Raw genomic sequence first — 276,813 nt, 5'->3', positions numbered from 1 at the left:
AAGGAAGTCTTCCTGGAGGAGATGGCCCCTGCGCTGAGTCAGAACCCTGTGTAGCACGTCCTACAGACAGGAAAATCGAGGCACCAAACGAGGTGGCTGCAGCTGTCTGGCATTGCCTTCCAACCACCACCCTCCCCTGTGTTAAGGATGCCCAGCCCAGGAACAGGCCAGCAGCCACACACCACGCACTCCCGGGCTGAGGGCCTTCCTCAGACAGCCCCTGGGGGAGGAGCGCGGGGCAGCTCCAGCTTGGAGCCTCCCTGGGGCCAGTTTATCAGCTTTGGCAGAACAGCAGGAACCCCAGCTCAGGATGTGGCAGGTGCTGGGGTGGAGGCACAGGCGGGGAGAGGAAGTGCGCGGCCTGCAGCAGGCTCTTCCCTGGGCAGCCTGAGGATCATTTACTGTCCCGGCAGGGTGGGCTTCTGAGATGACTATGGGGCAGGCAGGGATACGATGGGGGGTGGGGGGTATGCAGAATAGTGCACAGGGCTTAGAAGCATGAGAGGGAGGGTTTGGCACTATAACTCAATGGCTAAATCCTTACCTTGCAAGCACCGGCATCCCATATGGGCATGAGTTCATGTCCCAGCTGCTCCACTTCACATCCAGCTCTTGCTTACAACCTGGGAAAGCAGTAGAAGGCAGCCCTAAGCCTTGGGACCCTGCACCTGCGTGGGAGACCCAGAAGACACTTCTGACTTCAAATGGGCTCAGCTCTGGCCATTGCAGCTGCTTGGGGAGTGAACCAGTGGATGGAAGATCTTTGTTTCTCCTCTCTGTACATCTATTTGCCTTTCCAATTAAAATAAATCTTAGAAGAGGGCCCAGCACGGTAGCCTAGTGGCTAAAGTTGTCTTGCATGTACAGAGATCCCATACGGGCGCCAGTTCTAATCCTAGCAAATCCAATTTCCATCCAGCTCCCTGCTGGGAAAGCAGTCCAAGATGGCCCAAAGCCTTGGGACCCTGCACCTGAAGCTCCTGGCTTTGGATTGGCTCAGCTCCCTGGCCGTTGGGGCCACTTGGGGAGTGAATCAGCAGATGGAAGATCTTCCTCTCTGTCTCTCCTCCCCTCTGTATGTCTGACTTTCCAATAAAAATAAATAAATCTTTTAAAAAACGAAAAAGAAAAAAGAAACAGAAGGTGGAACCCCAAAAGCAATGAGTGAAGTGGAGTTTGCACATATTTCATTTTGCTGCTGCTTCTCCAACAGCCCCCTGGGGCGGGGAAGCACTGTTCTCATTTCAGAGATGGAGAAAGCAAGGCAGGGCCAGGCCAATGATTTGCCTGTGGGCCTGCAGGCAGTGATGGACTGCTGCTTCCAGAAATGTCCCTAAGTAATAGCTTGATGGGGCCTCCAAGCACCTGCTGTGCCTAAGCAGCCGAAGTAACTCAGCTACCTGGGCTTGTCTCTAGTGACGCCAGCTATTCACACCCAGCCAGCACTGTGGGGGCCTGTCCAGGGCCTTGGCCCCGTGACCAAGGCCAAGAGGCAGGCCTGCAGACACAAGGGGGAGGAGGAGGACCTTAGTCCAATGCCAGTGGGTAAATAGACTCCAGGACCTCCAGGACCTGCCTGCTCCCCTCCATCTGTTCCAGGGATGCCTGCGGATGGTTCCCGGTGCTGCCAGCTGCAACAGGCCCCACCCGGAGTAGCGCCCTACCTCGGTGTATCCTGGAGCCCTTCTGCACCGGTCACCTCCCCTGAGTGCTTTGAACTGGACACAATGTTTATTTTCTGAGGCCCAGCAGATCCTTCCCGGGCAAAATGTAGCCTGGTTTTTCCCAGCAGCTCCTATCCTCCTTTAAGCTGAGTGAGCCCTTGGGGCGCATGCAGGCAGAAGGCAAGCCAGGCCAGGCTCTGGCAGGTCAGCAGGTCCGGACGGGCCAGTAGAGCCAGTGTCCAGCCCCAGGCAAGCGCTGTGGCAAGGGAAGATCACTCTGCAAGGAAAGAACAACGCTGCTAGCAGACACCTGCAAGGTGCTCAGGTGGGATGACGGAGGAACGGGCAAGCACACAGCCCGCCTGGAGCTGGGAGCAGGGCAGGCCACGCCCTCACTCCTGACCTTGGTCAAGGGCTTACCAGCCCACAGGCCTAAGGAATGATCCTGGAGCTGGCCAGAGCAGGCTCCTCCACCCACTTGGGTTTTGTGTGTGTTTGGGTAACCCCTTCCCCTCTCTGAGCACATTTTCCAAGGCTACAAAATGAGGAAAATTACTGTTTCTTAAGGTTCTAGGGCAAACTCCACGATGGCAAAAGTGCTTATCACAGAGGTTAAACCACCAACTGGGACAGCCTTGTCCGGTGTCACAGCACCTGGGCCATCCTGCCTCTTTGTCTGAGTCCAGCTCCCTGCTAACATCTGCCCTGGGAAGCAGCAGAGGACTGCCCACATAGGGGACTCTAGTGGAGTTCCTGACTCCTGGCTTCTCACTGGCCCAGCCCTGGCTACTGGGGGCCTTTGGAGAGTAAATAAATAGAGGAAAGATCTCTTTCCAGCCATCTCTTTTTCTTTCTCCATCTGCTTTTCAGCATTTCCAAATTATTTAAAAAATAAACATCAGGGCCCAGCACAGTAAACAGTGGTTAAATCCTTGCCTTGCATGCCCAGGATCTCATATGGGTGCTGGTTCATAACCTAGTTGCTCCACTTCCCTTCCAGCTTCCTGTTTGTAGCCTGGGAAAGCAGAGAGGATGGCCCCATTCCTTAGGTCACTGCACCGGTGTGGGAAACCCAGAGGAAGCTCTTGGCCCCTAGCTTTGAATTGATTCAGCTCTAGCCATTGTGGCCATTTGGGGAGTGAACCAGTAGACAGAAGATTTTTCTGTCTGTTTCTCCTTATATCTGTGAATCTCTCTTTCTAGTAAAAATAAATATTTAAATTTTAAAAAAATAATAAACATTTAAAAATATCACTTAATAGGATAATTTATCTCCAGGTCAGGGAGCTCTGTGGGGGCCCTGACAGGTGGCAGGTGAGGCTGGGCCTGGAGGAGGCCTGGCAGGGCCAGTCCCTGGCCTCCCTGCCTCTCCTCTCAGCCCAAACACACCCAAGCTCCGCCATGTGTTCCCTGCCTGGCCTTGAACACTCTTCCATGCTGGCTATGAGCTCAGGCCTTTCAGGTTCTGTCTGTCACCTGGAGGGGTAAAGGAGGGAACCAGCAGTGCAGAGCTAGCAGAGAGCTCCCGGGCTGGCATAGGCTAGACTGGCAGACCCTACCTCCCCATCTCTGCCATCCTGGTTCACTGAGGCTCAGTGCTTGTCCCTAGCCCACCCTCCCCTGCCCCCACCCGGGGTTTCAAGGCTGACTGCAGAGACAGTGAGTTTGGAGTGGGGGGCGCTGGTCTGGGAGAGCAGCCTTCCCTCCCTCCCACAAACACAGCTGCTATAGGCCGTGCAGGCTTGAGGCTGGCAGTGGAACTGAAAGCTGCTGACAGCAGCCTTCTGAGAGGTGGCTGGGGTGGGCCCTGCTCCCCCCTCCGCAGCCCACCCCAGACAAGCTAAGAAAAGCTCTAGGGCAGAAAAAAAAAAAAAAAAAAACGGCCAAAGCAGCAGCACAGTTTCCAGCCCTGTCTGGCGGGAGGCCCTTCCTTCCCGGGGGGCCAGCTGCCCCAGGCAGATTAGTATTGGGCTCCGGAAAAGCAGGCGCCCACGGCAGCCCCTGTGCAGGCTGCGGGCTGTGTCAGCTTCTCTACCTGTCAGGAAATCATTCATAAAAACTGACACCTGCCCAGACCCCTCCGAGCCTTACTCAACCCATCTCCCCCTCCCCGTGCCACTTCCCAGAGCACATCTCTCTCCCTCCCTCTCTTGGAGGAAGATGAATGGGCTGATGGAACGGGCGGCCAGCCCTGCCTCGGTCCATCAGGGCATCAGTGTTCACAATCACCCGCCCCTGGGACAACGGCAGAGTCCAGATTCCAGGCGGGAAGGACGTCCCTGGTCTCTGGGCTGTGGACAGATGTCAGCGACAGGGCCCCGACTCTGCAGGCAGACTCTTATCTTCCATTTTGGCTGTGTAGCCGGGGGTTCCCAGGACCTGGGGCTCCCAGCTCTCAGGGCTGGTCCTCCCAGATTCTCCCACAGGGAAGCGGAGGTCTGCAGAGGGCCAGGGCTTGCCCCAGGTCACATGCGTGTCCAGACTCCAGGGCCGTGTCCTCCAGACATCCCTGGCATTTAGCATTGTCCTTTGTACTTTGTCACTGAACCCTGACCTACTCTCTCCAGGAGAGATTACGGGAGTTGCGATTTTTTTTTTTTTTTAAGATTTATTTCTTTATTTGAAAGGTAGGGTTACAAAAAGAGAGGGGAGGACGGAGTGAGACAGAGATCTTCCACCTGCTGGCATACTGCCTATATGGCTGCAGTAACCTGGGCTGAGCCTGGCTGAATTCAGGAGTCTAGAATTCCAGCCGCGTCTTCTGCATGAGTGACAGGGGCCCAGGGACTTGAGCCACCCTCTGCTGCTTTTCCAGACACATTAGCAAGGAGCTGGATTGGAAGTGGAACAGTTGGGACTTGAATTGGCACCCATATGGGGATGCTGGCTGGCATGTTCTCATTTTAGGCTCTTCTGTTTTTCCTCATCCACACTGGCCTTGGGTTACAAACACAACAAAGTAATTGGCACTGCAGGGCCTCTGCACATGCCACCTCCCTGGCTTCCCATCCACTCCATGTCAGGCTTCTCAGACCTACCACACAAGCACCACCTGCTCTCAGCACAAGTGCACACACCACGCACTACCTGTGCGAAGACAGTGCCCATCCGCATTCGCATTAAGGCTCAGTGTGCACTTCCTTCCCCGTCTACCAATGTCCACTCACCCCACCCCCACAGACCGCAGGTCCATGACATTGGCTTTGCTCGCCATGGTGTCCCCAGGATCAATAATGCCAGGTGCCAAGCAGAACTCAGAGAACATTTGTTAAACAGATGACCAAGTTCTCACCACACATGATCAGAATCCCTTCTGTTGGCATGCAAGCCTGCCTGCCTCCTGTGTTCATTCTCATTTGATGTTCAGGCTCAGAGGAGCACAAAGCATGAAGCTGTGAAAAGGTACAACTGGATGGTGCTACCCCGTTACAGCAGGCATGTGACTCCATCTTGGACCCTTGGCTAAGTTTTGAGCATGGCTAATTGCAGCTATCTGCTTCTGCAAATGCACTTGTTAGCTGATTGGCTTAGGTGTGGTCTGAATTTAAATTGATTGGATGCTTTGTAACACCTTTGTACGCCAGGTACCACCTTAGTTACCTGGGTGACTACTGTGTACCAACGCAAACTAAAAATCTCCTGGCTGGCCGTAGCCACATGGTGTGGTGGTTCCTGCAGTACAATGGAAGCTGCCATTGCCAAACTTGACTTGGGTCCCAGCATGTGCAAGGTGAGAACTTTAGCCACTAGGCTACCACTCAGGGCCCTGTGATTGTGCCTTTTAAATAAAATTTAAAAAGAAAAGCAAGAGTGGCAGAAGCCCTCCAACACTCATCACATTAGAAGGTTGCACGCATGGATCAGTCACTAAGGAGCATGTGTCAAGCACCAGGACGGGACGTGGTCCCTGACCAGGCGTCACTCCCCTCACAGCTGGAGGCCGGGCAGTTTTGATGCTCACCAAAGACTGAGACCTGCTGGCCCAGGTCAGGGATGCCAGGTCCTCCCCTTGTAGGGACCTCTCTATACACCTCAATGCCAGGCCCCCCTGGCTGGGCACTCAACAGTGGCTTTTGTCAAACAATTCTTATACCATTATGCAAACGAGAAGATCTTTGGCCTGGAAGCTGCCCCAGGGCTGCCAGCCTGGATTACATGTTTAGGGTCAGCACCACACAGCCACCCTCAGCAGCCCTATCAGGGAACACCAGGCCAGTACTGAATGTGGCTTCTTCCTCCCTGGCTGGGAGGCAGCGAGCAGGGGCACGGCCGAGGCAGGGGTCAGGAGCTCCTGCCCCTCTCCTGCTGCCTAGTTCCCAAAACTCCTTTTACCACCTGAGGGCCACACGGTGACCTGCCTGCCTTCCTGGCCTCCTCCCCTCTCGCCCAACACTCACCTGGGGCCTCTGTGCCCGCTCCTTTTCACCTCCCTGCCAGGCCAAACCTGGCCCCCTGAGCGACGCTGTCCCTTACCTTGCCTGTCTGCCTCACTCCTGGTGCACGATTTCCCTTGCATCTGACCCTGGTGGCCGTCACAGATTCCTGGTTGTACCCCGCTGGCTCCTTTCCAGGGGCGTCCATCACTGTGTTGGAGTTAGGGCCCATGTCCATGCTGAGTGAGGCTCAGCAGATCCAGCCTCTGATATTCGGGGCACGTCCAGGGTTGGGAATTGAGTGAATGCAGGGTCAGGCTGTATCCTTCTGAAACTTGTGTCCATCAAGTTGAAAAGGTTTTTGTGGAGGCTGAGAGTTCAGGGGAGGCACTACAGGACAGTGCTCTGGAGTAGACTAGGAGTCACAAAGCTGCCTCGCCAGGCAGAGCATGCTGGGCTGCACGCACACCACCTGTGGGCCTTGTTGCGCCCTCACCCTAAGCCTCACTCTTGAGCCTCAGTGTCCTCATGCTTCCAGCTCCAGGTGGCTGGAAGCAGGGAAGCAAGCCCATGTGCGCCAATTGCTCAGGACACCTGGTGCCAAGAAGGCCTTGGAAAGCCTCCTGCCCAATCTCTGCTTTTCCACGCTCAGGGAATCGGCAGTTCAGATGAAACTAACCAGACTCTGGGCCTCCAGACTCAGGGCAGGCCGTAGCCAGTGGCACTGCAGCACTGGCCGGACCTCAGCCTGGGGTCTCTAACTACATGGAGCCTGATATATTCCCAACTTCTCAGCTTCCCTTTCAGGCAAGCTCATCGAGCATATTTTAGGATCAACAAAAACCCACAATGCCTTTGGCGGAGCACTTTCCCTCTTCTGGGGAAGCCCAGGGGTATTTTCTAGGAAATTGAATCCATCTGTTTCTGATTCGTTTGTACTTAACTCATCACCCAGCTGTTTTGTAAGAGCCCTTTGATTTGAAAACCGCCTTTCGCTCTAAGCCTCGCTAAGCCTTTATTTAGCCAACAGTAGGTAAACTGGTCTCTCCAAAGAGGCCCCAAGCAGCTTCCTGATCTCACCGCATGCTGGCCAGTGTCTTCGCCCTTTGATCTGGAGACTCCTGGCCCCTGAACCTGCAAGGCAAAGCAGATAGTACCCTGTGACCCAGCTCCCCACACTTCCAGCACTAAGGAACTCCCTCCCAGGGTGTGGTAATGCCTCTTCCTCCATCCCTTCCAGCCTCTCCATGTAAGACTGAAGGCTTCTGTGAAGATCACAGGTCAGGCCCCCTGACTCACTGCACACCCACGACCCCGGCACCATCCCTTGTCTGCAGTCACAACAATCATTACTTCTGCATCAGAAGCCTGTAAGGATGGATGAATAGTGTAAGAGTGCCCACAGGAACAAGGTCACAGATGAACTGAAACCAGGGCTGCCAGACACACAGGGAGCAGCTCTAAGCACTGCACCTGCCAGCCTGCGAGGGGGAGCTCTGTCTTCTATTGTCTGACACCAGCTCAAGCTCCTTGTAGTAGGCTGAAAAAGCTGAAGTGCTCCCTTGTCCCAGAAGTGTGACTGTGACTCAGGAGAGCCGTGGGAGGCTGGAACTTTGATTTCGGCACTCAACACTCCACCCAAAGATGTCTGTTGGCAGGAGAATCCTGATCACTATGTTTACCAATGATATAGCTGAGGGTCTCTCACAGGTGGGCCGTGGTAAGCCTGGTGGTTCTCAGACTTAAGTATAGCATCAGAATCATCTTCTAAGAGAGTGTTAGAACAGGCCCCTGGGGTGGGGATCAGGTCTCCTTGGGCCTGCCTCCGAGAACAGGTCCTCCTCAGTGTAAGACAGAGCAGTGGACGTCAGGCCCTGATGCCCATGGAGAATATGGCAGCCCATTGAGGCCTGCAGAGGACATCTGGTGCCATAGTAGAGGAAGGAGAACAGAACAAATTAGACAACTACCACAGCCAAACGGTGACAGCAAAAACCTGAGTGAATGGAGACTCTAAGGTTGACTATGTCAGCCAGTAGACATTGGGAGGGTTTCCTCATGCTTGGATCGGTGAAATCAACAGCATTTCAGAACTATCCAAACACTTGGGCAGAACCCTCAGAGTGTGTACCATATTGGGTCCCTGGGTTGATACTGGGTGGCCATTCCCTATCCTGGGGTATTGGGGTAGTCAGGGGGCTGGAGATGGCTTCTCTCCTTATCCCCCTACCTTTCCCCAGAAACAGAAATTTTGGAAATGATCACACCCAGTTTTCCCTAACCCTAGATCCTTTCCATGCTGATCAACTATGTAAACATCATCATCAATAATAATATCAAACAGGCCCCTGGGGCCCCACTTTCTCTATCAGGCTAGAGTGGGGCCCAAGAATTTGTATGGCTAATGGGATCCCAGTTGATGATGATGCTGTGGGCTTGGGGCCACATTTTCTTTTTAAAAATTTTTAAAGATTTATTTGTTTTTATTGGAAAGGCAGATCAAAATTACAGAGAGGAGAGATATTGAGAAAGATCTTGCATTAACTGGTTCACTCCCCAGGTGGCCACAATGGCTAGAGCTGGGCTGATCTGAAGCCAGGAGCCAGGAGCTTCTTTCAGGTCTCTCACGTGAGTGCCTGGGCCCCCAGTGACCATGTGAGACTATATGGAGTCTACGCTCCCTGCTTCAGCCTGGCCCAGGCTTGGCTGTCACAGCCATTTTGGAAGTGCACCAGCAAACAAAAGATTTCTTTCTCTGTCTGGAACTTTGCCTTTCAATTAAATAAGTAAATACATCTCTTAATAGAGAGAAGGGGGGCTAGCATCGTGGTGTAGGCAGTTAACCCTTCTATATGGGTATTGGGTTGTGTCCCAGCTGCTCCATTTCCCATCTAGTTCCCTCCCTGCTCGTGGCCTGGGAAAGCAGCTGAAGATGGCTCAGGCCTGTATCCCCTGCACCCTCATGAGACCTAGAAAAGGCTCCAGACAACCTTGGCTCTGACCATGGTGGTCATTTTGGGATCTCTCTCTCTATAAATCTGTCTTTTCAATAAAAATAAATGAGTCTTTTTTTTAAAGATTTATTTTTATTGGAAAGGCAGATTTACAGAGAGGAAGAGAGACATAGATAAAGATCTTCTGTCTGATGATTCACTCCCCAAGTGGCCTCAATGGCCGGAGCTGCGCCGATCTGAAGCCAGGCCTGGATTTTCCTCCAGGTCTACCATGCAGGTGCAGAGTCCCAAGGTTGGGCTGTCCTTGACTGCTCTCCCAGGCCACAAGCAGGGAGCTGGATGGAAAGTGAGGCTGCTGGGATTAGAACCGGCGCACATTTGGGATCCCAAGGAGTGCAAAGTGAGGCCTTTAGCCACTAGGCTAACACGCTGGGCCCCCAGCCATGTCTTTTGTAGTCACTGAAGACTTTCTTTGTCAACCATTCAGATAAATGAATATATTTTAAAAAGCAACAAGAACAACAATAAGAAACTAGTAAAGAGAACGGTGCTTTCAAATGTTCTGAGATAGAGTGGCTTCCGAGGTAAGGGGAAGAAGGCAGGGCACAGGATGGTAGGACATGCTATCCTTTGTGTGGGAAGGAAAGTCAAACTGAACCTATCTGTGTTTACAAATGCAGCAAATGTCTTCATGAACACAGAATGAATTCCGTTTGCCTCTGGGGAAGAGAACCAGGGAAAGGCGGTGGGGGCAGGAAATGGAATAACTTTCCACTGTATCTGCTGAGTCCCAGGCATGCATTAGTCATTCAAAACTCAATAGAAGTGTCCGAGGCCTGGTTGGTGGGAGAGGAGGTGAGGAAGAGGAGGGTACAAAGCACTAGTCTTGTGATGCTTTAACCTGGCCCCCCTCCATGCTGTCATGGACTCCACTCTGGACCGCCATGGCTGGTGTTGCCCAACATCCCGGGCTTTTACCAAAGCCAGGCAGAGACTTGGGAAGATGGAACCACTAGCTCTCGGCTAAGCAGATGACTTCAAATCAAGCCAAAGGACAAGCGGCTGAAGACCTTCGCCACCTTTTTTATTCATTGTCTAACCAACAGACGTGGTCGGCTTGAACCAAAATAGGCTCAGATGGCCTCAAAAATCCTGTCCTATTGTAACACTTCAGAACAAAACCGAAAGTGGGGGCAAGGCTTGGCCTCGGTTCTTTTCAGATACCAATCATGCATCTGTACACAGGTGACTGATGCGTTAAAAACCGAGGGCAAGGCCCCACTGATCAACAGGCAGCAGCCATGAGCACTGCACACACATTGTCACTCATACAGACCACCTCCTCCTCAGCCAGGAAGGGGTGTGGCTCTTGGTAGGGTCGAGGGATTGGTGTGTTAGCATGAGAGATGGTACCATTAGTTTTCTGTGGACTTTGAGGAGCAAGGGGCAGTGGACTGGCTTCCCTGCACCTGGATAAGACAGCCCATGGGGACATGGAGCTGTGTCCTGGCACACGGGAAGTGGCTGCTCCCTAACAATATATGTAACGGGTAAACTGTGCGGGGAGGGCCCTTTCAGGACTTAGTAGTCTGGTTTTCCAGAAAGCTTTTTGCACCTGGACTCTCCATGAGTCAGCAGGGGGAAATGGAGCACCCGTAGGCCTGTGCGGGAGGTGCCTCTGGGAGCGGTCACCCAGTAAGGGATGAGGGGCCACGGAGACATAGAGGGGACAAGAAATCAGCTGAGACACTCCATGCTGGCTCTGACTCGCTCCATTTCATGCAGGAAGCTGTAGAACTGAGGCAAGGTTAATTCTGGAGAGAAAAAAAAAGAAAATCAGCTTCAGGTAAGTGTTTCCAACTCCACAGTATCATCCATGGAAATTAATTTCCACCCAGAGGCTTTCACTTTTGTTTGTCATGGGTAACTGATCATCCTAAAGGGCTAGGGCCTCGAGCACAGGAGCCCTCAGCTCCACTTCCCAGGCACAGCCCCACTGCGCAAAGGGGCCAACAGGCATCGGTCCATGGCTTCGTGTCCTTCAGCTGCCAAGGCCAGCCACGGCTTCCCCACGTTTCCCTTTGTCCAAAACACTCTCGAGCTATAGGATCTCCAACCTGCGAAAGGCTTCTTACCAGCCCTGCCCTGTACCATCCCCAGTGCATGCAAAAGCAGTGGAATGGCTACCCCACAGGGCACTTAGTATTTGTCTTCTGGAAGAGATAACTTGTAGCTGGGCTTCATGAGGCCACTGATTGAAGAGAACATGCTAAATATGAAAGGCTCATGTGGGAATTCAGACTCACCTATATACAAATTTTCAGTTTGATTGCCTTTCTTAACCACCAACTTTAACTGAGTAGGAGGAAGAAAAAATTCAAATTAAAATGATGACAACTGGGCAAAGAAATTCTCAAAACCTTTTCACCTAATTAAACACAGAAGCATCTAGCTTCTTGTTTGCAAGCGATACAGAAGCAGTCTGGATTGTTCCCCATCAAGAGTCCCAGCAGGTCATGAGAATAAAGGGGCAGACTGTTACACACATTGTTAGGAACTATTTATCTGACAGCAGGCATATCAGCGACAAAGTCCCCAGGTGGTGACACTGAGATCAACACATGCATAGAATGGCTGTTTAAAGAAACTCAATATAGATTTCATAAAATTTTAACCAAGTCCAAACATCTATCCGTGTTAAGTCAGGAGAAGACTTACTTGTAAGAAGATGCTTCCCACTTTCTCCAGTTCGCTGTTTCCAGATGTCACTGTGGCACAGAAGAGAAAAATAAGCAGTGAGTGACTGCGGGCTCAGCCTGAAGACCCCGATCTTACAGGTGGGCCGGCAGAAGGACACAATGTGTGCTCTTCAGGGAGTGAGCCCGCAGAGCCAGTGAGGGAAAAAGCTGCTGAACTTGGACATCAAGTCAGAAGGCAGCTGCTGCCCTGCCCTGGCGGAGGAGAGGACTGAGGCTGCCCCAAAGCCTCTGACCCCCAACCTCTCCTCACCCCGAGCACCTGGGACCGGCTCTAATGGCTTACCTCCAAACTTCCACTCCATGTCCACAAGCTGGTTAATCGTCAGAGTCTGACCTACGGCCCGGCGAGCAAGGGTGGGGGCGTTCTGCTTCCACTGGAACAAAAGCCCAAAACCGAAGTCACAAGCACAGGAAAACGCTGCCCCTCCGGATACTGCTCCCAGCACAGCACCGAGGAGTGTTTACACAGACAGCGGGAAGAATGCGGGGCCCAGGGCCGGGCTGTAGCGCGGACGACCAGGGAAGTGGAGTACAGAGGAGACATCTAATGCACACCAGCGCTTCCCTTCCTCCCAAAGCTTAACGCACATTGGAACAAAAACCGTATGGCATTTAAATTCAGTCAAATCAGAGAAGAACTGGACATGTATGACATGGTGCGGATGGTTAAAGCACTCTAATATTTATGTAAAGTCACATGAAATGACACATTGAATTCTGTCTTAATCAGCATTTTTCCCAATAAAAAGAATCTTAATTGTGATTAAGAATTAATACCTTTTCAGAAAAGTAAGTGGCTTTCTCCTCGCTGAGACCTGCAAGAGAACAGAAGGGTTCGCTAATAGGATAAAAAGTCGAAAAGGCCCTCTCCTGCAGCAACCTGGGCCAGGAACCTACCCAGAGCCAGGAAATCGGCCAGTACCTGCTCCGCGGAGAGACTCTTCTTCAAGGCACCTGGAAATGGGAGAAATCAGTTAAAAGGGCCAATCAGGCCCGGCGCAATGGTGTAGTGGTTAACGTCCTCATATGCGCACCGGTTCTAATCCTGGCAGCTCCACTTCCCATCCAGCTCCCTGCTTGTGGCCTGGGAAAGCAGTCAAGGATGACCCAGAGCACTGAGACCCTGTACCCATGTGGGAGATCTGGCAAGAAGTTCTGGCTCCTGGCTTCGGATTGGCGCAGCACTGGCCACTGTGGCCACATGGGCAGTGAATCATCGGATGGAAGATCTTCCTCTCTGTCTCTCTGCAGCCCTCGGCATATCCCCTGTGATGCCTGCATTGTTCTGCTGAGGGCTTAGGTTCTTGAAAACACTGTGGCAGCAGCCAGCCTTCTGAGTGTTTGACCTGCAAGTTGCAGGCTGCAGCCTAGAGCCACAATTAGGAGACCACTTCAAAATTTATGCAGGTCTTAGTCTACCAGAAGATTGAGAAGATATCCCACCTCCGTGAACAGGGGGAGGTGAAGGGCCTGAACCGACACCCTAAACCCGAGGGCCCACCCCTCCCTCACTCCAGAAAAATAACCCTAAAGGCTGTTGTTGTGTCCTGTAAGATCAGCCATGTAAACAAAGGGAGGAAATCTTTTATCTCCAAAATCAGGCTGTGCAAGGAAGCCACAGGGAAATAGAAAAGACAGGACCCCAGGAAACTTGGGCCACCAGACTGCTTAAGGGGGACATTTCCCTTGCCAATCCAATTAACTCCTAACTGCCCTGAGCACTACTCCTCCGCTTACATCCATTTTTTTTTTTTTAATTTTATTAGTGATGATGTTTACACAGTTGATCAGGGTGAGACCGAGGATCAGGGGATAGTGACCCTTGTTTACACATTTTTTTCTTCCTGTGTATGGAGGGGGCGGGGATAAGGAGAAGAAACCACGCCCAGCTTTCCAACTGCCACATTACCCGGAGGATTGGGGAACTGCCACCCAGTGTCATCTCGAGGTCCCCATTGTGAGGCCTCTTCTGAGGGTTCTGTTCATGTGTTTTTGATAGTTCTGAGATGCTGCTGGATATTGCTGCTCCAAGGATGAGGAAATCTTTCCGAGGTCAATTGGCTATCATAGTCCGCCTCTGAGTCTTCAGTGGCGCAGAAATTCGCTGTGAAGCTTCACTGGGGTAGTTGATGAATTCATTCTGCCCTCTACCCTCAGCAAACTAATGGGTGCTGTGGCCCGCTCCAGCCCTGCCCAACACATGCTCGGCCCTCATTACACCCACTTCTAATCCAGTATTTGGCTTAGTGATCCCCCAATACTGTAAAGTGGGGATTATGATTACAACCTTTAATTTAATAGGAAACTGAGGATCAGGAGTTGACAAATGCAAACACTCAACAGTTGTACACTCCACAGCTACGCTGCAGAAGGCCCGGGAGATGCAGCTGCACAGCGTGCTCAGCGGGATGCAGACTCACCAACACTAGGCTGGTGTTAGGGCACTCAGATCTTGAATGCCAAAAAGATCTTAAAACTTCAGACATGTTCCTCTGTAAGAAACCCAAAGTCTGATCTGCTTCCCCCATAACTCCATTCTCTTCCTTGTGAACTCTGCTGTTGTCTGAGATATTTCGATGAAAGTGTGGAAAAATGGAAGTGAAAGACAAACGCGAGGCGCCCAGGGTTGTGGGCAGTGGGCTGAGCTGCTGCCTGTGACACTGGTATCCCATGAGTGCAGGTTCCAGTCCTGCTGCTTTTGTTTTTTTGAATTTACTGTTTCCTTTGTTTTGTGGAGAGCGAGCACAAGAGAGAGTGCTTCCATAAGCCAGTATACACCCTCAATGGCTGCAATGACAAGAGCTGGGTCAGGGCAAAAGCCAGGAGCCAAGAGTTTCTTCCAGGTCAACCACCTGGATGCAAGGGTTCAAGCTCTTGCGCCATCCTTTCCTGCTTTTCCAGATGCATTAGCAGGGAGCTGCATCAGAAGCATGGAATGCTGTCATTACAGGCAGTGGCTTAACCCTCTAGGTTACCAGCCCCTCACTGCTCTACTTTCAATCCAGGTACCTACTGATGCACCTGGGAAAGTAGCAGATGAAGGCTCAAGCGTTTGGGCCCCTTCCATCCATGTGGGAGATGTGGATGAAGTTCCTGGTTCCTTGCTTTGGACTGACAGCCCAGCAGCCATTTAAAGAACGAACTAGTAGACAGAAGATCCTCTGGCTCACTCTTCTATGCGTTGAGGCCGGTTGTATGATGCAACAGGTTAAGCTGCTGATCGCAATGCCAGCATTCCACATTGGAGTGCCAGTTTGAATCCTGCCTGCTCTCCTTCTAATCCAGCTTCCTTCTCATGTGCCTGGCAAAGCAAGGGCTGATGGTCCATGTCCTTAAGCCCATGCCATCAATGTGAAGATCCCTGTTGAATTCCAGACCCCTGACTTCAACTTGTGGCTGCTGCAGTCATTCTGGGAATAAACCAGGGACTCTGCTTGCTCCACTCTGTTATTCTGCCTTTTAGGAAAAAAATTTTAAATGAATAAACTTTAAAGAAATCTTGCATAGTTTTTCATAATCCACATTTTCTATAAGGTTCGTTTTTTAAAAAAAATAATTATTGATTTATTTATTTTGGGCCCAGCATGATAGCACCGTGGTTAGAGTCCTCGCATTGCATGCACCAGGATCCAATATGGGTGGCGGTTCTAATCCTGGCAGCCCCGCTTCCCATCCAGCTCCCTGCTTGTGGCCTGGGAAAGCAGTTGAGGATGGCCCAAAGCCTTGGGACCCTGCACCCGCATGGGAGACCGGGAAGAGTTCCTGGCTCCTGGCTTTGGATTGGCTCAGCTCCAGCTGTTGCGGTTACTTGGGGAGTGAACCATTGGAAGGAAGATCTTCCCGTTTCTCTTCCTCTGTGTATATACACCTTTCCAACAAAAATAAATAAATCTTTAAAAAATATATATATATATGTATACATATTTGTTATTGGAAAGTCAGACATACAGAGAGAAGGAGAGACAAAAGAGAGCAAGACATTCCATCCGTTGATTCACTCTCCAAGTGGCAGCAATGACTGGAGCTCAGCCGATCTGAAGCCAGGGCCCCAGGGCTTCTTTCGGTTCTCATACACAGCATGAGCCCGGCACATGCAAGGCAAGACCTTTAGCCACCAGGCTACTGCGCCAGGCCTCTCATACTGATATTTTAAACGACTGATTCATTGATCTGTATTTGAAAGGCAGAGTTGGGCCTGGCATTGTGGCCTAGCCGATAAAGTCCTCGCCTTGAACTCACATGGATGCCATATGGGCGCTGGTTCTAGTCCCGGCAGTTTCACTTCCCATCCAGCTCCCTGCTTGTGGCCTAGGAAGGCAGTCGAGGACGGCCCAAAGCCTCGGGACCCTGCACCCGCGTGGGAGACCTGGAGAAAACTCGTGGCTTCTGGCTTCGAATCGGCGCATCAATGGCTGTTGTAGTCACCTGGGGAGTGAATCATCGGCCAGAAGATCTTCCTCTCTGTCTCTCCTCCTGTCTGTATATCTGACTTTGTAATAAAAATAAATAAATCTTAAAAAAAAAAACAAACAAAGAAAGAAAGGCAGAGTTACAGAGAGAGAAAGAGCAAACTTCCCCATACGGCCAAAATTGCAGGGGCTGGGACAGGTGGGATCCAGGAGCCGAGTTTCTGCTGGTTACCCACGTGGGTGTAGAGCCCAAGCACTTGGGTCATATTCTGTGGCTTTTCAGAGGCATTAGCAGGAAGCTGGACTGGACATGGAACAGCTGAGGGCCTGGTGCTGGGACCAAAAAAATAATTTTTCTTAAAAACTTATTTATTTTTTATTGCAAAGTCAGATATATAGAGAGAAGGAGAGACAGAAAGATCTTCTGTCTAATGATTCATCCTCCAAGTGACCTCAATGGCCGGAGCTGCTTCAATCCGAAGCCAGGAGCCCAGATCTTCTCTTCCAGCTCTCCCACGCGGGTGCAGGGTCCCAAGGCTTTGGGCTGTCCTCGACTGCTTTCCCAGGCCACAGGCAGGGAGCTGGAAGGGAAATGGAGCTGCTCGGATTAAAACTGGTGCCAAAATGCGATCCTGGCACGTTCAAAGTGAGGACTCTAGCCACTAGGCTACCACATTCGGCCCGAAAAACAACTTAAAAAAATAATAATATGGCGACCAGCACTGTAGTATACCATATAAAGCCACCACCTGCAGTGCCAGCATATGTGGGTACCTCTTTGAGACCTGGCTGCTCTATTTAAGTATTTATTTATTTTTAACTTCTTTGTTTATTTTAATTGGAAGGCAGATACAGAGAAAGAGGAAGAGAGACAGAGAGAGAGAGATCTTCAATTCATGGCCTCACTCCCCAAATGTTCTAAAGGTAGGAGCTTGGCCCCTTGGAAATCAGGAGCCTGTAGCTCCTTCTGGGACTCCCACACCGGTGCAGGAGCCCAAGGACTTGGATCATCTTCTGCTACTTTTCCAGGCACATTAACAAGAGACATGGAGGTCAGTACCTGCCATGATCCCATAGGGATGCCAGTTTGCTCCACATCCAATCCAGCTCCCTGCTAAAAACTGAAAGCAGGAAGATGTCCCAGGGCTCAGCACTAGGACTCAGTGGCTAAATCCTTGCTTTGCAAACACCAGGATCCCATATGAGTGCCGGTTCTTGTCACAGCTGCCCCCACTTGCCATCCAGCTCCCTGCCTGGGAAAGCAGCTCCTGGTCTGGGAAAGCAGTCGAGGATGGCCCAAAGCTTTGGGACCCTGCACTAGTGTGGGAGACCTGGAAGAAGTTCCTGGCTCCCGATTGGCTCAGCTCTAGCCATTGTAGCTGCTTGGGGAATGAAACATTGGATGGAAGATCTTCCTCTCTGTCTCTCCTCCTCTCTGTATATCTGCCTTTCAGACAAATAAATAAATCTTAAAAAAACAAACAAACAAACAAACAAAAAAAACCACAGATCTGCATCATGGCAGATCTCGAATTTATAACTCTTTTCAACTTTTTCTTAACGACTCCTTTGTCCTAAGCAATGCGGATATTAAAGCAGACCTGTAGCCCAGTCTCTGCCTAACAATGGAAGAAACTTAAAAACATCAGAACTAGAGTCACTAGCACGTCACTTGTAAAAAATGGAAAATATCCTTCAAAATTTTTTTTATTGGGCCTGGCGCGATGGTGCAGTGGTTAAGGTCCTCACCTTGCACACCCGGGATCCCATATGGGCGCCGGTTCTAAACCCGGTAGCCCTGCTTCCCATCCAGCTTCCTGCCTGTGGCCTGGGAAAGCAGTCGAAGACGGCCCAAAGCTTTGGGACCCTGCACCCGCGTAGGAGACCAGGAAGAGGCTCCTGGCTTCGGATCTGCATAGCATAGGCTGTTGCGCTCACTTAGGGAGTGAATCATCGGACGGAAGATCTTCCTCTCTGTCTCTCCTCTCTGTATATCCGCCTTTCCAATAAAAATAAAAGAATAAATCTTTAAAAAATTAATTAATTAAAAATTTTTAATTAATTTTATTTATTGGAAAGTCAGATCAGATTTACTGAGAAGAGGAAAGACAGAGAGGAAGATCTTCCATTCACTGTTTGATTTCCCAAGTGGCAGCAACAGCCAGAGATAAGACAATCTGAAGCCAGGAGCCTAGAGCCTCTTCCAGGTCTCTCACATGAGTGCAGGGTCCCAAGGCTTAGGGCTGTCCTCCACTGCTTTCCCGGGCCACAAGCAGGGAGTTGGATGAAAAATGGAGCAGCCGGGAAACAAATCAGCACCCAAATAGGAACCTGGTGCTTGCTAGGTGAGGATTTAGCCACTGGGCCATCATACCAGGCCCCAGTGTTTGTTTTGTTTTAAGATTTATTTATGGACCTAATGCTGTGGCCTAGGGGTTAAAGTGCTCACCCTGCATTCACTGGGATCCCATATGGGCACTGGTTCGTGCCCTGGCTGTTCTGCTTCCCATCCAGCTCCCTGCTTGTGACCTGGGAGAGCAGTAGAGGACGGCCCAAAGCCTTGGGACACTGCATCTGCGTGTAGACATGGAAGAAGCTCCTGGCTCCTGAATCCTGGCTTCGGATCAGTTTATCTTCAGCTGTTGTGGCCACTTGGGGAGTGAGCCAGCAGACGAAGACTTTCTTCTCTCTGCCTCCTTCTCCCTGTTTATCTGACTTTCCAATGAAATGAATATTTTTAAAAAAGATTTATTTATATTTACATAATTGAAAAGCAGTGTTAGAAAGAGAGACAGTGAAAGAGATTTTCTACTGGCTGGCTCATTGCCCAAACGGCCAGGGCTGGAATGGGCCAAAGCCAGGAGCGTCTTTCCAGTCTACCACATAGGTGCCGTGTCCAAGGACTCAGGCCATGTTTTGCTCTTTGGGTGGGAAATGGGAACAGCCAGGATTCAAACTGGAAGCCACATGGGACATTAGCATGGCTGGTGGCAGCTTAATATAGTTTGCAACAGTTCTGTCCCCTGGGCTGGTCTTTAAAGCTTCAAACAGCACAGAGGACAGAACACGTGTAGAGGACAATGAAGTATTAGTTTTGCCAAGAATCACTTGGAAATGTAGCAAGCATTGTTCTTCTCCTCAAAGATCTACAGGAGTTTACTCAGCCTAATTAGAGAAGCCTGAAGAACAGGACACAAAATGGAATTACTTGACTTTCTGTTGCTCTAATAAAATATCTAACGTAGTTTAAGTCCAGAGAACCCAGCATTGCTTGGACCAAGGCCCATGGGGAAAGACGGATCCTGGGCACCAAGAGGCAAACATCTTGAACAGGAAGCCAGACTCAGAAATCTGGCTTAGGCATTCCTAACATCCACACTCTAGAGGGCAGTGTTCCTTCCCAAGGTCAGGGACTCCAACAATCCAAGGAGCATCACCAAGCCAGCCTCTTACCAGTCCCATCAGCTCCCACCTTGTCACACTGGGGACCAAGATCTAAACACAAGAACCTTTGTGGGATGAAGCACATTCAAAACCAAAGCAGATGGCCCAGAGGTGGCGGGGAGGGTGTGGCCTAGTGGCTAAAGTCTTTGCCTTGAACTCTACGGGATCCTTGCCCAAAGCTTTGAGACCCTGCACCCACGTTGGAGACCCAGAAGAAGCTCCTGGTTCCTGGCTTCAGATCAGCTCAGCTCTGGCCATTGCGCTCACTTGGGGAGTGAATCATCGGTCGGAAGATCTTCCTCTCTGTCTCCTCTCCTCTCTGTATATCTGGCTTTGCAATATAAATAAATCTTTAAAAAATAAATAAATCTTTAAAAAAATAGTAAATGACTTGGGGTGGGGGGTGGGGTAGACAGAAACAAGTAAAAATGGGCAGTGTTAAATAGACACCTCCTGTTTCCAGCCTTGCTAAGGAGACATCCCATGATGAGCTTCACTTGCTACAGCAACCCAAGGACCACGTTTACTTTCTCTCTTCATTTTTTTTTCCAGTTTGCAAAGCAGGATTTATTTCTGGGGGGAAAAAAGGGGAAAGGGATCCTGCCATAGTGGCAGGAGGGGCTCCATGTGTCCCAAGGAAAAAATCTCAGGTCTGGATCCAAGGAAGAAAACAAATCCCCTCTCTCTTCACTCTTAGAGCTTCATCAGCTCTTTGCAGGGCTGAATGAGGAACCTGGCGACAGCTTCAGAACTGGCCCTGAGAGCGGAGGCAGGCACAGGAGCGCCCGCCAGCACATCGGAGGAAGAGCTGCCCCATCTGGATCAATGGAAACCCACCCTAAACAAAGAAAATGCAGAAGACAATGGGACCTCTGGCTGCCTAGTGCTCTCCCAGATAGGAATAGTGGCACTGTGGTTTGATAAGGGGAAGAAAACCTTTTATCTTTCAGAGATAAGCAGCTCATAGGTATCTAGGAATGAAAGATATTTCTTTAAAACAATCGGATCCAGAGAGCAGAGAGAAAAAGTGGGCTGTGTGTAGAAGAAAGGGTTGATAACTCTGGAAATGGGCTATCTTAAAGAATTATATGCAGGGGTCCGGCGCAGTAGCATAGTGGCTAAAATCCTCGCTTTGTACACACTGGGATCCCATATGGTCACTAATGGGTTCTAATCCTGGTGGCTCCACTTCCCATCCAGCTCCCTGCTTGTGGTCTTGGAAAGAAGTTGAGGATGGCCCAAAGCTTTGGGACCCTGCACCCAGAGTGGGAGACCTGGAAGAAGACCTGGCTTGGATTGGCTCAGCTCCGGCCATTGTGGCCACTTGGAAAGTGCAGAGCGAACCAATGGACGGAAGATCTTCCTCTCTGTCTCTCCTCCTTTCTGTATATCTGCCTGCCTTTCCAATAAAAATAAAATAAATCTTCAAAAAAAAAAAGGCTACAGGGGCTAGCGCAGGCTTCCACCTGCAGTGACATTATCCCACATGGGTGCTAGTTTGAGTCCTGGGTGCCCCTTTTTCATTCCAGATCCCTGCCAATACACCTGGGAAGGCAGCAAGACAGCCCAAATGCTTAGGCCCTGTCATCCACACGGGAGGCTCGGATGGACTTCAGGCATCTGGCTTCAGGCAGGGCCACACGGAGAGTAAATCAGCAGATGGAAGAGCTTTCTTTCTTTTTCTTTCCAACTTTACCTTTCAAATAAACAGATAAGTCTTTTAAAAAAAAATTTTTTTTAATGCAGGCTACTGTATAGCCAACCCTGTATTTTACTCCTAACATCTCTATCGCAAGCTGCTCTTATGACTCCATTTTCCAGATAAGAAATTGAGGCTCTAGAGGCTCATTTCCCAGAGCCCAATAGTTATATTATCTGATGTGACCAAGACTCAAATGTCATCACTTATTTGGTAAGTGATGCTACTTTACAGAAAATGAGCTGTTACAGACACTAATAAGCTAGCTTGCAAACTACATGCCCAGGAGCTAGCACTGCAGTGTAATAGGTCAAGCCTCCGCCTGTGAGCTAGCACCTTCCCATATGAAAGCCTGTTTGTGTCCCACTTCCCATACAGCTCCCTGTTGGAAAGTCATATAACAGAGAGGAGGAGAGACAGAGAGGAAGATCTTTCGTCCGCTGATTCACACCCCAGGTAGCTGCAATGGCTGGAGATAAATTTGAAGCTAGAAGCCTGGAGCTTCTCTCTGGGTCTCTCATGCGGGTGGCAAGGTCCCAAGACTTTGGGCCATTCTCTACTGCTTTCCCAGGCCACAAACAGGGAGCTGGATGGGAAGCGGGGCACCAGGGTTAGAACCGGTGTCTATATGGGAGCCCAGCGCTAGCAAGGTGGGGACTTTAGCCGCTGGGCTATCATGCTGGGCCCACCTAGCTCCCTATTTATGCATCTGGGAAAGCAGCAGAAGCTTGCCTAGTTTCTGCTCCTGGCTTGTCTGGCCCAGACCCAGGTACAACAGAAGGAGTGAACCAACAGATGGAAAATGGCTCGCGCTCTCTCTTTCTCTCTCCATCTCTCCTGATCTGTAAGTTGGTCTTTCAAATAAGCCATTTATTTGGTTTTTAACCCTCTGTTTGGCATGCCTGTATTCTATACCACAATGTCAGTTCAAGTCCTGTCTACTTCGTTTTAAATCAGATTTCCTACTAATGCAACTAAAAAGTAGCAGATGGTGGCCCCAGTACTTGAGTCCTTGCCACCCATGTGGGGAGACCTGGCAGAGTTCTTGGATCCTGTTTTTGTTTTGTTTCTTTCTTAAAATTGTTTACATAGTTGAGAGGAATACACGTCCCTGTGTGGGCTCTAATTAGGGTGGGGAGAGTGAAGGTAAGGAGGAAGGTGGGTGGGACAAATGTTTCAGATTTTTTTCTCCTATAGCCTTAGGGGGAGGGGGACAGAGCCACTGTTTGCTGTCAAACTGCACCCATCAGCAACCAGGGATGGGTGGGGGCGGTCATCTGATGATGCCTTACAGACTCCCAAGGTGGGGAAGAGTGTCCCAAGGGTGCGAGTTGAGTGGTTTTGATAGTTCTCAGAACTTGCTGGTTTCATTGCTCTAGGGTTGAGGAAAATCTTTGCAAGGTCTTTGGCTCATCAAGTCCACCTCAGTGTGCATCCAAAGGCCCAAGAACTTGTTGCAAAGCTTCGCCAGGAGACTGGTCCAACCTGTTTTGCTTTCCATCCTCTGATGAGGCACTGGATGACCTCCACTAGCTCAGGTCCCTTGTGAGCATCTGGACATGCTGTCTACTGCAATGGGCATCAGCAACTAAGGAGGCCCAGTCCAGACACATGCACTTGAAAATAGGACCACACATCCTGTGATTTTCCCTGTGGTTGCGGTTTGAGTCCAGCCATCTAGTTGGGGAGTCCCCCAAGAAACCTCACATTGGATGACCTCGGACTGCACTCATGTGTGCACCAGCCAGGGTGTGCAGGGCCAGGATTACTCCATCACCTGCACCATGGGCGCCTGGCTTTAAGCCTGGCACACTCTTCGTGTTGCAGCCATTAGCAGAGTGAATCAACAAATGGAAGTTCCCTCTCCCTCTTTCTCTTTTCTCCTTTCTCTGTCTCTGTCCTACTGTCTTTCAAATAAAGAAATATCCAAAGATTACATTTAGCACACAATACAAAAAACTAAGAGCAATCTTACGGCAGCACTTAGCTATAAGCATTATGTTGTCATGATTTCAATTAATCTTCACATTTTCCATGCCCTTTAGAAAGAAAGGCGTAGAGGTGGGTAAAAATCACTCTGGGGAGGGGCTGGTAAAGGTCAGAAAGGCAGGTGCCAGGGTAAGGTACATCACTCAATAAAGGATGGACATTGTGGTGAGGTAGGCAGCTAGATCAGGGTCGTTAGCTTGGAAGTCACTCCCCCACCACCCAGGTGTTCCCTCCTGCCCACCTGTGACTCTCACCTAGTACTTGAGAGGGGGCGGTATTGCATTGTTGTGTAGCCACACCCATCACAAGCCTTTTAAAGGCCCATGAAAAGGAAGGGCTCACTCTTTGGTCATGTGTTTCCATCGCTCTGGCACTCCGACTCGTGGCCTCCCCAGTACCTCTGAGGACAGGCATCCCCTGAGCATGGCCCCTGTGTGTCTGTATTCCTCACCCTCTGTTTACTGGTTGGGTGAGACAATGAAGATAGCAATGCCAAGACGCTTTGTATTTCTAATTTGTGTACTGTGAAGTTCCCGGAGAGTTGAGGCCTAGCAGTAGTGGATTGTGGGCAGAGAAGCCAGGGAAAGGTGAATGTCTGCAGCTCTGTAAGTGTGTCTAGGTTATTTGTTGCACGTCTCTTAGGATAACTTACATTGTGGGGGAAGCTGGGACATAGGCCTTTAGCTTAACGTATGGACTTGAGGGTAATGACCATTTCTTCCTTTTGGGGTTATGACTGATTGGACTGCCATATGGACTTGTGATTTGCTATTTCTAGTGGGCGCTGCTATTACCAAGCTTGGTTAATAAAGACTCCTTAATAAACCTTACACATATCTGGCGTGATCTCGCTCGCACCCTGCAATAGACATGAATTCAAAAGGAAGGCCATCTACTTGGAAGCATGACATTCTGATCACTATGTGATTTTCCTGTCAGGATCAGCAAAACCTGGGGCTCCAGCAGTAGCCTACTGGTTGCAGTCCTCGCCTTGCATCCACCGGGATCCCATATGAGCGCCAGTTCGTGTCCCAACTACTCCACTTCTACTCCAGCTCCCTGCTCGTGCACTGGCAGAGCAGTAGAGAATGGCCCAAAGCCTTTGGATCCTACACCTGCGTGGGAGACCTGGAAGGAGCTCCTGGCTACTAATTTCAGAACAGCTCAGCTCCCATCATTGGGGCCAGCTAGGGAATGAAGCAGTGGATGGAAGATATTTCTCTCTGTCTCTCCTTTTTCTCTGTAAATCTCACTTTCCAAGAAAAATAAATAAATCTTAAAAAAAAAAAAACCACTAATGTCTGTTAAAGCTGCCTCTAGCCACTGGGTCGCCAGGATACACAAGCTGTGCCAGGATGTTGAACATCCCTCTCTTCCACCAGAAACTGCCTGATGTGGCAAACTAAGATTCCTAAAACTCTCCATCTCTCTCTATATATATATCGTATCTGTCTTAACATTTATAATTCATGGACCTGGCGTGGTGACTGAGTGGCTAAAGTCCTTGCCTTGAACGCACCGAGATTCCATATGGGCACTGGTTCTAATCCCAGGAGCTCCACTTCCCATCCAGCTCCCTGCTTGTGGCCTGGGAAAGCAGTTGAAGGTGGTCCAGAGCCTTAGGACCCTGCACCCACATGGGAGACTTGGAGGGGCTTCCTGGTTCCTGGCTTCGGATTGACACAGCATCGGCCTTTGCAGTCACTTGGGGAGTAAAACATTGGATGGAAGATCTTTGTCTCTCTTCCTCTCTATATATCTGACTTTGCAATAAAAATAAACAAATCTTTAAAAAAAAAAAACATGCAAAACACAAGCCCTAGATAGTTAAAGTGGGGACTTCCTGGAAGAGGTTGGCTGAACTCTCAGGCCGGCTGCTGGGCATGGTACCCGAGGGACTTGGTTCAGGACACTCTTCAGAAACCACCTTCCAGACACCCAGGTGTCCTACATCTGACGACACAGTATTTCCATGTGACATACAATGACCTACACACATCCTCCTGTACACTTGAAGTTATCTCTAGATTACTTTATGATACCTAACGTATTGCAAATGCCACATAAATAGTTGTTAGACTGTATTGCTTAGGTAATAAAGACTGAGGGGGTAAAAAGGAATCTACATGTTCAGTGCATGTGCTACATGGACCTGTTCTTGGGTCCCAGCCCTAGACTGCGAGCCCCACCCCTGTCTGGCTCGTGACAAATGCTCTGGCTCTGTGCCCTGGGCATGCCTGAGTGCAGCCATGGCCTTCCCCCCTGGGGCTGTGAGAAGCTACTCACCACTGGGGACCAGGAGGAGGCTTTTCACGATGCTTCGGAGCGGGCCCGGGCTGATCTGATGAGTAGTGGCAAACTCAGAGAGCTGAGTCTGGAACCTTTCCACCTGCCAAGGATAGCACAATCCAGGCCGGTCACTTCCTAAGCCTGGCAGGACCACTCACCCGCCCGCACCTGGGAACTCTCCATAGCAAAGCACTTTACCTCCTTGGGCTCCATGAGGAAGTGGAAAAGCACTTCTGTCAGGGCTGAGAACTGCTGCGGAGAGAAAACCACAGAGCATCAGTAAAACGGCAGCTTCTGGTCAGAGCCGCCTCCGCCAGCCGCAGACCCTCAGGGAAAGGAACCAGGACAGGCACTGAGACTCAGCGCGGTGATCATAAAGTTAAACGTCTCCACCCGCCACCAAGGTCAACAGATCTGTCACTAGATTGCCTAAGAAAAAATGAAGATCCTTTTACTGGGCTATTTAGGAGACAGACACTGGGAGACTATGTATATATACATTTGTAGGGTCCAAACATACATGATGCATGTGCCATCCACACACACCACACACAGAGAGAAATGATCTAAAGGGGAGCTCACCAGAGTTAGGAGCTGTGACTTCCTCGGGGCTGACTTTGGATCGTTTTTCTGATTTGCCTTTCCACATTTCCTAGGGCACCCTCACACTACACATTTTTAAATATTTATTTATTTTTATTGCAAAGTCAGATATACAGAGAGGAGGAGAGACAGAGAGGAAAATCTTCCGTCCGATGATTCACTCCCCAAGTGAGCGCAACAGCCAGTGCTGTATCGATCCGAAGCCAGGAGCAAGGAACTTCCTCCAGGTCTCCCACGTGGGTGCAGGATCCCAAGGCTTTGGGCCGTCCTTGACTGCTTTCCCAGGCCTCAAGCAGGGAGCTGGATGGGAAGCAGGGCTGCCAGGATTAGAACCAGCACCCATATGGGATACAAGCACATTCAAGGCAAGGACTTTAGCCACTAGACCATCGCACCGGGCCCTACACTACACATTTTGTCACACAGCACAATGGTCAACTGTAACATTTCATTGTGCAGTGTCAGTGTGTTAGAAAGCACCTGTTTGTGTATGTTAACCTTTCCTTATTGGCACTGCGTGGCTAAGGACTGCCTGCTGGTGTTTTGCGGGGAGGTGACAGTCAACACGCTAAAACCCTGACTTCCAAGGCGACTGCACCTGGAGACAGGGCCTGGGAGGTGATGGGAGGTTAATGACAGCCTGGAGTGGTGCTGCAATCCCCACAGGGCTGGAACCCTTGAGGAGGAAAAGACTTCAGAATGTTCTCTTTCTCTCTCTCACCATGTGAGGGTCCAGCAAGAAGGTAGCCATCTCCAAGGTGGACAGCAAACTCTCACCAGAAACCAAACAGGCTAGGCAGCCCTCCGACCTGCAGAGCAGTGGGAAATCTGGCCGTGTGAGCCATCCAGTCAAGGCTGTTGCAGCAGTCTGAGCACATATGGATAGCAATTTTTACTTTCCTACACCTGCACTCAAGGGCACAGAATTAGAGCAGAGTTGGGGAAACTGAAATGCCAGAGTTTAAACCCCTCCTGCCAGCAGGGGCTGCTGTTTGGCACAGCACAAGTTGCCACCTGGGAAGACCACAGTGGCACTGGAGCACCTGGATCTACTGCCCCACTCTGCATCTACCTTCCTCTTAATGTGCCCCTGCCAAAGTATTTATGCGCCAACTCCTCATTGGGGACCCAGACTGAGTTCTGAGGTCTTGCTTTCGACGTGACCCCATCTGGCTGTTGGGCACTTGCCTCTGTCTCTCTGCTTTTCTAACAAAATGGAGGGGTAGCCATGGGATGAGAATAGAGGGTGCTGGCGGTAGATAAATATATAAATCAGCAAAAGACCCAGACGTGAGTCAAAGTGATACCCTTGACCACTCCTGCGCACCTGGGCAAGCTCAAGAGCCTGGAGTTTTAGTCCCCACAGGGAGGACAGAGGTGACAGCCATCTTGCAGAGAACTGAAGCCAAAGCCTCCAGCAGAGGGCACAGCTGGAAGTTAAGCAAGCTGCAGCAAGGACAGGAGTCACAATTATATAACTGGAGCACCAGGCCCTCTGCCCACCTTCCAAGAGGAACTTAACATATGAAAAAACAAACAAACAAACAAACAAAAACATTAAGTGGATCTCTTAGCACTCTAACTCAAAGTCCACAAACACACCTGCCTCTTCTGCTAAATTCTCTATACATTCTTGACAGTGCTTTGTATAATTTTTTTCTAAAATGCACTTAAAAATATATAAAACTAGTTTGTGAAATTATAAGAGTAATTTATGGGTAAGGTTATATTTAAATGATCCAAGTGACACAAAATAAGATAAAATCTCTTAAGGCCGGTGCAGTAGCTCATATAGGTGCCAGTTCATGCCCCAATATACCTGTGGAACACCCAGAAAAAGTTCCTGGCTCCTGGCTTCAGATCAGCTCAGTCCTGGCCTTTGCAGCCCTGTGGGGAGCGAGCCAGTGAATGTGCCTCTCTTTTTCTCTGACTCTCCTTCTCTCTATAAATGTGACTTTCTAATAAAAACAAATATATCAGGCCCAGCGCAATAGCCTGGGCTAAAGTCCTTGCCTTGAATGCTCCACGATCATATGAGCGCTGGTTCTAATACCGACAGCCCTGCTTCCCATCCAGCTCCCTGCTTGTGTCCTGGGAAAGCAGTCGAGGACGGCCCAAAGCCTTGGGATCCTGCACCCGCGTGGGAGACTTGGAGGAGGCTCCTGGCTTCGGACCGGCGCAGCACTGGCTGTTGCGCTCACTTGGGGAGTGAATCATCGGACAGAAGATCTTCCTCTGTCTCTCCTCCTCTCTGTATATCTGACTTTGCAATACAAAAAAAAAAAAAAAAAATCTTTAAAAAGAAAGGAAACTCCTGCAAACTTTGAAAATAAAAGACCAGGTAAAAGAGAGAGAGAATAAAAAAGCAGCAGAAGAAAGCTGGAGGCCCGCTCAGATATAGAATTTCCTCGGCCTCCTCCCCAAACATCACCTATGGACACCTTGTCCCTTCCCCTTTGGTAAGGAACACAGCCTGCCCGAGCTGAGATGGCTCCTGGAGCTGCTCAGCATTATCACAGCACCTCAGCTATGTTAAGTGCATGGTATCTGTTGCATGGATCTTCTCCTGGAATGTTCCTCCCTCCCTCTGGGACCATTAGGGTCTATCGGGATCTCAAGTACTCTCACCCAACAGACAGTCAAGGTCACTCTGGACTAGAGAAATGCAGGTCAGGAAAACAGGGACCCATTCTCCACTTATCAGCTCTTGCAAACAACACTGGAGGAGGACACCAGAGCTGGCCAAAGTACAGGAAGCGCACAGGCTCTGCCTGCCGAGGGGAAAAGCCAGGGCACCCCTACCTATGAGAAACGGATTTCACAATACAATTTTTAAGTGATTGTACTCCATGGCCCAGTAATTCCATTGCAAAACTATCTCCTTCCTATATATTTCAAAGGAAAACCATAAAAAAAAAAGATCTATTTTTTTATAAATGAAAATTTTTATATGTGATTAGTATAACTAAGAAACTGATTTTTTTTTAAGATTTATTTATTTTTATTACAAAGTCAGTTAAAGAGAGAAGGGGAGAAAGAGAGGAGAAGAGAGAGAGGAAGATCTTCCGTCCGATGATTCACTCCCAAGTGACCACAACAGCCAACGCTATGCCGATCCGAAGCCAGGAACCAGGAGCTCTTCCCGGTCTCCCACGCGGGTGCAGGGTCCCAAGGCTTTGGGCCGTCCTCCACTGCTTTCCCAGGCCACAAGCAGGGAGCTGGAAGGGAAGTGGAGCTGCCAGGATTACAACCGGCATCCATATGGGATCCTGGCGCCGGTTGTAATCCTAGCAGTTCCACTTTAGCCGCTAGGCCATGCAGGCAGGCCCCAAAATATCTATTTTTTATCAAAGAGATAAAGTAGATTTGTAGGGAGCAGAGAGAGACAGAGACCTTCCATCCACTGTTTCATTTCCCAAATGACTGTAATGGCCAGAGCTGAGCCAATCTAGTCAGGAGCTCCTTCTGGGTTTCTCATGTGGGTGCAGGAGCGCAAAGGACTTAAACCACCCTCCACTGCATTCTCATTGAACAATAAATCTTCTAATTTAAACACATTTAAAGCACACTTTAAAACCCTGCTTTTTGGGCCCAGCTCGATAGGTTAGTGGTTAAAGTCCTCGCCTTGCACGTGCCAGCTCCCTGCCAGTGTAGCATCCCTAAGAGGCAGCAGCCTGGGCTCTGCTGGATTCTTGTCACCCCTGTGAGACACCTGGATTAAGTTCCAGCTCCGACACTCCCTTTGGCACTATTCCATGCCTGTTACTGCCATTTTGTGTATTTAGGAATTGAAGCTCTCTTTATGCTTCTCAACTAAACAAAATTTCAAAGAATTTTGCAATGGGCCCGGTGCAGTAGTCTAATGGCTAGAATCCTTACCTTGCAATCTCCAGGATGCCATTTGGGCATTGGTTCTAATCCTGACAGCCCTGCTTCCCATCCAGCTCCCTGCTTCTGGCCTGGGAAAGCAGTCAAGGACGGCCCAAAGCCTGGGGATCCTGCACCTGCGTGGGAGACCAGGAGGAGGCTCCTGGATCCTGGCTTCGAATCGGTGCAGCTCTGGCCATTGTGGCCACTTGGGGGGTGAACCATTGGACGGAAGATCTTCCTCTCTGTCTCTCCTCCTCTCTGTATATCTGACTTTGCAATAAAAATAAAATAAATCTTTAAAAATAAAGGAATGCATGAAGCCAGTGCTATGGTGTAGCACGTTAAATATCTGCCTGCGGTGCCAACATTCCTTATCGATGTTAGCTTGAGTCTTGGCTCAATCCAACTCCCTGATACTGTGTACCTCGTTCACTCAGAACTCAGTGGAAGATGACCCAAGTCCTTGGCCCCTGCACCCATGTGAGAGAGCCAGAAGAAGCTCCCTTGGCTGCTGCCTTCTAACTCACTCAGGTATGGCTGTTGCAGCTATGTGGGGAGTGAATTGGCAGATGGAAGATCTTGCTCCTTCTCTCTCAATAATTCTGCTTTTCTAATAAAAATGAGTAAATCCTAAAAAAAAAAAAATACAGATCTATGCTTGCTAGGGATAATATCCATAATACACGTTTTTACATCTTCTTTGTAAAAAGAGAAAAATTCTAAAGGACATTCATACATTTACCGATAATTTAAGATTTTTTCCATCAAATACAAAAATATTAAAATAACTTTTGAGTTGAAGAGAAATACACTTTAGTTTCATACATCTGGATACTGTCTGACTTTCCTGTGTGTTCTGTTCTCATCCCTAGAAGTGACAGAATCATGGAGTCTGTCTCTTCTTCATTATATTTTTTAAATTTACTCTCTTATTACCTAAGAATTGATGATTTAAACACCTACCAATTTGCCAAGCTTCACATTAGCTAGGATTGTTCACAGTTGTCAGGGGGCACAGCTTTGGGACTACAGTGCTTCTCTGTCTTCTTTTTTGATTTTTAAAGATTAATCTGAACAGCAAAGCTACAGAGAGGAGAGACAGAGAGGGAGAGAGCTTCCTGGTTCACTCCCCAAATGGTTGCAATACCTGGAGCTGGGCCCGTACAAGGCCAGGGTTAAGGGCCCAGCACAATAGCGTAGCAGTTAAAGTCTTCACCTTGTACCTGCCAGGATCCCATATGGGTGCTTCCCATCCAGCTCCCTGCTTGTGGCCTGGGAAAGCAGTCAAGGATAGCCCAAAGCCTTGGGATCCTGCACCCATGTGGGAGACCTGGAAGAGCTCCTGGCTCATGGCTTTGGATCAACACAGCTCCAGCCATTGTGGCCACACCTTGCAAGCACCAGGATCCCATGTGTGCACAGCTTCATGTCCTGACCTCCTGGCCACTCAGTTTTGGTCAAACTCCCTCCCCCTGTGCCTGGGAAAGCAGCAGACGGCCCAAGTGCCTGGACCCTTGCTACCCACGTGGCAGGCCTGCATGGAGTTCCTGGCTTTTACAAGGCAAGATGCAGTCACTCGTGGAGGAAACGGGAGGATAGATGATTTCTCTGTGTAATTCTACTTTCTAAATTAATTAATTAATAACATTAGTGGGGGGGAGGAGAGAAATATGTCACAATTTTCCTTCTTTTTTTTTTTTCTCCCTGAGAAAATCTTCCACCTGCTGATTCACTCCCCAAAAGACCACTGCAGTCAAGGCTAGGCAAGGCACAAGGCAGGAAGCAAGAGCTTCTCCTAGCTCTCCCATACGGCTGAAGATGCCTCTTGCCACGGTCTCAGAAGTGAAGCAGTGGGCACTTGAACCAGCACCCTTAGAGGATGCAAGCACTGCTGGTAGAGGCTTAATGAGCTAAACCAAGATGCCAGGCCCTCAGGGTTTATTCTGTTGGACAATGCAAGCTTAGAACGTCTGGCAGGGTTGATGTTGGAGCACAGTGGGTTAAGCTGCTTAGGATCTTGCATTCCATAAGCTATACTGGAGGGCCTTGGTACTATTCAGTCCTGGCAATTCAGCAATTCCAATCAGCTCCCTGCTAATGCACCTGGGAAGGGAGCAGGTAGTGGCCACCCAGCTTGGGCTCTTGTGGGAGACCCCGGGATTCCTGGCTTCAGTTTGAGGTTTGGCCTACTTCGGGCTGTTGTGGACACTGGGCAATAATTCTCTGTGTCATTCTGTCTTTAAAAAGAAAATGCCCCGGCATCATTATCTTTATTATTACTTTATCAGTAAACTGGTAAGTTAGTATTTTTTTTTTCTCCACAAACAGACCTATGTAGACCTATGTGGGAAGGGAGCCGGGATGGATACTGAGATAAGAGACTGAGGTATCTTTACAATGGAGCCGGGAATCATTGTAACCTGTTCTCCCGGCCGCCTAGGGTGCTCAGAGCGGCTGGCTCCCGCAGGCAGCCTCCAAGGAGGACCTGGCCGGCGCCTGGGCCCCGAATCCGGAGAGGAAGGCTCCGCCTCCGCCCCGCACGGCCAGGGGCCACCCCGTGCGCACTTCCGGGCACGCCCCTCACTCCGAGCAGGACTGTCCTCGCTCCCGGGGCCCTGACCCCGGCCGGGCAGGCCCGAGGGCCCGATCGGAACCCCACCTCGGATGCCGCTTCCCCTCGGCCGCCCCAACCCCCGGACTCCCTCCAAAAGCGCTCACGGCCGAGCGGCCCCCAGGCTCTCGCGCCTTTCGTCTGCGCCCTCGGCTCCCTCCCCGCCCTCGGTTCCCTCAGCCGCGGCACAACGGCCCCTCCGTCCCTCCTCTAGGACCCCCGAAGCCCCCTCGTCCTGTCCCCGTGTATCCTACGCCGCCCCCACAACTGGGCTTGAACTGGACCTTTTGGTTCCACAAATTCTCCTCAGACCACAATTCCCGACTACCGCGGTCCACCTCACACTCCTCAAACGCGAGGCGGCAGCCCCTCACAGCTGCTAACATCCTGGAGGCCCAGGCCGCCCCCTTCAGACCCCTGACCCGGGCGTCCGCCGCCCCAGCCAGGCCGCACGGCCCACCTGAGCGCCCAGCTGGTTCAGCTGCTGCATGTCGCCGCCCACGGCCTCGGGCACCGGGTCCTGCGTGCAGTGCAGGCGGCCCATGGTGCCGGCCTGGTCCCGGCCCCGCAAGCAGCCGCGGAGCTCCTCAGCCTCGTCCCGCGCCGCCGCCGCCGGCCTGGCCGCGCTTCCGCAGCCGCACTTTCGCCACGGCGACGGCCGCGCTCCTCCCCCTCGGTCCCGGGCTGCGGCGGGGCGCGCTGGCTGCCAGGAACAGGCGTGTCAGCTGTGCCTGACTGATGGTGCTGAGGCACAGCGGTGCGACCCTACATGGCATTGATTCACCTGCCATGGCCGGCGGGATGACCCCTAGGTACAGGCTGCGCTTCTCCTGGAGCTCGGTTTTCCTGTCTGTGAAATGCCAAAGGCGTGCCGGCTGGGATGATTTCTTCCCACAGACACTTATGGCAAGCAGTTGGTATATAGGAAATCAGCAGGCGATGACCAACTGCTGACTCCTTGATTCCGATGCACCATGCCAGGCCCCATCCATGCAGACCAGAGCCGCGACTGAGAGCACACATCAAGCCCAGGCAGGTGCATCCGCAGCATCTCACTGAGGCTCTGACCATGAAACCTCAAAATTTGCATTTCTGCCAAATCTCCAGAGACCACACTTTGATACCCTTTACTGTGGTGGGAAACACACTCAACAAAGGTTGTGCAAAGAATGGCATGGAGTTGGAGGAATTTAAACTAGGAACTAAAACACCACTTTTGCCGCCACCCTAGGTGGCAGAAAGTACTGGAACTTTTAAGTCCTTTTCACCCAAGTTGGAGACCCTGACGGAGCTACCAGCTTTGGGCTTTGACCTGGCCGAGCCATCATGTATCAGAGCATTCACTCTGTATTTTCTGTATTTCTAACACATAATGTAGAGCAGCCGGAACTGGAACCAGAGCCCATATGGGATGCTGATGCTTCAGGCGGAGGATTAACCCACACCAGTGCTTGCCTTTCAATCATCCTCAGAGGGTTTTTTATTTTATTTGATGATGATGATTGTTTTAATTGAAAAAGCAGATTTACAGAGAGGAGAAATAGAAAGATCTTCCAGGTACTGGTTCACTCCTTAAATGAACTCAGTGGTGGGAACCAAGCTGATCTGAAGCCAGGAGCCTGGAGCTTCTTGCAGGTCTTCTACGTGGGTGCAGGGTCCCAAGGCTTTGGTCGATCCTCTGTTGCTTTTCCAGGCCACAAACAGGGAGCTGAATAGGAAGTGGGACAGCTGGGAAATGAACTGGCACTTACATAGTTAACTGAACCATTGAGTTAGGCCTTTTTTTTTTTAAAGATTTTTTTATTTTGGGGCCCGGTGCTGTGGTCTACCAGCTAAAGTCTTCACCTTGCACACACCAGGATACCATATGGGCGCCAGTTCTAATCCTGGCATCCCCACTTCCCATCCAGCTCCCTGCTTGTGGTGAGAAAGCAGTGGGGGATGGCCCAAGGCCTTAGGACCCTGCATCCATGTGGGGGACCCAGAAGAAGCTCCTGGCTTCTTGCTTTGGATTAGTGAAGCTCTAGCTGTGGAGGCCATTTGGGGAGTGAATCAGTGAAGATCTCCCTCTCTGTAATTCTGACCTCCAATGAAAATAAAATAAATCTTTTTTTAAAACTTCGAAGAAACCGGGACTGGCGCCATGGCCTTGTGGCTTAAGTCCTTGCCTTGAACGTGCCAGGATCCCATATGGAGCCAGTTCTAATCCCGGCAGCCCCACTTCCCCTCGAGCTCCCTGCTTGTGGCCTGGGAAATCAGTCTAGGACAGCCCAAAGCCTTGGGACCCTGCACCCGTATGGGAGACCCGGAAGAGTTTCCTGGTTCCTGGCTTCGGATCGGCATAATGTCGGCCGTTGTGGTCACTTGGGGAGTGAATCATTGGACGGAAGATCTTCCTCTCTGTCTCTCCTCGTCTCTGTATATCTGACTTTGTAATAAAAATAAATAAATCTTTTTTAAAAAATTCAAAGAAACCTTTGGATTGCACTCTGAAATTAAGGCAGGAGCTTGGATAACTGTAAATGGGATGATTACAACAGGAAATCTTCTGTCCACACAGGGGCCTTAATGAAGGACTCTACTCCCTGCATTCACTTTAAAATGTCCCTGTGGAGGGCAGCTAAGTCCTTCTCCCCACCCCCGCCCCACTCCTGCAAGTGAAAGGAGTTCATTAAGAAGGAGCTCAGCCTGCCACAGGGGCGTCCTGCTGGGATTCTCACCGAGGGACCAGCTTTCCGCTAGGAGAAAGGTCAGACCCCCTCCTGACTTGAAAATGCCAAAGGGCATTTTTAAAAAACAACTCCTAGGGTGAGACTCCTGGTCCCAACTTCTCTCTGCACAAGTATGGGAACCAAGACAACAACATCAGGTTGATGTTGACATTGTGAGTCAAGACATACAAGGTTTGTGTCCCAGCAAGGATCTAGAGTTGTCCCAAGGCGTTTTAATACACTGGAAAGGCCTCAGCTTCTCTTTCCACATAACGCTGGGAAAAGGAAAATACTGGACATTTTCTTGTTTCTACCTGACATCGTTATTGTGCACACTTAGCTCCTTTGTTGTTAAACTGCATAACACAAATGGTTAAAAAAAAAAAGTGAGTGCGAGAGAGAGAGAGATGTTCTATCCTCTTACCACCTATGTCATAGTCATTTGACAAAGCAAGGCTGGTTTGGGAATTGCTCCAGTTAAAAAAAAAAAAAAAACTGAAAGGACATTACTAGGGGCAGGTGTTTGACGCAGTGGTTAAGATTTATTTTGGGGGGGTCAGTATAGTGGCCTAGCAGCTAAAGTCCTCAACTTGAATGAACCAGGATCCCGTATGGGCACTGGTTTTAATCCCAGCAGCCCAGCGGGAGGTGGCTGGGTTACCTAGGCTAACCTGAATAAACCACCTTTTTGCCTCAGCACCGACTTCAGACTTGATGATTATCTGGGGGTTCCAAAAACCGGCACAACATTTGGGGGCTCGCCGGGATCCCCAGGTCATCAAGACTGATGGCGTGTGTGGTGAGTGTCGCCTAACTTTTCTTTACCAGCCAGTTTTATCTGATCAGTTGCCTTTTTCAGCGGTCAGGCGAGACTTAACCTTGCCACGTGCGGCCCTTTTCAGCTGATTGCCTGGCCAGTATGGGGTCAGAAAGCCCTGGATGGGTTAAGTGTTCACCTGGTGAGCGGGCTGAAAGGCCTCTCCAGGTAAGGCACCGGTTTGCTAAGGAGGAGTAGGTGCGTTCCCTCCGAATGGTTTTTCTTTTAGTAGGCCTACGTTGTTAACCGTGTGTCTGTCTTGTCTTGAAACTGTTGTATGTTTTTGTGTCTGCCGGCTATAAGTTAAATGCTTGCTAGGATAGTTAAATTGGCTGCATAATCTTGAACTGTGAGAACTTTGTAAGAAGGCCTCTTACCTAGATTCAATTGGACCTATGAGTGGCGCGCCTAAATTCTAATTTGAATACAGTGAGAGAAAGTTTCTCTAAATTAATTTTCTGAGCTAGCAGGATGGCCAAAAGTCTCCGGAGAGGTTGGGAGTCGGCAGCTGACATTACAGAGTCTGGGTGGACGCGTAATTCGGCTCTGTCAGTTGGGATCTCTTGGTGACGACTGGGGTCCCCAAGGCCGACGTCCCTGGGTCCAGGTGCCTGACCTGAGGGACTGCGTGCTCTCCCTGGTTCCGAGCTAGACGGACTTGCTTGCCTGGGTTCCGAGTCTGATGGGCTTGGGGGTAGCCTTCTGCCTGGGTTCCGAGTCTGATGGGTTGGGGGCAACCTTCTAATTGGGCGTCAGATTCGATGGGGCTTCTGCCTGGGTTCCGAGTCTGATGGTGAAGGCGACCTAGCTGAGTTCCAGATTCGAGGGGCTATATAAGGCGACCTCCCAGCTGGGTTCCGGATTCGAAGGGGCTATAAGTAGTTCTAAGCTCGAGGGGGAAAGCCAGTGTCCAAGTGCCAGGTCAGAGGGACCACCCGTTTTGCCCAGGTTCCGAATCCCGAGAGGTGGAAAGGTGCCCTTTCCACCTAGGTTCCGGGTTCGAGGGGCTGTGATGTCTTTGTCCTGGATCGGATGTGTGTTACGTGTCTTTGTTCTGTAGCCCTGCTCTCATCTTGGGCTTGAACTCTGTGAAAGCTCCCTCTACTTCCTGGTGTTGCCAGTCAGCCTCAGTTTAGCTTCTGGGCATTGATATGCATATTTAGGAGGGCCTGGCTGAGAGCGAACTCTTCACCCCCCTGCTGGGGAGAGGTTTGGCTTGCTTTAACTCCATTTGGCCTGAGAGATTTTCTTGCCTTTGCCATCAAATCCAACCTACTTGCTAGCATGCTCAGTTAAATGTACATTTAACCAACTTATTTGAATCTCTAAATTGCTCAAAAGTTTGAACCAAGTCTCCTGACTTTGGGAATTCCATAGGATCCATGGAACTCTCAAAAACAGAGACAACATTTGGATAATTCAACTGTTATTTGAAATATTTTGGATTATAATTGCACAATGTTATGAAACTGCCAAGTTGGTTGCTGCATATGTTTAATATTTACATGGTTACAGATAATGGATACTGATGTTTATGTCTTGGTCAAAATACCTTTTTAATCACGAAATTGATTCAGGTTATAAGTTATCTGTGTTCTTATTTACAAAGTATTATTTCTGAGACTGCCTCACAGGAAGGCAACATTCTTAAAGGATGTGTGGTAAAATTGTTCATATTGTGTGCATTTGCTAAGTATTTAACCTTTAAGGGAACAAATTAAAATTGAAGTTTGATTCCTTGTCAGAGAACAACAGTGTCATAACATTTCCTTTTAAGTTATTTTCATCTTATTAATGACTAACCTGCTAACTAAGTTCAGTAAATTCTTGGGCAGCCTCCTAAGACAACAGCCAAACTGAAGTTCTTCCATGCCCTTGACTTCAATAAAACAGAAGATGCTCCAGGCCCTGAGAAAGGGAGGGGCATGCTTGGAGCCTGGCCTTTGAAGAGCTTGGAACTTTGACTTTGTCCCTGCCATTGCGATTCTTAAGAAGGGGGATGTTCCTAAGTCAGCTAGGAGGAAGTAACTGCTTCTGGTTCCGAAATGGGTTTGCATTTTAAAATGTTTTCATGGATTGGCTATATATATAAAAGATAATTGAAGATTGCCTGAAGCAATTGTGTTTAAAAATTTAACCTGCTTTTATTTTAAAAAATGTATTGGATTGGAGTTTTGTTTGTTTCAGAATGTAGATCCAGAGAATTGGCAGATAAAGGATGGTTGCAAGCCTGAGAATGTTCTTGGTGAGAAGGTTATAAAGGAGTTACTGAAAGAACATTGCTGTGAAAATATTTTGTTCTACAGGATTATGGCTATCATAAGATGCAAAGGGAAAGATAAAGCAAAATACTTAAAGGTTCAAGCATGTTAAGAAAAAGATAAAAGTCATGAAATTTCAGAAATGAATCTGGCTATAATTTTTAAGATATTGTTACAACACTGTTTAAGTATTTAACACTAATATCTAACGTATGATGACATTTGAATTGATATCTGTTTGCAAAATGCCTTTGAAGTATATATCTATGGAAGTGCTCCTGAGTATCTGACAATGGAAGTTTCAAGTTTTGAGGACTGTTAATGGAAACAAATTGGTAACTTTGTCAACTGTCTATCCAGCCTATTTTCAGTAAGCTGTTATTCCAACCTTTGAATTTGTTAAATTCTTAAAAAGTTATGTTATGATTTTATGCACTAATTCCTGTGTTTAAGGTTATATCTCAATTTTGGTGACTGGCCAAAGAAATACACATTTTGTGTCTCAGTAAGGTAACTTTATTATCTTTGTTGAATTCTCATGGTTTAAAAGAGCTGCATTTTTCAAGAAATATTTGTGTGGTAATTTTATAAGTGATAAAAAAATTCTGATGTTACTGTTTGAATCAACCTGACTCTTTTGATTTTTGGAATTCCTAGATGGGCCCCTAGGAGTCTCAAATTCAGAGCAACATTCGTCAAAGATTGCATCTTTTGATTGGTAAAGATAATTGTGCAGAAAAATTTGGTTATAGAAATGACTTTTGGAAGCCCTGCAAGTGAAGAGCCAGGATTAATTGCAATCCTGCCACCAGAAAGGCTCCAGGAATGGTTGATGTGAAGATATACACATCAGTGAGAGGAACTCCTTGGTCCTCAGTTTAGATAACAGGTCAAAAAGAGGTGCTTTTTCCCCAAGTAGGGGAATGGAAACTAACACTAGGAAAAGGCATTTGCTAGAGGAACAAATTGTTTACTAGTATACTCCCTCTTGTTGTTGTTATGTAAATTCCTCAAACCTTGCTTCCTGATATCTAAGTGACCATCTGGTTGTGGTAAGAGTGTGCAAAATCCTACAGGTGGTTTCACAGTGCTATCTGAATGTGGCAAGCTATGTAGTCTATTTTGATTGACTTATAGATGAAAATGCTCATGAATGAGAATTGCTGAGCCAAATCCATTTGAAAATAATGTTTAGATGCACAATTAAACTCTTGGAGAGTCATGTCTGTGTCTGTTTTCTCAGGACCTACAAGTCTGTTCAGCCGAATAGTTCTGAATGTATTCAAATGGACTTAGTGCTGAGGGCACAGTTGCAAGACGCCATGGGACGCCAAATCCCCATGAACTAGGTGGTAAAATGTATGGCTATATGTATGAAAGTGTTCAATGAAGAGTCAGATGTCAGGTAATGTTAAAATGCTCCTACATGGGAAACGGTTCTTAACAGCAGACTCATAGACTGACGATCTTGAGTAGCACTCAGTGGCCTCAGAATCGGCCCAAAGGCATTCTGGTCTGACAGGAGAGCCAACAAGAAAACAAGCATATCAGGTGTGGAAAGCCAGGACACTGCTGCGAAGAGTGTCCTCCTCTGTGAAGGACCTCAGCGGTCCATGCCCCAGTGCAAAGAAGTCGCCATCAAAGATGGTTGTGCTCTTCTCTCAATGGAGGAGAGAACTTCCACTTCGTGTATGGCCTTGTCTAAGGAATTCTGGGGGTGTTGCGGATTCAAGAGGCTTCCACAGCCTAAGCATCGTGTGTCAAGAGCCGCAGGTGATTACTGACGTCACACATAAGAGTGCTAATTTGTTAAATTCACTAGAGTCACTGTGTACTGACTTCCCATGCAGGACCTATAGCTTCAGAGTTATACAAAAAGATATGTTATTAATATCCATAGATGTTTCCAAGTAGTGTCTTATGGATCTAAAAAGCCTTATTAGTAAGAAGAGCTTGGAATACAGTGGCTACCAGCGGGCTGTAAGTTAATTGGCCTATGACTGCTCAACCAGTACCACGACTAAGCTTTACTGGGGTAGGACACCCTGAATGCTCGAAAGCAGAGCTCGCGCCTTCACTTGCCAAACTGTTGGGAAGATTCTTGTATCCTTCAATTGGGAGTACATGGCTTATTAGGCTATAACTAGTAGATTGCTTGCCTCTGCCTTAAAGTGTATGAAGTTCTGCAAATTCTCGTCAGAATACTACAAACTGCTGAGTTGTTGCAAATGAAATCCTGTTTAAATCTTTTGCCATCTACAGTGTGACTAGTAGGTCTTGCAACAAAATGTTTTCAGTGCTGTGCTTTATGTTCTAGGCTATGTGTGTCATCCTGAAACTCTTAGGGCTTACAACGATTGGTAAAGTATAATTGTTTGGAAAAATCTAACACTTGCCAGTTCCTTACTGTTAAATTCACCGATTTTGAGGGAAAGAATAACTGTAAAATGGATGTAAAAGAATTTAGATGGGCCTCCAGTCCCCAGGCAGCAGACAGACCTGAAGTTGAAGGCTGTGGAGGAAGAAGGGCATGGAGGAGATGAGGAAAGGACCTTTTTGGACTCTGCTTGACATAGAGGCTGAAATGAGGGTCACCTAGGCCCTTACTTGGTGGAATGATATGTGTTTGTCCCCCTCATTGGGGCAACAGTGGTTTAACACCCTGAGAGGCCTGCCAGAGTTTTGCCATCCATTCCTGGTTTGGTTGGAGGCAAACTCTGCCCTCCTCTGTGATAGACATCATCTACCTAGATGCAAAACTGTAGTATTTTCAAATGTCAAATGCAATAATTGCCAAGGAGTCAGCTTGCATTTACCTGTCCTGTAATGAATGGGCTTATATTCTGATGCTATATGCTAATCCTTGCATAGTTGCTATGCCTTCTGATTGATCTAGACCAGCAATTTATGCAGCTCAAAAGGAGTTTTGCATGTTCCATTGAGTTCATGAGTATGTTGAGCTCAAGTATTCAAACTAAAGTTTCTAACTGAGCACACAACCTACTAGGTTGGGAAGGATTGTAACCATGTTATGTTTTGTCATCTAGACTTCAACAAAGAGAAGCCTCACAAGTGCCAGGCTGTACATCCAACACCTGATGACATCTACCTTCTATCAGGAACCGTTAGATGGACCCCCCCACTGCTGCTGTTACTCAACTGCGTCCCCTCTCAGCAGGAAGCAGCCAAGATCAGACAACTACGGCCCCTTTCCTTAAAAGCAGCTGGGTCCAGTCCTCTGTTTGGACATATAGGAGCCAGATGGGATGATAGGCAGTTAGGGTCTCCGGTTCCTGGTGAAATTGTCTTGTATACATGTAACCCCTTAGCACTGAGAGATTCTTAAATGTTAATGTTTTCAACGATACTTGTACATTGTTACTTGTATTACTAAGTATGTTACTAAATCAAAGATTTGATTAGTTACTAGAAAGAGGGGGGAATGAAGAACCTAGCACCCAGCTTCCCATCCAACTCCCTGTCTGTGGCCTGGGAAGGCAGTCCAGGACGGCCCAAAGCCTTAGGACCCTGCACCCAAATAGAGGCCTGGAAGAGCTCCTGGCTACTGGCTTCTCTCCTCCTCTGTATATCTGAATTTCCAATAACAAATAAATAAATATTTAAAAAAAGATTGCTACATGATTTTTGGCTCATCCCATTACAACACTAATGATTTTATGTATGAACAAAAATATTTTTAAGTTGTCATCATAGGGAAAAGTGCCGAGTATTTCTTTTTATGAATCTTTCCCATGAATCCCCTCAGTAACCCAGCAGAAAAGTGTAAATGGTGTTCCCTTTTATGTTTGTGTGTGGAAGGAGCAGATTGCATTTAGAAGGGAGCAGCGTCATCCACGGGCACACACTGGTTAAGAGTAGTTTATTGAATTAAAGCTCCCAAATGTGTTCTTGGAATCCTTCTGGAATGATCTAGGAGACTTCTGCATATCATTTTGTTTTCCCCTTCCCCTTTTTCAAAGTCATGGACATATCACAGTAAGCATAGGTTTTTGGGTTTGCTTTTTACTCTTTCCCCCCTGTACTCAGCAGTATTTCTTGGAGATCTCTCTGTATCAGCACAGTATATACTTCCTGGTTTTCAGTGTTACCTGGTACTTGCTTGGCTGAATGATGGAAGGAGGCTCCTGCAGATGGCCAAGAAAATCTCCCTGTGGCAAAGAAGGCTCAGAGAGACACTTCGACATAGAAAGACCTCCACAAAGGGTGGAGCTACTGGGTTTTAGAATGGAATTGTAAAGTTTTCACATGACTAAGAACAAATTCCCAAAGAAACAGGAAAGATTTGAACTGGCTTTTGCAGGTATATTTGTTCCTTTGGGCAATGTGGCTTTCTAAAACACCCATCATACACCAGGCACAATGCTGGATGCTCAGACAGGACAGTAAACTAGGCAGCAGGGAAGATGTTACGATCAGAGGAAATAAAATAAGTAAAATAGGATTAGGGGGGAAAGTGCAAAGAGTGCTGGGTCAGAGAGGAAATGAACTCGCCAAGATACACAGCAAGGGAGAGAAGGGTAATTGATGAACTTCCAAATTGTCTCTGGAAGATAGGGGAAAAAACCATTACTTTCGCCCTGTTTTCCTTACTTCTCAGGTAATTTAATATAAATAATTTTCTAGACTTACAGGGTGGTTCTAATTCTGGTTTCTGCACTGGATAGGGTAATAAACTTACTTGCTTCTTCCAAAATCTCCAAATTTGAAGATCCAATATTGAGAGAAACTGGTGGAATTCTGGTGGTAAAGGCTAAGCCTGTTGATGTTCCCTGAGCCTAGGTTCCAAAGAACATTAAAGCCATCACCTCTAGAAATTTGTTTTTTAAAGAGCCTTTTGGCAGTTCCTCACTGGAGGGTGGGGGTGATAATAGCTTTAGGTCACCAGCTTTTGGAAATCTTTTCCCTCCATTTCAAATTCAGGGTAGGAAATGAGAAAATGAGGCCGGGGATCCCCATTGTCTGAGTTGTTTTTGTCCTGGGTACAATTATAAAGTGAATGAGCACCCAGCTGGGAGGATTCAGGATTGCAATGCAAGTCGCTGCTGGGTGCTGGGAACAAAACTTGGGACAGGGTATCTGTGGAGCCGTAGGGAACTTTTCCTTCTGAAAAAACTTTTCATCTTGTGGAAGACAGCAGAGGCCACTTGTTCCTTTAGGCTGACTGCATGGACTGGGTACCTGCTGTCTGCCAGGACTAGAGGTGAGTGCTGGGGGGGCACAAGGGCTCTGCACCAGAGACCCACAGCTGCTTCTTCCTCTTGCTCCCAAGGTAAGGTAGGAGTCACACCCTCCTGAAAGAGTAACTTCAGGACATGGCAAAGCAGATTAATACTGAGAAGGCCGGGGGGGGGGGGGGGGCGGGGCGGGGAGGGGCTGGGCAGGGGTAGGGCTGCCAGGTGTGAGCAGCACAGCTGGATGCAATGCAGTCAGGCAGATGGAGCTGGAATTCTGGGTCAAGCTCTGCATGAAGAAGGGGCATTCTAGGCATCCTGAGTAGTTCACCCTGTCTTCTCCCGTTATGCTTCAGATCATCACAGTCATCCTTTTCCAAGCCGAGGCAGCAGGCAGGGTCCTGGGCTTTTTGTGCTTGTGGATTTTGTGATGTTTAGATGCTCAGGGTTTGTCCAGAGGAGCTGAGGACATGCTTCATCAGGGTGCTGTTACAGGCTGCGGGATCTTTACTCCTTAATTTGTATTACCCCCACAACATGAGAACAGAGTCTGTACTCAGAGTCCTTCTAGGGAGTAGAATATAGGAACTGGAGACAGAAGTAGTCTTGGATTTTTCTGAGTGTTTGGGTCCTCACATTTGCCTTCTTTGAAATGTAGAAGAAGCAGGTGTCCAAAGAGGGGAAGACTCTTGCTTACCTGGGCTTAGTCCCTGCATTGATGGAAGGACAGAGCCAGTCTGGCAACCCTCTTCCTGTCACCATCCTATGTTCCTACAGGGATTGGACAGAGCTTTGGTGATTCCCAGAGCACTTTCTGGTTTTCCTGAGGGCAAGACAAGAATGAATAGGAGCCTCCAGGAAACAAATATGTATTGAGTGGCTAATGCCAAATACATGTGAACTCTATTTCCAGGAAGCTCCAATTGCAGAATTAAAGTCAAGTTTACTTCCCTTTCATGAACATAACTGAATTGTAAGGAACCATGAGACTTCAATGAGCAGGGACAAGTGGCTGCAGCTGATGGGGGTGGATGGAAATGCCATCTGCTCTAAAACCCATGATGGAGAGAGTGAGTTTTCAGGTTTAGAATCCAAATCAAACCGGCATCCAATAAAACCCCTAAGTTTGTTCAGATGTGGATGGCCGCTCTGTTAATAACTGTTACTTAGTGCAGTAGGCAAGAGTTGCAGGTTCTTCCACCTGGAGAGTGTGTGATCCAGGAGTGGGAGTGGCCTACAAGGGAAATAGTGGGCTCCTCCCTCTTGGGTTGCCACCCCCACTGGAGGGCACGAAAACCAGGACAGGGTCTGGGGTGGCTAGACAGAAAGGCACCCAACAGCATGTGTGTGGGCTGGATAGTCGGACTCATTGGTTTGAACTAGGCTTCAAAGTCCATTGACATGTATGAGAGCTGGATGGGATGGGGACAGACTGGACTAGTTTGGTGCACATACTGGCAAACCAGCATGGGAGTGGGCCTGGTGGGGGTTATTGTGGGTCACTCCGACTAGGCTGCAGCTCCCACTGGTTTATGTGAGGGCCGAGCATGTGCTAGGCAGAACCAGGATGGACTGCAACACCCATTGGTTCGTGTGGAAGACAGCGCTAGAAACAGAAGCGACCCAGCAATTCCAACTACCAGGTGAATAGGGCAATGAACTGTGCTGGGCCCTGTACTTGCTAGTACATACAAGAATTTGGTCTGGGAACACCTCAGACAAAGTTTCTTTGGGGATCTCCCCAATCGAACTGGCAGACTCAGAACCCTAACCATGATAAGACAGAGAACAGAACAAGTCAATAAACCACCTCAGCCATATGTTGGCAGTGAAAAACTGAGCAAACGGAGACTCTATGATGGACTATGTCATCAATGGATTATTCAATGACCTCATCGTGTTTGGAGTGGTAGGATTGGATTTAGATTCCCTAAATCTGGAGGAGTGGGCTTCCAAGAGCACTCAGGGCCCCCACTTAGCTTGCATTGTGAACTTATAGTCACATTTTAGAGTGGGTAGAAGGGTCATTGTTAGTTCACTGGCCAGAAATTTTAGGTAGAGAGATGTTGTCAGGAAGACCCTTTCCAGATCATCCTGGGTAGAATGATGCTGCCCTCCTGGGCTCAGATATGCTATTGGGAACTCTGAGGCAATGTAGCGTATTTCTCCAGGTTAGCTTTAGGGGGCCCAGGAAGTGAAGACACTGCTTGGGACACCAGCATCCCGTTGATGTACATGTCCATGTGAGTTCCAATTTAAATCTAGCTGCTCCACTTGCCTTGTAGCTCTCAGCTAATGCGCCCAGGAAGGCAGGAAGCAGCAGAAGATGGCCCAGATGCTTGAGTCACTGGTTTCTCCTCAGCCATGGCAGTCATCTGGAGAGATGGAAGATCTCCCTCTGTCAGTGTCTTTCCCTGTCTCTATAGTTTTGAATTTGAAATAAATACATAAACCTGTAAAAGAGAGTGAGCGGAGAGGGAGAGAGTTGCTGCCCCCGGGTTTGTATTTGTCTTTATTTCATGCCTGTGGGTAGGTTTTCATTGAATTAGCTGCTTTCTAAACTGGCATTTTTTTTTTAAATTATGATTTGCAAGGCAGAATCCTTTTTTTTTTTCCCAAAGATTTATTTATTTACTTTTACTTGAAAGGCAGATTTGCAGAGAAGGAGAGAAAGAGAAGGTCTTCCATCCACTGGTTCACTCTTCAAATGGGCACAATGACCAGAGCTGAGTCTATCCGAAGCCAGGAAATGGGAGTTTCCTCCAGGTATCCCACTGGGGTGCAGGGTCCCAAGGCTTTGGGTGGACCTCCACTGCTCTGCCAGTCCACAGAGAGCTGGATGGAGAGTGAAGCAGATGGGACAGGACAGACACCCATATATCCCATATTTGATCTGCAGTGCCAAAGGGTGTAGGATTGGAATCCTGCACCATGATGCAGCTGTGGTCCCTGCCCCAGGAGCTATCTTCTATCAGCTGCTACAATGCTGGGGCCTGACAGAAAATAGGAGAGCCTGGAATTCCACCTGGGTCTCTCACATGAATCACAGGGACCCAAATACTTAAGCCATACTCATCAGTTTTTCAAGGCACCATTAACAGGAAACAGCATTGAAAGATCTCCTTGGATTTGAAAGTGTAGTTAACCATATGGGGTGCCCATGTCCAAGGCAACAGCTTATCCTGCAGCAGCACTATGCTGGCCCCTTACACTGGTATTGTTAAAAAAAAAAAAGTTTACCTTTCATTGAATATTTTTGACCTTTTTGGCTTCTTATTTTTCCTCCAGATTCCAGGTACATTCTACTTTACTATTACTGTACATCATAAATACCTTAAAGACTTATTAAGGTGACCATGGGGAAGTGAAGTGAAAATGTTATCTGCAGACAGATTCTGCTTTAGAATGATGGGAGGCGCCCCGTCTCCCAGCAGCTGTTGTGACACAGTGCACAGACATCCTCTGCTCGCATCTGATCAGATCACTAGCTTCGGCTGCCCTTCCCCCCCAAAAAAAACCCTGCAAGAGCTCCGGGGCGTAATGTCTGCAAATCTGGACTCGTCCTCTTTCCAGATTCAGCCTGTCTCTCCCAGCGTCATGGGTGGTGAATCAGGTTATTGAGTGGGTCATGCTGTAGTCCTAGCATGGCAGGACCTTAGCAAGTACAGTTTTAAATGCCCAGAACATTCTTCCCTGGCCCCCTCCACCTGCTCATCTTGCAACCCCAGGTCTTTGCTTGACTATTATTCACTCTCTGTTAAAAAGTTAAGGTTTCTTTGATTTATTTGAAAGGCAGAGTTAAAGAGAGAAAGGACTGACAGATCTTCCATCTGCTGTTTCATTCTCCACGTGGCTGCAAAGGCCAAGACTGGGCTGGGATGAAACCCAGAGACTGGAACTCAGTCCAGGTCTCCCACATGAGCAGCAAGCACCTAAGCACCTGGGACATCCTCTGATGCCCTATCAGGCCATTACCAAGGAGCAGCCAGGAGCCCATCTGGCACTCATGTCAGGATTATTGGCAGCAGCCTACCCATTAGTCCAGCACATGCCAACCCTTTGACCATTACTGAGAAAGTTACTTGAGAAAGTTTTAGGGAACTTTCTCAAGCCCTGTGACCTAATTCCTCCTTCAACTTCTAATACTCTGTCCTTCTCTTCTTGGCACACAGTAGTTGTCATCTCCCATGCCTTCATGAGATACACTGGATTCGCATGGCCTTCCACTGTGCAGTTCTCAACTCTAGAGAGTAGGAGAGAGACTCCTCTGCTGTGTCCTATTCCTCAACTGTAGCCCTCCACAGAGCCAAGAAACTGGGGGAACAGAGAAGTATCCCCCAGTGCTCTCCTCCCATTAAGAATTTCCAAGCTGGTTCTCCAGGAGATAGAGAGGGTGTGGTATCAGGATAAGGAGAGTCTTCCCCCGCCCCCATCTAACCACATTGCAGGCCACTCTGCATTTTAGGAGGGGAAGGAAGAGGAGAAAGTTGAAGCCCTGAGCACAGCTGGGAAAAGAATTTCCCTTTCTCAGAAAGGCCAGAGGCAAGGAAGTGAGTGGGTTTCTTCTGGGACCAGAAGGCAAGCTGGCTGCTTTGCCAGTTAAGGGATCTGCCAAGGCTCACTTGCTCTATGGCCTCATATACTTGGTGGTTTTTTCCTGGGCCTCAGTTTACTCGCCTATCAATGGAGGCTGGTAGCCCCTGAGCTGCGAAGCACTGTCTGCAACTGTGTCACTCAGTAGTAACCACGCCAAGCACAGCAAAGGCTTCGAGTTGCACAGTGGTATTCTGTAGCATCTGCCTGTCCAGGCCTAGGTGCTTTTCAATTCTGCTTCTGTGGGCGTCATTTTCTTTATGCATAAATTGGAGGTACCATTCCTTCATGCTCCCTATTGAAGTTGTGAGAGGGAAAGTTTAAGATTTGTATATTGTTCTTGGAAAGTGTCGGGAGGGTCTGGTGTGATAATGCAGCGGTGAAAGTCCTCACGTTGAACACGCTGGGATTGCATGTGGGCACCGGCTCTAATTCCGGCAGCACAGCTTCCCATCCAGCTCCTTGACTGTGGCCTGGGAAAGCAGTTGAGGATGGCTCAAAGCTTTGGGACTCTGCATCTGCATGGGAGACCTGGAAGAGGCTCCTGACTCCTGGCTTTGGATCAGCTGAGTTCCGGCCAGTTGAAGCCATTTAGAGAGTAAATCAGCAGAAGGAAGGTCTTCCTCTTTGCTTCTCTTACTCTCTGTATATCTGCCTTTTCGATAAAAATAAATCTTTAGAAAAAGAAAAGAAAGAAAGTGGAACATCTGGAATAGACACCAATATCTTGCTTATTTATTTACTTATCTATTTTTATCTTGGTTATTTAATAACCAGTGTTTATCACAGGGCTTGACTCTGTGGCCTTGTCTATCAAATGAAAAAAAAAATGTGAATAGCTCAGTTCTAGGCTTAAAAAAGCAGAAAAGGGAGAGAGTTCTGGTGTGCCCGGTGAAAACCAAAAGTGAGGAGCACACTTTGCAAATGAACGAGGCTTCTAACGACACTCTAATTAACACTGAGCACCTCACAGTGGGCTTCTTTCACATACAAGGGCTGAGCAAATGGGGACCTAGGCTCTGGGAAGCAGGCATTACAATCATAATTATTATTTTAATGAAGCTAGCAGAGACTGAGCTCACAACTCCTCAGCTTAGCATGCTCCAGGTGGGAGGGCGCTGGCCAAGGATCCCTCCGTGAGTGACTTCCTTGTCAGAACTGCTGTCAGTTCTGACCCTTAGGCAAACCATCTCATCCTGTTCACTTTCAGCTTCCCCAATTGTAAACCAAGGCTTATCCAGCCCTCCCCCGTACTCCCACTGAGCTCAGAGGGGAATTGGGCTTGCTTTAGCAGGCAGGACATGCTAGACAGGATAACTCAACCAGGAGAGGCAAGCCAAATGTCCAACTCTGGAGTTGCCAGGAGTTCTGGCAACTCGGAAAGCATGCCTTGCTAAAACAACATGTATTTTTAATTTAATAAGTAGTTTTATGGTGTTTTTCATATGTTTAACATTATTTGAAATGCTTTACAGGTGTCAACTCATAATTTGTACAATAAGCCTATGATGTAGGAAAAATCATCTCTAATTTCAAGGTGAAGGAGGAGTTAATTTCATGTGCACATTAAATACCTAGCATATATTAGCCACCTTTGATGTACCAAGAGCCACACTAACAGCATTTTCCTGGTGTTACTAAAACGTAGAGCTGTTCTAAGAGCTGAACAGTAGAAATAAATGCAAGGCAAAGCCACCAGTATGTTGCTATATCACCACACTGTGCTGTAGAATGTATAATTATACATGTGGTTTTCTTTTTAATGTTACTTTCCATGGAATCAATTTCTGCTTGATGTAATGTACAACATATAGAAGAATTCCAAGATTATAAAACACTTGTGAAGGTCTTTTTAAGGTTTATTTATTTTGGGGGTAGAAGGCAAGGTTAAAAAAATTTTTTTATTTTGATTGGAAAGGCAGATATACGGAGAGAAGATAGAAAGATCTGTCTGCTGATTCACTTCTGAGGTGGAGACAATAGCTGGAGCTGAGCTAATCTGAACCCAGGAACCAGTAGCTTCTTCCAGTATCCCATGCAGGAACCGGGTCCCAAGGCTTTGGGCCACACTTGACTGCTTTCCCACACCAGAAACAGAGAGCTGGAAGGGAAGTGGAGCAAATAGGATATGAGCTGGTTCCCATATGGGATCCTGGGCATGTAAGGTCTTGAGCCAGTAGGCTACTGCACTGGGGCCCCCCAACAATACATTAAAAAAATAATACTTGGGCCTGTTGCAGAACAGCGACCCCCCACTTACTCAACTTTTTCTTCCTAAGATGTAGGTGGTCTGCTGTTCTTAGGCAGGCCCCCACCAGCTATCGGCATTGGAGCTGAACCTCCCTGGGATATCCACTAGCTGACCAGGCACCCTTAGCCTGGTGGCTGAAGCTGACTTAGGGTTTGGAAGACCATGGCCTTGCAGTCCTCCCCCCTGAAGCCCACTCGGTCCTATAGGTTCTCTTCCCAAGTGAGCTCCCCAAGGTGACGCCACTGATCTGTTCAGCAACCTCCTGGTCCCTTACCCAAAACAGAGTCAGCAGCTTTGGAAGTGTGTGCTGTCCCTGAGCAGGAACCTTCCATTGACTCACACCTTCACTCTCCTAGTAAGAGAGGCAGGAAGACAGCTGTGAAGCCCAGCAAACTCCACAGTTCTCTTAAGATCCACGCAGTCATGTCCTTGTTTCACACAGGATGGAGCAAGAGGTGTGATCACTCCCTGGTAGTGGACTTCATGTATATGTATTGAGGGGGATGTAAATCAGAAAACCAGAGACATGCAAAATGGGTTCCGAGGGCTTGGAGCCTTAACAGCACAGGGAGGAATGCTGGAGCTGGAGCCTTGGGATTGTTTGGGTGCAGTCATCGGAACAGACCTCTCTGGAGGGGGATCATTTTTGGGGAGAACCCCCTGGTGAGATCTGGATGAGGAATGTCCAGGTGGGGGAACAGTGAGGCCAAGGTTGCATAACCAGGACAATTTGGGGTTTGAGCAGGGAGGCTGGAGCGAGGGAGAGGCTGGGAGATGCGCACAGAGGCATACAGGTCATGTGGTCCATGTCTGTCATTTAGTCATCCAGCATCCACTCAGAGCCTTTCAGAGGTCTGAATAGAGACGGCAGGTAGTAGGGCAAAGAGATACCCGCCCCCCCCCCTCCCCAGCAACTGGAAACACAAGGCAGTATTTTCCTGCCAGGGCTCCAGTCCTGCTCCCAGACTAGACTACCTTCTCATCCTCCGCCGGCAAGGCGAACCCAGGCGGCCAGGGACCTGACCAAGACCTCGGTTCCCTCTGCTCCTCAAGATGGCTGCCACAGGCCGAGCGGGGTGAGAGGTCCGGAGGGAGGACAATCCCAGGGTCCACAGCGGGGTGACCAGCGGATGCACTCGGCCACAGCGGGCACTGCAGCTGGATGTAGGATCCAACCCCATGGGGTTGCTGTGTGACCCCGGGGTAGGGGGGGCCCTTCCCTGTCTCGTCCCCCACATCCAGACCGGGGTGTGTGTCCATGATGGCGGTGGGGTCGCGGGAAAGGTCTCCAAAGGAAACATTAGGGATACATGAAGACCCCAGACCCCCTGTTCGCCGCCCCCTTGGGCTTGTTCTCGCCCGGGGTCACTTCACGGGTGAGGGGGTGCACGTTTAGCGTAGGGGGAGGCGAAGGCAGTGCCCGAGGAGGAGGGGCGGAGGGGAGGCTCCCCCAGCGATTTCAAATTTCCCTCCTCCCCTGCGCCCGCTCCCCCCACCAGCGCCGGGCCGGGCTCTGAGTGGCTGCGGCGGGGGCGCCCCCGGGCGAGGGCGGGGCGACGGCCAGGCCGGGGTTACAAGGCGAGGCGGCGCCGCCCCCTCAGCACCCACAGCTGCTTCCCCCGCCACCCCGAGCCGCTCCTTCCAGGCCTCCCCTGCGCGCACGCGTGGACGCGCCGAGCGCCCCCCGACGGACGCACGGACGGCACCCGGGGGACCTCGGGCGGGCAGGCGGGCCAGCGGCCAGGTCCGGCAGTGCGGGGGTTAAGCCGTCCAAGTAAACTTAGCCCGGCGATCGGCGCCGGAGATTCGCGAGCCTAGCGCTGTGCGCGGGCCGCCCGCCGGCCTCCCGCCCGCTGGCCACGACCCGCGGCGCGCCCCTCGGAGCTGCGCCCCAGCTCGCCGTCCCGCAGGTGAGCGCCCCCGCGCCCCCGCGCCCCCGCGGTGGGTGGGGTGAGGAACGTGGGTCTCGCACAGCTTCTGCGGCGGGGAGACTCCCCCTCCGCATTCGGCTGGCTGGTTGGTTGGCTGGCTGGCTGGGTGGACGGGGTCACCAAGGGACAGTCTCGCTCCTTGCTGGGGGTATCCGGAGGAGCGCGGTAAGAGGTAGGGAAGGCGTGCGTAGGGCGGGGACTGCATCCTGCGCAGTGGACGCCCAGAAAGACCCCACCAAGTTTACTCCTGCAGGTGAGGCGCACGGGACCCCACCGAAGTGTTGCGTGGAGGGCGTGGCGTCTCCCCAAGAGAGACGGGGGCAGTAGTGGCTCCTGCTTAGCTGATCAGCTCCGGGGAAGCTGCCGGCGAGGAAGTTGGACGCGGGAGTTGTGCCGTGGAGGTGGGCTTCTTCTGTCTGTTCTGTTCTCTGCGCATGGGACCGCTCTCTACCCGAGGGACGAGAAAGAGGCGGTGGGTGCCAGTGAGGGGAGCAGGTTGGCTGGGGCGTCCCCCATGGAGCACTGCTGGGGTCCCTCCTACCAAAAGCCACTGGGTCAACTCGTAGCAGCGCTTTAGGACGCCTAGGGCAGATCCTCCACGCTCTCTGTGTGTGCACCTGGCCCAGGACCAGTCAGCTGCAGGGGCGGTCCCTCCTGCCACGCTGCGGTGCCTGTCCTGGGGTCTTACTTTGCATGATCAGCACCCTTCCGGGGTGAGGCCGGGCACACTTCCCAAACGGAGCCCCCGAAACCTTTAATAACACCTCTTAGAAAGCCGGCTTTAATGTGATGGTTTTAGGGCCCGGTGGCTGCGTCCCACGTTAAAAGGAGAAAGTGGAAGGGAAGAGATGGAGCGCGGTGATTACAAAATTTAGGCTCTTGGAGTGCTAAGCTAAGGCTGCAGGTGTGCCCAGCCCATGCCTATCGGCTCGCTCCTCCTCTCCCCCTCTCCACAAGTCTGTCCTCCACGAAACTTTCAGAACTTTATGAATCAAAGGGGGTTATAAGAACCGCGAGCCTGAACCACCGGCCGTGACTTGGATGTTAAAGATCTTGGTGGCCTGGGGACAGGTTTTTTTTGGGGGGGGGGCGGAGACGGCTTCTTTCCCTGGGCTTATTCTAGGGGGCCCAGGAACCTGACCTTTTGCACTGGGCCACCTGGCCTGCTGTGCGGCTTCTGCTTCTCCGCCTGTTGGAAAGGCCGTCTGCTGGTTTCCTGACTCGGGTTAAGAGGCCAGTAGCTTTTTGTATGCAGAAGGTACCCACGTGTTTTCTGTGCTGGTTTTCTTAGCTGAACAGACTGCTTTCCTTACACACCTGCTAAGATTTCTGTGCGTATTTGAATTCCCACAGGACACTCGACGTGCCCATGGGCTCTGTGACTACATCTTGAGGTAGGGGGGTTGTTATAGGAATTTCAGGTGGTGTAAGTGTGAGGGCTGCTCTCGTGGCAGCGTTGCATGGTGCTGTGGTGCCTGTCCTGTTGCGGTAGCTAATGGCTGGCATACTGTGAGCTCCTGCTTGCTCTAAGGTCAGCACGAACCTACAACCCCTCTCACCCCGTGCGGATGGAGTTGCAGGGAGGCACCCTAGCAGGCATCTCCTTTTCCTGTCTTCACTGCAGAAGGCCTTGGTTCCTTTCTCAGCTATGAAGGCTTTTCCAATTCATTGTCCATGATTTGGGAGTTGGCAGGAAGGACTGCCTTTGTTCCATGTTGAAAAGAGGCATTTAAAAAAATGGGTTGGGGCCATTTTTAGCCCCGCCTCCCATGCTTGGGGCCATCTGGGAAGGTGTGGCTTAGTGAGCTTGCACCTTTTCCCACTGGGCCCTTCAGAGGCTTGAGACAAAGGGGTTGACACTGCCTCCATCTCAAAGCCTTAGTCATCCTCTACTCCTGCAGAGGGCGCGGGGAGGGGGCTTGGAGCTGCAGGGGGTGAGGAGGTAAGGGGAAGCTGCTTCCGTCTTTCCTTCCTGCCACCATGTGGGGCCTGTGACCCAGAGCCGCCTGTCACCCCTTATTACTGCAGCACTGGTGCAGAGAGGATGCCGGTAAGCTCTGTTGGAAACGCCTTAAGATTGGTCAGCTGCAGAGCAGGCCTCACGGCACCTCCGGGCTCCCCCAGCCTTTTCTAGGATCCTCTGGGATTGGATTCCCCCTAGAGGAATAGTGAACTTTCTGGGCCTTGCTTTCTGGATATTCTAATTCACTCACTGCTGGCTGCTCAGGTGCAAGGCCACAGCCCAGGTTCTTTTTCAGAAAATTTATATCGAAGGCAGACATTGACTTCCCCAAATGGCTGCAACATCTGGAGCTGGCAGAAGCCAGGAGCTTGGAACTTTATGCTGGTGACCAAGTACGGGGGGTGAGGGGTGCCTGCCTTCCCCGGGTGTATCAGAAGGAATTGGAAATCGGGCAGGCAGGATTTGAACTGGTGCCACATGAGAAAAGCATCTCCAAAAGTGGTTTAATCATATGTATGACACAATGTTGTCAAGCTGATTTCCAGTTACTTTTAAATTTGTTTTTATCTTTATTGGAAAGACAGATATACAGAGAGGAGGAAAGAAAGATCTTCCGTTCAATGATTTACTCCCCAAGTGGCCACAATGGCCAGAGCTGAGCAGATCCTAAACCAGGAGCCAGGAAATTTCAGCACGTGGGTACAGGGTCCCAAGACTTAAGACTTTGGATCATCTTCAACTTCTTTCCCAGGCCACAAGCAGAGAGTTGGTGGGAAGCTGGGCCGCCCAGACGCAACATGGGATCGCAGCATGTGCAAGATGAGGGGACTGTAGCTGCTAGGCTGTTGTGCTGGGCCCTCTTCATTTTTGAATTTTTGTAATATTGCTTACGTAGTTGAGGCATGCATGTTCCTGTGGGCTTCTGATTAGATAGAGGAGAGGTTCAAGTATAGAGAAAGGTGAGTGGGACAAATACTTTTTTTTTCTTGTGTGTAGGGATAAGGGGGAAGGGGCAGTTCCTTTCTGTCAAACTGCATCTGCACCAGGGGATTGGACACATTTGATACCTTAGAGACCCCATTGTGGGAAAGTGTTCCAAGGGTAAAACTTCAGGGGTTTTGATGGTTCTGAGAAATTGCTGGGTTTTGTTGCTTCAGGAGTGAGAAAAATCTTTCCAGGGTCTATTGGATGACGAAGTCCACCTTTGTATGTCTGATCTCCATTTTCATGATAGGCACGGACACATGTGGAATTCATCCACTCCTGGTAAAGGGGATTGGCAGGTGGCTTGTCTTCTCCTGGAGCTGTTGTTCTAGATGCTGGAGCCGAGTGCTGAGGGACACAGGGACACAGGGACACAGTTGCCCACCTTGGTGAGGAGCACTTTTCTCATCGTTCATCTCTGTTAACCATTGCAGGACAGGGCGCGTCCTTCCAGAAGCGAAAGGGCCCAGTGCACATGTTCAGGTAGGTCTCGATCTGGCAGAAGGTGTGGGACCACACATGAGATGGCAATGGTGGCTTAAGTTTCAATCTGTGAAGTGGGCACAAGTGGCAGCTAAGTGGTGGCTAAGAGGATTAAACAGATTCCAGAGCCTTTGCAGACTAGCATTGCTCATTTTCAGAATTGGTAAGAGCCATCAGTGTTGCAAAAGGAAAAGTCGGTTAGGTTACAGGCCAGCCCAAGTGGCCCCAGTGTGGAATGAGAACTGGGTTGAGATTCCTACTCATTCTACTTAGTCCTGAGCCTCTGTTGACTCGTGTGGACAATCCTGGAGGATATTGGTTGGGTTTATATCAGGTTGAGATTTTAAAGGCAGATAAGAAGGATTGAATAAATATGGAGTGTTCAGTAGGAAATATAGATACTGGCCAGGGGCGATTCCTTCTGGGGGATAAGGGGTCCTGTTAGAGGATGAGAGGGTTTACGTGGGGAGGTGATGAAAGTCTTTGTGCTTTCCTTACAAATGGGATTTAGGGCTTCAGACTTGCAGAGAGGTTAGGAAGAAACTGGCACCTGTAACCTGATCTCTTGTTTTTGGCCGTAATGGGATTTGTCCATTTCTTCCAGAAATGGAGAAAAATGTATAGGAGCAGAATGGCACCCCTTTCTATATCGGGGGACAAGGACAGGGACACTGGATGAAGCCCTTCTTGGCATGAGTGTTAACCTTGGGAGCTGGCTCCCTGCAGGAGAGAAAGGTCTGGGAGCAGGGGCACTAGAACAGTCCGTGGTCATATCCATCAGGAGATTCATTCCCCAAGTGATCAAGAGATGGCTGAAGCCAGGAGCTCCATCCTGGTCATAGGCTTATATGAGTGGTACCAAAGCACTGAGCAATCTGTAGTTGCTTTATTGGACACATTAGCAGAGAGCCAAGTTCCTAGGACAAAGAAGCTAGGCACCTTGGCAGCAGGTAGCCCTAGAGGACAGTGTACCACAGTTCCTGCCTTCTTTCTCCCTGACACTCCCCCAGCGTCCTCCCTTGGACTCTAGTTTTACCACTGAAGGGACGGAGTTTCACAGGCATTCCAAAGGCTGGAAGAGCCATAACCCTTCTAGGGTTGTGTGCTGGGAGTTGGAGGTGTATGCAGCACCTGCAAGCTGAGGTGATGGGAAGGGGCGCTTAACCAAGAATGTTTTTCTGGGAGAGAGGTTGGTGGAGGGTGAGGGGTTGTCTTGGCATAATTTTTTGTTGTTATTTTCTGCCTTTTCTGTTTTTGTAACTGAATAGGCAGATTTTTTTCTATCCAGCCTGATAAGCTCCCCCGTTTTGGTATATTTTCCCCCAAGCTCTTGAGCTATTCTCCATTGCTGTCTCAGGCCAGTTATCAAGGAACTGGATCATAAGTGGAGTAGCCATGACTCAAACTGGTGTCCACGTGGGCTGCCTGCACCACTGGTGACAGATGGAGAAAGCGGTCCAGAAGTATAGCATTTATAGCCTATGTGTGGAGCCAGGCTTCTCCCAAACTCTATCCCCCAAAACCCCATTGCAGTGAACAGGTTATTGGTTACTGCACAGGGCATCACCCTGAGGGAAACTGCTGCCCCATACCCTGGCAGTGCTCACATGCCAGAGGCAGTGGGAGAAGTGGAGTATGAACCCAGAACTTTGCCTGCACAGGCAGGTGCTAATGCAGGGGCATTTGTGAGTTATCTTCCCCTGCAAGGGTTGTGCTGCACCGGGATTAAAAAAATTCTAAACACAGGGATGTGGGTAAAAAAGATGCCTGTACTATAAGAACAGTGCAGGTTTAATCCTGACCTCTGCTGGAGAACTGGCTTGTACCTGTCCTGCTCCCTGAGCGCCTGGCATGGAGCTTCAGCCCAGCAGACACATGTGATGAATGGAAGAGAGGCTGGGGGTGGGCAAGCAGTGAGGAGAGACAGGTACAGGCCTCCTGGGTCAAGAAGGAGGTTGTGACGAAGCCTCCAGGACTAGTTCCCGTCACCCTGTAAGGGTTGTACCATCCTGCAGGCATGTATGTGAATCCTGGGAGCTTAGGTGGCATCAGGGCAAGGTAGCTGGACTCTGCAGAACAGCCCTTGGAGAAGAGACCCCAGGTTCCTACCCTGACTTCATCATGTCCTTAGGTGGTTTGCAAATGTTCCCTGGAACTCCAGAGTCCCAGGAAGTGTTGAGGATCTCTGTTAACAGTGTAAATTGCTGGTGAACATTAGCAAGACCTCAGGCTGACTTGCTGGCAGTGTTGAGTACTGTAAATGCTTGCAGAGACTCTTGCACATTTCCCTCTGGGACTGCTACCTCTCCTGGAACTGGCATGATGCAATCGTGTTTGGTTGTCACACTCTTTACCAGCCAGCTTCTCTACTGTGGAGGTGTGGTGATCTGAATCCCATGTAGGTAATTGGGCCAGTTTTCATTTTTCTTAAGTTTGTTTAAAGAATGATATGAAAGGCAGAGTGACTGGGAGAAGACTTGTTCATCTCTTGGTTCACGCCACACTGCAACACTTCCTTCCTATGCTGAAGGAAGCCAGGAGCCAGGAACTGTCTGGATCTCGCACAGGGGTGGCAGGGGCCCAAGCAGCTGCCTTCCCAGTACATTATTAGCAGTACATTATTATTTGGTCAGGAGTCGGGGGTAGGGATTTGAACAGATGCTGTATAGAAGGGTAATGTCAGGGTAGGGCTTAATCCCTAGGTCCACAATGCTGGCCCCTTGGCAGGGTTTTCTTTTTTTTTAATTTGTTCATTGGAATGTCAGATATACAGATGGGAAGAGAGACAGGAAGAACTTCTGTTCACTCTGCAAGTGGCTGCAATGACCAGAGCTAAGGCCAGGAGATGAGCTGATCTGAAGGCAAGTGCTTCTGGGTGTCCCATTTGGGTGCAGGGTCCTAAGACTTTGGGTCGTCCCCTGCTGATTTCCCAGGCCATAAGCATTGAGCTGAATGGGAAGTAGATCTTCCAAGATGGAACCAGGCGCCCATGTGGGATTCTGGTTTCCTGTAAGGCGAGGGTTTTGGCCACTAGGCTACTGTGCACTGGGCCCCATTGCCAACTTTTAAGAAGTGCTTACTTCATGGGCCTCATATTGAGCCATTTGTAGTGTGTTGTGCAGCTATTGTCTTTATATGCAACTGCTTATTTTCTCATTGTGGTAGAAGAAACTCTGAAAGCCATTCCTGCCGTATTTTTAACTAGGAAAGTCCTACCTGCAGGACTATGCTCCCTGGAACTTCAGAGGCTGGGGTTAGAAATAACATTAAGAGATTCTTTAAAACCTTAAAAAGGAAAATGCACCAGGGTTCATTCAGATTGGCAGACTGGCCCTACCTAGCACGTGTGGGCACTTGAGTTCTAGTGTAAGTAGTGGCAAGGGATAAACACCAGGGAATGAGCTGGTCACCTGTGGAGGGGAGCACACTAGGAAAAATATAGGACCTGCTAACTTAAACCCTAGACATGATTAAGTAGACTCGAGTCCAATGCCCCAACTCAAAGAAGCCAAGTGTGATTGTTAGGTAAACAAGTCCTGAACCTGCTCCAAAAGGTTGTCATTCCACGTGTAGTCTGGAGTTTCTAAAGACATGCCACAGGATCGGGCAGACTTCCACTTTGCCTTCATAGGGCCTCCTCTTAGAGGGACTGCAGGTGATGGAGCGTTTGCTTGCAGTTTTAGCCGAGGCTAGCAGGGCTGCGGGTTGGGATGGGTAGACACAGGGTAGGTCGCAGGAAAGCAGAGGAGCATGCTCCCAGAGCCGTGTTCTCACAGCCTTCGTACTTCCGTGCATTGCGGCTTCAGACGTGCTTAGCTGTAACCGGGGAAGGCAGGCACTGCGCCTGAAGGAGCTGCCTCCCTGTTTGTTGAAGATCCACTCACTGTGGCCTCCCTGGGGGAGGGAAGACGTCCCTGACCTGGCTCTGTAGGAGTGGGCATGTAGTCCTGCTTTACCAGACATTGGGGCTGTGGTGAAGAGGCTGGTAGCAAACGTATCCTTCTAAAAATATGAAGTTGCCCATCGATTCAGTCCTGTAGGCTCCTAGATTTTCTTTTAAAGATTTATTTTATTGCAAAGTCATATACAGAGAAAAGGAGGAGAAAGGCAGATCTTCCATCCTCCAATTCATTCCCCAAGTGTCCACAATGGCTGGACCCGAGCCAATCTGAAGCCAGGAGTTTCCTCTGGGTCTCCCATGTGGGTGCAGGGTCCCAGAGGCACTACTGCTTTCCCAGGCCACAAGCAGGGAGCTGGATAGGAAACAGGGCCGCTTGGATAAGAATCGTATGCATGCCCATATGGGATCCTGGAAATGCAAGGAGAGTACTTTAGCCACTAGGCTACCTTGCTGGGCCCAGGCTTCTAGATTTTATTAGATTAGATTAGATTGGATCTATTCAGTCTACTGTAGGCTCCTGTGAAATAAGGCCACTTGCAAAAAAAGATGGAAAAATTGAATGGGAAGATTTTGAAATCCTTGTGTAGAGCATTTTCCTAAAGCTGGTTGAAATGATCTCAAACTATAATGCTATTTTTTGACACTGGTGCATAATTTCTTTTGGGCAATTTTAGGTATTGTTACGAACAGCACTGCAAGGCATCATTGCATAGGCCACACTGTGTAGTCCTCCCCTTGGCAAATTCTTTGGATAATTCTTGTGACTATCCCCAGGCCTGGCTTTTAAGATACAGCCACAGTGCTGTGTGTAGTTGTATCTGAAGATACTGGGCAAATTCCCCAAATGCATTCTGAGTCATGGGTGACTGGAAGGCAGGGCAAGGGAGGGAGGCCAGATGAAGCTCATGACTTCCAGGAAGTGGGTGCCCCTGCTTCTGGGGTCCTCTCCCTGCCTATGAGGTGAGGCCCCTGAGAGACAGGGTAAGCTCTTCCTGCTTTGCTGTTGGGATTCTTTCTGGAATTCACTGGTGGCTTCTTACCAGGCAGAGCCACTGACCTGGGACTGTGTGCGTAGCTACTGGGCTGGGAGTGGGCAGCCTCTTTTTGGCCTTGCTTCTGTAGGGATTGACTCCTGAAGGTCAAGACCTCACCTGGGTGAGGCCCCGTTCTTTAGCCAGGAAACCAGGGCCTGGACGAACAGCTTCCACCGAGTGTTCTCAGAAACCAGTGAGGGGTGCCAGTGCAGGGCGTTGGGGCTCATCCTGGGGAGACCTCGGGGGTTTGTTCCATGGGGGTGGTGATAGCTATCCTCCATCCTCTAGGCTGGACAGCAGAGATGTCCACAGGGCCCCTCCTACGCACTTCCCCCCCCCCCCACGCAATGGACACCACCCACTTTGTGGTTTAATTCAATGAACACTTAGAAGAAGGTGTTAGAAAAAAGCTGCTGCCAGCACTTGCCTGGAGGAAGTGAATGACATCAGCTTTCATGTCTATTGTGGGGACAGGGTGGTGGTGGGGTAGTTGCAGGCCTCTTGTTGCACCCCCCCTACAGGTCTGCACATTGCATTTGAGCATGTCTGACCTGTTCCCAATGCTGCTGCCCACCTCTGGGTCACCAGCTAGACCCCAGCACTTGGAAAAGGGCCACACAGTTCATGCATTCAGCAGGTTAGACGGCCATTTCCTGTGGAGGTAACTGCCCAGGCCCTCGGGCGACTGGTGCTGCCGAGTTCATAACATTTACAGCTCTCATCTGCCTTGTCTTTGGCACCGTCGCTCAGACACGTGCCCTGGGCTGCCTGGGCATGAGACCCAGCACTGCCACTTTGCTGGTTGACTTAATTAGCACATTTGAGCTTATGTGAAACATTGATAACAGGGCCTGCCTCAAGGGTGGGATGGGTGGGGCAAGAGCTATCTGTGCTGTGGTATGCCCGCAAGAGGGACCTCACTGATAAACTACTCCACATACAGGGTTGCACAGCACAGGAAAGGAGTTTATCCCTCTTGAGGGGGAACGTGGTCACACTGAACAGTACCATTAGAATGGACTGTGCCAGCTGAGCCACAGTGGCTAGGAAATGTGAGATTGAGCTGCAGGCTAAAAGATGGAGTTTTTGTAACCATCATACACCAGTGCCTGAATCAGTTGCTACCTCCCTGTGTCCAAGAACATAAAGGATGAGGGACTTTCTGCTGCTTAGGTCTGGGTGATTAGCTTCTCTCTACCTTCATTTCTTCCTTCAGCAAGATGGAGGTTGAAAGCCTGTATAGTTGGAGCTTGAGGAGGCCACCTCAGCTCTGATGAGACATGGATCAGCCTCCAGCTCCTGGGAATCAACCCAAGGAGCTTTATGGGGAGAGCGCGCCCCCTCCCTCTGGGGACATGGGGAGCTGTAAGAAGCTGCACAGGTGGCCTTGGAGGGGGTGGGATTTGGAGTCTGAGAAATGGGAAGGCTAGTGGTGGGAAATAGGGGGAAGTCTTAAGTGGGGTGCTGCAGACAGCTGCTGTAGAGGTAGCCAGGGTGCAGCCTGGGTGATCAGATTGAATTACACAACAGGAAGTACTCCAGTTGGACCTGCTGAGCAGTACAGCAGGCACCCCCAGGAGCTGGTGCCCCCTCTCTCCAGAGTTTATGAGGCTAGCTCTGGGGGAGATGAGTGAAGTCTTTCTGTAACTCTAGGAAGGTGCCCTGCCCACAGACTGGCCAGCAGTGGGGTGTACTTCTGTGCCCTGAGGGATGCCCAGCCACGTTAATGATTGTCAGCCCTGGGCTGCAGGGTCCAGCAGGCTTGGCTACATGGACAGGGTCTGGCTTCTACTTGGTCTAGATTGGAGCTGCTCCCTGGGTGGGAGGATACCCCCTGGGTGGAGGGAGCTCCCTATGTCCCCGTGTGCCTTCTTGGAACTCCCTGAGGTGCTGGCACTCCTGGAGGCTCACATTTCAGGGCCAGTCTCCAGCTGCCCGAGTTACTCAGTCCATGCATTTGACCTAAGGCGATGACTTGAAATTAATTATTATTCCAGGCTGTCCCGCAGCAGCTTTCCTGATTGGCTGTGGGTCAGTCTGGCTTGTCCTTCCAGGTCAGTGCTTGGGGGGAAACGAGCACATTTGAGCTGGGCCAGTCATGTCTCTGGCCCGTGTGTGGTGGCTTGAAGGGGAAAGGAAAGCGAGGAGTACAGGAATTGGGAACCCTGCAACTGGGACCATCACAGTGAGACATGCTGCCTCCAGCTGTATGTGTAGGCCTGCACATGTATGTGCAACCAGGTAACCACTGTAATGTGCATCTCAGCTGCCCCACCCTGAGTCACGACCTTGAAATGTAGCAGTTGTAGTCAGAAGCCTGGAGGTGCTAGTGGGCTGGACCTGTGCAAGTGTGCTGTTTACAGGGTGCCCAGTGTGACCAATCCGCGTGGCGGCGCCACAGGCCCTCTGAGTTTGGGTCCGCAGCGCCCCCTGGTGGGCAAGGCACCAGTGAGTGCCCTGCCCAGCCGTTCACGGTGTAGCTTCTAGAAGGTACCCTGGAGGACTAGCCTGGTCCTCAGACAGTGAATCAGCAGACGGGGCTGGTGAATCAGCAGGTAGGAGGCTCCAGCCCAGCACTGGAAGGAAGCCCTGTCGAGATAGGGTTCCAAGACTGAAAGGTATGTTATAAACAACCTTCCGGCTAAGGCGGGGAGCTGTGGGATGCAGGTCCTAGCCACATGGCTTATCCAGGTGCTAACTATACCAACACCTGGCATTCTTGCCCTGAAGTTGTTGTCGCTGTGATACCCTGGCCTCACTTTGAGTATATATGCATTTATTGGACCATGGAGACTAACCTGGCCCATTGGTAGGCCAGTTAACCTAAGAATGAGGACAGTCACTGGGGGTAAAGGCTTTTCATCTGACAGATGCCTAAATGCACAGCCAAGTTGCAGGCCATGCACCAGGCCCATCAATTCCCAGAAGACATGGTCTTGTGCCTTGGGTGATTGGCCTGGTGATATTGGGGTGGTCATGGGGAGACCAGTCTTCAGAAATGTGTCTGGGAACGGACTACGGCTTCTCCTGTTAACTGCCCCCAGCCCTCCGGCCTGTATCTCCTCCAGGCTTCCCTTCATGGGAACTTGGGACTCTGAGGCCCAGCTGGTGAGGGAGGAGAGGAGTGAGTGACAGCCCAGTGGACCAATGGGCCCCTGAGAATGGGATGGGGCGGGGCCTGTGCTGCCATGGAGAGGAGAGAAGCTGTTCTGTGGGGGAGGAGGGGGCGGGTGGGAAGAGGACCTGGAGATTGAGGGGAAGGGAGAGAGCAAACAAAGGGGTCAGCAGGGAAAAATAATGCACGGGCTTCCTGAGGCCCTGCGGAGGCTGGCCAGGGAGAGGCGGCCAAGCACAGGAGGGACCCCGGCTGGGACCAGCAGCGGACAGGCCAGGGCAGCCAGGTCCTAAATGGCATTGTTTGAAGGGGCCGGCTAATTTCACAGAGCAGCCTGGGCCTCAGACCCAAGGCCAGCTGTCCCTGTGTCCTGGGTGCATTGGCCACATGGAACCCAGCCCTGAGCCTCCGAGTTTGGTGAGAGGGCAGATAATGTGGGGTACAGGGGCAGGAGAGAGGGGTTCCTGGTGGCTGTCTGGGGTGACTGAAAGAGACAGTGGTAGGAAGTTTGGGAGGGAGGGAAAGAAATGCTACCACCCCCTACTCCTGGTCCCTTCCACCCTGCCTATCCTGGCCTGTTCCCACAGGAAACAATGAAGGGAGACACCAGACACCTCAATGGAGAGGAGGACGCCAGCGGGAGGGAAGACTCTGTCATCGTCAACGGGGCCTGCAGCGACCAGTCCTCGGACTCCAAGGACGCCCCCTCGCCCCCCATCCTGGAGGCTATCCGCACCCCGGAGATCAGAGGTGGCTGGGCCCTTGGGGTGGGGGATCTGACAGGCACAAGGCAGCTTTGGGGGAGTAGCTGGCAAGCCATTCACACCTACCACAAGCTAGGTGGCCAGAGGCCACTCTCATCCTGGTCCCCTGCCCCTCACAGCCCTGACCTCTTGGGCTTATACCAGATGGGACGCCTACCCAGGCTGACAGACATGGGTCATAGTATAGTACCTCAGCCAGGGAGCCTGGGTGGCTTCAGGTGGTGGGATCTTTGAACTGGAGAGCCTAGTCAGAGGTATGAGACGAGGGGTGGGAGAAAGGCTTTCCACTGAGTGCATCACCTTGTGCCTGCTGGTATTGTCCCACTCCGGGGAACCTGCTGCAGGGGCGGAAGCACCCTCTTTCATGCATTGTGAACCACAATAGCCACTTGGCACACGTGAGCGCTTGAACCACGGTCCACGGGGCAGGCATTGCATTGGGTAAAGCATCCGGGGTCGGCGCCTCTGCATTGTGTTTGGTACCATGGGTCTGTTGCCTTTCTGTAGGAGCAACTGGTGAGGGGTGCTAGGGAGGAACATGGGATCAAAGTGGTGTAGGATCAGAGGTGTGGGCAAGCCTCGGGCACGTGAGGAAGAGCTCCAGCAAGCAGCCATGTAGGCCGAATCTGTCCCTGCATGCACAGACTCGCAATTCTTCCACAGGCCGCCGATCAAGTTCACGGCTGTCCAAGAGGGAAGTGTCCAGCCTGCTGAGTTACACTCAGGTATGGCCCCCATTCCCTGTCAGGAGTCCAGGGTGAGGCCTGGAGCTTTGCCAAATGGGCAACAACTCTGAGCTGCAAGTGAAAATATTTCAATCATTTCTGTTAGTAATTACCAGATCTTTCTCTTGATGGGATGTTTCTTAAGTACCTGTGACAGTATGTTTTAAATCTGGCTAAACCCTTTAAAGTCAGAAAACGTACCTACCTTGGTCATTTATTTTGAGGAAAAGGTGCCTGACTTAGCTTTCAATGAATCTGTGCTTTGATAATCCACAAAGTAATTGATTAACAAAACTAAAGTGGGATTTACAGGATTCTAAATATCTTGAATTGCTTTAAAAGATTTGTGTTTTTTCCTTATTGGAGGGGAGGAGATAACCACCTCCGGGCTCTCCCTGCAGGTGTATTCCCCTTCCCTCTTTCTGTGCTCACCTGGTCACTTTGAAAATAGAACTTCTCTGTCTGCAAGGGTTCCGGCTTTTTGTTTCTGTGTTGAGGAGAGGCCCTGCAGAGGTTTACTGGTAACAGAGTTTCCCTTGCGCCTTGGGGCTGGGAGTGAAAGACTTGGATTGGAGCCACAGCCCACTCAACCAAGAAATAACTTCCCCAGCTCCCTGTTTGTGGCCTGGGGAGGCAGTAGAGGGCTTTCCAAAGCTTGGTTCCCTGCATCCACGTGGGAGACCTGGAAGAGGCTCCTGATTTGCCTTCGCTTAATTCTGGCCAGCATGGCTAAGACGAACCTGGCTTCCCACATGCTTGGATTTTGTTTCCATTCCATAGGGTTTTGTTTCCATTCCACAGGCCTGCGAGTAAGGCGTGGGGCTTGCAGAGATGGGTCATCATCCGGCTGCTGCTGGGTTCTCTTTGCTTCCCAAACCTTAGGACAAGAAGCATCTTGATAGAGCAGCTTGCCCATCTCTCGTGTCACTGGAGCAGCGCATTGTGAAAAGTTTGCCTCTTAATTACTACCAAGGCAGTTTTTTTTTTTTTTTGTAAGATTTTTACTGGAAAATCTGATCCACAGAGATTTTTCATCCGTTGGATCACTCTTCCAGTGATTGCAATGATAAGAGCTGAGCTGCTCCCAAGCCTGGAGCCAGGAGCCTCCTCTAGGCCTCCCACACAGGTTCAGGGTCCCAAGACTTTGGGCTGTCCACTGCTGCTTTCCCAGGCTACAAGCAGAGAGTTGGATGGGAAGCTGGGCTGCCGGAATTAGGACAACTTCCCCCATGTGCTCCTGGCATATGCAGGGTGAGGATTTTAGCCACTAGACTACCACACCTGGCCCAGCCAGATTAGTGTTTTTGCATGATGCTGTTCCCTATTGGTGTGTTATTCTGATTTCTTTACCTTTTCTCCCTGTCTTATTTATGAACGTATGCTAGCCATAGCAGACACATTGGTATCTTGGATCAATGATAAGTTGCAGTACAATTAAATTTGCAAGTGTTTTGGTTGTGACTGCTTCACTACTTTCAAAGTCATCTGTTTTCCTTTTTGAAGGACCTGACGGGTGATGGAGATGAAGGTGAAGATGGAGATGGCTCCGACACGCTTGCAATGCCTAAGCTGTTCCGGGAAACCAGAACTCGCTCTGAAAGCCCAGCAGTAAGTCCCCTATGCTCATGGAGCTGGACTGTCATTACCATGCATGGGCCCAACCGAGAAATGTGGGAGCCTCCCGGGGCAGTGGGAGCCTAGGTGAACATTTGGTGATTGACCAGAAACGCTGTGGATTGCCACTGAAGGAACACTGCATCTCATTTCGTAAGGCACTTACGTGTGGCATTTTAAAGACTGTTAGCCGCAGTCTGCAGTCAGCTAGCATCCATGTAAGATGCCAGTATTATCACGGAAAACAGCTTAGCCTAGGGAATCTTTTTTTTAAAGATTTATTTTTATTATTTTTTCATTGGAAAGGCGGATATACAGAGAGGAGAGACAGAGAGGAAGATCTTCCGTCCGATGATTCACTCCCCAAGTGAGCGCCACGGGCCGATACTATGCCGACCCGAAGCCAGGAGCCTCTTCCGGGTCTCCCACGCGGGTGCAGGGTCCCAAAGCTTTGGGCCGTCCTCGACTGCTTTCCCAGGCCACAGGCAGGGAGCTGGAAGGGAAGCGGGGCTGCCGGGATTAGAACCGGCGCCCATATGGGATCCCGGGCGTGCAAGGCGAGGACCTTTAACCACTTGCGCCGCCGCGCCGGGCCCAGCCTAGGGAATCTTAAAGTAGGTCCACTAATTGAAAGGCAGTCACAGAAAGGAATGTGCCACTTGGAGCACTTGCCAGGATAAATCCAGGACCAGGAACTCTATGTTGGTCTCCCTTGGGTTGCAGAGTGCTCAATCCCTGGACCTGTCATCCATTGTGTACTGGAATACATTTGTAGGGAGTTGACTGGGAAGCAAAGACAATGCAGGAACAGAATGCCTGGCTATACAGTTAGAACAGGTGACCTTGTCTGGAGTGACAGTTGGCAGGTAGATCGGATCGGTCACTGCCAATTGCATGCCAGTCCTTTCATAGCAAGACAAAATTATTGCTTGTGGTCACCTGGACTGACACTACGTGTATGATGTTCATTACTGACCCACTACAGGGTGGAAGTCACTTATACAAGTATTGCTTTCAAAGTCAGTTACAGAGGGAGACACATCTTCCATCTGTTGATTTCTTCTTTCAAATGGTTCAAAGAACCAGTGGAGAATTGCAAAAAAAAACCAACCAAACAAACAAACAAACAAAAAACCCAAAAAAAAAACAAGGGCTCCAGTGTGAGTGATGTGACCCTAAGTGCTTGCCCGTGTTCAGGTTGCTCAGGCCAATAGCAAGGAACTGGATCTGAAACGAGCAGCTCATGTGCCATAAAATTCAAAACTTCAAAAAAAATTTAACAACAACAAAAAGAGTAGCTCAGACAGGAAGCAGTGCTCATATGGGATTCCTGTGTGATGGGCAAAGCCAAATTACCTTCAGGATACACGTTTTAAAAATTTTTATTGGAAAGGCAGACATATTGAGAGGAGAGACCGATCTGATCCACAGTGGCCTAAGATGAGTCTGCAGCCAAGAACTTCTTCCCGGTCTCTTGCCTGTGTACAGGTGCCAGAGAAGGAGCTGAAATCGAGTGGGACAGCTGAGATACCAGGGAAGAACCATATGGGATGGGTGTAACATAGTCCTGTTTGTCAAGAGCTTCTTTTGTTCCAATAATTCATTTATTTCCCAAAAAAAGCCAATCTAATTTTTGGCCAAAAAAAAAAAAATAAAAAAAAGGATTCTTATCCATTTCAGTTGATGGGTGCCATGATCATGCAGCCCAGTGTGCTCAACAACCTATACCTTGCAACATTCTTCACCTATTTACTTCCAGCTGCAAGGAGGCCACCAGGTCTCCTGGGCTACATCCAGGCCAAGTGCTTCTCGCCCCAGTCATTAAGGCCAAGTGCTTATCCTCTCTCGCTTCCAGGTCCGCACCCGAAATAACAACAGTTCTTCCAGCCGGGAGAGGTATAGGCCCTCCCCACGGTCTACTCGTTCCACCCGAGGCCGGCAGGGCCGCAATCACGTAGAAGAATCCCCCGTGGAGTTCCCGGCTACCAGGGTTGGTTGTGCAGCGGCCCCCTCGCCCTGGCGTGGCCACGGGAGGGCGGCCTCCTCACTCGCTCGCTGGGCTGGTGTACAGCCCAGTGCTTCTCTCGCCTCCCCCTGCTTGTCAGGACTATGCTTTCTCTCCTGGTCTGCTTGGGAAGCTCCTTCCACAGATGGATGGTGGCTTCCCCTCTTCCTGGCTGGAGCAGTCTTCACAGCAGCCAGGTTCCTATGCCAGTAGGTTGGCACTGGGTATTGGGCTGCTGCAAGGTTAAGCTCACAAACTGGGGATGCTCTGAAAGCTTGGTGTTGGAATCTCCTGGTATGGTCATGACTGCAAGTTTCTCCCTCTGAACCCTGGAACACCATGTTTCATAGCCTCTGTTCTTTGGTTTCCTTCACTCTCTGCTGGCTGGGAACACGGTGGGGGAAAAAACAATTGTCCAGCTACCCACCTGCTTTGTTTTCATGGTTGTGAATTGTCATTCTGGTCTGTCTACAGTCTCTGAGACGGAGGGCCACAGCCTCCGGAGGAACTCCATGGCAGTCCCCTGCCAGTCCTTACCTCACCATTGACCTCACGGACGATGATGCGACACCCCAGAGCAGCAGTACTCCGTACCCTGGCCTTCTGCAGGACAGCCAGCTGGACGGCTTGGAATCCTCCCAGATGGACGCAGAGAGGGATACAGATGGTCCAGAGTATCAGGTGCCCTGAGCAAGGACTTTCCACCAACCTGGCTTTCTACAAAGGGAATGGATCATTTCCAGGGTCTTGGTGACCTACCAGAACTGCTGTTCACACAACAGCTGATTTGACTTTGTATGTTTTCTGTAGGAAACATGGTTCCTCACATTTACCCTTTGTAGAAGGCAGGCACTTGCATGTGCTCAGATCTGACTTGTGTGCAGTACTGGGTTCAGCCTGTTGTTCAGGTATAAGGGTTTGATCCAGGCAGTTTAGTTGGCCATAGCAGCTGGGCTTGGCAGATGCAGTGAAATTCACACAGGCAGGATTACTCAGAGGTGTGGTCCTCAAAAGGACCAGTACACATGGGATTCTGGCGCTTTTTTTTTTTTTTTATTGGGAAGGCAGATATACAGAGAGAGACACTGAGAGGAAGATCTTCTGTTCGATGGTTCACTCCCCAAGTGAGCACAACAACTGGAGCTGAGCCAATCCAAAGCCAGGAACCAGGAGCCCTTGCAGGTTTCCCATGTGGGTACAGGGTCCCAAGGATTTGGGCCATGCTCCAATTCTGTCCCAGGCCACAGGCAGAAAGCTGGATGGGAAGCAGGGCCTCCGGGATTGAAACTGGCTACCATATGGGATCCTGGTGCGTGCAAAGTGTGGATTTTAATCACTAGGCTATTGTGCCTGGCCCGATTCTGGTGCTTTTAAGGCAAAGACTTTAGCTACTAGGCCCAGGAAGCTTTTTTGTCAAAATCTAATTTCAAAGAGCTGCATAGATCTTGTGTTTGGCGATTGGATTCCCAATGCCTGTACCAGCCAGGGCTGTTGGAGCTAGAAACTCCAGCTGTGTGTCTCCTGTGGCCATCAGGAACCCTTCTCCATGGTCTCTAATGGGCCTTGGGGCTGGGAAAATGATGGTGTCAGCCACCAGCTTCTCACAGTGCTAGCTCCAGCACAAAGCTGCTTTTGCTCTTCTGTGCACTCATGGAAGGCAAGTCTTCTGTTTTCATGAGCATCCCACATTTTTCTGAGAACAGGTGGCACGCAGGTTCAGTGATGGTGACAGCAGAAGTGGCATGGCTCATGTCTCATTTGTTTAATGTGGGTTTTCTTTTAGGATGGGAAGGAGTTTGGAATAGGGGACCTCGTGTGGGGCAAGATCAAGGGCTTCTCCTGGTGGCCAGCTATGGTAGTGTCCTGGAAGAGCACCTCGAAGCGCCAGGCCATGTCCGGCATGCGATGGGTACAGTGGTTTGGCGATGGCAAATTCTCAGAGGTGAGTCGGCTTTCACAGGTCAGGCAGAACAGTTAATGCATGCTTCACCTGACTGCCCGATAAGTCAGGTTAAGGCCTACACTCAGAAGGCCAGGTGGGAGGTAAACAAGCCAGGAAGGGTGAGGGCAGATTTGGGAACAGAGGTCCTACAGGTGGAGCTGCTGATATGTTCTGGATTTTGCCATTTGTTCCCTGGGAAAGTGTGGACAGGCTTCTCTTCCGAAGAGACTAGAAGTAGATGCTTGGTTTGACCAGCAGAGGGAGCAGAATGTGTTTCTCCATGCACACCCACTCCGTGAAGCCTCATTCTTGGGAAGTGGGAGATGATTTCTGTTGCCAGTGATCTCATTCTCCTTTAGGTTTCTGCGGACAAGCTCGTCGCATTGGGATTGTTCAGCCAGCACTTCAATCTTGCGACTTTTAATAAGCTGGTTTCCTATAGGAAGGCCATGTTCCAGGCTCTTGAGGTACTTTAGGGGTAGGAGGACAAAGGGATGACCTAATATATTTGAAATAGGAGAAGCAAGAAAACTCTAAAAAGCCAGACTGGCCATGTTATTGTCACAGGTGGTTCAGAAGGGAGGAGTAGCAGTGGGGAATGGAGTAAAGTTTGCTGGAGGATACTTTTTTTTTGGTGGCTGGTTCTAGAACCTTCCCAGGACTCCTGCAGTTGGTAGCTCAGTGAGGAAGGATGAATAATGGGGAACCAACCCTCCTTCTAGGAAGTGATTTTGAGGGACCACCAGGACACCCTCATGGGACCACAGCAACCCAGCAAGTGTTGTCCTGGGCCAGGTTGTCTTTCTGTAGGAGTTCCTTGTAAGGAAGAGGTTGGAGATTGCAGGGACAGCATCTACTGTGGATGAAGGAGGGAGGACATTCTAAGTGGTTTGCGTTTGAGGAGGACTGACTGACACATTTCCCCCAGGAGCCTGTGTGAAGCATCGCTCCCCTCCCTGCAGTGTCCCCCGTCCTTTGGCCTAGCTCCCAGCTGGTATGTCCTTGCACATACCAGCAGCCTAGGACAGCTGGCTGACTATGAAAGGGCCCAGTGTGCAGGCTTGAGCTGGGGGATTCCCAGGGCAGGCTCTGCTTGTGCCCCTGCCTGTTCTCATCACAGGTTCTGCCTATCCTTTTTGGCAGAAAGCCAGGGTCCGTGCTGGCAAGACCTTTTCCACCAGCCCCGGGGACTCTCTGGAGGACCAGCTGAAGCCCATGTTGGAGTGGGCCCATGGGGGATTCAAGCCCACTGGTGAGGAAGGCCTCAAGCCTGACAACAGCAAGCAACCAGGTGAGACAAGGCCTGTGTGCGGAGGGAGAAGACGATGGCAGGCAGTGGTGTCCCTTGGTCTTGGCAGCTGGCTCAGCCCTGCAAAAACTGCCCTCTCTCCCCCTCCCCCCAAGTTCTGCAGGGACAATCCCAGGGCCTTAGCTGGCTGGCTTCTCTACTGTCACTTTTCTTGTTAGAGATGGAATTTCTCCCAAAAAGGAGCATCCAGCAAATTGCTGGCAATTAGCTGCTGCCTAGGGCCATAATGGGACAATGGCATCAGGAAAAAGCCCTGTTGACATGCTAATCAAAGCCCTCTTTCCCTTCCTCTCTCTTGCTACCTTGGAACTGCTGGATTGGGAATGTGTTACAGCTTGTGCATTTATGTGTTTTATTTTTTGTTTTGTTTTCCCCCAAAAAGTGGTTAATAAGTCGAAGGTGCGCCGTTCAGGCAATAGGAGCTTAGAAGCACGGAGACACGGTATTCCCACCCGCCCTTGCCTCTCTTTTCCTTCACTGGAGATTTCTTGCTGATACTGAGGTCACCTGGGAAAAATCAAGTTCTTCTACCTGAACCCAGCCCGAATCCCCTCACACCCTGCCCCCAAACACCTCCCCTGTGTTTGCACTGTTGGGTGTGCACCCTTCTGCTTTTCTGTGCACTTGTTCTGAGCTACTTTCTACCTTGTCTCAATGTTAATTATAGATGTAATTTTTGTTGGTATGAGATTTTATTTCATTAGTAGTTAACTCGCCAGATGAGCTGCTTAGCTAGAGCTGAGCTGATCCAAAGCCAGGAGCCAGGAGCTTCTAGGTCTCCTGTGTGGGTGTTGGATCACAAGGCTTTGGGCCATCCTCTGCTGCCTTCCTGGGCTATAATTGGGGAGGTAGAAGGGAAGTAGAATAGCTGGGATATGGAATGGTGCCTATATCTGATCCCGGTGCATATAAGACAAGGACATTAGTCACTAGGCTATTGTGCTGGGCCCTATGTCAACTTCTATGAGCATTTTTGATGATCAGTTTCATAGGTTCTAGTCACATGACCAGTATCCTGTTTCTCTTATTATATAAGCATGTTTAGCATGGCAGGATGTGCATTGGCCTGGAAGCATTTACTCTGTGCACATAGATGATGAGAAAGTCCGTAAGCAGAAGGCCTGGATCTGGATGATGGGGGATGTGAACTAGCTTGTGTGCTAAGTTACCCATCTTCGCCCCATACAACCAATATGGGCTCCCCTAGCCATAGTAGTGCCCAGGAATCACATGGTCCTGTTCTGGAACAGCCTCAATCCAAGCCATGCATGCCTTGTGTTCATCTTTTGTAGAGAGTAAGAGTCGGAGACGGACAGCTGATGACTCCACAGCCTCGGACTATTGCCCTCCGCCCAAGCGCCTCAAGACCAATTGTTACAACAATGGCAAGGACCGGGGAGAGGAGGACCAGACCCGAGGTGACTGGGAGAAGGCAGAGGGCTGCAAGGCCTGACCTCACAGACGTGGGTATAGCTCACTCATCTTAGGCCTTCTCTTTTTTTCCAAACAGAACAAATGGCTGCAGATGTGACCAACAACAAGGGGAGCCTAGAAGGTAGATTTTGATTCTCCTTGCTTGTGGGTAACCCCAGCCTTGGGCCTTAACTCTAGGCTTGTATGTCATTCCTTGCAAACCTTACCTAGATGCTACAGTTTTTAGAAATGATACTGATTATTGCAGTAAGATAAGGAAACAGGCTGGGTTCCTTTGGCCTTGGGGAACCCCAGTCCTGAGAGGAAGATGGGGGGCACCTGTGTATTGTGGAAGATGTGCAGGGTCAGCTCTTTGGTTACTGCAAGCATTCACCACTGACCCGCTCTGTCTGCTTGACAAGCTAGACTAGAAAACCCCAGGCATGGCTACTGGCTAATGTCTGCTCGACACATTCCTCACTCTGTTGTCCTTCAGTCAGAGATAAGGCAGTCCTGGGGAGGAAAATTCCTGCCCGTGACCAGCAAGCCTTTTGGGCACTATCCCATGTCAGGCAATAAATCTGCAAGGTCCAAGTTATAAACTGCTCTGTTATGTGTTTTCTCTTCTGGTTAACCTAAAGAGTGTATTTAGTTTGTGAGTGATGGAAAGCTTGATACCTTTACTAGATAGTTCACTGTGTTGTTCCCCAACTCCCTGGCTGAATCCCGGAGCCATGGGTCCTCTGCGTGTTCCACATGAGTGACAAGTGCAGAATACTTAGCTTCCCTACTTAGCCTAACTCCTTGCATGTTGTGAGGAGCTTGGTGCAACAGTGGGGCAGAAGTAGACCCCAGGCACCCTTCCAGAGAATGTGGATAACTAAGTCTGTGTCGGCGGAGATCCAGTCACTACAGCAGCTGACAAGTGGGAAGCCCCTCCCAGGCCCCTACATGCCAGGAGCCGACAGGAGTGTCTGTGCTCTGAGCTGAGCCTCTGGCCTTCCTACTTGGTAGGCCAATCCCTGGCCGGAAGAGCATCTCCTTGTCAGTATACTGAGACCTGCTTTTGTGATTTCTGAAATGAGGATCCTGAAAATATGGTGGAGTGCCCAGAATGTGAATCCCAAAGCACAGCTTCCTTGGCACACAACTGCAGTGGATGCTGAACAGCTGCTATTAGGGCAGAGCTATGCCATGGCCAACTCCCTGTCTTTCTTGCAGACAGCTGCTTGTCCTGCGGAAGAAAGAACCCTGTGTCTTTCCACCCGCTCTTTGAGGGTGGGCTCTGCCAGATTTGCCGGGTGAGTCCTCCTGTACCCTCAGTGGCCTTGGCTACGGTGCCCACTTCTGTGCTTCCCTGGCACAGAGCACGTGGGTGGAGCCATTCCTGCAGCCCTGGGAGCAGCATCCCCCTACCTCTCCAAGGGGGAGGACAATGCATTAAAGCTCCTCCACAGCATACACTTGCTGCTGCCAGTTGTCCCTGGAAACGCCACCGGGCCACAAGTGTGTAGCTCTGAGGTCGTGTTCTAGGGCGTACAGCCAGCGTACAGGGGACCAAGCTGGCCCTGGTCTCCAATTTCACCAGCATTTCTGTCTGGCTGCCAGGATCGCTTCCTTGAGCTGTTCTACATGTACGACGACGATGGCTATCAGTCCTACTGCACTGTGTGTTGTGAGGGCCGCGAGCTGCTACTGTGCAGCAACACGAGCTGCTGTCGGTGAGCTCGGGGGCCCCAGCTGTTCCCTGGGTGGTTACTGCCTATGCAAGGCAGCTGTTGTGCTGGCCAGGTTCCCCTGGCATGTGGACTGCGAGTTTAACGCAGTGGAGGTCAAGCACAGAGTGATGCTGCTGGGGTTCTGAAAGTTTTAAAGCAGCACAGCACCATTATAGTGCTATGTTATGGGGACAGGCAAAGCTCGGGTAAAGCACCAGATTGCCTAAAATGGAAGGGATCCAGAGGCTGACTTGTGGGTTTGAAATGACTTGTTACTGGGCCCCAAAGGACAGTTTCCTGGTTGATACAGCTCCCCCTTCCTCCTGGGTACAGGTGCTTCTGTGTGGAGTGTCTGGAGGTGCTGGTGGGCACTGGCACGGCAGCAGATGCCAAGCTGCAAGAGCCCTGGAGCTGCTACATGTGCCTCCCACAGCGGTGCCATGGCGTCTTGCGCCGGCGGAAGGACTGGAACATGCGTCTACAGACGTTCTTCACCAGCGACATGGGGCACGAATATGTGAGTTGCAGGGCTGTAGCCACTTCTGGTACACACTTAGGCCAGAGTGATGGATGTCTAATGCCTTTGGAAGGGTCCTGATAAAGTGAGTTCTGTGTAGTTAGTAGAGCTAAGGAGACAATGCAATGGATAAGGTGGCCATGCATGCCCCAGTTTTGTGGCCCACATTAGGGCTTGAGGCCTGGAAGGATCAATTCTAAACGGATCAGGGTGGGGGTGATCTCTGAACTGTGCTCATGTCACCTCTTCAACCTCCCTCTTGTACCAACCAGGAAGCCCCCAAGCTGTACCCTGCAATTCCTGCAGCTAAGCGGCGGCCTATTCGAGTACTGTCCTTGTTTGATGGCATTGCAACAGGTGAGTTCGCAGGGGCTTCAACAACTGTAACCTGGTAAGAGGCTAAGCGAAGGAGGCTGCAGGCCCCATTCCAGGTGCAGCACCAGATGCCAGGGACTACCTGTGTCAGCTGTTTCTCAGAAAACCTACCAAATCTCTGAACTATACATCATCTCATCTGACTCCCACTCTTGGTCATAGTGTTGTCACTTGCCTGTCGCACTGGACCCATGTAGTCTGAATAGAGTTCAGCAACAAACACTGTGTCCCTTGTTCCCTTCCATGGTCCATTGTAGAGAAATACCTTCCTGGCAGCCAGCCCAGGAACTGCTAGTAGGTGCTGCTGCCCAAGCAGGTCTTTCTGGTTGCCCACAGGGTACTTGGTCCTCAAGGAACTGGGCATCAAGGTGGAGACGTACATCGCTTCGGAGGTGTGTGAGGAATCCATTGCCGTCGGAACTGTTAAGCATGAGGGAAATATCAAATATGTGAATGATGTCAGGAACATCACCAAGAAAAATGTAAGTGCTCTGTCCCTGCCACTCCCCACCCCTCTGCCCCACTCCCAAGCTACTGCACGTGAGGCTTTCAGGGTTTAAGTGGAGGTAATTTCAAGCACGATATCACCTGGGCTTTCTGATCAGTCTTCCTGCCTTCACCTAAACTTTTTTCCCCCACAGATTGAGGAGTGGGGCCCCTTTGACTTGGTGATTGGTGGGAGCCCGTGCAACGACCTCTCCAATGTGAATCCTGCCCGGAAAGGCCTGTATGGTGAGCAACCCCTTCCTTGCCCCCAGGCATCATGTGGACTGAGTGTGCAATGCCAGGTTGCACTGCTGGCTTCTCTGACCTTACTGGTGCCTTAGCCTATGGGCATTGTCTGTCCCCTTGTCAATCAAATCATAGAGAAAGCTCCTGGCTGCCTATGTCCTGGCACGGCTGGCCCAGTTAGAGACATAAGGCATTAGCCCTATGCTCGGTAGCGTCCTTGGGTGCACATTTATTGCAGGCAGTAGGGACAGTGTTTGTAAATGGCTTGAAGGAACCCAGTTCTGCTATTTTTTTTGTGGACATAGAGGGCACAGGCCGCCTCTTCTTTGAGTTCTACCACCTGCTAAATTACACACGACCTAAGGAGGGGGACGACCGGCCATTCTTCTGGATGTTTGAGAATGTTGTAGCCATGAAAGTTGGCGACAAGAGGGACATCTCGAGATTCCTGGAGGTGAGGGGATGAAAGAACCTGTTGTGGCTTTTTCTGCTGGTGGTTGTGTGTGTGTGTGTGTGTGTGTGTGTGTGTTTTGGGATCCCTCCCTTTCACTTTCTCGTCTGTCCTGTGTGTATTCTGTCCCCTGCTCCACTTCCATGAGTCAGTACTGCTGATGGCTTTTCATAGAGCAGCTAAGGCTTATTGCAGTAAGGTTTATTCATGAATGTTCTGAAACTACAAATTACAGGAAAATCCAGTTTATCATTTTATGTTAAAGCCCTGCTGTAAGTGCCTTAAAAGCTTACTTTCTGTCCCCTGAAAGAGATGGCTACACAACTATGTGTTGTATGTCCATATCTTGCATACCACTGTATGGCCACAATCAACCTGGCTTGTCAGATTTTGTTCAAACCTGAAATGTGCTGTTTCATAGCCAGTGTGCACCAGCATGCATCATTTCCTGCTCTGATGAACACCTGGGTGAAAATGTGGGACCCTCCACCTAACAGCTCTCTCTCCCCACAGTGCAATCCAGTAATGATTGATGCCATCAAAGTATCTGCTGCTCACAGGGCCCGATACTTCTGGGGCAACCTACCTGGGATGAACAGGTAATGTGGCTCAAGGGAAAGGCATGTTACATGAGTAAATGAAGACAAGAACTCTGCATTCCATCTGCACCCCTGCACTATTGTTAGGAAACAGCTCTAATTTTGAATGTTGCAGATGAGCCTGGTTTTACAGCTTCCATGTGGTCAGCATCAATACTGACCCCTCCCAGCTGCTGTAGACTGCTGCTATAGACAGGATGCTCATTGAGAAATGCCATATGGTGCACGGGGGCTTTCCCAGACCAGCGGTGCCCAACCACCAAGTGTAGCTTTCATTCACCTTCTAACTCAGATAGCAAAGGCAGATTGGGCTCATTTGTTCAAGGCTTAGGGAGTAATTAACACATACTGATTAAGATGCAAAGTGGGAGAGTTGTGATATCTCTGACATGCGAATGAGTTAAGCTTAAAAATATTCTCCTTTAGGGAGTAACTATAAGAAGTCATCCCACATAACAGCAGTGTAGCAGAGGTGAGTGGGTCCTTGAATAGCCCGGAGTGTTTCTTGGATGCATTTTTACTAATTGAGATGGCAAAAGGTGCCGTGCCCATATTTGGAATGAAATTGTTTATTACCTCAGCATCCAAGTTTCTGCCATGTAGTTCTTCAGGTATTTCTGTGGTGAACATATTCATGCCTCCTGATGGAGGGGGTGGTAAGGAAGGCAAAAGGTTTCAGGCTGGCGGGAGCACAGACATGAGGGAAGCGCAGCTCTGCAGCAGGTTGGAAGTGGAACAGAGGCTTGAGTCCCAGAGGCAGCACATTCCAGACACTAGGGCATCCATTCCAGCCTTGTTAGAGGCAGTGGAAGGTGGACAACAGACAATGGCAGCGACACTGACAAAATTTAGGGTTTCTTCAATGTGATACGATGTAGGTTAACTTTAAATAAATGGCTGTATGACATCCACTGATTCACTATCCAAATGGCACCAATAGCATGATATGAGCCAGGCTGAATCCAGGATCTCAGAAATGTATGTGGGTCTAAAAGATGAGTGGCAGGGGCCCAGATACATTCACAGGTGGATCAGAAGCAGTTGCCTCAAAATGTAACCCCCATTTGGCATAGGAGGCTTTGGGCAGCTAGAGTCTCAATGGCTGATGTACTGTAATGGGTGAGATCAAGCCTGATTTGGGTTTTGGGCAACCTTGCAAGCCTGTGCACTTGGCAGGAGGTTTTGGAAATCAACAACAGCATTTACTGAGCTGAGTGACATAAAATGAAGAATGCTGCTTAACAAGGCCTGGGTTGAGCCTTGTGTCAAGTCTGGGGACACTACCCAAATCTAGGGGTTGTAGGTCAATGCTGTGTCCTTGTACCCCTGTTACCTACAATGCCCTTAAGTTCTCAGGAGGGGTTCCCATGGGGATAGTGGCTTTTGAAATTTGGGAAACCTGCCAGATGAAAGGAAGGAAGGAACTGTCTTTGTGAGATTCCTCAGCGACTGGTGGACACAGATGCTCTCTCGTGCCTTGAGGTCTCAGCACACACCGCAGTTCCTGTGGTCATCTGTGCATTCTTGTGCTGCTTGGTGCTATGCTGCTCTGTCCCTTACCCGCCTTGGGCATCTGCTTGCCTCTACGTGTACAAAGGTGGTTTTAGGGGGAAAGTTTGAAAGGGTAGTTTTCCACTTGAGTCTCCTTCTGCGAGGCCCTAGGGGTCCTGACTCAAGGCCAGCATGAAAGCCCCTGGGGTAACCAGACTGACTTCTAGAATCCTCACATAGCTGCCAGTTCATTGCCAGGGCCACTCCCTGTAGCATTGGCCCCTTTGTAGATAGCAGAGAGTAATGGGTTTTGGCTGTTCCCAGGCCTGTGATAGCATCCAAGAACGATAAGCTCGAGCTGCAGGACTGCTTGGAATTCAATAGGATAGCAAAGGTAAGCTCCTTTCACGTCTGCTCTCTGGCGCCTCACGCCCACGCGGACTTGGCGTAACCTTGGTGGTGTCCACTCAGCTTCCTCCTGCTCCTTGGTGCTGGGCCTCTTTCCCCCACGCTTGTACTATCTCATCTTCAAGCACAGACCATAGGAAAGCAAATGCTAATCACTGTGGGAAAGGCCGCTGGGCTGTCCAGTGGTCAGGAGTGGATACAAAGGGACACAATTCTTGCTGATGATTGCTGTCCCTGTTGAGTCATAGTCTTAAAATGACTTCCCTGGATCTAAGGCTCAACATTAAGATCCCCTCCGATCATTCTCTGTCTGCACGCTTATTTCCCCCCTTTGACTTAATCTCACTTGATCAGTAACTGCTTTCTTCTCAGCACCCACATGATCTCATTCAATCACGTTTCTCCCTGAGCCTCCGTCACTTCTTGATTGTGGGAAGCACCTCTGAATCTGCTTTTCCAGTGTCCTCTGTGACCCCTCCTTCCTGAGGTGTTTGCTTTTGAGGTCCAGCTCCTCCCCAAACCCCTTCCTCCTGTGCTTACTTCATGTCATTTTGTTCTCCAGTTAAAGAAAGTACAGACAATAACCACCAAGTCGAACTCGATCAGACAGGGGAAAAACCAACTTTTCCCTGTTGTCATGAATGGCAAAGAAGATGTTTTGTGGTGCACTGAGCTCGAAAGGTGAGCAAGGCTGCACAAGAGGGAATGCCTGTGGGTGGCTGCTTGCCCTCACTTTTATTGGTTCCATTGCCTATTTGATGTGGTAGGACTGGGTGCTTTAGAGCTACTCCTTGATTCTTAGTGGAAATGGTGAGGTGAGGGAGGCAGCACTTAAACCCTGTATTGTATATCCAGCTGCCTGAGTTGGTAGCATGGCCAGTAATCCAGCAGCCTGGCTATTCCATGCCCTCGTCACCTGCTTCTGCTAAGGCAGATTTACTGGAGATGGCAGATTGCTAGGCTGCTGCCACCCATACTGCACTGAAATCTCTGGGCTTTGGCTTCCCTAATCATCCCTGATGAGCATGTAGGATGAGAGTAGCTGGCCTTGTCCCTCCAAAGGGAGTGAAGAATGAAGTCTGTGGCAGGGTCAGAGGGCTGAGACGGCAGAAGATGAGACCTCAAGTCACTGATGTGTCACTTCCTGTCCCGACATGCCAGGACAGGAAATGCACGAGGACCCCATCCAGAGAGTTCTGCAGACATTCTCTTTCTTGAGCATTCTTTTGGCCAAAGTGCTCTGCTTATAGCCTTTTCCCAGGTCTGTGTTTTCTCACTTTGAATGCATTTGAATAACTTGATCTACTTTCCTATCAGCAGCTGGCTCTTGCATTTTCAGTTGCTTTGCCACCGTTTTTGTTCTACTTCTCATGTTCAAGGCTGAGTGCATTCCAAAGACTTGATATCATTTTATTTCATTTTCTGTCAAAGTATTTCTGACCAATAACCTCATAGATGACTGACCATTTAAACTCAAGGTTGTGATGGTGTCTGTATTTTGTGGACCATGTGGGGAGATAGTGAGGTGGATTTGTGAGAGGGTATGTAGTGTGACAGATGTCACGATGCTCATGTGAGGCACAGCAGGTGCAGGCAGGCTGAGGCACTGACTTTGCACATGATTTGCAGTTACATGTCACTGCCCCATTGTGTTTAGTAGTATCGATGATAAACCTGGAAGCTTGTTCCAGTTCCTCACCAAGCCTTTTGTGGTATTTGCCTGCAGGCTTGTGTGGACCTTCCTTGGATGGAATTTGAAGAGGGGACCTCAACTTGGGATCCCTGGGTACCATCCCCTATAGATAGGGCTACAGGTCGATGACGGGTCTGGCTTGTTTCTGTGGGTGACACTATATCTCAATGAGAAGATAGAAACCATGACTGGCCAGCCGTCCATGTATTTATCATGTCCAGCTGGGACTAGAGCACAGGGCAGTGCTGGCCACTGAGTGCAGGGAGGACTCAGCAGAGGTGAGCTGGAGGGGAGAGCTCCTGACTGCATTCTTCTTGTCTCGGTTACCCCCTCTAGGATCTTCGGCTTTCCTGTACACTACACGGACGTGTCCAACATGGGCCGTGGAGCCCGCCAGAAGCTGCTCGGGAGGTCCTGGAGTGTGCCTGTCATCCGACACCTCTTTGCCCCACTGAAGGACTACTTTGCCTGTGAATAGTCCCCACCCAGGCCTGTTGGGCCCTGGGGTGTGCCAAGCCAGGATCAGGAGAAGTCATTCCTGACCCCAGGCACCCCCAGGCTCTGCCCTTGCTCAGCTCAGCTGGGTGAGGTCTCGCCCAAGGACCTCGGAGCCAACTGACCCTGTCTCTTGCAGGAGGATGGTGCCACCTCCTTGTGCACAACTCGGACCTGGTTGCTAAAAGTAGCCAAACACGGTGCTCATTTTTACTTTCCAATCTTAAACAAGAAAAACTTGAAGTAGGTAGAAAGATGACATTTCTCCCTCATCTTGTGTTACTGCTCAGAGAAATGGCTAAGATACCAAAATAGTCACGCCAGTAGCTCTTCAGTACTCAGGTTGCTGCTGGCAAATCATCCAAAAGACAGGTATGATAAAAGGAATAAAAAGATACCTGCGCCTCCAGGATATAGGAGTGTGCAGCTGTAGACATATAGTGAAGGGACTTTTAAGGGCCCGCGATGTTTTTTCTAGGGCTAGTGGGAGTGGGATGGATGTGTATGTTCTGGAATTTTATGTGGCATACAACACTTGCAAGGCCCAGCAAGCGCTGGAGGCTGCTGATGGAACCTTTAGTATTTCCCACAATGATGATGTCAACAGGGATGATGTCATCGTCACTTTCAGGGCTGTTTTTCCCCCCCCACACAGATCCAAGGGCCTGGGCCACCCTTATCTCTAGATCCTTCCGGGTTAAGTGTAGGAGAAGCCTCAGGGGAAGTTTATTTAGGAAGGTGTGGGCTTTGTTTCCTTATTATGTAGCCAAGTCCAGCTGTCCCCTTCTTATGTGAGAAGCATGGAGGGAGGGACCTTTGGTAAGACCCCCATCTCCTGAAGATGCCCCCTCCCCAACACAGGTGCAAGCCGCCACTCCCCCCAACCCCAGTAGGATTTCCTGACTACTAACTCGGTGATCATTTTATCAGTTTCCCCTTCATCTAAGAGATGACTGGGGAAATTGCAGTAGAAGCTTATTCCCCTACTTGCAGGTTTTTAAATTCTTTTTTATTCCATGTTTTTAGGGGGAACAGGCGGCCAAGCCAAGCAAACTGCATTTCAGAAATGCTGTTCTGTAATGGTTTTTAACACCTTTTACTCTTACTGGTGCTATTTTGTAGAATATCCAACAACTTTGTGACAAATTTTGTGGGGCTTTTTATACATGGTTTTTTTTTTTTAAATCTCAGACTTCTATTTTTATGTTTCAACATTTTCATTAAGATTTTGTTTTACAACTGGAGCCATGGAACAAGTATGGGGTGCCTTGTTTCAACAGTTTTTGCTAATTTCTGGGCTTGAAGATGACGATGCCTAGAGTTTACCTTAAGTTCAATTAAAATCAGTATTTCGCTAAATGGCAGTCCTGTGTTCCTTTTATTCTTATGGGGGGGGGTGTGTGTGTGACTTGGGAGCAAAGGTTGTTGGGGAAAGACCCATGGGAATCCAGGCATTCGTGGAATTTGGGGTTGGACATGTACTGCTTGGAGAGCTTGTGATTCCAGTTGCAGATGCATAGGGAAATGAGCCCTAGAGATCTTTGTGTGCTTCTGTTCTTGGATTCCCTAGGAACTTCCTGGTGTTGGTGGGACACAGGTTTTAGTGTAGGGTGGTTTCTTTGCCCTGACTGAAATCTACCTGTGGTCACGACCATGTACTGACCACGTGGCTAACCTAGCCTGATCTTCTCTGTCCAGTTTTTGGCCAGGGAAAAGTGGCTGATGGTTACTAGTGTTCTGGTGTGGGTTAGTGTTATGTTAAATGACGATGAGAATCTAGGCACAGTTAGGCTCCTTAGGAAAGCTGCCTTGGGGTTCGCATTGTGGAGGGAATAGCCTTTGGGAATTGCAGGATGAGAGAAAGTGCTATTAGGTCCTACCTTGCTCCAAGTTCCCAGGTCAGGGTTGCCATGGGGAGGTCCACTGGGCCCAGGTTCCTCCCCTGGGCTGCTATTAAGCCATCCTGCGTACAGTGCTGCAGCACATTCCAGGGCAGGATGAAGCAAAACAAACGCTCCCGACCCCGAGATCCTAAGAAAGGAGATGGGCAAGCTTTCCAGGTGAGGTGAATTTAGAGGATCAGTCGTGGGGAGCAATCTTGCTAGAGGGATGTGTCACTCTTGGGTTTGGAAGCAAGTTTCAACCAGGCATCCAGAGATTGCTTTGCTTTGTTCAACCTCCAGGACATGGCCCAGTCTTTTGGGTGGTGGCTTCATTTAAGGTTTGGGTTACTGAAGTAGCACATCTGTGTACCTGGAAGGTATGAACCCTTCTGATGATGCCATTGTGATAACAGGAGTCATCCTTCTATGCAATGTTAATGACAGTGAGGTCTGTGGCTGTTTATGATGGTAATTAATCTTTGAACCTTAAAAGCAGACTCCTTCCTTGTGGCCCAAAGCCCTGGGACCTTGCGCTCAAATCTTTGGAGACCAGGAAGAAGTTCCTGGCTCCTGGCTTCAGCTCCAGCTGTTACAGCCACTTGGGGAATGAAATCAATGGAAGGAGGTTTCCTCTCTGTCCCTCTTCTGTGTATCTCACTTTCCAATAATAATAAATCGTTTAAAAAAAACCAGGCTGATGGTCCCCCAGATATTGTATAACTACTGAAGCCAGCCATTACTCCCTCTGGTATCCAATGGCTGCTTTCCTCTGACCCAGGCCCACATTGACCTTGGTTAAAATATCCCACCCCAAAATAGGGACGGGGTTATTAAGAGTGGTTGAAGTGGAGAGCACCCTGGGGTCAAAGTTGGAAGCCATTTTGGGGGCAGGAAAAGGTAAAAGGGATAATCTGACACCTCTCTTCTGGAACCCCAGGTGACAGCCCTGGTTGCTGGGGGAGGTCCCTGGGAGATCTGGTCTAGGGGCCTTTGCTCCCTGTGGTGGACATTGGTGGTCTCCCTTGCAGGTTGCACAGGGCGTAGAAGGAGGCTACCTATTCCCCTACCTTGGACATGTCTGGAATGTCCCCCCATCAGTGATGGACTCCCCTGGTGGTTTCCCCCCTCCTTTCTCCTTTCAGACCCTGCTTATAATAGACAGTATTAGCTGTCAACTGAGCCTAGGATCATCGGTCAGGGTTTGCCATGAGCTTTGGGGTTTTCCCCATGTGACTGAATGAGGAACTTAAGGGTGCCCGCTCCTTTCCACCAAACTTGAGTCTAAAGCCTTTCTTGCCCTTCTCAGTCATGCCTAGGCATCCTGTGGTCTGTGAGGCCATCTGACGGACAAAGGGAAGGTAGGGCTCGAGCTAGGGGTGGAAGTAGGTCAGTTTTACATATGTGGTCACACTAGCGAGAAGGACGGGGAGGAGGGGGCCAGACGGCCATTTGTCTACCTCTCTGTGGCCTTCAAGGAGACTGTGGCTGTGGCAAGTCCAGTCCACTTGACCTGCAGTGTGGTCCAGCTGGACCGCACCTCACCCCTACCCCTGTTCCCTTGCCCTTGTCTCCTATGGTGTGCCTCGTGTTTACCGCTGCTGCCCTCACGTTTGTACAACAGTCTAGTTTCTCCAGGTTCTGCAAACGAAGATGGATAACTAGTGAACAGAGGCCAGCAAGGGAAGTACACACCTTAAGCCATGTTCTCAGTGTCCCCAACCCCCCCGCTGGCCACCAAGGATGCTAGCCTCGAGGCCTTGGTGGGTTCTTAAAACAGAAATAAGAAACCGAGTACCAACTGCAGGTGCATCTGAAGTAGTAATGAAGCCTTCCGCCTGAGACGTGACTGGGCAAAGGGGTTTGAGGGCTGTGCCTTGGGGTTTTTAAGGTTTTGCACCTAACTGGGCGGGCGGCAGCTTTTGATGGGGCGGAGGAGGAAGGGGGTCTCTGTGGGTTAAGTAGCCGTGGTCGGTTATCCTGTGGGCGGCACTCCTCCCGGTTATCTTCACATGCCCTAGACCGGCCCCATCTGAGGAGACTTCCCACACCTAACAAGTACTGTACTTGACTGCAAAACACACCTTTTTCTTCTTGTCTGCTGCCTCGGCCTATTTGTAAATGGATCCCGCCTTCTAGGCGGAGTCGCACCGGGCCCGAGGCGGGGTCTTATTGGCCGTCCCCGACCACGTGTCCTCGTTGCTTCGGTACTCGGCTCTCCGCTTCCCAGGGATTCTAGCTGTCGATCATCGGCTCGGCTCCGCCCCGTCCTCGGCGCTAGGACGAGACTCTCGCTATAAAAGGAGCCGGAGGGCGGTGACGAGGCTTTACGTCGGCGCGTCACGTGGAGCAGCGTGTGAGGTCATCGCGCGGGCGAGCGGGCGGGGTCGGGCGGTTTGAACGAGACGAAGACGGAACCGGAGCGGGGCGCGGGCAGCGATCGCGGTTCTGCCGAGAGGCGGTGCGTCGGCGGGCGGGCGCGGGCCGGCGGCTGGGGGCCGGGCCTCGGCGGGGCAGGTTCTCCGCGGGCCGCGGTCGGCCGTTCCGCGCGGCGGAGCCGGTGGGGCCGGGTGGGGGGCAGGGCGGGGCCGTGACCCGGCGCGCGCGCTGCTCGGGCGGGTGGGCGCGGCCTGGGGCCGGAAGCCCCCGCGGCTCTCGCGGAAGGTGTGTGGGACCTGCAGCGGTGCGGCGGCCGGGCCGGGCAGGGCAGGCGTGTGCGGGTGCGGGCGAGGTAGGCCTTGCTGGGTGCGCGGGGGCCACGAGGTGGGGTTGTGGGGGTGGGGACGCCTCTGTTTCCGAGTCTGCAGAATGGGGACCATTTTGAAGGGTCTTGGTGCTTGGAGAAACGTGAGGCAGGCTCTTCCAGCTAGCCTCATGGCAAGGCGCTGGCCGTGTTCTGCGTGTAAGGCCTGGGTCTGCATGGAGGGGAGGTGGGAAATGAGAGAAGAAATCCGTGGACAAGATGGTTTGTGTGATTCTGGGAGGGCACAGCGCTTTTCTAGGCCTCACTACCCTGCTGCCCCGAGGGGTGGTGAGGCGCCTCGAGGGACGTTTTGCCTGACCTGACGTCCACCTCTCAGATGGGATCTCTCTGGGCCGTCATGACAGCAGCTCTTTTGTTAGTTGAGCACTGGCTGGGTGTCGAGCATTGTGTAAAGTGCTGGATATGGCTTTGTGTCATTTGATAGTCACACTGTCACACTATCAAGAGATAGTATCTTGATTTTACAAATGAGGAGTCTGGGACTGCGGGCGGTGTTCTGGCACTCCGCGGGCCACTTGGGAGGTTCTTCCACAGTCGGGTGTGTAGGATGGACTGTGCTTTGGTTCTCCTGGTCCTCACTGGTGCTTTGTGCAGAAGATGGTGTTGGGATCCAGAGCGTGAGGTTGGTCTTTCCTGGAGGTACCTGCCTTGGCTCCCTGCCATAGGCTTCCCTGCTCCCTGCGTGCGGTGTCTGGTGTTAGTGTCCAGTGCCGGCATGGAGAGCGTTTGGACACCTGCAAGGAGACCTGTTGAACGAAGAGAGGAGGAGGGTGTTTTTCTTCCAAGTGTTGTGGTTGTGGGTCTTATGCTGAGCCCTGGCAGGTGAGCTCCTAGAACCAGGCTCTCCTTGGACTGCCTGGGAGAGCCAATTAATAGTAGTTTATTGCACCTCCACAGGGTGTCTGATCCCATGTATTTAGTGGCTGCAGAACTTTCTGAGTGCATGGGACCAGGTATTAATGTTGGTTAATGAAAGAGTTCTTAATTACGTGATGACAAAAGGGCATTAACGTTTTTTGAGCCGGGGTGTGGTTAGGAGCTGCACGTGGCTTTACCAGTTGCCTTTACTTTGTGTGACACACGTGACAGCCCATGTATGGATGGATGTCACCGGGGTGGATTACAGTGCTCGGCCTGGGACTACGTTGTTTGCATGTCTCTCCATGCTATTGGGTAATATGATTTGCACATAGCATGCTTTTTCATTTATTTGTTCATTTCTACCTACATTCTTTTTTTAAAAAAATATATTTATTTTTGTTGGAAAGTCAAATATACAGAGAGGAGGAGAGACAGAGAGGAAGATCTTCCATCTGCTGATTCACTCCCAAAGCAGCAGCAACGGCTGGAGCTGAGCCAATCCGAAGCCAGGAGCCTGGAGCCTGGAGCCTGGAGCCTTTTCTGGGTCCAAAGGCGGTTCTGGGCTGTCTTCTACTGCTTTCTCAGGCCACAAGCTGGGAGCTGGATGGGAAGCGTGGCTGCCGGGATTAGAATCCGTGCCTATATGGGATCCCGGCGCATGCAAGGCGAGGACTGTAGCTGCTAGGCTATTGCGTCTGTCCCGGTAGTGTTAACTTGTGAGGTAACTGAGGTGTGTTAAGTTCAGGTAACTTGCACAGCTGAGGGACAATATCCTATTCAAACCCAGGTCTTCCTGGCTCGGAATCTGAAGGTCTTTGCTTCTTTCCCAAAATTTGATGGGAACGATTCAGAAAATAAGAGGTACAAGCTAATGTAGTGATTCCCGCCACGGGGGTTTGAATGAAGTATTCTTAGGATGCAGGGATTAACTCCTCAGTGGAGCCAGGAGCTAGGTTGAGGTGCTCTTTACCTCGCTGATGTTAGGGATGTAAGAGTGTTGAACAGGTAGTATTGCTGAACACCTGATCCCTGCAGGGTGCCGAGGCAAGAGCTGTGGGGTTGTGAGAAGTCACTGACTTATAGTCCTCAGTCATACCTTATAAAAAAGAGATCCAGTGGGTAGATCTCTGTCTCTTTAAAAACGCTTATTTTTGCTTGAAAGGCAGTTACAGAGTGAGAAGGAGAGAGCTCTTCCTGCTTGGTTCACTCCGCCAGTGACCACGGTGGTTGGACCTGGGCTGGTCCAGAGCCAGGAGGCTGGAGCTTCCTCTGGGTCTCCTGTGTGGGTGCAAGGGCCCTACGACTTGTGGCATCTGCTGCTGTTTTCGCAGGTACATTAGTAGGGAGTTGGATCGGAAGTGGCACAGGTACCTGTATATGGTATGTGTGTGTGTGTATATATATATATATATAGGTTGCCGGTATCTGCGGAAGAGGCTTAACAAATGCTATGGCATTGGCCCTGGATCTGTCTTTCAAATTCTGGACAACTCCCAGGCTGGCAGCAGCTAAGTGCCAGAGCTGGATGCTGGGAAGCCAGCTTACACCCTGGTCACTCGGTGGAGGGACTGAGTGTAGTGCTTCGAGGGAGCAGAGGGCCTGGAGCTCACGGTAATGTTGGTGTCTCCTGGAATGAGGCAAGTTGTGTCAAGATCACATGATAGCGAGTGCTGTGGAGTCTGTCCTCTTAGTGAATGAGCGGGGATTCCATTTGGACTTGGTTTAGCTTGCCCTTAATCTCACATTATTTGAGCCGTCCTGGCCTGCTGTCTGGTCTCTGCCTGCCCGCAGACAGGACATTGTTACCAAACTTCAGTGGTCATGAAATTCTGTGCTGCATAAAGCCCTGCAATGGAACCCTTAGCAGGACAATTGCTGAACTTCTCACAATGGTCTTCAGAGCCTCACAGGATCTGCCGCCCACCCCCAACCTCCTTTCCCACCTCAGTGCTGCAGTTCTTGCTCACTGGGGTAGCATCCTGCGGTCAGCTGTCCGTGGGGCTGCTCTGTTGGGATACCTGATCTCCTTGCCCAACCTCCAGCTGAGTTGGGAGGTGAAGTGATAGTGTGTTGGGTCGGTGTCGGGCTTCTCATTGCTGAAGTGTGAATTCCCTGTGGTCACGTACCATACTCTTTCCTTCTCATTCCTAGTCCCTAGAGAGTGCCCAGCAAGAGGCAGAAATCGGTGTTTGTGAGAGTGACTAAACTGATATAGATGGTGGCACCACGTTTACTAACATTTATTTATTTATTTATTTATTTTTGTTAAGACTTAGAGAAGGAGACACAGAAAGCTCTTCCATTCGCTGGTTCACTCTCCAAGTGATTGCAACAGCTGGTGCTGAGCTGGTCCAAGGCCATGAGCCAGGAGTTTCTTCTGGGTCTCCCACGCCAGTGCAGGGTCCCAGGGACTTGGGCTGTCTTCTGTTACTTTCCCAGACCACAAGCAGGGAGCTGGGTGGGGAATGGAGCTGCCGGGACTGAAACTGGCACCTGTATGGGATCCTGGCAGATGCAAGGCAAGGATTTAGCTGTTAGGTTATCATGCTGGGCCCATTTTCTAACATTTTAAATGAAATTTGTTGCTGTACAATTATTGAATTTGAAAGCCTGGCAGAAAGGTGAAGGGGCAGCATATTCTTGGGGAGCGTGAGAGTGTTGATGGAACCGGGCACTCAGTCTCCATGGTCTTTCCTCATAAACTGTAAAATGGCCCCAACAGCTGGGGTAGGCCAGCCTGAAGCCAGGAGCTTCTTTTGTCTCTTATGGGTGCAGGGCCTCAGAGAGTTGAGCCACCCTCTGCTGCTTTCCCAGACATATGAGCAGGGAGTCAGATCAGAAGTGGAGCAACTGGAACTTGACCTAGCACTCATAGGACACTATAGGTGGTGGGCTGGCTTCAGTCACAGCACTAGCCCCTTATCCATTTACTTAGTGCCTCTGGTAGTTTATAATTTTATATCAAAAGCAAAAAAACGAATAAAACAAACCTTATATCACTCAAATTCCAAATGGTCCATGATTGTGTAAGTGGTTAAACTACCACCTGCCATGCCAACATCCCATATGTGTGCCAGTTAGTGTCCTGGCTGCTCCATTCTCAGTCCAGCTCTGTGCTAGCACATGAGAAAGCAGTGGAAGGTGGCCCGAGTCCTTTGGGCCCCTGCTACCCTCCTGGGAGATCTAGGTAAGCCTCTGGCTTTGGCCTATCCCAGTGCCAATGGTTGTAGCCATTTGGAGATTTGGCTTTTAAGTATATGTATTCAAAAAAGATTTAGGTTGAGGTTGAGCTTAAGTTTTGGGCCTACTGGCATCAAGCAGTTTATTTCGGTTCACATTTTTCTGTGGAAGTACAAGCTTGTGGCGAAATCCTGTGTCTTGGGCTTGGTCTCAAGTAGGAATAGGAGATGTAAATGGAGTACATTGGAGGTGGCATTATGGCACAATGGGTTGAGCTAAGCCTGTAGTGCTGGCATCCCCTGTAGGCACCAGTTTGAGTTCTGGCTGCCCCACTTCCCATCCAGACCCCTGGTGAAGGCCTAGGAAAGCAACAAAGGATGGCCCAGGTTCTTGGGACCCTGCCGCCCACATGGAAGAGCTGGATGGAATTCTAGGTTCCTGGATCAGCCCCAGCTGTTGAAACCATTGGGGAGTGAACCAGTAAATGGAAGATCTCTCTCTCTCACTCTGTCTTTCATACCTTTTAAAAACTAAACAACAAGAAAATTGTTTTCATAAGTTTGCTCATGTCAGTTTTCAGGGCACACCTGCTCACACCTGTGTGCCTTCTCTGACATGAGCCTTCTTCTGTTCCTCACATGTTGCAGAAGATGGCGGTGAACGTATACTCGACGTCGGTCACTAGTGATAACCTAAGTCGACATGACATGCTGGCCTGGATCAATGAGTCTCTGCAACTGAATCTGACCAAGATCGAGCAGTTGTGCTCAGGTAAGAGAAATCCCCAAGCCATCTTTTCTGGGAAAGCAGCAAGTCCGTCCTGAGTGGAGGGAGGGCTGCTGAGCCCCAAAGACGCCAATGGCTGCCTGGCTATTCTCTCAGTCTTGCTGCCACTTGGAACAGGAACTGCCTAGCAAGGGTGTGCTTCTGGTCCATGTGACTCCTGTGGCAAATACCATTTTGTGAGTCTGCAGCCCACACTTCCTCATCTCATATGTTTTATTTGAGGGCAACAGTTGTACTATGGTTTTAATAGTCTTCAGTGGCATTTGTTTAGTTTTGTTTCAGTAGCAGTGAGATAGCGTGCTTGTATACTGATTTATTCCCCAAATGCCCATGGTAGTGAGGGGACCTAACTGGGAGTTTGGAACTCAGTCTAGTTCTCCCCTGAGGAGGCGCAAACTGCAGCCCTTGCTGCTGCCTCCCAGGGCCTGCAGTAGCCGGAAGGTGGAGTCAGCAGCTAGAGGGACATGAGCAGACTCTGGCATTGACTGTGGCGTCCTAAGGAGCACGTGAACTGCTCAGCCAGATCCCTGCCCTGATTAGTGCCGTTCTCACTCGCAGGAAGCACTGGAGCAAAGTCAGACCAAGCCAGAGCCACTTCATCCATTTAGAAGAAGAAAGGGGGAGAGAGGTGTCTGTTGATTGGCTCCACAGCTGTTTTGATTCCATCCCCCACTCTATCGCCTCTTGGGTGTGTGTGTGTGTAACTTGGAAAATTACTTTGAATGGCTATATAGTATTTTTTTTCCTTTCCATGGATTTGCTGGAGTTACTTAATCCCATCCTAAATGTTAGGCATTCAGATTGTTTCTAATTTTTTCATTATTTGTCATGACTAGATTATGTATTCTTTAAATAACTCTTAATTGCTTCTTTCCTCAGTGACTGCTAGAAATAGAATTACCAGATCAAACTGTAGAAGCTACAGGCTGTTGATAATTATCTCCCATAAGCATGTTATACTTCCTCTATGACAGTCCTGCTGATTGTGCCCGGGTCCTGACATGGGGAGCAGCAAGTCTGAATTGTCTAAGCCAGATCTGCCACAGATAGGAGGTGAAGTCAGGGCTGTGTTAGAAAATTTGTAGAAAGTAAATACTACACTGCTTACAATCTTGTCTATGGGATCTAGAACCCTCTGCCTACCCTAGTAATGCCAGCAGTCATTGAACTGGGCTGCTTTGAATCCAGGAGCCTGGAGCTTCTTGTGAGTCTCCCATGTGGTTATTGCACCAGGCCACTTTTTTTTTTTAACATTTTTTTCAAGGTTTATTTCTTGCACATGCAGGGGCCCCTCTCACGGTGTTCTCAGGATGTTCTCTTGTCCTCCAGTCTGGCCTCGTATGGCTCCTGTCTTGTGCAGAGTGGGAGCTGCTCCATGTCCCCAGGCAGATGTGGATTCCCTTTTACTCAGCTTGCTGTGGGGCCCTGACAGCCCTGGCTTTGCTGTCAGGCATTGTTGCTGGTACTCAGGCTGCCTGCTCTCCTCACACTGCTGCCGGGCTCTCTCAGGCTGCTCCCTTCACCCGCCCCGCCTGGCCCCTCTGCTCTCCCCTCCAGCTTGCCCTCTTGGAGTGTCCGCATTTGGGGCCTGAGGAGCAGCTTCTGAGGCTCTTGTCAAGGTCTGTGTGTCTACTGAGAGCTGTGTGGGTTCCAGCCCCTTCTCGGTTTGCTGACTAATGTCATGTAGGTTTCCTTAGCAGCTGGGGCTGAAATCGGTGCCCCAGATGTGATGCCAGTGTCCAGGTGGAAGCTTGAGCTGTTGTATCACAACCCCAGTCCAGTATTTATTTTTTGAATGTCTGATTTTCTAAATGGTTTAAGATTTAAAAGGAATCAAATAATAAACAGTGAAGTTTCCCTCTCCATCTTGGCTTTGGCTGACCAGTTCCTCTTCCTGAGGCAACCCTGGTGTTTGCAGCTGACCCGCCTGCTGAGGCTGAGTGCTCATGGTTGTGCACACAGGCAGAGGCCTCCGCTGCCCCAGGCCGTGCATTTGTCTCCCCTGCTAAACATAATAGTTCAATGGTAGAAATTGAATCACTGAGATTCTGGAGTGTGTTCTCTGTAAGTGCAAGATACCACTTTGTCTTTTTTTTTTTTTTTTAAGTATTATTTATTTAAAAGGTGGAGACAGAAACCTCCCATGGGTTGGTTCATTGTGTCCAAGTGCTTGCAGCAGCTAGGTCTGGACAGGCTGAAGTCAAAAACTAGGAATTCAGCAGCGTTTCCCACATACTGTTTGAGTATCACCTGCTGTCTTCCAGGGAGTACTATCTGCAGTAAGCTGTGCTGGAGAGCAGGGCCAGGACTTGCATCAGGCACTCTGATAGGTGATGTGGCATTTGAAGTGGTGATACAAAGCTGTGTGAAATATCTGTTCCTTTTCCCTATTTTCTTATATGACTATATGTTATAAGTTTCTGTCAACCCCCAATTTGTGGGCATTTAGAATTTAGTTTGTTTCTAGTCTGTTTACTCCTACATCCTGTTACAATAAATAACATGTCGGCCGCATGGTGCTGTCTTGATTTTTTTTTTTTTTTGAAGATTTATTGATGTATTTGAAAGGTAGCGTTACCAGAGAGGGAGGGAGAAGCAGAGAGATCTGTAATTTGTTAGTTGACTCCCCAAATGACTGTGACAGCCAGGGCTGGGCCAAGCTGAAGCCAGAGGCTAGGAATAAAGTCCAAGTCTCCCACATGTATGGCAGGGCCCAACGTGGAAGCCTAGTGGCTAAAGTCCTTGCCTTGCACACGCTGGGATTCCATGTGGGCATCTGTTCTAATCTTGCCTGCTCCACTTCCCATTCAACTTCCTGCTTGTGGCCTGGGAAAGCAGTGGAGGACGGCCCAAAGCCTTGGGATCCTGTGCCCATGTGGGAGACCCAGAGGAATCTCCTGGCTCCTGGCTTTGGATCGGCTTAGCTCAGCTGTTGGGGCTACTTGGGGTGTGAACCAGTGGACGGAACATCTTTCTATCTCTGTAAATTTGCCTTTACAATAAAAATAAATCTTTTGAAAAATTAAAAAAATGGTTTTTGGGTTAAGTGTATCTGGGGAAAAGTTCCTCATGCTGCCACAATAGTAGCAGTCGGTTATCTAGTGTTAATCATATTATTCTGTTCTGTTCCTTCAGGGGCTGCGTATTGTCAGTTTATGGACATGTTGTTCCCTGGCTCCATTGCCTTGAAGAAAGTCAAATTCCAAGCTAAGCTAGAACACGAATACATCCAGAACTTCAAAATACTACAAGCAGGTTTTAAGAGAATGGGTGTAGACAAAGTAAGTACGTTTCATTTAGGTTTAAGTTAATGTTTCTTAACAATCATTAGTTACTGAGGATTTAGATTTTCATGACTTTGGCTATTTTCTTAAGTTATACAGTTATCTTTTCTCCTGTTAAATAGAATTCCTGTAAGGAGAATTCTTCCCTTTTACCCTGACTCCTCTCCTTGCCATCTTCTTACTTAAGCATAAATGAAATTAGCAACTGGGAAAAATAAATCAGATGTAATGATTTATTTTTCTGAGATCTAATTGTCTTAGTCATGTAGACTAAGTGGTTTAATGGAGGTGAACTTGTGTAACAGGGTGCAAGGAGGATCCCTCTGGGTGCTGCGGAACTTCCTTGTTTATTGGAAGGTATCAGAAAGAGTCAGCAGCTCCATGAGCACAAGTGCTTCTGTTCTATCGGATAGTAGGATTAAGCAAGGAGATTTTCCTCCTGCTACTCCCCAATTAGAAGGGTAATCCTTTAAAACTTTTTTTTTGGGGAGATACTGTTTCTTGATAAAGCTTGTAACACTTCCCAGTTATCTTACTGCTGTGTCTGGATTTTATGGAAATTGGTTTAACTTTAATTTTGAGATGTAAAATTAGTGTTTGTATTTTGAATATCATTGAGTTTCCAGACATAGTTTAACTTTTGGTTTTATCTGTTTGAAAGCTGTAGACACACAGGTAAGCACACATGCATCCCTCTGTTGGTTTGTACTTCAGATGGCCATCAGTAATTGATTCACTCCCCCAAATGGTTGTGATTGCCAGGCTGAAACCAGAAACTTCAGTTGGGTCTCTTGTCTGGTTGACAGGGGCTCAAGAATTTGGGCCTACTTTGCTGCTTTTCCCAGGTGCATTAGCAGGGAGCTGGAGCAGAAGTGGAGCTGTTGGGACATGAACTGCTATACACATGACATGTAGTATCATACATAGCTGCTAAGTCCCAAGTATGTAGGCCCCTGCCACCTGTCAGGGAGACCCGCTGGGTCTGGTGAAAGTAGGCACTCTGTTGAAGGCACAAGGGAGAAAACTTCTGTAAATGTCAGAGACTTAGTGGTTAAGTTCTCTGAAGCATCAATTTTTTCCTGTTGGTAGAATTTAATACCAATTTGATGTGTGTGCAGATTTATGCTTGCCAGAAACTTCTCCCTTTGAGCTAAAAGGTCTTGGTTTTTCTCTACAGATAATTCCTGTTGACAAATTAGTAAAAGGAAAATTTCAAGACAATTTTGAATTTGTTCAGTGGTTCAAGAAGTTTTTTGATGCAAACTATGATGGAAAAGACTATGACCCTGTGGCTGCCAGGCAAGGTCAAGAAACTGCTGTGGCTCCCTCGCTTGTCGCTCCAGCTCTGAACAAACCGAAGAAACCTCTCAGTTCTAGTGGTGCAGGTAAACTACAACCACCCCAAAACACCCTTTCCAAATAATAGCATTCCAGGTAGTGAGTCGTTCATTGTTCATTCAGCATTCATTCACTAGTTTGTATAGCCATACTTTGCGGTCTTCCGTAGAATCCCGTTTTGTTCTTTATCAGTTTAGAACGGGGGAACTGCACAGATAACCCTGTGTATCTCATATGTGTTTAAAAAGATTTATTTTTACTAAAAAGGTGGAGTTAGAGGAGTGATCTTCCATCTGCTGGTTCATTCCCCAAATGGCCACAGTGACAAAAGCTGGGCCAGGAGCTTGGAGCTTCTTCTGCATCCCCTGCAAGGGTTCAGGGATCCAGAGCCATTTTCTGCTGTTTCCCCTGGTTATAAGCAGGAAGTTGGATTGAAAGTGGAGCAGCTGGGACTTGGGTTGGTGGCCATATGGGGTGCTGTCGCTGCAAATGGAGGCTTAGCTGGCCACACCCTGGTGCCAGTTGCACATCTCTTATTTTAGATGCTGGTAGCAGTTGAATAGTACTTGAATGAAGCATCTACTCTTCAGGGTATACATATTAGAGAGAGCTATCTGGAGGAAATGGCCTGTGAACTGTGGGTGAAGGGTTACAGAGTCTGGGTGTTTGGAAGGTTATATATATATATAAAACCAATTTATATATATAAATTTGAAAAGCAGGGAGAAGGAATTATCTTGCATCCATTGGTTCACTTTCCTGGGCAGCCCTGGCTGTCAGTGGCATTTGGGAAAGTAAAAGCAGTGGATGAGAAATCTCTGCCTGCCTTTCAAATCAATAAATGTTAAATCAGCAGATGACAGAGATGACAGGTTTGAAGTGATGGGTGGTGTGAGCAGACTGTGCCAGCTTTATGGGCCTCATTCCCACTTTAGTCCTGCTGAAGTATGAGGTGAAACGTCAGGGCCCTAACTTGGCCTTGAGTTTTTGGTGGGAGTCGTGTTAAACTGGGTTATCTGTACACTAGAATGACTGTGTCTCTCTCAGCTGATAGTCCTGTCACTAGTCACTGCAGTGGAGAAAACCCCTCGCTGAAGGGCTCACCTCTGGCATGAAAGATGATGACTAGAACTGGTATCTAACCATAATGCTAGGATAAAGGACACTTTAAGGAAATTTGGGGATGTTGTCTTGCATGCTGGGGCTTGCTGGCATTGATTCTCTTGATTAATCAACTGTGGGGGGTAATTGGTCACAGCTTCCCCCCCCCCCTTTTTTTTTAATTTTGTTTGGTGTTCTTGTTAACCCTTTGTCTCTCCTCTTATAGCGTCACAGAGGCCCATTTCAACACAGAGAACTACTGCAACTCCTAAGGCTGGCCCAGGGGTGGTGCGCAAGAATCCCGGGGTGGGCAATGGAGATGATGAAGCAGCTGAGTTGATGCAGCAGGTGAGCAGCTCTGGGGAAAAGGCATTGCTGCAGGGACCAGGACCGGCTTGTCTTTGTTCCTGGAGCAGTCCTTGGGACACTTGAGCACTTTAGGTGCCAGAACAGAATAGGAGGTTGAAAGTTCAGAAATGCCACAAGCCTGTTTCTACCTGGAAACCACCCCTTACAATAGAACTGTGTTGCAGATTTCTGAAGCCCTTTGAAGGTTTTCTGGGATTGAGAGAAAGGCATACCTATGGTTTTTTGTTTGTTTGTTTTCATATTTTATTTTTTTAAAGGTTTATTTATTTTTATTGGGAAGGCAGATATACAGAGAGGAGGAGAACAGAGAGGAAGATCTTCTGTCCGATGATTCACTCCCAAGTGATCGCATTGGATGGAACTGAGCCAATCAGGAGCCTGGAGCCTCTTCTGGGTCTCCCATGCAGGTGCAGGGTCCCAAGGCTTTGGGCTGTCCTCAACTGCTTTCCCAAGCCACAGGCAGGGAGCTGGATGGGAAGCGTGGCTGCTGGGATTAGAACCAAAACCCATATGGGATCCCGGTGCAAGGACTTTAGCCACTGGGCTATCCCCGGGCCCCTGGAATTTGTTTATTTGAAAAAGAGAGGGATATCAAGATCTTTATCTTAGTCTTCTGTGTGCTGGTTCACTCCCCAAATAATTGCAGTGGAAGAAGCTGGGCTGGTCTAAGCTAAGAGCCAGAAACTTTATCTGTTTCTTTCTCATGGCAGGGGCCTGAGCTCTTGGGCTGTCTTGCACTGCTTTCCCAGGCTGTTAGTAGGGGGTTGGATTGGAAGTAGGTGGAGCTTCCTGAATTCAAACTGGTGTCTCTATGGGTATATTCCAGCATCAGTGGTATTTTTACCTGCTAAGCCACAATGACAGCCCTGAGGATTGGATGACTTGTGGGTGCCCTGTGGCTCTCAGAATGCGTGCTGTGCAGATTGTTCTCAGCAGTTGCACTTTTGCTTCCTTTAGTGGATTTTTCATGCAGTTTTATGACCCTAGTTCATAAATCTAGATGTCTGTGAGGGCTTTATGCTGCATGGTATGCCATGCAGTTTCCATTTGGTGAGTTATATTGAATTTAATTGTCTTACAGATTTTAGGACTACAGGTACGATACATCATGGTTAAAGTACACAAAGGACCGTGATAGTTACTAAATTAAAACTTTTGTAGGGCTCGGCACGTAGTGTAATGGTTAAGGTCCTTGCCTTGAACGTGCCAGGATCCTATGTGGGTGCCGGTTCTAATCCCAGGCACTCCAGTTCCGAACCAGCTCCCTGCCTGTGGCCTGGGAAAGCAATTGAGGACGGCCCTAAGCCTTGGGACCCTGCCACCTGCATGGAAGACCCAGAAGAAATTCCTGGCTCCTGACTTCAGATCGGCTCATCACCAGCTGTTGCAGCCACTTGAGGAGTGAATCATTGGAGGTAAGATCTTCCTCTCTCTCTTCTCTCTATGTATCTGCCTTTCCAATAAAAATAAATAAACTTTTATTGGAAAGGCAGATACGTAGAGAAGAGAGAGAGGAAGATCTTCCATCTGCTGGTTCACTTCCCAAGTGGCCTCCACGGCCAGAGCTGAGCTGATTCAAAACTAGGAGCGGAGCCTCTTCTGGTCTCCCACGCGAATGCAGGGTTCCAAGGCTTTGGGCCATCCTCGACTGCTTTCCCAGGCCACAAGCAGGGAGCTGGATGGAAAGCAGAGCTCCCGGGATTAAAACTGGTGCCCATATGAGACCCTGGCTCATTCAAGGTGAGGACTTTAGCCGCTAAGCTATTGTGTCGGGCCCAAAACATTTGTTTTTAAGAGCTTGATTTACTTGAAAGGCAGAGTTAGACATCTGTTTGCTGATTATTCTCCGAATAGCTGCAACAACTGCAGGGTTGCAACTGCTGGGTTAAGTCGAAGCCAAGAGCTTGAAACTCCATCTTTGTCTGTCACATGAGTGGCAGGGACCCAAGCATTTGGGCAGTGCACTGCCCTCCCATTTGCATTAAGAAGGAGTTGGGTCAGAAGTGAAATAGTTGGGAAATCAACAGAGGATAACCCTAGTTCTTGAGACACTGCAGCTGTGTGGGAGAACCTGAAGAAGCTCCTGGTTCCCTGCTTTGGATCAGCTCAGTTCTGACTTTGCGACCATTTGGTGTGTGAAGCAGTGGGTGGCACATCTTTTCCTTTGTCTTCTCTCTATAAATTTGATCTGCCTTTCCAGTAAAAATGAATCCTTAAAAAAAAATGCAATGGCTGTGTCTCAAACTGGTGTTCATATGAAATTTTGGTGACACTGGTGGCAGCTTTAGTTGCACGCCATAACACTAGCTCCATTAGGACTTTATTGCTGCTGCCTAGCTGAAGTCCTGGCCTGAGCATTGAGATTTATTTCTTCGTAGTTTCTTTGTGGGAGTCGTGGCTCGTTGTGGGTCTCTTGGAAGATCAGTTTCCCTTATTTCTGCCTGGACTCTGGTCACCTGTCTGGGCAAGGACTGAGTTTGACAGTCATCCAGAGGCTGCTCTCTGATTCTACTTCCCTGTCTTGGCTCCTGTCACTCCTAAGAATTTCCTGCACATTTCAGGGTGTAGTCAGGCCTTTCCTGGGGTACTTGCCCACATTGAAGTTTAGGTAGAGACCACATGTACTTTTGGGTTGAAAGTTGATCTTATTGGTGCACTAGTGCCAGGTGTATCATTCTTCTTAATGTCTTGCACAGGTCAATGTATTGAAACTTACCGTCGAAGACTTGGAGAAAGAGAGAGATTTCTACTTCGGAAAGCTAAGAAACATTGAATTGATTTGCCAGGAGAACGAGGGGGAAAATGACCCTGTTTTGCAGAGGATTGTGGACATTCTGTATGCTACAGACGTATGTGTCGGCGTGAGACTATTTCTTTCCCATTTTGCCACCTAAGAAGAAATAAGTTTAATCTATCTGATTTTGGCCAACTGTGCTGATGCTTGTTGTTTTCTAGTTAACATCTGCCAGAAGACTTTGTCTTTGACCCCTCAGAGTCAGCCAGGGGCATCTCTGCCCAGCTTTAACTCCTGCTGGAGGTCTGTCGAACTTAGGAGGGGCAGGCCTGCCCAGCTTGCGTAGTTTGTTACCACTTGCAGGTGATGCGTGCTTCCAAATGCCCTTGGCCAGGAGCACCCGCTTGCCCACCTCACCCTTACGTGTTACACCCCTTGGCCTGGCTTGAGGTCCTGCCTCTGTTTTATCCAGGCCCAGACATGCCTGGTAAACCAGGCATGTGCTCCTTTTCCCGTCTGCTGCCAGGATGGATCTTTGCTACTTAGGGAGCTTCTTGTTCCCATTCCTTCAAAGTACTTAGTGATCAGGTGTGTTTGGATCCATACGTGCAAGGGCAGCCACAGCTGCTGATGCTAATCATGGCATGGTAGCTTAGCTGATTTTTTCTATGGAGTGAGGATTTTGGTATGTTGTTGCTCATTGTTTGATGCTTGCATTCCTACCTCTTTCGTATACCTTGCAAAATCTGTAGGCCTAAGCTGCAAACGATTTATGGTATGTTATATGTAGCACTATTTAAACATAAGTTAATATTAAAACTGTTATGTTATTCACTGTTCTTGCATACTTTGAGAAATTGGTGGCGGGGGATGGGGGATTAAAATGGATGGCTGATAAGTGACCGATTGTTCCGTAAATCCTTAGGGCTTGTTCTGTGCCAGATAATGTAGACAGGGTTCTTGGCCTAGGAGTATTTTTGGGAATCATGTTTAGTAAATCAGCCAAGAAAAGTTAGTTAAAGGGGGGTTGAAGGAGAAGCCTGGCTTTCCTGGGAGTCAGTGGCTGCGAGGTTCTAGAGCGAGCTAGAGATGGGAGTCACCCATCTGCTCTTGGTCTCATGAGCGGTTTTCCCATGCTGCTCAGGTTGGGTGGTTTTGCTCTTGGGGGTGTTTTGCACATATACAGATGCAAGGATGCTGTACAGCTAGAAGGTTGTTATTGTGAGAGAGCATAGAACACTGACCTTTAAAGGCTGCTAGGAACTTTTGAGTGTAAAGATGCTTTTTTCAGGCAAGTTTATTGAGGTATAATTGACATAAGTAAACTTCAGATATTTAAAATGCACTTTTGATATGAAATTAAGGTGGTTGTACATAGACATCGCTCTCAGAAGGTGAGTTTTGAAGGTAAATTGGATGGTGTTCAGTTTTTGCTTCACGTGAGAGTTAATTCCATTGTCCCAGGAAATAAAGTTGCAATCACCTTTGCGGTGTGACTAAATAAAACCAGGTGCAGTGGTCACAGGAAGAGACTTTGTAAACCAGCGGAGTGAACCCAGGGGAGAAGTTGTTTCTCTCGTTTCTCTCGCCCTTCAGTAACAGCTCTCCTCTGTCCTGTCGCCCTTCCAGGAAGGCTTTGTGATACCTGACGAAGGCGGCCCGCAGGAAGAACAAGAAGAATACTAACCACCTGGACCAGCAGAGCCACATCCGAATTCTTCACTCCAAATCATGTGCTTAACTGTAAAATATGCCCTTTTATTACCCTTAGAGGACTCACTGGTTTCTTTTCATAAGCAAAAAGTACCTCTTCTTAAAAAGTGCACTTTGCAGAAGTTTCACTCCTTTTCCAATAAGTTTGATCTAGGAGCTTTTACCTTATAGCAGAGCAGTATTAACATCTAGTTGGTTCACCTGGGGAACAGAGGCTGATGTGGGGCGCTCACCACGCGATGCTGGATGTAAAACACTGAGGTGGGAACCTCAGAGATGGAAAGACTGAGTTGAATTTTAAGCTAATGTGAAATCTTGGCAGAGAACATTTAATAAATGCCTTAAGAGTATTTAAAATATGCTTCCATATTTCAAAATCTCAAAGGTAACCTTATAGGAGGTTTTCTGTGTTTGACATTGTGTCTGGGAACGAAGGGTCAGAACTTGGGACCTCGTGAACCTGCTGTCACAGGCCTTCAGGGCTGCTTGAATCCTCAGAGTCCAAGGCTTTGGCCCAAGGAGAGTTTGAAAGGTGGTTTGGTGTCGTTGACTGATTGCATCCCTGCTGAATAGCAAGCGGCATTATGCCCTGGATGAATAACGGGTATTTCCGCTCTGAGCTGGGTGAGTTGGAGAGCCCGATTTTCACTGAGCATTTCTCTTGATGATTTTTCTAATTGTTCCCGAAATTTCTGTGTATTGTGTTGAGGGAATGAGATGTGTCCAGTTTTTTTAATCAAACAGCTACTCTAGGGGACTTGCCCGTGTCTCTGGGATTTGAATGGGTTATGTCCCATGTTATACTGTCTGAAGTTTACATTGAACATGTTCCTCTTCTCTGCTCCCCTTTTCCACTGGGGATGCCTCTTTGGCTCCTTAAAGTTTGCTGCTTAGCGTTGGAAGCACAGCAGGCGGGTGATTGTGCTGCAAGTTCTTTCTGGACCTCTGGCAAAGGGAGGGAGCAGTGAAGGCCGTCGTTTCCTCGGGCTGGGGTGTTTCGGGATCTGCTGTTCACAGCTCTCCACTGTTAACTGAATACTTTGCCAGTGCACTAATCTCTTTGGAGATACAATTCACTAGTGTGTTACTAAATGTTAGTTTTCCTTTGCAGAAAATGCAGTACCATGTCTGAATTAATTATTAATATTTAAAATCTTTCATTCCCTAACTCCCCCATTTGCTTTGCCAACAGCCTGGTCAATCCTTTTGTTTGGCAGAATTCTGCATAATGTATGTGACCCGCTCCTGAGACTGTCCAGCCCCTGATGTGTTTGTATTGATTTGTTTCTGGTGGTAGCTTGTCCTAAAACGTGTGTAGAAAGCAGCTATTTTATGATACAGTTGTTGTGTAATGCATGCTCTGTGTGGAATTCAGAGGAAAACCCAGATTCAGTGATTAACAATGCCAAAAAAATGCAAGTAACTAGCCATTGTTCAGTTGACAGTGGTGCTATTTCTCTTTTGTGGCCTTTTAGACTTTTGTTTCCCTAAAATTCCATTTTATTGGGAACCCATTTTCCACCTGGTCTTTCTTGACAGGGTTTTTTTCTACTTTAAACAGTTTCTAAATAAAATTCTGTATTTCAAGAGTGTCCCGTCTTCTGAAGTTTGTCTTGCCCTGGGTTCAAGTGACAGTGGTGCAGAATGCGGCTTTGTTAAATTGGGGCTGAACTTTTCACACCCCTCACTGTCTTTCAGATGTATTCATTTCTAAGCCCTTTCCCTTTTTTCCTCATTCACAGTACATGTCTCTGGCCTCCTGCTGTTTACTGTTAGTGGATTTCCCTCAGAAGTTCAGGACTTGCAGGGCTGCTGGGAGGCCTTCTTGGGCAGTTTCATCCTTAGAATAGAGCAGGGTCATGCTTGACTTGTGACCAGGCCTGGGGGTTGTAGGGGGATGATGTTTTTTTTTTTTTTTTTTTTTTAACTGAGAAGTATTTCAAAGGCAACTTATAGTGTCAATTTATAAAATAATCTAAAACTAACACCTTCCCCCCTTATAAAATTCTGTGCCTTCATAAATAAGTTCGGACCCAGCATAGTAGCCTAGTGGCTGAAGTCCTTACCTTGCATCCGCTAGGATCCCATATGGGTGCCAGTTCACGTCTCAGCTGCTCTACTTCCAGTCTAGCTCCCTGCTTGTGGCCTGGGAAAGCAGTGGAGGATGACCCAAGGCCTCAGGACCCTGCACCCACATGGGAGACCCAGAAGTTCCTGGCTCCTGACTTTGGATTGGCTCAACTCTGGCGTTGAGGCCACTTGAGGAATGAACCAGTAGACGGAAGATTTTCCTCTTTGTCTCTCATTCTCTAAATCTATCTTTCCAATAAAAATAAACAAATTTTTATAAAGGAGATAGATATAAGGTCAAGGCCTGGTGTGATAGCTCAGTGGCTAAATTCTCACCTTGCAAGCATTAGGATCTCACGTAGGTGCCAGTTTGTGTCCTGGTTGCTCCACTTTCCCTCTAGCTCCTTGCCTTGTACCTTGGGAAAGCCAGTAGAGGACGGCCCAAAACCTTGGGACCCTGCACCTGCGTGGGAGACCTGAAAGAAGCTCCTGGCTTCTGGCTTCGGATCAGCTCAGCTCTGGCTGTGGAGGCCACTTGGGGAGTGGATCTTCAGACGGAAGATCTTTCTCTTTTTGCTCTTCTTTGTATATCTGCATTTCCAATAAAAAATAAATCTTTAAAAAAAAGAAGTATTCTGTTTAGTGGTCGCTACCTATGTGTAACAACAGGTTCCTCATGAAGAAGTTACTTGCCTGGATATTTTTTATGTTTAATATTTGATGATTTTTACATAGTTGATAAGGGTCAAGGGCTACAGGAAGGTGGATGAGACCATTATTTTCACATTTTCTTTTTTTTTTTCCTTCCTGTATCTAAGCGGGGAGGTAAGCGGAGAAGCCACTTCCAGCCTCCCCAAAGACTCTGCACCCTGAGATGGAGGACATCCTAGAGCCTGACACCACCCCAGTGTCCCTGAGGTGAGGCATGCTCCGAGGGTCCTGCTCAAGAGGTTTTGATAGTTCCACAGTTCTGAATTACTACCAGTCTTGCAGCTACAAGCACGATGAAATTTCTCCAGAATCCACTGGTTGACATAGTCCACCTTAGAGTCTCTGTTTGCCCAGGTATTCCTTGCCAACACTTGGCTAAAGTAGTTGATCAATTTGTTCTGTTCTCTGTCGTACCACGTGTCTTGTGCAGACTCCAATGTACTGCCATGTCCTTCATGTGCACCTGGTTATGCTGTCCACTGCTCTAAGCCACTGAATGGGCCCAGCTCTGACTAATGCACTACATGGTCAGACCATGGAACCTGCAGTTCTCTCCATGGTTGGGGTTCTGAGTCCAGCAATTCAGTTTGGGGATTCCCGGAGAACCTTGACTGAGGTGATCCCAGACCTGATTCTTGTGTGTGCTTGCCAATACAGGGTCTGGCACAGTTCATCATCCCAGTCAGCTTATGCATATGCAAGTGGTTGCAACTGCTGGGTCATTTCTGTCTTCTATACAAACATGGGTGTTGCAGTCTAGCCTGGTCTTGCCCACCACACACTTGGCCCTCATGTACACCAGTGGGAGCTGCAACCTAGTTGGAGTGACCTGCAGTAACCCTCATGAGGTCCACCTCCTACCCTGGTTCCTGTGTTTGCCAGTATGTACAGCAGACTGGTCCAGTCTGTCCCACATCCCATTCAGCTCTCATACATGTCAATGGGCATTGTAGCCTAGTCCAACCCAGCCAGCCCTACTATCCAGCCAACACACATGCCGATGGGTGCCACTCTGTTTGGCCGTGCCTGCCCCAGTCCTGGTTCTCATGTTCACTAGTTGGAGTGGCAACCCAAGAGGGAGGTGCCCACTTTTTCCCTACTGGGCCCATCCCCACTCCTGGACCTTGCACTCTCTAGGTGGTTCTGCAGTTTAGCTTGACAGAATTTGCCCCCTGTGCCAGTGTCTGTTAGCTGATGCTGTGGCAAAGCCCGACCACTCTGGCTTATGTATGCACCAGAAGGAATCAACCAAGCCTGTCTTGCAGGCCTGATCCAGCCTGCATGCAGGACAACAGGTGTTGTAGTCCTGCTTGGACCAGTCTGTTCCCATCCCGACTCTTAACGCTCAGCAGTGGGAATGGTGGTCCAGCATGGGAGCCCTTAGCAGCCCTCCTACTGGGTTTGCCCCCTCCCCCTGGATCTTACGTATGCTGGTTGGGTGCTGTGGCCAGTCTGGCACAGTCCACCTCACCTTAGCATTGGCCAGTGGGTGCTGTAGCCTGGCTGGGCCCAGCCCAGCCCCAATTCCAGCTCTCACTAGTGGGAGCTACAGTCTAACCCAGCCCAGCTGACCCCTAATCCTGGCCCTCATGTGAACTAGTTTGTGTTGTGGCCCAACCCAGCCTGATCCACACTCCATTTTGGTTCTTGGATTTGTGAGTGGGTGATATGAACTGGCCCAACCTAGTCTGACCCTGACCTGCGCCAAATGTATGCTGGTGGGTTTCATCATTTAGTCTGGTCTGGGATGCTCCCTATTGCGGTTCTTGGGCTCACCTGCAGGGGCTATGTGCCAGTAGAGGAGTTCCCCAAGCTCCTCCATCAGAACCTCTTTCAATCCCAGATCTCACGACCATCAGTGGGTCCATGGGCCAGCCCTACTTAGCCGCCTTCCTGTCCTAGCAGAAACAGTAGCCCGTCCTGACTGGCCTTCACCCATTCTGGTTTTTACTGTTAGGTGTTACAGCCCAGTCAAGCCTGATCTGCACCAAAACACAGCTCACACTTGGTTTAGCAGGGACAGAGACCTAGCCTGTCCTACACCCACCCTGGTTCTCATGAGCACCAGTGGGTGCTGGAGCCTATCCCAGTCACCCCAGTATAGTCCCAGTCTCTACTTGTGCTGAGGGAGACTGCATCCATGTCCAGACCAGATCCCAGCCCCCACTCCGGCTCTTGCACTCACCAATGGGAACCAAAATCCATGCCTTTGCTCCCCAGCCAGGCCTCTTCCCAGCTATAGATACTGTGCGTGCCAGTGGTTACTCTGACCCAGCTTGGCATAGTCCCTCACCTGTCTTGGTCTTTGCTTTTGGATGCTGTAGTCTGGCCTGCCCCAGCCTGCCCCCAGTCCCAACTTTTGCTGGTGGGTTCTCAGTATGCTCCCATCCCTGGCTCATGCAAACCAGTAGATGTGACAGCCTAGCCTGACATGACCTGCACTGCAGCCTGGTTTCTGCACTTACTGATGAGCTAAGATTTGCTCTGCCCTGCCTGGTCTCCCCGCTTCCAAAATCAACCCACACATCTAAGCCAACAGTTGGAGCTACTTTGCCTAGCTTTCCTGATCCCCAGGCTTGGACCAATTGCTTACCAGCAGAAGCTGTGACCCACTAGGGGAGTTTCCACTAGGGGAGTTTCCCAAGTTCCCCCACCAGGCCCAGACCCAGATCTCACACATGCCAGCGGGTACTAGACTCTTGTCTGGCGTGACTGACCCCTCCATCTTGGCCTTGTATGAGCTGGGGAATGTTGTGGCCCAACTCATTCCACACCCTGTTTTGGGATGTACATGCCCAGACTATTCTCTGTCTCTGTACCCATGAGTGTTGGCAGGTTCCATGGTTTTCTAGCTCATCCCATCACCATCCCAACTATCAAGCTAACCAGCAGGCAGAACTTGTATTTCTGCAGGATTTGGTCCACATATCCCCTCCAGAATCTATCCGCAGACCTGATTCTCTCATGAGCTGGTTAGTGTCCTGGTTCTGCCTAATGTGACCAGTCCCCTGTTCAGGTACTGGGATCTAGCCCTGCTAGACAGGCCCCAGTCCTAGCTTTCATGTGGACTGGTATGTGGTGATAAGCAATGTACCATGCTAAACAAGTCCAACTCAGGACTCCCCAGTGGGGCTGGTGTATCAGTCTGACCCATACAGATTGTCTGGACTCTCCCCTCCAAAGCACCATGTCTACCTGCAAGTACAGTGGCTCTATTGTAGGGAATCCTTCAGGATTCATTCCTCACTACACATAGGGTGGCCTTATCCATGCATGTCCTTAGGCATTAATTCCACACCCCCAAGACCCCAGAGCTTGCCGTGGGGCAGCCAGCAGGTGGAACCTGGTGCCAGTTGACGCTCTGGCCACCGGTAAGCCCAGGGTTCTCCCACCACTTGACAATGCTGCTGGGTCTCAGGCCCCAAGCTTTGAGCCTGAGCTGGTCTGGGTCCTCCCAGCAGCTGCCACACTGCCGGGAGGGCCATTCACCCAAGCCCTGAGAGCCCCTCCCACCTGCCTGGATATCTTTTAAAGCTGGCATGCATGGGCCCGGCACAATGGCCTAGTGGCTAAATCCTTGCCTTGCATTCACCAGTATGCCATATATGGGTGTTGGTTCATGTTTCAGCTCTTCCACTTCCCATCCATTTTTCTACCTGTGACGTAGGAAAGCAGTAGAGACCATTAGCTTGGGCTGTTGTGGCCACTTGAGGAATGAACCAGTGGATGAAAGATCTTATTCTTTGTCTCTGCTTATCTCTGTAAATTTGCCTTTCAACAAAAATAAATCTAAAAAATCTTAAAAAAAAAAAAAAGCTGGCATGCAGGTCATTGGTGGAAGTCACCCCAGAGAGACTTATCTTTTTGCACCTCATCTTGTTCTGTGCTATAGGCAATCATTGTGCTATGGCTCTATCCACCCCAGGCCTATCCCAAGTTAGTGGCTCTCCCACTTGTGACCCACTTCTGACACATAGTGCTGTTATCTTCCCTTCTCTCCTCCCCAACCCCCAAAGCATTGAAACTCTCACAGAAGTTGGGTTAGAGATCCACTGTGCCTTTCATGGCCTCAGCTGTGGGAGCCAGTTTGGTGTGGGTGTGGTGTTTTGCCGTGGGGCCCCCTGACATTTCCCACAGTGTCTCTGGGAGCTGGGATGTCTGTGCCTGTGGTTGTCCTAGGGATCCTTTGATTCGCCTGTGTGCCCTGGCTGTTTGTGCAGTCCCTTGTCTATATTCAACTTCACCAGTAGAAAGGTGTCTCAGGGTGAGAAATGGCTTTGTGGCTGAGGTGTGTGAGTTGGATTCTGACACTGCACTTCTGTTCTTTGTATGGAATTCTCTCCCCTAGTTCTAGCGTGACCTGTTGGCCTCAGGCAGGTGGAAGCCTGCTGAGTTCCACAGTGACTTCACAGAGGAGCCATTTTGGATCTGGAGACAGCTGCCAAGATGGCTCAGATGAAGCAGGGCTCAAAAGCTGGGAGCTTTGGGTCGTCCAGCATTGTTAACTGGACAGATCAAATTGGGTCAAGGTGAGTGAGGATTTGGGGTTCAAGTCATCTTCCAAAAGTGTGAGCACCTCCACCTCAGGGTTCACTTGCTTGAGAACAAAGACTGGATGGAAACTTCGGATGATCTCCTACCTGTTTCTGGGGCTAACTTTAAATGTGTTTAGCTTTTATTCATCTGCCCCTACAAGTTCTTCAGATCAATGGTGCAGCAAACCAGTTATTCCCCTCCGGCCTCACCCTTGCTTCCAACTTGCACACTTCTTCATGTCCCTCCCCTCCAATCAGCTGTGGATGGAAGAACTTTAGGGTGTAGGTTGAGACCAGTGTATTTGACTTCTGATCCCACCTGTTATTTTGTTATAAATTGAAATCTCCATTTCACCTTTCTTTACTCAGTCTTGGAGTAATAAATTTCTTTGCTCCCTGCCCTGAGTCCCTAACTTTTGAGTAGCTTCTGTTGCCAGCAACCAGTATTTTATTCCACTTGCTGCTTTGCCTCAGCCCAGGAGTGTAAACAAAGCAGCTTGTTCTCTTTTAATTAAAGACCCATTTCTCTTACAAAACTTCTAGTCTTGGGCCCGGCACGGTGGCGCAAGTGGTTAAAGGTCCTCGCCTTGCACGCCCGGGATCCCATATGGGCGCCGGTTCTAATCCCGGCAGCCCCACTTCCCTTCCAGCTCCCTGCCTGTGGCCTGGGAAAGCAGTCGAGGACAGCCCAAAGCTTTGGGACCCTGCACCCGCGTGGGAGACCCGGAAGAGGCTCCTGGCTTCGGATCGGCACAGTATCGGCCTGTTGCTCTCACTTGGGGAGTGAATCATCGGACGGAAGATCTTCCTCTCTGTCTCTCCTCTCTGTATATCCGCCTTTCCAATAAAAAAATAATAAAAATAAATCTTTAAAAAAAAAAAACAAACTTCTAGTCTTGAAGTGATAAAAAAAATGCAAAGGGGTGGGCACATAAGATGCCCGTGTTCTTAGGTGGAGTCCTTAGTTTTGATACCCAGCTCTTGCTTCTGAATATAGAGCTTCCTGCTAGTGCAGATCCTGGGAGGCAGTGGTGATGGCCTAAGTAGCTGGCTTCCTGCCACGTGCGTGGGAGACCTGGTTTCGGCCAGCAGAGTTGGCTCTTAATGTGCTGACTTTCTGCCTCTCAAATGCATAGAAATTTTAAAAGTACTAAATAGTGGTAAAAGTGCAGAGAACTCCCTTTTACCCAAACTGGCTTTTTTTTAAGATTTATTTTTATTGAAATGCAGATCAGATTTATGGAGAGGAGCGACAGAGAAAGATCTTCCATCTGCTTGTTTACTTCCTAAATGGCCACAAAGCCAGGAGCTAGGAGCCTCCCCTTGGTCTCTCATGTGAGCGCGGGGTCCCAAGGCTTTGGGTCATCCTCCACTAATTTCCTAGGTCACAAGCAGGGAGCTGGATGGGAAGTGAGCTGGATGGGAAATGGAGCATCTGGAACTCAAACTGGCTCCCATATGGGATCTTGGTGGATGCAAGGTGAGGATTTAGCCATTGAGCCATTGTGCCATGCCCCAAATTGATTAATTGTAAACATTTTAACACACTGGCTTTTTAAAAAATTTATTTATTTTATTGAAAAGGCAGATGTGCAGAGAGGAGGAGAGACAGAGAGAAAAATCCTCCATCTGATGATTCACTCCCCAAGTGAGTGCAATGGCCGGTGCTGCGCCGATCTGAAGCCAGGAGCCAGGAACTTCCTCCAGGTCTCCCATGCGGGTGCAGGGTCCCAAGGTTTTGGGCCGTCCTTGACTGCTTTGCCAGGCCACAGGCAGGGAGCTGGATGGAAAGTGGAGCAGCTGGAATATGAACTGACACCCATATGGGATCCTGGGAGATGCAAGGCAATGATTTAGCCATTAGGCTATCGAGCTGTGTCCCCCCAATTATTAAATTTTTTTAAAGTAAAGATTTATTGTTTGAAATGCAGAGTTGTAGAGATAGAGAGCCTTCTGGTGGTTCACTTCCCAAATGGCACAAACAGCAAGGCTCGGGCTGAGCCAAAGCCAGGAGTTTCTTCCAGGTCTCCCATGGAGGTGAAGGGTGCTCCTTCCCAGGTGCATTAGCAGAGAGCTGTATTAGAAATGCAATGGCCGGGGCCCATTTGGGATTCCTGTGTCATAGATGGCAGTTTAACCTCTTACGCCACAATGCTGGCTCCAACTAACACTTCAAAGCACAAATAAAACGTAACTCATTTTTAAAATGCATGCCCATTCTTACTTGCTTTATATGAGTGTGATGTATCACATCCTTACAACTTTGTGTGTTTTTCCTTTCTAACCCCTAAAGATGTATTTACTTTGTAAGTTTCAGTCTTCTGATTTCTAGTTTTTTTTTTTTTTTTTTTTTTAAAGATTCATCTATTTTATTTGGAAAGTCAGAGTTACAGAGACAGGGAGAAACAGAGAGACAGAAGGAAAGATCTTCTATGTGCTAGTTTACACCCCAAATGGCTGCAACAGCCAGAGCTGGGCTGGTCTTAAGCCAGCAGCCAGGAGCTTCATCTGGTTCTTCTGGTCTAAGGACTTGATCCATCCTTTGCTGATTTCCCAGGTCTTAGGCAGGGAGCTGGATTAAGATGAGGAGCAACTGAGACATGAACTGGTGCCCATATGGGGTGCTGTCAGTGGTAGGTGGAAGATTATTTCATTATGCCACTGTGCCGGTCTCTTAATTTCTCATTGAATAACCCAATTTTACATGTGTCAAGTCATTTTCCCTCTCCTTTTTCTGAAAATGGTTTTCTGAAAATGGTTCCTGTTTCTTGGCTCCCAACCCTCCCTTTGGCTGCTCTGTCTGCTTTTGGTTCTGGCATCTGGGTTGTCAGTAAGGCACTGTTTGCTGTCTCTTGGCTAGACTCCTGTCTTCCTCCTCCTGCTCCTCCTCTTGCCCTCAATCTTGTGCTGATGAATTTTCATAATTGCACTCCATCCTCTTTTGACTTCCTGGCCAGGCACTTAAAATGACACATTCTGCTTCTGGTTTTTATTTCTACTCTTTCTTTGCCACTATTCCTCCCTCCCTTCTGTGTCCCCGGAGCCCAAGCTGGCTCATTTGGTCCTTGGCTGTGCTTGACTTGGGTATCTCTTTCCTGGCTGTTTGGCTCTCCTTTAACACTTTCTTGATTGCTGTTGACTCCTGGTAGAACTTGTGGGTGAGATGGATGGGCTCTGGGAATTCCAGCAAATGCTGACTTCATAAGGGATGTTGCTGGCTCAACGGAAGTGTGCCCGGAGTAGAGCTTACCACGTGCTACTGTAAGCAGTTCTGGTCTTGCTCCTGAAAATGTCCTTTCTGCAAGAGCACTGGGGGACATGGGGTCTGTCCTGCCCCATCTCTGATCCTGGAGAAGTAGCTGGGAAAAAGAGATGCTTTACATGACCCTGACTCTGCCTTCCTGGGACTTGAGAGCTGGTGCAGCCACCCTTGCACATGGTCCTTATAAAGCCTGAAGATAAAGCCACTGTGATTCCCTGTTCTAGGTCACAAGTGCTGTCTTCTGTGGACATACAAGGGAGCCTTGAATCTCGAAAGGTAAGACTATTCAAGTTGATAAAGGCAGAGAATGTTCTGGAGTCACTGAGACATTACTTGTTATCATAGGAGTCCAGTGGCAGTTAGCATTGGAGTCTGGTGGGTTCCCACCCCAGCAGTTGCAAACCTAGACATAAATAGATGTTGTTTGCTTCAAAAGCCCTGCATGAGCCAGTGCCCCACTGCCCCGGAGGCTTCCAATCTGCAGTCCAGCAAAGTTGTGGTAGTGAATTATTCAGCCAGATATGTATTGTTTGTTAGGTTGAACAAAGATGAGAAGAGGGAGAGAGAGCACCTCTTCTGTTTCTTCACTCCCAAAGTACCGCAATGGACTGGGCCAGAACTGGAAGCCAGAAATTCAATCCCAGTCTCCCATGAGAGTGGCCAGAAGCAGTGATTTGAGCCATCACCACTATCTCCCAGCATCTGTGCTAGCAGGAAGATGGAGATGGAGCTGAAGCTGAGTGTCCAGCCCTGTCACTGCGGTTGACATCGCTGTGGCCACTGCTAGACCAAGTGCCTAGCCTGCCTTTGGGCTTTTGAGATTAAACTCCTCCTCTTATCAGCTAGAGGTCCCAAGCTGTGCATATCAATGAGCAGCACTGCCTGTTTGCCATTCAGTAGGCATCTAACTACCCTCAGGGGCTTCTCAGGGAGGTAGCCTTTAGTGACCTGAAGCATTGTGCTAATGAGACTGGTAGGGGCTGGTGAGAAGCAGCGCTTCAGTGACCTGGAGGGGTGGGGAAGGCTGAGTAGAAGAAGAGAGTTCAAGGGGAGCCCTAGACTAGGGGACCGGGGATCAGGTCTATGTGAACTTTGGGGTTGGTTGTGAGGAGTTTGGGAGAGAAACAGGTGAGGATATGCATGATCCAGGTGAGATGTCTGGGTTGGTCAGAACCAGGTCAAATTGTGGAAAATGAAGGTAGGGCGTACTCACTTGAATCGAAGAACCATATAGAGCTGCCTTAGGAGGGAGAGCCTTGCTAAACTTCAGTTGTGCAGCTGAGAAGGAGTCTGGATTTTTTTTTTTTTTTTTTTTACTTGCTAGGTCCCGAAAAGATTAAGACTCACTTTCAAAGAGTTTAGATAAGTGTGCTAAAAATATATGGTTCTGTTTATTAACCCGCTCTGTCCCTGGTTCTTGTAGTCAGATTGGTTCCAGTCGTCTATGTTACATATATTTGAGGAGGAGAAGGAGGCTCCTGGCTCCTTGACGTCATCTGTCACCTTTAACCCGGTGCCTGAAGCCCAGCATGGGTCTCACCTGTTTGCTGATATGCCATTGACCAAGGTGGAGAAAATATTTGAGGCAGGTCTCAACAAGGCTGGAGGTAAAGCTGCCCTGTAGGCTCAGTCTGTTGCCTTGGACCTATGGTGGAACTCAGCATGTGGGCTGTGTGGGCGCTGAGACCGGACAAGCACTTCTGCAGTTAGTGGCTCCTTTAAAACTTTATTATTATTAGGGTGTCTCTCCCTTCTCTTTCAAGAGGCACCCCACCTCCCGGCTTCCTTTCCAGAGGTGCTTCCCTTTCCTTCCCTTCCCTGCTCCCCTGGTCCCTTCGCAAATAAACTTTTCTGTTTGCAACAACAACAAACTATTATTATTGTTAAATATTTGTTTATTTTATTTGAAAGAGCTGCAAGAGGCAGAAACAGATCTTTTGTGTATTAGTTCACTCCCTAAATGGCTGCAGTGGCTAAGGTGGGACCAAGCCAAAGCCAGGAGCCTCTTCTGGGTCTCCCACATGGGGGCAGGGTCCCAAGGCTTTGGGCTGTCCTTGACTGCTTTCTCAGGCCACAAGCAGGGAGCTGGATGGGAAGTGAGGCTGCGGGATTAGAACCGGCACCCATATGGGATCCCAGCATGTTCAAGGCAAGAATTTTAGCTGCTAGGCTACCGCCCTGGACCCTGTATCCAGTCTTTTCAAGTGTATTCCCCTTCACTCTTTCCTCCCTCCTCTCCCCCCACTGTTAGAGAACCCATGTTCATCTACTGTTTTGGAAGGTGATTAGATTTTGAACAAACAAGAGACAAAAGATAAGTAAGACAGAAATGTCAGGAATTAGGTGTAGGCTTGGGTGGAAGACGGGTGCTGGAGGTGAGTAGGGCAGGGTAGATGGGTCTGAGGGACTGTGTCGTCAGGGTTGCTAAGAGGGCAGCTTCCAGAGGCTACCACATCACCTCCCTCTGCCTCCCTTGCTCTGGTCCAGCTGGCTGAGGGAGGCAGCAGCCTGAAGCACCTGGGAAATTCACTCCGCTGCCTCTGCCCCTCAGCAGCCGGACGCTTATGGGTGGAGAGGCTGAATGGCTGTTTCTTTGTCTCTCATGAAAGACATGGACTTGGAAGCTTTCATTAAGACCATGAAGAAGGTTCTGAGCAATGCATCCGACGACATGCTGGAGGCGTTGTTTATGAAGGTGGACACCGATTGTAATGGCTTCGTTACCTGGGTGAGCAGAGGACAGGCTGATGGTGGGGACAGTCACCCCTTGTCAGGAACTGTCCCGGGGGTGCTGGCTGTTTCGGAGCAATCCCTGACCCGGTCTCATTGATGCTCTGTTGCCTGATGGGGTGCAAGAGAGTGTGTGACATGGGTCCCTGCTGGAGACTTTCTGAGTGCAGTGGCAAGCAGCCAGGGTGGCCCTTCCTGCCACAAGGCTCTCCTGCATATTGTGGTTGCTTTTCTGGCTTTGGACATTGGAGCTGTTGCTATGTCTGTCCCATGGCCCTTAATGGTCCACTTAGGAACAGGTGTCCCAAAAGTGCCGGGGTTTTCTAGCATGGTGATAAGAATGGTTTTGCTGTTTCTGATTCTAAATGTCCTGCAATGAGCACCTGGGGCATTCAAGCCTACAGAAATGGGCAGGGGGAAAAAAAGTAATGGGCAGGGAACAGCATGGAGCACTGACGTCGTCGTGACACCAATAGCCAGAATTTCTGTTCATGCAATGTGCTAAGCATGTCACGTGTGGTTTTACTTAAAAGAATCCCTTGGGGCAAGTGCGATAATCTCCCTACTCTTGGTAAGTTGGGAAATGGAGGCATCCAGAAGTTAGGACATTGGTTCCAGGATCTCAGAGATACAGTTAGCAACAGAACCAGTATCAAAGCCAAGGACTGCTTCAGGGTCCCCATGTCTGCCGCTCGGACCCCTCACTTGTTGACATATGAGAGGAGACTTTACAAAGTTCACAGAAAATTAATAAGCTTACAAGATAAATTTATTCTGGTACCAAAATTTTTAGAAATCCATGCATAGCTTTTCTATAATATACATTTTCTTTGAACTTTTTGTAGATCCCTGAAGGCATAGGTTTCAAATTTTTTTACACCAAGGAAGGCAGTGGGTGCAACAGTTAAGAGGGCCCCATCCCATATCAGATTGCTTGGGGCCCCGAGTCTTAGCTTTGCCCCCTATTCTAGTTTCCTGCTGCATGTACCCTGGTGGGGCTGGGATGGAGCACAGAGTAATCCTGGGTCCCTAAAGCTGAATGCTGGACTGCTTTGCTAGCACCTTCCCTCCTTTGCCTTTTTTTGCCTGAGACAGCAAAAGTACGTGGATTACATGATGCGTGAGTTCCGGGGCCAGGAGGAGATGAGAAAGAGCCAGTACCGCCTGCGCTTCCACCTGCCCATGACCGTCATCCCCTTGTAAGGAACATCCTCCTGGACCTGGAGTGGGGTAGGAGGTGTGGGAGGACGTAGTGGCAGTGTGTGGTTGAATAAGTGCTGGGTCTTGCAGCAGATCTGCTTAAGCCTGTGGGACACTCCCTGCTGGTGCTGGCCTCACAGGGTCGGGCCTCAGCTCAGCTCTGATGCTTCACCTCCCTGCGCTCATTCAGCCCATGACCCTGTAGATGTTTGGAGGACATGGCAGGTGATTTGACCTCATTTGCAGATGGAGACAGCAGGGCAGATGGCTCGTCCCGGGTCAGCAGACAGGAAGTGGTAGTGTTGTGTTTGGGCCCTGTTAGTCACTGTTCTGGGTACACTGCACTCCTTCCCATGGCCAAGGCCCTGTGGGACTGGCAGTGTCACCTTCAATGATGTAGAACATTTACAAATGTACTTGTAGGACTTTCTCTGGGGTGACAAGAGTGAAACAGGGTGGCTGGCCCTGGGAGCAGCTCCTTTGGTTGCTGGTGGAGTTTGGTGGCTCTTTCTCTGCCAGCTGCTACCTGACCCCCACCTACGCCCCTCTCCTGCGGCCTCTCTGTCTGCTACATACCTTATACCTTGGTCTTGAAGGGGAGGAAAGCTGCCTCCTGCTTCTACCCACACTGGAGTCATCAACTGGGGCCCCTGCTACAGAAGGCAAGTCACAGGAGAGGAAAGCCATGTGAGCTTATTTAATGTTAGTTGTTGCTATCCCGGGAACCTGTTTCGGGCTGAACTGCTTTTCATGAAGGTTTCGTGAAGGCCAACATCAGGGAGGGTGGGATGGGACAAAGCAAGTGGCAGCCAAGCATCTTCAACGGGGAACTAGGCCTGTCTGTCCAGCTTCCCTGCTGTGTCCCCAGCCAGGGGTGGGAATGCAGCAGCTTCTCACCAAGAATCCTGGGCCCCACTGCGGTGGGGAGGCTGGGACATCATTCCTGAGCATGCAGCCTCCTACATTCCTTTTCTGTCTCCTCAACCTCCTTCTCTGCCCGTGCCACGGCCCCATTCCACACCCATGCTGAGTCTTGCTTCCTCCGAGCCTCCTAAGGACCTGCAGTACTACAACGGCCCAGAGCAGGCCCCCACAGCATGGGCTCCTGAGCTGACCCACCTGTGGCCGCTGGCTGCCTTTCCAGAGGCTGTGTGGGTGGGAGCACCAGGTGCTTGGGCCCAGGAGGAGAGCTGAGGACTGTGCCTCTGGGGGCCAGCTGCAGATTTGTGTGTGCTGCTCCCTCCCCCTCTGCAGGCTCCCTGTCCTGGGGTATCTGTTGCTGACACTCTCCCCTGACCTCCCCGCTGTCTGTAGGAATCATGGATGTGAGATTGTGAAAATAGAGTTTTTGAAGCTCCGGTTCAAGAAGATTGGGTGTTTCCTGACTGTCAGCAAAGATGGGCTCCTGCAGTTCTGGACAGAGACCTTTTCACTGATTAACTCCTTCAAGGTGAGTGAGAACCCTGTGGGGTGTTCTGGATCCAGGGTGGGCACCTTCTCAGGTACTGTGGGCTGAGCCACAAGGACCTGGGTCCAGGGTCTGTCTGCATCAGGAAAACCTCAGTAGGTGCTGCTGGATGTCCCTCCTACCAGCCTCCCAGCAGACTCCACCAGCCAGTTTGTCCACATAGTGTGTCTCCTGCGCTCTCCCTTCCCACAAGGCTTGTTCCTCTTGTGTCCTTATAGCATGCAGAAAGGCAGCCTCCTGTCCTTTATCACACTTGAACAGTCCCCAAGGCTTTCTGATGTAGACCCTTTGCCTAGACGGGGCAGAAAATTATGGAAATTTTGAGCTTGGGCTCTGGAGCCTGACTGTCCTGGTTCTCATGAGCTGGTTAGTGTCCTGGTTCTGCCTAATGTGACCAGTCCCCTGTTCAGGTACTGGGATCTAGCCCTGCTAGACAGGCCCCAGTCCTAGCTTTCATGTGGACTGGCATGTGTTGATAAGCAATGTACCATGCTAAACAAGTCCAACTCAGGACTCCCCACTGACCCATACAGATCGTCTGGACTCTCCCCTCCAAAGCACCATGTCTACCTGCAAGTACAGTGGCCCTATTGTAGGGAATCCTTCAGGATTCATTCCTCACTACACATAGGGTGGCCTTATCCATGGATGTCCTTAGGCATTAATTCCACAACCCCAAGACTCCAGAGCTTGCCGTGGGGCAGCCAGCAGGTGGAACCTGGTGCCAGTTCACTAGCCATGCCACCTTACACAAGTTCCTGAGATGCCTGACTCCCTGTGTTTGCTCTGAGTGACATCTGCAGCCAGCATGGGTTGGGCTGCCTCCCTGAGCATGTGGGCAGCCTCAGGGAGTTGGCCCATCTCCTCACTGCTTGAGGACGCTGGGGAGCCTGAGTCGAGGGCTTGCCACTTCCTGGCTTTAGAGGAACTGGCAGTCTGTGTTCCTGTGCTCTCTGGTACCTTCTGTGAGACTGTCCAGAGGAACTGTCGCCTCTCATCTTTGCTGGGTATCCTCCTGCCTATTCTCCTCAGGCCTGAATGTGTGGCATCCCTCAGAGGGCAGAGCCCAGAGTCTTTTGTGGGTGCCCAAGCTGTCTCTCATGTGCTGCAGCCCTGAGCCTGCCCCTGGGGGTTTCCTCTTCAGACACAGCTTCTCATTTCTGCATATCTGACTACTTTGCTTGTGCCTCTCCTCTGGGGTGCCAGCCCCATTTCTGTGTGCAGTGGGATGACCCTGGCCCTGAGTGCCCTCCGCATGTTGGTTGTCGGTCACTCCTCAAGTCTGGCAGAGTGAATCCTTGGCCAGGTGACATCTACAGAGGGCAAGCGGGAGGCAGGTGTAGAGCGGGGCAGGTGGTAGGAAGTTGATCTCCCTTTGCTGAGACCCAAATTCCTCTCTATGAAGCAACTGCTGTGGCCTATTTTGGAGGCCCTTGCATGAGCAGCCTGTTTATAGAGCCCCCTTTTCTGGAAGGCACATACGGCATACATTGTAATACTGCCTTCCACTTTGTTTCACAGAATCAACCCTCTTGGCAACTCTCCCTATGGGTGTGTACATAGCTGTCTTGTTCCTGATAATGGGGGAGTGTGTCATGGGGTGACTTGGGGCTGGTCCCTGGCCTAGGTTGGTCATGGCCATGCTCAATCAACATGCTCCCTTCCTGAACCAGTCATGTGCTGTGGGTTCTCACAAATACCACCACACATGTGTCTTTGAAATAGATCTAAAGCCTTGTATGTTCAAGCCTCGGACAGTTCTAGTGGAATGACTAAGAAGCTGGGTAGGTGTGTGTTGTTCAAGTTGACTTTTTACACAGATAGAAACAGAGATGCAGTGAGTTTAACTAAGGCCTCCATGGTTAGTAGTCAGTGGTAGCTCTGAGCTCCATCCCAGGTCTGTACCGTGTGTGACAAGAAAGGGGTCTTGGGGTTCCTGGGCTCCTGGCTAGCCCCCTTGGCTGAGTGTCCCCAGCTCAGGGGACTCTTACTTGCTCTTCCCTCTCCGGCCAGCTGAACAAGATCCAGCCATCCCACAACCAGCAGATGTGGGTCATCGACATGGTGTGTCTGCACAACATGAACCTCCTTGCTGTGGCATCCACTGAACTGAAGATTGGTGAGTCCCTGGCGGCTGGCAGCCACTCTCAGGCCTCCTCTCAGCCATCATGAGCTGTGCATTTGCCCTTGGGAGACATCTGCTGGTGGAGCAACCTTGCATGTGGATTGGAGCCCTCTGGGAATGCCACCAGCGCAGATGCCCTGGGAGTCAGAGGGCCAGCTGGGAGCTGGATGCTGCAGGAGGGACTTGGAGCCACTTGTCTCACTGATAACACACACCTGACCCCGTGGGCAGGAGGGCTCTGTGAATTCTGGAGTGAGTGTGTGGTTGCTAGATAGAACCAAATGGGTCAGCGAGAGGCCACACCCATCTACATCCAGCCACAATCTGGCCTCTAATCCCTTACTATCCCCAGTCCTGGTCCCTCTCATCTCTCTGTGGGATGGCACGGAAGCCGCCTGCCCCTCAGACTCCTTGTAGTGACCAGGGCAAGCCCCTAACATGCTTGTCTACAGAAAGCTTACTCAATCCCCCTTGAATCCAAGGAGAGCTGAGCTTCACTGCCCCTGCAGTCTCAGCTGCCTGCCCCTCTTTGTTGTGCTGGTGCTGCCCAGGGAACTCTGGCATTCTACTTTGTATATGACCCTCATCATGTCAGACACCATTCCTCCGGGAAACCCTCCATGACCACCTAGTCTAAGTCTAGTCCTTTTCTTCCAAAAGAGTGAGATTAGTCTTCTTTTCTCCAAGGACCCTATTTTAGTCTTGTCATACATCTGTTCATGTGAGTCTCTTTCTTTCTTTCTTTCTTGCTTGCTTGCTTGCTTGCTTGCTTGCTTTCTGGACTTACTTATTTACAGAGAAGAGAGACAGAAAGATCTACTACCTACTGGTTCACTCCCCAAATGACTGCAATGGCCAGAACTGAGTTAATCCAAAGCCAGGTACCAGGACCCTCTTCTGGGTTTCCCACATGGGTGCAGGGTTCCAAGGCTTTGGGCCATCCTTGACTGCTTTCCCAGGCCACGAGTAGGGAGGCTGGATGGGAAGTGGAGCAATCAGGACACGAACCAGGACACCCATATGGGATTCTGGGGTTTGCAAAGGGAGGATTAGCCAGTTGAGCCATCATGCTGGACTGGAGTCTGTGTTTTATAGTCTATCTCTTTCTCTGGACTAGAGGCTCTGTGAGCTTGGAGACTCTGTCTTTGGCTCCACTCCATGTCTTGGTATCTATACTTCCCAGGTGCTCCGTATCTGTTGAGTGGATGAAGAGCTGAGTGAATGAATGAAATATCCTTCTGGGAAGCCTTGCCCTGATGCTAGGGCAAGAACATCAGTGTGTGGCATTATGGCCGGTGGCACATAGCCTCTGTGTGCCTCTGTTTACTCAGAAGTAAAATGGGGGCTGAGTGTTTACTTTCTCAGGGTTAGAGACGTGGAGTTCTTCCTGGCTGAGGAACATCTTCCCTCTGTTGGCTTATTCCCTAAAGACTGCAATAGCTGAGGTGGGGCCAGATTAAAGCCAGGAGCTCAAATCTCCATTTGGATTTTCCACTTGGGTGAGAGGATGGCAAGTGCTCAGCCGTCATTCTCTGTTGCCTCCTGGGAGGCATAGGAGCTGGTAGCTGTATTGGAAGTAGGAGAGGGACTCTACCACAGGTCCTCCAGTATGGGATGTGGGCATCCTACTTGCAGCTAACCCACCGCACTGCAGTGCCCGCTGCACGTGCCCATTCTGAAATGGTCATATTCTAGTTGCCGTCAGCTTGGAGGCACTTGGACACGGACAGAGGCAGGAGTGCCACGGCCTGGGGTAACTCGCAGCCTCTGTGACCCCAGCCCAGCCATCTTCCTTGTCAGGAAGCCCACTCTGTAGAAAGGCAGAGAGGGTAAGAGCCTGCCACCCTGGCAGGGATGACAGCTCAGGTGAGCAGGCTGTTGCTCATTAGACAGGGGCTGTACCTGCAGCTGGGTCTATTGAAGGTGGCAGCGTTTGGAGCAGGGCTGAGATTCCAAACAGCCTCTGCTCTCTTGTCTTGCTGGTTCACCCTACAGTCACCGGTGAATGTCTCTGGAGCCCTAGGCCCTGCATGGACCATGAGGCAGGGCCCAGACACTCTGCCTGCCTCACTGCACCTGCATCCAGCAGGAGAGACAGACCCTCCATGCCCAAACAAACCAAAACTCATTTGTGGTTGACATCAGTGCCATGGAGGACACCAACAAGTAGCTAGGAGGGGGATGATGGCAGGGCCCTGGCCCAGGTGCGGGAGGCCTTTTCTAAGCAGCGTCCTGAAGGAGTGCCAGGAGAGCCCCTAGCTGGAGGGGATGGCAGGTGGAGAGGCTGTGTGGGCAAGCTGAATGCCAACAGGGCCTAGGGGATCAAGGGGCTGTCGCAGTGGTCTGTGCAGCCATTGCGAGAAGGGGCGGTGGTTTCGGCAGGGTCCCAGCCTGATGGGTCGACTGTCTCTGCTTGTGCAGCCAACAGAGAACCGTGGGAATGCTTCCGCCCCAGTTCTGGCAGGCTCAGGCTCCACCTGTGCCTTCTTCCTGTCTCTCCCCAGAGTTCTTTGATATTAGTAACCATCAGTGTGTCCGGGCCTTCACCTTCATCGATGTGGACAGCTGTGTGCTGGTCATGCACTACTGGTGAGGCTTCCCTGGACAGAGGTCTGGAAGGGTCCCTTGGTTCCCCTGCCCCCACCCCTACCTTCCCCAACCTGCCCCAAGCTGCTATTTTCTCAGGGCTCAGACCGTGGGGACATCATCACTCCTCCCCTTGTACCTCCCCCGCTAAGTCAGCCAGTAAGCCCTGCCAGAGGCTGAGCCGGCTCCTGCAGCAGGTTCTGGGAAAGTCTGTAAAGGCGGCGGCTTGACAAAGAACAATTGAGGGACTTAAGTTTGATGGGGAAAAAATATCCATTGAATTCTGGTTCACCGATGTTGTGGATCTGCCTGGTAGGCCCCTGGTCCAGCTGGCAGGTGCTGGGGGTAAGGCTGGAAACCTTGCCTTGCCTGCAGGTGGAGGAGGCATCTGGGAGGACCAGGGAGGGAGCTCACTTCCGGGCCTTCTCCTGCAGGTCTGACTATCACCGAGGTGTGTTCTGCTATGGGGACGCCAAAGGCAACATCATTGTCTTCACTTCGGACAACATGACCCACGGGCTGTTCAACCCCCACATTCTCCCCAGGGCCTCCAAATGGGGTAGCCAGAGGCTTGGGGAGTTGGGTTGGGCTTGGGGAGCTGTAGAAGGCTGTGCAGCGATGGCCTGGCTCGAAACCTGGCTCTGTGTGGCTGTGGGAGAGGGCTGATGGGAGCAGCTTCCCTGAGGGTGGGAGGTTGTGCAGGTGTGGCTCCGTGCTGGGGATCTCTTCTCTGCCTGTACCCCACTCCTGGGAGGATGAAGTGGTGGCCTGTAACCGGGAGCCCTCTGTTCTGAGGTGGGTGGAGAGAGGCTGCTCGGGGTGGGCTCTGTGGGGCTAGAAGGACTAGCTGGCCTTAGCAGAGGACCTAGTGTTGAGTACTTTGGGAGCACCACCTCCAGGAGCTGTTGGTGATAGAGATGGGGCGTGGGGTGGGGGGGCAGGGACCATATGTGGCTCAAGCCCACAATAGGTGCTCCATGGCTGAAATTTGACTCCCACCTCCTAGGCTGCATCACAAACTGATCACATCAGAAGGGAGCTATTTGGAGCTGTTCTCCCAGGGGATTGGGTCCCCAGAAGCCATGGGAGCAGGTGCTATCTAGGGAGCTCATCTGAACTGAGTCTTGTCCGGCACTGAGTCATGGCTGCACGGACTTGTGTTTGCTGGGCACTCCCTGTCCACCTCTAGGAGACCTGAGGCTGCTGGCCTCCCTTTCCACACCCAGGAGGCAGAGCCACCCCTTGAACTTCAGCCCAAGTTAGCGAACAGGACACCCACTAAGAGAATCTAAGCCTGGGGGAGCCCCCTCCCTGCCAAGGACCGTGCCGTACCCTAGCCACCTCAGCCTGCCCTGCTTGTCACTCTGTCTTCCTGGATGTTGACACCGGAAGTGTGATGGTCTTTGGATGGGAGGCAGATGATGCTGGAGGTGGGGCAGAGACCGGCAACATACATGAAGACTGACTTGGGAGGAGGCGAGCACTCAGGTGTGCACCAAGCTCTGTGTGACCTGGAGCTGGTTACTTCACCTCTCCAAGCCGCTGTTCCCTTACCTAAATGGGGATGACCAGATTTACTTGATGGCCTGCTTACTGGGAGACCTATGGCTCGGGAAAACGGGTGTGAGCAGACAGTCTGTGCTCAGTGACCATGTCTCCCTGCCCTCCTGAGATCTCACTGCTCTTCACAGACTCCCCTCCCTCTGTGTCCACATGCAGCCCGAGGCAGCACCCACCCATGTGGGCGGTATGACCCCCAAGATCTTGCTCATCTGTGTGGTGGTGGGGGGAGCCAGTGACATAGACCTTGGTGTTCCCCTGTTAGATCACTGGACCAACATTTCTACCCAGAAGCTACTAAATGAAAAGTCCACTTTGCATCGAAGTTACCATTTGAGGGTGAGTTATTGCATGCATCACCCAAAAATAAATGCAGAATGTGGATTTACCCCCTGGGATCAGACTCAGCTCCTGGGGCTTTTTGATGTGAATGGTGTGTTGAGGCCACTGTTCTCTCATTACTCCTGGCATCATACTGGCCCTTCAGGTATCACCCTCTGGGCACCTGCAGCGGCTTCCAGCTGGTCCCTACTTCCTTTCTGCACTCAGTGCTCTCTCCATTCAAAGCCAGAGGAATGGCAAGTTAGAAATACAGTCTCTGAGCTGGCATTGTGGCACAGAATGTTAAGCTGCCACCTGTGATGTTCACAGGTTCAAGTCCTGGTGACTCCAGTTATAGTTCAGCTTTCTGTGAATGCACTGGACAGAGATGGCCCAGTGCCTGGGCTCCTGCCATCCATGTGAGAGACCCAGGTGGAGTTCCAGACTTCTAGTTTGGGCCATTTGGGGTGTGAGCTAGCAGACAGAATATCTTTCTCTCTGTCCATCTTTCTTTCTGTAACTCTGCCTCTCAAATAAAAAAAGTCTTTAAAGTGGCTAAGCATCTGATTCAGTGTGTTGGCTTGATGTTGACACCGTGGCAGATGCGTGGTTTGATGGCACCCTAAAGCCTAGCCAGGTGCCTGGCCTGGAGAAGGCCCTGAATGGTGTTTGAGAATCCGACTGTCTGACCCACCTGCTTTGTTACTCCATTTGCTACGTCCCAGAGAGGAAAAGCCCTGGATTGGTAGCATGGATCTGCAGCTCAGAGCCACAGGAGGGGGATCAGAGCCCAGCTGGCCTCCTCCTCCCTTGGCCATGTCATTTTTTGGAGACCCACATTGCAGATTGTGATGGACACAGAGGGCAGCCTGGCCAGAAGCTCCTGTGGGTGAGCGGGTTTTGTGGATGATGGCCTAGGCAGAGCAAACCCCTCCTTTCTCCTCTCTTGCAAGAACGGTGCTAGTCAGAGCCCAACTTTGCCTAGCCGCCTGCTCATGAGACAGCTCCTGATGGCTAGGCTATGTGCTTTCCAATTGGCTCAGGATGTAGGCAGGGACCGTGGGCCATGATGGTGTCTGGTCAGGCTTGGGGTCCCCAGAAGGATGTTGTTCTCCCTGGTTGCTGGACCTTTCCAGCTTTCTACCCCGCCTAGCCACGTCCTGTGGGCTGGATCTGGAAACTCTGTCTTTCTGTGGGTCTTCCACTGGTGTCACTTTGCTTCCCCAGGCTGTTCACCCCAACTGGTGCCAGCAGATCAAGTTCATCCCCCAGCTGAATGTGGTGGTTTCCTGTTCAGCCGTCGACAGGTCTTCCCTGGTGCTGTCCGTATTGCCGACCAAAGCTTCGGAGAAGCCCAGGTGAGTAAGGACAGGGGGATCCGGGGGAGCCTGGTGGGTGGTGAAGGACTGAGAATGGATCTGGTGTCACCTCAGCCACATGGGGACAGTCCTGCTGAGAGGGTCTCTGGTGGGTCAGTGTCCTCACTGGCGGACCCTGTGCAGTGTCTGTGGTCTGTGTCGGGGGTCTGGGGAAGCAGTGGAGTGATGGTTACAGCCTAAGCTCTGGGCTTGGTTCTTTATCTTTTTAAAGATTTCTGTACTTGAAAGAGAGAGAAGTTTTCCTTTTGCTGGTTCACTCTCCAAATAGAAGCCACAGTCTGGGCTGGGCCAGACCAAAGCCAGGAGCCTGTCAAGTGGGTGGCCGGGGCTCAAGCCCTTGGGCCATCTTCTGCCTTCCCATCTTCACAGCAGAAAATTGGATCCGAAGTAGCTCAGCTGTCACTCAAACCAGCACTCAGATGTAGGTTGTTGGTGTTGCAGCAGCTTAACTTGCTTTACCACAGTGCTGGCCCCTGGAGTCAGCTTTACTTTTATTTTTTTTTCTCTTTATTTATTTGAGTTGAATTTAAGATCATTCCAGCATTGCCAGGAGCAGCAAGGATGTGATGGGCCTCTGACTCAGTGTATGAGACAAACAGGCAGTCCAAAACCTTCTGAAGGAAGGACTGAGTCAGCTCTGCCACCCCAGTCCCCTGTGAGAAGGGTGATGCTACTCAGAGATGCCTTGAGGGAGTTCTCTGTGGCACACCATCTGTGTGATGCCTATCAGTTCTATAGACCTAGTTCCATTTAGTTTCCTTATTCTAGAATATGCCAGAGGGAGAGTTTATATATATATAATTATATTATATATAATTTATTTAAAAGGAAGAGTTGAAAAGAAAGTATTCTATCTACTGCTTCACTCTCCAAATGGTCATAACCTGTGGCCAGATCAGGGGCCAGGAGCTTCTTTTGGATCTCCTAAGTGGGTGCCAGGGGCCCCAGCTTGTGAGCTGTCTTCCAGTGCTTTCCCAGGCACATTATGAGGGAGCTGGGTCAGAAATGAAGCAGCTGGGACTCAAACCGTTGTCCATATGGGGTGCTAATGCTGTAGGTGGCCACTTACTCACTGTATCACAGCACTGGCCCCAGAGGAAGTTTCTCCCTTAAAAGCAAAACAAAACAAAAACCTCCCGTTAGTCACACAAGTCTCCTAAATGTGCCATTGGTGGAAGGTGAAGACACACTAAGTGGGGTTGGAGTCCTGTGGGGTACTTTCTTGTCTGACCTGCTGTCTTGACATTACCAAAAGCCGCCTTTCCTTAGTGGAGCATGTCCTGCGCTGGGCATGCGCGGAAAGGGGGTGCTTCTGGTGGGGTTGGGGTCCTCTCAGCTGGGCTCATTCTGCCCCAGGTCTTCACCCCAGCCTTGGGGTCCAGGGCAACTCTCCCTTGTGCTGGTTCAGTTGAGCTACAAGTCTAGCCATCTTCTGGCGGGGGAGGTACAGCAGGTTTGAGGTGCTGCTCGGGAAGCAGCTGGATGAGACATAAGGGAGACCCAGGACATCCTCAGGGCCTGGCTGAGTCCTGCAGGCAGGGAGCCTGTGGTCCAGGACTGAGGGCAGGTCTGAGAGCTCATGCCTGGGCTGGGCTGGGCTCCTCAGCTCTCTGCATGTCCCCAGGCCTGGCGCCCTCTGCAGGTGGGAGGCCGCCACTGCACGGTCAGGTATCAGGGATTCACTACCCACTTGTTTCATGGGTTCTCAGGGGGATCCTCTCCTGAGATCCTCTCCTGATCCTCCGTGGCTGTGAGGGCCCCTGTGGGCTGGCTCACCCCTCCCACCTTCCCACAGCCTGCCCTGTGGGCTGGGCTGGCCCCTGGGGGCACACTCTGGCTCCTGCTCAGGGCATTTGATTTGTTTTATCTGCTGTACTCTTCTGCATCCCCTCCTTCCACTTGACTATGAAAATTTCAAATACACACACACACACACACACACACACACACACACACACACACACACACACACTAGCATAAAGTCCCAAAATCACTTAAGCATTTGATGAGATTAGATGCCCAGGTTACTGTTTCTGCAGTATCACACAATATATCCAGATCTAAATGCAGTTCCAGCATGTCACAAGCCGGCTCTGTGTGTCCAGGCAGTAGTGAAGGGACACCAGCGACGATGCCATTTCAGTAACCCAGGTAATGTGACAGTGGCCTGGAATTGGCCAGTGGAGTGGAGGTGGAGGAACTGGGGATTTATTGTGGGGAGAATATTTTCATAACTACACTCACATCTTTTCCTTCTTGTCTGTATGCAGTATAGAGCATTGGCCAGCAGGTGGCACCATCGACCACTTACTGGTTTCCTGTTCTTGCTGCTGCTTCTCTAGGAGATGCAGTTGGGGTCTGGCATTGCCAACCTGAACTCTGCCTCTGGAGTGGCCCTGAGATTCCAAGGCAGGGTGGGCCTGAAGGTCCAGTTATGCTGGAGCCAGCCTTATCTGAGTTCTACTGATTGGAGCTTGGATCAGTTGAATGGAGGAGCAGGGCTGGGGGTGACATGAGCGAGTGTTGAATGTGTGGGCTGGCCTGCAATACCTCCTCTGCTTCCTTTCCTCTCACTTCTGCCGCCAGCACCTGTCATCTCCCCCTGCCTTGCTGGCAGTGGCCTTCTTAGCTGCCTCACTCCGGGCCCCTCTGACCACCTCTCCCTGCACAGTTCCTTCTGCAGCACTGACTCAGTAGGAGCCATGTGGAGCCTTTAGGGGCCTGCAAAGTGTGATCCAGGCCCTGCTGCCTCTCTGCTGCCTGCCCCAGCTTAAAGCATTCCCCTCCCCAAGCTCTTCCTGTGGCTGCCGATTTCTGCTTCCTTGGCACCTGCTCAGGGACACAGTTGGAAGTTGGTCTTGGCTTTCCTTGGTCAAAGCCACCTATGTCTGCCACCCTGCCGGACTTGTCACTGACCATCATGTCCCTCTTTGGGTCTTTGCTCATGCACACTCCTGCCATTTCCAGACTGGGGGAAGACACTTGAGCCAGGAGCTTCTCGTCTGTACCACTGGTATTCCTGTGGGGGCCCAAAAAAATTCCACCTACATTTTTTTTTAAGATTTATTCAGATATAAGAGAAGAGGAGAAGGTCAGGTATACAGAGAAGAGGAGAGAAAGAGAGAGGAAGGACTTCTGTTCACTGATTCACTCTCCAAGTGGCCACAACAACTGGAGCTGTGTCAATCCAAAGCCAGGAGCCTGGAATCTCTTCTGGGTCTCCCATGCAGATGCAGGGTCCCAAGGCTTTGGGCCGTCCTTGGCTGCTTTCTCAGGCCACAAGCAGAGAACTGGATGGGAAGCGGGGCCATGGGATTAGAACCGGTGCCCATATGGGATCCTAGCTTGTGCAAGGCGAGGACTTTAGCCACTAGGTTACTGTGCCAGGTCCCCACCTACATTCTTGTGACCATTCTTCCAGCATATTCCTTTGTATACAGGTGTGGGGGAGATGTATCTGCTCTGAGAATATTCAGGCTTTGATAGATCCTTCTCTTTAAAGACGTATCTATTTATTTAAAAGGCAAAGATAGATAGAGACTCTTTCATCTGTTGCTTTACTCCCCAAATGCCTGGGGCTGGGGCAGGGGTGGTACCAGCGGCTTCTTCCAGGTCTCTCCTGTCGGTGCAGAGGCCCAAGCACTGAGGTGTCTTTTACTGCTTCCTCAGTCACTTAGCAGGGAGCTGGGTCAGAAATGAAGAAGTCAGGACTTGAACCGGCACCCACATACTGCAGGTGGTGGTTTTATCGGCTAAACCATGGAGCCACCCCTTGGAAAGATTCTTGATACTTTGAGTTCTGGAGAGATTCTTGCGGCTTAGAAGGGAGAAGAGATGGAGGGGAGTGAGACAAGATGAGAACCCAGCGGTTCATCTGACAGGGAAGTGAAGGCGCCTGGACCAGACAGGGGCCATGGCTATGTGGGGAGGTTGGCAGGGGTGGATCTGGGGTCCCTCTGGATAGCAGGAGCTGTGGCCAGGGTGGTGTGGGTCCAGGCCCCAATGGGACAGCGCAGTCAGAGGATGTGCTGTGATGGAGGGCGGAGTTCAAGGACTGAAAGGAGAGCTGGGCAGCAGGTGCATGTTGCAGGGCAGAGGACACAGCTGTGTGGGCAGCTGCTGGCCCTCACCTGCAAACCCCATGCCTTGGTCCTCCAGCTCTGTTTGTTGTGCTGTCCTTGTTGTGGGAGCCAGCTGGTGATCCCAAGGTGTCCCCCACACATAGATGGCCCCCAGCAAGCACACGGCCCTCACTGGCCCTAGGGGCCTCTCTTTGCCTTGACTGGTGTTGTGTGGGGGAGGACACTTTCCATGGCAATGAGGCCTGGTAGGAGTGCCCACCAGGGTAACAGCACTTAGGGGTGCTGCTCTCAGCCCTGCGGCCCTCCTCCTCTTGTTGCTCTAGGTTGTCAGTGCTGAATTTAAGGAAGGGAATTCTTTGCTTTGACTATTGCCCGGACAAGAACTTCCTGGGTGAGTCACCTTCCTGTAGAGCTGCTGATCCTGCAAGGTTGGCCGCAGCGACCTCTGGCCTCCCCTGCCAGTGCTGGCATCCCTGCTCATGGGCACCAGGGCAGGGGTGCTGATGGTGGGGTCAGGGGAGCGACTGCCCCATCCCTTCCCCACAGGCCTGGTTAGTGTCAGTGGCCTGGCCCCAGTGGAAGCTCCAGGTGGCTGATCCCCAATTGTCAATCCCAGTGACTGGTGGCTATGACCCCGACATCCGCTTGTGGAACCCCTTCATGGCCAAAAAGCCCGTGTGGCTGATGAAGGGACACCGCACCGCAGTGACACACATCATGGTGGGCAGCAAGAACAGCAGCATCCTCATCAGCATCTCCAAGGACAAGGTGCCTGACCTCTGCAGCGCCCCCTACTGCCCTGTCCTGGGAGTTCAGGGGGAAATGCTGCAGCTCAGCCAGCCTGGGGGCTGAGGCCTGGAGGGGTGGGTACCCTCCTTGCCTGCCAACTCAAGTTCACCCCGCAAGCCTAGAGGAGGTGCCCAGGGGATTCACCCTGGAGGCCCAAACTAATTTTTATAAAGATGCATTATTTATTTCCTTGAAAGGTAGACACACAGGAGAGAAGATAGAACTCTTCCATGTACTAGTTTACTTCCCAATGTCCACAATAGCCAGGGCTGAGCCAGGCCAAAGCCAGAGGCCTGGAACTCCATCCAGGCCTCCCACTTGGATGCAGGGATCCAAGGACATGGACCATGCTCTACCGCTGTCCCAGGTGCATTAGCAGGAAGCTGGATTGGAAGTGGAACAGCCGGGACTGGAACCAGTGCCCTGATGTAGAACACTGGGTGGAAAGTAGGGGCTTGCCCTGTGTCCTTGGGTCAGTTCCTTCCCTTCTCTGAGCCTAAGTCCCTTCATCCATCGAGGAGAGTTGGTGGCCAAGGAGAGGGGCCGTGTCCAGCACACGGTGTGTAGTGTAAGAGCCCAGACCCTTCTCTCGGCAGCTCAGCTGCCCTGCTCACGGGAGCATCATGTGGCCTTGGGCACTAGCCGCACCTCTTTGTTTCTCACCCCAGAATGTCCGAATATGGGACATACAGGACTACGTTTGCCTCCAATCCTTCTGTGGGAAGCTTTTTGCCCTGGGCAACTGTCCCATCACCAGCGCCTACTTCTACAGCGAGGCCGGGGCTCTCATCTGTACTACCTTCTCAGTGAGTTCAGCTTTGGGAGGGAGTGGGTAGGTGGAGGCGCAGCAGCTGGGGATGCCGATGACCCACTGCACAAAGCTCCTGCCCTCCGGGGCCTGCTGAGGGAGGCCGTCTCCCTCCCACCATCCTCCTGCCAACTGTTACACTCTCCCTACCTGACCGTCCTTCTGCCTCTCCTCCCTTTGGGAAGCCTGCCCCGATTCCCTGTTCCATGTTCCTTTAGCTGTCTTAGCACTGTTGTAGGACCATCTTTTCTATGACATTGTGACTTAGCGGGGAGTTGGGATCCACTTGGGCTTGCTCACCGGGGGCCTCAGTGACTGTCTGCTCTCTACCCATCTACAGGTTGGGATCCTCAAAGGGTACTTGGAGGCCCAGGGGCCTGTGAAATCAGGGAAGATCACAACTCATGGGGCGCCCCTGTGCGCTGTCCTCTACAGCAAGACCTTTAGGCAGGTAAGTGGCCTCCAGTGGCATGGAGTGGGGAGGGGACGGGGACTGCTCTGGGGGCCTAGGTCTGCAGCTAGGCAGCGGTGGGCTTCAGGTGACATCGCAGGGACCCCTTACAGCCGTGATGCTGGTGCTGCGGGCAGTGGGAGGGAGGCAGAAGCAGGCCTGCACAACACGAGATCAGACCAGAGCTCTACTCACTGGACATTGGGGTACCCAGCTCCTCTTCCTGTGGCAGTTGTGCTTTGGTTCCCCACCCCCCGCTTTACATGGGGTGCAATGCTAGCTACAGGGTCTTCCTGAGACACCCTCCCCCCGCCAGGCTGCTGTTGTTGGGCTCTACTTGCCATTGCTTGGCTTTGTTCACTGTGGGGAGGATGGGAGCACCTGGACCAGGACGGAGTGACTGGGCACCAGGCAGTGTTTCTGTGCAATGGGGTCAGGGAGGGGGCCAGGGTACCCACCCCCTCCTTGTGGGCATCTTAACTGAGCCCTGGTCTGTGGCAGACAGGGGCTCCTCCCCCAACCCTGGCTCCCACTTCCTCTGCCTCTCATTGCTCTCCAAGTTGCTTTGCTTCCTTTGGTTGTTTCTTGTTTAAGTTTCCCAGGGTTTGCTCAGTATTTTCAGTGGGAAGGGTTGGTCTGGAGCAGTGCCTTGCTGCTGTGCAGTGTAATTGTCCTGCCTAGGGGGCGCCTGGTTTATCTCTGACTTGGTTCGGTTTTTGTTTTGTCATCATTAAGGATGATTCAGCAAATGTCTTTTTCTGAATTAGGAATTATTTTCTCTGAATAGATTCCGATAAGTACCACCTTTGAGATGTCGCTCTCTCGCTGTCTTAAAGATTTTTTTAATTTAAAAGACAGAGGGAAAGAGGCAGAGAGATCGAGAGATTGAGAGAGAGAGAGAGAAAATAAAGATTTTCCATCTTCAACTTCCCAACAGCCTGAGCTGGGTAAAGCAGAAGCTTGGAGCCAGGAGCTTCATCCAAGTCTCCCACCTGGTGGCAGGAGCCCCTGCACTTGGGCTGTCTTCCTCTGCTTTCTCAGGCACGTTAGAATGGAGCTGAATTAAAAGTGGAGCAGGCGAGACTTGAACCAGTATCCATATGGGATATGGTTGCTGCAGGCATTGGCTTTGTCTGCTATACCACAGTGCTGCCAGAGCAGTGCTGGGCTGCACTGCCCCAAGGCTCGGGGCTGAGGCAGGCCTGTCTTAGGAACTGCTCCTGCTGCCCCAGGCAGGGAAGGCCCTGGCCTCTGCTTAGCCCTAGGTGCTGTGCTCCCCTCCTCCTCCTCGCAGGTGGTGAGCGGATGCCTGTATGGCACAGTGTACGTGTGGGAGGTCACGACGGGCAGGAGGATAGTGGAGTTCTCTGTGCATGGAGCCCAGCAAGTGGAGCTGACCGCCATGGCCCTGGACGAGTCGGAGCGGTGCCTACTCACGGGTTTGCGAGATGGCACGATGAGGATGTGGAACTACAGCACTGGCGAGTGCCTGCTGACCTTCCCCAACCCCGACCAGCTGGAGGTCAGTCTGCCCTGGCAGCTGGAGGAGCGGCGTGCAGCTCCCGTGACCTGGGGACACATTGGATGTTTTAATTTTATTTGAAAGATGGATATAACATGCATGTGCACCCAGAGCCAGAGAGAGGTTTGCTGTTGGTTGATTCTTCCTCAAACACCCACAACAGCTGGAGCTGGGCAAGGCCGAAGCCGGGAGCCTGCAACCGAGGGAGTCTTTCCCATGGGTGGCAGGACCAGTGCTGTTTGTCATGTATCTCCGAGAGGCTGTGTGCCCTGCTCACACTTCCTCTGTGTGTCTGGCAGCCTGGTCTTAGCAGGGCCTGCAGACGCAACTGCTGCTTTGTGATTTGTCAGTACCTTCGGTCCCACACATTGGAGCTGTGAGTTGTTTCCAGCAGTGAGGGCAGGGAGTCACCTTTGCCCACCTTCATTTGGGAAATACCTAAGAGGATTATTGGAACATTCGGTGGGTGTGGCCCAGAGACAACCCAGCAGTCACACTTTGGGATATGAACCCACCACCTTAACCCCTATGGTGCGATCCTTTAAAGATTTATTTTATTTTATTTTATTTTTATTGGAAAATCAGATATACAGAGAGGAGGAGAGACAGAGAGAAAGATCAGCAGCAATAGCTGGAGCTGAGCCGATCTGAAACCAGGAACCAGGAGCCTCTTCTGGGTCTCGCACATGGGGGCAGGGTCCCAAGGCTTTGGGCCCTTCTCTACTGCTTTCCCAGGCCACAAGCAGGGAGCTGGATGGGAAGTGGGGATGCCAGGATTAGAACTGGCACCCATATGGGATCCCGGTGTGTGCAAGGTGAAGACTTTAGCTGCTAAGCTACTGCACCAGGCCCTGGTGTGGTCTTTTAACCAACTCAGCCAGAGCCAAGAAGCTGAGGGGTTGAGCACCCCAGCCCAGAGCAGTTAAGCCAGGTCATGTGTCTGCTTCCTGGTTATCCCCCTTCGGTCTAACTTGTCTCCCTCATCTAAGTTCATCTCGTGGTCTGTGTCCATCGGATGAGGTAAGTGGTACGAGAATTGATGATGCTATCAACTCCAAGAAGCTTCACCCCAGCTGAGGCTTGGGGTCCTGGTACATTTTGGAAGACACCAGAAGTCCGGAGCCATCTGCTCAGAGGGGCTTCAGAATTCTGTGTTCTTTTCCTTCTCAACAGATTAGTGGAATCGTCCACATGAACAAAGCGTACTACATTACGGGCTGGAGTAAGAGAATCACAAATTTCATGTGAGTTGCAAGTGGGCAAGGTATTTTCCTAAGGGCAGTTGACCAGAGATGGGCCCTCTCTCTCTAGATTTCCTGTGGTTGGATCTGCAAATACAGGAAGTTCATGGTGCTCGGTGGCTGGGCCTCTCTCTGCTCAACTGCCCTTTGAGGCAGTGTGTCTTGGCTGTTTGCTCAGGGCCGGGGCTGGGGATACGTAAGAATGAGAGTCTGTGTCTTACTGGACATCTTGTTCAGTGGGGGTACTGTCTCTGTTTACACCGCTGTGACAGAGGGTAGCTGAGTGGGTGAGTGTGTAAACCACAGAAACTGATTTTTCACAGTACTCGGGGCTGAGAAGTTCAAGATCAGGGTGTCAACAGACTTGGCGTGTGATGAGGGCCCACCTCCCGGTTCAGCTGGCCGTGTGTTCTCGTGCGGGGGAAGGGCCAGGGCTCACACTGCGCCTCTTTTGCATGTGCTCTAATCACCTCCAGGTAGCCTCATGTTGAACATTATTATGTTCAGTATGTGACTTTGGGGGAGAATATAAAAGTCAGTCTGTAGAATTATATCATATGCCCATCCTGCTCACATGCAAGACATTCCATTGCAATATCACCAGATGTCTTAGCTTGTTCTGGCATTGCCTTTTTTTTTTTTTAAAGATTTATTTATTTTTATTGGAAAGGCATATTTTAAGGAGAGAAGGAGAGACAGAGAAAAAGATTTTCCATCTGCTTGTTCATTCCCCAAGTGGTCACAATGGCAGGAGCTGAGCTGATCTTGAAGCCAGGAATCAGGAGTTTCTTCTGGGTCTCCCTTGTGGGTGCCGGGTCCCAAGGCTTTGGTCCATCCTCTGCTGCTTTCCCAGGCCACAAACAGGGAACCAAATGGGAAGTGGAGTGGTCAGGATACTAACTGGCACTCATATGGGATCCCACACATGCAAGGCAAGGACTTTAGCCACTGAACCATTTGTGCTGGGCATTGGCTTTAAAATCTAGGCCCAAAGTCTCAACAAAATGTCATCTAACTTAGGGTGGGATTCGAGGTACTGTGAGAGCAATCCCTCTGCAGCCATGAACCCGTGACACATGTGGTCTGTGTGCCTCCACAGGCCTTGTTGGCATCTGGCACTCCTGACAATCAATGACTTCTTCCAGCCACAGTCCCACCAACATCCTGTCCAGGATTGTTCAGGTGTCCTCAGCGATGACTGAGGTTTCTCCATAGTTTTCTTCTCCCTTGGACTCTTCCCCAGAATCACCTTGAACGGGCCATGCAGGGCAGCATCAGCTTTTTCTGGCCTGCATCTCAGAACCATTCCCATCTTTTCCCCAATACCCAGCCTCACAGCTGCTTCTGTCATGCTGGGCAGAGTGTGTGTGTGTGTGCGCGTGTGTGAGACAGCCGCGCCTTGCCTCTTGTCATGCTTCTGTCTTGGCCCTCTCAGGCTGCTTGCTGCTGCAGAGTACATGGAGCGGGTGAACAGACGTCTTTCAGCTCTGGAGACAAGTGTCAGAGCAAGGTGCAGGCAGATCCGGCTTGGAGACGGCCAGCTTTTCATTGTCCTCTGCTGAGGCCCAGAGGGGCAGGGGGACTCTCAGAGGTCTCTCACAGGATGCAGATACCCTTTAGGGGGGCTTTGCTCTCATTCCTTCCCCCTCAAAAAGCCCCCCGCTGCCTTCTCTCTCAGCAAGGATTGGGTCTGGAGATTTGAATGTGGGGGAGTAACTCAGATTCTCTGTGTCGGGGGGCCAGCAGTAATCGAATTATTGCATTGATAATTATGGGATGCCTTGAGTGCTAGGTCATCTGTGGGCTGACCAGACCTGACTGAGCCTGGGATGGGTGGAGTGTGGTTTAGAGAGGGAGGAGGAGGATGGATATGTGAACCGCAAGGACACAGCGTGTGTAAGGTGCCTCTGGGCGAGCCCTGATTTCCCTTCTAAACCTTAATTCTCCCCTATCATCTGAGTGTGGGAGATTAAAATGCAGCTATAAGATTAGTTTGTGTAAAGACCCCAGGACAGGGGCTTGCTGGTGGGCACAGAGTGAATGAGTCAGCAAGGCAAAGCTTGACCCTTGGAGTTGCTCCCCAGTCCTCTAAGGGTTTGCAGTGTCCCCCGCCCCCCAACCACAGCGCGCCAAGGCTGTGTGCTCAGCCCGCGTGCCCTTGGCCATATTCACAGGTTCCACAAGACCAAACACATGATCCTGTGCTCCCAGTGGCAGACCTTCCACAAAGAGGATGTCCTGAGTTTGGCCAAGTACCAGAATCAGTTCCTGGGGACCTCCTCCTACAGCGGGGACATCCTCTTCTGGAACACCAACATGTACAAACCCATCTTCAACTTCAATGCCTCCAAGAGCCCTTTGCCCTTGCAGCCCAAGAAGGTGTGGCCTGTAGGAGTGGGCAGTCCTGTCCTGTGGCTGTCAGGCATGGGCGTGGGGAGTGCCCTGGGAAGTAGCGGGATGGGAGTTAAGCAGTTTCGAGGATTCCCTTCATGTGACAGCTGGGGAAACAGAGGCACAGAGAGGTTAAGCACCTTGATGAAGGTCACACAGCCAAGAAGGTTGGGTGCACACTTGCCTGTGTGACTCCAGAGCCCGATGGTGGCTATCCTGTCCTCTCTAGCAAGCAGCTGGGTCTCCAAGGTGGTTGCCATCTCACCCAGATGGCTGTTGCATTCTGTGTCCAGGGCAGGGACTTGGAAAACCATCACACAGTGCAATACATTAACAGATAAAAGGTGGGTGGAACTTGGGACCATCACCTCGTACTGTGATTTTCCCAGTGTGTTAGAGGTACGTGGTTCTTGGAAGCTGCCACAGTGAGGGCTTCTGGTGGATGGGCTGCCTGCAGTGAGTTCAGTGTTTTTTCTGGTTTTCACTGTGGTCTTCTGTTAAGGGTATACCTCCGAGGTCATTGGGAACACCATCCATCTTGCAAATTAGGAGACTGGGTCCTGCCTGAGGGCACATGGGGCGTTAGTGGTGGCCCCGGGGTAGGGGTGGCTAGAAACTGTGTGAGGGTAGTGGGAGGCCTCCAGTGCTGACTTTGGGTTGAAATGGTTTGGAATTTTGCATCAGGACACTGACATTGTAGGGGCTGCCCCTCTGCCTGGTGCAGGTACAGGAAGTGGACAGCTGCCTGTCTGAGGACCACAGAACTGACGCGTCCTGTGCTGAGCAGAAGGTATGGGTGCACAAGGTCCCCAGGAAGCTCACAGGCCCTGGTACCAAGACTGCGACCAGCGCAGTCCTGCGACGGAACCTTATGTCGGCACCACCTGTGATGAGACACTGGAAAGAAAAGGAGCGGGAAAAGGCCATTGTCCAGCAGGTGGGTGCAGCAGAACGCCCTTCCGCCCGGCCACCTGCCCTCCTAGCTGCCCACTTGTCTGCCCTTCATCCAGCTGCCTGCCAGCCCACTTTGATCTTCTCATAGGGTGTGCTGTTTCCCTTTAGGTCTGCCAGCCTGCTGGGCCAGGCAGGGGAACCCTGCCTTTAGCCCACCATCTCTTACCTGCCGCCTCCCCATGCTGCTCAGGCCTGACCGCAGTTCTTCCCAGTATGCAGGCATTTCTGGGCTTGAAAGTCTGAAGGCTTAGAGGCAAGGACAGAAGGGGATAGACCCGAAAACTTAGGATTGCATTTAGCTCCTGGGCTGCTTTCTCAGCCCTCAAACTTGAGCCTGAGCCCTGGCCGTGGCCTTGTCCCAGGTACGAGGGGAGCACTGGTGGCAGGAGGCTGGGGGGAGCCTGCAACATTCTCTCCTTGGAGCCGAGGCTGCCAAAGTCTAAGGCTCAGGCTCAGGAGATCCACCTTCTGCCCTGCCATGAACCCCGTAGTCTGCCCTGGAATGATGCCTTCCAGGAGCAACCAGCAGCCCACTTTTTCGGGGCAGCAGGGAGAAAGAGCTTCCCTTTCCTCCTCAATGTTTGGCCTCAGGCTCTGAGCAGTCTGGTGGCTGGTTCCTGCCCCAGGGGGAACTTGGGCAAGATGCTTCCTCCCCCTAGTGCAGACCAGGCATCCCACTGGCTAGACCTAACTCCCTTGTGGTCTGTTAGTGAGTGGCGCTTTGGGAGCTGCGTCACTCTTAGCTCAGGCCAGTCCCAGGGTCTTTGAAGTAGCAGGGTTATATGTTCCTGCATTGAGATGCTCCAGGGAGGAGGGGCAGGAAAGAGAGATAGCCTCACCCTTAGGACAAACTCAAGTCTCCTCTGAATTGCTGCTTGCTGACAGAGTCCCTAGCATCAGAACATCCTAAAGTCCAAGGCTCACTTGGGTGTCTGTCAGCTTCTCCACGACAGTATGTCCACAGAGGGGTGCTGGCAGAGCGCTCTTTTGCTGTACACCTCTCCTTTCTGTCCCTGTGGGGAACGGAGCACACTCAGGGGAACCTGGGACACCCATTACTCTTTGCAGGCCTCCTTCAGTGCTGGCAGGATGAGGGTGACATCTGTACTCCGGGGCAAACAGTCTCTCTACAAAGAGGCTGAGAGGAAAAGAGGAGAATTCCAGAAGAAGAAGTTACTGCAGTCCAACGCATCGGTGGAGAAAGTAGGTGTGCAAGCCAGGGCATGCATGTGATAGAGCTAGGGATGGGCAGGCGTGCAAGCCAGGGTGTGCATGTGATGGAGCTGGGGGTGGGCAGGCGTGTAAGCCAGGGTGTGCGTGGGATGGAGCTGGGGGTGGGCAGGCGTGTAAGCCAGGGAATACGTGCAATGGAGCTGGTGGTGGGCAGATAGGCTGGGGCTAGGAAAGCAGGCTGTGTGGGCCTGTCTGTATATACTTCATATCTTACAACCTGGCAGAATCCATTTTTTAGCTCTAGCCATATATATTTTTCTTTTTTGGTGGAATCATGGAGTTTTCTACCTATGAGACCATGTCGTCTGCATACAGAGGTGATTTTGCTTCTGCTTTTTAGCCATTTATGGCTAAGTGCTCTGGCTAGAATCTTTAGTACTCTGTTTAATAAAAAGTGATGGTAGCGTGTCCTTGTCTTGCTCATTTTGATCCTAGAGAAAAAAAAGCTTAAATCTTTATGCTGTTGAAAGTGATTTTTGCTGTAGATTTATTTTCTCATTTGGCTTTTATTGAGTTGAGGTAGTTTCCGTCTGGACCTAGTTTATAGAGTATTTTTTTTTTATCATAACATTGAATTTTTGTCAATTGCTTTTTTTCTGAATCTGTTAAGTCATGTGAGTTTTGCTGGTTTCTTCTCCATGTGGTGTGTTACATGGACTGATTTTCCCGTAGTGAGCTATTTTTGTATCCCACGAGTGAACCCCTCTTGGCCTCTGTGTGTAATCCTTTTAACATACTGCTAACTTGAGTTTTCTGGGTCATGGTGGAGGATTTCTGACAGAGCTGTTCGGCATGGAATGTTGGTCTCTCTGCAGTTTTCTTACAGTGCCTTTGCCTTTGGTACTGGCCTAGTTCCTGGCCTTATGAGATGCGTTACGATTTGTTTGTTACGATCTTGAAATTTTTGGAAATGTTTTGATGGCTATTGTTAGTTCTTTAAACACTTGGTAGAATTCAGCAGGCATGTCCTCAAATCTGGGGCTCAGGTGTTTTGGATGCAAGCATCCCTGTGACTCTAAGGGTCAGTGAGGCTCCCTGGTTATTTGACAACATATTCTGGAGATGCTCTAAGTTCCCCCTTGGCAGGCATGAGGAAGCCATCTGTTTCCCCTGCCAAGCCTGACGCTCTCTGCCACTCTGATTGCGCCACCGATGCCAGTGCCAGGCAGGTGGTCTTTTCTCCTCCTCCCACCGTGGCTTCTGCAGAGGTCACAAGAGAGACATGTAAGGTGCGCATGAGCAGAGAGGTTAGTGAAGGGCATGACCAAAGCCAGACTTGAACGAAAATTGGCTCAAATGTTTTCCTTGCATTGGCTGGAACACTGGGGTGCTTCAGTGCAGATGGGCGAGAACATGAAGGGGAGTGCGTCTGCTGAGTGCTCTGGGTGGAGGTGGAGTCTGAGGCGTTGGAGCCCTAGGACAGGTCAAGCTTCTTGTGTCTTCACTCATCAGGCGTGCACTGTATGTCAGACCCTGTTGTAGTTACTGAGGCTGCAGGAGTAAACAGGACGTAAACCCCCTATCCTCAAGGGATCCTAGTCAGGTGTGGCGCTCCTTGTCACTGCTAGGGATGAGGGACGCTATCACTGGGATCCTTCCTACTGGGCGTCTTGGAATTGGGGACCAGGTAGAAATGGTGACTTCTCTGGGTACCCTAGCCACGTGTGGTGATGACTTGGGTATGCTCCGATTGGAGCCCTGTTGAGCTGGGCCCACCTCTCTCGTGCGCAGATAATCTTCCTGCAGACCAGGCCTCGCCTGCCGCACACAGCCGCCTTGCTGAGCAGCTGCATGGATGGGTTCATCTATGCCTGGTCCATCCATGGCAACGGAGGCCTCCTGGGCAAGTTCCCTGTGGAACTCAAAGACCACGAGAATACTGTGGTGGGCGCCATGGCCACAGATGAGAATGACTGGATCCTCATCACGGGAGATTGTAAAGGCAGCATCAAGGTAAGGCAGCATCAGGCTGAGGGCCTATGCTGCACACTGAGGCAGAATGGGCATTCAGGGCCAGGACTGGTGCCTGCTGAGCATCTGGCCACCTCTGCTGTTCAAGCATGGCCCCAGTGGGGTTGGAGGCATTGTAGATTTCATTAGGGGTCCCTTCCTGCGCTGGTATCCCAGGTCAGTGAGTGAGGGGCCTTCCCCAGTGAGGCCCATGCTCCGTCCCTGTCACTCTGCTTTGTACGGAACCTGTGATCAGTGGTGTCAGAGCTGATTCTGTGCTGGTTGTTGGGGGAACATGAGGCAGGTCATACCCTGCCTATTAACCAAGTGGACCCTCAGACCTTGAGTGGTGACGTTTCCCAGGTGTGCCTCCAGCATGGACAGGAACATCCTGTAAGGGGCCCATGGCTCCAGTTGCGGTTTTATCAAGGGGTGTGTGGCCACAAACCTAAACTTTTTGCCTAGATCTGGGACATCAAGGATTACTGCCTATTCGTTGGCCAAGCTGGGATGAGCAGTTCTGTTTCTGAAGCTGAGAATAAGTTCCGGGTCCTGATTCCTAAAAGGCTGCAGATCAGCACCCCGTACTATGTTCCTCTGAAGGAAAAGGAGGTAGGAATCCCTGCAGGTTACTGTGTGCTTTCGAGCCCCACTTTAGCGCCAGGGCCATGGTTCCCTCCTGGGATTGTAAATCTTTGGTGTTTCCTGTTCATGGCTGTCAAGGAAGTGAGAGAACCTGTGCCAACCAGAGGTTTTCATTAGCCAGGAAACACAAGAACACACACACACACACATTCTTTCATGTACTTGGATTTTTTGCAATAAGGACTCCTGGAAACATGATTTCTTAAAAAAAAAAAAAAAAAAAGGAAAAAAAACCAGAATATATATGTGCTTTTAACAAGTGCTGTACATTTACATGGCTCGGAAATCACTTGACATTTCCCTGATAACCCGTGAAGTTGAGCAGCTTTTCATGTTGAAGCCACAAAATGAATCCATTGCATATCCACCGGAATGAACATGACTGTGTAAGGACAGATGGTAGCGAATGTTGGCAGCGCCACTGGAACGCCCCCTGCTGGGAGCGGATGGCAATTGCCGAATCATTATGGAGACCTACTAACGGCAGCTACTAAAGTTGAATATATGCCTGCTTTGTGACCTGGACATTCCATGCCTAGATTTACTCCCAGGAGAAATGCATGCACCCTTATTTCGCTTCCAGACCTGCGTACTTCCCATGAGCCCTTGTGGTCTTCATATGGATAGTTTCCTGTGTTCTTGCTTGCAGGTCGTGATGGGCCAGACCATCTCACTGGTTCCTCCCAAACTTCTCATCGCCTGGAGGGGCCATGTGGATAGTGTGACTGACATCCTGTACGTGGACAGCTTCCAGCTGGTGATCAGTGCCGGCCAGGACCGGAACGTCAAGGCTTGGAAGCTGTCCGGTGATGCCATTGGTACGGGTCTTGCTGAGGCTTAGCCAGGCCCCATGGCCCCCCTTGTCCTTGTCACCATTAGAACCTAAGCTGCCAGGGACCTGTTGCCCCGTGGGGAGGGGGTTTTGGGCCGTTGCAGCTGGCTGTGCCCCAGTAGTGTTGAATGTCAATCTGTCCAGTCATGCATCAGCAGTCTCTCTATTCCTCCATCAACTGCCTGTCTGCCCAGAACACACTGTGGGAGAGGGCAGCTCCCAGGCCTCATGTGTCAGATCGTATGTCCAATAAGGCACATTCCTTCTGGTTTTAAAAATAAACTCCATTGTTGTAACATACAAAAAGAATAGCACACAAAGCAAGAAGGCACGGCTTCCGGTGTGTTTGCAGAAACTGAACATGTGTGACATCAGCCATCCAAGATCAGAAACCAGCATCCAGGGACTACCGGTGTGCACCCCACATGTTAGCTCTGGGCTTAGTTTGTTTCTCTAGTTCCTTCAGGTTTGAAATTAGGTCACTTATTTGAACAATTTCTTTTTAAATTTATTTAAAAATTTTTATCCATCTGAAAAAGACATCAGACAGACAAAGTCTCCCGTTTGCTGACTTTCTGCAACAGCCAGGTCTGGGCCATGACAGAGCTGGGAGCTTGGGACTCAATATAGACTGCCCTTGTGGGTGGTGGCAATGCCATCCCCTGCTGCCTGCTGTTGTCGGGGTGGAGCTGGGACTCACCCCAGGCACTGTGTCATGGGATGTGGTCATCCAAGGGCTGCCTCACTGTTGTCCCAAATGTGTGCTCCTCCTTTTACAAGTGTGGCATTTACTGCTGCACAGTTCCCTCACACTCATTCTGCCAAGAAGCTGTGTCCATCTGTGGGTGACATCTTCCCTACAGCCTCGCACCTGCTGCTGTCTTGCTCTGTCAGTGCAGAGCCATTTCCTCTTTGGGTTACTGGCTACATCTTCCTGCCTGTTCACGTGTCACATGTGTTGACTGAGACGACAGGAGCCAAGCCTGGACTCTGTGTACACGGAGACTGTTACTGCTCTTCCCTCTCTGTGGAGATGACTGCCTTAATCCTGTTAGGATTTGACCTGGGACATATCTATCTTTGTCTTTGGTGATTTCCAGGGTGAGGATGAGTGAGTGAGTGAGGGAGAGAGAGAGAGAGAGGGAAGTTTATTTATTTGAAAGGCAGGGTGACCTAAGGAGAGAGAAAATTCCCAAAATTGTTGCATGTAAGCTGTCATGGCTATCAGAACTCTGGCCAGTTCTCTGCTCTTTGGAAGCTTTTACTGCTTGGGCCAAGCCCGGGCACTTACCCCAGGCACAGACTCGGGCGTGTCCTCCAGGGAAGAGGGCAGCTCCCAGGCTTTGTTTTTCATGGAAAGATCGTACTTCTGGAGTTGCAGCTTATCTAGTCCTCATTGCTTCTATAGCACTTCAGTGATTTTTTCCCCAAAAGATAACTTTGTAACATATCTATTTTGTTATTAATATTTTTAAAAATTCTGCAGCGGGAGAATGACCGACCATTCACCATGCCCTGCCTGGGAACAGAACTTGGTATTTCTTGTTTTCCCCATCTCCTTTCTCTTCCAGCCTCATTCCTCCCCATGTCCACCCCAAATTGTGCACTGCCATTACTGTTTCATACATGAGCCTCCTGAAGCCCAAGTGAAGGTTGCTTGCAGGGTTCTTTGGCCAGTAGACCGCCCGTCCCTGACCTGCAGAGAAGTCACCAGAAACAGTTATGGTGAACTTGTCCTTTTATTAATAGCCAAACACAAGCTTATGTAGGTCGGGTAAGGAATGTACATCTCCAGATAGCAACAGTAATTCTATAGGGTATAAATACATATTACACATTATGAGCCTAGCCAGTCAACCTTAAGATCACACACATTGCTGGGAGGCACTGTGTAGCCCACCCATTTCCTTAAGTTTACAATGAATTGGTTTTTCAGGAAGGGTAGGTAGGAGGAGGAGGTGGCCCAGTTACTAGGAAGGGTAGATGGGTGAGGGAGGTGTGCCAGGGGCCTCTAGCCTCCTGTTAACCGCTTAGGCCAAGGCTGGAGGGCCTTCGGGCATCTACCAAGTCCAAGGAGCCTCTAGGAATCTGCCAAATCCAGGAGGCCTCTGGGACACTGAGCTTATGAGGCCTTTAGGTGAGTGCCAAGGCCTGCGGACCTCCAGATGTGTGCCTAGTCCTGGGGGTTTCTAAGTGGGTGTCTCTAGGTAAGCTCTAAAGCCATGAGATCTCTAGGTGTCCGCTGAGGCTCCACCCAGGACCTCTGGCCCTTAGCGTAGACCAGGTAGGCTGAAACCCATCCGGACACTGGCTCTCCCACAGTTGTTCAGTCATTGCCACGGAGAATTCTATTTGCAGGAGAGGCAGGTATATCCTAAGGACTGCATCCTCCTGATGTCTGTTGAGGAGCTAGCTTAATGCCTGGCATGTAGTGAGCACTTATTTATTTGGATAAATATGTGAAGTAGGGGTTAGGGCTCACCAACAGACTGCTGAGAGGTGGGGTGGGGGCATTATGCTGGTCTTCCTTCTAAGTAGGATCTGGTCCTATCACAGGGACGTTTGGCCTGAGTTTGTGGAAGAGACTCCAGGATGCCACACTGGACGGTGACCAGGAGCAGGGTGCAGCCCTCGAGGTGAGGGCAGACTCAGTGGCTGCCGTCAGCAAGAGCCCCCACCCGGAGCTGCAGTGAGTAAGCCCGCTCCCTGGCCATCCCAGCTCCTGCCACACCCCTTCCCAAGGTGGGCTGGCTGTCTCAGCTCCCACTGCGCTTCTCCTTGGGGTGGGCTTAGGACCAATCTGTGGGTATTGGTGGGGGAGAAGTGTGACTCACTGGCCAGTTCTGTCTGGGCTCTTTGTGGTGGCTGGCAGAGGTGAGATTGTTGGGGAGGAGGCCTTGGAAGGGGGAGCCTCCCTGCTTCGCGAGGGGCCCTCTTGTAAGCAGCACCCTTTACCATAGGGATCTCGCAGAGGTCTTGGGGTACCAACGACGAGAGCAGGTGGTTCTGATGGACCTGCTGAGTGCAAGGGAGGATGCAGAGATGGAGGCCTGGGCCAGGCTGCGGAGAATATGCCTGACGTCCCCGTGGACCAAGGAACGCTCCCCGAGTGACATTGAGGACAGCTGGAACCAGTGGGAATCCAAGGGCAGGCAGGTGAGGCTGCACGGTGGGGGGTTGTTGTGGGGGAGGGCAGGAGGGACCCAGTTCTCAACCTTCATTCTTGCTGGTGACTCCTGCAGGTGAGCAAGGTCCTGGGGGCAGCCTACAAGCCCAAGGGGCAGCTGCGGGGCACCAGACGCCTGACCACCATTGTGCCGTTTAGCTGGATGAAGCACCAGGTGGGCTGGATGGAGGCTAGGTGACCTCCAGTGACCATGTGGCCCTGCAGCAGGGTGTTACTGTATGTCAGCATTCCCAGAGCACACAGTTCAGGCATGGGGCTGGCCTGGCAGCCCTGCCAGCCCTGGGTGTTGGGGGCAGGGGGCAGAGGAAGTGCTCCTTGGGCTGTCTCTCCCTGGAGCAGACTAGATGTTACCCCCGTCTCTGACTGCTCATTTGTCAGGTGCATTTACTCTCGTGAGCAGACTCTGGCCCCAGGCACCCTAGAAGGCGGGAGAGGTGCGCGTGTGGCTCTACTTGGGGGTCGAAGGAGGAGTGGGGCTTCCCCAGGACCACAGATGAGCCCCATTTTCCCTCTTGCTGGGGCAGGCCCCCTCCTCTCCCAGCTCTCTGTGCTGCCATTTCCCTGGAGGGGGCGTAGAGGGGTGATTAGTGTGAAAGGAGCTGCTGGCAAGCAGGAGGCATGCCTGGGAGACTCTTTGCTCTATCTAGGGCCCTACTCGAGGTCCATCCAGTGCCCCCATACCAAAGAGATGATCTGTCCTGTTGCTGACCTTAGGGGGCTCCCTTGGTGCCCTCAGCATGTGTTGGGAGGGGTGGAGCCAGTCTGGGGGCACCTGGCTGTGGTCATGAGTGACAGCTCTGGAGCCTTCTGCCCACAGGGAGACCTTGGGCCCTTGCTTTCTGTAAGTCCTGATGGGTGCCCACCTGTCCCTCCTGTGCCCGCAGATCTCACCTCAGGTTTATCAGAGCCTGCACTGCAGCGAGCTGGTGGCGGTCCAGCAGCCCGACTTCCTGCGGCACAGGGCCCTGGGCCACCACGGCCGGCACATCCGTTGGGTGGTGCGTGACATCCCGAGGGACCTGGACACTGCTAGGGTCCAGCCCTTGCTGGAAACCATGACCAGCATGACCATTGCCACCTCCCCCTCTTCCTCCTCGCTCTCCTCACCACCTTCCAGGCTGGTCTGCGGCTCCCTGCAGAGCCAGTCCTCTGCATCCTTACCACGGCCCTGGTCAGCCACCGTAGCGCAGGCCACAGCCTGGTCCCCCAGAGACCAGAGGCAGCCCTGCCCCTTGCTGTTCCCCTGTGGTGATGCCCAAGGGGTCTGTAGGCCGCCCTTGTGTCCTCTGTGAAGGGGCTCCCGCCTTAGGGACTAAGGCCCTGCCCTGTTCTCTGACCTGCTCAGCAGTGCTCCAGGTCCCTAGGGGTCCTGTCTGGCCCTGGCTGCCCTGCCCTGCCCTGGGATCTTGGCTGATGTGGGTCTGCCTGCTCTCTAGCTGCACCTGAGTGTGGAGAAGAAAATAAATATTCTCAGCTGTGGGAATCCCACGAGCAGTGGGGTCAGCTGTAGGGTGCTCCCCTTGCCTGCAGGGGAGTCTCTGAGGCCAGCCGCGTCCATTCCTTCAGGTGGCTGGGGCTGGAAGCAGTGGAAACTGCTGGTCTCTAGGACCTGAGGCCAGCAGTGGGGTATGTGGGCCCTGTGCCCTTTGCAGCATCATCCCTTCCCAGTTTGTGGTTCCGATGCAGTCCTTGGTCCCTGGACAGCTGGTGGTGGCTGTTGTCAGTCCCTGCCACCATCCTCAGAGGAACTCTCCATGTGCCCGTGGCACTCTTCTCTCATTGGAAGGACAGTAGCCTTGGACTGAGTGCTACCCTACTCCAGGGTGACTTCCTTTTAGCTCGCGACACCTGTAGGGACTCTCTTCCCATACCCAGTCACATTAGGTGGGACTGAGGGTTGAGACCTGTATCTTTCCAGAGGATTCAGTTTAACCCGTAGCCGACTCTAACTCCTTGCTCCTTGTTTGAGGGGCAGTGGGCAGTCCCAGACCTCCCAGACCCGATAGAGTGTCAGTTCCTTATGTGTGTGTGCATTGAGGTTGTGTCCCACATGGGCTTGGGCAGAGCGGGTACTGGCATGAAAGACCTGGAGGCCTTCCTGTTGCTGGGCATGGGCACCATCCCTGGTTGTACCAGGCAGTCTTTAGGGTATCCCCTATGCCCTCCCTGCCACCCCTCCCTCTTGGGTCTGGTGAACCTTAGTGGCACATCCGGTTTTTGTGGGGCTTAAAGCTTACGGTGAGGATTCCTTGCATTAAGAAAACAAGTGTACAATAACAGCCACACACACACGGGGCCCAGGACCTTGGCCAAGCTTGGGGGCCGGAGCCAGGCTTCATTAACTCCCGGTAAGTCCACCCTGGCAGTCCTTGCGGTCTCAGCCTCAGAAACACTTGCTTTTTTGTGGCAGAGCTGGGAAGGCGCTGGGAGAGTGGGCCAGGTGAAGGCATTGCCTGTCTGGGCTGAGCTGAGCTCACCGCAGCCCTCCCTGAGTGCTCTCATACACCAGCTCCTTCCAGGGCCTCTGTTGCTCTGTGTTGGGGGCTGGGAGCTGCACACCACACAGCAGCTCAGAGGGACTCCTCTTTCCTCGTCCTTCCCACCCACCAGCAACCATGGGTCAGTGTGGCCATGATGAAGCTTCAGGGACTTAAGATGTATTTGAAAGACACATATACACACACACAACCGCTGCCCCTCTTTCTTCCATCCTCTGGTTCATTCCCCCAAATGGTCACAGGGCTAGGATTTGCCCAGACCCAAGCCAGGAGTCCAGAGCTCCATCTGGGTCTCCCATGTAAATTCAGGGACCAAGCACTTGTGCCATCCTCCACTGCTTTCCCAGGCCATTAGCAAGGAGCTGGGTTGGAAATGGAGCAGCCAAATGCAGTGATATGGGGCCTTAGCATCAGGGTAGTTAAATAATTTGAAGAACATAGATATTTCTTTCTGCTGGTCATTCCTCAAATGGTCATGAGAAAGCTGAGAGCCTGGAGCTCCATGCAGGTGCTCCACGTGGGTGGTAGAGAGAGACCTAAGTACATTCACCTGCTGCCTCCCAGGGTGCATGTGAACTTGAAGCTGGGTGAGACGTGGAGGCAGCCTGGGTCCCACAGCCTCTGATGCTGGAGATCCTTGCTTGGAGCCTGCAGTTTGCAGTTGCTTGCCCCGGCTCTGTCTGCATGGGCCCTTGGCCACCATCCCTTGGACTCTCCTGATGTCGGAACTCCTTGCACTGGATGACATCTAAGCAACATCTAAGCTGTGGGGTGAGGACGTGCACACGGACTTGTGGGGATCACAGTGCAGCCCCAGAGGGCCTTCCAGTGTGTATACATGTGTGTTTGGGGCAGGGGAGGGAGGAAAAAATGAGAGTGTGGCTACAAGATTTTTCCCAGCTTCTAGAGCTTTCTACTTGCTAGCCAATCCTAGCGACCCTCCCAGACAACTTGGCTGAGGGTTCCATAACTCTGGGATTCAGTCTCAGTCCCTCCCCTGTGACCTGGTAGTTCTGAGCCAGGTGTGGAGCAAGGATGGCTGTGCCTGGCAAAGAGCCTGAGACACACTCCTTGCAGACCCATGTCTGCCCATGGGAGAAACGGTAGGTGGGTTGGACTTGGCTCTCCCCACACAGGCACTGCCTGACTGTGACCACCCTCCCAGCAGGAGACCCCTGGACCTTCAGAGCTGCTGCCAGGATATGATCCTGCCTCCCTCAGGAGACACTGTGTAAATCCATGAGGTCCTTGCAGTGCCTGGTGTGAAGGAGGGGCAGCTTTGTCATTGGACATGCCCATGCTGGACCCTCAACACCATGGGGACTTGGAGAGGTTGGGCAACTGACCCAAGGCCACACAGCTCCTAACCATGCTGTCCATGTCCTGCTGTGGCAGTAAGAGTAGCCACAGTGGATGCTGTGGAGCAGTGGACACTCACTGAGCACTCATTGCAGGTCAGGCTCTGCCAAATGACTGGATCTAACCTGGGATTCGTTTTAATCCATGCAATTCTGATGTTTCCCCAGCCCTAGAGAGACTGAGGCACAGCCTGTATGTTGGGAGTGCCTGGGCTTTAGTCCTGGCCCCACTGATGTGCTCCCTGTGCTCGGGACCTTGTCCCATGGCCCCTAGGAAAGGCTCAGCGACAGCAGCATGGCCCAGGGATTTACTAAGCACGTGGGCAAGTGCTACCTCTGAAGTGGGGGTCACCGCCTCAATGGGACACAGTGCAGGAGCACAGGGCAAGGTGGGATACTGGCCTTTGTCTCATCTATGGGATTGTTGCCCCACTTTCTGTCAAGGGGACTCAGAGAAGCAAAGGCCTTGTTGGCCGCCCAGCCTGGCATCCTGGGATTAGCAGGATTAGCTAAAACCGGGCTTAGTGGAGGCGCCTCTCGGGGCAGTGGGGGAACCTTGACACCGTCAGCAACTCCAGTTCTGTCTTGGTCACCTTGGAGAACCGGCTGCCACCCTGGCTGGCCACCCACTCTGCCATGCTGAGCAGCTGGCAGATGGCCAAACTGCACTGGGGCCAGGAGTGGGGTGGCAAGGAAGGCCTGGGGCCCCTTTCTCCTCCTGCTATGGGCTGCAGCTCTCTAGAGCGGGAACCCCAAGGGGAACAAAGCACATTGAGCCCTCGGTCCAGGTTAGGGTCACTGTTCCACAGCCCCTGCTGGGTGACCTTCAGGATTTGCTGCACCTCTCTGTGCAGTGGGAAGGGGATGAGGTGATGGGTGTGACCACATGCATGGGCCCAGGAACTGTGCCACTCGGACACCTTGGAGAACGAACTTGAACTCTAGGACCTGGGTGTGGTGTGCTGTGTTGCTGGACACCTGAGCAGGTTCAGGGAGACAGCAGCAAGAGGCCCTGAGCTAGAACTCCTGCAAGCCCTCCAGCCAGGGCTGGGACAGATATGGTGCAGCGACTTCTGCCTGGGAAAGCTGACGCCCCAAGAGGCAGTGTGTCCTGCCCAAGATCACACAGCCAACTGTCCATCTGTCGAAGGTCTCTGCAGAGAGTCGGGGTGAGCCGTCTCACCCACCCTCCTTTACAGCAGCCACAGTCTTGTCCCATTGTGCAGGTAGGCAGATCAAGGCCCTGGGAGCATGGAGTCCTAAGTGGGCTAGGGTGGAGCTGGATTTGATGCCAGAGAGGGGCTCTGAGTATGAGGTGGGGCTTCCTGGTGTAGCTCCGCTGCTGCCACTGGCTGATGTGGCTCACAGCACCTTACTTGGCTGCCTGAGGCCTTTTCTCAGCGTCTTTCATGGAATGGAGCTCCTGGGGATGCTGTGAAAGTGCTTGGGCCCACAGCATGTGGCCACTGCTTGCCAGCCATACCCCAAGACACAGACCTGGGCTAGTGGGTACAGAATATACTTTACTCTCTAGGGGTGGGGGTAGAGACGGGGCTAGCTGTGCTGCTCTGGGGCAGCATCACAGAGCCGTGCACACGCACGCGGTACAGGCAGGTGAAGCGCGGGTGCCCCCAGTTGCTGGAGACCTTCACCTTGACGGCACCAAACGCCCGGGGCGGCTGGTTCTGAGGAAGAGGAGCACATATAGAGCAGCCCGCCCACAGGCCCGCAGCTGCGTATCACCGGGTGAGGAAAGCAAGGCCTAGGCAGGGCAGTGGACAGCCCCAAGGCAGCATGTCAAAGCAGTGGGACAGGAATAGGGTGGCCTGGGAAAAGGCTAGCCTTGGGACCCTGGAGAAGCCACTGTCCCCCTCTGGCCCTATTTCTCCCTCCGGAGGATGGGAGTGGTAGTAACACCTGCTTCCCTGAACTGCCAAGGGCTTGAGGTGTGACCTGGGGGCACAAGGGCAGTGGATGCTCTGCTTGCCCCTGCCCCTCGAGCTGGTGTCTAGATGCTCCTTGCCCTTGGCCTCCCCAGAGATCCCAGAAGGGGACACTGAGGGCAAAGAGGCAGGACAAGGCCCCAGATCACACAGTGTTTGTAGTTGGGCTCATTTGACTGTCTCGAACCTGGAACCCAGCCCTGTAAGGTCTCATGGCCATTGTGATAGCTGCCCCTCTGGGGCTCCCATTCCCTCCCCTCGAGGCCTTGGTTACCACATTAGTGTTGCATCCTTCCTGCATGGGCACCTGCTGGTTTCACATTGCTGTCCATGGGAGGAAATACAATGAGGGGGCCTTTGGACAGAGTAGGAAAGTGGAGGGCATAGGGGATGAATAGGGCTTTCTTTGAGCCTCAGTTTGCTCATCTGTCAGGTGGGTTGGTCATGACTGGGCCCCCCCCTAGGGCTCCCTGAGTGAAGCCTGCACACACGGTGCATTCAGTAGGTGCTCAGCACAGGTAGCTTTGCTCATACCTGGAGTGGGAACATCTGGATGGTGTTTTCCGGCTGAAACTGGAACGCTCCCAGGAACACTTCCTCCCTGGGGGAGCTTTCCATGCCCTGTGCAGCCGAGGAATCAAGGAGTGGGCCTCACAAATGGGCAGGGCACATAAGGCCTGTGCACTTCCTGGGATGGGGAGCTTGTCACCTCCACCTCCGTGGCACTGGCTCATGGCATCAAGGATGGTGGGGAAGCGCGGGTTCTGGGCGGGGAGGCAGAGCCTGGCTCCCCCACTTCCCTCCCCCCATGTCTATGACTCAAAGGAGTTTGGACCAAAGGTCAGGGGCATTCCCAGACCTTCTCAGCCATATGGTGCTCAGTTGTGCCATGCTTTTGACTCAGATGCAAACAGCAGCCTTACCCCGTCCCCCAGCTCCCACTCCTGGACACACCCAGCCCCTTGGTCCTGCAGGGGTTCCATGCGGCACTAGAAACCATCCCTTGAACTAGACATTAACTCCCCCTTGCCCGCCTTTCCAGGGCGTGCTCACATAGATGACGAAGTCCTTGGGGGCGGTGTCCAGGCTGCCCGACAGCGAGATGGTCTTGGGGATATGCTGCAGTGTGACATTGGACAGGTAGACCTTCTGGGCTAACCGAATGGTCACCTGGCCACGGTCACCGGCGAAGGCCCAGCAGTTGCCAGGTGTCACATTGGGCTGAAGAAGCAGATGGAGTAGGGGCTGTGTTGAATGTGTGTGTGGGGGGGAATTCCTCACCCCACAGCAGCATCCACCTATGGAGCTTGGCTTGAGTACCCCCTCCTCCAGGAGTCCCTGGAGTGCTAATGACAAGGAGGAGAATTCTTTTCAACCCAGCACACCCAGCACACCCAGCACACCCAGCACACTGAGCTTAGTCCTAGCCGCTGGGGTGAGGTGCTTGGCCCGCCAGAACCCTGCATTTGCTGACTCTCCACTCTCAGGGACTTTGGAGGGGTGCCAGTGGCAGCTGTCCCTACGCTCTGCTCCACCCTGAGCCCTCAAACCTCTTCCCCTGCCTCCTGTCCCCACCCTGTCATTGCTGGTCTCCCTTGCCCAGTCTCTGTCTCCTGTCCCAGGTCCCCTACCACACTAGCTCCCACTATGAGCCTTTGCCTCCAGCCCCCCTGCCCACAGGACCCAGCCCTGCCCTACAGCCCCTGCCTCGAGGATCACGTCCGGGGGCTGTGCGTAGTTCCACAGGCGGATCCAGTTCCAGTAGGAGCGAGCCTTGTCGTGGTTGTAGGTGGCTGACGTTTGTTCAAAGTCGATGCTGGCCCCTGGGCAGGAGTGGGGCTCTCAGCTTCAGCGTGGGGTGGAGACCTCTGGCCAGAACTCGCCAAGTGGGAGCCGGGATGGGGCATGGGCATACATTCATGCCACAGGGAGGCCTGAAGTCACCCAGGGAGGCAGCTGGTGCTACCAGATCCCACCCTGTGCAGCTCTGCACTTGCAGTGGCCCTGACCGCCCTGCTCCTGACCCTTTCCTGACCCCAGGAGGCCAGCAGAGAGGGCACTAGGGCAGACTTTCCCTGGCAGAGGGAGCACTGCTGGCCACACAGCCAGGATGCCACTGGTGCTCCCTGACCTATGGACTTGAGGGCGAAGTCTGGCTTCTCGATGTAGTCTCCCTGGATCATCTTCAGGATCTTCTGGGTCATTTTTTGCTGAGGAGGCACAAAGCACAGCTGTGTACAAAGCACTCCCTCCCACTGCCCTCCCCCCACTGCCATGTGTGTGGCCACCAAGAGCCTCCTCGTGGTCAGCCTGGCACACCTGTCAGGCACAGACCCTCAGCTCTGTCCTGGGGCTTCACTCAGAGCTTTCATGTGCACCAAGACACCCCCTCCATGTGCGTGAACAGGGTAACCTGGGTTCCCCCCCCCAAGGTGAATGGTAGACCCTGGCAGTATCAGTTTTTGCATGACACCGAGTCTATATGATGCTGTGGAGGGGTGCAGCGAGCAAGCACTGTGTGCTGTGTCAGCCTCACATACACTCCCCACGCCTCATCATAGTACGCCGATGAAGTTGGTCCCATTTTCTTAAGAGAGGCAAGGGCAAGTGGGGGAGCTGGTCCAGGGCCAGCAGTGGAGGTCCAGCATGAGGCTCCCCTACAGCCCCTACAGCCCATTCCAAGAGCTTAGCCACAGCTGAGCCCTGCTGACTGGTCATCAGGACTGCTCAGTCCTGGCAGGCTTTGTCCACTCTCCTGTCACCACAGGGGAAGCCAGGGCTTGAAATTGCATGAACCACCCAGGTAGTGCTATGGGAAACAGTCCTCAGCTGTGGGTGGGGCTGAGGGACCTTGAACTACTTACTGGAGGACCACTGTGGACAGGGCTGAGGGACTCTGGACTGTGGGGGGACCGCTGTGGGCGGGGTTGAGGGACCCTGGACTGTGTGCATTCCCCTGGGGAACCACAATCAGGGTAGCTAGAGACTGTGACGTTGAAGCACATAGAGATAAAGGTGAAAGAGCAGTCATAGTAAGGAATAGCACAAGAACCACCTGACATGTGCACATGAGGGTCTAGCATGGGCATAAACAGAATCCAAGAAAGAAGAAAGAGGTTGGGGAAGAGAGGATGACTAAGAATCTTCCACAACCACTGAACAACGTGAACCCACGGATTTGAAAAGCTTAGCAAATCAGACTAAGTGGAAGCAGAGCGGACTGTGTACAGAACATGGGAGACAAGAGCATCCTGCAAGCTCGCAGCCATGAAACACAGGCCTCGGTGGCTTGCAGGATGTAAGGAGTGGAGTTAACATTTCTCAACAGCACAGTGTTCACCTGAGCGTGGTGGTGAAAAATCTCAGGAGAAGCGAGTTCTCTGCCCGATTCCTGTACCCAGGCAGGCTATCAATCACGTGCAGGGACAAGATAAAGACACCTTTAAGTACATGGGCTTTTTCTTTTTTCTAAAATCCACTTCTTGTCTCACTCTTGTCCAAGAGGTTATTAGAGGTAGAACTCTTGTGAGGGGTGACATTCAGAACACACACGACTAGGGACACGGGAAGCAGGGCGTCCAGCTGGGAGAGAGATGTGCTGGGAGCAGCTCACCTCATCGGACATGGCCTCCATCTCTTGCAGTTTGGCGATGAGCTGGTTCATGCTACCTCGCAGGTCCTGGATTTCCCCGGTGTGATGCCGCACCTTCTCCTGGTACATCCTTGTGAGGAAGGAGTGAGAAGCAGAACCGACTGCTCCATGCTGCTGCTGTGCCTACCCTCAGCTGCCCTCTTAGCTCTGGCACGCAAAGACCTAGCTTCAGATTCTTCTGTTTTTGTGGGCTCCCTTGTCCTGCCCCGTTCTACCTGTTAACGTTCCTATCTTGAGGACCCTGTTCCATCTCTCCCTCCTGCTTAGAACATTTTTAAGCCCAGCTCAATCCTCCCAAACTTTCCCAAGCTTCTTATCTGTTGTTAAGTACGCTGACAGCAGCTAGTGTCCTGGTGGTTGGAGTTTCTTCTCAGTCATTACTGAGCACTGACACTTTGCTGCCCACAATGACCTGGACAAGGAGGGATAATGTGCCTCATCTCACAAAGGAAGACTCCCAGGCTCAGCTGGAAGAGGCGATTTGCATGAGCCACCTGGACAAAACTGGGGGCATGAGTTGAGGCCCAGAGTGAGCTGACTGTGGGGTGTCCGTGCTTGGTGCTTCCCGGATTCTCCCTGCTGCTCTGGCTTTTACATGGTCACAGTGCAGCTCAGATGTCCCCTCACCTCAAGCTCTGTAGTGGACTGTTGATGCTGTCATCCTGGTGCGGTGTTGGAGAGCAAGGGGTTGTTTTCAGAATGGCTCCTCTGAGCCAAACAAAACGTCATCCACCCATTCTTACACAACCAAAAACGCATCCACTTCTCCACCTTCCTGCTTATGCTTATGTCCATCCATCCACCCACACTCCACCCTCACTCTTTTTTAATCCACCCATTACCACACCCCTGTCCACTCTTGTCCAGCCACTCACCCTATCTCTCCACCCCAGATGTCCCATCTGCCATTCAACCCATCCATTATTTCATTCATCCACCTGTTCTCCATCTCTGTAATTTATCTGTCCCTATTTTTCCTCAGTTCACACTCCCATGTAGCCACCCAGAGGTCCAGCATGGATGATGGTAATCCTGTGCCTGGCACTGCAGTGGGGTAAACAGGAGAGAGGTGGAGAGGGAGAGGCAGACCCCTCAGAGCCGCATTCCCCATCTGCTTTTGAGATGTCTGCCTCCCACAAATGGGAAGCCACGGCCACTGATCTGGTCCCTCTCCCCCAGAAACCTCAAGCCAAGTGAGTTGTAGTGTGTTGAGCAGAGAACAATGCCTTGAGTAGAGAGAGGACTGCATTTCCTTTAGGTGGTGGTTTTGAAAGGGGAGAAGCAAGTTTCCCCTGGTGAGTGACAGGAGAGCCACACCAGGGAAGGGAGCACTGTGATTGGGTTTTGGGTCATATTTGGCAGGAAGAGGTTCCCAGTGGGCAATGCAACCTAGGGTGAGATTGGGATCTGGGATGAGTCAGGAACTCATTAGGGTCACATTTGGTGGTAGTGGTAGAATGGAGGTGGGCTGAGCTAGTTGAGGTGGAACCAGTCAGCTGTGGGGCTGGAGAGGGCATGTACTCACCTGCCAGACTTCCATTTTTGAGGGTAAGTGTATGGAAAACACCCAGAATGCTGTGGGCAGTGAGAACAAGAACAAGCTGTTTAGCATGGGAAGTCTGGAGCCTCGGCTCTGAGGTTGAGGGATTTGGGTTCAGATTCCATCTCTGCCACTTAAAACTGTGCAACTTTGGGAATGTGACTTACTCTCTCTATACCTCCACTTCCTTCTCTGTGAAAGAGGAATAATAGTAACGTCTACTTCATGGCTGAATGACATCACAGGTGTAATGCATTCCCCTAAACCAAGTCATTCACACTTCTTCCCAACTCTGCCGGGGGCACTTGGAGAAGGGAAGGTGGTCTGGTCTGAACTTGGTAATTTGAAGGCTGGCTGAGATCCCACCATTTAAGGATTATATTAGGAGTCTTCAGAATTTGTTGCTCTTAACTAAAAAATGCAACAAACTAGGAATAGCAGAGAACTTTAGTCTGAAAAAGTCCATCCCAGCTAACATCACAGTTCATGGTGAAAGACAGGAAACGTTCCCCTAAGATCAGGAACAAGACAACATGTTCCCTCTTGGCATTTCTATTTCAGTTGTACTGGAGGTTCTTAGTCAAGCCAATTTTTCAAGAAAAAAGCCAGAAAGCATCCAGGTTATCAACTAGAAAGAGTTCAACTTCCTCTGTTTGCAAATGATGTGATTTTGCACTTCAAACTCCATGGTTTCTTAAGACTAGGCATCTTGCCCCAGTGTCAGAACTAATAACTGAGTTCCACCAAGGTTCAGAATAAAAGGCCAACACAAAAAAAATTTATTGTATTTGTATATACTAGCAATGAATGATCTGCAAAGGAAATTTTTAAAAATGCAATTTATAATAATGTCACTGAACATAAAGTACAAGTACTTAGGAATAAGAAAAAGTAACATCCTGTATTCTGAAAATAACAGAATATCATTGAAAGAAATTAAATAATAGAAAGATAGTCCATGTTTATGGATGGGAGGGCTCAATATTGTTTAGATGATATATCTTGCCTAGTTTTATCTACAGACCAATGCTTTCACTATCAAAGTCTGATCCTGCTTCCCCCCTCCCCCTGAAATGGAAATATTGGTTCTAAAAAAACCTGTGGAAATATGGGAGATTTACAATAGCCAAAACAATTTTGAGAAAGAACAGGATTGAGGGACACCTACTTCTAGATTCCAAAATTTATAACCAAGTTACAGCAACCAATTCAGGGCAGTGCATGTTTGAGGGGGCTGCTTTGCTGGGGTTAGGGGTGGGCTGTGGTAGCTGCAGGAAGCATGGACACCTGGGGAGAAGGTACCGTGGCCAGACGGGGTTCTGGACAGAGCCTGATAGTTTCCAAAGCATCTGAACTTGCCATGGTTTTCTTGGTCATCATTTCAGTGAATCCTTGCAGGAGCCCAACCCTGGACAACAGGGAACCTGAGTCCACAGAGGGGCACCGTCTTTGTGCTCTGTGCCAGAGCTCTAGCTCACTCCCTCCCAGGGGTACTTAGCCCAGAGTCCAAGCAAGGCCCTGGAGACGCACCAAAGGCACAGAGGACCAGGATGCCTGTCTTCTCCATCAGCTTCTGGAAGAGCAGCTTGCACCTGCAGGGCAGGGGTGTGGATGGCAGTTAAGGGCCATGCCCACCTGCAGTTGCACTCTCCCCTCCTTTTGCAGTCCTGTGCTGTATACCCCCTCCCTCCTCTTCCTGGTGTCCCCCCACCACCCCAAGGCATTGCTTTCAATGTCTGCCCATCCTGGCAGCCTGGGATCCTGGCAGTGGGTGATGGGGGCAGAGGCTGGGCTCAGAGTGGGCCTTAAAGTAAAATCTCTGATGTAAAGGGAGGGATCCAAGTTTGCATGGACAGGAGGGTGATGCAGAAGGCAGGGAAGCATACCTGGCAGGAGGTACAGTCTGTGCCCCGACTTGGAGGGGGATTGGAAGCAAGGGAAGGAAGATTCCTAGGAGCTACTGAGGGTTCTGGAGTGAGAGTGAGATCCTCTAAAAGCTAGATTTAGGGCTAGGAGGGGCTGCTTTGGTCACCAGATGCTGCTTCCCTGCCCTGTCTCCCTCCTCCCACTCTCCCCAGCTCACCTGCAGGTGTTGAACAAGACTTGCTGGGCCTGAGTTCTCAGGAAGCAGGCCAGGAAGGTCAACCAGGCTGCTGGGACATCGGGGAGGTGAACAGCTTTCACGGTCTCCCACCCCAAGGACTTGTTGCCTGACCTGAACCTGGTCTTGGGGAGACTTTGGGACTCAGAGACCTTGACCTTCTCCACCTGCAGGCTGAGGCCAGGTCAGATCCCAGCTCTGTCCAAGGGGAGGCACCCAACTGGATGGGGGGTGCACATCCCATTTGGCGGTGCTGCTTGCACCTGACAGAGAATAGATACCTAACAGCAGCTAGGGACCACAGAGAGCCCTGCAAGGGCAGGAGGCTCAGCCTGGAGCTGGTCAGACAGCAGTGGCCCAGGAAGGCAGAAAGGTAGGGGGATACATGGATGCATGGGAGGTCAGAGAGAGGAATGGTTGGCTTGGAAGACAGATGAGAGGAGGGAAGGAGAGGGCAGAGTGACAGACATATGGATGCCTGAGTATGCACACTAAGAGCTTTGGGTGAATGGCTCAGTATCTAGCTGCCTGGCAGGCTGGCTGGAGCAGGCTAGGCTAGGCTTGGAGGCCAGGGAGGGCTGGCAGGTGGCGATGTCTCCCAATAGCTAGTCTTCTACACTCTCTCCAGCCACTAGAAACCCTGGCTGGAAGGACCTCTCTGATGGGGAGACTTGACCCTCATTCCTGAGCTCCCTATAGTCCAGTACAGCCCTGTTCCCCACTAGCGTGGCCCAAGGCTGGGTTCTGAAGGCCTCACGTACACATGCATCCCAGCACGCTCTGAGTCAGGCCAACGGTTGGGGTGTTGAGGCGCACAGGAAATACGAGGGCGTCACCTGCAGAAGGCACAGGGCTGTCAGGTGGCCGCAGTCTCTCGGAGCCTTGGGAAGCAGCCAGAGCCAGGGTGGGGAGCAGCCCTGGCCCCTGACCCCACCTCCTGATGGGTGGCCCTGGGTAGACACTTTCTAGCTTCTCCTGGCTGCCTTTAAGGACGCACTACCCCGTCCCTACTCACCCGGGTTGGCTGTGGAGTCCTCTGCTGTCCTGCAGATGTTTCGGACTCTTTGGGTGATCCTGAGATGACAAAATTCCCGTTTGTGACTTGACAGGACGAATGATGGTGCCATTCCAGGTTAGGAAATGGAGTCATTGAGAAGCTGGTCCCAATCAGGGCACCCCAAGTGGGCAGACTCCCTATCCAGACTTCCATAGAAGAAAAGGGCTCCGGTTGCCTGCTGTCCTGTCCCGGAGGCAGGCAGGGATCTGACTGGTCCCTGGTTTTAGACGATCCTGATTGACTGATCCTGATGCTACATTCCTATTGCCTTGCTGTGATAGGCTCTCAGGTGGGGACAGGTGTGCTCCTGGGGAAAGGGCTCTTTATGGCCGACCTCAGGGCCTTGGGGCACCAGGACTCTTGCACTTCCTGCCCTAGGGACCTCCTTCCCGCCTGATGCCAGAAATTGTGGGGGGGCCACCTGTGCATGCCAGGGGAGGGGGCAGAAGAGCCAAGGGACACAGGAACCCTGGGTCTCGGACACAGGTCTGCGCAGGTGACTCCCACACCACGGACCTCTCCCATCCACTGGTTCACTCTCCAGATGGTTGCAGGGCTAGGCCAGGCCAAAGTCGGGAGCCTGGAACTCAGCTGGGGTCTCTGATGAGGGTGGTCGGGACCCATGGACTTGAGTCATCACCTGCTGCCTCCAAGGGTGTGGCCCTGCTAGAAGCTGGGATTGGAAGCAGAGTTGGGACTGGAACCCAAGTGCTGTGATGTGAACTACAGGTGTTTCCAGTGGCTGCTTCTCCCACACCAAATACCTGCCCATCCTGGTTTCTGAGGGTGAGTGGTCTCCAAACCATGTTTTAAAAATGGTATCTTCAATGTGTTTATGCTTATTAAGAAGATATGTATATGTTCCCTGTTCCAATGTGTCATTTGCCCTGTGGCATGATTTACATATTCCTAAGGATAAACTAAAAACATACCCAAGGCAGTTCTAATCATTCCTCTCCACTTCCAGTGGTCGGGGTATATGCCTCATCTGGGGGGACCAGAGACAGACACCCTGAGTTGAGTTGGCATCTTTGTTGCTTGCATCCAGGCTCCTGGGAGAAGAAGTTGGCCAAGATTCTTGGACCCTGGTTCAGTATCTGCCTCTCTCTGGACTGTGGGCTCTGCCAGTGCCAGGAGCAACACTGTACGCCTGGTCCTACTGGGTGTAGGGCCAGATACAAAGTAGGTGCTTGGAAAACACAGGCCAAAGGCTGGCCATTCTGGTGTGGTTGCTGCAGCTGTCCCTGCAGCGGATGGAATGGGTGAGGGCCTGTGTTTTGGGAGCTGCCACAGGCCATGGCAGCCTTGCTTACCTCCTCTGCCGGGCGTTGTGGGCCACATCATCGAGGAAGGAACACGGGTCCCCATGGGGGCTCCGTGAGGACCGGGGCATCGGTTTCTTTCTCGAGGACAAGTGTGCTTGGCAAGGGGGAAGTGACTGCCACCACTCTGGAGCGTTCTCTGGAATATGCCCTGTGGAATCAGAACTGAGGCAGAACCGTGTTCTGTGACCTCACAGAGCAGGTGTGCAGGGTTACTGCCTGTCTCCAGCCCTCAGGGGCTGCCGTGTTTTAAAGAAGATTTGTTTATATATAAAAGGCAGATTTGCAGAGGGAGATGGAGAAAGCGATCCTCTATCTGCTGGTTCACTCTTAAATGGCTGCCATGGCCAGAGCTAGGCTAATCTGAAGCCAGGAACAAGGAACTTATTTTGGGTCTCCCTCATGGGTGCAGGAGTCCAAAGTCTTGACCCAGATCAAGAGTGATGCAGTTGGGACTCAAAATGATGCCCATATGGGTTGCTGGCACCATTGGTGGAAGACTAGCCTAGGGCTGTGGTGCCAGCCCCTAATTTTCCATTTTTAAGATGGGGACAGGCTCCATGGCAGGAAGACCGCACTGGGATCTCAGGGACTGGCAGCCGAGGCTGTAATAATCAGCTCATGTTTCTCTTGATCCTTTCTGTCCTCTGGAATTTATCACCATCTGAGGTTGGGGTTGTGCATTGGTATACATTGGTATACATCTCACAAGTAGATGTTTTATGTAACACAAGGTAACATATATGTGTTGTTGTTTTGACAAAGTTCTACCTTTTTTACCAATGAAAAGTAAAAGCATCACAGAGTAGAACTCTCTAAGTGTTTTCTATTAACCAAGCCAAGGGAGAGCCCGATTATTCAGACTGTGAAGCTAAAATGAATTCACTTGTTTGCTCCCTAGTGGTGGTGTCTCAGAATTGCAGGCTAATTCCCATGGCTTCCCTACTAAAAAGTCCCTGTCCCACCAGCTTAAGCAAAATAAGGACAAGGTTTGAGAAAGCTGAATCCATCAATAGCTGAAGACAGTAGTTTTTTCTTTTAAAGATTTATTTATTTTTATTGCAAAGTCAGGTATATAGAGAAAGAAGAAGAGAGAAGAAGATCTTCCATCTGATGATTCAGTCTCCAAGTGACCTCAACGGCTGGAGCTGTGCTGATCCGAAGCTAGGAGCCAGGAGCTTCTTTTATTTCTCCACTTTAGCCACTAGGCGACACCCCCCCCCCATCCCATGCCCTGTTTATAGGTCACAAGTCTGCTATTGTCCACATCTTCTGTCAGCCTCCAACCGTATCCCAGCATATCGCCAGGTGTGGGGTGAATCAAGCTTCCAGCTGTATTCACACAAGACAGAGCATTTCCACATTGCTCGGCCTGATTTCACTCACTCTGGCCAAGTGTTGTTTTTCAACCCTGGGGTAGGTGAAGCCACAAGGCTCAATCTCTGGCTTCCTCTTCCTTTCAGGCCTGGGGAGTGCTTGTGTCCCTGCCATTGGCATTGCAGGCTCCTGCAGTCAGCCTGGCTCAGCCTGGGGGCATTGTAGACATTTGGCGCATGAAACCAGCAGCTGGAAGATCTCTCTCTGTCACTCAGCTTTTCTACTAAATAAAAAATATATATTTAAAAGTGTGCTAGCCTCGAGATAGAGAGTACCCTGGGTTATGCATGTGTTCTAGCCTCACCATAGGGGTCCACACACACAGTTTTTGGAGAGATGGCAGCATCAGCCAAATATGACCATGTGGCTGGTGGGGGAATGGCCTAGGAGCCAAAGTCTGCAGGAACCGTGGGAGCAGGAACAGGCAGCCTGCCCCCCTCGAGCCTCCAGAAAGCACAGCACCCTGCCAGCAAGCACCCTCTGTATTTTGGCTCACTGAGTCCAAATTTGGGTGTCTGACCACCTCTCATTACAGGTGCAACTCCAGGGCATGTGGTTATAGCAGTGACAGCAAACCTAGGCAGTACCCCTGGGATCCTGCAGCCAAGGTTAGAGGACCCCCTACTCATCCCTGGGGGTCTCTCAACCGTACATGCTCAGTGAGTACCTGTGAAGCACCTTGTGGGCTCCAGGCACTGGTGCAGGCTTCAGTAGGACCAGCTGCTGTCCTGGGGGCTTTGGTAACATGGCTGCATCTCACACACATGGTGACAAACTGCTTGGTGGGGGATAAGCTGGTAAGGATCTCACCATTTTGTGTCCCCTGGCTGCCACCCAAGTGTCTCCTGTGTGCAATTCCTGAGGAAGAGGAAGCATTCGTGTCAGGAGCAAACACGGAGAGTGACTTGAGTCAATATTTACAGCAGCCCTGACCCCAAGTCAACTGTGGGCCTCAGCCTCAGCGAGGGGCAAGCAGGCCTGGTGAACAGACCCAGGCCCGCGGGGAGGCTGCAAGAGAGCCCATGCAGGTTCTGCTGGAACAGGCAGCCCTAGCTGGGGGATAGTTTGAGTCCAAGGGGGAGCTTCTTGGCAGCAGTGGCCCTGTGACCTCTGTGAGCATGAGTGGGGACCCAGTGCAGTGTGAAGATGGTGGAAGTCACAGCAGTAGTAGGTGAGGGGGCGGGGCAGGCCCTGGGAGTCATGCAGAGAAGTGGAGGGGACTTCGCTGCAGCCAGGTGGCGATCTCAGAGTCCAGGTGGAGGCAAACACACACATGCACAAGTATATACATGTGTATGCACATGGGAAACACCCCAATACCAGAGACAATCCGCTAGACACACATGCACCTAACACCTTACACTCACTCGACCAAGCCTGCCCATGCACACATGTGTACACTCCCACTCAAGCAACAGTCTTGCCATCCCAGTAACCATGACCTAATGTCCACTGACCCTCACATGTGTGCATACATGAATTCTACACACACACACACACACACTCACACACACAGTGCTGTGGGTAGCCTATAGCCAAAGAGGCACTTGGAGCTTGTGATGAGGAAAGATATGAGTCCAGTGTAAATGAAATATGCTGTGGAGTAAGGCTGGGATATTACACAGCAGGGACATCATCTTTCCTGATTTGAGTGCTAAGGTCAGTGCTCAGAGTGTGACCAGGGTCAGGGCTTACAGTGTGGCAGGGTCAGGGCTCAGTGTGTTATAGGGATTGGATGGCGGTTAACTTGCTACTGCTCTTAAGAGGATCATGTTTCTGGGGGGATACCCCGGGCTTACAAGGTCCTTCCTACCAGCCTTCTGCTCCTGTCCTCCCTGTCCTCCTCGGCCCTGGCAAGGCCCAGCAGGGGTGATGGGCACCTCATGAGAGCAGCCCTCATTCCACAGATCTCCTGGTCCCCATGGCCCAGGATGCCCGGCCATGGGCCTTGTAGCAGTTGGCAGCCGGGCCTGGCGACGTGGCAAGTATGATGACCCAGCTTGGCACAGACCATGTTTGCAGGGACAACAGATGCAACCACAAGCAAATCTGCCACTCCTGGTCCCTTGTCTGTGGCCCCGTGCTCTGGGGAGTCTCATAAGGCAGCCTCCGCCTCTGCGCCAGGAGCAGAGCATTGCTGGCCACTCCACGACTGTAAAGGTAGGAATGGGTGACACTCCTCCCAGGAGTGGCCTTGACTCCTCTGCCTTGGCAAATGCTGTCTTTCCAGGCCTCAGTTTGCCCATCTGAGCAATGATTATCTCTCCCCAAGTCAGACATGGAGGCTGTGCCAGGCCTTGAGATGCCGGGGATTTGAGTGACCTTCAGGCTGCTCCTCCCCTGGTCAGGATGAGACAAGGACAGGAGCCACTGTGGATTCTCCTGGGCTGGGTGTGGACAGATGGACACCGGCCTGGGCTGTTGCACTGGGCTGATCCTTAGCACAAGTGACACAGTCCTGGGCCCCCAGCTAGTGGGCCTGGATTCTCTGCTTGGGACCCCTGGGAGCCTCGCCATCCTCCTGACATGGTCTGGGTCCTGCATCCAGCCCAGACAGCCACTGGGCCTCAAGTAAGGGCAGGGCACTGCAGGCCTGGGATTACCGCTGGTGGGGACAGAACGGGGATGAGGACGAGGGGGTATGCAGTTGCACCTTCCAGGCTGCTATGGGTTGGAGGCACCCTGGGATGGGAGCGGCAGGAGTGAGGGGAGTGGGCTGGCCTGATGCTTGTCCCCATCCCAGCCCACAGATTCTGGGGAGCAGTGCCCTGGGCAGCCATGGTTGGGGCACGTGGGCTGAGCCTGCTGCTGCTGGTATTTCCCACCATCAGCAATGCCAGGCCGGACACGGTGGTCAGGATCAACCAGGCGGCGCTGCGCTATGGTGAGACACCAGTGAGTGCATGTGTGTGACTCCTGCAGGACTGTGCGTGCGACCCGTGCAGGCGCATGTGTGTGACCCCTGCAGCCGCTGCGTGTAACGTAGAACTCAGAAGCCCCATAAGGACCCTAGACTGGAGTTCAATCCGCATCTTCCCCGCTAGGTGGCAGTAACAGATACCTATGCTGTGGATACTGCTGGCCAGGGCAGCTAGGGTGGGGCGTGGAGCTGGGGTTGAAGTTGGGCCCCCATTATGGGAGGTAGCTGGCCCTGCAATGTCTTCACCCCTGTGTCCAATGTTCACTCCAACACCCCCATTTTTCTCTGCTGTGGAGTCCCGGACACTCAGTTAGCACTGGAGCCAGAGCTGCTCCCTGAGTATTTATGCCAGAAACATGTGAATGTGGGGGCAGGGTGGGAGGGGCAAGCAACTGTGCAGTGGGCATGAGTGGGCCTGAGGTGTTACTGACCCAAAGTGTGTGTCCGTGGGTTTGGAATTCCGTGGCCACACTTATGGTCAGGGAGGCTGCTTGCCTGGAGTGCAAACATGGATATGTGTGTCTGGGTGTGTGTGATGGGGTACACCTGCAGGGAGCCAGCCCCTCCCTGGGTTCCCTGAGGTGATGACCCTGCATTAGATTTTTGCTGCTATGGCCCTCTAGTACTGTTCCCTCCCCCAAGGAAAGGACATCGAGGAAACAGGACAAAGCCACCATGTGGGCAGAGCCCCAGCACAGCCATCTACATGCACTTCTGGCTGCATCTGGGGGGCTTGGGGTTGCCTTTATAGTTGGGTCTGGGTGGCAGAGGGTACAGTGGGCTCCCTGTCCTTATGGACAGAGGGACTTTTGGTGGCCCAGAACTGGAAGCAGACAGACGGTGACTCAAGAAAGCAGAGGGGTGCTCTGGGGCATGCAGGACTTTCCCTGGCAGGCAGACAGACAGAGTGTGAAAGGGGCCAGTGATCCGTGCTGGAGCGTGACCAGCACTGGAAGCCCGAGCGTGATGCCTGCAGGCAGGGGTGGGAGGCCAGAGCCGATCCTGGTGCTGGGAGCCTGCTGTATTTGTTCTAGACAAAGGTCCTTCCAGGCTTGGGCAGGTTTGTCTCCAAGACTTGGCCAGGGCAGCTTCTCACACGTCCACCCCACCCGGCCCCTCAGGACCCAGAGTTCCTGCCCTGCAATGGGGAGCACTGGAGATGAAGTCCAAGCCCTAGGACTAGCCTCAGCTCAGCTGCAGATGGCTAGGCTGGAGAGAGGTGTTGGAGCTTAAGAGAGCACCACCTTTATGAAAGGCAAAGAGAAAGAGAGAGAGAGATTCTACCTGCTGGTTAAGCCCCAAAAGGGCCGGGCTGGGCTGAAGCCAGGAGCCTGGAACTCCATCTGGGTTGCCCGCGTGGGTGGCAGGGGCCCAAATACTTTATCATTTTCTGCTACCTCCCATGATCAGGCACTTGGATCAGAAGTGGAGCAGCCAGGACCCCAGCCAGCTCTCTGATACCAAATGTCATTGTGGCAGGCAGTGGCTTACCCCCACTGTACCCCAGTACCAGCCCCAGGCTCATTTTGAGAGGCAGGAGAAGAGAAAGGCATGGTCTGCAGAGGGCCTGGCGCAGCTCCCATAGCTCATGAGTCCCCTTCCTGGAAGGTTCTGGAAGGTGCTGTGTAGCGCCAGGAGAGCCTGACCTTGCTGTGCCCTGGCCCTGCAGTGTCAGACATTGGGAAAGCCCCTCTACAGCAGGCCCTTCAGATCATGGTCCCTCCGCTTTTCGACCTGGATAAGGACAGCGAGGTGCTTCAGGTCACCCGGTAAGTGCCTCTTGCCCCAGGTACTCCTATGCTGGAGGAGTGATGTGACAAATGGAAACACTTGAGCAGCCTTCATCTCCATGTGGGTTACCAGCCTCCCCCCGCCACCTGCCCAGGGTCACTGGGCCAAAGCCCCTGAGGCTGGGTTGTGTGTGGCTAACGGGAGCTGAGAAGGTACCAGCATGCTGCTACCCAGGACACGTGGTCTGGGCACAGGGCACATACCACATACGTGGATGTGAGACAAGGGCTTTGAGGGAAGTGGCCTCCCCATTGTGGGAGGGGGCTTCAGCACTCTGGGGCAGGGGTGTCTTCCTCAGGCGGATCCCAAGCTCATTCTTCTCCCACCTTCCCAACTTTCCAGAATCCTGAGGATCACCCACCCCAGGTTGTGGGGGCGGGGTACATCTTCTGGGCAGCGGTTCCAACCTGGGCTTGTATGATCACCTTTGGGGAGAGCTCACCCCTCCCTTTCACCCATGGTTCTGGGCCTCAGAAAGTCCTCCTTCATGATACTCAAGTGTGGGGGTGGTTCGAAGCACCTGCCCTGGGGGCTGACTCCATGTCTCCATCGGGGCCACCCTATAGGATCCAGATTCTGAGTGTCCATGTGCCCAGCCTCCACCTGCAGTTCATTCCCGAGTTTGGGGTGCACTTGTCAGCAGCAGCCAACTTTACTTTCAAGGTCTTCCGGTGAGTGAGTCTCCTGGGAGTGGGTGGAGTGGAGAGGAACAAAGAGAATCTCAGAGAATGGAGATCCGGCTTGGTAGCTGTGTGACCTTGGCAGAGTCCCTTCACCCTACAGCCTTGTCTCTTCCTCTCTAAAATGACGTGACACTTTTCAGAGTGGCTGGTGAGGTAACAGCAAGGCCTGCATTGCTGTAGTTGTTGCAGTGCACACAGTAGGTGCTCATACATGTAACCTCAGGATGACTGCTGTGCACCAGGGCCACCGTTGACTGCACTTAATTCTCAGACTCGGAGCTGGGTCCTCAGAAGGTTCCCACTTCAACTTCTTTCCCCGATGCTGTGGGTATATGACTGCTCACTGTGGGGCAGGCTCTGAGCCAGGTGGCATTGTTTCCCAACACAGCCCTCTGAATAGACACCACTCATCTTGTGCTCATTTCACAGAAGGGAAAACTGAGGCACAGCATGGTGACTGCCTGGCTGGGGCTGGCAGTGAGAGCTGAGCCCACACTCCTGTGCAGAGCGTGGAGACTCTGGGCATGCTCAGCCTGGGTTGTCTCCTGCTGAGCAGGTGTTGGGTTGGTGTCAGTGGCAGAGGGCAAGCCCTGCCAGGGGACTTGTGGGGTCCCTTGACGCTGCTGAGGCAAGGACCTGCCCTACCCCCCCCCCCCCCCGCAGGGTCACAGAGCCACTGGAGCTGACGCTGCCCGTGGTCCTGCAGGCTGAGGCCCACGTGACCCAGGACTCCATTGGGACCCCTGTCGTTAGCATCTCTGCCTGCTCCTCACTCTTTGGCACTGCCACAGTGCCTGATGGCAAAGACAGGTGGGTGTCTGATGAGGGCTGGGAATGGGGGGTCCCAGATAGGCTGGGGCTGCAGGTTCTTCATCCCACAGCCTCAGCAGACCTGAGAGACCCCCATTGTGATGCCTGCTTTGTGGTTGAAGAACAACCAGGCTCAGAGAGGCACAGAGTTGCTTGTGGTCCCAGCACAGGGAGCAGCAGGTGGAAGGGCCTCTCCGGCTTTTCTCCCCAGGCCTGGGCTTTGCTGAGACGAGGCACCTGCTGTACTCAGGCCCCAAGCTTAGGCCCCCTCTGCCTGTGTCTTCTACAGCCCCCACCCCACGCTGCTAGCCCGTGTGCAAACGCACATCCAAACAACGATGGGCAGTAAGGTTGGTGCTGCAGCTGGGCTCCCAGGAGGGCGGGCAGCTTCACTTAGAAGTCTACATCCAATAGGGTGGGGCAGTGGATGCATTTCAGGAGGGGTGTGGCGCCTGGGTGTGGTTTTATGCTGAGCGGGCTCTGCAGGGGGCCATTCTGATTTTCCCATGAGGATTGGGCAGAAGATGTGTGTTTCTGATCCTGCCACCCTCTATCCACACATGGCCACTTGCTTTGGGGTGGGGATAGCCTGCAGGAAGGGAAATGGGCTGGCTCTTGCTCCATATGTTCAGCAGCCTGTGGCAGGTGGAGCAAGGCAGGGATCCCAGCATGATATGAAGGCAGTGGTGTCGGGATGGGGTGGGGGTAGGTTCCAGGCTGGAGTCCCAGGCCCTGCCAGCAGCCCCTGCTTCCCTCCCAACCTCCTTCTCTCTCTCTGTTTCCTATAGCTATGTCTGAGTGTCTCTGGCCTGGTGCAGGAGTTCAACGTCCACCTGGGCACTTTGATCGGTCAGACTTGGGACTGAGGGGAGCAGCCTATGAGTTCTCAGGGTGTGGGAGGCCCCTGGGACCCTTCCCACTCTCTGCCTCTGGATCAGGGTTGAGCCCTGGGAGGTATCTTTTGGGGTGACTGAATTGGAGATTCCCCAAGGTCAGCTCATTCCAGATCTGTGCATCTCCAGAGGCTAGACCCAATCTTGGATTCCAGGGTCTGTGTACTTACAGCAGATAATCCAAAAAGTCAAATCAAGTGAAGCTTTCCAATTATGAGGTTCTTAGTGTCAACTAGAACGTGCCCTCCAGGTGGAATCATGTTTGCGGGGGCAAGGGAGTGTGGATGCCAGAGTCTCTCAGGTGCTCAGGACTGGGGACCATGGTGCATTGAGCCCCCCCGAGAGGCAGGTGCAGTGACCATGTCACTCAGGCCTGCAGCTTACACCTAGGCTGTTAGGTAAGAAGCTCTGCGGTCCAAGGATGCACCTGCATAACTGCACGGTTCATCTCTTCATTTTAAAATATTTTGAATGATACAGAAAAGTCTAAAGAAGAGTTCAGTGAGCACCCATGGACCTAACTGTGGGTGACATTTCACTATATTTGCTTCATGCGGAAATGTTATATAGACACGTATATACTGATTTTCTTTGAGAGCTAGATGTATATGTCAATATCACACAATGTAGGATTCATAACAAGATTCTAAAATGAAGAAAGAAAAGTTATCTCTGTGAAAGGGCCATGATTCTGGGAAGACTGACACCCACAAACATCTATGGCCCAGAGATTGGGGTGCACATCCCCCCACATAGATTCTATGAACTTATAAAGGCAGATATTTGATACACAGACACACCCACTCTGTGACAGACAAGAGGCTGGCCGGGCAGGCAAGGCATTGGTGTAGGGTGCCAAGGATGCCACCTTCTCATCTCCCTTGTGGCTTTGTTAAGGCCTCACCCCTGTGGGCCCCGAGTCCCAGATTCGCTACAGCATGGTCAGCACGCCGACCATCTCCAGCGACAGCATCTCCCTGGACATCGATGTGAGTGCCTATTTGATAGCCCACAGCTGGGTCCTCCTGAATTCCAGAGCACTTAGACTCCTGGGAGAGTCCCAGAGAGGCATGTGTAGTGGGGGGAGTGGCTGGGGGGGTGCCTGTGCACAGGTGAGGGTGTGAGCTCCTGGGCATGGCATGTGGTATCTGGGGATGGGGTCAGGGTTGGTGTCTGGGGCTGGTGCCTCCTGACCTCATTACTCCCCATCTTGCTCTCCACCACCCAGGCTACCCTCTTTCTGCTGGGCAAGCCCATTGTCCTGCCTGCGAATGCTATCCCTTTTGTATTGCCATGGCATGCGGGTGCCAAGGATGCCATGGCCACCGTGGGCCTCTCCCAGCACCTGTTTGACTCCGCCCTCTTGCTGCTGCAGAAGGCTGGTGCTCTCAATCTGGATGTCACTGGGCAGCTGGTGAGGGCTGGACCTGCTTGGGGGGCGTGGATGTGGGGTGGCAGCGCCCCATGACTGGCTTGGGGAGGCCTGTGACTGAGGGTGGATTGCAGGCAGGGTGGCTGTGGGAAGGCCTGTGTGAAGACCTAGGGAGGGATTCTCACACACGAAGGCCAGGGGTGGTGTGGCCGGGGCTGGTGGCTCTGACACCCATCATGGTGCGGGGCTGCTTTCAGAACTCGGCTGACAACCCGCTGAACACTTCTGAGTTGGGCCAGCTGTTCCCTGAGGTTGGTGACATCCCCAGTTGCTGCAGGGACCAGGGTGGGGGCTTCCCTGGGTTTATGTCTGTCCCTAGTGGGGTTCAGGTCTTGCCCTGATACCCCACCTAGACAAACATCATGCTTTCTCTCCCTCTCTGCCTCCTTGTCCTTTTCTCAATCCATTTTTGAGACCCCTGGAATCCCTGTTCAGGGGAAGACAAATCCCCTGTCTGATCCAGGGGCCTGGGGTAGACCCTCTTCTGTGGGCCAGGTGTGGCCTCGGATGGTGGGCGGGGTCTGTATTCAGAGAGTGACTGCAGGGGAGCCCGCAGCCTCTGCCCCAGCAGACCCTGCCTCCCCCACACCCTCTCTGCTTCCCAGATAGCCCGGCAGTTCCCAGAGCCCATGCCTGTGGTGCTCAAGGTCCGGCTGGGTGCCACACCGGTGGCTACACTCCACACCAACAATGCCACACTGCGGCTGCAGCCCTTGGTGGAAGTCCTGGCCATGGCCTCCAACTCAGCTTTCCAGTCTCTCTTCTCCCTGGACGTGGTGAGCCAGCAGGCTGGCTCGGAGGGGATTGGGTGGCTGGGAAGGTGAGAGGGGGCACTCCCAAGGAGCTACCACCCCTGCCCACATGTCCCTCTCTCACTTTGCTCTACTTGCCTGATAGTCCTGCACAGGTCAGCCACAGACTCTTTGCATGTCCTAGCCGCTTGCCTGGACTCCTCCTCCCTGGCATTGGCTGTGCCGGCCTCCTCCCCATCTTTCTAGTCTCAGTAACAAGGTCCCCTTCAGTCCTCTTCTTGGCACCTCTACTCTTGGAAGGGCTCCTTTCCGGCTGGCCTATGCTGGAATTCAGGGCTAGAGGCCTGTGATGCTCTTATATGCTCCTTACAGTACATGTGCGCAGTACAGTGCCCTGACCCATGGCAAGTGCTGTACCAGCAGCACTGAGACAATGGAGGATGGGTGGGAGGCACCACATGGTCCTATGCCCTCTGACCCTGCTCTCCCCATGCCTGCAGGTGGTGAACCTGAACCTTCAGCTGTCTGTGTCCAAGACAAAGCTCCAGGGAACCACGTCTGTGCTGGGGTAAGCAAGGCCTGCATGGGCTCCTCTTTGCAATGGTTGCACGGGCCAGGGAGGCTAAGGAGGCTGCTGGCAAAGACTCTTGGTCCTGCTCAGAAGCTTCCTTTTCCTCTTCCAGGGACATCCAGCTTGCTGTGGTCTCCTCCAACGTGGGCCTCATTGATGTGAGTGTGGGTGACCGGCCTTGAGCAGGGCTGGGGAGGTGGAGGGGGTTGTGTGTTGCTGACTGCCACAGGCTGTCTGGCAGGGGCCTGGGGGGCCTGCCTGCCTGGCACGTTGCTCAGTGAGTGAGGACTTGGTGTAACCTGGCCCCCACCCCAGAGAGCGTGGTGAAGCAGTGGCCACAGAGGTCAGACTTTGTGACAGGAAGTGGCTGGGCCTGTGGCCTCTGTGCGGCTGTGTGCCGTTCGGCCCTCCTTCTGCCATGCCGTCAGTCAATCTGTCCATGAGTCTTCTGACTGCAGGCGGTCTGCCAGCTATCAGCCACTCAGCGCATGGAAGTCAGCCAGTCAGTGCTTGCCTCCAAACCTCCCCCTGGGGCTCAGGGTAGCTGGGCTCCACTTGAACCCAGGACCTGGTTGACCTGCCCCTCTCCACCCATGTGCCTCTGCTGCCCACCCATCCCCCATCCATCTGTCCGTCCATCTGTCTGCCTGTGTGTCTAACTGTCTTTTCTCCCACGTCTGCCTGGCTCCATGGCTGCAGCCGGCTCAAGTACACTTGCTCATGGGCACGGTGTTCGAGAAGCCCCTGCTGGACCACCTCAACGGTGAGCCCCACCCTCTGTCCTGCTGGCCCCTTCCACCCATGGTCTACCCTCGAGGGGGTGGCCGCTGGAGCTCATCTTCCCCCATGGACATTGAGGCATACAGTAGTGTACAGCTGCCTGATCTTGCCTGGGCCGCTCTCTCTCTCTCTCTCTCTCAGCCTCAGCTTTCCCATCTGTAAGATGGGAATACTGGCAAACTGGCAATGACAGCCACTTCCTGGATGTGTGCGGGCTTAGGGCCTTGATGTGCTTAAGGACTTCTGGTTAAACTTGGCTTCCCCTCTCCCCCTGCAGCTCTCCTGGGCCTGGGCATTGCCCTCCCTGGTGTGGTCAACCTCTGCTACAGCGACCCTGAAGTCTTTGTCCAAGAGGTGAGAGCTTTTCTCTGTAAGCAGGGGTCTCTTTCAAGCCTTGGTGGAGGCTGGCTCAGGCGGTAGGGGCCTTGGTCCTCCTTCCTGCCAGGGCACATGGTGGTTCCCTAGGATGTGCCAGGCCTGGTGGTGGTGGGAGGGTCTCTGCTCCCAGCAAGACTACCCGTGAACCCTTCACCGCTCTGAGATGGAAAGTTCTGGATATCACGAGACACAGGTGTGAGGGCACCACCAGTGCCCATTGGGCTCTGCAGCAGGCACACTCAGGGGGTTTAGGCCCCTGCTTGGCCTCCAACTCTGAGTCCTGGGATGGCTGTGACCCGTTGGGAGGCCCTTCCAGCTATACAGACAAGCCTCTGCAGGCTTAGCACAGGAAGGGAGCTTCTGGAACTTTTCCTGTGTTTCAAACTTTGGGCCCAAGGCAAAATTCAATCACAATACTGTCCAGGTATTCTACAACTTGCTTCTGGTTCACCAGGGTTAGACAGGGAAATCTGCTCCACGTGACAGAGACAAGGCAGGCAGCTGAACCTAGCGTGCCCCTCAGATGTTGTCCTTCTGCCACAGCTGTGGCCCCTAGGCACTGTTCACCCAGACTCGTAGGAGGAGCAGTGGGCACCAGGGCGCCAAGGGGACATCTCTCCAGGACTTGGCCAGGCCAGTGGCTGCCCCACTCTGACCCTGCCGGATCCAGTCAGCAGGATCTGAAACCAAAGCTCTTTAGGCCAGTACTGTTCTATAGAACTTTCCATGGGGATGGGGATCAGCCATGGCTGATGTGAAGGTCAGGCATAACAGCTAGCAGGCACTTGGGAGCTGGGTCACAGTGATTTTTACATATTAGATGATTTAAATCTAATTAGCACCAGTGACTGACAGCTGCTGTAATGGCCCATGGCAGGAACTGGCTTGAGCTGGTTCTCTGTTGGCATCCCAGCACCTGCCCCAGGGCTTATATGGTAGTAGAAGATGTGGTGAGGATTTGGTGACTGAATAAACAAATGAATACATAAGTGAAGGAAGGAAGGACAGCAACCTCCAGAACATGCAGAGGGGCCTAGGAGCCTTGGGCAGTGATGGCTGTGCTGGCTCAGCCTCTCTGGGGTCACTGCTACCACCTGCAGTGCCACGGCAGGCCACTGAGCTCCCAGTCAGGCCAAGAAGGGCAGAGCTGGGCTGATGGGTGGCAATGGGCAGGGGATGCCTCTTGTTATGTGGCCTGTCACCTGGTCTGTGCTTTTCTTGCTCTTCAGGGCTACGTGGTGATATCCAGTAGACTCCGCTACCAGCGCTGAGGCGGAACTCCTGGGAGAGGCGGGGCAGGGCCAGGTTGTTGCTCAGGTGTCCACATGGGTAAACCAAGTCAGAGCCATAACAGAGTCATCACCATGAGCCAGAGTTCCTGGCTGGGCTTTTAGTCCCTGTGTTCCCTACTTCCCAGCCCTTCCCTTACAGCCCTCCCCCCTTCTCCCCTGCCCTGTGGTGAGAGCCCCCACTTCCAGGCTGCACAGACCTTCCCCCTGCTGCCCCCTCCTGCCCCCTCCTGCCCTCTTCTGCCATTAAACACCTTCTCTGGAGCTGTAAATTTTGGCCAGGCCCCCACACTGTGTACCTGAGGTTGCTTCCCTGCTGACATCCCCTGCTGGTTGTGTCTGTCCCCAAGTCACCCAAGCTGCCTGGGAGAGGAAGAAGACATGGCTGTGGGTCTGTGGGCCACATTCGGGGGACTGTTACCTCCTGGCCTGGGATCTTGCGTTTGGGAGGAGCTGGTGATGGTACTGCAGTGTGCACACTGCCCTTGGCCTGGCCCATGCCTCCCCCAGCCAGCGTCAGGCCCTGTCCCTGAGAGCTGGATAAGCAGGATTTGGAGTTCCGTTTCATAGAGGTGGAGACTGAGGGCCAGAGTCCAGCAGCCCTAGGCTGGCGGCCTTCCTGGAATCCACCCCAGGATGCCCAGCACCAGCACCCCGATTCTGTCCTGGACGAAAGGCATGTCACTATGGCCCCAGGCAGCAGTTCCACCTCTGGTTTGGGCTGGTCATGGGTCTGTTTTTTTGGGTGACCTCTGTTTGCCTGGTCTTGCCAAGCACCTCGACCTACTGGCTCTGAAAACTTTATAAGTCAGTGGCACTCGGGTGACCACAGCCTTGGGGACCCAGGGATGGGCACATGGGCAAGCCAGAGCCACAGGTCTCCTTGCCACCCCACTAGGCTGCCCCCTGAGCCCTGGGGGACAGGTTTCCTCCTGTCCAGCTCCTCGAGGTCCACATATGCTCCTGCAAAATGTCCCTTCAGCACAGCGTGACACCTGCTGTTCTTCCTAGAAGGTGATGGCTTTAACCTTGCAGCCTCAGGTAGGCCAGGCAGAGCCACTGGACCAAGCCTGGGTGAGGCAATGGTGGTACGGAGAGCATGGGAGGGGGACACACTACTGAAGCCACCTCATGAGTTTGCTCAGGATAGGGTGGCTTTTATTTCCTTTATTGCTTCATTAATTAATCCTTCAATCCCACTTCTACTTGAGCTTAATATAGGTTTAGTCCTAGATGTGGTGGTCTGGAATATAGAAGAGAGGAAACCTTCAATCCCCGATAGGAAGTTAATAATTCATGAGGGATTATGAATTATAAGCACAGTATGTCATTAGTCAATCCATTGAACCATCCATTCGTTCCCTCAGTCTGTATACCTCCACACACTTACCTGTCCATCCATCCACTCATCCACTCCCCATCCATTCACCTATCAGTTCACATGCCCACCCACACATTTTGTTTGTCCATCTACCTTAGGCTTCTTTCTGTTGATCTGAGACTGTGCCGTTGGTAAATAAGAGAGACTTACTCAGTTAATGGTTCTAGGCTGTTGCCTGGCATCTCATGAGGGCCCCAGGCCGTCCTGTGCATGGCAGAGCAGGGGAAGCTTGCATGAAGAGAGGCTGGGACAAGGAAGTAGATCCACTTTAATGCAACTTGCAGTAACTTCTAACCTAGTTCTTCAAGAGTAAGGACCCACTCAATCCACCCCATGACTCACACACCTCCCAGCACTGAGGATAAAACCTCAGCGTGTGTTGATGGAAATGAACTTTAGCCAAACTGCAGCACCCTTTGTCCATTCATCCACTTATTAATCCACCCATCCTACCTTCCTTCCACCACCCACCCATCCCTCCTCCCATCTATATATTCATCAATCCTTCCACCTACTCATCCATTCATCTATCCACATCTATGCTGTCATCCATCTATCCACTCCAAACTGCCAGACTTGGTTCAGACCCATGATGAGCCTAGTTCTATGGCACTAGTATATATTCTTCAAAGAGGAGGATGATAAAAATGCCAGAGTCAAGTTCATAGCCTGAAGGCTGCCATGGTCTGCCCTGATCTCCAGGGCAGCTGGCCTGATCTCCAGGGGTCACCTTCACTTATGGAGGTGCCTGCTGAGAGGGACAGGTGAGTGCAGCAGTCTGGGTCCAACTAGAAGACCAAAACCCCACAGGAATTTAGAGAGGGCAAGTTCAATGTGAAGAGCTGCTCACCAAGGTACAAGAGCATCCATAGAATATTAGGCAGGGCCGGGTGCTCTGGGTGCAAGGAGGGTGCAAGCGGGGTCCCAGAGCTTTTGGGAGAAGGTATTGTTCAGGACCCTGGACAGCATGGAAGCTCTCTGGTGGCCAAGTCAGTGTTAGCCATGGGTTGCTGGGTGAACATGGGCAACTAGATCTTGGGAGCCATGTGGTCACCGTGATGGGGAGGGTCAGAGTTGGGGTTGAGACCTATAGATGGAACAAATGCTGGCGTGTGTGGTACTGTGGGTCCTAAATGGCTGCAAGGTGGACTCCCAGGGGACTCAGAGTAGAGGCCAGGTGCTAGCATGGGCAAGCGGCTTTCAGGGTGGTCACCCAGTGGGGACAGCTGCCAGGTATCTTGGGGTTCTCTGTGGAGGGCACAGAGGGCTGACCCCAGGTTGGGGATGTGAGTGGTCACAGAGCTGGGATTCTGGGCCTTTTGCTGGGAAGAACTGCCTTTCACCAACTTGCTTCCTTACTGCTCACCTGCCTACCTCTGGAACTTTCAGGAAGCCCCTTCCATGGCACTTCCCCTCCAGTGCCTTCTCCTGCAAGAGGATAGCATTACATCCACCTGTTTTATCTAGTGTTCGTGCTTATTTGTATTGGAAAGAGAGAGTTTGTCTACTGGCTCACTCCCCAGGTGTCCATAGCAGCCAGGGCCGAACCAAAGCCAGGAACTTGGAACTGCATCCAGGTCTGCCATGTCAGTGGCCGGTGGCAGGGCGGGGGGCGGGGGGGGCGAGCAGCTATGCACTTGAGCTGTCCTCCTGCTGCCTCCCAGGATGCACAGTAATAGGAAACTGTAATCAGAAGTAGAACCAGGACCTGAGGCACTGGATGTGGGATTGGGTGTCCCAAGCAGTGTCTTCTGCCCTGTGTGGGCACCCTCAACTGTGAGCATGCACCCTGCCCATTTTCTCTTCAATGCCAATGCCCTTGGATTCATCCAGGATGCTTTTGTTCAAGCCTGTCCAGACAGCAGCTCAAGTGCGCCCTCCCCTGGCCACAGTGGTAGGACAACCTTGTCCTTCTCCCTTCTTCCAGCCACTCTGATGCCCGCCAGCTGCCCCTCCACCCCTGTGGGTAGACCCGCCTCTGATTCTTCTCTCTGACCCTTGCCAAGGCCTGACACACAGCAAGTGCATGATAAATGTGCAGGGAACAGCAGCTTGCATGTGTGTCTATACTGGAACTCATGCCAGGCGGGCTGCTGCTGTTCCTACCCCTGGCAGGCCACCGAGGAGCCCGATGCCCGGGGTGCCCGAGACTGCTGGGCTCAGCTCCATCTTTTTGGGGTCCCCAGCAGGTCTGAGGGCAAGGAAAGGATGGCATCAAACAGGACCAGCATAATCTTCTGTTCCACAGGTGGGGTTGGGGAGGGCCCCTCTAGAGACAGCTCAGCTGGTCCTGGAGGGGCAGGGAGGGTGCTGAAGGGAGCCAGGCAGGAGGGGGTGGTGGCAGAAGCTCCACTGTGGATACCTGGCAGGTTCCTCTGTGGGCCCAGCTTGGTAACCCCAGCTGCGCTGCTCACCTGCTGTGCATCCACAGATAAATGGCTTGAGCACTCTGAACCCCAAATGAAGAAAGTTGCTGAAGTGCCCCTGGCTCCCTGGCTAGCCATGTGGACTAAGCAGCCTAGTACCTATTTAGCATTGCACGCCCTGCTGGGCCTGGGTCAAGGACACGGTACCTGTGTCCCACTTCTGCTGTAATCAGCACCACAGTGCTCCCCGCTCCCCCAGCATAAAGAGGGCGAAATGGCAGTCTCATAATTTGCAAGCCCAGTGGCAGGGATGGGGCTCAGATTCTTGAACCCCAACTCAGGGGCTTTTCCTATCTCCACCTAGATGCTATTCTTCCTGAACCCCCATCAGGGGCTCCTCCAAAGTTCTCCCCTGGCCGCAAGGGCCCCACATGCCATGGCACAATGACTTCCTCTAGCCATGCTTGTAGCAGTGGGGAGGGAACCCCTTTACCCATCTGCTCCCCAGGGTGGTTCAGTAGGCATAAACACCTTCAAGAGGACCCTAAGCCAAGCTGCACAGAGGGTGGGCACCCCAAGGCTCTGTTGAAACCCCAGCACTGGGGCTGGTCCACTCTGTGACCCCAAGATTCTCCTGCCTGCACTGTCCCCAGGACATGGACCTTGAGGCCTGGGGACTGGCACCAGCCACGTCCCCAGCATCTCATCCAGGAAGCTCCTCTGGGGACACCCTCCCAGCTATCAGCTCCCTGGGGAGGTGGGCTCCAGGGCTCAGGTACTGCTGGGTCCAGCCTGTGTGTTCCCCACCTTTGCGCTCTCAGTCCCACCTGGCTCATGATAATCCACACCCCACACACCCCCTGCCAGCCTCACCCCACAGAGCTGGCTGCACTAGCTGCTGGCCTCAACCCCAATGCTCGCCTCCCGGGATCGTTGGCCCTGAGGGTCACTCTGCTCCTTCTCTCTGTCCCATCTCCCCTCACTTTCACTGCCCTCCAGAAGAAATGGATTTTGTGACTGGAGACTTGGGGAGTGTCCCGAGAGCCCTCTCAGGGCAGGATCCCCTGCTTGGTTCACTGTGGTCACTTCTCTGTGACCTTCATAGACCCGGCACGTAGTAATGTTCAACAAATGCTTGTTGAAGACTGCATGCATACCTACTGAGTGTCCAGCCTTGTGGCTGGTGTTGGGCCTTGAAGAGGTCACAGTGTGGACCCAGGCACCTGCTTGGGCAGCCATGTTCTGTCCACATCACCCGTCCTTGGAGGTCACTGGGCTCGCCCTCTATGTTATTTACATTGGAACAGACTGACGGGTCACATGAGTCCCAGGCACCTGCTCTATAGGCTTCTAGATGATTATCTGGGCCTTACTAAACCCTTAACCACCCAAGCAAGCTAATCAGGTTCTGGGATATAAAGGCTTCCCCAGCTCAGGGGTCTGCTGTCTGTGGGACTTTCCGAGCCTAGCACGGTAAGGGCGGTTCCTACCCATGCAGCTTACCCCAGCAGAGTCCCAGGCCCATAGTTTTGCAAAGCAGCTAAGACCCAGAGAGGGAGACTTGCCTGACTTCATATAACAACTGGGCAGTAGAACCAGCGCTTGGATCTACTTCCTGACCCCCTGCCCAGGGCGCCCCACCACACAGGCACCACACTGTAGGTGCCTGGGGTCCTAGAAGCAGCAAGGGAAGGGTCAGCAGGTCCCACAGGTCTCTTGTACTCCAGCTAAGGCTGAGGCTAGACTAGGCTCCTACGGGTGGGATCCAGGGCAGTGAATCTTAGAGAAGACAAAAAATGAGCTGAAGGGGGAGTAGGAGGTGTTGGGGGAACAGAAGTCCCTCCTGCTCCCATGAGTGACATGGATTGCAGTCATGGTCAGGCTCAAACTGAGCTCTGAGGCAGATGCAGGTGGGGCTGAGGTGCACGGGCCACACAGGTGATGTAGGGCGGAGGGCAGGGGTGCTATAAACCTGGGACAGAACTCCTCCCGTACATCCTTGTCACTCCAAAACTGCCTCTTGTCCCATGAGGGAAGAGGAGCCTGCATGGAGACTTGGGTTTGGAACTGGGGGTCTGGAAACATGAGATGGGGAACTGGTCGGCCTTCCCATCGTGGAGACCTCTGCCAGGTACCTTCCAGCTTGGCCACCCCACACAGAACCCCATGATGCCCCTAGGATGATTATCCCTAAGCTTTGGCCCCAGGACTGGGCACTTACCTGCATACATGTGGCTGAGGGAACATTTTGATGGTTGTGCCCAAGTCCACAGTGATGTTGGAAGGGGCGCTGGAGTGGAGGAGAGGGTATTGCCAGGGCCGGGGCTGTTTTTGCAGCAGCACCAAGAGCAGGCTTCTGAGACCCCGAGATTAATGAGACTAACAAATGAAAGAACGCAGGTGTGGGCTCAGACTGCAACTGGGCAGGTGTTTGTGGATGAGCAGTGCTCACGACCCAAGCCTGCTGCCCACAAGGGTCCAGCAGGAAGTGACCTGTCTCCGGGCCAGTGCAGGCTTGGCCCCGGAGCACCGCTCCTTGATTCTTTTCAAAGGAAAGGTGGCCCTGATATACACTTGACCCTACTTGAACAAACGTCAGAACTTGGTAAGTGGGAGGAAGAGATTGGGATGAGGGTCAGGGGTCAGGGAGGGCTTTCCTGGGAAACTGTAAGGGTCTCGGGTGGGAAGGCTTCATTCAGTTTGCTGTTCACTGGCTGTGAGACCCTGAGGGTGCCTCAGTTTACCCACTGGCAAAGCACTTTCTCAAGAGACTTCCAGGGACTCTGAGTTAAGATTTCGGGGCTCCTTGTGGAGGTGAGGCCTAACTGGGTGAGGGGGATATCACGGGCTGGATGTTGGGTACCCCGTGCCCCTCTGTGCAGGACTCTGTGTAGGACCCCAGCATAGCCTGACCCACCTGCAGCTGCGACAGCTCTGAGCATCCTGTGCTTACGGGAGGCTGGAGGCTTAGAGAGGGTAGTGAGCTTGCTAACCTGGTAATCCTCAGGCCCTGGTCATCCAGGGGCTCCTGACCCCCTGGTCCCCTCTAGAGGTTACCCATTGTGCATGCGAGATCTTTCGAGGATCCAGGGCCTGGCGGGCCGTGCCCAATCCAGGCCTCTCGACGCAGGGGAAGCCATGCGGCAGGTGCTATGGGTGGCGCTCTGCAGCCTGCTGGCTGGCGTGCAAGCTGAGCCTGGGGTGCTGCTGCGGTTGGGCATGGATGTCATGAACCATGGTGAGTCTGTGGACCCTGGGGTGGGGCTAGAGGGTGGGGTGTGGAGTAGTGGTGGGGGAGATTGTTCGTGGTCTCAGGGTCTTGAACAGGCCATGAGATCAAAATAAACGTGTCAGCAATGTAGTATTATTCACTCATTTCGCAGAGGGGGCAAACTGAGACCCCAAGAAACTGAGAATTTACCCAAGCTCCTCCCATAAGTGAGAGAGCAGAGCTGGAAATGATTACTCTCTGGGAGTCTCTCCTTGGCCCCAGCAGCAGGGGCTGGTGACCACAGGGGTCCTCTGGGGGGTGACAGATATGGGTCACAGTCCAGCTCTGTCAATAACTTGCTGTGTGCCCTTGGCCAAATCCCTTGCCCTCTGGGTGGCCACGTGCTCACCTGATAGAGTTCAATGAAAGGGACGGCCATAGGGACCAACCAGCATTAAGTGGAATGTGAGGTTACAATCCCCTGACATTTGGCCAGGTGGGAGAGCCATCTCCTGGGACCCGTGCATCCTGTGCTGGTGTGCCTGCTCTGCCCACAGGCCAGTGTCCTCCAGGGCCTCTGGGAGGCAGGCAGCAAGGGCCTCGGGGTGCCTGGGTCTCTGCCACCCATGTGGGAAGTCCTGATGGATTTCCTAGCTCAAGGTTTCGCCCGACCTAGCACTGGCTGTCGTAGATGTTTATGGAAGTGACCCAGCGGACAGGAGCTCTGTCCTCTCTCAGATAAACAGATGAGTAATCTCTGTGTCCTGAAGGTCAGAAGTGGTGAGAGCTCTCCCAGCTGGTGGCCGAGGAGGATCCCTGCCCCTCTGCCCTGGTTCCCCTCACCCCTAGGCCTGTGGGGGTCATCACACTTCCCTCCCCTCCTCCACTCAGTGCCCTCGTTGTGCTCTCGGCCCAAGATGGCAGTCTTCATCTCTGCTTGCTAGAGAGAGTTGCTGCTTCTCCCTCAAGGATGGAGGGAGATGGTGCCTCCTCCTGGGAGCCCTCTGTAATGCTCCCCTTCCTGGACTGTACCCCTTACATGGCTCCCATCCTGTGCCCACCCCACCCTGGCTCTTGCTACCCGTCAGTGCTAGGGGAGGGTAAGTTTGCCAGGACTCATCTCTGGGTTCTTGGCATTGCCCAGCCCAAGTGGGGCAGAGTGATTGTCCCAGGCAGAGGGGCAAGGGGCAGCCCCACTAAGCGTCTCCCTGAACACTCCCCTCCTCTGCCTCCCCAGAGGTGCAGAGCGCCATGGATGAGAGCCACATCCTGGAGCAGTTGGCTGCAGAGGCAGGCAAGCCCCAGCCGGGGATGAAACCCATCAAAGGCATCTCCAAGTGAGTGGCTGGGCAGGTGGGCTGGTGCAGGGGCAGGGCCTCTTTCATCCACCACTGGGGACACTTTCTGTCTCATGGAGAGCAGGGGTGTTTTGAGGAGAGCAGGAGAGTCAAAAGTTGAACCCCAAGTCCCGGCATGTGATGTGAGCTTCTTGAATATGCATGACATGAAGCTTCTCAGGTGGAGGCACTAGAGAGGGACCTCCATCGCCTGATGGTGGGAGGATTGACTGGGGGGGCTGAGGCTTTAGGGAGGGCTTAGAGGCACTGTCTGGACTGAGCAGACGAACTGTGATTCACTAGCAATGCCTGCCAGGTGGAGCTCTGTGTGCCATGTCTCTCAACTGATGACTTTTAGGGATATCGCCAAGTGAGAGTGATGTTGCCTCCAGGTCCTCTCTGCACAGAGAGGGGCTTTTTCCAGGGCCACCCCACTGGGGACAGAGGAGAACCCGGGTCCTGCATGCTCACTTCTCATGGCTGCGGGTGCCTGTCCCCTCCCAGTATGAAAGTGAAGGACGTCCAGTTGCCTGTCATCACACTGAAGTTTGTCCCTGGAGTGGGCATCTCCCAGTGCGTGTCCACTGGCATGACCATCACCGGCAAGAGGTGAGGGGACCCAGGGAGTGGGGGAGTGGCCTCCCTGGTCACTATGATGTGCCCCTTGGCTGGAGACCAGCATGTGCCAGCTGGGATCTGAAGTGATGTTGCTCAGCTCCTCCCAGGATGGGGAAACCAGACCTAGGCAAGTATAGTCACACACCAAACAACTGGGCTAGGATGGAGGAAGCACTGGGCAGTCTGGGGCATCAGAGAAGGCTCTGGGGAAGGGAGGGCCACTGAGGGGGCTCTGCAGGCCAAGTAGGAGCTCATGCAAGCAAGAGAGGCAGGGGAAGGCTGGTGGTGTGACCTTGGGAGTGGTCCTCGCCCTTCCCTGGATACTGCTGGGACTATGGACAATGAGGAGACGCCTGGTGGGATGGTGGCCTTGGAGCAGGTATGGAGGGTATGGATGTGCAGGGTGTATGCCCATCCTGCCCTCCAGCTTCATGGGAGGCAACATGGAGATCATCATCGTCCTGAACATCACCGCCACCAACCGGCTTGCGTGGGGAGAGGAGACGGGGCTCCCTGTGTTCAGCAGCGAGGGCTGTGAGATCACCCTCGTCAGCGTGAAGACCAACCTGCCGAGCAAGTGAGGGGCTCTGGGGGCTGGGGCAGAAGCCAGGGCACCCATGCCATGCGTGCCCCCATCTCCCCACTTCCTGAGCCTCTGGATTTTCTTAACCTGTCGCTTTGTATCCTGCCGTTGGCACCACCTGTGGCACTTGTGTCCAGCATGCTGCCCAAGATGGTCAAAAAGTTCCTGGACAGCACCCTACACAAGGTCCTTCCGAACCTGGTGAGTGTCTGGGGCTCTCTTGGAGGAGCAGCTGACCCCAATGGGTTGAGAGTAGCTGGGAAGGGTTCTAAGATTGTGGCTGGCTTGGTGGGAGAGGTGCTGCGATCATCTAGCTATGTCTGCTGGGAGTGCAGACAGGGGAAGTGTCGGCTGGAGCTTACCCACCTTGCTTCCTTGTGGGCTTGGTGGATTGCAGCCTGGAGATCTGGCTTCTAGATCAGGCTTTACCTTCGACTATGTGACTTGGGGCATCCCTGTCTCCATTGATCCCTGGGTTCTTGGGACTCCCCAGGAAGCCCACTGAGCCCTGCCTGAGGAGACGCTCCTACCCCAGTACTTTTTCTGTTGCAGTTGTGCCCAGCCATCGATGCAGTCCTAGTATATGTGAACAGGAACTGGGAGCACCTGAATGGTGGGTGGAGCCCTGGAGACACCTGGCCCCTATAGGGGGACATTGAAGGGGAGTCGCTCTACTTCTTTCTGGCCCTGCCTTGGGACTAGAGGAGGGCTGGGATCCTAGTGTTCTCAATCCAGTGTCCTTCAAGACTGCAAGGACATTGGCCAGTCTGCACTCACCTGCCAGCCCTGCCTTTGGCCTGGTCACACTGACTGTGTTTCGCTGGTGCATCTGCTGCGTCCATCAGTGGGGGGTCCACAGCCACCCCCTCCCACCCTGCCAATGTGGGATAGAGAAAATTCCCATGGTGGGAAGGGAAGGAAACCAGTTGGCCTCCCCGGCAGTGTGGCTGCAAAATACTCCCCAGCCTCCTTCTGCTCAACTGTGAGCCTCAGCTCTGGCCCTGGCCCCATCTGCTGTGAGAACCCGGGGTCTCTGGGCTGGCCGGCTGTGACTCTCAGCTCATTCTCCTGCTGGTGTTCCTGAGGCCCAGAGACATGGGGCTTGGACCACTCAGGGGGAGGGTCCAGCTCCCAGGGACATCTAGAATTGGCACCTCTCTGAGGGGCTCCTCCTCTTGGCACAGATCCCATGCCTGTGGGCCAGTTGGGTACCATCAGATATGCCCTGGCAGCCCCCCCAACCACCACGGTCAGCTTCATCCAGGTGGACTTCAGTGTGAGTGCCGGTGCCCCTGGGGGCTGGAGTCTGGGGCTCACTGGCATGGTGGCAGCAGCAATGTCACTGGACAGGGCTGTGGAGGTGGAGGTCCCCAGGAGCTCCCTTGGTGCTGGGCCCCTCTCTCTGCTCCTCTCCCTGCCCCTCTCGGGCCCCCCCCAAGCTCCCAGGGCTGCCAGCTGTATGCTTACACCATTGCCTGTCTGCTGGCTTCTTTCCACGGGCTCACTCACCACTCTGCCCTGTGGTGTACAGAGCCCCAAGTGGGGAGGGTTTGGCCAGGGGGCATCAGTGTGTAGGAGGCAGAGCTGGGCTGTCATCCAGACCTCTAGGGCTGAGGTGATGAGGTGACAGGTGCCCCTAAGAGCAGCCCTGGGAGGGGGCGACATGAGCTGTGGTACCTCCCCAGCCTCCTGGGCCTCAGTTTGTCTACCTACAGTGCACTGGGAGAGGTGTGCCACTCTGGCCTCTAGGCCTCAAGCATTTCATGGCCTAGGCCTGTTTGAGCCCCACTCCCTTGGAAGCCCGAGGCCCATCCATTGTTGCTCTGTCCCTGCTGGCCAAGGCTCAGTGCCTCCTGGTGGCTGTCCCGCAGCCTGTAGTGCAGCAGCCCGCAGGCAAAACCATCAAGGTCACGGCTGTGGATGGCGAGGCCCTGGAGTTCCCTGAGGGTTATGCTGAAGGTTCGTCACAGCTGCTGCTGTCTGCTGCCTTCCTCACCGCAGAGCTGGCCCTCCTGCAGGAGTCCTTGGCCATGAACATCCGGGAGCCAATGGTGAGCTGTCTTGTGCACCAGCTCCATGTGCTCTGCCCCTTGGCATGGCAGACCCTGCTTTGCCTGTCTGCCCTGAGAATTGTCCTGAGGGTATGGGCACTGCTAAGACTGTGAGGTGGCAGGACCCCATCACCCACCATTCCTCTGGCTAGATGATCACCAACTTCTCATCCAAACACCCAACTCTGTTCAGTCTCCATCCTGCACGCCTTCGCCATCTGCCACCTTCGTTATATAGTATCATCCATGTACTCGCATATCTAGCTATTGCACCCTCATGTCCAGGTTTTTCCATTCCAGCCAGCATCCATCAACCCCTTCACATCAGCCACACAGCATATAGAACAAAGCCTGACATGGTTGAGTGGGTGAGCAGTGTATGTTACCTACCCCAAAGATTCCTTCACTCATTCACCTTTGTTTGGGCTGCCTCATGCTCATTCAACCATCTATCATTCATCCACCCATCACCCACCCTTCATCTACCCACCCATCTGTCCACTCACCCACACACCACCACCCACCCATCTACTCATTCTCCCACCCACTCACCCACTATTTATCCACTTTCCTCATCCATCCCATTCTTACTCATTGCACCCATCCACCCTTATGTCTATCATCTTACTTTCCCATCCATCATTTTCTCAACATTTGACCTTATGCACAGAAAGCTCTAAGTGTTGGATATGGGCTGCCTGTGCTTATCAGTCTAATAAGCACAGAGTGGTAAGTCTTGTGATGGAAGGAGTCTCGAAGAGTGTGTTTCACGGAGTCAGAGCAGGTGTCTGTCAGGTTACATGGAGGGTGGGAGACTTCCATAATCCCAATCTTGACTCTTACCCTGCAGGTGGGTGAGCTGCTCCTACAGACCACGGAGATACTGGCTAGCTTCATCCCCAAAGTGAGCACCCCAACTGTCTATGGCCCCTCCATCTGACCCTCCCCTGATCTCCCCCAGAGAGAGATGGGGAGGTAGCTACCCCATGCCGTGTAGCTCTAGTCCAGTGTGGGAAGACATTGTATTTTGTTCATCTTCTGACACACACAGCCCAGCATTACGTGTGGTACTTTCTGTGTTCAGGGTAGAAGTTGCCTGTTTCATGGGGACTCTTGCTTTTGGTGGAAGCCACCCGTCCAAGGACTGACTGGCTCTGAGCAATTGTCCTGCTTTTTGTAGGTGGCTGAGGCTTATCCCAAGCCAAGGCCCATAGTGGCCCAGGTCAAAATAAACAAACCCCCCAAGGTCACCATCAAAGCAGGCAGCAGCCTCCTGCACCTCCATGGCACCCTGGAGCTGTTTGCTGCCCAGCGGCCACGGGGCCAGCCACCCACCTTCCTCTTCCTTCTGGAAATTGTAAGTACGATATTCTTCCGAAAGGCTCATGGGAGAATGGGTGGATTTGCCCTCTTTCTCTCTCCTCCATCTTGTCTCCCAGCATCCATTCTCATCCACTGGGGCAGTTGTCCCTTTCAGTGAAAGGACTCTGGGGTAGCCCAGAGGGATCCAGGTCCAGTTTGAATAAATCACAAAGGACTTTCCCAGAAGAGGTGATGATAGCTGGGTTGTGTTTTGAGGGCTGGACAGGAGCTTGCCAGGGAGGGAGTCGATGCTGGGGAGGCTGGGCGGGGGGGCGGGTGGAGGACACCCCAGGCAGAGGTTGCCAGATACAAAGGCTTGGAGCAGTCTCAGTGTGTACAGGGACTGACAGTCGGGCCAGGTGTTTGGGATGTGAGTGGGAGTGGATTTGGTCCTGGCCCAGGACAAGGAGGGACAAGAAGCTTGAGTTTGGGGGTGGGGAGAGTGCTGGGTTCAGTTTCTAGGGGTGGGATGGGTAGAGTGGGGCTTGGCAGTGGTTGGCCTGTCCTGAGCACCAACCTCTCCCTCTCCCCCTGCCCTGGTGTCTCCCTGCTTCCTCCCCCTAAAATCAGCACTTCAACTTGAGGATCCAGTATTCTGTGCATGAGAACCAGCTACAGATGGCCACCTCCTTGAACAGGTAGGAGCCTACTGGGCCATGCTGGGATCCTGGCACCCTGGCATGAGAGTCCTGCCACCAGATGATGGCAACATTGCCTGTCAGGGTGCTAACATGTCTTAGTACCTGCGCAGGACTGTGCCAGGAGACTGTGAGGTTGGACCATAAACCTCTGCATAGTCGTCCTGGGGCAGGGGTGACTGACAGGCCTGGGGAACCAGAGGGAGGGGCAGGGCTCAGGCAGGGGAGGCACAGACCAGCTCCATGTCTGAGCTGCAGGAACCAGGGTGGGCACTTTCCCATCTGGGGGGAGGGCAGTGACCTAGTGCAGGTGGCTGACAAGCAGAGGCTGTAGCAGGGACTCCTGCTTGGGGTGCATGGGGCTCCCTGTCTCCAGAGTCAGGGCCATTGCTCACCCTACACCTGCTGTTTCCCCTCTGCTTTGCAGAGTGCTGAGCCTGACCGGGGGGGCCTCCTCTGTTGGCAACTTCAATGTGAGTGTCCCAGGGGCTTCTGCCAAGCCCAGTTGAGGACTTCAGGGAAGGGGCCCTGGGTGCTTGTCAGCGTGGGCCAAGCTGTCGTTAAGTCTCTGTGCAGAACCTGAGCCCAGCGGGCACTGAACACAGTGGTGCTGATTGCGTGTGGTGTGTGCCACCCAAACCACCTGACCCTCCTGTGAGCAGGTGCTGCTATTCACCCTCGGGGGGGACCTGAGGCACAGGCAGGTGGTGAATGAGTGATGGATCAAAGCTGCCAAGTTTTCTGCACAAATAGGAGGGAGATCCAGAGGCCACCTGCTGTCTCCTGAGCCCCTCTATTCCGGCACTGCCACCCAAGGCTTCACTTGCCACGCAGACAGAAGCTTAACAGGGCATGGGGCCTAAGCGGACAGTCCAGTAGGGCCAGGGTGAGGTGGGGTCTTGATGTGAACTGGATAAATGTGCTGATGTCCCAGTGGTCTGCGGGCCTGGCATAGGAAAAACAGAAAAGATGGAATGGGTTGGATGATGAAGCAGGGATGCTCTCTCCATCTCTCCCCAGGAGGAGGAGTTAACTGGCTTCGTCGCTGATTATCTGCAAGCAGCCTACGTCCCAGTTGTCAATGGTGAGAGCGCCAACAGGTGCCACGAAGCACTAACAGCAATAGGGGGAACTTCACCTGCGTGGTCTCAAAGCCCCATTCTTGGGGAGCCCAGGTGGGAGTGGTTGGTCTTTGCTGAAGCTTTGAGGCTAAGGCCTGAATATCACTGGATGGTGGATAGTTTGGACTCGGACCTTGACCTGGGATGGGAAGAAGTGCAAATCAACTGGCAGACATCAACAATTCATCACTGCACCACCAGAATGCCGCTCCTAATCAATTGCACAGCAATTAAGCCGAGATGATTTTTCACTGTATTTCTCAGATGTTCTCCTAGTTGGGTTCCCACTCCCGGATGTTCCAGCTGTGAACTACGACCTAGCTGAGCTGGACATAGTGGAGGTGAGGGGAGGGGCTGGGGAAGTCACGTCAACCATCGATTTCTTGCCAGTGAGGGAGGGGTGATCAAGAACCTGCCTCTCTCTTAACAGGTGAGGGGTGCTGAGAAGGGCACATGGCCATCAGTATAATCCACCAATTCCATGAGCAAACCGTGCCCCTTAGAGTCCAGATCATCTGTGGCCAGGGACTCCCAGGCGGGGGGATGTTGACCCCTGCCACCCTCTTGCTCTGATCCCTTGGGCAAATGACTGCATCCCTCCTAGGCCTCCCTTTTCCTGGGCTGAAAATGGGAATGCAAACGACAGATAATGACTTGCTAGAGCTGTGGCCAAATTGCCTGAGCTGATTCAGCCACAGCCAACAACAAGCACTCAATCCAGGCATGGGGTCTCTCAGGAGTTCCTGGAAATGCCTTTCAAGACCCCCTTGCACTTCCTGAAGCATCCTCGGTTGTCAGATCCCTGGTGGCACACCCAGTTCCAGCTCTTCCTGGAGGATTCCCTGTCACTGCTTCCTGACCCTCACCCTGGTCCTTTGCCTCCCACCAGAACGCCTTGGTGCTGGACTTGAAGCTGGACTGACCATGACAGGATGCCCTCTGCCAGCTGCCCACACGCCACCAGCAGCCTGCATCCCCTGGAGGAACCGCAGAGCTGGGTGGGCCGAGCCCCTCCTACAGCCTCTGCGGTCGTGATGAGAGGACAGTGGGCAGTGTGGGCAGGCTCCTCGACAATAAATGGGAGAAAGGCCGGGCTGGATGCCTGATGTGCCTTTGTCTCTCTGTGTTGGTAGCAAGCTCATGTGTGGTTTGTCTTCTCTCCCAGGGATCTGGGCTCCTGGGGAAGCCTGGATCTGCAGGGAAGCCTTGGGTGTGGGCTTGAGTACACAGTGAGAACCTGCTGACCATTTATTTGTTACTTGCTTTACTTGACGCTGGAACTGCAGGGTCAAGGTGGGGAGGACTGGAGTTCCATCCCCACTTTACAGGCAAGAAAATGGAGGCACAGGGAGTTAACTCCTTGTCCGAAGTCACAGCTTAGCCCGGGGCAGGCTCTTCCTCCCTCAGCTGTGTGCTGCCCGATCTTGAGGGTGGCGATATGCATAGGGGACTTGTGCTTCCCAGAGAATACCCCTGTGTCACCTCTTTAGTAAGGACTGTGCCCATTTCACAGATGGGGAGACTGTGGGCTTACAGAGGTGGAGTGGACTAGCTTGGAGCCACTTGGAAATGATAACAGAATTGCGCACTGCAGGGTAATGGTGAGAACTGCACAAACCAGGACAGTACCTGGGGTGCCCAGTGAATGCTGGTCACAGTGGGTTCCTGAGTGCCAGGTGCTTGGGCACCGCTAAGCTCGAGTATGCAGGGATAACTGTGTGTACAACAGCGTGGCTGGTCAGGACGTGGCTGACCGTGACAGACAGCAGGGGCAGGAGTCAGCTGTGTCCACTGGTGTCAGCGTGCACCTGTGTTGCATGCTCACTCATGAGGTCCGTGTTCCTGCCGCACACTCCCACGAGGACCAGCTCCTGGCACCTGCCATCTCTGACCCATCACCGCTCCTGGGGTTCACATCGGTGCTATTCTTGAATTTGACTCTTTGAATGTCCATGTAATTCAGTGAAAAATACACTTTCTAAATAAACCCTGAAGTCAGTGGGCATGTGAAAAATAGATCTGTGAGACTGATAAAAAAAAAAGCAACCCAGGGCCTCCCAGGCAGTGAGGGGGGCTCAGGCACTGTTGGGGTGCTGGCTGTGAGCCCGAGACCTGTGTGTCAGAATTTGCACCTGTTAGCAGGTCTCTGTCTGGTGGTCTGTGGGGGTTGTGGCAGTCTCTGGGTCACACATGTGTCCAAGGGGTGACCAGACCCCCCCGGGGCGAAAGGCCAGTGCTCCCTGAGCCTTCAGGGGCCCTGGCAGGTGTGACCTGGCCTAGCTTGGCACAAGTCCAGGTGACAGGGCATGCCCTAGTCTCTCACAGCCAGCCCTAATCCCATCAGCTGTCACCTCTCTGCCTCGGGGACAATGGCAACCTTGAGTCTCGCCTGGCAGGAGCAGACACCCAGGTAATCCAGGGGCGCCAGTGGTAGGACCGGGGTGTGCCAGGGACGCCCCCTCTACTGCCTTGCCTGGCCCTGGGGGTTCACTTTGTACACTCCCAGCCACCTAGGGCCTTCTGTAGACCCAATGTGCAGAGTGGGAGAGCAAGGGCAGAGCTGTATAGACAGTGGGATTCTTGCCCAGAGCCGACACCTTGACTGGGACAGCTCGAGTTATACACGAGGTAGATGTCACCTCATGCCTGCAGCTCCTAGGCCAGGACTCTGGGAGTGGGAAGGGGACTCAGCCACAGATACAGTGACAGTTCACAGGGCAGAAATCCTGCAGGGGAAAGCGGAGTGCAGCTGAGGTCCAGCAGGGCTGCTTCTTGGAGGAGGGGCTGCTTCTCTGATGCTCACAGAAGACCTGTGAGCAAAAGCCCAAGTCCTGGGGGCCAGTAGGGTGGTGTAATAGGCTCATTCTCTGCCTGCAGCCCCGGCAACCCATAGGGCATCTGTTCAAATCCCGGCTGCTCCACTTCCGATCTAGCTTCCTGTTTATGGCCTGGCAAAGCAGCAGAGGATGGCCCAAGTCCTTGGGCTCCTGTGCCTATGTGAGAGACCTGGAAGAAGCTCCTGGCCCCCAGCTTTGAATCAGCTCAGCTCTAGTCATTGCAGCCACCTGGGGGTGAACCAGTGGATGGAAGATCTCTCTGTCTCTACCACTCGGTCTATAAAATCTGCCTTTTAAATAAAAATAAACAAATCTTAAGAAAAAAAAGTTCAAGTCCTAAATCTGTCCTGGGCCCAGGACCCCCAGGGGCCTCACCAGCTGGACCCCTCCCTCTTCTACCCCATCTAGGCCTCCTGGCCCCAATCACACGTCCCTCTTTCATGCTCCAAAGTCCCTTGCTGGCTTTGCTTTCATTGCCAGCTTCCGATGTGCTGCTTCCTGGGTTTGTGCCCTCCAGGGCTGTGCCATTCGCTGTCACAGCCAGCAGCCTGGTGGGGTGAGTGCTTGAGGTGTGTCCAGAGACTTTTGTAAATGTGCTAAGAGAAAAGGAAAGTGTGGCAAGCGCTTCAGGCAGATTACATGGCAGGTAAGAGCAGCCTGATTCTGCTAGACTCCATCGGTGACACGGTTAAATCAATCCCACCTGTTTCTTGCCACCTTTTGTCAAATATGCCTTCCAGGGCGGTGCATGGTTACACTCCTCTCTTTGTGGCTCATCCCCAGCATTTGGTAAACAGCAGGCGCCACACTAATGTCTGTTGTAGAATGAGTAAATGAATAAGCTACCCATCCCCCACACCACCGCTGGACTTGGGAGGTGGGGGTGGAGTCAGACCCTCCCCCACAGGCCCTCAGCTCTTTCCCTGCCAGGCCTGGGTAGGGGGTTGGCAGGTGGTGGGAACCAGACAGCCTTCAGCCTCTTCCTTGGCAACCAGAGCCATGGTGGGAGTGGGAAGAGAGGTACCACTGAGGAGCTGGAGGGAGGAGGGCAGAGCCCTGCACCTGCCCCCAACTCTGGAGGAAGGGGCCATCTCATGCCTGCCCTTGGCACTGACCCCAGCCCCCTCACTCTCTCTCCAGAATGAAGGCTTAGCCCAGGCCCTCTGGGAAAACCACAATTTGCCTCTGACATGACATCTTGACGGTTTTCTGGCTGCTGGGCCCCTCTTTGTGTCCCCACAGCTGTTCTGGGCATATAAGGGCCACTCCCAGAGTTAGGGTGGGTGGAGGAGGTGACGGGGAGTCCAAGAACCCCCACCTGCCCTTGGTGCAACGGCAGGAGCAAGCAGGTAAGGCAGCTGGAGGCAGTCCCCATCTTGCCCTGAGCCTCTGCTGCTGACTCCGTCTACCTTCCCTTGGCCCATTTGAACAATGCGAACAAAAAGAACTTCCACTAGGAATGAGAAGAAACCATCTTCCAGAGCTGGGCCTGGCGGAATGCAAAGGCTGGAGGGCAGGTGCAAGGTCATGACAGCAGCGGGGGCTGGGGACAGCGTTCGTCTGGGCTGGAGCTCCAGGGTGCTTACTTTCCCTTAGCCATGCATTGGGACTGGCCTCTCACCCCTGCGTGGAGGTTGCAGGGTGCTGCACTGTGGGGAGGCCTGGGAAATGAGTGCCAATGCACTTGGGGCCACTGCTGGCTCCTTGTGCAAGGACGGATGGCTGGTGCCTACCCTGGGCAGATAGCACCTTTACTGGGGCAAGGGTGGCCGAGAAAAGTGCTGCTGGCCTTCCAGTACATGGGCCCTGCCCTGGGGGAGTCTACCAAGGTGGGCCAGGTGGCTGGCAAAGGCACAATCATCCTGCTGTCCCTGTAGGTGGCTGTCCCTGCTGCTGTCACCCAACACAATAGGCCAGGCCCACAGAGGCTGCCATGGATGGGCTCTGTGGCCTTGGTTAAGTCCCCTCCATTTTTCGGGCCTCAGTTTTTCTATCTGTGAAGGGGGGTTTGGTACAGGAGGGGCTTGGAGAGTGCCCCAGAAGTGGAGCCGCACAGCGCATGTGTAGCCACCGCTTGTCCCCAGACGTAGTAACCTGGACTTGCATTGTACCCATTAGATTATGGACAACGAGGAGGGGAGAGGCTTGGGAATGCAGGGGGTCTCAGAGTCCCTGTTTCTACCCTTCTAGGTGTGCAGCCAGCGATGGTGGGTGTGGGGTCTCTGTTCCTGCTCTGGGGCCTGGTGACTCCGTGCTGGGGACTACTTGAGACAGTGGGCACACTCGCACGGCTGGATAAAGATGAACTTGGAAAAGGTGAGTCCATAGCAGGTAGTGTGCCAGGGCGTGGGTGGTGGATGGGGGCAGAATCATGGACCCTACCAGTTGGCTGGGCGGATCTGCTTTGAGGGATAGGGAAGAGCTGTGACCATCCCGGGCCTCTCCTTGGTACCAGTGTGCCAGGGGTGGTCTGGGGGCTGGCTGATCTGGGGGTTGGGGTGGCAAGTAGGTCCAGCACAGATTCCAGGTGGGGTGTGACAGGATTCCCTGCCATCCCCCCTCCCCTGCCATCCCATGCCAGGCAGTGAGCCAGCACAGTCACCAGGCTTGCCATGGGAGCAGGGGACAGAGCACTGCAGGAGTGTGGCCATGGGGTCCATTCTATCATGGGAAAGGAGCAGCTTGCCGGGTCCTGGGTGGATGGGGGTGGAAGTAGAGGTTTGTAGTACCTTCTTCCACTTCCTATCTTTGCCCCTCTGTAGCCATCCAGAACTCGCTGATTGGGGGGCCCATTCTGCAGAATGTGCTGGGCACCGTCACGTCTGTGAATCAGGGCCTGCTGGGCTCTGGAGGGCTGCTTGGAGGAGGTGGGCTCCTGAGCTACGGAGGGGTTTTTGGAGTTGTGGAGGAACTTTCCGGGTGAGTTTTTGTAAAGCTGGACTTGCTGGCTGCCTGTCCAGTAACCACCAGGCTGTGAGTATGAGTGTGACAGTGTGTGAGAGAGAGAGAGAGAGAGAGAGAGAGAGAGAGTGTGTGTGTGTGTGTGTGTGTGTGTGTCCTGATTTGGGCTGCATACTGCTGTGGCTGAGGGCTGTGACCCTGGGTCCAATCCGCTCACTCCCAGGGGACCTGAGGCCAAATTGTTCAGGCTTTCTGGGCTGACCCAGGGATCTGCACTGTTCCCTCCTCCTGCCTAACCCTCCAGTCCCCTGCTCTGTCCCCCAGCTTAGCAGAGGCCCTATCCACTGCCCACTAGACCATGGAGCCGGGAGGGCTGTGTGTTCCCTGTCTGCCCTACAGGGGACACTCAGCACGAATGAGATCTCTCACATTAGAGCTGATCTTCATAACTAGCAGTCATCCACCCAGGGTGTTTTGGGTTTGGCATTATGCTAAGCCTTGTAACTGAATGACTTCACTGAACCCAAAGGAAAGGCTGGAATCAGCCCATTTAAGTGATGAGACTGAGTCCCTGGGGTGGTTCAGTGGCTGGGGTGGAGAACTTGATACCTGTGAGCTTTATCACAGGCCACACCTCCCAGTCCCAGCTGGTAAAAACCTGTCCATTCCTGTGGGGAGTCCAGAAAAGCCTATTAGAGGCCTGAGAGAAGGCGGAGGCCCAGGAGCTAGGGGCTGGGGAAAGGCTGTTGTGCAGGATATGGGTGCTGAGAGCAGAAGGGGCAAGAGGGGGCCCCTCCCCAAAGAACACCTGGCATCTGGAGAGGGCCCATCAGGGCTGCTGTGCCTCCAAGCTCACCCATGTCACCAGAGCTACTACTCCATATGCATGGATGGTTGGGCACTGAGTGGCAGTACCACCTGCCCAGGTACTCTGTGGCCATAGCTGTGGCTCTGACCGGTGGCCCAGGGACAATTAACAGCTCCCCAAGGGGTGTTCCCCAACAGACAGAATGTCCTGGACAAAGGCCCAAGGGTGCAAAGAAGTTGTGAATGGCAAGGAGTTGTGTCTGAGCAACCCTGGGGGGCAGAGGGGACAATGCCAAGGTCAGAACCCGGGGCTGAGACTGTGGGAGGTGGGAAAGATGGGGAGAAAACACAGGGTTTGTCTACTTGTCTCACTCTTGGCAACATCTGTAGGACATGTGGGCTAAGGTGAAGGCTCTGAGGTCCAGGGGCTGAAGTAGCTGGCCCGAAGGCTTGTGGCTGGTTCCAGGGTTGCAGTGGCTGGGGTCCACACCCAGGACAGCCCAGGAAGGGCCCAGGCACTAGGGGATGTGTGAGGTGACTGCTCTTCTCCACACTTGCGACCCAGGCTGAAGATTGAGGAGCTCACGCTGCCCAAGGTGTCGCTGAAGCTGCTGCCGGGGTTTGGGGTACAGCTGACCCTGCACACCAAGGTGGGCCTGCACGGCTCCGGGTGAGTGCTCTGGGGAAACAGCCGGCCACCTGGTCCCCACCTCTCTGCTTCCCTGCTTCCTCTCCTTCCCCTCTTCCACAGGGGACTCCCCATCCCACGTGTTTCCCTATGGGTCCCATCCTATAACCCCTCCCGGGGACATCAGGGGCTTCCCTCTTCCTGAGACTTCTACCTCATTGGCTGGATTATCCCAGAGGGGATGGAGTGAGAGGAGAGGGGAGAGGGTTCAGGGACACGTCACAGGGCAGGGAGGTAGAGTGGGAGAAGAGGAAATGGGGACCAGGCCACTCACACCACCATCCCCTGGGTGCTTCCTGAAGGCCAGTAGGGACATGGGGAGGGAGTGGCCAGTAGGGCATGGTGGGTAGGGCCTGGCTGCTTAGCCATGCCCCCAGCATCTGTGGTCTCGCAGCGTCCTGGGTGGCCTCCTTCAGCTGGCGGCGGAGGTGAACGTGTCCTCGCGGGTGGCACTGGGCATGAGTCCACGTGGGACGCCCATACTGGTGCTGAAGCGGTGCAGCACACTCCTGGGCCACATCAGCTTGCTCTCAGGGTGGGTACTCAACCCTACTGCTGTCCTGCTGGCAGCACCTCCGAGACCTGTCTCTGCTCCTGACCTGTGGGATGGCCCCAGGATCCTACCCAGGGGTTGATTGATGGGGCAGAAGGCAGGGCACAGTGGCCTCTTTACACCTGTGCAGGGGCATCAGACTATAAGGATCAGGTCCAAGGCTCCTCTTAGCCCCCGCACCTGCCTCTGTGCCTTGCACCTGGGACTACCCTGTCCGTCTCCATGTCGTAGCCCTGGCCCCAGCTCTCCAGCTGGCTCTGGGCAGTGACAGTCATCAGTTAGCTACCAGCACACCAGGATGAGCCAAGATGTGCCTGCCCCCAGGATGACGTTAATAGGGGCTGCGGACTCTCTCCTGCTCCTCTGGGCTACGTGGGGCCTGGCAGGGGGCAGAGGCAGAATGTGCTGTTGTTGTGTGGCATGGGCACTGTGGGTGCCACTGCTTTCCTATATCCACAGTGACCATGGACACACACTCCTCATCCTCGGGCCCCCCTCTCCCATCCATCCATTCATCCATGCATCTGTCCATCCATTCCTTCAGCAAATGCTTGCTGACTCCTCATTCTGAGCCACATGCTGTTCTACTCCCAAATGCCCCTTATCTACCAGAGTAAGGGGAGACAGCACAGCCTGTGTGCCTGGTATACACATCTCCCTGCCCCCCAGGCCTGGCCTGCACAGACATGGAGGCTGAAGCTGGCCCCTTTCCCCCATGAGGAAGCAGAGAGGGACTGAAAACCAGATCTCCAGGACCCCCAGTGCCTCTCAGCAGCCCTGTTGCCCAGCTGCTGCTGGGCCACAGGACAGCCACACCCTACGCGCTTTTCTCTGCCCAGGCTGCTGCCCACACCACTTCTTGGGGTCGTGGAACAGACGCTCTTCAAGGTGCTGCCAGGAGTGGTGAGTGGGGTGGGGCCTTGGGCCAAGCTGTGCCCCTCCCCTCTGGCTGGGCCTTGCCCAGGTGCCAGGTGGGATTAGGCTGCCCTTCCCTTCCTGTCCTCAGATAATCCCATCCTGGCTGCCTGTGAGTCTAGGCACAGGCAGGCGCCCTCCTCCCCAGCCCTCACTCAGGGACTGCCAGCTGAGCCCTGTACTGGTGGTTATAGCTGGAAGATTGCATGTAGACGCTCTTGTATTGCAGTGCCCACACTCCATCCCAGACACTTGGCTCTGCCCACTCAGGCTGGTCTGGCTCCCAACGGAGGAACAAGCCAAGCTGGCCCCAGTCCCACTTTATCAAAGTCCTGTAGATGGCACCCAGACCTGTGGACCCCAAGAGCTGGCTGCCTGTCCCCCAGACAGCTCGCAGGGGCCTGGGGTTGGCAAAGGTGCCCTGAGCTTGAAGATGTCAGCATACAAGTTTAGCAGGAGAAGGATGTCCCCCACCTCCCCCGGCTGTGGGAGTGTATATATGCACATGCGTGTGTTTATGCATCCAAATCCTGGTCTCTAGGGCCCATGTGTGATACCAAGAGGTTTTAAAGTAAGAGTTCATTGCCAACAGCCAGAGAGTGGAGACTTTGCAAAAGGTTCAGGATTTCCTAGGAGCCTTGGTGCCTCCTTCCTGCAAATGCCCAGAGCTGTGGCCAAGTGGGGGTCCCCCTGCTCCCCCATGGCCCCCCTTGTGTCCTCTTCCCATCTTTGTGACTTGTCAAATCCCAGAATTTCTGGGGTCTGGGTCCCTGGCAGAAGTTCAGCAGCCTTCCCTGGCTCCCTGTAAACTACTACAACCTTGGACTTGGGCCTTTTTTCTCTGGGCCCTGCTGCTGGTTGGAAGGCTGGACTGGGCCAGGAGACCCAGATTCTGTCATTCCCAGACCTAGGATCTGGGAAGGGGGACCCCTTGCTGCGTGCCTACTGCCACAGCACAGGACTTTAGTAAGCACATGGTGGGGTGCAAAATGAGCACCCCAGGTTCAGGCCTGGCGCTGGGTGGAGGGGATGAGGGTCTTGATGGCCCTTGGGACCCCGCTGGGGTAGCCTGTGTCACCTTTGCCCCTTGGGAAGGCCTTGTTCCCATGCTCCCTCTGGCCTCTGAAGTGCGACTCCTGGGTCTCTCACCCTGTTTTATGGTTTTCTAGTGGGACTCTCGTGACAAGGGGAGGGTCTCCAGGCTGCCCACTGCCCCTCACTTTGTTTGTACCCTACCTGTCCCTAGTGGCACATTGAAAGCCACAGATTATACCACCATCTAGCCCTGTCCACTACCACCATTCCCCTGGGCTGGGGAGGGGAGTTGACCCTTGCTGTCCCGTGACCCCATCTCCTCTCTCGGCAGCTGTGCCCCGTGGTGGACAGTGTGCTGGCTGTAGTGAATGAGCTACTGGGCAGTGTACTGAGTAAGTGGGGGGTCCCACCTCTTCTCCTTGCCCTTCTACCATGCCACCAGGATCCCGGGTGTGAGGTGTGGGGGACTAAGGGATGAAGGGCAGCAGGAAAGGGTAGGATTCCGGGGCCTTCTGCTTCCTGTCCACACTGAGCCAGCAGCAGGTGGGGGAAGCCAGGATAACCAAGGTCTGGGAACTCAGAGATCGATGTTTGATTCTCTGTGGGCTGTGGCCACAGGTGCACATTTTTTGGAGCACCTGTGCTGTACCTGGTGCTGTCACAAACAGAAGGGGGCATGGAGGCGTGTCCCTTTCTTTCTACTCTGACGAGCCCAAGGCTCAGAGATATGAACAGGCAGATCAGGGCCCCATGGTCACACAGACTCCAGTATCTGCACCCATGGGAGTGTGGGGGCCTTTGTGTCTGCAACAGGGAACTGTGCAAAGGCCTAACTAGGAGAGGGAGTGAGGGAGAGTGCTAGAGAGCCAGCTAGTTCCAGGCAAGAATTCTCCCGTGTGGTCTCAGGGTGGCAGTCCTGGAAGGCAGGAGTCTGGTCCCCCCACTGTGAAGCCCGTGTCTGGGCCTCAGTCTGTAAAATGGGGACAACAGCGGCATCTGAGTGACTTCTCAGCAGGATGCCAGAAGATGCATCAGCAGGTGCTTAGCAGTGGAAGAAAGGGTCCCTGGAAACGGGGATCACCGGGCCTCCCTGTCCCTCTCTCTTGCACACAGGCCTGGTACCTCTCGGGGCACTGGGGTCAGTGGAATTCACGCTGGCTACGTTGCCCCTCATCTCTAACCAATACATTGAGCTGGACATCAATGTGAGTGGAGGGGTCCACGGGTGGGGTGCTGGGTGGAGGCCAGGCCGGGGAGCACCTGAGACCCATCACACACTCCCTCTCTTGCCCCTGCAGCCCATTGTGAAGAGCGTGGCTGGTGACATCATCGACTTCCCCAAGCCCCGCCTCCCGGTCAAGGTGCCCCCCAAGGACGACCACACGTCCCAGGTGACCGTGCCCCTGTACCTCTTCAGCACTGTGTTTGGGCTCCTGCAGAGCCACGGTGTCCTGGACATAGACATCACCACGGAGCTGGTGAGTGGATCATCGGAGGGCAGGGGGAGGAGGATTGGGGGTCCCTACCTCCCCAAGGCAGTGCTGGCACTGACGGCGGCAGTTCTGCTTGTTAGCCTTGCCGGGGGTGGCTGGTTTGGTGTTGTGGACACCTGTGCTGGGTGCTGGATGGCTCTCCATGTGGTTAAACTTGAATGGGACCCTGGAGTCCTTCCCAGAACTGGCTCATGAAGCCTTCTGGGTTTAAGCCCAATCTTATACTAAAGTGTGGATGGCTAACATTTCCACTGCTGCCTGTACAGCAGGTTTGGGTTGGAGAGTGGGCAGCCAGACTCCTGCCTTCCAAAGGTCCTATGCACGGTTGTTCTGAAGTCTCTGGAGGCCTTCCCACATCCATCCTGGCTCCTCTCACGCCCACAGAAGCTGTTGCAAGGCCAGGGAGCTCTGAGCTGCCCAGGCTCCCGCTCCTGCTGTGTCAGGCTCACTTGCTACAGGTGGAGTCTGAAGGCCTCTGAGAACTCATTCAGTGGGGGGCCTTGAGGGCCCAGGCAGGTGTCTCCCAGATGGAGTGAGAGGCAGTTTTAGCCAGCAGGGGGCCGCGGGGGTGTGCATGTGAGTGTTGTGGCAAGGAGGGGCCCTTGGAGGCAGAGGCTTGAAGCTGCCTGCCCCCTGGGTGTGTGCTAGCCGAGCATCAGGTCTCCCTTGTGTTGACGTGGTCTGAACAGTGCATGCGTGCTACAGGGCATCTCGGGCTCCAGAGTGCTGGGAGGCCGGCCAGCAGCAATGCATAGTCTGGTGGCCTTGAAGGCAGCCTCTGTCCCTTCTCAAGCAGCTTTCCTTCCCAGACCCCCAAAGGCAGAGAGCACAGCCCAGGATGATGAGACGCTCCCACCTGCTAGCCAGCCACACACCCACTTAGCATGCGACTTCCCCATGTGCAAATTCCACACCACTGCCGGGAAACACTCTGGGTTAGCTCTTCCGTTCTTCAGTTCATGAGCCTGGCCATAGTGGTAGACAGGTTCTGAAATGAGCCTTGGGCTCCAGTTCCAGCGCCGCCACTGACCAACCACACAGCTCTGGGCAGCAGCTGTGTGAGGCTCACCTGTCAAATGCGCAAAGTGGTGCCAGGTCTTTAGACACACCTGATCTGCCATAAGGGCTCTATAGCAGCCGGCTGGCAGAGCCAATGTCAGTGGATGTCATGCAGCGTGTATGCGTGTGAGTGGCAGAGTGAGAGTGCAGGATAGACCGAGCTGCTGTGTGTGCTGACTCTGTTCAACTAACTCTTCTCTCTCATTTGGCCTCGGGTCCAGGTCCCAAGCCATGTCCCAATGACAACCTTAGACCTGGTGGCTTTGGTCCCTGAGGTGAGTGGCCCCTCTCACAGCTTTGCTCTTTCCTGATATGCCTGAATCGACAACAGGATCTCTGACCTGATGCTGTTTGGGGAAACTGCAATGAAAAGTTGAGTCCAGATTCACACTCAAGTGTGCATGGTTGATACTTGATCCTTTTCCCGTGACAGATTTTGCTCATAAAGGAGAGGTCTAGGGGCTGATTGCCCCAGAATCCAACTCGGCATTAGTCCCATGGCCGCTGCCTCCTTGGCAGGTGAAGGTCAGGGCGTTCTTTCCAGGTCACTGGCTTTCCTCCCTCCAATGTTCTCAATCTATGGCTCCAGCGGCAACACTGAGGGCGCTGACTTTGAACAGGAAAGAGAAGGAGGCAAGATTTAGGGGATATGACTGCTGAGCCTCAGGCCCAGCCTCAGCCTTTCCGGCCATCCCTCTGGGGCTGCACCTGCTGCTTTTCAAGCCACAAGAATCTGAATTCATACTGAAGTCGAAATGACTCTAATGAGGTCATTTCAACTAGCACGATGCTTGGTGCCCAAGGAGCATTTATTGACCACGTCACTGACCAGTTCTGACAACGAAGCAGCTAAGCTGTCCTCCTGTCCCCTACCCTGCCCCATCTCTCTCCAGGCCCTGGGGAAGTGGCCCTCAGACCAGCACCTCCTGCTGTCACTGCGGGTGAAGGAGCTACCGACTGTCACACTCCAGAAAAAGAAAGCCACCATCACCATCCCAGCCAGCATCCGCGTGCTGGCCTCTGCCCCTCCAGGGACCCCGGAAACCCTCTTCGAGCTGAACACGGTGAGTGTCGAGGGTGGGCAGAACTTCTGGGGTGTCTCCTCCTGATATGCGGGCAGGAAACTCCTGCCCCCCACCAATCCTGAGCATCCCAGCACAGGAAGCTGACCCTGCCTGCCCGTTCCTGGAGCTCCTGACCAGACTGCTGCCTGTACCTGGGAACGTGCATGCCCAGGCCATGGCCATGCACCTGGCTTCACAGGGACCTCAGGACCTGCCCCAGTCTGCCTGGCCTCTCTGCCCCCAGCTCCCTTCGCACCCTACCAGTCTGTTGTGCTCTACCCCAGCTGCACAAGTTGCCCCTCACAATCTGGGCTAAGCACCTGAGCCTGGCATTCAGTGCCCTCCTGTTTTGTGTTTTGACTTTCTCTTCCCTGCTCCCTAAGCCACAGACCCTCCAAGCTCCTAGGCCCCTGCTCCCTGGCTTTGTCCATGCAGACGTTGCCCACCTTCCATCCTTCCATCCTTCTGTCATCTTGTAGAATTTAGCTGGGGTATCACCTTCTTGGGGGATGTGGTCTGTCGCCCCCTGCTGGCAGGATAAGGCTTCTCTCAGCGCCACAGCCCCAGACAGCCACAATCTTCATTCTCTGATTCCCAGATACCAGACCCTCCAAGGCAAGGTCCAGCCCCAGGGAGGAGGTCTTAGGGATCTCTCCATCTACTGGCAATGGGTACTCCTGTTTCCGGGGTGACCTCTGTTTGCTTTTCCTCGCAGGTCATGACCATGAACGCCCAGCTGACTCCAGCAGCCAGCAAGCTGCACATCACCCTGTCCCTGGAGCGGTAATGCAGGGCAGGGAACAGGACCTTGCTGCTGCCTTTAGGGGCCAGGGATGCACACGTGCCACCCTCACTTCCCTGAGTGTCAGCCAAGTAGCTGCTGTCTCTGCAGCGTTTACCTAAAGCAAGGTTGTAGAAGGCTTGGTGTTAGCCCATTTTATAAAGGAAGCAGCTGAGGCTCCAAGAGGAGGCCTTCAGAGGGGGCTTCTCCCGCTGCCCCCCCTTTCCTGCTCACAGCCTGCCTTGGGAGGGCAGCAGGGGTCAGCCATTGACCAGGGTGCAGTCACCAGCCCGGGAGGTCAGCCCTGGAGACAGGAGTCCTTCCTTGGAGTCAGCCGCTGCATCGCCCATGTGCGTTTGCACTGGATGCCCCATCCTGCAGGGAATGTCCTTTTCAGTAGAGTTTGCACAACACCCTGGGCCCAGGCTCACACTGCTGGCTGTCCTGAGCCCAGGCCCTGTACTTGCTCCCGGGTGGAGCCTGGGTCCCTCTGCCCTTCTGTGGCTGGCAGGGGCTCTCATGGGGGTGTCTGGGACCTGCCTGCCTGGATCATAGGAGGCATCCAGCGCTCACCTGACTTCCCTCCAGTGCTGCCCCCTTCTTCCCCCTGCTGGTCCCTGCTTACTTCTGTCCCTGGTCTCTCCTGCCACCTGACTCCCCTGGGCTGCCTGGGAGTCATTCATGCCTCAGCCCTTGGTCTCTTGCCTTGCACCTTCATCTGGATCAAGTGCAATCAATTGATGGGATGCCATCTTTAGTGAGTGCCTGCTGTATGCCAGGCATCCTGTATTCTATGCTCAGGCCAGAGGAAGGCCATTGTTCAGAGAGCCCTGGCACTTACCCAGGGCCGCAAGCTGGCACTCAGATTGAGGCCTCATGACTGTGACATCAGAGGTGGTGCTCTTGGGGGTCCTGGAGGAAGGAGCGATCCCTCCAGATACACTTTGCTGGTGGGAAAACCGAGTCTCTCAGCCGTGGCTGGTAGAGGCAGGGCTCAGCCCTTGGACCCACTTCCTGGTCCTGGTGAGCTGTGGCTGGGCAGTCTGGGTGCAGGGAGGGGTGTGGGAACCAAAGCAGTCATGCTTGAGTGCTGTGGGGGAGCAGGACCCCTCAGCATTCCTCTTCCCTCTGCAGGCTCAGCGCCAAACTGGCTTCGCCTGCCCACATGTTTGATGTAAGTGCCTGAGGGTGAGCAGCTGCACGGTGAGGGGTCTCCAGCCCTGGTCATGGGGCTAAGCTGACCTCCTTCTGGATGCGGCCCCAAGAAGCAGGGTGATGTGTATGTGTGTGGGTGCGTGTGTGTATATGCATCTGTATGTATCTATCTCTGTGTGTATCTGTGTGTGTCCTTGTGTGTGTACACACATGTGTGAACACATGTGTGTGTCTGTATCCTGAGGTTTTGGAGTCTCTTTGTGGTCTCAGATTCTAGGACATTCTAAGGGTCTCTAATCTGACAGTCCTCCCAATGTTCTATTGGAGTGGGGCCTCCCCTCTCCTCTAGGCCCCAGAGACCTTTCTAGGAAGGGAGGGGTACCTCTTCCAAGCTCATGGGGCTGCAGGTGGGGCTGGCTCCCATCCTGGGACAGTGCATCCCACAGATCTTCAGACACAGGGGAGGCGGGGCAGCTGGGCCTCTGGATCTCCCCCACCCCGGGAGCCATCCCCCTGTGAAATCACACCCCCTGTGTTCCGTCCCAGGCGTCGCGTCTGCAGGAATGGCTGAGCACTCTGGTTCGCGTGGCGTACGTGCCAAAGCTCAATGGTATGGTGACCCTGCTCTCTTGCTGGGCACGGGGTGGGTCTGGACTCGGATAGACCAGTTACCTCTCATCATTGTTCTGGGAGGACCCTGAGGCCAGAGGGGGCACCCACACTGCCCGCACCTGTGTCAGCCCTGAGAGCTGGTCTGCCCTCATCCTGCCTTAGCTCCTACAGTGCGGGGGCAGGGGTGGAAGTGGGGGTGTGGAATGGTCTCACAGACCACCCTAGGAGCCCCTAGGAAGGAAGGGATCCCCAGGATCCCAGATGCCCACCCCCATATCTTTGCTTCCTCCCAATGTCCTCTTTGCAGTGGACCTGGATGTGGGCATTCCCCTGCCTAAGATCCTCAATGTCAACTTTGCCACTTCGGCTCTGGAGATCATTGAGGTGAGCTGACCCCAGGGCTTCACTGTACGTGGCACACCACCCATGGGCATGGGTTACCACTCTGTCCCTGCTTGGCCAAGGTGGGTATTGCCTGTCTCATCCTTGCTCCTCTCAGATCTATCTGACCCATGGGACAGGCTTCAGATCCTCACCCCCACCTTGGTCACAGGGGCCCTCGTCCACCAGGAACACACCTGGTCTTGCCCCAGCCCAGGCCTCTGCAGGCGCACCTGCCACATTGTGGCCTTTTTCCTTGCTGAGTGCCAGCTGGCCTCGCTGCCCTGTTCCAATGACACAGCTCTGAGTCCTGGACCAGCTCAGGGCTGGGGTGGAGGTGGGATGGCTTTGTGAGTCCTGCCCCCATGTCTCAGGGGAGCAGCAAGGACAAAGCAGGACTCATTTGTCCCATAGTCGCTGCCATTTCTTCCTTGTCCACCCATCGATTCCTTAATTGCTAAGTACCCACTGTGGTCCGGGAGTGGCACTGCGGTCCAGGGTGGCAGTGAGGGAGGGAATGGGAATGGGAATGGGCTGGTGGTGTGGTGGGACCGTGGGCCCAAGCCCTTGTAGTCTGACTGGGAGCTGTTGTCCTTGTAGAATGCTGTGGTACTCACTGTGGCATCCTAAGGCTGGCTGTCCCCGCTCCCTTTGGACCACGTCTGCGTCCTGCCCACCCTGCCTGGGCTCCCCTCACAATCTCCAGTCCGTGTACACGCATTCCCTCTTCATCCCGGTCTTCTGGTGCCCTTGGGCCCTGCAGCTGTGTCCTGGACTGGGTGGGGCAGCTGGCTGCTGAGAGCTGGGCCTCCAGAGCCGCATCCCAGCCTTCAATAAACACCTCCCAGATCTCTGAACCTCCCGGTTGGTTTGTTCCTTAAAGTCCCAGATGGGCCTCCACCTCCAGGGTCAGCCCCACAAACAGCCCCGATCAGGGGATCCAGGGAGCGGCGAGGAGACGGGACCTGGCAACTGAGGCTGTGAGCCCACACTTAACTGGAAGGACTGAGCAGCTTCTGTGTCCTGCCCCACTTCCCTGTGCCCCCTCCATTTCTTTTGATCACTCTATGTCTTGGACACTTCTCAGAAGGGACATCTGAGCTGGACTTTGAAGGGTGAATAGGAGTTTGCCAGATGGGAAAGGAACCAGTGCTCCTGGAGACCAGGATGAATGAGACCTGCTCTGCCCCAGGGAGATACCCACTGGCCACACAGCACAGGTGGACACACCCAGGACAACGCCATGCCGGACGCTCCTGGTACACATGGGGAAACTATGGCCAGGCAGAGCCCTGCTGACCAAGGCCCACAGTACAAAGTGGGAGGTCCTGTGTCTTGGTCCTGGACTCTGCTCTGCTGCTTGAGATGAGTCTCCTTGGTGAGACCCATGGGTGGGCCTGGGTGAGGAGGTACCAGCACTCTGGTAACTGATCGGAGGATTGGGGGCCAAGGGCCAGGCAGAGGAGAGCTGATGTCATCTGAAGGTTTGTGCTCCAATAGGAATTGCCTGGTGACCATCTCCTCCCATCCATCCATCTCCCCACCCACCCACTCGTCCATCCGTCCACTTTTCCATCTGTCTGTCCATCTCTCCTCTCTCCCTCCCTCTCTCCCTTTATCCCTCCCTCCCTGCCTGCCTCTCTTTGTCCCATATACACACCATGTATTATTGGTGCTTGCTACTGCCTCAGGCAGTTTGTAAAGCATAGCAATGTGACTTTTTATAGAAGAGCAGGGGAGTTTCTGTCTTGAGTTCATCCACTGCAGGTGCTGGAGACCAAGGTCAAACTCTTCAGGCAACGGTCTGGGTGTGGGCAAAAATCTAAACCAAGGTCAAGACCTGTGGGCAAAGGTCCACAGCTGGGCAACAGTCCAAGGTCGCAGGACTGTGTGCTTTACGAGATCTTGGGACAGTCATGCACTCTCTGTACTCGGCTCACACTGTGCTTCCTGGCACTGGCTGGTTAACATCAGTATGGGGCAGAGCGATCAGCATTTGTGCCACATCAACTCCTATAATTTGACTCTCCAAGCAGTTCAATAAAAGATTAAGGCAGTGAGCCTTCTAGGTTGATCTTCCTCCTCGGAGAAGGGGGCTTCCCTCTAGCCTCTTACTTTTGTGGTCTGTGTCTGTCTCATTTCTTATTTTTTCAAGTGCATGTCACCCGCTCTCCAACCCTGGTCATGCTGGCCGCGGTAGCTACTTGCCAGATCCAGCGCTGGGGGCTCTGCTGGAAGATTAAGTTTATTCCTTTCTCCCTGCATCTCCTGATCATCACTGTAGCTCAGTGAGCGGCTTGCACCATAGACATGGTGGGTGTGGCCTGTGGAGCAATGACCAACAGCTGGATTTTGCATGGTTTCAGGCTAGCCCTGTGGTCTCCAGCAAAACCCAACATGACCCTTCCATCCAGGCCTGTCCTCTCCATCAGCTGTCTGAGCATGAAGTGCAGCAGAGCCGGAGGGCCAATCCAGGATTCGGGCTGGGGACTCGCCCCTCAGCAGCACCCAGTTCCCAGAGCTCTTGTCTCAGGGCTGAGTAGGCTACGTCCTTGCCAGGCCTTCATCCCTTGTGCTCCCCTCTGCTGTGGCCCAGGGCGTGCTCCCTGGCCTCCTGCCCTCCTCCCTTCTAGCCTGTTTTGGCCTCACCCACCCATCCTGCCACTACCAGCCCTTCCATGCTAACATTTCCAGTGGGAGTTCCCACAGAAACTCCCCCAAGTCCCCAGGTCTGGGGTTCAAGGCTCCCTGCAGAAACACTGGCTGGTGTGTGTGTGGGGGGGGACTGTCTCTGCCCCAAGCTCTGTCTGAGTCAGTCTGTGCAGCTGGAATAGAATGCTTGAATTCTGTGAGCTGCCCCGAGGATGGCTGCTACCTTGGCCTCATTCTTGCCCTTGACCAATGAGTTGTCCTTGCTCATTCTTGTTCCTCAAAGCCAGGGGCAATGCTTGCCCTGCTGTGGTGAGCTCCTGTGGCTGCACAGGACAGCAGTGAGAGCAGCCCTTGTACCAGGTCCTGGGACACAGACACAGCGGGATGCTTCCTACTCCACGAGGTGTAGCATCCATGGTGACCAGGTGTCCTATTGTACATATGAGAAACTGAGGCCTGGTGAGGCTGAGGGACGTGCCTAAGGCCACATAGCTGGGTGTGGCCGAGGTCTAGGCTTGAAGCCAGCACCTGCCTCAGCTTAGCCTGGGATCCAAACCTTGGCCTCTGAATAGGCTGGAATATGGGGTGGCAGGGAGCAGGGCTGAATGGAGGGGTTTTGGAGGGGGTGGTCCTGATCTGTTCTAAACCTTAGCAGCACTTGAGGCCCCTGTGGACCATGCTGCCTTTGGGTGAGTCACCTCCCAGGAATCTGGGTGTCCTTGCAGGCAGGCCATGTCCGGTACCTCCAGCTCCAGACAAAGGAGCCTTTGGGATGCTAAGCCCAGGTGATCTCTCTGGCGCCAGGACCATGCTAATCCTCTCAAAGTGGCCAGGGCAGGGGAAGGGGATGGGGCAGCCCCATGGGCCCTGGGGCCTGGCTGGGCCTGGGATGGAGGACCTTGAGTGGCTGACAGCACCATGGTGTGTGCATGACACTGTCCAACTGGTGGCGTGAGGCGGCCCCAGATCCCTGGCGGAACAGAAAGGCGCACCCGTGAATAGTGATGGTGTCACTGGTTCCACTGGTTTACTCCCCAAATTCCTACAATAACCAGGGCTGGGCCAAGCCACACGCAGGAGCCCAGAACCCCATCAGGTCTCCCATATGGGTGGCAGGGATGTAGGTACTTGGGCCATCACCTCCTGACTGGATTTGGAACTGAGCTGGGACTTGAAGTGAGGCAACTAACCAGTGTGCAAAACCTCTGCTCTCAAAGATTTATTTTCTATTTGAAAAACATGCAGAGTTGGGGAGATATATACAGAGATCTTCCACCAGCTGGTTCAGTCCCCAAATGCCCATAGCAGTAGGGCTGAGCCAAGCTGAAACCAAGCACCTGGAATGCTGAGTCTCCCGTGTGAGTTCCAAGTGCCCAAGCACTCAAGCCTCCCCTTTCAACACATCCCAGGTGCATTAGTGGCAAGCTGGGCCAGAAGCAGAGTCAAAATCGGGCACTGAAATGAGGACACATCGTCCCAGGTGGGAGTTTCCTCACAGCACTCACCTCCTTCTCTCCAGAGATTTGAAAGTAGAGCAAACCCAGCTGGCAAACAGCACCATCACCCACATCACCCACAGGAATTGGGGTCAGTCTCCTGGTGTGCAGGAGTCAGAGGGGGATGCACTGCCCCGAGTCTGCCTGACAGATGCTTCAGGAATGTTCCAGATGCTTCCTGTGTCATCCTGGAAATCCTGGAAGGGCAAGGGCAGCTGTGCCCACTTCCCAGATAGCCAGGCTGAGACTGTGAGGAGCACAAAGCACAGGTAGGAGTTGGGAACGCAGAATTCTGTGTGACACTCAGGGTCCCGGTACCCAGAGCTCCTTCAGCCCCCACAGGAAGTGGTCAGACAGCCCACACTAGGGGCAAAGCTGCTTGCTCCTGCCCCTCATGGCCTTTCAGAGCAGCTGTCTGTCACAGGAGCTAGCCGGGATCCAGGTCCAGTGGTGGAGGGTCCCGGGCCCCAGGTCGGAGTGCCCGAGTTGGCTTCCTAGCTCTGGCTTCCTGGCAGTCAGTGAAGAGCCCAGGAAGCATCACTGGTGGCTTAGGGTGCTGGGCTCCTGCACGGGAGATCTGGACTGAATCGCCGGTTCCTGACTCTTGCCCTAGAACCAGCCCTGGCTCTCGCTGGAATCTGCAAATGAACTTGCAGGCGGAGCTATCTCCTGCAGCCTGTCTTGGATTAAACAAACAAAATCAAGGAAGCAAACAAACACCTAGCGACCCCTACTGTGTGTAGGGTGCTGCTGGCAAAGCTTTGCTGGCCAAGGGAGTTCTCTTCCCCAGCTCACAACCAAGGAAGCAGCAAGAACAGCAGTAGAGGTCAGACCCAGCAGCCAGTTCAGGAGTCTGTGCTCTCAGCTGTTCCCTTAAGGCACCTGAGAGGTGGAGATTGAGCCAGTGGAGTGAACTGACTTCCAAATAAAGAAATAAAAAAAAAAAAAAAAAAAAAAGAGAGAGAGACAGGCGCAGCGTGATAGCCTAATGGCTAAATCCTCACCTTGTAAGTGCTGGGATCCCATATGGGTGCCAATTCGTGTCCCGGATGCTCCATTTCCCATCCAGCTCCCTGCTTGTGGCCTGGGAAAGCAGTCCAGGATAGCCCAAAGCCTTGGGATCCTGCACCTGTGTGTGGGAGACCTGGAGGAGCTCCAGGCTCCTGGTTTTGGACTGGCTCAGCTCTTGCCATTGCGGCTATTTAGGGAGTGAACTAGCACATGGGCGATCTTTGTCTTTACTTTTGTCTGTAAATCTGCCTTTCCAATAAAAACAATTTTTTAAAGTAACATCTGAGAATGGGCTCCTGGGACATGTGGACGGTCTGGAGGCAGGGCAGGGGCTATGGGAATCTTCCAGAAGCAGCTGACATTGTTGTCAGTGGAGCATGGAGGTGGAAGGGATATGCATATGCAAAGACCCAGAGGCAGGGAGGCCAGAGGGTGATGGGAGGGGATGGGGCAGAGTGGTGCTCTCTGTGTGAGCAGAGGAGCGGGAGTGAACGTGAAAAGCCCTGAGAGCCAAGGGGTCTGGGCTGAAGGGGGCACCCGGGAAGGGCCAGGAGCTGACTCATTGGGGGTAATGGCATGTGCTATACCGAGGTAGTGTGGGCTTCGTGGCTGCATGCAGGGGTCACAGCCTACCAGACAGAGTTGAGTTATGCATTCACTGGGTAGAGATCTGATCCCCCAAGAAGATGGTCAGGACAGCCTGGGAGCTGAGGCAGTCAGTGGAGATGCATGGGGGGGGGCAGACAACTAGCTGACTGCATTACCAGCGACAGGAAGGATGACGGAGCAGGTGAACAGGTGTGGGTGAAGGCTGGTGGGACATGGGTGTGAGGAGGGGTGCTAGCTCTTTCACCTTAGGGGGATGCCATAAAATAGCTTGCTACAAACTTGGTTCAGGTTGAAGGAGGCCTACCTCTCCAGGCCCGGCCTCAAGTCTGGGGAGTTTCATGTGTGTCCCCCTGGGTATGGAGGCAGGGATCCCCTCTGCTGAGCAGGTGCAGAACAAACAGGCTCAGAAAAGGAAGGCGACTGCCCAAGGGCACGTGGGGAGTTCTGAACTTGGATCAACAGGTGCCAAGTACAGTGCTGGGCGCCTCTTCCCTGCCCACATTGGGGGACCTTGCTGGGGTTTCCAGGATGTGCCCAGACCAAGGGCTGATAAATCCCAGCTCGTGTGACAGCATCCGGGATTGGGCACAGCTCTTGCAATTAGCTACAAACCACAAACTCTTGTGGTTTTGGGGGCTCCATGCCCGGTTTGCAGAGCAAATCTGACTTCCGGTCTCTTGTCATAACACACATCTCATGGGTCCAGGCTCAGACTCGTGCTGCTACATAAGGCTCCTGAGTGACCAGACAGCCAAACACAGGAGGGACACGGGGAGGGGCCTCCCAGGGCTGAGCTGCGGGCACCTCCTAGGGTAAGCAGGAGCCTTTTCCCTGAGCTGTGGCTGAGCCTAGGCAGGGGTAGGAGGTCATCCTGCACAGCCCAGGAGGCCAGGCTCCCTAGCCATGCTCGAGTCTTGCTGTCCCCTGGGCCTGGACAGAAAGTCCTTCAGGGATGGAGACAGAAGCCTGCTCACACTCACGACCTGAGCAAGCTGGATAGATGATGGGGGGATGGATAGATGGATGGATGGGAGGCTGGCTGGCTGGCTGGCTGGATGATGGGTGGATGGATGGATGGATGGATGGATGCATGGATGGATGGATGGATGAATGGCTGGCTGGCTGGCTGGATGGATGGATGATGGGTGGATGGATGGATGCATGCATGCATGGATGGATGGATGGATGGGAGGTTGGCTGGCTGGCTGGCTGGATGGATGATGGGTGGATGGATGGATGGATGGGAGGCTGGATGGCTGTAGATGGATGGCTGCAAGGGGGAGATGAGCAGATGGGTAGATGGGTGAGTGAGAGAGCAGACTTTTTCTGTTGTGATTCCCAAGGTCTCTCTCCCTGCCGCTCTGCGTGTGGCTCTCGTTTTAGGGAAGAATCCGACATCCACACTCTGGGTCACACCGGCCATACGTTGGATCTGGGTCACCAGATTTGAAAAGTACAGTGGGTGGGCCCAGGAATTTTGGACCCTGTCCTGCTGTGTGATCTTGGTCCAGGTCTCAGGCTCTCGATGCGACTCTTGGCTGGCCAGGGTGGTGCCAGGGGGCGCAACCTGCAGTGACTGTCTCCTTGGCAGGAAGCAACCAGCATGTGGGTAGCCTGGTGTGTGGCTACTCTGGCCTCAGCTGCAGTGTGTGGCGTCTGCCAAGAGACAAATACAGTCCTCAGGGTTACCAAGAATGTGCTGAGTAACGGTGAGTCTAACCCTAGAGGGGGCCGGGGGTGGTTGAAGCTTGGGGAGGGCAGGGCCAGTCAACCCAAAGACAACCCTGCCCAAAGACAGACAACACACGCTGACAGATTCCACACCAAGTGGCTAGCTGGCCATTCCACTCGGGCCTCCATTTTCCCTTTTGCTTTTGGCTGTCATTTTCTGAGCACCTACTGTATGCCTGTTATCCCCATAGGGTCTTGATGCTGATTGTCTCGACATAGTTGTGAACTGGGCCCTAGAGTCACCTGTGACTTGAGCTCTCTGAGCCTCCACTTCCTAATTTGGAAAATGGGTGTCATTTTGGCCCCCCATCTCCAGGGAAGGAGAATTAATGGAGCCCAGTGGTGCATGCGTGATAGGCAGAGGAGGTGGGTAGGTTGCTGATGGCTAATGGTGCGCCTTTGCTTTCCCACAGCCATCTCGGGCGCCCTGGAGCGCAGCGATGCCTTGCAATCGGCCCTGCGCGAGGTGCCCGTGGGTAAAGCTGGCGCGGCTGCTGGTGGACCTTTTCTGGGGGGCCTGCTCGGTGGAAGTGGAGGCGGGAGCGGAGGTGGTGGGGGAGGCGGTCTGCTGGGAGGCCTGCTGGGTGGTGGCAGTGGAGGAGGCAGTGGTGACCTGCTGGGGGGAGGCTTACTGGGTGGCGGTGGCAGCAGCGGTGGGGGGCTTCTAGGGGGCAGCGGTGGAGGGCTGCTGGGTGGAGGCAGCAGCGGTGGGGGGCTGCTGGGTGGGGGCAGTAGTGGTGGTGGGGGGCTTCTAGGGGGCAGCGGTGGGGGACTGCTGGGTGGAGGCAGCAGCGGTGGGGGGCTGCTGGGTGGAGGCAGCAGTGGTGGGGGGCTCTTAGGGGGCAGTGGTGGTGGTCTCCTGGGGGGCAGTGGCGGAGGGCTGCTCGGTGGCGCTGGTGGTCTTCTGGGCGGAGGGCGCCATCGCTACGATGACTACAGACGCGTTGAATTCCCCCGAGGTGTTGGTGGCGTCCCCTACAATGACTTCCATGTCCGAGAGCCCCCTCCCAAATACACCAACGGCAAACAGCTGGGCGGGAACTACAGGTACGGCCACGTGGAGACCAACGAAAACACCGCCCAGCTGGGCGGCAAGTACCGCTACGGGGAGATCCTGGAGTCGGACGGCAGCGTCCGGGACCTGCGAAGCGAGGACTACCGTGCTGCAGACCCTGGACGTGGCCGCTACGGAGGATCGGGGCGGTACAGGTCGGCAGAGGTCCCCACCTCTGGGCACCGGCTTTATCGGCGAGACCTGCGGAGAGACCTGAGGCCCGGAGAGCTCCCACCTGGCGTGGCCACTGGGGCACTGGGCCCTGGTGGCCTGCTGGGCACTGGAGGCATGCTGGCAGCAGATGGCATCCTGTCCGGTCAAGGTGGCCTGCTTGGCGGAGGTGGTCTCCTGGGTGACGGAGGACTTCTTGGAGGAGGGGGCGTCCTGGGCGTGCTTGGTGAGGGCGGCATCTTGAGCACCGTGCAAGGCATCACAGGGTAAGGGGCCCTGGATCTCTCCTGAGCCTGCAAATAGAGTCTGTTTCTCCACTTGTGTGCACGGTAACAGAGCTTAAGTGGAAAAAAAGCTCAAAGAAGTAAAAGCATGTGCTATGATACTATAGTTTTGTTTTGAATCTCCCATCTGCTGGTTCACTCCCTGCAGATGGCTGCAATGGCTGTGGCTGGGCTGGGTCAGACTGCAGCCAGGAGCTTCCTCTGGGTCTCCCATGTGGGTGACGCAGCCCAAGGACTCGAGCCATCCTCCGCTGCCTTCCTGGGCCATTAGCAGGGAGCTGGATGGGAAGTGGAGCAGCTGGATTACACACTGATGTTCTGATAGGGGATGGAGTTGCTGCGGGTTGCAGCTTGACATGCTGCTTCACAATGCCAGCTCCTGTAATTTTTAATTCAAGGATACATAGCTTCCTTGTAACTGGTATTTAATTTAACAAACATTTGGAGCTCCTGCAGGCTGGTGGGGGTCTGTGGGCATGGAAGGTCACACAGCAACAGCTGGGGATGTAGTGCATGGGGGAGTTTATCTACCCGGTGAGGTCAGGGGAGGCTTCTTGGAGGAGGAGGGCCTAGGACTAAAATCGGAAGGATGCACAGGAGGGATTCAGGCAGATTCAGGGATTCAGGCGTGGGGCTAGACAGGGAAATGGCTGGTGGATGTAGAAACACGACTGGCAGGAAGTGAACGGAAGGCTGTGGGTTTCCGGGCTGTAAGGTGGTGATTCGTGGCAAGTTTTCCCTCTGTGTTTTCCAACTGTTGTCCTTGAACCTCAGGCCTCTTTCAAGCCTGGATGGGGAGTGGAGGAGGCCAGGAGGGAGGGGACGGTCCTCCCAGGCCACAGGGGGAAGTGGGGCTGCTTCTCACGGCCCACACTCACCCTGGCCCACACAGGCTGCGCATTGTGGAGCTGACCCTCCCACGGGTGTCTGTGCGGCTCCTGCCTGGCGTCGGCGTCTACCTGAGCTTGTACACCCGTGTGGCCATCAATGGCAAAAGGTGAGTGCCCTGGAGGGGTCTGAGAATTGGAGGAGTGGGACGATCGCCTTGGAGCCCATTGGGTACGCTGACCCGTGTTCTCCTGGACTTTGAAGCTGTCCTTGCCTGCACGTGGGACAGGGTGGTGGCAGGGAGAGAGGGTGGTTGGCAGGAGGTCTGGCGGCAGCTGCACAAGCCCCGAGACGAGCAAGGGGCATGGCAGCAGCGGCGGCAGCCACTGGAGCTCAGGCCCAGGAAGGGTGAGCCAGGAAGGGCAGAGGTTGTAGTGTGACCCCCTGTCACCCTGGTGCCTTGGTCACCTGCAGCCTCATCGGCTTCCTGGACATCGCGGTGGAAGTGAATATCACTGCCAAGGTCCGGCTGACCATGGACCGCACAGGGTACCCTCGGCTGGTCATCGAGCGCTGCGATACCCTCCTGGGAGGCATCAAAGTGAAGCTGCTGCGAGGGTGGGTGCCTGTGCCAGGAGCCCCTCAGGTGGGCCCCCTGAGACGGAGACCAACCATGCCTGGTGCCTCTAAGCACCACTGTGCTGCCACGCTGCTTTGCTTTGTCAGACTGCACAGCCCCGCAGCCAGCTCCAACCTGGGGGAGGTGCGAGTGGTGGGGGCAGAGGTGCCTTTGGCAGGGGGCTGGCCCCATTGACATCCCTCTACCCTGGGTTCTCCTGGGTTGCAGATGGCTCTGCAGGTGTCATCTGTCTCTCTCCAGACTAGCTGGTTGGAGGGAGAGCCAGGATGCAAGCCATGAGTTTACCTCTTACTCTGTACTACTTTCTTGAGCCTTGACTTCCTGGTCTGTAAAATGGATCACACATCCCAATCTTTTTTTTTTTTTTTAATATTACTTTCTTTTATATATTTGAGAGGCAGGCAGAGGAAGAGACAGACAGAAAGAAGGCTTCTATCTGTGGGTTACTCCCCAGATGCCTGCCATGGCTGGGGCTGAGCTCAGCTGAAGCTGGGAGCTCCATCTGGGTCTCCTGCGTGGGTATGGCAGGGGCCTGGCCACTTGGACCATCACCTTGGCCTCCCTGGTTCTGGGTTAGCTGGAAGCCAGAGCTGAGAGTGAAGCCAGCTGCTCTGAACACATTATAGTGACTGCTACCAAGATTTACTGAGCACCTAGAATGTTCCAGAACAAGGCACCTGTTTCCAGGATGGGGGAAAGGGACAGACAACCTCAGGCGGAGCAGAGCGAGCAGGTCTGCAACCATGCTCGGCCTGCTGGAGAACAGGCAGCCCTGGGTGTCCTGACCACTGGCGCAGGGGAGGGGACTCCGTCCTGCTGGTCCTCTTGGACACCGGGCGCTCACAGCCTGAACCAGCGGCCGGGGAGCCACAATCTGGGCGAGCCCCTTGCCCAGAGCCTGCTCCCCTCCCTACAGGCTTCTCCCTAACCTCGTGGACAACTTGGTGAATCGAGTCCTGGCCAACGTCCTCCCTGACCTGGTAAGAACCGACCAGCACAGGGAGTGAGGCTTCTCCCGGTCCATCCATCACCGTCTCTAGTGGCATGTAGGTGTGTGTGCGGGTGGGCAGGGAGACCGTGGTCTGGGGTGAGTTCTTTGAGGCAGGGAAAGAATCCTGGAACCTGGAGGGGAAGAACACTAAGGGGTAAAGAGCGGAGTGGTTGAGAAGGACACAGGCCATCTGCTGAGTAGCAAGTGGAGGCAGCTGTGAGCCTCAGCTGACCCATCTGTGAAATGGGAATAGGGACAGAACCTTGCCGGAAGGGCCATGGGGAGGAATGTGACTGGGCAAAGCCAGCGGTCATCCTGTGTGCATGTGTCATCCCGGCTTCCTGCTGTTTCTCCCCACAGCTCTGCCCCATCGTGGATGTGGTACTGGGGCTCGTCAACGACCAGCTGGGTCTCGTGGACTGTGAGTCCTCTGCCACTGTCTGCACTTGTTGGGGCTCAGCATGCCGGGGGGATGGCGGCCCTGCCAACCCAGCCTTCCCTCTGTCGCCATATCGCACCAAGAGGGATGAGCTTTCCCCCCACTCCAGGACCCGGGTACCCCGCAGCAGCAGGGCTGTGTGTGACCTGCAAAGACCCTCTCTGGCTTCTCCTCTCTGAGTGAGGGGCTGCCTGCAGCTACCAGAAGGGCCAGCACGAGTCTGGTGGACCCTCAGAACCAGGGTCGGGAGCAAACATTTCTGAAGGCAAGTGTGCCTGTATGGTTGTACAGCGTGCACACTGCACCACTCCAGGGACCTCTTCCCATGCAGATGTGAGGGATGGCAGCCCCCTGAGTTTTGCAGTGCCCCTCTCCAGTGACCTTGCAGGCAGCCCTTTCTGTCCTTGTGCCCCCATTGCTCTGGGACTCCAGGTAGCTGGAGGACAGCTACCCCAGACAGGACGAACCAAGACGGGAGAGCCTGTCCCACAGGGTGGGGCCGCTGTCTTCACTGCCTTTGGGAACCATAACTGTTTCCCTGGGACACGGCACCATCTGTAAAGCTCACCTGCCTCCAGGATCTTTCCTTCTTCCCCCAGATGGCCCATTTTATGGAGGAGGAAACTGAGGCCCCCAGAGCGGGAAGGCAATGTGTCTGAGGCCCCACAGAAAGGACGAGGCTGGGCAGGGGAGTAGCACTTGGAACCTTGGCTCTGTGCTCTTCCCGTGTTGTGTGCCTGGCTGAGCGGTCGCAGGCTCTTGGGTGGGATGGGGCAGTCTCCCGTGACCCCCATCTTTGCCTGCAGCACTGGTGCCACTGGGGATCCTGGGAAGTGTGCAGTACACCTTCTCCAGCCTCCCGCTGGTGACGGGCGAGTTCCTGGAGTTGGACCTCAATGTGAGTGTTGGGGCTGGGCAGGGGCAGTGGTGGTGGGCTGGGCTGGGCTGGCAGGGGTGGGCTGGGCTCCCTAAGGGCAGGGGTGAGCCAGTTTCCCCACGTGCAGGGGTGAGCCAAGGTCCCCATTGGCAGGGGTGAACCTGGGGCCCCTGGTCTCCTTCCAAGGGCTCTGGGAGTCTCCCCGGCTCCCCAGACACCTGCTGGGGACCATGTTAGGAGGCATCCCCAGAGCCGACCCTTGCCTGAGGTGTGCTGGGTGCTTGGTGCAGGTGGTACTAGGCTCCGCTCACAGCCACACACACTGGCACACATGCCAAGGGCTCAAGGCCCAGAGAAGGCAGAGCACCTGCCAAAGGTCACAGAGCTAGGACCTGGGGTGTGACCAGGCTGTGTCTGGGGTTTGACTGGGGTGGTCTTGCTGCCCACTGTTGGAAGGATCACCCTCAGGACACAGGAGCACTCCACTATCCTCTGGCTGTGAGCTTTTAAAAGTCCTGCTGCATAGCATCACTGAGCTTCCACACTGTCAGCACTGCCCCCTGGGCCAATCTCAAGGGTAGAGGAGCACAGAGCCGGGGCTGGAGCCCTGGCCCCTCCAGTACATGGCTGATCTGGCAAGCAGGCATCCCCACCTGCTGCGTGCCCCCCGCAGCCATTGCAGGTGCACACCTGCTTACTCTTAGTGCATTCCTGTGGGCCAGTGACATCTGGGGTTCCCTACTGCATAAAGAGCAGGCTCTGGGCCGCTGGCTGGATGAACAACAGGGAGTGAGGCAGACTGCCCCCTCACCCTGACAGAACCAAGACTCCATGGGAGGGGGCAGGTCCGAAAGACTCCCTCCCATGAAGAGGCAGTTATCAGTCTAGAGTGGTGACAGAGCCTCAGGAGGGCTGCTTGGAAGAGGTGACAATGAGATCCACCAGGAGCGTTGGCTAGAGCAAGGGAAGAGTGTGAGGGAGGGAAGAGCCACATGCAGAGTGGCAGGAGGGGCACCCGTGCCTGTGATGACAAACGCTCCTGGCTGCACACAGGTGGAAGGAGAGCTGGGACCCTAACCAAGAGGAGCCCAGATCCAGGAGCTGCATCCAAGCAGGCTGTCTGGAGGCGGCAGCACCGTCAGCCCTTCCCCTTCACCCCTCCCCCTGGGTCCTTGTCCCCCTGAGCTGCTCTTCTCTGCTCCCACAGACTCTGGTTGGGGAGGCCGGAGGTGAGCTCATCGATTACCCACTGGGGAGACCTGCGGTATCCCCCAGGCCTAGGATGCCAGAGCTGCCCCCTATGGGCGACAACACCAACTCCCAGCTGGCCATCTCTGCCAACTTCCTCGGCTCGGTGCTGACGCTTCTGCAGAAGGAGAGGGCACTGGACATTGACATCACCGATGGCATGGTGAGCGCCATGCTGCCAGCTGGGCTGTGGGCAGGAGCCAGTCACGGGGGTCTCCATCTCTCCCCCTACCCATCCATCCATCCATCCACCAACTTATCTCCCCACCCATTCACCCACCCATCTGTCTAGCCTTCTACTCATCCATTATCTTTCTATATTCCTGTCCATCTTTCCATTGTATCGGCTAGCATCTGCCTTTTTTGGCGACCCCAGGACATTTGCTCCACAGCCATCACTGTTTACTCCTATGGCCAACCTGTACTCCAGAATTCCATCGTAGGAGCCCAAGGATCTGTTGGCCAGTGAGAAGACAGTGTCCCTGGGAGTGCCTCGCCAACCTTGCTTGCTAGCTCCATGCAGTGGGTGGACTGGCTGCCATGGGCGCTGTATCGCTCTGCCAAATGGCAACGCATTGTGGGGTTCAGGGATAAGCAGGGCCAGGATGTGTGGGCCCTGGTGTGTGGGTGTGAGTGGAGGGTCACAGACATGACAATGTCCCCTGGTTGGAACAAGCTATTGGGTTATTGGAGGAGGGAGATTCTGCAACTGATACCTGTCCTGTAGCCCCAGGACTCGGAATCACAGGCCCAGCCCATTTAACCTGGGGTGGGGGCTCGGGGAAAGGCACCCCCTGGCTGTGGGAGTTGACCACTGTGCTAGCCGCTCCTGGCAGTCCCGGTGACCACTGTGGCTTATGGCAGCCTTCTGCTTGTTCTGCAGTTCGAGGAGCTTCCTCCCCTCACCACATCCACACTCGGAGCCCTGATTCCCAAGGTACGTTGGGAGGGGAGGGTGGGGAAGGGAGAGGAAGGGAATGCATCTACCACCGTGGGGGGTGCTTGGATCAGGAGTGCAGAGATGAGGCTGGTCTCCTGTGATGGGGCAGAGGGCTGAGCTACGGGCAGTGGACCAGCCTGGGCAAGGTTGGTCCTGGCTGTGTGACTTGGGCAAGAGGTTAAGGTCTCCGAGCTGTCAAAATAGGATGCAGGCGATGGTGACACACAGGGCCGGGCACAAGGGGTGCTGGCAGCTCAGAGGGAAAAGCTGGCGCTCTGGAGCAGCAGAACTGTGCAGCCCTGGGTGTAATTCCAGAGCGCAAACCATAACCGACATTAGGGAGCGGAGAGCAAGCTCAACGGGCGGTCGCTATCGCCCTCTTGTGGCTGAAAGCGTCAAGGCAATGGCGCGGTGCTCTGGCACCCAGGACCCTCCACTTTGTCCTGGGCACCTGTAGTTGGGCGAAGCACCGCGTACATGCACGGTATTTTCCAGCTTGTGATTTCTGTTTAGAGTCAACACTTGGATTTGGTTCCAATCGTCTCGCACCCCTGGGGATAGAAGGGAGGAAGCAAAGGTTGGAAGCGTTCACCTAGTGAGGCAGCAACAGGGTTGGGCATGACAGTGGGGCCTCAGGCCTTGAAATGGCTGCAGGTGGACCCTGGGAGGGGCTGGAGTGGCTGGGACAGCCTTGATGGAGGGGGAGGGGTTTGTGGGGAGCGGATACCAGGGATCTGAGAGAGCCTGGAATTGGGGAGACTGCCCAGATCAGCCAGGGCCCAAGGTGCTGAGGTGCCAAGAGCCATTTGGCTAGAGGCTGACTTGGGTGTGAGATCCCATGGCTGAACTAGGTGCTAGGTTTGCTGATGACCGAGCTGGTGCCTGGGCTGGGAGCAGAATGGGTGGAGGCGTGGCCAGTGCAGGTGCTCTGTGGCCACTTTGTCCTGCCCACCCAGGGGTATCAGCTTTGCCTGTGTTGGGTGTCATTCGGCCGTGTGCTGGATCTGAAGGCCCTCGTGGAGGGGGTGACTGATGGCCTCTGGGCACCCTGCCCACCTGCCTGGTGCCCCTTAACTGTCCTGGCAGGTGTTCCAGCAGTACCCTGAGGCCCGGCCGCTCACCATCAAGATCCAGGTGCCCAACCCGCCGTCGGTGACTCTGCAGAAGGACAAGGCACTGGTGCAGGTGTTTGCCACCTCGGAGGTCACAGTCTCCCAGCCCAACGACGTGGAGACCACTATCTGCCTCATTGATGTGGTGAGTGTGTGGGGTGCAGGGATCCCTGCCGGATGCTGTGCCTCCAAGCCCCTGGGCTCACTGATGCTCCCCAAGTTTCCCCATCCCCTGCTGTAATGGATCTGACCCAAGCCCCAGTGTTCTCACTCGTGCTGTGTGACCTTGGGCCTGGAGTCCTCCTTTCTCGCATGGACATGGCAATGGGGCACTCATAGATGTTTGGCACAGCACCAGGCACTGGCAAGGCTGCCTACAAGCCAGCTGCTGTCACTTTCCTGGTGGCATGCCCAGCAGCTTTGGCTGTCCATGTGCAGCATTTCCTGGGCATCTGCCGGCCCTCCAGCTTTCTCCTGGGAACCCAGACAGATGACTCCCTGGTCCCTGGTACCTCATGGGGGACAGACAGAAACACAACAGTTCCCACTGCTGCTTCACAGAGAAGACTCCTCCTAAAACATAAATCGTGTCCTGCAGGGCTGAGACACGAAGCAGCAGCACCTGCCGTGGTGCTCAGAGTCCACGAGACCATCGCCTGGCTGCCTCCCAGCTGCTGGGCTGAGTTAGGGTCTTTGCACGTGCTGCCCTCCCCACCCTCTTCACTACTAGAAGCCCCAGACACCTGCAGAGCTTGGTCCCTTGCTTCCTGCAGGTCTCTGCTTAGAAGTCATCTGTCCAGAGAGATCTCAGACACTGTCTACAACAGTGAGAGCTGCTCTGTCTCCCTGCTGTTTCTCCCAGTTGCTTTATCCTGCTTCGTAGCCCCGACCTGACACTGGGAAGTGAGTGTTTGCTGGCTGACTGCTATAAAGACTCCTGCTGTCTCACTCACTACCTGAGCCACAGTCCAGCATATAGCAGCTGCTCCGTGAACAGTGTTCACGTGTTCAGTTGTTACCAGGCTCTGCTCCCATCTGCCAGATCTTCCTGCTCTCTCCACCTGCAAGGCTGAGCACCTTGGAGCCGCCCCACTTAGGAAGCCGGTGCTGGGAAGGCCACTTGTTGGGGCGATAGTGTTGTGTGCAGGGGTGTCGTTTCAGGTCATCACTGGCGGAGGGATTCAAGAGGCCAAGTCCTGCCCAGGGTGGAGGACAGCTGCCCCCACCTCTGATGAGCTGCTGCTGGGGAAGGTTTCCCACTGCAGCCCCAGCTTGTGTGTGTGTGTGTGTGTGTGTGTGCCTGTGTGGGCCCATGCAGCTCAGGGCCCTGCTGGGACTCCAGGGTGGCCCCAGCTCCTACCATGCCCACAGCCCCACTGCAGCTTCCGGGAGCACGCCTGCCTCCTTTGCTCTCTGGCCATGTGGTGTCTCCATGGCCAGCTTCTTTCCTGCCTGGGGGCCTTGGCACATGCTGGCTTCACTGTCTCATTTCTCTCCCACCCTTTTCTCCGTCTGACTTATTCCTGTATTTGTTTCCTTCCTTGGTTTCCAGAGCAAGCTGGGGCTCCTGTGGCAGGCACTCAGGGCCCATTGATCTCCCAGTCAGCACTCCTCACCACTTTTTCCATAAGCCCTGTTTATTTATTTGGGGTGAGGGGTTTTCCTGGCTGGAGGACCAGGGTCTTTAATGCCCTCTCCTGGAGGGTGGGACTGTTACGATTGGCCGCGATGGCATCCAGTCCCGTTGCACTGGCTCACGTTGTGTAAGCCCCATAGGCTGCTGGCCACTCCCACCTCTGATGCACAGCAGACAACTCAGTAAACACCTGTTCCCTCCTCCCACCTTGTCAATCTTAGGGTTTCCGTGACCTTTATCTGCATTTGTTCCGCTCTTCCTGTGACAAATTTGCAAAGATTTTATTCTCCCTTCCTCCTTCTCTCTGTCCCCTTGCCCCCAGAGGGGCCGCCAAGGCCACCTGAGTGTGGCTGGGAATGTCGGTGCTCCCCAGCATGCAGCAGCTCCTCGGGCCGGTGACCTGTCACTCTCTTTGCCTTTCCCTCCAGAACACCGACCTCCTGGCCTCCTTTTCCGTGGAAGGAGACAAACTCATGATCGATACCAAACTGGACAAGTAAGAGAGCTGCTCCCCTGAGAGGTGTCTTGGGCTCTGCTGCAATGGGGGGATGTCAGGCCTGGGGAAGTCCACGGTCAGAGCTGGGCCTGGCTGGGGAGGCCACAGTCCTAACATATCTGTTCTGTTAACTGTTAACTGCCAACAACAACAACAACATTGGTACTAATGACGCAAGTGACTCGCAGGACCAGGCTCCGACCTGCGGCCTCACAGCTTGGGGTCCTCTGGTTCCTCCCTCAGGGTGTGCTTACGTTCATTTTCTGTCTTTAGAAGATTGAGTGATTGATTTTGAATGGCAAAGGCAGAAGAAGAGACAGAGAAGGATCTTCCATCTAATGGTTCACTTTCCAAATGCCAGAGCTGGGCCAGGCTGCAGCCAGGAGCCAGAAACCCCTTTTGGGTCTCCCATGTAGGTTGGCAGGAGCTCAAAGACGTGAACCATCCCCTGCTGCCTCCCCAGGCACATGAGCAGTGGACTGGGTGGGAAGTGAAGGCGAGACTCTATCCCAGGCACTCCGATGTGGGGGTCCCACGTGACATTGTGCTAAAGCAAGGCTCATAATGTGATGGCAATGGGCGTCCCAGGAGTGACGTTCAGCCAAAGGCTGGGGAGGAATGGCACCAGCAGAGTGGCCAGGGTGGAGGGTGGGTGTGGAGGCCTGGAAGGCAGGGCCTTATGTGGAGATGCCTTCCCATGAAGGACCCTATGCTCCTGGCCCCATCCTTCCCCATGCTGAGCCCGTCCTTGCAAATGGCTCCTCTGGAGCCAGATGGTCAATTGCAATTTAGCTGCAGGTGACCGATATGGGACAAGGCCTTAGACCTCATGGAGCAGCTCAACAGCCGAGGGCACAGGCTCCGGGCATGGGCTCTGTGACCCTGACAAGTTGTGCTGGGGCCTCAGTTTACCCCTCATGACATCTCTGCAAGAGTTAAACAAAGCGGTGATGACCGTCACTGTGTGTGTAGCCCTCACTGGGTGTCACACGTGATTCTAGACACAATATATGACTCCCTCGTCCAGTCCAAGCAGCACCCATTCTGCAGTTAAGGAAACTGAGGCATGGAGAGACAAAGGGTGTGGGCTGAGGTCCCGCAGCGAGCAGGTGGCAGAGCCCACAGAAGGCTCTGGGCATGGCGTCTGCCAATGGGCAGTGCTCAGTGTCTGGGAACCAGCTTGTCCTCGGTGATCACAACTCCTGCCCTGCCCCTGGGCCAGTCAGGGCTCATCTTCCTGAGGGTGTGGGGGTTCCTGGCTGAAAGTCTGTGGCTGCTTCTCAGGACTGTGTCCTGTCCCTGCAGGACCGAGCTCAACCTCAGAACCTCAAATGTGGGCAACTTTGATGTGAGTACCGAGACTCAGGGAAGGAGGCCCTGCGAGGTTGCAGGACCAGCAAGCTTGGGGTGTGGGTGGCACAGCACTGGGCAGCCCCGTGGAAATGGGCAGAGTGGTGGAGTGCAGACCCACGGCTTCTTCTGTGCTTGGGGTGCAGGGGGCACAGACCTGGGGTAACTGGCTGCCCCTGCTGGGAGCTGCTGGCAGGCCCAGCTCTCTGCATTTGGGGATGCAAAGGTCCTAAGGTCCCGATTCCTCCTGGAGTTAGGAGGCTGCTGACTCCGGCGTGACCTTGACTGCCACATCCCTCCTCCCCCTCACCTAACCTCCCTCCCCCGAGGTGTCAGGCAAGCTGGCATGGATCTATTCTAGGCCCCCTGCTGACCCCTGGGTCTGGGCACACTGCCTCTCCTAGCACCCACCATAGGATGCTCGCCTGCTGGGCATGGTCCTGCCTCCTTTCCTGGCCCTGTCTCGTATCCCTCAACGACTCCCAGGCTCCGGAGACTCCCCTTCTGCCCTAAGTCTGTATGCACCAAGATCTCATCTCCTGGGATGCCTGTCTGAGGCATCACCAGAGAGGAAACTGACCCAGACATCACAACTGATATGGAAGGAGTTGGACTCCTAGGGGAACAAAGGGTTAGCATGCCAACATCCTCTCATATCCTCTATTAGCCTTCTGGTGTGTGAATTTCTTTGAAAGACACAAAGCTCCCTTCCATGGGTTCACTTCCTGGACGCCTGGAACATTGCTGGGCCAGGCTGCACCCAGGATCCTGGGACCCAACCCAGGTCCCCGGTGGGGTGACAGGGACCCAAGTACTTGAGCCATCACCTGCTTACCACCCTCCCCTCTCCCCACCCAGGGTGCACACCGACCGGAAGCTGGACTTGGACCCAGGCACTCCCCTAAGGGATGCAGGTGTCTGAGGAGTGTCTTAATTGCTACTCTGAATGCTGCTCCCCTTGTGTATTGGGATGCCATAAATGCCATGGGGGCCTTTCTTACACTGTGTGCTTAAGGAGTCATGGCAAGACGGAGATTGGTAGCTGTTGGTACAGAGGCAGTCCTACGTTTGTTTCCCATCTACTGCTGTTAGAGCCCACAGAGGCACCATCTTCAGATATGGGGGCTGCTGCGAGGGTCTGTGGTCAGTCTCCAGGGAGCTGCCCATGACCCTCACTGTGATGCCACATGCAGGCTTCCTGACCCACTCCACAGCTGAGGGTCGAAGCTGGCATCTGTTGGAGCCCAACGGCAGCTAACCGTTGGTGGTGGCAGGAGTGGGAGGGGTTGAGAAGAGCCGGGGCTGTTGGCCGCAGGGCCCGGAGCTGTCTCCCATATCATGGCACCTTCGGGGCCGCCACCCTTGCTCCCCCACCCATGTGCTTCCCTTAGCATCTGCTTCACTGTGGCCAGGGCCAGTGCTCACCCTGCCAGGGCCTTGGCCACCCCATCTGTGTTGGACAGGCAGCTGGGGCTCTACAGGGTGTCTGCTGAGAGAGATTAGGTGATCCCAGGGGCTCTATTTGCCAGAAACCCCCAAGTTCTCATATGTCACTGGCTGCGCCCCTGCCTGTGCTCAGTCCTCTTCCTGCCTGGCAGGTGGGCCTCCTGGAGGTGCTGGTGGGGAAGATCTTTGACCTGGCCTTCATGCCCGCCATGAATGGTGAGTGAGGGCTGCGGCTGGGCCCGGCCCCACTGTCTGGGGCGGGGGTGGCTTGGGATGGCATTTTCATAGCTTGTTGACTAAAGTCAGCAGTGACTGTGTTCTGTTTTAAAGTTTTTTTTTTTTTAAAGGTTTATCTTTGTTGAAAAGGCAGATTTTACATTGTGCCCACTCCCCAAGAGGGCACAATGGCCTAAACTAGGCCAATCTGAAAGCAGGTTCCAGGAGCTTCTTTCAGGTCTCCCACATGAGTACAGGGTCCTAAGGCTTTGGGCCGTCCTCGACTGCTTTACCCAGGCCACAAGGAGGGAGTTGGATGGGAAGTGGAGCTGCCGGGACAGGAATGGCCCCTAAACATGATTTTTGTTTGGCAGCTGTGCTGGGTTCTGGCGTCCCTCTCCCTAAAATCCTCAACATTGACTTCAGCAATGCAGACATTGATGTCCTGGAGGTATGAGCAGCTGGGACTCCCTGTTTGAGGAGGAGCCAGGATTGGAGGAGGAGGGAAGGAAGGGGGCGCAGGGGCCTGCTCCTTCAACATGGGGCTCAGGCACAAGGAACATGGTCGTTTCAAGGGAAACTCACATACGTAAGTTCATTGGATTCTCACCATGGAGGCCGCAGCTCTTACGTTACAGATGGGACAACTGAGGCTCAGGGTGGGAAGGCACCTGCCCAAAGTGGACGTGTGATGTGGGTCCCTGGAGACATGTTTATGGGGCGCTGACTGTGTGCCCAACACTCGCTAAGGGGGTGAGCACAGGGCCGAGCACCCCCAGCCCGCGGGGGAGGAGACCTTCAAGGGAAGACTGGTCTGTAAGCGAGGTGGCTGCTCCCAAGTTCAGGCCAAGGGCTCTGGTCTCCACAAGACAAGAACTCCATTTGCTCATCATCTGAAACTAGAAAACTGCAGAGAAAACAAATGTGCACGTGTCTCCTAGACAGATGGATTTCCTCCTAGGATAGCGTGCGGTGTTTCGGCCAGTCTCTCCAGGATTTCATTTGCAAACATGGCTCTGATCAGACAGTCTAGAATGATGTGTTCAAAAATGACACCTTGGAGCCTAGTGGCCAGAGTTCACATCCTGCACCTGCCCTGCGCAGTTGCCAGCTGCAAGATGCTGGCCAAGCTGTTGAGCTTCTCTGAGTCTTGATTTCCTCGTCACAAATGGGGAGCAGTGTGTCTTGGGGTTACTGATTCTCAGGAGCACCCCAGGTCCAGTCCAGGGGCAGACGAGTGTTGGCTGCCCCTTCACCACTTTCTCCATGCTGCCCCTCCCCAGGACCTTCTGGTGCTGAGCGCCTGAATGACGGAGCCGGAGATGCTGCCCAGCTGGGGAGATGCCTGAGCCAGCCCGGGAGAGCTTCTACCAGACACAGTCCCAGGGCCTGAGTCTCCAGGCTTCTAGAACCAGTTCCTGCTCTGTCTGCCTCCCCCTCAGCCTGCCACTTGCTGAGAAGGGTCCAGCGCTGTGCCCTGGTGCAGAGTTGCACGGGGCGCTCTGCCCCGGTGTGGCATGTCTGCTGTGCACTTACTGCTGTCAATAAAAGCTCCAGGTTCCTGCAGTTGGGTCGAGTCTCTGTCCCAACTCTATGTGCACTTATTCAGTTGGTTGACCAATCAGCTTGATAACTGCTTGCTGATGCTGGAGGATACCTGCCAGGCCCCTGATCGGCTGCTGGCAACATCAGAGAGCAGAGTCGTTGTTCCTGACCTTGCAGGCCCCAGTAACAGAGGGGCCAGAGCCCACACAATCCCTTCAGTCAACTCCATTTAAAAATAAGTTGGAGAGATGGGCATTTAGGTACGGGGTGGGGGAGGTGAAGGCACTGCTTGGGACCCCTACATCCCAACCAGAGCATGTGGGTTCCAGTCCCAGCTCTGCTCCGGATTCTGGCTCCCTGCAGGTGCACACTCTGCAAGGCAGCTGGTGAAAACTCAGGGATTCAGGTGGGAGACCCAGCTGGGATTCTGAGCTCCTGGTTTGGCTGGCGCCCAGGCCTAACTGTGACAAGCCTTCAGGGGAGTAAACCAGTATGTGGGAGAGCTCTCTTTCTGCTTTCCAAACAAATAAACATAAGTGATCCATCGTGAGATAAGCTAGGCGTGTCTCACCTGCAGGTGTGAGATAGGCACGCAGGTGACAGGATACTCAGTGTGTGGTGACTACACGTGCCAGGGGTCTCGCACAGCTCTGGGGGCTTGGGTGGCTAGGGCAGCAGCGCTCCTCGCACCCTGCGTGACTCAGTTCTGTCCTCAGGTCTGCCAGGTCCCGCCTGAGCTCCTTGCCCCATCCACCTGCCACATCACCACTTCATCTCTGCGCTTCCTCCCCTGCCCCGACCCTGGGAGCTGTGGTGTCATTCTTGGGCTCTGTTTATTTGTTTTTGTTTTCCCTTTTAGATGGCACAGATAAATGCCATCATGCGGTGTGTGTCTTTCTGGGCCTGGTTCATTCTCTTTGACAGAATCTCCTCCCAGACGCTCAAGCCACTAGCTCTCCAGGAGGGCTCCTCCAGGACACGTGGGATTGAGGGGAGGTGAGGGAAATGAAGTGAAATCCGAGGACTTTGCATCCTTGTAGGGTTCACACAGTCTGGGGGAAACTGCTCTCCCAACTTCTGGCACCTGACTGGACATGGGCTCTGGATTCTAACGTCCTGGGTTCTAATCCCAGCCCATCTGCACTAGATGTGTGATCATGGGCAGCTCATTTTGCTTTGTGCCTCAATTTGCCTGCCTATAAAATACTATGGGGGCACCCACCTCTGCCTGTTTGCAGGTATCCATGATGGGGCCACTGTGGTGGCCTGTCTGTAGCCCCGGAGGGTGGCCTGTCTCCAGAATGAGGACAGAGACCTGGTCACTTTTGACTTGCAGCACACGGAGGACTTGGCCCTTGGGAGGTGCCCAGGAAACAGTCACCCAGAGGGCCGGTGGCCGTGTATACAAAACGAAGGGGTACTCGGAGCAGACCCCGGGGCTCCCTCACCAACACATTCTTGAGTTCCTCAGCTCTTGCCTGTTCATTAGGTCACAGTGAACTCTGTTACCAAGGAGGTGACTGAGGCCAAGTCCGACCAGCTCTGAGGTCGCTCTGGGGCCCGGGCCCCTGCGCTGTGCTCCTGGTATGGGAAAGCTCCTCTCACTAGGGCTCAGCCCCAGCTTTGGCCTGGGTGCTCCACCCTAGGACCCAGCTCAGGGGGTTTAAAGATCTGTCACGGGTCACAGCACGGCAACAGTGGACTGTCCGTTAGAGTTGCCCCTTACCCACGCTGCCACCGACCTGCTTGGCTCCAATGCTGGTTCTGCGGTGAGCGTGAGGCCAATGTGGTGCCCAGAACCACATGTCCCATTGCGGCACATTGTCCCCACACTGGGACAGTGTGCCCACAGTGCTTGTTGCGGTACAGCAGGTGGAACTCCAGAAGCCCCCATGCTGTCCGCTAGCCCTGCCCGGCCTGAGGCCACGTGGACACCGAGTGTGTTCCCTGTGTGGTTCCTGTTGACACAGGCCCAACGTACCAGTCGTCACAACCAAGTTAAACAGCAGCGGCCCAGGGCAAAACAGGATGCTCGTGCCTGCCAGCTGGCCTCAACCTGGGCACCCGCCGGCCGGCTCCCGTCCCTGCGAAGCCAGGGCAAGCCAGCTCTCTCCCCCAGCCTCATATTTCCTCACTGGATTGTGGGGTTCATGTCCTGGCTGTTCCACTCCCATTTAGCTCCCTGCTTGTGGCCTGGGAAAGCAGTGGAGGATGGCTCAAAGCCTTGGGACTCTGCACTCGTGTGGGAGACCCCAAAGAAGCTCCTGGCTTTAGACAGGCTCAGCTCTGGCTGTTGCAGCCATTTGGGGAGTGAATCAGTGGATAGAAGATCTTTGTCTCTCCATCTTTCTGTAAATCTGCCTTTCCAATAAAGATAAATAAAACCTTTTTCACTCACAGAGTTTCCACGAGGGCCCACAGCCAATGTCAAGCCACAGTGCCAAGGGCCAACGTCAGGCTCAGAAGTGGCTGCCAGGTGTCCACCTACCCCTCTGGGACCCTGGGGTGGAAGCAATGGACTCTGGGGGCAGCACTGGCTGCCAAGGGCGGGGAGCAGGGGAAGTGAGGACGTGGGCAGGAAGAGGGCAGCTGTGGGAGCCACGTGTCTGGGCACCGCAGGCCGTGCTGCCAAGAGCTAAGCTGTGGGTTGGCAGCCACATCTGGCAGGAGCTGGGTCCTGACCCTGGAGTGGGGGTGCAAGGTACCTCTGAGTGCTGGGGCCTGGTCCCCCTTACCCTGCTTCCCATCCCTGGTTAGCCACCCCCTGAGGGGACTCCAAGTGGATAGGCCTGGAGTTGTAGGATGGGAAGGTGGGAAGGAGAGGTCCACAGGGACAGCCGGAAGGGGAGCTAATGGGTCATGCAGCTGCAGTGCCGAGCAGCAGGCCCACAGGCTTTCTCAGCCGCCATCTTGTCCAGTTCTCCCAGGCCACCCCAGAGAGAAGCTTTGCACGTGCTGGGAACAGGCTGGCCTCTCCTCTTGGGTACACAGGCAGGCCTGTGCTGAGGACAGAATGCAAGCAACCAGCGAGGGCGTGAGACAGTGGGTAGGATGCTCTGCACAGTGTTGTGAGAGATGCCAGGCAGAGGGCACAGGATGGCCTGTGTGAAGCGCCTGGAGCAGGCGGGCTGGGAAAGTGGGAGCTGGGATGGGCAGCAGGCAGACAATGCAAGCTCTGTGAGGACTTCAGATCAAAGTCTGCCTGGCTCTGCCTTGGCCAGGTGTATGAATGGGGACAGGGAACGAGGCTGGAGGTGGGCATCTCTGACACTGGCTGTGCAGCCTTGGGCCAGGATCATCCCCCTCTGAAACTCCTTGTTGGCCACACGTCTACTCTCAGAGGACATCCATGAGATGGGGCCAGCAGGCATGTGGGTAGTGAGCTCCCCATCATTGTTGGGGATGACTCTGCCCTTGGGGGATGCTGTGGAGAGCATTCTGGGGAACACTGGGTGGAATGGCCACTGCCTGCCTAGAGCTCCCGTGGGCGGCCCCTCTCTGTCCCTGACCTGCTGCTGATTGTAGCCTGATGGTCTCCTCTCTTTCTGATCCCCCAGAGCCCTAGGAGGACTTCTCCCCTACCCCCACCAGCCATGGCCTTGGCAGCTACAAGTGCCACGGGGACCCGGCTTTAGCCTTGGCATAAAGTCCTTCCTGCATCCGTGTGCTCCGCCTCCAGCTTCCTGGGCAACCTTTGGGTTGAGATTCTTTCTCCTCACCCTGAATGGGGCTTATTTTCTTTGGCATCACTTTCGAGGGCCTGGGGGCCAGGATGCCTCCCTCCTGTGGTGGCTATATAACGGCCACCACCACCCAGCAGGATCATACCCAGCCGGGAAGCCAGCAGCACACCAGAATCCTCCTCCAAACCTGTGAGTGGGCCTTCTCGGGAGACCATACCTGGGGCTTCAGAGGGCGGAGGGAGGGCGCCCTTGGCTGGTTGCATTCACTGACCTTTCAGATTCAGCACACATAGACACCCCCAGATGAGATGCAGGGGATGAGGCTTGGTGGCTGGGGCCCCCAAGTTTGTCCACGCTGCTCTCCCACCAGTGTTTGGTTGTTCATCCATTGGCAGAGGCGTTTTAGAGGTGTCTGGGGACTAAGCAGCGACTGGAGCCATGGCCTTGTCCTGAGCAGGTCACAGATGGGTAGGAAGGCAGATGAGGCTTGGTCACTGGTACCCAGGCTCCTTCAGAAAATGCAGGGTGCAAGACTGGGCTAGGAGCTCTAGGAGGAGCCCCCTAGGGGCTTCCTAGAGAGCCTCGTACCTTCTAGAAGCCCAAGCATTGGTGGGGACTGGCTTAGGAGAGAAGGTAAGGAATAGGGAAGGTTCTTCAGGAAGAGGCAGTGACAGGTGCCATGTGCCCTGCCATGGTTGATGTCAGTCCTGGCTCCCCCCCGGGACCCCCACCCTGGCTGCGTGTCCCCGGGCTGGTCCTTCCCACTGCCTGACCTGGCTTGGCGTTGTCCACATCAGGAGACAGCCGCCCCTCTCTTAAAGCACAGATGCTCCGAGGGTGGCAGGTGCTCTGGGCAGCACACTCACCACGGCTCCTATCCCCCAGCACTCAGGCTTCAGGACCCGAGATGGCTCCACTCTGGACACTGGTTCTCGTGTACAGCCTGCTCACAGGGACCTCGGGGGCTCTTCTGGACAGCGTTGTTCAGCAAGCCTCAGCAGCTGGCAGTGTGGATAAGCTACTTCAAGGTGAGTCACCAGTGAGGACTCGTGGCCTGGGGAGCACCACTCCTGCATTACCAGAGGCTGCCCCCAGGGGGCATGCTATTCATGAACAGATGGCCGTTCAATTTCTGGTTCATACACTCTGTTATGAAGAAACAAGCAATGTTGCCACGAGCACCCTTCTGCATAGTATATCCTGATAAACTGCTTTCAATGTGTGTGTAGGATGAGTTTTTAAAAATGACATTTCAGAGGTTCAAAACGTCTGTACGGTGTAACTCAGTATATAGGGGTTGACGAACATTTTCTCTGACCGTCTGTGACATTGCCTGCCTTTTGCCAGCAGCAGCAGGGACAGCTCCAGGCAGTTGCTGATCTCAGAGAAGACTAACTCATTTCTCTTTGTGTGTCTTTAACTCTGAAAGATTCCTTTCATTTTCCAAGTCTTTATGACTCATTTCCCTATTTTAACTATTCTGCCCATTTGTTTTTTTAGCATATCCTTAATTTTCTCTCGTTGACTTGTGTTAACTCATTGGAAATTAGTCCTGTCTAGCAGATATCTATGAAGCCCTCTATCTTTGTATTTAATTGTGCCTCCTTTGATGCTGGTTGACTACAACATTAACAGCACATGACAGCTCTTACAAGAAAAGGTAGCACAACGTTGATTTTTAAACCTTGTCCGGGCAAACTTGCAAAAAAGGATCCATTTTCATCTAATTTTTTGGAAGATTATTATTAAAGAATGTTTTATTTTCTCAGAGAGGAGAGATCTATGCACTAGCTTCCTCTCCAAATGGTCGCTATGGCCGGAGCTGAGCCAATCCGAAGCCAGGAGCTAGGAGCTTCTTATGGGTTCGCCACATGGGTGCAGGTTCTCAAGGCTTTGGGCCGTCCTCCTCTGCTTTCCTAGGCCACAAGCAGGGAGCTGGTTGGGAAGTGGAGCAGCCTGGACATGAACCGGCTCCCATGTGGGATGCCAGTGCCGCATGCATAAGCTTGGGCCACTGTGCCATGACACTGTCCCCAGTCTACTTCTAATTGTAAAGCTTTGCACACTAAGGCCCAGCAGCACAAGTGTGGAGTGAGATCCTCTGAAGAGCCCTACAGGCAGATCTCACTGCACCCCCAGTTTCTTTAAATCGGCTTAGCATCAAGACAACCCAGAGAGATACCGTCTGATGCAAAACCAAGTTGTGGTGCCAAAGATCACATCTCTTTTCTCATGAGATCTTTTTCCCCTAGTTGGCAATTGCATTGTTGTTTCTCTCTTGAATTATTGTTGACATAATATCCCACTCCTTTCTTACACTCCATCTTACATCCCACCCCCTCCTCTGCGGAAACCTCCCGTTAGGATACAGCGCAACTGCTCTCCACAGCTTCATGGACGAAAGCCGCAAGTTTTCCTTGATGCTAGTTTTCTAGTTTTTAAAATTTGGTCCTTCATTTTGTCTCATGTGGCTTTTCAACCTCACTGTGTGAGTGTCTCGTTTAGAGCAATAAATTCCCAGGTCACCCCAAGAAGCGGAGGTATGACGGGCCATCAGACAGGCCGACTGACTGATGTCTTTGTTGGTAAACGATCAGTTTATGTTAGTGTGGAGGCCACAAGGACAGAATAAGGGCTCCCTGCACATGCAGCTTAACCTTCTGGAACCTTCATGTCCTTGCCTGTAATACAACACAAATACAAATGCACAATCGCTACTTTGATGGGGTGGCACAAAAGTCACATCATAATCACCAAGACAGACTGTCTCATTGGGAACCAGAGCACTGTGTGACACTAAACGGCAACTGTCTTTGGCAGGTGGCATCCAGAAGCTAAATGACAACCTGGCACTTCAGGATTCTGGGGTTTCACAGCTGGTCCAGCAGGTGTCTGGGCTTGGCAGTTCTGTTTCGGGGCTCCTTTCCCTGCAGAAGGCTTTGGGGTGAGTCGGGGCTTCTGGGTGAAGAACAGGTGTCTGGGAAGGTTCACTGAAGAGCCTCAGAGGTGGCTGCAAAGTCCCCACCTCTCCCCTGCAGTGCGTGGGCTGGGGCAGTCCAGGGCAGACCCTCCGGAGGAGGAGGAAACGCAGGGCTGGGCTCCAGCACCACCTGGCTGCCTTGTGGTTTGGGCAGCCGTGGTCTGCAGCACCAGGGTCAAGGTGGACCACCCTGTTTGTCTTTGCCTCCTCCTGCCTGCTGGTGCTTCAAGTCCCCTTTCCAACGAATGAGACTTGTCTGTCTTCTCGAGGATGAAATTCCCCTTTAAGGGATGGGAAGCAGGGATGGATGCCACCTGGGGAGTGGATCCACATAGGCCGGTTCACAAGTCAGGCCACTTTGAGTTCAAATTCTGGTGCTCGTTCTTATTTCTCTTGGAATCCGAGCCAGGGAAACTAAGCAGTGTCTACAAGCTCCACGCAGCCCTGTCCCAGGGACACGTGCAACAGACACCCACAGTGGGATGAGATGAGGACACACGGGGGTTTTTACACAGGTTGAAAATCAGCAACCCACTCATCGTGAGCATCAAACCTGAAGTGACTATGGATGGACTTAATCTGAGGATCCCTGTCACGACCGACGTCTCGCTGACCCTGTACGTAGGCACCGTGGGGATACCTGGGCACCTACGTGTGCTGCGTGGGCCTTGCACACCCCTCTCCCAGTCTGCCACAGAAACCTAAAGGCCCAGCCTTGGAAAGGCCCTGGAATGGGGGTGGGGGGCAAGGGGTTGGTCTACCAGTACGCCACCCAGATTCCACATCCGAATGCCTGACTTAGTTCCCAATCTGGGTACGTGATTCCTGACTCCTAGAGGCAACAGGCGATGACTCAAGTAGTTGGGTCTCTGACAGCCACGCAGTGTTGATTTCGTGCTTTCTGACTGTGGCCTGGCCAACCATCAGCTGTTGCAATGGACCATCTGGGGGTGGTGATGAATCAGCAAATGGAAGCTCTCTTTCTCTCTTTCTCTCTTTCTCTCTCTCTGTCTGTCTGTCTCACTCTTTCTGTATCCTCCTCACTTTGACTTTTGGACAAATAATTTTAAAAAGAAAATAGAGAGAAGCCCCCAACATGAACTTATAAGCCTCATAAAGTCAGGGACCCTGCTGACCTTACCTGGCCAAGGTGGGCTTCACCCGTAAACAGTGTGAAGAGCCTCCTTGACCACCCTCTTCCCACCCCAACTCACATCATGTGTTTAGGTTTTTTTGTTTTGTTTTGTTTTTTGCAGGCCTTTCGTAGGCCAGGTCGTCGATGTCAAGGCCTCCCTGGACCTCCTGTCTGCAGTCAAACTGGGGACGGATGCTGAGACCGGCCTGCCCACGGTGGTCGTTGGAAGCTGCAGCAAGGACGTAGCCAGCGTGTCACTCACCTTACTGAAGTAAGGCCCATGTGCCTGCCATGGCAGTAGCACCAAGGACCCCCAAGTCCTGCCCCACCCCAACACCCAGGAGGCGATGGAATGTGGAGGAAAGCTCAGAAGCTCTGTACCTTATAACCAACTTAGTAAGCTTCAGTTTTCACACCTGTAAACAGAGGACAATACTGATACCTGCTTGCGGACTTCGAGCTGAGCGAATGAGAAAGCACAGGCGTCCAGCACCAAGCTGGCCACACCGTGCTGCTTGCAGTAGTCCTGGTGTCCACTGGTTCTGTCTGTCACTGGGGAGGGACCTCGTCAGCTGTAGCCATGACCTTGGCTTTTTGCCCTTCAGCTGGATCCATTTTTTGCTTTGTGCCTTTGAAAGCTCTGTTGTGGGGTGCACGAGTGTTTAGGCAAACTGAGCTTTTACCATTATACAAACTCTCTCTAGGGTGACAGTGATTTTAATGTGCTCTCTGCCTTCCTGCCTCTGGTTAGGAAGGGATTAGGTGAGAAAGGCCCCAATGTTACCCTGTCCCCAAGTCGCTTTCTTCCCACTGGAAGATTCCTGAAATGATTTTTTGACTGTGGATTTCTTCCCACTCAAATGTCGCTGTCTGCAAATTCACTTCTGTGCATCTCACAGCGGGTGTTTGAAAGGAGTTTTGGCTGGGGTAGGGAAAGGTGACAGGGCCAGTGACCGCACAGGAGACCGAGTGGTTGGGCTGGATATCCTGGGCTGGGGACAAGGTTGGGTCCCCAGCCCTGTGACCCTGATGGTCATGGGCAAGGGTCACTCTTCCTTCCCCCTGCTGAGGCGTCTGCTCACAGACCACCCCAAGACCCCCCTGAATCCCAGCAGAGGCTCTGTGACCTGATGCCAGCTAGTAAGGCTGGGCGCTGCCTGGATCGTCCTGATGCTTCATTCAGTACCCACATCCACTCTATGCCTACCACCATAGCCCTCAACTCCACTCCCCAGTGGCTGTGTCAGCTCTGTGGCGCCCCTCTCTTGTCTCTGCAGCCTCTACTCCCACCCAGCTCCTCACCAGGCACCTGCGCCCCTGGTCTGTGCCACAGATGAACGGTTTCAACCCTAGGGCTTTTGCAGGGCTGTTCTGGATTCCCAGGGTTCTCGTCCCCTCGTTCCCCTCCATGAATCTTCTCACCTCTCAGGGTCTTCACGCTGTCCTCCTTTTGCCTGTCACGCTCTCACCCTACGCTTATTCAAGCACTTCCTCTGTTCTCTTGGACAAAGATGCGAGGAGCGTTTGCCCTGCTCCTGGACAAGGACGGGCAATGCTTGGCTCCAATGCTCCTCCCAGAAGACAGGCATGCAGAGCAGTGCTCCGTCCCACAGGGGAAATGGCCCATGCTGGCCAGCACACATCACAGGGTCCTCCCCGAGATAGGCGGCCAGGGAGGGCTGCCCTGAGGAAGTGGCAATCCCACTTAGAGGGGCAGCTCTGGTAAGAGTTCCTTAATGTTTAGCACCAGGGGAGGGAGCTGTTTGTCCTTTGCTCACCCTGGTGTCCCCAAGGCACCCCCACCCCAAGTTGGGTGCCTGGTCCGTCATCTGGGCTCTTATTGTTAGAGTTTGAAGGAATTAGTGATGTTTCTCTCCAGCTGGTGGTGGGCGCCTCCTGAGGTCTGGGTGCCAGGCGCTGAGCAGGTGCAGGTCCTCACATGAAGGTCGTGGGGCTGTGGGCTTTGTCTTGGCATCCTGCTGGGCAGCTCTGCCCACGTGACCAGGCCTTCTGGGCGCCCTGTCTTTGCAGAAACTCTCCAGTGCTTAGCCGGGTACTGAACACTGTGACCACTGCCGTGTCCAATGTCGTGTCCCAGTTGGTGGAGGACGCGGTGAGTCCCCTGCTGCTCGGGCCAGGTGGGAGCAGGAGGCATGTGCGGGGTCAGGGGAGGGGCCTGCGGAAGGGTCCTGGCTGTCTTTTTGGGGCCCCTGCCCTACTGTGAGGCGCACTTTGGGAGATCAGTGGGAGGTGTTTCCTCCACAGCTCTGCCAGGCTGGTGGGGGAAGGCAGGGATCAGGGCCTGTCATCTGCTGGCACCACTGAGTCCTACACTGAGTTTGTCACCACTGTGTCCTTTTTCACCAGTGTTTTCTTTTAAGCCATGCGATTTTACTTCAAGAGATTTGTTTATGTTGACAAATTTTAAATTGCATTCATTTGAGATACAGAGTCAGAAAGCTCTCTTCTGCGGTTCACTTCCCAAATACAACAGCTGCAGGGCAAAGCTTGGAGCCAGGAAATTACTCCAGGTCTCTCATGGGGGAGAGGGACTTTTATTTGCTTTTAAAGATTTATTTATTTGCAAGAGGGAAAAACATAGAGAAAGCCTCTACCCATTGGTCCACTCACCAAATGGCCACAGTGACCAGAGCAGGGCCAGGCCAAAATCAGGCATGTGGAACTCCATCCAAGTCTCCCACATGGATGCAGGGACTCAAGAACTGGGGCATCTTTTGTTGATTTCCCAGGCCATTCATTAGCAGGGAGCTGGATCAGAAGAGCAGTAGGAGGATTTGAACCAGCATCCGTATGGTGAAGAACAGCACCACAGACAATGGCTTAACTCACTATAGGGCAATGCTGGGCCCAACAGGGAGATTTTCTATCCCCAGCGTAAATGGAAGTCAATAGCACAATACCATACGAATAATTGAAAAAAAGTAAACACAAACCTATACATTTTTTTTTAATCTGTAAATCACTCAAGACCCCACCACACTAGAGGGCGTGGATATCAAAAAAAAAAGTTTTTGCCTAGAAATAAACTTATCTTCTAATTCCATTTCCCACAAAGGTCCTGAACAATGCTGTGCAGGATTTCCTAGTCCAGATTCTAGAGATTTTGAACTAGGCAGTAGGAAAACAATGCAGGAAGCTGAGCTCCCAAGCCTGTGGCTCGCAGCAACCTGTGGCCAGCGTCCACCTCACTGGGCAGCCTGACATGTGGCTGGGACCCTGGCAGGGAACTGCATCGTGGGGACACACGAGGAAATCGCTCCAGGGTGCCTGGGCTCCATCCCACATTTTTGGAATTCCTGGCTGGGAAAAGATGGAGATTTCTGAGTCTGGGTTCTGTGGCTTCAGGGTGCAGCCTGAGGGTTCTGGGTCCCCGGAAGCAAGCATGTTTGAGCCAGATGGGAGGGCAGTCTTCCTCACTGCCTTCCTGTCTGCCGTTGCAGGTGTGCCCGCTACTCAACAATCTTCTCCAAAGCTTGGACGCAGGGCTCCTGCAGAACCTCATAGACAGTGCGTATGGGCCAGGGGAAGGGCGCCTGGCTGGACGGGTGGGTGGACAGCTCTGAGTCTTTCCCTGGGCCGCTCTGCTCAGGTAGTCTGGAGCAGCTGAAAGAAATCCTGCTCCGAACCACGTGTGACCGGGGCTTCTCCTCAGCCCTTAGTCTCCAGGATGGGGCCACAGGAGGCCCTGGAGCGGAGGCAGCCATCACAGCTCACTCCTATCTCAATCCACACCCACCACAGCCCTGTGATGGAGGAAGGGGGGGTTGCCTGCCTTGCACCCATTTTGCAGTTGAGGTTCGGAGAGACAGAGTCGTGTGCCTCAGGTGTCACACCTGTCACTCTGACCTGCTGGGGGCCGGGGCTCCACCAGTTCCAGGGGTGGAGACTGAAGCCTGGGCATGCGTGTGGGCGGGCTGTGTTCCTTCAGGTGCAAAGCAGCCGCAGCAAGTGGTACAGAACATCCCCCTGTGAGGAAGCCTGCCATGACGCCCGCCTGCAGGTGAGCAGCCAGGCTATGGGCCCAGAGCACGAGGGGGGACCTGAGTTGGAGCAAGACAAAGGTTTGGCTGCCCTGATTCCAGCCCACCAAGCGCTGAGCCTGGATCATACCCACCCCCACAGACTGAGCTGAACGGCTAGCCCCAGAGAGAAGCTGACTCTAGTTGCAGACTGATGCCAGGTAGAGCTGGGGTCCAGCTGTGCCCCCCCAGGCAGTCTTTGCACATCCACCACCATCCTGAAGGGCAGCTTGGGCATTGAGGCTGATTTAGTACCAGGAGCCTATGGGCATCAGTGCCCACCCAGAGGATGGGGCCCATCATGGTATTGTGGGAGGGAGCTGAGCCAGCAGAGCCAGTCACAGAGGTCCTGCCACATGTCCAGGGAGCACAGCTGGAAAGGCAGCTGCCTTTGCCACAAATGTTACTGAGCCCGTGGTTTCATTGCAGGTTGGCTCCCAGCTGCTCGACCGGGCTCCCCTGTGGCACCTGTCACCGAATGAGAGAATGCGAGTCAGCCTCCCCAATGACAGCTGCCAACCTGCTGTTCCGCCTTTTGTTGCTTCAACCCCCTCTTGTGATTAAAGTCTGTTTCTGCAGTCTCCCATGTGGCCTGTACCGTGCTCTGGGGTTCATTGGCAGGGTGGTGGGAGGAAGGAGACACAGTTGAGCAACAAAGACCTAGATTTGGAAAGACCATACAGAAGGGAACAACCACCCCTCCCTGCTTCTTGCTTTGCACAGGGGTCCACCGAGGCACAGAGGGCAAGAATGTGGGCCTGGTCCCACAGCCAGGATGAACACAGGGTGCCACACACAGTGATAAAAGCAGGAGCCCTGACCCATTCATTCACACACTCAGTGGGTACTTGCTGAGCACCTGCCCTGTGCCAGGCAGGCAGTGGGAACCAGACGGTCCAATTCTGGGGACACTGTTTTCCTACACCTGTCTCTAAGGGGCCTGAAGGTCTGTGGACAATCAGGGGATCCCCAGTCTGATTGTGCAGGACAGAACCATACAAAGTCTGAGGTCCCTTCCCTGCCTGCCCCTCCCTGCCCCAGGAAGCCAGAATGCCATCAGACCTAAGGCCTCTTTGCCTGGCAGGTCCTGAGAACCTGAATGCCCACCTACCAGACTGCCTAGAAGCCCAGCCCTTGGGGACTCTCACCTGACCCCTAGAGCCCAGCTCCTTCCTCCACCCCACAACTGTCCCTGCACCCACATCCTGAGCTCCGTGTGCCCCAGGCCTTGCCAGGTTGCAGTGGGAACAGCATCCCCCTGCTGGCTTACATGATGCATGAACTCTTTCCCCAAATCCCTGTTCTGGGAGACCCTTTTTCTTACCCTACAGGCTCCTGTAGGCAAAAGGACACTGTGTAAGTGGGGACATTAAGCAAGGGGCAGAGCCAGGGCTTGAACTTACAGCTCTGGGATTGTGGACCTGCTGCCCTGACATAGAGGACCCAGGCCCTCACAGCTCCCTAGTAGCCCTGCATAGGCCCTACTTGCCTGGCCCTTGCACTTCTATTCTCCTTGTCCACTGTATCCTGTTATGGGGCCCACATGAAAGGGTATGGTAGTTGTGGTGGCGAGCGGCTGGGGAGGGTGGGCAGCTGTGGACCAAGCATTTGTCTTGCAGGTAGGAGAGGCCAGGGCACATGGTTGGCAGGTGGGGAGCAGGGGCAAAGCACCCCAGCTGTGCTGGTGACTGATGTGACCTGGGTCAGGGGTGGTGGCTGGCAACCAGGGGTGCAATGTCCACCTTCACCAGCCTGGCACTCCCATGACCACTTCTGGCCCTTTGCCTTTCAGGCGTCAGAGGTTGGTTGAGGGCATCCTGGAGGTCGTGTCGTGCCTTGCAGAAGATAAGACCTACATTTGGGGTTGAAGATAATGGTCCACAGGCATCAGGGAGAGTCAGCACAGGGACTGCATAGGAGGAAAGGACCCTGGCTCCCGTGAGAGCTTGGCGGGGCTGAGAGAAGTCCACCTGCCTTCCGAGAACTGCTATGACCCCAGCAAGACACCTCGGAACTGTTGACCAAGCCGGATCTTCATCTTCATCCCGAGTGCAACACATACACTTTTCACCAGCTCTTTGCTCAGTAAATGAACACTTTGTGTTCCAGTATTTACTCTTCGGATGGGTGTAAAATAAACCTCGTTTAATTGGCAAGGCCAAAGGTGCCCAATTAGGGGATCAACAGGTGACAGGCACACAATGGACTGTCTGCTAAGCACTGAAGAGTGAGTGAGTCAGAAATGCTTGTGGTTTCCAGATGGGTGGAAACGCAGGCTATAGCACCGAGCTCCGCTGGGGTCAGACAATGCAGAAAACAAAAGGGGAAAGAACCCCGAAAGGAGATCCTGAAACATGACAAGTGCGCTTGTTTGGGGCGACTCCCACCTCCGTGCGTGTATGGGAGGGTCACAGGTGAGGGAGCAGTGCCATGCCAAGTTCAACAGGTGCAGAGTGTGCTTTGCTTTGCACGAGCCAGCTGTGAGTGCTGTGGAGGAGCAGGGACCACTTAGCCCAGCCATCACAAAGGTACACAGCCTCCTGGTACAGTGTGGAGGGCCCAGCAAGTGCTGATCATTGCCTGGAGGTGAGGGGACAAGCACGAAGGATTCCCGGAGAAGGGGCTGACAAGCTGACGTCAGAAGGATGATGGTCAGAGAAGGGAGGAGAGGGTATTCCGAGCAGAAGTCACCCAATGGGCACAGACTGGGAAGTGGTGGCATCTGGGGCATGCATGAGCGAGGGTCAAGCGGAGAACAGGACCTTAAACGGCACCCTGGGGTCCTGTGGATGGGAACCCCAAGTCCCTCTGTTTGGCACCCTCTAGAAACAGAGCCTTGTATTCTGTGGGTTCCACTGATTAATATTTGCCACAAAAGAAATGAACACATTCGCGTGCTCACACACACACACACACACACACACACTATATATATATATTATATATATATATACCTATATAGATATAAATATAGATATATAACAGAGAGAGAAGGAGAGACAGAGTGACCTTCCACCTGCTGATTCCCTCTGCAAATGGCTGACAATGGCCAAAGCTGGAGCTGATCTGAAGCCAGGAGCCAGAAGCTTCTTCTGGATCTCACAGATGGGTGCAGGAACCTAAGGTTTGGGGCATATTCTGTTGCTTTTCCAGGCCATTAATAGGCAGCTGGAGGAGAGGTGGTGCCTGTATGGGTGGTGCCTGTGCTAAAGGCAGACGATTAGTCTGAAAGACCACCACAAGTACCATGACATAATTTTTTTTAAAGTAATTATGTTTGACAAAACATTGTTATTGAGTAGAGTGCTTCTGTTTTACATTTTAAAGCCCTCCCTGGCGACTGGGACAATAGGAGACAATGGGGCTCTCATACATACTTCTGTCTTCAGTCTAGCCATGTCACCTGTCGGGAATTCAGTGTGCACTTGGACTGAATGAGAGGAAAAGACGAGCCATGTAGTAGAGTTGATTGAACGTCTGTCCACGGAGAACCAGGGGGCTATGGAATGATTCATAGCAGGAGAGAGGCCATGGGGCTCTCAGTTGCAGAGAGTGTCCACGGCAGTGATTGGAGGAGGATAAAGGCAGGAGCTGGACCAGCTGAGAGACGGAAAATGCAGCCTTTAAAAAGACACAGGGGATGGGTAGTTGGGCTGTAGAACTGAAGAGAGGTGGCTCCAGGGAAACTGGGAGAAAGGCACTCCCAGGACAGGGCTAGGATGGAGAAACACTCACCAGGGCTCTCTCTTCCTGAGCCCTGGTCACCTCGGTGTCCCTGCATTAGCCTGGAGAAGTAGCCAGAACAGGTGGCAGCAGAGCAGGAGGAGGAAGTGGTCAGCTTTGTTCCAGAAACAGGAACGAACGCTTCTCTCTGGTCCTGTCCACAGCCAGGAGCAAGGTCAGCTCGGTGCTTACTGTCCTGCTGACACTCACCCATGCTGCCCAGCCTGTCAGAGGCCTGCAGGTGGGCCGGAGGTTGTCACCTTGAACAGAATGTTCTGGAACCTTATGATCTACCAATCACATGCCTGACTGCCCAGATGAGACAAGATCAACTTCCAAGGGGACAGATACTGTGAAGACACAATGGCAAAGCTGCCACCTGTGACACCCAGAGTAAAGTCCTGCCTGCTCTGCATCTGATTCAGCTTCCCCTGCTAATACTGCTGGGAAAGCGGCAGAAGATGGGCCAAGTACTCACACTGGTGGCAGCCTGTGTCATCATACACCTGCCACACCCAGAGAACTCACACTGAGAGGCAATCACACGGAGGCTATGGCTTATGACGGTGATGAGGTGCCCCTGCTCGCTCATCACATGTGAAAAATACACTAGTCTGGGGGACAGTGGTGACAGTAGGGCGAGGTGAGGTGGGTGCAGGTTGTGACTTGATGCTGCTTTCCAAAAACTCAAGTTCATTAAGAATCATCCATAATAAAAGAACCTAATAATAAAAGAGCTCTGAGCCTGGCTTTTTATTTTGTCAGACCCTGACCATACCTGCCTGTCTGGTCTCCTCTGCTGGTACCCTTGCCCATGTCCTGCAGATGGAGTATGTTGTGCACGGCTGGTAGAATGGAATCTTCCAGATTCCATGTGCTCCAAGGGTGTAGTGAGAGTGATGTTCCAATGCCACACATGCCAGAGGCAGCAGTCACGGCTGAGAGCGTGACCCTGGTGTTGCCTCGCGGAGCCAGGAACACCTGCTTCAGCATCACCAGCACAGTTCCTGCATCTACAGAGTGGACACCAATGGTCAGCGCTTGTGTGAGCAAAACTGTGACACCCAGCCTGATGGAGAAAGAAACCGTGAGCATGGCCTGAAGCAGTGTCTGGCTCTGGACTCTGAGACTGACTCACGGGCATGGGACTCGTGGTGTGGCTTCCTGAAGAAGACCTCCCAGAATGGGTCATTGGTTCTTCAAGGGTAACAAGTTGACAGAGATCTCTTATATGCTGGGTCGCTCTTCAAATGCAGCCATGGTTTGGCCAGACTGAAGCCTGGAACCAGGAGCTCATCCAGATCTCCCACACGGAGTTATCAGTGACCTGACTTTTTTGAACTGTGACCTGCCACCTACTGGGGTCTGTGTTAGGAGAAGTCTGAAGTTCTGAGTAGGGCTGGAACATGAACCCAAGCACAGTGATGCGGACACAGGTGTCGCAAGCAGCATCTTAAGTATGACACCAAGATCGGTTCCCATTCATCAGTCTCGGAACAAAGATTTGTGGGGGCATGGGCTGTGTTCCAGGGTGGCAGACCCTGAAGCAGAAGGGAGCAGGACAGCCCAGGGCACCAATGGGAGGGCAGCAGGAGGCTTAGCTGCCTTTGGGGGTGACTGGTGAGAGATCAGTTTGGTTTCATTGGGACTGCCGGCCTTGCCTAAAAAGTGTGCCACTAAGCTGGCCCTGCTGGGCACCACTGCAAAGAGAGCTGCTAGCTGTCCACAGTGACACAGCAGGCCTGCCTGTACACGCCACAGGGGTCACAGAGCTGAACGCTGGTCTGCCCTTTATGTGCTATTTATTTTGGGAAGCAGAGTTACAGAAAAAAGGAGAGAAAGAGAGAGAAGGGTCTTAAACCCACTGATCCACTATCCAAATTGCTGCAAGAGCCTGGGTTGCAGCAGGCTGAAGCCAGGAGCCAGAAACTCCACTCAGGTCTCTCCCATGGGAGTAGCAGCAAGCCAGCCACATGAGCCATCTTCTGCTGCTTTCACAGGAGAAGGGAGCTGGATCAAACATCTGCTTAGTCCATTCCTGTTGCTATAACAGCAGCTTCAGCCTGGCTAGTTAACAAATGCTAGAAACTCCTTTCTCAGTTTTGGAGCCTGAGACACCCAAGGAGAGGGAACCCCAGAACTGGGGTCTGGGGAGGACTTGCTCTCTGCTTCCCAGATGGTGCCTCATCACTTGTTGTCATAAGGTGGAACCAACGTGACCTCCACACTGCAAAGGTGTTGGCTCCAGAGAGACAGTGACTGAATGCACCCACGCCCCCGAGGAATTTAACGGGAGCCCCCTGAAGCACTAATCTAAAGCCTTCATCCCAGGCCCATGGGTGGATCTTAATCTCTGAGCCCCCTGCCCTGGGGCTGAGGTTCTCAAAACACACATGAATACACTTCTTCACATCACAGCTTCAGCAGGGTCCCAAACTTTGGAGCGAATGGGAGAAAACGCCTTCCCAAGGGCCCTTGATCCTCCTCAGAGAGAGGGAGGACGGCCACCCTGCTGACATGGCAGCTTGGTCAGTGCTCCAAGGGAGGAGGTAGTGGGATGTGCTGTCCAGGTTTGGCCTGGGGGGCAGCACTAGGCAAGTCCTGATTCTACCAGGAGGTGACCTTCACCACATGCCTCCCCTCTGCAGACATGTGTTCTGGTCTTTAAACAAAGGCTGCAGGAGCTCCTATGTCCTAGAATTGGGGCTTCAGCAAGCATTGGGGAAAAGATGTCTGTCCACAGCTACCAATACTATGGATGGAACATGGTCGGCCATGGGGGCTTCTCTCTCTCAGCTCCCACACTCTGGCTTGCTGTGTGGTTGAGGATAGGAGCTCTGTGAGGCAGTGGGTGTGGAAGCTGGAGTTGGACTCCTAAGAACTCACCCCACCCCCACCGTCAGCCTTGCCATCTGCTTCCCTGTGCATCAGCTGTGCCTGCAAACGCAATGTTGACCTGCCCAGAGTCATCCCTACAGTGGTGTTTGCTTTGTAGGGGCAGAAAGTGAATGCCCCCCACATCACGGGGCATTTCAAGACAGGGATGTTTGCTTTGGAGACACCAAAGGGCATGTTTCAAGGTTTGGCATGTTCAAGCAGCATCCCGGTGTCCATCACCAGAGCTCAATCGCCCCACCCATGTGGTCACTCATGCTTATAAAGCCCATCTCAGTGCAGGGTCCTTCAGAACCTGAGCAGCGGGGACAAGAACACCTGATAGGAGACCTGAGAAAGCCAGGTAGGTTCAGTGTACTGATGTTCTCACTGCAGCCTGCCTTTCCATGAGATGCCAAGTCCAACCATCTCAGTAAAATATAGCCAGTAGATGCTGGCCATCCCATGCAGTTGCTGGTCTATGCGCCAGATGCTCCACTCCTGATCCAGCTGCCTGTTAATGTGCCTGGGAAGGCAGCAGAAAGCAACCCAAGCACATGGGCCCTCTACTTGTCTGGCTAATGTCCCCGCTCTTACGGGACTGATTTCAGGCAGGAAGGCTGGTCGGAAACAAGCTCCTCTGCAGAGGGGCCAGCTGGATGTTGCGGCTGTGAGACTCTGTGGAGGATAAAGGGAGAAGATCTGACACGGAGGCATCCAAGACAGGCTCTTCCTGGAGGCTGCTTCCCAGGACACCAAGCTGTGGAGATCAGAGAGACATGCAAATGTGTTCATCCTGGAGCTGTTTGGGGAAAAGTGGAAAACAGCACAAAGGATCCTAGCAGAGATGTCATAAAGGAAACAGTGATTACCCTTGTGGTAGAATATGCTGCAGGCAGAACAGATATTTTTTAAGAGTTATTCTTTTTTTTTTTTTTTTGAAAGATTTAGGGACAGAGAGAAGGAGATATGGTTCTTTTCTCAACTGGCTGCAACCGTCACAGATGAGCCGATCTGAAGCCAGGAGCTTCTTCCGGGTCTGCCCTGTGGGTGCAGCGTCACAAGGCTTTGACTGCTTTCCCAGGGCACAGGCAGGGAACTGGTGGGAGAGCAGCTGGGACACAAACGGGTGCCTAAAGGGGATCCAAGCACATGCCAGGTGAGGATTTAACTACTGAGCCATCAGAATAATTTCTCATACTACTTGATGAATATGTACAAGGAAAGAATTGAAAAGCCTCTGAAAGAAAATGCAATAGAAATTACCTCTGTACAAATAATTTCTTCTTTTCTCTTTTAACAAACAGATCAGCAGTGTTACAAATGCTGAAACAGGTGGACTATGTGACTTGAGAGTGTTGAGCAGACTAGACTGGTGCTGTCCTAAGTCTGTCGGGCCTCTAGAGATGGCCTTGGTGCTTCCCAGTTTCTCCCTACCGGCATTAGGACCCTGGGTTGGCTGATGTCCCAGGAAGTCATACCAATGTTTACACGCATGTTCCTGGACCACAGGAGAGGGGTCTGTGCGAGTGTTCTGAGAGCTAAGTCCAGTCCTGGCAGTGCACAGTGTAAGCACATGCTTCCATCCACACATGCTGCAAGCTGGCCTGAGGGGTCCACACACCACAGGCTGGCCCTTCACTCGCAGCCTGAGACCAACCCATGCAGGATGCTAAAGTCAAGCCCTGCTCTGCTAATCCTGAAAAAAAAAAAACCCTTGGAATTGATGAATGCGACACCCCTACGACTCATCAACATGCTAGCAGCTAACCACATGCAGAAGTGCTGTGTTAAGTAATTGCAGAAAACAGACCATGTGCAAGGATGGTGTTATGTATTCCAGGAAAAACAATCACTTGTAAGAATGCTGTGCTAAGTCCTTATAGGGAAATGGCCACCTGCTTGGATAAGCTATGAGCTTAGGATGAATCTGAGAGGAGGAAATGAGGCTGCATCACCTACAATTTCCAGATGAGAAACCTGGGGCTCCATAGGCCTAGGTCACCCAACTCATCCAGCAATAGCAGGCAGAGCTGGGACCATTGCAGACCTGCCTCTGAAGCGATGACAGTCTGCGTTGCACACTTCGTGGTGCAGCACAACTAGGTCACATGGGGAAGCCACATGCTCACATCCTGCTGCCTCACTCTGCTCCTGAGGGAGGAGCAGCATCTCACAGTGCAGCGAGCATTCCTGCCCAGGCAGGCAGTGATCATGCAGGAAATCCCATGCAGCTGGTTCTCCGTGGGAGGAGGCTAGCTTGTGCAGCCTTGGGCAAGTGATTTCAACTCTTGGACGCTCCCTTCACGCTTTGTGTAAGGAAAAGGATGTTCCTTCCTGGTGCCTCACTGGCCCTTCTGTAAATGAATGTGGGTGATGCAAGTTCACATGGATCTGTTGGCCACCTAGATACACGCTCTGGGAAGAGTCTAAGACAGTGGCCCTGTAATTGATCCTCCCTGTCCGGATCGCTCACAGGTTCCGGTTAAGATGTTGGTGGTTTCTGTGCTCTTGCTCCAATGCGCTCTGCTCACCTTGTCATCTGCACAAGAGAACCTGCTTGCAGATTTTCTTGGGCTCAGTGAAGGTGAGACTGCCCTGCCCTGCATCACACCTGGCTGCTTCTGCCAGCCCAGGTCATGAGCAATGTCAACTAGGTTGTCACCAGCCTAGTGAGTCTGTCCTGGCCAGCAATCCATTTTATTCTTTTCTCCCAACCTCCCCCTCTTCTTATCCTGCACCTTCTAAGACTTCCACCAAGGGATCCAATCCAATGGCAACTACCTGGGTCTACTGCCTCCCCAGCCACTCTACCTGCCCCATCCTGCCCCAGCAGCCCCACTTGCCTTCATGGTATGCACAGAAACCAAGCGTAGTTTCTGCTTCCGTGTGGGTTTCTGCTCACACCTTGCCCTGACCCCATGTCCTTATTGCTTCCTCCCTCCCAGGTTAGACTGATCTCCCATTAATACATCAGAACAGAAGTTTTTCTAGACTGTTTGGGAAGCAATGCCAGCTGGGAGACTCTGTAGATGGCCACTCCTCCTCACCCCCATTCTACACCAGAGTGACACCAGGTCCTGCCTGGGACTGGTTGCTCAGCTGTTGCCAAGGCCTGCTTAACTGCCCGGTGCCCACTAGAGACCTTGAAAGCAGCTCATCTAAGGCATTGAGCTGCATGAAGATCCTTCCTGTCTTGTTCCCCACTGCACTCCCATGTCTCAACGTGGTGTGTCTGTAGGAGAGCCAAGAGCTCATTTACCCTCACGGCTGCAGACCCAGCCCTGACATAGGTCTGGAACACTGGAGCCTCTGCCAACATGTGCTGGACAGTCAGCCATAGAACCTGGCCCAGCACCAGAAAGAAGAGAGAAACAGAAGTCCAGGGTGGACATGACCAGAGCTCAGGCTGCACTTGAGCATCTCCACTTCTGATTAGAGTCTGGGGGCCCCTGCTTTCTTCCTAGCGATGGGTGTGGCACTGCTCCAAGAGGACCTGTTCACCAGCCTGCAGTCCTACAACATCATGGAGCAACTGCTGGACAACTACATCCACAACCCCAAGGAAAATAACTGGAACCATCTTATTAGATACCATCTTATTTCCACCGGCGACATTGTGTGAGTAGACTATCGCCCCAACTTGGCCACAGGGAAAGCCTTACTTGGTCAGGAGTTGCCCAGCTCTTCAAATGCTTCCTGACTGGACAAAGACCATCTTCCAGCTCTTATGGCCTGAAACACCTAACCCAGCGTGGTACGCAGAGGAGGGATTCCATGTCCTTGTCTGGGAAGAGGGCAGTGGCTCTGGGTGCGACACCTCTTCCCCTCCTGTTGCCTCAACTGTGCTCTATTAAATGGGAGCCCTGAGGGCTTCCCTGGAATGCTGCGGTGAGCAGTACGTGTAACACCTGTGCAAATGCTGTTCCCTACTATGGCACCTTGGAAAGCAACAGAAGGTGGTCTAGGTGCTTGGATCTATGCACTTGCATGGGAGACCCATATGGAGTCTGGCCTCCTGGCTTCAGCCTGGCCTAGCCCCGGCCATTGTGGCCACTTAGAGAATGGACCAGAGGATGGAAGAACTCTAACTGCCTCTCCCTCTTGCACTCTGCTTTTCAAATAAGTATTTTTATAAAATAAAAAAGAAAAAGCAGGCAGACTCTATAACCTCTTTAACTCCCTTGCTCCTAACTCTGATATATTCTTGTTGTTCTCAGAGCCAAACCCATCTTCTACCGTTGACCAGCAAGGTTCCCTGACATCTGGCCCTGGCAACCTTGCCCCTCTCCTCCTCTCACTCTCCCCACCTCACTACCCAGCAGACACACTCTTACATCGCTGTTCCTCAAGCACACCAGCCTCCTGCCAGCCTCAGGCCTTTGCATCTGTTGTCTGAGCTTATGCTTCTGATTATTAGACAAATCATATTTTTATTTATTTGAGTAGAACAGAAAGAGAGATCTTCCATCCACTGGTTCACTCCCCAAATGCCCACAGCAACCAGTCTCGGCCCAGGACAAACCCAGGAGCCCAGACCTCCATCCAGGTCCCCCACACAAGTGGCAGGGACCCAAATACCTGAGCTCTTACTGACCCTCCCAATGCACACACCAACAGGAAGTTGCAGTAGGAAGCAGAGCTGAGCCCCAAAGCCAGTGATGAACACAGGATGTAGGCACACCGTGTGATTCCAAGAGCTGTGCCAAACACCAGCTCCTGCCTGGCCCTCTCTTCTCCTGACTGTCCCCAAGGCTCTTAGCTTCACTTCACTCAGGACTCTTTCCAAACATCACTTCTAATGAGAAGCCTTCCCCAATCACACTGCCTAAAACTCCATTTTATCCCATGTCATACTCCATCTCCTGCCTCTTCCTTGGCTTACGACTTTACACTCCCATTCCTTCCACACGTGTAGACCATGTGAAGGACACAGCTTTCATTCTTTCACTTGCTCATTTATTCTTGCCTGCTTGTTGTGAGATGAAGGGCTGGACAGGATCCTTCTGACATGCACATTGGTGGAAACTTCCTCTCCGTCGGGACTGTGTCCCCTTGCTGGGCGCCACAGCAGCTGTGCAGGTGGCATAGGGGATGCACACACACCCTGCTCCTCAGGGTGCCTGACCATGCTTAGGGTGAGGTTCCCCAGCAGCCAGAGCCACGCCCTCCTCCGCCCTTACTGTGTGCTTTCTCCACCCAGGATGAGTGTGCAAGAGCCTCGCCTGCTGCAACTCTACCTCTACAGAGCACCAAGGAGAGGGGAGGCCAGTTTGTTTGTGCCACTGAAATTCACCCTGGCTATGAGGTAGGTAACAGAGTGGAATTCTGCCTTAGAACTGTCCTCTGGCTGGTCCAGCCCTGGTAATTGGGGGGGGGGGGCTGAGATTGGGGGAGTAAAAGAGCAGATGAAAGCTATTCTCTCTTTCTTACATTCTGCCCTGCTTATGAATAAGATTTTTTTTTAATGAGGAAATGATCACTGTGGAGTGTTTCCACGGTTCGGAGTGGACACAGAGGCCCCTAATTCGGGATTTAGTGTGCTGCATTTCTCTTCGACCAGGTCCGCTAGCAATGCCATTCGCTCCAGGCTTAAATTGTCCAACAGAGATCCCCTTTCTGGTGAGTCAATCACAATTGATGTGAGGACGGATATCAAGATACAGTTGACCCTGGAGGATTTGGACAGCACATACCAACTCGGCTTCAAGAGCTGCTCACTCACACCAGAAGCTGTACAAATTCAATCAAGGTACCTGTGAGGTTCTGTGCTTCTGTTTTGGTACCCTGTGTTGAGGTAGCTCCTAAATGATGCTACTTGCAAAACTCTGCCCTGTAAGAGGAGTCGCATCTGTGTAGTACTAGGTAGATCATAAGTAGAACTCTGTGCTCCTCGGGAATTGGATCCTACACAAAGTGGATCCTTGGCCATGAGAAAAAAAAAAAAAAACCCACTGAATAATCCCAAGGAACAAGTGAGATCCTCTACCCTCTGTTGGCACTTAAGTTCATTTGATGTGTTCTTTATCATAAATCATCCTGAACACTTTGGTTTTCAGAAAATTGTTCAAAAATAGAACAACAGTCTCATTGTTGTTGGTGTCTAAAATCATTCATGTGATAGTCCCAGTTCTAAGATATCTGGTTTCAAGGCAATGCCTTGTGAGTCCTCAAACATACATCAAGAGTGCACCAGGTGAGACAGCTCGAGCTGGTCTTGGACACATCACTCTACTCCCAGGCTGGGCAGTCATGCTGGCCTTCACAACTTTCCTCTTCAGCAGGTGGCAAGTCCCATTGATGGGATAGTTCTTGTTCCCTCGACTTTCTGTCAGGGCAGCAGGTGTGTCTGTCAACCTGTCAGTGACATTCACCCTTGAGCAGAAGTGTCCCCAGAGGCACTGCCTTTCCGTTAACTGCCATCTTATTGTTTTCTTCTAAATCTAACCTTTTTTCAAGAAGTGTTAAAATCAAGGCTGATATGCACAGGAAATTCCAGCTAGTGGTCGACAAAAAGATTTCACTTTACGCCCTGTCATTTGCACTGATGTTGTTCACGTCTCCAGAAAGACCTGGAAGGAGTGGAATCCTTGTGCGGCCCTCACACACTGGCTCATTTCCAGTCACTACCATCTCTTGGTCCACACACAATGCAGCTGGGTTACAGCTCATCGCCTTACCCCTACCCCACTCTACTCTGCCTGCAAAGAGCCCCTCCGTACATCTTTCCATATTGGGGGAAGCAGGGAATCTGAGTTCTCAGGCTTGAACCTGTGGGCCTGGCAGTTTTCATGCAAGCCCTTGACAGAGTTGACATACGCTTAGGTAGCACTGGGAACGATGCAGCTAGTGGAGGGGACAGCAATAGGAAGATGAACTTGAAGGAGGAAGGGTCGCAGGGAGAGGCTGTACTTTATGATGCTCTGGGCCGAGGAGTAGATGATAAGTGCTACCACTCACTGAATAAAGGTGTGATGGAAAGTAACTGATCTGTTTTGCCAGTTTAACATTTCCAGAACTGCTGTTTCTGCCCTCCTCAGATGTTCTTCAGAAGGAAATTGACAGGAGTCTGAGAGAGGCTACAGCCTACAGTGTGGAGATAACAGTAAGTGCAAAAACCCAGTTCTGTGCTCTCTGAACCAAGGCCACGTGTAGTAGATCAGATCTGGAGGAGGGAATGCAAGAAAGTGGAGCCTGAAAAACCCCAGGTGGCACCAACCAAACCCCAATTCTGCCACCAGGCAATGGGTAAATGTCTTACAGACTTCATCAGTTCATGAGATCATTACTGGTGTTGCTAGGTCTTCCCAGGACTCTGCAAAACAGGCATAGGAGTCATCAAATTAATGGTCAGCCTCTATGGTGCACGTAGGACCGTGTTCACTGCCTGAAATGAATGTCACATTTCAATCAACCTCATCCTGGAGCTTCCCTGTTGCCCTCATTTTCCAGATTCAAGAAAGAGTTCCAGAGAGGGCCAGTGGCTTCTCCATGTCCCACAGCTGCCAAGCAGCTGAGCTGACCCCAGGACAGCCAGTATCTCTGCACCAAGTCCCTGCTCCCAGCTGTTGCCTAGGATTGGCTGGTGTAGGGACATGTTATGATAAGCCCCATACAGGCTCCACTGGCAGAGCCCTCCTCCTGACTCTGCATATTTTTCTGTTGCACAGACATGTCCCCTGATCAAAAAGTGGCTCTACAACATGGATCAGCGCTTCATCAATGAATTGATCGGTATGTCCTGGAGGTGTGAAGAGACAGTCAGTCTCTGAATGGAAGCTGAGATTCCTGCTCACCTTTCATGCCTCGTCTCCTCTGACCCTACCTTGACACACGTGGAACCTTTCTTTTGACCTTAGCTGACTTTTGATGGGTGGAGGCAGATGCCAAAGTCAGGGTCAAGCCCCGTATTTGGCCTAGACACTGCACCCCACCACTAGCCTAGGCCAACCTGACTTGTTTTCCATTAGGGTCCCCAAAATGTAGGATGGCTGAGCTATGTATGGTTAAATCAGCCTGATTCCTCCTCTACCAGCCTTAAATGCTTGCTGTTTCATGAGGAGCAGAACACCTTCTTGGTTCCAGCCCATACAAAAATCTGCCTCTTTCCAGCAGTCTGTGCTTCAAGCACACCAGTTTTCATGTCTGTCAGAACCCAAAGTAACACATGTGAGGTTGGATCCTAGTGTGTCCATAGGACTCTGAAACCAACAGAATTGCTGAATTGAAAAACCCTTTCCTTCACTCACCAAGTAGTCATAGTCTTTCCACATGCTAGATGTTGGGACCCTAAAACTCCTCTAAGTGTTTCTCGGAGCCAGCAGTCTTCTGCTCCCATTGATGGGAGCTCACTATGTGTGATGTGGGGAGATTGAAGTGGTTGGTATGCATGAATCTTTAAACTCCCAAAGCCAGGCGCACACAAAAAACTTTTAAATGGGCAGCTCTGCCAACACAGCCACCATAGTTTCACACCAGCTTTTCTGGGCACATGGCTCAGCCTATGAGAATTCTGGTGGCTGCAATGCCAGCTTCCTCCACTGGCTCACTCTTGAGCAGCTATCTTTGGAAGAAGTGGTTACTCCAAGCCTAGACATAATGGAACCTAGCCTCAGGAATTCTAAATGTGTTACTCAAAATTCCTTAGCAAGAAGTAATATAAATGGCAGCAACAGGGTGTTTCAGGCCTGTGCCTTAGCTCTACCAGTCCACATATCCTCCACGGGCAGAAACTGTTATTACCATTTGCATGTTGGACATGAGCACTCACAAACAGGAGGTGGGATGTCTGTCACACTCCAGCAGAGCAGTGCAGAACCAGACCATGGTCCCTGTGTGGCCTCCACATGGCTCTGTCAGCCAGGTGGCATGTGGCAGCCAAGGACAGGGCCTCCAGTCACAACTTTCTGTCTTCATGCCTTTGCCTCAGCCCCCCAGACACACCTGCTCCTTTGGTCTCTGCTCCTCCCCCACTCCCACTGACGGCAGGATCTCCTCTGTGTTCTAGACATAATTCTGAGAGAGGATAGAATTCAAGGCCCCATTGGTGGGGGCGCCAAGTGACGGAACGACGTCTGTACTAAACTGGTGAGTAAGCCTAGATGGTTTCCATTTCTTTTAAAAAGATTTATTTTATTTTTATTGCAAAGTCAGATATGCAGAGAGGAGGAGAGACAGAGAGGAAGATACTCCATTCGATGATTCACTCCCCAAGTGACCGCAACGGCCTTTGCTGCGCCGATCTGAAGCCAGGAACCTCTTCCAGGTCTCTCATGTGGGTGCAGGGTCCCAGGGACTTGGGTCTTTCGCTACTGCTTTCCCAGGCCACAGACAGGGAGCTGGATGGGAAGCGGAGCTGCTTGGATTAGAACCTGTACCATATGGGATCCCGGCACTTTAAAGGTGAGGACTTTAGCCACTTGGCCACCGTGCTGGGCTCGATGGTTTCCAATTTCTAGTAGCTACTCTTTGCCATTAGGATCATTATACATGTGTTGTTCACTCATTCATGAAGTATTGATGCAGCATCTCCAGGTAGACACTGTTCTGGTTGCTGGGGAGACACATAAGGGCTGTGGTATCTTAGAGATAACTGGATAAATGAAGAGTGAAAGAGGAACTAGACCCAGAGGCAACTCAGTTCTGAAGCATGGCAGGTATGATGAAGAAAAAAACATGAGAATGTGAAACTTGTTTGCAGGCAACCTAGGAGTCTCAAATGTATATGATCAAAAGAAGGTTCCCTAAGAGAGGGGTATTTCAGCTGAGCACAGGATAAAAAGACTGAAGGTGTTGTCCCAACCCCAAGGGGAAAAGCATCCTAAGCAAGGGGGTGTGAATGTACCAAGCCCAGAGGCAGGAATTATCAAGTTTCCTTGTTAAAGTGGAGAACTTAGCTTGACTTGGAGGGGCTCTGAAGCAAACTCAGGTACAGAAGGCATAGGTACAAGGGTGACGTTTTCAGAGACGTGGAGAGGGTTCTGTCAAAGCGAGATGACTTTACTGACTCATCTCCCTTGCATTTCCCACTATTCTGTTCAAATCTCTGAAATGGGGCAGCTGCCACCCTCTTCACTGGTTATCTTTCTTCATGACACTCATTGCTGTCTGCCTTCCTATTATTTCACAGTTTTCTTTTTTGTCTTCTCTTGTAGAAAGTGGACTCTAAGGGATAAACACCACATGCCACAGTAGAAACTGGAATCCTATCCACAGCCTCAGGAGTCCAGAGCCCCAAGTCTGGAAAGGGATAAAACAGACACTTTTCAGGCTTTGCCTCTAGAATGTGGACACTAAGAGATAAATGCCAGGAGCCACAATTAAAGACATGAATCCTATGCACAACCTCAGAACACCAGAGCCCCCCAGTCTAGGAAGGGAAAAAAACAATAAACAGACAAGGGCATGTGCAGTAATGTAATCTGGATGGGGGTTATGGAAATGGGAGGGAAGACCCAGCAGCTAATGCAAGGGGATTCACCGAGGAATATGGATGTAAGCCGGAACTAGAGGATGATTGGACTTCATCATGGGAAAAGGTATTATAAGCAGAAAGTACAACATTCACAGACACACGGGCATGAGGTTTGGGTAATCTGGGACAATGGGAAGAGGCTTTGAGCAACAGGTCATGGGTTTTTGGTGTCATGGAGACAGAGGCCCTCCTCTGAGTCATAAGGATCAATATATAGGTAGCTACACACACACTTTCTGAGCTCGAGGGTGCAGGTGATCAACTGAACAAGTGAGAGGAAGGGACAGTCCATGACAGGGCACCTAATAAACCGAGTGGTCAGCACTACACTTGACTCTACATTCCTGGGTTGATGAACTCAGTTATGTAGTGCCCTAACCCAGTGCACTGCAGTAGAAATATAACACAGGCTCACACATAATCCTGACTGCCCCAGCCAAGATGTTGAAAAACAGATGATATTAATTTTAGCCATGTTTTATTTACCCTAATTTATGCACAGAATTGACATAAAACTATGATTCTCTTCAAATCCTATTTTGTATGAAGTCTTTGATCTGCCACATGTTTTGTGCTGACAACATGCTTCAGTTTGCACCAGCTGCATGTCAGGTTTTAATGCCCACATTTAACAGGTGGCTAAAATATCAGACAATAGTATTGTATCTGAGCTAACTTGTAGCTAGTTTAAAAATGTGAAAGGCCTGAAGAATCTCACTTTATCCTCAACAAATAGATGCCTCTAGGCTGCCACTTCCATTTGTCATGGAATTCTCAGACTGGTGAGCCCATGTCATAGTCACTCCACAGACATATATGGTTTAGCTTAAAACGTGTTTCATAAATGGGAATCAGCAAAGTGTTTATTGAGGCACTGGGCATCTGGTGATAGTCCGCAACCTTGGTCAGAACAACGTGAGGAAGAAATATTCTCTTAATTAGTGAAAGGGAGTCCAGAGTATCAGGGAGAAAATGTTGCTTAGCTATGGGCAGTGGATGGTCCTACCGGAATCAGGTTCAGCACCACGGACAGCGGGCAGAAGCAGCTCATAGCTGACACCTGTGTTCTCTCCCACAGATGCCATCCTGCTTGCTTCCAGGTCTCCACCTGCATAGATTACGGCAGTGATTTTGCTGCTGGGCCCAGAACCCCCCTCACTTCCTGGGAATGGAGGCTCTCTCTGTGAATCCTCACCAGAACCATGTATTGATTCCCCTGAATCTTCCAATAAATGTTTGCAAACTGACCTGCTCACACAGCACCACGTGGTGGAGGCTGTAGTTCCATCTCGTTGGCTACATCATTCTCACGGTCAGCAGTGGGGTAGGTCTTGTTCTCAAGTGTCCCCTAGCCAAAAACAGTGTTTGCCCTGGTGCCCCAATTTCTCCCTGTATCACCAAGCTTCTCCAAAGACATGTGTGTTCTTCATTGCTTTCATCAACTGGTATTTTTTATAACTATTTTTTGTCCTCAACTGAGGACATCATACCTGTCCACCTTATGCCCATCCTCAGGGAATCCTGCTCAGTGTCTACATCCTCAAGTCACACAAGAATCCACACCTGAACAGGTGACTCCAATAACACCCTGCCTGCTCCTCCTTTGCTTCCTCATTACCACTTAAAAAGAAAATCTTGAATTACGACTGTCACCCAACCACACCCTTCACAGCACCCCATCCCTTACTCTTACAGACAGGCTGAAGGTTATAAAACCCTTGTCTTTCTGTACTCTGCTTTGTGACACTGGGCTTGAAAGTCTGCAAAGAGCACAGAGTCTTTGCTCCTCATAAGGGCTGGCCAACAGGGTTACTCTGAGGATCTGTAAGCCTGAAGGAGAAGAGAAAGCTTGCCCTTTCCTGAACCTTCTTCTAGGTGTCAGATAACTATTATTTCTCACTCAGTCTTTCATTTGTTGATTCATTCTCTACATGCCTGCCACAGCTGAAACAGGTCCAGATTCAGACCAGGAGTCAAGAACTTCATCTGAGTCTCCCACGTGGATGTGAAGGACTCAGTTATTTGAGCCAATAAATGGTGCCTCCAAAGGGACACACTAGTAGGAAAGTGGAAACAGAAGTAGAGCCAGGAATCAACCCCAAGCACTCAAACACAAAATACAAATGTCCCAAGCAGCACTTAACTGCTGCACCCAAGGCCTGCCCCCCCTTTCCTTTGAATGTTCCCAAAACCAGCCCGGTCATGCCCGTCCTACATCCTGCACCCAACCACAATGGCCCTTTCTTGGATGTCTGCCATCATCCCAGGACACCTCCTCCAAGACCCTGAGGCACCAGAGTCAGATGCGTGGAGTCTCAATTTCTAGAGTCCAATTCCCCCCATGAAATTCTTCCAGCCTCCAATCTTCCCTTTGCTCTCCAGTCCTAGAGTTGAGAGCGCTTACTGCAGCTACTATCACTGTGTGATTTTTTTTCTTTTTACTCCAGCTCTTCAATATTAGCTAACCGTCTCCTTATATGACTTCATCCTTGAAATAAGTGTGTGCTTTCTATTTTCTTATCAAGCCCTGATCAAGGTCAGTACTTGGTGCTATAGTGACACCACAGGTAAGCCAAGTGACCCCAAAACTGCACCTGAGAAAGCAATGATTTGTGCCATTTTTTAGCGCACATGGTAGCTACAACTCTGTGGCATTCTTGAGATCTACAGGTGAGATGGTCTGGCTGTCAGTGAACTGGAGTCCACATAGAGAGACAGTCTATGGCACACAGCAATACATTCCTACAGTTATGATAAAGGAAATCCTTCTGGTAGTTATGAGGCTGATTCACAGAAAAGGGAATCACAACTTACTTTCAGGGGTCACTTACACCATGGAGGTTGAATCTACAGGCTCAGCAGGTGATGCTTGTCAAAGTGAAGTCCTTTGCTGGGAAGGATGTGGGCTCCGAAAGTTGAGATTGGGGCATCTAACAGAATTTGTATCTGGGATCCCAGAGTCACTCTGAGCTTCTGCTGCCAGTAAGAGCAATATTCCGACCTGTCTGAAGAGACTGGCCTTCCCTGCCTTGCTTTTCCTCCCTTCCCTGATTTTCCAAACTCTATACCAGCTGTAGTTGGGGCAGTCTCTGCAGGATGATACTCATTTCTCCAAAACCCACCTCGACCATGCCTTGCTGTCAATAGATACAGCATAAGATTCACATCTCAAACATGGTCCCAGAGGACAAGAACACAGGGTGGGCGGGGCAGCAAATACCCTGTAGACTACACAACAATGGCCGTGTCCCCCTAATCTTTATCAGCACTCATTGAATTTATGCGGCAGCTTATTCTAAGAATGTTAGACCAAGCAACCCTGAGTCACTCCCCTTCACTAATGGATGCATTTACCAAAGACCTTGGATCTCCAGTTGGGTCCCACGGCAAAAAATGGTCTCAAGAGTTCACTGTGGAGATTGGTAAAAACAGAACTCAACAGAGACCTTTGTTAGAGCAGCCTGGGATGCCAGAACTTCCCAGGCTTCATGTAAAGCGAAAATTGCAGGAGGTGGGAATGTGGAAGGGAATTTACCTTCTGCAAACACATGCAGATCATGCGAGGGACCCCAAGACAGCCCCTCTGTAAGAAACGGAACAAGACTCTGGGGAGGAGTTCTCACAGCAAGAACATCTGGTATACCACCAGAGTATCTGGTACCTGCTAACTAATCACAGCTCCCTGGAGAGGGGATAGGCCATCCACCATGGACTACAAGGATGCATCAATCAGTTCCAGGCAGATGTCGGATCCCAGGACCTACCACTCTTCCTTCTGACCCCGGTCACCGGTCACGCTGGCATTCCTGCTCTTCCCACATTGATGCTGAGCCCACCTCCCTCTCTGCCACCCCTGTCCCACATGGCTCTTCTTAACACCTGAAAACATCTGCACCCAACATTTCTACAGGGACCCCCTTCTTCCCACCCGCCAGGCACCATCTCACTATTCCATCTTACTTTCTATAACCCTGCAACATCCTTGCCCATTGTTCAGTCCATCTCCCCCACCTCAATGCAGGCTCAGTAAAAGCAGGTGTTTTGCCCATTTTGGTCGTTGCTTGGCACCAAAAATTGCTCAGCAAAATTTGACTCATAAAGAAATAAAAGCTGCGTCCTTGAAGTTGCTATGCATGGCACACAACAGAACCAGAAATGCCCCCTTCTCAGTCACAGGTCACACAATCCCTGCCAAGGAAAATTCCCCCAGTTCCTAGGGGGTGGATCCATGTACAGAAGTATAACTCTGCAGCTAGTTTAGCAACTGTAAGAATTTATGATTGCAGAAGCTGGTGTGGTGGCATAGCAAACGAATTCTCCACCTGTGGTGCCATCATCCTACGTGGTCATCAGTTCATGTCCCAGCTGCTCCATTTCTTATCCAGCTCCCTGTTTGTGGCGTGGGGGAGCAATGGAGCATGGCCCAAGGCCTTGGGCCCCTGCACTCACATGGGAAACTTGGAGAAAGTTCCTGGCTCCCAAGTTCAGACCAGCCCTAGTTCAGGTCTGGTCATCACAGCCATTTGAAGAGTGAACCAGCAGATGAAAGATCTCTCTTCTCTATCTCTCTCGCTCTTTGTAACTCTTCCAAGCAAAATAACTAAGTTTTTTTAAAAAAAAAAAAAATTTAGGATCACTAAACTAGTAAATTAGGATGATACAAGCTCACCAAAAATTGATAAGAGGACTGGGGTCCAAAACCAGAGACAAACCAGGAAAGATGCAGTCCCTTTGAGAAAGGCAAGGAGGAGCCAAGGAGTTTGAAGAACGCAAAGACACGAAGATACAAGAGAAACCATGAGTGATTTGAATGGATGAAAGCCCCTGCACCATCAGTGTCTCGCGGTATTTAGACACACAGAACCCGCCCCCTACTGGACAGAACCAGTCAGCAATCGCCGCTCGGTGCTTTGCCCACTCCATCGGAGGCTCCCTGACCAGCCACCGGGGGGCGCACGTGTTCCTACCTGCTGCTGTAGGTGTCAGCCTCAAGGCACAAACCTCTCATCCCGTGGGTCCAACCTGCTGCCCTTATTAGCCTCGGGGACTTGTGTCCTTGCAGTCCCTTCTGCCTGGCACACCTCCTCCGCTATCTGCCCCCAGCACGGCGTTTCTGCAAGACCTTCGCACTGCACATGCACACCAGGCTTATCCTCCAGAACAGGCTGTAGCTTTCTCTCTGGCTGTTCCCGTCACTGCACCACAACACCTGGTGAGCCGGATGCCACTGCCTGGAACCCAGCCTGGGGTCTGGCCCGCCGTGGGCTCTCAGTGAATAACAGCTGCTTGGATGGATGAGCCAGTTTCACCCACCCAAGCCACACTGTTTGCGAACCAGTTACCCAGAAGGCCAGTTTCCACATGGTGCTGAAGAACAAGAGGCCTGGGGGGCTCCCTGGAATCCCGGGACTGTGAGAAACCTCATCCCCTCACACGTCCTTTTCATGAAAAGACAAACCAAACTTTGTCTCCTTTCCAAAATGCCCCCCACAAGGTGAGCAAGCCAGCTCTGAGGAAAGCCGCTTGGAAGAACCAAGGGGCCGCCGGAGTTTGAAAGGAGGTCTGGGAGGGGATGGGGGATCTGGTGAGGGAGGGGGTCTTGCGGGGTCCAGAATCCCAGCTTGGGCCACTAGGAGAAAGTAAGAGAGTTCATGGGGAAGCTAGCCAGCATCACCCTGGCTGTCTTGGGCGCTGTCCTTGGCCTGTGTGGCCAGTGGGTGGGGAGCAATCACACACAATGCAGGCTTAGCACTGGGTAGGGGACCAGATCATCAGCCGCCATCCTTCAGGGGTGGGCTTCCTCTGGCCATCGTCCTCTCTGGAGGGGATGACCTGGGAGGCCCATGCCCTTTGCCCTTGACTGTCAGCTCAAGTTCCATGTCAGTTGGGACTGTGTAAAGACTGCACTTGCCCACCATGCCTGGCATGCAGTGCCAGGTGACTTGAGTATCTTTGCTTCTAAAGTGGCGACAAAGGCCGCAATCCCCATGGTCATGCATAGCTCCCATGGGGGAACACCTCTGAGTTCCTGCCTGCTGGGGGTGGGTGCTGTCATGTGCTGGTTGCTTTCCGGGTACCAGCACCCTCTCTGGGCTTTATGTCTCAGCTCTCTCCACTCCGCCTGCCCCGCCCACACTGCAGCTGAGGTCATGGGCAGGTTAGAGCATCAGCAGGGATGAGTCCCTCTCTGTGTCTCACTGCAGCTCAGGGGTCTGTATTGTCCTACTTTTGCTCACCCCAGAGCGGAGTCCACCAGGAAGATAGTAGATGATGGCCCAGGTGCTTGGACCCCTGCCACCCCTGTGGGAAACCATGATGGAGTACCTTCCAGGCTCCTGGCTTTACACTGGCCAGGCCGGCCATTGCAGCCATCTGGAGAAGGAACTTTTGAATGGGAGATCTCCTCTCTCTCTCTCTCTCTCTCTCTCTCTCTCTCTCTCTCTTTCTCTGTCTCTCTGTCTCTCTCTCTTTCTCTCTCTCCCCCCTCCCTCCCTCCTCTGTCTACCTCTGTCTTTCAAATGAATAAACCAGTCTTTGGAGAAGAGGCTGATATGGATTTGAACCTTGGTCTGCAAGACACCAAACTGCATGTTCCTGGTTGTACATAGGTCCCTGTCAAGCCAGCTGCAGATCCAGTGCCACCTGGCTGAGCGCAGCAGCCTCATCGCTCTGGATCAGCCATGTGTCACCTTCGGCGGCCCCCACGCTCTACAGCGCCCATGGCCACTCCCACCATGGGGTCCAGACCACCAGAGCACCAAGGGTAACAGCTTTGTGCTCCTGGCTGTGTCCACTCTTCTCTGATTTTATTGACAAAAAAAAAAATAATAATAACAAATTCCAAGTGGTTACACAAGACCAGGAAGACCAGCAAAGTACATCTAGAAGTAACTGAGATTCTACAAACATCCCCAAGAGGGGCATGAACTCAAAAAGGACCTGAGATGATGGAAAGCCAACACCTCAATCTGGGCAGCCAGCAGCACTTACTACAACAGGGGCATGGCCCACAGTCAGCCCCGGGGCTTCAGGGAGGAATCAGCCCTTGTCTAAGAGGGACCCTGCACATCCTCCCTCTCAAGCCCAGGAGGTGGCACAGGCACAGTGACAGTGGCCTTTGTCTCAGAGCTCACGAAGGTGGCACCCAAGGGCCCAGCCCACAGGCTTGTGTGGCTGCAATGGGGCTGGTAAGGGACAGAGTGATGGGAGATGGGGTTGCAAAAGGCAACAGGTCTTGGGGAGGATCAGCGGGACTGTGCACAACAGGGAACGCTTGGTGGGAGGAGTGACACAGTTGGGTCTGCATCTCGGATAGATGGGCCGGGTTGCCGTGTACAGAGGAGGCTGTGGGTGACAGGCATGGAAGTGGAGGCTCTCAGGATGCCTTGGTCACCCAAGCCCAATTCACCCAAGCCACCGTGGCAGTGCCTGGGGAATTAGTGGATGTGATCAGATTCTGAAAGCTTCCATGAGTTTCCTGTGTGATGGGCTATGGGAGATGACATGAGAGCCCAGGGTGGGGCTGGGACCATGGGGTGGGTGGCAGAGCCACTTCTCAAGCTGGTGTTTGGAGTGAATTTTCCCTGACCCCCAACCCCAGGACTTCAGAATAAGCCTGGGCTTCAAACCACTCTGCTCCCCTCCAAGTCTTTTCTGGATCAGGAAACTCCATCCTCCCATCTGCCATTCCTCCATGCACCTGTGTCATTTAACAAACAAGAATCTTACCCGGCCCGCAGCAAGCATGGGGAACATCAGACAGGATGAGTCATTAGATGCACACCCTGACTTCCAGAAACTCCTAATTCAACAGGAATTCAGGGCTCAGCCACCCTCACTCAACTCTTCGATCAGTCACTCAACCCACCTTCCTAAACACTTGATTTCTGGCAAGCAAACATCATGGTAGGGCTTGAGGTTGGTCTTGCCCTTAAGAAAGTCCTAGGTCAATCGGAGAGCCGAGGGGTTAGCCAGCCTCACTCATTTGTTCATTCATTCATTCCCTCAGTCTCCAGCACCCATCCTACACCAGGGTCTGGGAGGACTGCTGTTGGATGACCCAACAGTGGGCCCTGGTCAGTGTTTCCAAGCAACAAAGCTGTCCCCCTGGATCCCTGTCTCCCCCACCCAGGGCTCCCCCTGCTGCTCATGCCATGTGAGCGAACCCTGGTGGCAGCTGTCAGAGCTGATCACGCCTCCTTCGCACAGCATGCTGGGGGTGCCTCTGCTGTCATCTTCCTACAGACAACCATGAGCCCATCCACCCAGGCGGCCACTTTCATAGCCACCTGTCCATGCCCTGTGTGACCCTTTTGGACACCTGCAGGTGCCAGATCCCGAGATGCGGCCCCTCTGGAGACTCCTCATTCTTCTTGGTTTGCTGGCCTGGCCCTCGGTCCTGCTGCCCAGGCAGCCATGGCCTGGCCTGGCCAAGGCCCACACAGAGAGCAAATCTACCCTGGCAAGAGGTAAGCTCAGCTCCAGGCTACCTGCTGAGGGGACAGAGTAGGTGGGGAAGCTGTGGGCATCCTCTCTGGGCACCTGGCTCTGGCCAGCTGGGTGACTGTGATCCGTCACTCAGCTTCTTTTCTTGTCTCCTTTCTGGAGTCTCAAGTGCAGAAAGCTGAGGTGGTTAACTTTTTGCTAGTCAGTAGCAGATCCTCAGGACTGGATCATGAATCCTGGCAAGGCCACCCTCTGCTTTATTTTGTACCATTTCCCTGCTTTACCCTAAGTCTTGCTCCCATTCCCCTGTGGCTGCAGTGGGCACCGCGGTGTGTCTAAGGCATGGACTTGGACATGGGCATGTGATTCAAGTTGTGCCTGGGTTGCTGCATGCATCGTATCCTGGTTTTGATAGTTTTATCTCAACACCACTGTTGACCCCAGTATGCTTCAGTGGGTGCATATTCTCTCATTTACACCCACCCCCATTTCCTAGGCCATGCTCCTCAAGGATCGCATGCAAATTCTAACACCCTACTGTTATAAAACACTGAAGTGAATATCTTGGCCCATGGAAGACATTCTCAAGGATCTATATGGAAGGAGGACAGTGGGGCCATGGGCAGAAGTAAACTCAATTCAAACAAAACTCCCAGCATCCTCTCTATCGTAGCTGTGCTAGGCTCTACATGGCCTGTGAACAGAGGAGCACCCCTGCAGCTCCCCAGAGAGGTCCCGATCTGGGGGCTTCCATGAAGACATTATCTTTATTCAAGGTCTGGAGGTGGGAGGGTCAAGGCACCAGCAGATTTGCTTCTGGTTGAATGTCTCTCGCTGGCTGGGAATTGGCTGTACTCTTGCATCCTCAAGCAGCCTGGCCTCTGCGCACATTCAAGGTCTCTGTTTCCTCATCCTCTTGTAAGCTACCAGGCTAGGCTCTGCCCCTGCAACCTCATTTAATGGGAATGACCTCTCTGATGGCCATGTCTCCAAATCCAATCACACCTGGGAGCAAGAAGGAAGCGTGATTCTGTCTGTAACATCTTCTAACTTCCTGGCAGTCTGGTGCGTGGCTTAGTGACACATAAGGTTTTGGCTTGACCCTGCTGAGGAGTGGGAAGTCTGGACAGCTCATTGTTATTTGGGGACCATTTTGATTCCTTTGAATTTCCTGTTGCCTCCGACCGTTTACCTATGGGTTTTCTTGTTTATGGTTCACCCTCTTTGACTGTTAACATGTACTCAGCATTAGAACTCTGTCAGATTTAAGCACTGCTATTAACACACGGCCCTGGGTACCCATGGGGATGGGTGTCAGGAGCCCCGCCCCAGCAGGTGCAGAATCCCGCAGGTACTTGGGTCTTGTAGCAAATGATGCAGTGTTTGTAAGTAACCTGCGCAACCCTCTGGCTCGCCTGCATCATCTCTAGATTGTGGATCATGCTTAGTACAGTGCAAATGTTGTGTGGTAGCTATTGTCCAAACCTGCTTGGGGCATAAGGATAAGAAAGAAGCATGTACAGGTTCAAATTGGACGTGCTCATCTTCCTGTATTCTGACCCACAGCTGAATGGATCTGCAGGAGCAGGATGACTTTTATGATTCCTGTCATTATGGGATTTATTCTTCTCAGCTGATAGCTCACCTTGTTGCTAGAGTTTATTCCCAGGCTGGTGCAGGAGTGGCTTGCATTCCACATGCTCATGTGTCCCTGCCTGTTTGTCTCTTGACAAACATCTGCTGTCAACAGCTCGGAGATAAGGCCCCAGGGCTCTTCTCAATCGGAAAGGAGTGACCGCGGCCTGCCAGGCCCTCTGCAGTCGTCTGGCCATGTGTTTGCCTTAACTTCCCATGGCAATCTTGCAAAACAAACTTTTCATCTGGGAAGAATGTAGATGTGGGCAGGGGAAGGTGGTGACAGGCTCTAGTCACTCAGCAGGCAGAAGGAGCCCCTGTTGCCAGGGCTATGTCACCTCTGGGCCTTTGTCCCTTTCCAGTTATTGCCCAAGGCCTCATGAATAGCAATGTGGAGGGCCGAATCCAGAAGCTGCACCTCCTGGACAGTCTGAACGTCTCTGGGCAAGCAGTCCCAGGCATGGTGGGCTGGCTTATCGGTGGCATGAATATCCAGCAGCAGCAAGAGATCAGGTGAGACCTTAAGCCTCACCCCAAATCCTGGCACCCTTGACCCTTGTCCCATGACTTTGGGACAGAAGGCAGAGCCAGGAGCATGGAGATGCAAGGTCATGGAGAGGGAAGGAAGGGGATTGAAAGAAGGGAAGGAGGAGGACAAAGTGCCCAGGACAAAATGGAGTGACTCCAGGCCAGGGATCTCTGCGCACTGGTGGAACAGGGTCACTGAATGTGACAACTCAGGAGTACTTGGGCTTAAATGCTGGCTCAGCCACCAACCTTGGGGAAAACTGTTGACCCTGCTGGACTCATCTGTAAAATGCATACACACTTTATACCCAAAACACAGCCAGGATAAACATCAGGCACCAGACAAGCCCAGGGTTAGCATCAGGCGCCCAGGTCCCTGGCAGCTCGTGGCTCTGAGCAAGGCATCTGAGTGCACTGAGCTCTCGTCCAGGGGTCTCCCTGGGAACTGGGGTGCGCCTGCCTCTGGGAGCTGCCAGGAGCTCTCTGAAGCGCATGCATGACTTGGCTGTTGCACACCGTGGCCATGCAATCCCCAACAACTATGACTCCTTGCACCACAAGCCTATGCTGCTCCACTCTAACTCCTTCCTCTCAGACACAGGCCTGGCAGCTCCCCAGACCTCCACAGGCTCCAGGGCACTGCCAATGCCACGGCTGCAGGCTGCTCTGCCCTCCTGCCTGCCTCACTCTCTGTTTTCATGAGCCCAGTGGACACCAGCCATGTTTCCCAGGATGCTATCACTGCCCTGCATTCATTTTTCTCACCAAACATTAGTTATTCATTGAGTACCTACTGTATACCAGGACCTGGGCTATGAACCACACACACATAGTCACTGCCTTTGGGGATCTGGCATGCCGGTTAGTGTGATCAGCTACAGGAAGCAAATAATTTCAAGTGAAGGAGCAAGTTACAGAGCCAGGTTAAGCAAGTTAATGGATGAAGGGGGACAGGTAGGGAGACTGGCCAGAAGGACCTACGGAGGTGGCCTTAGGTAGAAACCTGGAAAGAGACCTGGGGGACAGATGGAGCAGTGAGTACAAAGGCCCTGGGGTTGGGACGAGGTCAGTGCCTTTGAGGAAGGGAAAAAATTCCACGGGGCTGGATGAGCATGCGGAAGGTAAGGGGAGATAGGGCTGCAGGGGTGGGGAGCATGGGGACAGGGAGCCCTAAACCTGCAGCTCTTGGAGTGTACGGTTTGGTCTTCATTCTCAAAGCCATGAATATGTGACAGGGACTATTGAGTGGCAGGTGAGTGTTAGGGCCCCTGAGGCCACGACCGTGGCAGGGGAACCAGAGAGGAACCATGTCATCTCAAGGCAGGAGGTGGTAGTGACCTAGACCAAGCCATGTAAGGGCCGGAAGTGGCCAGACATGAGCATAGCAATGTGTAATCATTAGTGAACAGAGCCAGCATGGTTTGAGTTTAGGGGTGAGGCATGGAGAGAAGACAGCTCCCAGGCTTTGGGCAGATGTAAGGGCATCTGCTGAGAGGAGAGGTTTGGCCTGAATTTAGCATCAGAGTTTCGCCTTACAGCTCACCCACAGCTGGCCTGGACCTCACTGACCACAGAGTAGAGATCCATCAGGGACACTCTGGGGCAGCCCACAGCTCCTGCACCTGCGTCTCACCCTCAGAGCAGCCGGGAAAGGAAGTGATGGCAGGTGGCGCAGCCAGCCCCGGGCTGTGTCTTAGCTGCCTGCCCGCCGCGGGCCTCTGCTCTGTCCTCCCTGTACAGCATCAGCATCGCCAGCGTCCAGCTGGACTACGGTGGGATCCAGATGTCTTTCCACAAGGAGTGGTTCTCAGCCAACATCTCACTGGAACTTGACATTGAGTTGGGCCTGTGAGTTCAGGAAGTGCCTCTCTTCCTCCCTGGGAACTTGGCCGGACTGACGGAGAGTGGGAGGTGGAACCTGGTAGCCTGGGAAATCTAGATCTTTATGAGTTCAAACTCTGCCCTCTGTACTTGCTGTGTGACCTTGAGCAGGGGATCTGATCTCTCTGAGCCTGGTTTCTGCAGCCAAAATGGGATGGTGTCCCTGATGCTCCTTCAGACCCAGCACAGCTTGCTGCATGGGAATTAATTAAAGGGGGACCCCCTTGCATTTCCTGCCCACCCACTGCTCATCAGACCCCTTCGGCATCTGCTGTCCCTATGGAAAAAGAGACAAAGCCAAACAGGAAGACTTTTTTTTGCATTGAAATTAACTCTCAGCTGTGGAATCTCCAAGGGGCAGTCTATTGTAAGGAATTTCCTGGATCCCCAAGCCGCTTTCAGGCTTTCCCTGGGCCTGGCCTGTGGGAAGGACTCAGGCTGCCTGTCTTGTCCCACAAGGAGAGCCAGCCTTTGTGCTGGCTGCTGCTACCACCACCGCCTGTCCTCCTCCTGTCACCCGCAGGCCCGTGAGCAGCAGTGTCGTTCCGACGCTGGTGCGCATGAACCTCACGGTGGAGTTCTGGCTGCAGAAAGACGAGTTCGGCCGGAGGGACCTGGTGATGGGCAAATGCCAGGTGCAGCCCGACGGGGACCATGTGCAGATTCTCACCCAGTAAGGCTACACCCCAACTGTGCCCTTCCTCCCAGAGGAGATCCAAACCGACTCTGTCATCTGCGAGAATCTGCTCCTCTGCCACTGTCCCCACGCAGCGAAGGCCCTACCACCCTCCTGGAAGCCAGGCCTTCGCTGGCTCCCATCCTGGTGGCCCCCACTGCTCCCTTCCCCTCCAGCCCTCCACACTGCCCCAGCTCTCACTTCACTCCCTGCACCATTGCAGCAGCCTGCTTCCCTCAGTTCTCTGCCCTAGAGCAGACCACACCCCCGACCTCTACTGCAATGTCCCCACTGCTTCCAGAAACGAAGGTCCAGAAACAGAGTCTATTCCCAGAGGCCACTCAGGGCCCTCCCTGTCCTGTGTCTGCCCAGCTCTGCTGCCTGCGGCCTCCCAGCCCATCTACAACACACATCGCATCACAGCATCAGGCCTTACACAGGCCACTCTGATCTCCAAAGCTTGTTCTCATCCCCCAGGAATTTCTACATTTCTCAAAAATCTATAGCATGCCAGGAACCACACACACTGCAGCTCCCCCCACCCAAATCAATGAAATTAATGAATTTTTAGAAATAAACAGAAGGTGTCCTCAACCCATCAGTTCGGGCTCTTCTGGTGCTGCCTGGTCACACGGGCTCCATCCCACACACCTTCCTCTCTCTTCAGGGCTGTCCCACCCAAGACGAAGCATTTTGTCTACAACTTCAAAGAGAACCTGGAAAAAATCATGCCACGCCTGGTAGAAAGTCAGGTAAACTTGAAGGGAAAAAAAAAAATAAAGCCAGGCCTATCTATTGGCAAGTTGGTAAACTTGGAAAAAAATCTCAACTGAGAATGTTAGATTTGTCTGTGTGCCCTTGGGCGAAAAAAACACAGCCTCCCCAGCCTCATTGCACTTGCTGTGAAGATGCGGAGCACCTGATATGAGCTGGTGCTCAGCGGGCCCTATCCTTTCGGTCCAGGTATGTCCACGGATGGACGAGATCCTGAGGCAGCTGGATGTGAAGCTGTTGAAGAGCCTCATGGGTAAGTATGGGGACCACACACCTCAGGATGGGCAAAGGACTCTGGAGGGTTCAGTGAGGTGCCTACGGGAGTGGTGGCCACATTGCCAATACCACCACCGGTCCCTGAGGAGCTGGGGCAGCAGAGGAGGTCCTGACCAGGCCAACTGAGCCCTGAACCATAGAGGTACCAGGATACCAGCTTGTCCCAGGAGCACCACCCAACCCCACCAGGACCACTGGCCCCACCCACACCTGTGTCCACACCCACCATGGTGGTCCTGCTGTGGGCCCAGGGTAGGGTGGGCAGGCTGGGTGTTTTGAGGAGTGAGACTGCCTCTTCTCATTTCAGAACAAGCTTCTGCTCATGAACTTCATCAACTGTGAACCCAGGCCATACACTCTGGGCTGCAGGGCCTCTTAGCTGCCCCCTGTTGGCCAAAGCAAGCTTCCACACCTTGGGACCTCAAGTCTCCCACGAAGTGGAGCTGTGCTGCCCCCTGGAAACCTTGACCCCAGAACCTGTGGACCTCTCCCACAATAAACTGTAGCTCTGAAGACTACCCAGGCCGCTCTGCTCACAGCCCGATGTCAGGCCCAGGAGTAAGGGCTGGAACAAACACTCCCAGGTTTACCCTGAAATACCAAAGGGGACCCCAGCCCACCTTTCACCCAGAAGCCCACCGGTGGTTTGCTCACCAGTGTGGCAAGGCAGGAGGGGGGCTGGTTGAGGCTTCCCATTCATTCCTTCATTCATTCAATGGGCACCTGATTTGTGCCAAGAACATTGTTGGGCTCCATGGAGAGGTACAGAAAGGGAGACAGAGTGAACTTACACAAACATGGGTACCCAACAGGCCTAAGTTCCATTTAGGCTCAGTTCATCCTTAGAAGCTCCAGAAGAGCATAAAACACCTGTTGAGGACCGCAAAGCCCGGTTGTTGTAGGGAATTGGTCACGAAACACGGCAGCAGCCTCATTTCTTGTCTCACAGGAAAGAAGAATTTTCATGCAGACAAACTCTAGTTTGCAAAGCAAGATCTGTTCAGGAAAGAAAGAGGATCCTGTCTTAGTGACAGGAGGGGGCTCCAAGGGAGGAAAGACCCAAGGAAATGGTGGAAATCATGTCTTTTATGTTCCATCTAAAGGAAGTTACTTCAACGGGTAAAGGAGATAAGGAAGCAGAAAAGAAAAAAAATGTATTTACACTGGGCAGTAATGTCTACCACCTCCCCCAGAGCCTGAAGGGTGAGCCTTGTGGCTTCTCTCCCCCATCCTGAAGATGAGCTGAACTAAAGCACCATTCCTTTGACAGCGACCCAGAGATGAGGTTGGTGTGGGCTATGACTCCTTGCTCCAAGAGATGGGGGTTGATATCCTGATTCTGTCCCTTTGTTCCCTCCCCCGAGGGAGAACTTGTTTCAGGAAGGATATGGAAATAGGGGAAAGACCCGTTTTTACATTTTTAAAAATTATTTATTTTTATTGGAAAGTCAGATATACAGAGAGGAGGAGAGACAGAGAGGAAGATCTTCTGTCAGATGGTTCACTCCCCCAAGCGGCCACGGTAGCTGGAACTGAGCCAATCTGAAGCCAGAAGCCTGGAGCCTCTTGTGGATCTCCCACATGGATGCAGAGTCCCAACACTTTGGGTCATCCTCAACTGCTTCCCAGGCCACAAGCAGGGAGATTGATGGGAAGCGAGGCCGCCAGGATTAGAACTGGCGCCCATATAGGATCCCAGCATGTTCAAGGTGAGAATTTTAGCCACAAGGCTATCATGCCAGGCCCCTATTTTTACAGGGAGAAGCACAATTTTATATTTTAAAGATAACTTCACCAGGGACCATAGACCCTAGCTGTCTACTATCCCATCTGACTCCTCACACACCAAAACCTAGCAGGGGCTGGCCCAGATGTGAGCACTCCATCAATCTTCATGGTCACTTGTGCCTTAGGACTCACTATAGGGTTCAGAATAGGCCCTTGATCCTTTAGTGTTCCCATCTGCAGAGTGGGAACAGAAAGCTTGCAGGATGTGAGCGGCAGGAGCCTTCCCACTCTGTTCACTGCAGAGGAATGAGTGGCAACACGCCGACCATGAGCTCCATCATTCAGTGTGCAGCATCCCACTACGGCACACATGCGGACACCGTGGTCCCGCCCCGAGTCTCACAACAAAACACCTGCCAATGCCCCTCAAAAGAGTGAATGTTGGGGTCAAGACATTCACAGCCCAAGCCAGAGTACCACGGTTCAAATCCCAGCTCTGGCTCTCAGCGAGGATAAATCAACTCTCTCTCTCTCTCTCCACCCCCTCCCTGCTTCTCAAATACATTTTACAAACAATAAACTTTTTATTATAAATAAAAGAATGAGTAAATATCCTGTGGGGTATTTGTCCACTGGAGTGCCCTAAGTAACGAACATGAACACCAGCCACACACACCGTGGAAAGAATTCAGGCTCTAAGAGCACCTGATGTGTTCCCCTGAGAGTGAAGCTCAAAAGCAACTGAACTAAAAAACACACACATACACACACACCCCAAACCAAGGTCAGAGAGTGGATGCCTTAAGTGAGGGTTGAAGGGTCGGAGGGACTTCCCAGATCGTGTCCTGTCTCTGGAGCTGCTCCTTGGGTGCATTTTTCTAAGTAGTAATTTAATGAATTTCAGTTTAAAAGATAAATACAGGAGGCTTGGGCTGAGTGTTTGGAAATAATTGCAATATGTCTGAGGTCCAAAAGAAAGGCCCGCCATCCATCATCCTGGCTGTGGGTAATTACTTGGCTATTGGTTGCTTCTTGACTAAGCACCGATTCTTCACCCACCTTGTCCGCGGGTTGGGAAGACATCCTGAGAAACCAAGGGGCGATGACACGTACCTACTGAGAAGAACAGGAGCTTATGTTCAACATCTCATCAGGGCCTCCCAGCAACCTCACCTAAGAGGCTCCATGTGTGCCCAAGGCCATGCCAACCACTGCCTACCCCACCCCAGGTCTGTCTCCCTTCCACCATGTATACCCCTATTCATGCGCACATAAACACACACATCATACACACATACTGCACACACACAAACGCGCATATACTCATCAGCACGCTCACATACACACTTGCGTGCAGTGAGGGAAGGAGGCATGAGGAGATGGGTGCTGAGCCAGGTCAACCAGCTCGCACCAGGAAGTGTCAACAGCTTGGTCATGGCCAAGAGGCTTGGTGTCCGCATCTATCAGTCCCAGCGCCCTAATCCGAAACGCTTCACCGGGGATTTGCAACCCTAGCCACCCGCCTTCTCAGATTGTGTCCATCTCATGGTGACAGCTGGGGGTGTGTGGCTTCCTCCTGCTCCCCTGGGAAAGGGCAAGCACGGAGGAGGGCTGGGCCAGCCCCTAGCGACAGCGCTTGGCAAGCACTCAAGGTGGCTTTTGTCGCCTTCCTCCTGACTCATCCTCGGCTCGCTTGGGGGCTTCCTCAAGGGGCCTCCTGGGACTTCTCAAATTCTGTTTTCTTTTTCAGGTTCATGGAAGGGGCGGGGAAGTGCTTACTCAACAATAGGTGTCTCTGATGAGCCAGGGTCCTCGGTAGGGGTGGTGCACACCGGAGCTCAGCCCCGAATGCTGGGATGTTTGGTGCAGGCTTTTGCCCACCTGGGGTGTTGGATGCTGTTAGCACTAGGTTACAGGTGACAAAACGAGGCTCAAAGGGGACAGCAGGAAAGGATTTGAAGAGTTCCGCTGTGTCCTGCTGTGCTTGGAGGCTTAAGTGGGAACCCATATATGTTGAAGCGTTTCATGGTATATATTTTTTTAATTAAAAATTTATTAGGGGCTGGCACAGTGGTGTAGTGGGCTAATCTTCCACTTGCAGCACCAATATGAGTGTCCATATGGGCACTGAACATGTCCCAAGTGCTGCACTTCCAATCTAGCTCCCTGCTAATGGCCGGGGAAAGCAGCAGAGGCTGGCTCAAGGCCTTGGGCACCTACATCTGCATGGGAGACCTGGAAGAAATTCCTGGCTCCCAGTTTTCAGATCAGCCCAGCTTTGGCCATTTTGATATTTAGAGAATGGACCAGCAGATGGAGATCTATCGTTCTGTCTCTCCTTTTCTCTCTGCAACTCTCACTTTAAGGTAAAATAAACAAATTTGAAAAAAGAAATTTGAAATACAAACAGCGGGTGGTACTGTGGCTCATAGTAGGGTAAACCACCGTCTTTGGTGCCTGCAACCTATATGGGTGCCAATTCAAGTCCTAGCTACTCCACTTCCCATCCAGCTCCTTCCTAAAGGTCTGGGAAAACAGTGGCAGATGGCCCAAGAGCGAGGGTCCCTGCACCCATGTGGAAGACCCAGTGCCCTCCTTGCTTCTGCCTGGCCCAACGCTGGCATTGCAGGTTGCAGTCGTGTGCAGAGTGAGCCAATAAAAGGAAAATCTCTCTTCCTCTTCCTGACTCTTCTCTCTTTCCCTTCTTCTCTCCTTCTAAGTCTGCATTTCAAATCAATAAATCTTTAAGAAGGAGGAGGAGGAGAACTGGAGCATCCTGTTTCCTACTAATACAGACTGTGGGGTCTGCATTGTCTCTTCTGTATTCTATAGAATAGAAAGAACTGGACTGAGTTCCCAGGCTTCAGGTTGACCCAGTCCTGGCTGTTGGCAGGCCCTTG

At 52.6% G+C, this 276,813-nt stretch overlaps 11 protein-coding genes across 16 annotated transcripts; 9 read left to right on the top strand and 2 right to left on the bottom strand.

The window, feature by feature from the left end:
- Positions 1–9,473: 9,473 nt before the first annotated feature.
- COMMD7 (COMM domain containing 7) lies at positions 9,474–33,314 on the bottom strand. Of its 4 annotated transcripts, XM_040981647.1 has the most exons (10): positions 33,125–33,185; positions 25,922–26,009; positions 25,779–25,832; positions 25,578–25,680; positions 12,648–12,704; positions 12,528–12,565; positions 12,034–12,124; positions 11,710–11,759; positions 11,298–11,346; positions 9,474–10,805 (listed from the first exon to the last, which is right to left on the bottom strand). In XM_040981647.1, exons 3-10 carry the CDS (start codon positions 25,791–25,793, stop codon positions 10,729–10,731), a joined length of 480 nt encoding a protein of 159 aa, XP_040837581.1. In that variant the 5' UTR covers positions 25,794–25,832; positions 25,922–26,009; positions 33,125–33,185; the 3' UTR covers positions 9,474–10,728. The 4 variants fall into 4 exon arrangements, with proteins under 4 accessions (XP_040837581.1, XP_040837580.1, XP_040837578.1 ...); XM_040981646.1 differs by lacking the exon at positions 25,922–26,009 and having other exon boundaries at positions 25,779–25,829; positions 33,125–33,314; XM_040981644.1 differs by lacking the exon at positions 25,922–26,009 and having other exon boundaries at positions 33,125–33,313.
- Positions 33,315–55,804: 22,490 nt separating this feature from the next.
- Positions 55,805–83,473, top strand: DNMT3B (DNA methyltransferase 3 beta). 2 transcript variants are annotated; one of them, XM_040981642.1, is made up of 23 exons: positions 55,805–55,850; positions 64,488–64,650; positions 65,328–65,389; positions 66,893–66,997; positions 68,859–68,993; positions 69,483–69,689; positions 70,792–70,950; positions 71,310–71,417; positions 72,094–72,241; positions 72,642–72,701; positions 73,552–73,677; positions 73,770–73,814; positions 74,894–74,973; positions 75,281–75,393; positions 75,724–75,907; positions 76,180–76,264; positions 76,619–76,764; positions 76,924–77,014; positions 77,320–77,468; positions 77,979–78,064; positions 79,880–79,949; positions 80,526–80,644; positions 81,993–83,473. In XM_040981642.1, exons 2-23 carry the CDS (start codon positions 64,494–64,496, stop codon positions 82,132–82,134), a joined length of 2,577 nt encoding a protein of 858 aa, XP_040837576.1. In that variant the 5' UTR covers positions 55,805–55,850; positions 64,488–64,493; the 3' UTR covers positions 82,135–83,473. The 2 variants fall into 2 exon arrangements, with proteins under 2 accessions (XP_040837576.1, XP_040837577.1); XM_040981643.1 differs by lacking the exons at positions 55,805–55,850; positions 72,642–72,701 and adding an exon at positions 64,288–64,317.
- A 2,916-nt stretch (positions 83,474–86,389) lies between these two features.
- On the top strand, positions 86,390–102,518 carry MAPRE1 (microtubule associated protein RP/EB family member 1). 2 transcript variants are annotated; one of them, XM_040981640.1, is made up of 7 exons: positions 86,390–86,492; positions 91,484–91,607; positions 94,758–94,903; positions 96,084–96,291; positions 97,572–97,693; positions 100,411–100,563; positions 102,078–102,518. In XM_040981640.1, the coding sequence occupies exons 2-7, from the start codon at positions 91,487–91,489 to the stop codon at positions 102,132–102,134; spliced, it is 807 nt and encodes a 268-aa protein (XP_040837574.1). In that variant the 5' UTR covers positions 86,390–86,492; positions 91,484–91,486; the 3' UTR covers positions 102,135–102,518. The 2 variants fall into 2 exon arrangements, with proteins under 2 accessions (XP_040837574.1, XP_040837575.1); XM_040981641.1 differs by lacking the exon at positions 86,390–86,492 and adding an exon at positions 86,691–86,762.
- A 6,595-nt stretch (positions 102,519–109,113) lies between these two features.
- On the top strand, positions 109,114–147,658 carry EFCAB8 (EF-hand calcium binding domain 8). The gene is made up of 27 exons (XM_040981639.1): positions 109,114–109,471; positions 112,964–113,015; positions 114,163–114,346; positions 115,349–115,467; positions 116,565–116,668; positions 117,984–118,134; positions 120,166–120,256; positions 122,767–122,851; positions 123,283–123,407; positions 124,674–124,747; positions 125,957–126,087; positions 130,514–130,581; positions 130,807–130,958; positions 131,648–131,785; positions 132,128–132,238; positions 133,533–133,760; positions 134,934–135,004; positions 137,176–137,380; positions 138,117–138,329; positions 139,415–139,549; positions 141,311–141,532; positions 141,995–142,141; positions 142,824–142,992; positions 145,563–145,695; positions 145,967–146,162; positions 146,249–146,347; positions 147,078–147,658. Exons 1-27 carry the CDS (start codon positions 109,389–109,391, stop codon positions 147,483–147,485), a joined length of 3,894 nt encoding a protein of 1,297 aa, XP_040837573.1. The 5' UTR covers positions 109,114–109,388; the 3' UTR covers positions 147,486–147,658.
- A 2,912-nt stretch (positions 147,659–150,570) lies between these two features.
- On the bottom strand, positions 150,571–161,806 carry SUN5 (Sad1 and UNC84 domain containing 5). The gene is made up of 15 exons (XM_040981251.1): positions 161,656–161,806; positions 160,301–160,359; positions 160,047–160,121; positions 159,268–159,334; positions 158,715–158,776; positions 157,170–157,219; positions 156,272–156,306; positions 155,606–155,714; positions 154,124–154,202; positions 153,700–153,815; positions 153,046–153,213; positions 152,527–152,613; positions 151,577–151,734; positions 150,820–150,895; positions 150,571–150,717 (listed from the first exon to the last, which is right to left on the bottom strand). The coding sequence occupies exons 1-15, from the start codon at positions 161,733–161,735 to the stop codon at positions 150,571–150,573; spliced, it is 1,368 nt and encodes a 455-aa protein (XP_040837185.1). The 5' UTR covers positions 161,736–161,806.
- A 4,013-nt stretch (positions 161,807–165,819) lies between these two features.
- BPIFB2 (BPI fold containing family B member 2) lies at positions 165,820–175,322 on the top strand. Its single transcript, XM_040981250.1, has 15 exons — positions 165,820–165,925; positions 167,631–167,730; positions 168,319–168,423; positions 169,099–169,245; positions 169,535–169,595; positions 170,034–170,094; positions 171,036–171,127; positions 171,367–171,552; positions 171,768–171,825; positions 172,180–172,346; positions 172,823–172,890; positions 173,006–173,051; positions 173,593–173,656; positions 173,951–174,027; positions 175,281–175,322. Exons 1-15 carry the CDS (start codon positions 165,820–165,822, stop codon positions 175,320–175,322), a joined length of 1,380 nt encoding a protein of 459 aa, XP_040837184.1.
- A 6,903-nt stretch (positions 175,323–182,225) lies between these two features.
- BPIFB6 (BPI fold containing family B member 6) lies at positions 182,226–191,064 on the top strand. The gene is made up of 15 exons (XM_040981130.1): positions 182,226–182,325; positions 183,536–183,635; positions 184,140–184,244; positions 184,681–184,830; positions 184,974–185,037; positions 185,389–185,449; positions 186,021–186,112; positions 186,708–186,887; positions 187,738–187,791; positions 188,068–188,244; positions 188,820–188,887; positions 189,315–189,360; positions 189,908–189,971; positions 190,273–190,349; positions 190,898–191,064. Exons 1-15 carry the CDS (start codon positions 182,226–182,228, stop codon positions 190,928–190,930), a joined length of 1,371 nt encoding a protein of 456 aa, XP_040837064.1. The 3' UTR covers positions 190,931–191,064.
- A 3,978-nt stretch (positions 191,065–195,042) lies between these two features.
- On the top strand, positions 195,043–207,118 carry BPIFB3 (BPI fold containing family B member 3). Its single transcript, XM_040981129.1, has 15 exons — positions 195,043–195,161; positions 195,608–195,764; positions 197,119–197,223; positions 197,636–197,776; positions 198,634–198,697; positions 200,076–200,136; positions 200,858–200,949; positions 201,043–201,222; positions 202,518–202,571; positions 203,190–203,360; positions 204,076–204,143; positions 205,276–205,315; positions 205,843–205,906; positions 206,216–206,292; positions 206,890–207,118. Exons 1-15 carry the CDS (start codon positions 195,050–195,052, stop codon positions 206,917–206,919), a joined length of 1,416 nt encoding a protein of 471 aa, XP_040837063.1. The 5' UTR covers positions 195,043–195,049; the 3' UTR covers positions 206,920–207,118.
- A 6,542-nt stretch (positions 207,119–213,660) lies between these two features.
- On the top strand, positions 213,661–228,841 carry BPIFB4 (BPI fold containing family B member 4). Its single transcript, XM_040981127.1, has 16 exons — positions 213,661–213,766; positions 214,202–214,264; positions 214,748–215,279; positions 216,190–216,294; positions 216,600–216,743; positions 217,682–217,745; positions 218,117–218,177; positions 219,002–219,093; positions 220,280–220,483; positions 221,204–221,257; positions 222,347–222,517; positions 224,437–224,504; positions 225,810–225,852; positions 227,453–227,516; positions 227,891–227,967; positions 228,800–228,841. The coding sequence occupies exons 1-16, from the start codon at positions 213,661–213,663 to the stop codon at positions 228,821–228,823; spliced, it is 1,872 nt and encodes a 623-aa protein (XP_040837061.1). The 3' UTR covers positions 228,824–228,841.
- A 4,810-nt stretch (positions 228,842–233,651) lies between these two features.
- Positions 233,652–241,020, top strand: BPIFA2 (BPI fold containing family A member 2). Its single transcript, XM_040981249.1, has 8 exons — positions 233,652–233,772; positions 235,565–235,688; positions 236,240–236,341; positions 236,981–237,130; positions 238,891–238,972; positions 240,321–240,425; positions 240,809–240,880; positions 241,003–241,020. The coding sequence occupies exons 1-8, from the start codon at positions 233,652–233,654 to the stop codon at positions 241,018–241,020; spliced, it is 774 nt and encodes a 257-aa protein (XP_040837183.1).
- Positions 241,021–266,117: 25,097 nt separating this feature from the next.
- Positions 266,118–272,701, top strand: BPIFA3 (BPI fold containing family A member 3). The gene is made up of 7 exons (XM_040981126.1): positions 266,118–266,438; positions 268,413–268,563; positions 270,319–270,426; positions 270,983–271,132; positions 271,803–271,887; positions 272,099–272,162; positions 272,493–272,701. Exons 1-7 carry the CDS (start codon positions 266,312–266,314, stop codon positions 272,525–272,527), a joined length of 720 nt encoding a protein of 239 aa, XP_040837060.1. The 5' UTR covers positions 266,118–266,311; the 3' UTR covers positions 272,528–272,701.
- The last annotated feature ends 4,112 nt before the right edge of the window (positions 272,702–276,813 follow it).

This window comes from Ochotona curzoniae, unplaced genomic scaffold (assembly GCF_017591425.1).
Source record: "Ochotona curzoniae isolate NIBS_2020 unplaced genomic scaffold, NIBS_Ocur_1.0 contig_3520, whole genome shotgun sequence".
NCBI classification, from domain to species: domain Eukaryota; kingdom Metazoa; phylum Chordata; class Mammalia; order Lagomorpha; family Ochotonidae; genus Ochotona; species Ochotona curzoniae.
The sequence above is the reverse complement of the archived record's forward strand: the minus strand, read 5'-3'. Positions and strand labels throughout refer to the sequence as shown.

Bases quoted from the DNA above. Each gene is read 5' to 3' on its own strand.
- DNMT3B (XM_040981642.1), top strand. From the start codon at position 64,494: ATGAAGGGAGACACCAGACACCTCAATGGAGAGGAGGACGCCAGCGGG. The intron at 71,418-72,093 runs GTACTTTAGGGG...CCTTTTTGGCAG, and splicing joins CCATGTTCCAGGCTCTTGAG to AAAGCCAGGGTCCGTGCTGG. The intron at 76,765-76,923 runs GTAAGTGCTCTG...TTTCCCCCACAG, and splicing joins GGAACATCACCAAGAAAAAT to ATTGAGGAGTGGGGCCCCTT.
- BPIFB6 (XM_040981130.1), top strand. From the start codon at position 182,226: ATGCGGCAGGTGCTATGGGTGGCGCTCTGCAGCCTGCTGGCTGGCGTG. The intron at 183,636-184,139 runs GTGAGTGGCTGG...GTCCCCTCCCAG, and splicing joins CCCATCAAAGGCATCTCCAA to TATGAAAGTGAAGGACGTCC. The intron at 184,831-184,973 runs GTGAGGGGCTCT...ACTTGTGTCCAG, and splicing joins AAGACCAACCTGCCGAGCAA to CATGCTGCCCAAGATGGTCA.
- BPIFB3 (XM_040981129.1), top strand. From the start codon at position 195,050: ATGGTGGGTGTGGGGTCTCTGTTCCTGCTCTGGGGCCTGGTGACTCCG. The intron at 197,224-197,635 runs GTGAGTGCTCTG...GTGGTCTCGCAG, and splicing joins GTGGGCCTGCACGGCTCCGG to CGTCCTGGGTGGCCTCCTTC. The intron at 200,950-201,042 runs GTGAGTGGAGGG...TTGCCCCTGCAG, and splicing joins ACATTGAGCTGGACATCAAT to CCCATTGTGAAGAGCGTGGC.
- COMMD7 (XM_040981644.1), bottom strand. From the start codon at position 33,208: ATGGGCCGCCTGCACTGCACGCAGGACCCGGTGCCCGAGGCCGTGGGC. The intron at 25,833-33,124 runs GTGGGCCGTGCG...TTCTCTCCGCAG, and splicing joins TGAACCAGCTGGGCGCTCAG to CAGTTCTCAGCCCTGACAGA. The intron at 25,681-25,778 runs GTAAAGTGCTTT...TATCCTTGGCAG, and splicing joins TCCTCATGGAGCCCAAGGAG to GTGGAAAGGTTCCAGACTCA.
- BPIFB4 (XM_040981127.1), top strand. From the start codon at position 213,661: ATGTGGGTAGCCTGGTGTGTGGCTACTCTGGCCTCAGCTGCAGTGTGT. The intron at 216,295-216,599 runs GTGAGTGCCCTG...GGTCACCTGCAG, and splicing joins GTGGCCATCAATGGCAAAAG to CCTCATCGGCTTCCTGGACA. The intron at 218,178-219,001 runs GTGAGTCCTCTG...CTTTGCCTGCAG, and splicing joins CCAGCTGGGTCTCGTGGACT to CACTGGTGCCACTGGGGATC.
- BPIFA2 (XM_040981249.1), top strand. From the start codon at position 233,652: ATGGCTCCACTCTGGACACTGGTTCTCGTGTACAGCCTGCTCACAGGG. The intron at 236,342-236,980 runs GTACGTAGGCAC...TGTTTTTTGCAG, and splicing joins ACCGACGTCTCGCTGACCCT to GCCTTTCGTAGGCCAGGTCG. The intron at 240,426-240,808 runs GTGGGTGGACAG...GTGTTCCTTCAG, and splicing joins AAGGGCGCCTGGCTGGACGG to GTGCAAAGCAGCCGCAGCAA.
- MAPRE1 (XM_040981640.1), top strand. From the start codon at position 91,487: ATGGCGGTGAACGTATACTCGACGTCGGTCACTAGTGATAACCTAAGT. The intron at 91,608-94,757 runs GTAAGAGAAATC...CTGTTCCTTCAG, and splicing joins GATCGAGCAGTTGTGCTCAG to GGGCTGCGTATTGTCAGTTT. The intron at 94,904-96,083 runs GTAAGTACGTTT...TTTTCTCTACAG, and splicing joins AGAGAATGGGTGTAGACAAA to ATAATTCCTGTTGACAAATT.
- SUN5 (XM_040981251.1), bottom strand. From the start codon at position 161,735: ATGCCCCGGTCCTCACGGAGCCCCCATGGGGACCCGTGTTCCTTCCTC. The intron at 156,307-157,169 runs GTGAGTACATGC...ACACCGCACCAG, and splicing joins CAAAAATGGAAGTCTGGCAG to GATGACAGCATCAACAGTCC. The intron at 152,614-153,045 runs GTGAGCACGCCC...TCGGCTGCACAG, and splicing joins CCAAGGACTTCGTCATCTAT to GGCATGGAAAGCTCCCCCAG.
- BPIFA3 (XM_040981126.1), top strand. From the start codon at position 266,312: ATGCGGCCCCTCTGGAGACTCCTCATTCTTCTTGGTTTGCTGGCCTGG. The intron at 271,133-271,802 runs GTAAGGCTACAC...CTCTCTCTTCAG, and splicing joins CATGTGCAGATTCTCACCCA to GGCTGTCCCACCCAAGACGA. The intron at 271,888-272,098 runs GTAAACTTGAAG...CTTTCGGTCCAG, and splicing joins CACGCCTGGTAGAAAGTCAG to GTATGTCCACGGATGGACGA.
- EFCAB8 (XM_040981639.1), top strand. From the start codon at position 109,389: ATGGCTCAGATGAAGCAGGGCTCAAAAGCTGGGAGCTTTGGGTCGTCC. The intron at 142,142-142,823 runs GTAGGAATCCCT...TCTTGCTTGCAG, and splicing joins TTCCTCTGAAGGAAAAGGAG to GTCGTGATGGGCCAGACCAT. The intron at 146,163-146,248 runs GTGAGGCTGCAC...TGACTCCTGCAG, and splicing joins GGGAATCCAAGGGCAGGCAG to GTGAGCAAGGTCCTGGGGGC.
- BPIFB2 (XM_040981250.1), top strand. From the start codon at position 165,820: ATGGTTGGGGCACGTGGGCTGAGCCTGCTGCTGCTGGTATTTCCCACC. The intron at 170,095-171,035 runs GTCAGACTTGGG...GGCTTTGTTAAG, and splicing joins CCACCTGGGCACTTTGATCG to GCCTCACCCCTGTGGGCCCC. The intron at 173,657-173,950 runs GTGAGCCCCACC...CTCCCCCTGCAG, and splicing joins CCTGCTGGACCACCTCAACG to CTCTCCTGGGCCTGGGCATT.